This window comes from Toxorhynchites rutilus, chromosome 1 (assembly GCF_029784135.1).
Source record: "Toxorhynchites rutilus septentrionalis strain SRP chromosome 1, ASM2978413v1, whole genome shotgun sequence".
Lineage (NCBI taxonomy): Eukaryota > Metazoa > Arthropoda > Insecta > Diptera > Culicidae > Toxorhynchites > Toxorhynchites rutilus.
Window position 1 is genome coordinate 187,373,527 of NC_073744.1, and position 288,358 is coordinate 187,661,884.

At 40.6% G+C, this 288,358-nt stretch overlaps 1 protein-coding gene across 5 annotated transcripts; it reads right to left on the minus strand.

Moving 5' to 3' along the window:
- Positions 1-9,131: 9,131 nt before the first annotated feature.
- Positions 9,132-135,513, minus strand: LOC129763414 (titin homolog). Of its 5 annotated transcripts, none has more exons than XM_055762452.1 (7): positions 135,366-135,513; positions 133,755-134,071; positions 49,723-49,836; positions 23,829-24,208; positions 23,617-23,764; positions 13,433-23,558; positions 9,132-9,961 (listed from the first exon to the last, which is right to left on the minus strand). In XM_055762452.1, exons 3-7 carry the CDS (start codon positions 49,814-49,816, stop codon positions 9,862-9,864), a joined length of 10,848 nt encoding a protein of 3,615 aa, XP_055618427.1. In that variant the 5' UTR covers positions 49,817-49,836; positions 133,755-134,071; positions 135,366-135,513; the 3' UTR covers positions 9,132-9,861. The 5 variants fall into 5 exon arrangements, with proteins under 5 accessions (XP_055618427.1, XP_055618425.1, XP_055618430.1 ...); XM_055762450.1 differs by lacking the exon at positions 135,366-135,513 and adding an exon at positions 134,871-135,047; XM_055762455.1 differs by lacking the exon at positions 135,366-135,513 and adding an exon at positions 134,369-134,604.
- Positions 135,514-288,358: the final 152,845 nt, after the last annotated feature.

The window sequence follows — 288,358 nt, forward strand, 5'->3', positions numbered from 1 at the left end:
GGCTATTATTCAAATCAACTTTCGTGTCGTAACATGACACATGACTCAAATGTATTGAGCACATTGCAGAATGTGCTCAAAAAGTGCAGAAATTTCAGTTATGGAAAGGGAAACAGAAAAACTGGTCGAATCGTTTACCATTACTACTAGGAATTGCACAATAGCGTGGGAAACCACCCCTAAGCGCTACTACGATGAATATCTACCAAAGAAGCGGCCTCTGAGCGTTGGAATTTCCAAGGATCGAGTCGGCAAGACAAGTGTATTGACTGGTGGATTTGACTTTGAATTTGAAGACAATGCAGCTTCTTAAACACTCCTGTACTCGCGCGAAAAATCGTAGCCTGTGTACTCACAGACTGTGCGCGAAAAGATATGATTGAATGAAAAAACACAAAAAAAAAAAGTTTTCTTCAACACGTTGAGTGCCACGGTTTTATAGCGATTGGATGGACATTTTGAAACGTATTAGGGCCATCGTTTCTCATCGTAGTGGAAGGGAATACTTATGAGCTTATATGCTTATATTATTTACTTTTATTATCATATGTTATACTGTTAGTCACCAGTGACTGAAGGGGCAGTCAACGTGTTAACCTCATTCAGTTTCAATAGTCATTTAATTCAGCCACCAAGGTTAGAGGAACCTACAATACCGATATTGGTGGATTTCTCGGGAAACGAGCCTGGGTCTTAGATGCTGTATTGCCCAACATCAACAGCAACTCGCTTCGGTTCGAGACGACAGTTAAACGTGAGCGTGTAGCGCATCCTAGAATCCCACCTACCTAACGAAAGATATATATGTTGACTTCAACGGTACAAAATCTGATATTGTCCAGGTTGAAAGTGGCGTACCTCAAGGGTCGTTCTTAGGCCCTCTATTATTTTCCATGTTCATAAATGACCTACCTAACCATATGAACTACTGCATGGTTCACCTGTATGCCGATGACTGGCAGTTATACCTATCAGGTAAGCTGAATGCCTTAACGAATATTGTAAACATGATCAACATTGATATTGGAAATATTATTTCTTGGAGCAATAACAATGGACTAATCCTCAATGCTTGTGAGACTCAAACTATAATTTTTAAATCAAGACACATGGATGTACATGGAGCTCCGTCTGTCAAAATGGATACTAAGAACATAAGTTACTCGGTAGTTGTGAAAAACCTAGGCATCTTAATGGACAGTAGCCTAAACTGGAAAGCTCAGACTAATGCAGTGTGTCAAAAAGTGTACTATGCGATGCAGACCTTGGTGGCACTCAAACAATTTACCCCACAGCATATCAAATTGAAACTTGTTCGAGCATTAATCATTCCACTATTTGAGTATGGAGATGTACTTTATGCCAAATCAATGAGCGAAAATGTTCGCAAATTGCAATTGGCTTTTAATTCACTTACCAGATTTGTGTATGGACTCAATAGACTTGACCATATCTCAGAATTTTCAAAATCAATCCTGAACTTTAGCTACAGCGAATATTTGGATTTCCGAACGTACACTATGACTTTTAAAATACTAAGAAATGCCCCAAAATATTTCGAAAATCTTTTCGTTGCGTCAACACTTCCACGAACCCATAATTTGCTACTCCCAAGATGTGAAACAAATATTTTGAGAGTTTCTTTCGAACATCGAGAATTAAAGCTATGGAACATCCTACCACGCACGATCAAATCAACAACCTCATTCCATAATTTCAGAAGAGCGTGTAAAATGCATTTATGTGATTAGATTCATTATAGATAGCGGTAGTAATACATACTTTGAGAACCATTATTAGGTTACTTGGTTACATAATTTTAATAAAAAATAAATAAATCCTGAAAACTCTGGACTCTTCTCCGCGTACAATCATTCATTTTCGCGACCTTCAGTCCCATTATAAGACTAGCCAGAAGATTTAGACCTAGCCCATTTTTGATCAGTTCATCTATGTAGGTCCTTTCCGATCTCGAGATTATCGTCATACCCACTAGAGCAAAAGCAGCATAAAGGGTGTGTCACATCAAATTGCATCACGGAAAAAACGCTGTAGAAATTCGCCCAGTAGACCGATCCTTTTGAAAATTTTAGACAGTTAAATAAAAACTATTAAACAACTTTTGGCATTTTCTTTTTATTCATACTTCGAGCCCAAGCCCGTATGCTCGCACCTTCCTCTTTACCTCGTCCATAAGGTTCTGTACAACGTCAGGTTGTAGTTTTTTTTGAACAGAAATCCATTTTCTCTTGAAGTCCGCCTCCGATTTGACAACTTTTGGGTTCTTCCGGAGGGCCTGCTTCATAATCGCCCAATATTTCTCTATTGGGCGAAGCTCCGGCGCGTTGGGCGGGTTCATTTCCTTTGGCACGAAGGTGACCCCGTTGGCTTCGTACCACTCCAACACGTCCTTTGAATAGTGGCACGAAGCGAGATCCGGCCAGAAGATGGTCGGGCCCTCGTGCTGCTTCAATAGTGGTAGTAAGCGCTTCTGTAGGCACTCCTTAATGTAAACCTGCCCGTTTACCGTGCCGGTCATCACGAAGGGGGCGCTCCGCTTTCCGCAAGAGCAGATCGCTTGCCACACCATGTACTTTTTGGCAAACTTGGATAGTTTCTGCTTGCGAATCTCCTCCGGAACGCTGAATTTGTCCTCTGCGGAGAAGAACAACAGGCCCGGCAGCTGACGAAAGTCCGCTTTGACGTAGGTTTCGTCGTCCATTACCAGGCAATGCGGCTTCGTCAGCATTTCGGTGTACAGCTTCCGGGCTCGCGTCTTTCCCACCATGTTTTGCCTTTCGTCGCGGTTAGGAGCCTTCTGAACCTTGTATGTACGCAGGCCCTCCCGCTGCTTGGTCCGCTGGACGAATGAACTTGACAAATTCAGCTTATTGGCGACATCCCGGACCGAACTTCTCGGATCACGTCTAAACTGCTTAACTACGCGCTTGTGATCTTTTTCACTGACGGAGCATCCATTTTGCCGTTCTTCACCTTCCGGTCGATGGTTAGGTTCTCGAAGTATCGTTTTAGTACTCTGCTGACCGTGGATTGGACGATTCCCAGCATCTTACCGATGTCCCGATGTGACAACTCCGGATTCTCGAAATGAGTGCGCAGGATTAATTCACGACGCTCTTTTTCGTTCGACGACATTTTTCCAAATTTACGAAAAATTGACAATGAAGCATGGCCAACATGATCTATACACTCTTATCTGATTATAAGCGAAAGCAGAAGATATAATTCCTAAAAATTAAATTTCTACAGCGTTTTTTCCGTGATGCAATTTGATGTGACACACCTTTTATGTTTCAATATGACTGGCAACGCTTGAATCGGGAATACATCACAGGACTACACCAATCAACTAAAAATGTTCAACTAAGCACGATCGTAGGTCTACGGGAGGACAAGATACCAACACTTCGATGGCCATTAGCGAGAATAGTCGAAGCTCCTTCTGGCGCTGACGGGTCATTAGGGTAGTTTCAATGAGAAGGGGTAAATAAACGTTGAACCGAATCTCTGTCCATTTAGAATTCTGCAGAAGGTACAGAAGTAAATTTTAAATGAATAATTTTGAAAGTAGTTTTGAAACAAGTCTCAATGTTTATTTTTCCATGATTCCAATTACGGAAAAAATGAAATTGTAAAAAGACAAGCCATACCATGAAAAGTTCTACTGTCCAAAAATCTTCAGAATATGCTATGCAACAAATTGAACTTTCGAGAAGAACATGTATCGAACAATTTTCAATGTTACAAGCATTAATGTAGAATTGGAAGAGTTTCCAGCTTTCTACAACACCGTGCCTTATAATTGAAATTGTTTCGTATTGAAATCACTGTTACTGATAACATTGTGCACTTGTGCAGAGTTGGTGGATTTCTGAAGTCCGAAAAGTATCGATTGTTTGAATTTACACCGTGCCTTATAATTGAAATTGTTTCGTATTGAAATCATTTCTGAAGTGCGAAAAGTATAGATTGTTTGAATTTCTTTGAAAAGTATCGATTGTTTGAAATGCTTTAAAACAGTGTCCGGTCAATAGACCGTTCAATGTACTCAAATCTGCCTTATTCAAGCTGAGTAGGCTGCGTGGTAAAGGTTTGATTCTGTTAGGATCCGGAATCACTGTTCATTTTATAGCAGCGGTCGTAGTAGGCGTATCTGATAGCAAATTGTTTGGAAAACCTGTATTGACGTTAAAAATCTCACGGTGATCCGTTTTGTTTTGAGAAAGTTGTGCAGGATGGATGCCGAGAGAAGGAATTTGATTTTGGATACCCGCATTAAAAATGCAGCGTGAACATGTACTAGTGTAATAATCGCGAAATCGCTGAGGGTGGCTAAATCAACCGTGATTGAAGATATTGGAAACAAGACTCTCGGAGTACGACATCGTCGAAACTACAACTCTAGCCAAGCTACCATTTGGAGAATCCGTATGCGAGAAGGTTAACGAATTTTTTTTTAGTGCCTGCAAGTAATCAAACAGGACGCTAAAGTGAAATCTGGTGATTGAACAGGACGCGCTCGGAAGGTTCTGATCAAGTACGAAGGATGCATGCTGATGGACGACGAAACGTAAGTGAGGATGAATTTTGTACAGCTCCCAGTCCTGATATTCTATAAGGCCACTGCCGGATGATATGTCTCCAGCAAATTCAAGTTCGTTTTCGCTAATAGCTAATAAATTTGCCAGGAAATTCTTGTAGCTGTGGGCAGAAAATCAAGGTTCTCGTCACAAACAAGACAATGAACTCAAAAATGTATCGAAAAGAATGCCTGCAGAAACATCTCCTTCCATTTATCAAGGCTCACAAAGATTCGGTGAAGTTTTGGCTAGATTTGGAAGTTGAGATGTGCATCAGTGGTACCGTGACAATGAGATTGATTACATTGCAAAATACTTCCATCCTCCCAATTGTCCCCAATTCCGCCCAATTGAAATATATTGGGCAATTGTCAAGCGAAAATTGAAGAAGGGTGTCAAAGTGACTCCGGATAATGCAGACATGAAGAGATCGTCGAATACAATAGCCGCTGAGGTTGACCAACAGAGAGTCCAAACTTTGATAGAGGATGTCCGAAGAAAACTACGGAAATTCATCAAAACTGTAACAGAGTAATTTTTTCAATATTTTTTTTCTGGAGAGAACAATCAGCATTTCTATATAGGAACTATTTTTTTTATCTTTAACCAATCCCGAGATACAACTGGGTTTGTGATTCCGAATTCTAAACGAATTAAGCATTATGTGTGCAGAGTTTTAAAGATGAAAAAGATGTGGAATTCTTCCAGTACAGATGAATATGTGGCAATACCGTCCAGACATAATTGCATTTTTGACATAGGTGTACGAAATCACTTTACTCATTGCTTATCATTTCAGATATTATTTTGGAATAAAACGAAATTTAACATTCAACATAGTAAATCACTTACTGATACAACGAACTTACTTATTCTACCTAACCTACTTACGGTTAGGATTATATGATTGAATAAAAAAATTGAGGCTCAAAATTACACATTTTGAGGCGAAACATAGGGCTGATCAAGAACGATGGAAACGAATTGAGTTGTATGCAAGGTTATATAGGGGAAATCAGGGTTAGACTGACACTGTGGGTAAAACCGACACCCCCTGAATTTTTCAGTTAGAAGCAATTTTTCGAAAATTGTCCGATGTCCCCTGTTGTCATTTCTTATGTTTCGAGTCACCCCACAGCTGCGGAAGTCAAAACAACAGATGCTGTCAAAACTAAACAGAACCGGTCAGCACACAAGAGTTAGTCCGTGTAAAATTTAGCTAGTGGAATTTATGTGTTTTAGTCGTAAAATTTTTGATCAATCCAATCAGATACAAATTGCAACTCTCCCCTCTCCGATCCCCTCACATAGTACACAGATAGCCTCTTAAAGGGTGTGTCACATCAAATTGCATCACGGAAAAAACGCTGTAGAAATTCGCCCAGTAGACCGATCCTTTTGAAAATTTTAGACAGTAAAATAAAAACTACTAAACAACTTTTGGCATTTTCTTTTTATTCATACTTCGAGCACAAGCCCGTATTTCGGTGTCCAGCTAACGGGCTCGCGTCTTCCCCACCATGTTTTGCCTTCGTTGCGGTTAGGAGCCTTCTGAACCTTGTATGTACGCAGGCCCTCCCGCTGCTTGGTCCGCTGGACGAATGAACTTGACAAATTCAGCTTATTGGCGACATCCCGGACCGAACTTCTCGGATCACGTCTAAACTGCTTAACTACGCGATTGTGATCTTTTTCACTGACGGAGCTTCCATTTTTGCCGTTCTTCACCTTCCGGTCGATGGTTAGGTTCTCGAAGTATCGTTTTAGTACTCTGCTGACCGTGGATTGGACGATTCCCAGCATCTTACCGATGTCCCGATGTGACAACTCCGGATTCTCGAAATGAGTACGCAGGATTAATTCACGGCGCTCTTTTTCGTTCGACGACATTTTTCCAAATTTACGAAAAATTGACAGTGAAGCATGGCCAACGTGATCTATACACTCTTATCTGATTATAAGCGAAAGCTGAAGATATAATTCCTAAACATTAAATTTCTACAGCGTTTTTTCCGTGATGCAATTTGATGTGACACACCCTTTCATACTTTGAAATTAAAAATTAATGTGGATATAAACGTGTTCCATAATCATTAATAATAGAACCGGCCCACCCAAAGAAAAATCAAAGGAAAATCGATTTCGGATACACTGGCTAACAGAAACCATATTTTTTTATTCAATTTTTACGTAAAAATTTTATTTCAGTATAAAAGGACACTTAAAAATATCCTGATTTTTACTCTTGCGATTCTTGTTTTCCTGCTTTCTTGCTATCCACGTCTGTTTGCTGTAATTAATCTTCGCTAATCCTACCCTACCCCTTTCCGTTCGTTTCTTGCCTGATTGAAACGATTAGCGCCAATGCAAGCAATCACGAAACAGAAAAGAGTGTTGTGGGTGGTGCTTCCTATTGACTGTTGTAGTTTTTGATGCGTGTTTCGTTTCTAGAAAACTGTCTGTTGTTTTATACACATAAGCTTAGTTTTTTTTTTGAACCCGAGCAAGATTTCTGGTCGCAGCCGTGCCGTTGTTTCTCATCGTGTGTGTGTGTGTTTTTTTTTTTCAAACAAAACTTCTCTTAAAACAAATTAGGGGATGTTAGGGTCCCCGATAGACACGGGAAAAGGTCATCGACGCGGGGATAAAAGTTGGAAGCACTGTTCGCCTTCCATGTTTTATCCCATACACTTTGTTTATTTTTTTCTATCGTGATTTATGTGTGTGCGTGTGATGTGTTTGTGACTATTGGTAATAATTTAACGTGAATTGACATGTTTGATTCGTTTTCACAGTGTCTATCATTTGGGCTAAAACAAATGGATGAGTTAAAATGAGTGTTACCTAAGTACATCTCAGTGGAGGGGTTAAACAAACATTAAAAACAACCAGGTTTGGGTTAGTTAATAAATTAGAATCTCATTTCTAGGGCCCTGTTTGCGTTTATCATCGTCGGGCTTGAGCAAGAGAAATTACAGCACGGGCGAGCTAATGTCGCTCTGGTTCATATAGATTCACGTTCTCTGTGTTCGTGCGGTTTCTCGGGTTCGATTAGTTTTGTTTTCTTTATACATACAGAACGTTTGCAGTATTTGTTTAATACTTCTGTGACATGCTCGCTGTCGTTTACTATTTTCCTGCATTTTTTTTCTTTCTTTCACTGCTGGGTTGATCTACAATAATGCGTGGATCGCTTTGATTAAATTAATAGCTAAGTAATACATTTAAATCGATAGCGATAGAGCTTTTTTTTTTGCTTCATGTCTTTTGTTTTGGAAGAGGTCGGTCCGAAATTTGCATACTTCCCCTTACTTCCTGCTAATAACGGTTTTCCCCCAAAAATCATTTCCGGAAAAATACGGTTTTCTGGTTAATAAACTGATTAAAATTATGGCAAATATACAAAATACAAAAGAAATGACAGAAACACATAAACTAAGATAAAAATACTCTCTTTTTGCTTACATTTTCGTTTGAGCGTTTTTCAATTGCTTAAATGTTTTACTTTTCTCCTAACGGGTTATCAATAATTTGCAATTATTTCGAGCATTTTTTTCGTTTGACTCTGTCCGAAAGTGATTAAAACCCTACTTGTCAATTTATTAATTTTTTTCCACTATAAATTAGTAATATTTACATCTTTCACGCTCTCTGCCCGCCCCCCGTGTCTGTGTTCGTTCGTTTGTTTGTCGGGCTTTGTTTGGATATGTATAGAGTTTAGAAAACTATTGACTGTTGAGCATTGAGCAGTAATTTTTCAAGGTGTTCATTTTGAGGTGTTCCTAAGAGAGAGAGACGACCAGAGAGTCGGAAAAAGGTAAATCCAAGCCTGCTTTCTTATAAACTTCAGTATGTGTGTGTGTGAGTTCTGCCCGATTGGTTGTTGCAGTGGACTGTTAGAGGTATAAAAATGCATATCACATGTTTCTTCGGGTTTTCCATTCTGTCCATACGTCGTTTTTTTCGTTTCACCTGCTTTGTAATAGTGGTATCTCTCCTTTTCTGTAGGGGGGTCTGCTCGTTGGCAGATGAGTAGGCATTGGTAACACTGTCAATAGTTAATGAATCGATTGGATGTGAATCGAATGTGTCACGATTGTCAACTTCCAAGCAACTCATTGTTTACCAACTATCTGTCACCCACTGTAAACTGGTTAATGCTAAAGAGGTGTTCGCGAACTCGATGTTTTTTTTTTCCGGGGGGAGAGTGTAATAGAGCCGTTTATAAACCTTAAACCTACGCGTTCCTACACGACTCGTCTTAATAGTTTGTTTTTTTTTATTTCTGATAACTGCTCCGAAAAAAGTGCTGCCAGCGATAAGTATGAGGTGCGGGAGGCTAGTCGATGCCCCCCGCGACTGCCACACTCCCGCTCACGAATACTACGCGGTATTAAATCAAAAAATCATTAAATTCAACACGTAAAAAAATGAAATGCATATTCATATCCGTATATGAGAACTAACATTCACTTTGAGGTTAGATTTACACTTGCAAGAGCGCTCTGAGGGTATATTCCTTTCGATGTATGTGTGCGTGTGCGTGTGTTCGGGATTATTTCCGTCGCGATTTTAAAACAAACAACTACATAAAGACAAGATTTCGGCGATTTGAGTCAGTGTATTCCTTCCTTTTTTTTCAATCGTTCCTTCTATTAAAAATGTAAAACAGAGAGACTAGAAGTAATTGTATGAGACACGACGACCACTTTCTGGTTTTTTTTCCGCCAATATTTTGATGTTTTTCGTACAATGGTCGATTTTAGTTACTTCGAATATCATTTTTTCTATACACACAAAAACGTAAGTGCCGACTCGTATCATCGAAGGAGGCCATATTTACGAAAGAAAAAATATTAAAATGGCCGCCGTCAATGACGCGAGCCCTACTAGAAATCGTTGTCTCAATTACATTGATCGGGTTGCATTAGTTTCTATGTGTGTGTCTGAGTGGGTAATGTGTCAAGTCTTTTGAGTAAAATAATGAAATGCTTTGTCGCGTGCGATGTCTTCCTTTACGATTTCTCTTTACCCGATACTAGTCTTTGTAACCCGTCCCGGGAGGTGCCGCTATGGGAGCCGCATCTCCGCACCTCTCTCGGTTCGCCTATCATACAACTTCACTTTCTTCCTGACAAACAAACTAAAAAAACATCCAGCATCAGATTACCTTTTTTAATCTCTGTATTCGCACTGCTCTCGCTCTCAATCTCTCTTGCTTACATCCCATTGGTGCCGCTCGCTCGTCGGCTTAGTCGCTTCATCTCCTCCGGGACGCCGCCACGGCGATCATCTGCTGCAGCATTGGCTCGGGACTGCACGCCTTAGGTTCACACTTCATCTGACCATCGCCGCCACATCTGTGCGAGGGGAAATCGACAAAAGAAAAGGGAAGGGTCAGTTTCAAATGACGATGACTTTATTCGCTAAATTGTTCACTTGTTTTACTATCTTCACTGTTTGTATTATAATAAAAAAAATGTTGAAGAAATTTCTTATTTAATGGTATGTAGCATAACATATATCGCAATAACAATGTTGCGTAATAAGCGTTTGAAATCTCTTCAATTTTCGTTACATTTTTTGTAGAGTTAGTTATATAGAAATCAAAAACATATTTCGGTTGTTCGGTTTTGCTCATTTTTTAGGTATTTCCGTGTTCAATCTGTATTGTATCAACGGTTGAAAAAAAGGTTCAAATCATAGCAGTTAGGTATAATTTCGAATAAAAAATTCGAAATTTCGAATAAACGTTCCCTGAACTTTCCGTAAACAAAGATTTCTGCAGAAAGATTATCTTTCTTGAGTGAAATTCTGTTTCGGCCAAAAAAGGTAAATAAACAAGCAAAATATACTCGAAAAATTTATTTGATTGACTCCGCATGACCTAGGTTATAACAAAGCATATTATTAATTTTTTTTCGAGCGCAATTTTCTCAGAAAATAATCTATTGATGTTTTGATTGTTTTGGATGTTGCAGCGTATAACAAATATTACCTATTGCAAAGCGTTGTTGACGTAGGACAACGCTATTATTTTATTCAATTCTTTGTTTATAACTTCGTATGATATTTGAGAAAGCTACGAATTTTTAGAAATACTGTTTAGTACAATGATTTGGTCGCCAAGAAAAGGTTTTCTCTGTAGAATCACTTAACAATAATTGACTTTTGATTCATTCTTACCCTCGCAAGAACAATACACATGCTGATCATGTGTCGCAATTTGTTTCTTCATGTCAATGAAAATTTGAAAATTGAAAATTTATCTCGGACACTGTTCTGGTGGTTTTTTTCATTTGGCATACAATTGGCCACAAGCGATTATATACTTGTTGCACCAGCACACATCTTCATAACTACATCAATCTTCATTTGGCACCACATGGAAGCAACAGCAATGATAATACTTGCAAGTATCAAATACTAAGCTACATGCTATTTGATATTGCCTCAGTGAAATTGCAACTTTAGACATCTTTCGTACAACGCAAACCCAGCAGTACCAAACAAGCGTTCAGCATAGCATACACACTGAGTCATGAGTGATTTGAAGCGACTAAATATACTAACACTGCTCATCAATTTTAGGCTATTCTCAAAAGAAATTTTACTGCCCTTGAAAAGAGTTGCATTACTTTCTCATGCTCGAGATTAGCATAGCTGTCATCCTTAGCGGAGAAAGGTTTGCTATTGGCATGCAAAACCAATTTATTTATTGTCTTCGTGAGCTATACCATTATCGTATAACTTGATGATTTCCTAACGTCAGCTTTGTCATGGTGTCAGTTTGGTGTAATGATTGCAATGAGAATGAACTATTTGGACGCGTTCACAGCCCGAGGGGGAAATGAAGATGACGCTAGACAAGCAATGTTCGATGCTTTGAGTATAGAGCGAGACTGAAAACTCGTCCCATCTTATATCCACTATTTATACCCTAACGCAAATTTTCCGTTATCCGTTATTAATCCTTCTGTTCTTGTTTTCTAAGAGATTTTGACACAAAAGTCTTTCGTAAGCCATGGCGTCAGTTTGATGCAAGGGTTGTAATGCCAGATTTATCTGTGAGTGAGTAATTCCAACAAACAAAGGAACAACAAGCGATGTTCGTTGCTTCGAGTATAGAACGAGACTGAAAGTTCGCCTCAGCAGATATCCAATATTTATACTCCAGCAAATATTCCTCTTCGTTGTTTATATCAGATCGTATTAATAAAAAAAGTATTTACTTTTTCTGCCCGTTTCCAAGTAAAGTAAACTCTCCTAGTATTTACTTGAATCCATATGGATAGAAGTTTACTATGACATCGATACGAATGAAAGTGTTTTCAGACCCACACTCGATAATTATGAAGTAAATATGTACTTAGTAAATGTTATTTTATTCATACGAAACCAGCTAAACTTCCATTTTCGAAAAGTAAATACTTAGTTGTTATTTTTATTCATTCCAAACGTAGTAAAAACTCAATCTTACTGCTCGACTACTCGATTGAAGTGAAGTAAAGCTGAATTTTGTTTTCATTCATATGGCCTATTATCGCGGCTACATAAGTTGTTCGTTTTTGACGTTTTTGGCAGAACAAATGCATGGAAAAATGGAAATGCTTCTAGTGTTCATCAATTTAGTCCATTTACACACCAGGAAATGATGTATAACATATCAAACAAATCTTAGAGAATTTCCGATTCGTTTGGTATATAAATCGTCAAAAATTCGCGTTCGCAGCAGGAATATTTATTAACGTTATTAACGTTAAGTTATTGACGCACCTTTAATGAAAAACGTATCCTACGTCAGAAACATTTATAAAAATCATTTTCACAATTTTCAAAAATCCAACTTAAAAAAAATAAAACTTTTTTGTCCATTATTTTTCCATCTTGGCGCACTGTGCAATAAGCTTCATTAGTTGTCCGCTGCAACATATAAAAAAACTGGTGGGTAATGTCGGGTACATAGCCTTTGTTCAACATATTTCATTATTCGGATGTCACTTTAAAATGCATCGTATTGTAATAACTCTTCCGTGAAAAGTTTGGTGGCCCTGAAAAGCGCCAATGGATTCATTCTTGTTCTCGCGATGGCGAAATTTGTGTCCTCATTTTTCCAATGTACTTTTCTATACAAACTGAATGCAGCCACAGGAATGAAAACTTGTCTCATCTTATGAATGCAGCCACAGGATCGACTACATGAAAGTGATGGGTTACGGTTGTCCATTGGATGACAATAAATTGAAAACTCTTTGGTCGTTACCACTTCTGCCGCTGCTACCGCTACATGCTAGAACGATGGCCTTAGCATATGAGCTCTGCTTCGCGGTTTGATGTTTTCGGAAAGCAACAGCAAACTTATTTGATTCCAATGGCGGTAGGTTCACAAAGGGAGTCACTTACACTACAAATCTTGGCTTGTATTCGAATTATATTCCGCTGTTGCTTTGGTTGCTCCTTTTGGTCGGATCCTTTACAGAAGCACAAATTGGACCAATGGATAATTTGGACAATGTTTGACATTTCACAATTATTCAATTGTTTACCTCAAAAAATAAAGCGTTATGCAATGGGATAGATGCGTGGAAATATTTCCTATCAATTGATGCAAGCATCTTTGCGATGTATGAGGAAATACTCGAGTTATGAGCATTCGAAAACTATCATTTTATCCTACTTGTTCAGTGCCTAGATTTTCATTTTACCCCATGTATCTTCTAGTTAGACGTAGTCCTACGTCAAAATAAAAAATCAAAAACCTTTTCGATCATACAGAAGCTCAAAATTTCAAACAGAATCACTCAAAAATCGCAAATATCAACAATACTCACGTGCATCGCATGCATGGTCCACTGGCGGACGCCACCATCTCGCCGACGTTGTACGCCTTGCCCTGGATCTGGCAGCCCCGCTTCGTCACCGCTCCCTTGTACGCATGCGACAGGAAGTGGGGCGGCAGCGTGGTCGTGGTGGTTGTCGTGCTGGTAGTGACGTTCAGTACCGTGGCCATGGACACCGGACACTCGTAGCGTGGACAGCAGAAGCCAGAGATTGGTTCCTCGTTGCAGCCACTGATCGGCGGTGGACAGGACTGCTGCAAACAGATGATATCGCTGCGGAAGCAGAAGCAGAAATCGCACGGATCGTCGCGGGGAATTTGTTGCGCCGAGACGTACAGTTTACCACCGTACCGGCAGGTGCCCGGTCCGAAGGATCCAGCTGTGTCTTCCTCGTCCGCGTAGTCATCCTCGTACGAAGAGGGTGGATAATGCGGGGGCATATGACCATATCCGGTGTCGTAGTGGTGACCAGGTGGTCCGTACGATGGTCCAGGGGTCTCGGAATGGTCAGGTTTTTTGGTACTGCTGGAGTAGTAACCATCGTCGTAGGTTGGTTTCTGTACATCGTGCTCTTCTTTGTCGTCGAACACTGGTTTGGACTGTTGCTGGAGGTCTTCCTCGTCATCCGAGTCGCCGAACACTGGTTTAGTGCTTTGAACGTCTTCCTTATCGCCTTCAACTGGTTTCTCCACTGGTTTCTGAGGCTCATCAGCTTCCTGTACTGGGACCATTGGCGCAGCAGCGGTTGTTTCCTTCGCGGGTTCTTCAGCAGCAGCAGCAGCGGCTGTGGTAGCTTCTGGTTCATCATGTTTCACTGGTGCAGCTTCCGTTGGCGCCGCAGTCACTTCGGCTTGGGCTGGGGTGTGAGCTTCAACCTCATCAGCGATTGGAGTTTCATCTTGGCTTACCACAACTGGTTCGATTGCTGGCTTCTCATCGCCAGCAGCAGCAGCCGGAGCTTGGGTGGCTACCATTTCATCCTCATCGGCAGCAGCAGCAGCTGGAGCTGAAGTGGGAGTAGCGACTTCACTTGATTCTGGTTTCTCCTCCTCACTCGCCTGAGCTGGTTCCTGTGGCGCAGGTGGGACCACTTCGTGTTCCTCAGATTCTTCCTCATCGTCGCCGCTTGGGTGGACTGGAGTTTGTTGAACCTCTTCCTCTTCCTGGGAACTGGTATCGGCAGCGACTGCTGGTTTGCTGGTAGCTTCGTCTTCTTTGTCAGCATCTGCCGTAACGGGACCAGCCGTGGACGGTTTTGTCTCGGTTACTTCATCGGATGCAACGTCTTCAACGGTTGGCTTCTGTTCGTCGTCGGCTGGTTTCAGTTGGTCATCTGCCTCCGGAGCTGGTTTTGTTTCGTCTTCAGCTTCAGCTTCAGGTTTGTGTTCGTCATCAGCCGATGGAGTTGGTTTTTGTTCGTCTTCTTCAGCCGGTTTATGTTCATCGTCGGCAGCCGGAGTTGGCTTCACTTCCTCTGCTGGTTTCTGTTCTTCATCAGCAGTTGGAGCGAGACCGACCTCCTCTTCCTCGGCTGGCTTAGATTCTTCATCAGCAGCTGGCGTGGGTTTGGATTCATCTGCCTCGGCGGCTGGCTTTTGTTCTTCGTCAGCGGTTGGTTTAAGGCCTTCCTCTTCAGCTGGTTTTTGCTCTTCGTCGGCGGCAGGAGTGGGCTTAACTTCCTCCTCCTCGGCAGGTTTCTGTTCTTCGTCCGCGGTTGGTTTCAGGCCTTCTTCTTCAATTGGCTTCTGTTCTTCGTCAACAGTTGGTGTTGGAGTCACTTCCTCTTCCTCGACTGGTTTCATGGCATCTTCTTCAGTGGGTTTGTGAGCTTCCTCAGCAGCTGGAGTCGGTTTCACTTCTTCCTCATCAGCTGGTTTCTGTTCTTCATCCGCAGTTTCAATGGGTTTCACTTCATCTTCTTGAGTGGGCTTTTGTTCCTCGTCAGCAGCTGGGGTTGGCTTAACCTCATCTTCCTCAATGGGTTTCTGTTCTTCGTCGGTGGTAGGAGTCGGCTTCATATCCTCCTCATCTTCCTCAGCTGGCTTCTCTTCCTGGTCAGCGGAGGGAGTAGGTTTCATTTCATCTTCTTCGGCAGGTTTTGGTTCTTCGTCAGCAATTGGAGTTGGTTTCTCTTCCTCTTCCTCGGACTGCTGCTGTTCATCATCAGATGCTGGAATTGGCTCCGAGCTCTCGTCTTCAGCGGGTTTTTGTTCCTCGTCAGCAGACGGGGCTGGTTTCTCTTCCTCCTCTTCCGCAGGTTTTTGTTCTTCATCGGCAGTTTCAGTTGGTTTAACTTCCTCTTCCGCAACTGGTTTCTGCTCTTCTTCAGCAGACGGTGTTGGCTTAGCCTCCTCTTCTTCAGTGGGTTTGAGTTCTTCATCAGCAGATGGAACTGGCTTGCCTTCATCTTCTTCAGCTGGTTTATGTTCTTCATCAGATGTTGGAGTTGGTTTCTCTTCCTCTTCCTCAGTCTGTTCCGGCGCCTCATCAGCCGATGGGGTTGGCTTGGCTTCATCTACTTCAGCTGGTTTGTGTTCTTCATCCGAAGTTGGAGTTGGCTCTGCGTCCTCGTCTTCAACGGGTTTATGTTCTTCATCAGCAGTTGGAGTCGGTGTCTGCTCCCCTTCCTCAGCGGGCTTCTGTTCATCGTCCGATGCTGGAGTTGGCTTCAACTCTTCGTCTTCAGCTGGCTTCTGTTCTTCATCAGCCGACGGGGTTGGCTTAACTTCATCCTCTTCAACGGGTTTCAGTTCTTCATCAGCAGTTGAAGTTGGCTGCGGTTCTTCTACTTCAGTCGGCTTCTGTGCATCGTCAGATGTTGGCGTCTCGTCTTCAGCTGGCTTCTGTTCCTCGTCAGCAGATGGGGTAGGCTTGACTTCAATTTCTTCTTCAGCAGGTTTTTGTTCTTCATCGGCTGTTGGAGTTGGCTTAACTTCCTCTTCCTCAGCTGGCTTCTGTTCTTCGTCAGCAGATGGAGTTGGCTTCGCCTCATCTTCCTCAGCCGGTTTCTTTTCTTCGTCAGCTGTTGGAGTCGGCTCCAACTCTTCTTCCTCAGCCGATTTATGTTCTTCGTCGGCAGTTGGAGTCGGTTTCTGATCCTCCTCGGCTGGTTTCTGTTCTTCGTCGGCAGTTGGAATAATGTTCTCTTCCTCCTCAGTTGGTTTCGTTTCTTCGTCAGCTGCTGGAGTGGGCTTCAATTCTTCTTCCTCGGCCGGCCTTTGTTCTTCGTCAGCTGCTGGTGTTGGTTTGGACTCATCTTCTTCAGTAGGTTTGTGTTCTTCATCGGCAGTTTGAGATGGTTTCACTTCCTCATCCTCAGCAAGCTTTTGTTCTTCGTCGGCCGCTGGAGTTGGCTTGAGTTCGTCTTCTTCAGCTGGTTCCGGTTCTTCGTCAGCAGTTGTGATCGGCTTCTCTTCCTCCATAGCGGGTTTTTGGGGTTCTTCGTCAGCAGATGGAGTGGGTTTCAATTCCTCTTCCTCGGCGAACTTTTGTTCGTCGTCAGCCGATGGAGTTGGCTTAAGTTCATCTTCTACAACTGGTTTTTGTTCCTCGTCAGCAGATGGCGTTGGTTTCTCCCCCTCCTCTTCCGCGGGCTTTTGTTCTTCATCGGCAGTTGGAGTTGGCTTCTCTTCCTCCTCAGTTGGTTTCTGTTCTTCATCGGCAGTAGGAATGATGTTCTCTTCCTCCTCAGCTGGCTTCGTTTCTTCATCAGCAACTGGAGTTGGTTTCAATTCTTCTTCCTCGGCCGGCTTCTGTTCTTCGTCAGCAGATGGTGTTGGCTTAAGTTCGTCTTCTTCAGCTGGTTTCTGTTCTTCATCAGCAGTTGGGGCTGGCTTATCTCCATCACCTTCAATGGGTTTCTGTTCTTCGTCCGATGATGGAGTTGGCTTGTGTCCATCATCTTCAGCCGGTTGTTGTCCTTCATCGGCAGTTGGAGATGGTTTCACTTCCTCGTCCTCAGCAGGCTTTTGTTCTTCGTCAGCAGAGGGCGTTGGCTTAACTTCATCTTCTTCAGCGGGCTTCTGTTCTTCATCAGAAGTTGGAGTGGGCTTCACTTCCTCATCTCCAGCTGGTTTCTGCTCCTCGTCAGTGGATGGGACTGGTTTGCCTTCATCTTCTTCAGCTGGTTTCTTTTCTTCATCAGAGGTAGGAGTTGGCTTCACCTCCTCTTCTTCAGCTGGCTTTTGTTCCTCGTCAGCAGATGGCGCTGGTTTCTCTTCCTCATCTTCCGTAGGCTTCTGTTCTTCATCGGCAGTTAGAGTTGGCTCCTCTTCCTCAGCTGGCCTTTGCTCTTCATCAGCAGATGCGGTTGGCTTCACCTCCTCTTCCTCAGTTGGTTTTTGTTCATCATCAGCTCCCAAAGCTGGTTTCGTTTTATCATCCTCAACTGGTTTAGGTTCTTCGTCAGCGGATGAAACTGGTTTTTGTTCCTCTTCCTCTACCGGTCTCGGTTTGTCATCTTCGTCAACGCTTGGCTTCGATTCCTCTTCATCGGCAGTTGGGGTTCCCAGTGGCTTCTCCTCCTCAGCTGGCCTCTCTTCTTCGTCCTCTTCTGACGGTTTCTGTACTTCTTCATCAGCACTAGGCGCTGGCTTGCCTTGCTCCTCCGCAGCAGGTTTGTGTTCATCATCCATCACTTTCACTGGAGTTTCAGTAGGCTGCTTCTGCTCCTCTTCGTCCGACTCAACGGGTTTGATTTGGTCATCAGCCTCGGGCATGGGCTTCTCCTCTTCCTCGGCGGATCCAACCGGCAGTGGTTTTTGTTCTTCGTCGTCCTTGATGGCACCTTCGGTGACATGTTGCTCGGCTTCAACCTCTTCAGCTGTAGGTGCCTCGGCAGAAACATCATCTGTCGCTGGTTCTTCGGCTTCTCCCTCGTCTTCGTCTTCGATCGGTTCGTGAGCTGGTTTCTCCTCCTCATCTTCAGCACTTTCGGTTTCCACCGACTGGTCTTTGTCCGCGTCAGATGCTGGTTCGGTCGGTTGTGGCTTCTGATCGTCTTCCGAAACCGCCGCAGTTGGAGCATCGGTCGGTGCGGGTTTAGCCTCTTCATCAGCTTCGGTTGGTTTCTCCGTTTCATCGGCAGCGCTCACTGGTTCATATGGAGCGACTGTTGCTTCTTCATCGTCACTTTCCACTGATTCAACGAGAGGCTTCTGGGTTTCGGTAGGTTCATCGTCAACCTTGGCAGGAGCGACGGTTGGTTCCACTTTAGAAGCAGTTTCCTTCTCAGTTTCATCTGATTCTGGGGCGTGTTCGACATCACCGACTTGTTCTGGCTTCTGCTCTTCTTCCGTATCCGCCGCTGGAACATCTGGTTTTTGTTCCACTTCATCCTCATGTTTCACTTCCTCATCGGAATGGATTGGTTCTTCAGGAGCGACTGGTTTCACTTCTTCATCTTCATGGGCGATTTCCTCTGAATCGACAGAAGGCTTTTGTTCTTCAAATTGTTCATCTTCGGCCTTCGTTGGGGCTTCTGTTGGCTTGGCTTCCGTTTCATCTGCTTCATGTTTCTCTGCTTCCTCGAATTCAGTTGGCTTCTGTTCATCCGAAGAAATGGCTGGAGTAGATTCTGGCTCATCGGCTTCTTTGACTGGAGCCTCAGTTGGTGTAGCTTCAGACTCGTCGGCCTCCGGTTTCTTGTCTTCCACATCCGCTGCAGTTGTCTCATCGGCTTCTGCTACCGGGGCATCGGTAGCACTTGGTTCGGCTTCTTCAACGGACACTGGGTGTTCATCGTCATCGGCCACCGGCACAGGCTTCTGTTCTTCCGTTTCTGGTACCTCATCGGACTCTTTCACTGGTGCATCGGTAGAGATGGGTTTGGCTCCACTGTCATCGGTGACGGTAACCGGTGCGACTGCTTCCTCCTCTTCATCCTTGGCTGGGGCACTGGTAGCATCAAGTTCTGGAACAGCTTCATCTTCCTCCTTGGTTGGAACAGCGGTAGCTGGTTTATCTTCCTCTTCGTCATGGGCCGGTTCCTGTTCATCATCAGCAGCAGCTGGCGATTGTTCGCTTGGTTCTTCGGAATCCTTAGTGGGTGCAGCGGTAACTCCAACCTTTTCTTCTTCCTCTGCCTCTGTCTCTTCGACAGACGCCGCTTCTGTCACCTTTTCTGGTTCTTCGGAATCGCTGCTCGGTTTAGGTTCCTCCTCTTCACTGGTTGGTTTCTGAGTATCATCGGCTTCGCTTTCAGGCTTAGAATCATCAACGTCCATCGAAGGAACGGCGGTAGAGAGTGGAACTTCAGCCTCAGGAACATCATCTTCCGGTTTTGTCTCATCTTCAACAGGGGATACTGGTTTGTCCTTGTCGTCAGAAGATACAACAGGTTTTTGATCGTCAGCAGGAGCACTTGGTGTTACGATTTCGTCGCCTGCGGCTTCAGGTTTCTTGTCCTCCTCCGCTTCAACGGAAGGTTTCTCATCGCTTCCAACTGGCTTCTGAACCTCATCTTCGCTGGCAGCTGGTTCCTCAGCACCAACCATGACAGGCTTCTCTTCCTCAGCGTGAGCTGGCGTCTCCTCGGCGAGCTTCTCGTCTTCATCGTGTTCTTCTGACGAAGGCGCTTGTACTTCAGGAACTTCGGCTTCAATCTCATCGCTACCACCTTCTTCCTCTTGCTCCTCGTCCGCACCGGCATCGTGACTCACTGGGACATGTTCCTGTTCCTCCTCCAAGCTGACGTTATCGTCATCAACGGCTGGTTTCTCATGTTCGCCCGCATCTTCAACATCCGAGACGGGGGAAGCCGGAGCTTCCTCAGCCTTAACCGTCGTGGCAGGAGTTTCCTCGTGTTCCTTAATCTGGTCGTCAGATTCCAGTGGCGTTTGCGGATGGAGCTCCTCCTCTGGCATCGCTGGCTCAGCATCCTGACTCACGGGGCTGCTGGTTGTTGGTTTACTGTCTTCTTCGGGTTCCGCAACTTCCTTCTGTCCTTCATCCTTTGTGGGCTCCTCGGGTTTTTCGATTTCTGCCTGTTCGGGTTCCACAGCTTCCACGCTAGCCTTGACGGTGGTGCCTTCATGTTCAGGTTCGGTTTCAACTGGCTTTTGTTCTTCCGGCTTAGTCTCTGGTACATCTTCTTCGTCTTCGTGTTCTGGTAGGTGATCGTGAACAGCCGGCTTGTAGATGGGGGTATCCTCTTCGTCGTCCTCTGGGAAGTGAATTCTGTCATCGTGCTCTACAGGTGCTATTGGTTTCTGTTCCTCTTCCTCCTCTTCTCCTGCTTCTGCTTGAGCTGGTTTCTGTTGTTCGTCACTTGCGGGAGCAACGGTCGGTAGCGGAGCTTCAGCCTCTGGTGTCTTGTCATCGTCGTGCTCAACAGGAGCCTGAACTTCAGGTTCGCTTACGTCCTGGCTCGGTGCAACTTCATCGTCAACTGCGACCATCGGCTCGATGGTGGTAGCTGCAGAGTCTTCTACCTTTTCTTCTTCTCCAGCAGCTGGTTTGATTTCGTCACCAACAACAGCAGGTTTAGCAGTGGTAGCTTCCTCTGGAGCCTCTTCATCGTGACTTTCAGCAGGAACATGCGCGTCGGACACTGCACTCGGTTCATCGGCCTTCGCGGTTGTTGCTAGAATCTTTTCCTCTTCTTCATCGGCTGCAACACCCACAGTTGTTGCTTCAGCTGCTGGTTCTTCGGATTTTTGTGTGGTTTCATCAGCTTCATCGACAACGGCGTCTTCAGCAGGCTTCTCTTCAGATGGCTCAGCATCCTTTACGGTGCTAGATTCCTGCGCAGGTTCCTCGGGTTTCTCGTCAACGGTGGCATCGGCAGACGGCGTAGCAATTTCGTGAACCTCTTCTTCCGGTTTGGTTTCCTCATCGGCGGCCTGTGGAATGGTAGGTTCCTGGTGAACAGACGCATCCGTTGATTCATCTTCTGTCTTCTCAACTGGCGCTGCTGTTGCCTGATCGTCGACGACTTCAGGTTTATGATCTTCACCCGATTCACTCTCAACTGGTTTGTCCTTCTCCGGTTGTTCTTCGGCTGCGGTTGTTTCGTCGGCAGGACGTTTCGTCGTGATGGCGGCATGATCTTCAATCAGGTTGGATTCCTCATCTTCGTCGCTGGAAGCAGCTAAATCATCGCTTTCGACTGGTCCGTGGGCAGAGTCATCGTGCTCTCCGGATTCCTCCCCTGTTTCGTCAGCAGCAGATGGGCCGCTGGTTTCAGCTTCAGCAGGTTGTTCGGGTTCTTCGTGATGTGGGCTTGGTTTCTCGTCACTTTCCGGCTCAGACACGGCATTACACTTGTAGGTTGGGCAGCACTCACCCGGAACGGCTGGCACTGGCGCACAGTCGATCGCCGGGGCGGAAGCACATCGAACCATCTCACACTGGACAACACTGTTGGCGCACTTGCAGGACTCCTGGCACTTGTTGTTGGCTGGGATGATAGCGTTGTTCTTGTACGTCATTCCATCGACCAGACAGTCTCCCTCGCCGGGGATGGCCTCGGGGAACATTTGGTCGGGGCTTTCCTCTTCCTGTTGGTCTGGCTTGGCGATTGGTTCCTCGTGTTTCTGTTCCTCTTCCAGCGACGGGATGACCGTGTTCATTTCAACGGGTTCGTCGAGGTCCACGGTGGGGGTTTCTGGCTTATCGGCAGCAGCGCCAACAACAGCATCAGCATCAGCTGCAGTAGTGGAGGTTGCTGAATCATCCAAAACGTGGGAGTCAGCCTCCGGTGGGTGATGGGTAATGACTTCGTCGGGTATCTCCGGGATTCTGGAAGTGGATGAAGATTCGTCGCTCTCTGGCACTGGTGGCAGTTCCGTGACAATGACCGCTGGCGGCAGCTCGACAAAGTCCTGTTCCTGGGAGCTATCCTCGGCCTTCTTGGTTGGTTCCTTAGTGAGGGTGGTAGTTTCGATGCTCCTGACCGTGGTAGCTGGCGCCGCAGGCTGTTCTGCTTCCTCAGGCTTGTCTGCTTCGATCGGTAGTTCATCGGCTGCAGCCGCTACGGTGGTGGCGACTTCATCGGCTTCAACGCGAGCGGTAGTAGTGTCAGCATCATGGGCAGGCGGAAGATACGTTCGACTTTCGGTAGTTTGACCGACATCGTCATCGCTGGCTGTGAAAGCGAAGGGAGTCGTGGCTTCCGGAACCTCAGCGTCTGCCTTCGATGCCAGTGTGGTGGTATGTGGAGCGAGTTCATCATCTTCAGCTGACACTGTTGGGGCGATCAGATCTTTCTCTGGTTCGGACGCGCGTTCTGTGGTTGCTGGGGCTTCTTCGGGAGTGTCTTGGCTGACGGTTGGCTTCTCAACGTCACTTTCCTTCTCATGTTCCGGCAAGGCAGCGTCAGCCTCTGGTGCAGCGGCGGTTGTTGGCTTGGGTTCCTCGGCACTGACCTCAGGTTCATGATGCTTCTCGTCCTCCTCGGTAGATGGGATGAGCGGTTTTTGTTCTTCTTCCTTTTCTGTGTCGTCTTGAACTGGCGCTTGGGTAGCAGCTACAGAGTCTTCATCAGCTGTGATTGGATGACCGGTTGTGGCAGCTGGTTTTTCGTCGCCAGCAGCAGCATGTGGAGTTTCAAGTTCTTCCTCTTCCTCGCTGTGGTCATCTTCGTGTTGGATTGGATGCTGCTCGGCACTTTCCTCATCGCTATCGGATTTATCGTCAACCATGGCGTCCTCCTGTGGAACGTGTTGCTGCTGAACGTCATCTTCCTCCGCGGATTGAGCTCCGGGTGTGGCTTCGTCGCTTGGGCTAGCAGGTGTCTTAGCAGTGGTGGCAACCTCATCGACTACCTGGTCATCCGATTCTGGCCGAAGAGTGGCGGCATCCATTCCTCCGTCACACATGTACGTATCCGGACAGCACTGTCCTTGCGCTGGCGGAACTGCCGTGCAATTTTTGCCTTCGTTCTCCAGCGGGGTACCACACTCCTGGACGGCGCAAACAATATCCCCGCGCATACAGTAGCAGTGCTCGCATGGTTTATCGGTCGTGATCATCGCACCATCCGCATACGCCTCCCCGTTGTGGATACAATCCGTGGAGATGGCTGGGGACATTGTGGTCGTCAGGATGAATCCGGGCGTCGGACGTACCGTGGTCGTCATCTCGTCCTCCAGCTGCAGCGTTGAATCTCTTTCGTGATCTGGGGAAAAATGGGGCGGTAAAATTGGGTGGAACTTTGGGTGTTTTCGGGGGCTTACCGCAATCGTATCGCACTGGACAACACACGCCCTTGTTGTAAATCGGTTGGCACCCGTCGATGTGTAGCGTACACTCCTGCATGACACAGGTGGTCATGTTACGAATACAGTAGCACAGCTCGCATGGCTTGTGGGGGTTCGATGGCACCTGTGTGGGAATAAAACATCATTAGCACCTGTATTTTCACGCTAATGAAGACTAGAAATCGTACTTGGGCTCCCTCCGGGTAGAATTTGTTGTTGATCGAGCATCCATACTGGTCGAGGCCACCAATCGCCGTCGAGGAGCTGCCAGCAGCATCGGGTCCGGCCGTGGTGTGGTGGTTCAGCAGTTGTACTTCGACCTCGGGACACGTGATCACCGGGCAGCACTGGTCCTCGCGCTTCTCGATCGTACAGTCCTGGCCGATCGCCTTGGTGAAGGGACACACGCGCAGATAGCACATCAGCATACGGTCGTGGCAGGTACAGTTCAGGCAAGGTTCGTTCGTCATGATGCGATCACCTTCGCTGTAGTGGTTGTAGTTGTAGTAGCAGCCCGTCGATTCGCCATAGCTCTCCAGGTCAGTCTGATCGCTCTCGTACATTGGTGCTGTGGTAAGGAAGAATATTCGAGATTAGTGGGATTCGCATGAACTAGGATCAAGGATTCAGTGTTATGAAAGCTTTTGGGTTTGTGGTTCTTCGAGATGGGTATTCGTTCTTATTGAAATAAGCATCTATTCCCATCTATCCATAGCCTTTGGGGAGCTAAGTTGAACTCATATATGCAGAAAATTATATATAAGATCTGTGCCTAGACGGACGAAAACTTGACGTAGGACTTTGAGGACAATTGGTTTTGAATTGAGTGTTTGTAACTGTTCAGAAATTCGAAAGTTTAACTCATTCAGTACTCCAAGTGGTGGTTCAAGATAAAACGGCATATGACCTAAACTGAACTTCAAAGGGGTTGAATGAGTTGTAGAAAGAATACGGAACCATTACTTATTAATACTCACTAATACTTTCAATGCTAAGATGGAAAAAATTAGATAGAAATATAAACATTACATAAACATAAACAAAAATTCGACATTATCTGGTTTTCTTGTATCGATGTTCATAAATGTACATGAAAATCCCATTAACATATCCTGTACGATAGAGACGTACTTTGAGCACGAGATGATTAGACAACAACCTTTCTAATAAAATCTCCAACGTCGTTCAACCCATTAAACCAAGTTCTCGTCGAAACTTTAGCTAACATTAGAGTTCCATAGTCTGTAAATGGTTCAGGATGATGAAAATTGGAAGCATTCCTATTTTCCCATACTTTTGTTCTGTCCATTTGTGTGCTTACCTAACCGTGCTGTCAATATGCAGCCGCGAGAATAGAAACAACGAAAGGAGATAACAAAAAGAGAATATTTGCGACCTAAACTCCACCCTTGCACAGTATGCACGTTGTGGCTAGCGTATAAATATTGCATCTCCTGAGAGGAAAATTTTCAGTCTCTTTCTATACCCAAAACAACGAATGAGTCTACTGATTATAGACGTGTGTATATTAAGTCGCTTCAAGCCACTGTTTGGCTTTGTGTGAGTTGCTTGTTATCGTTGCGCGAAACTTTCATTTGTTCATATCATGTACGTTTGAATAGCGCACCTTCGCTACTTTTAAGCGGCCCAAACGCGCTCAAATTATTGTGCACATGTATGCACAATATTATTGATCAAATATATATACAAAATCGGTAACAACACGTTGGAACGGGTCGACTCTATTTGCGATCTGGGCATCACATTGGACTCTAAACTACGATTCCAAGAACATGTCTCAGCTAAATCATTTGCGGTGCTTGGATTCTTTCGGAGACAGACTTTTCAGTTCACGTTCAGAGCGAGTACAAAAGCAATTCATTCGGTATGCCTTACGACAACTTCCATGTAGCGGTTGTATGCTCATCGGGTTGGGAACCTTATCAGCTCGTCGACTTAAACTTCAACAAACATTTGCATTCGATTTCATATAGGGAAATATTGATTGTTCGGAGCTGCTGCAACGGATAAATTTTGATGTACCAACGCGAACTTTTCGAAGTTTTCCCGTCATCATTCTGCCATCTCACAGAACCAGTTACGGACAAAAAAGGCCTATATATCGCGATGTTTCATTTTTATCGATGCATCTGTGTGTTATCGTGTGCGTTCTCTGTGGGACGCTTGTTTGGTGCTGTTTGAATGGCGATGCCCGGAGGATGTCTACAGGTGCGATATCACCAAACAAAATGACCCCGTGACTAGCTTTGCGCAGTGGCGACATCGTAACCAATGTGGTTTATCCAAGGGACGCTTATTTCTGGTTGAAAACTAAACAACCCCCAAGACAAGAGTGTCCGTTGATTACTGAGAACAAAATGAAACAAGTGACACTGATAAAAAAGCGAGGGAATGACATCGAGACAATAGCCCTTCTTATTTTGACGATATTTTCGACCAATAGTTAGAATTTTATGGAAATAAAATCTCTCAAAAATTCACATACGCTACCATACTGAAATGTTTTCACATATTTTATAATGTCTTCACAAAATCAATTGTCTTCGAAATGAAAACATGTCTTCAAACCTGGCATCTCTGCTCATTTCCTTCATCACTGCCCAATGTGAATCCCACATTTTGTTGTGCACAAAATTGCATGAGCATCCACTATCGAATTCCCACTCGCACACAAGTTGTTTGACTGAGCATGTCTCGGACACAAACATGCACACAAGCTATTTCCAACGGAAAGCAGTCGGTTAGTTCGCCACTCCAAGTGGTGAACATGTTTGCACCCATAACCCAATCCACAACACTGGCTTCGCAATGCTTAACTGAAGCAGCAGCCTTTTCTGCTTTGAACTGTAACTCCCTCTCATAAAGTATGTATGATAAAAACGAGGCATCATCCCAATCGTAAAATTATATGACGCATTAAAGCGGTAAGAATCCATCATGACGACGACGGCGTCGACTGGATTTGCAAGTAAATGTGCTGCATAAAATGCCCACATATATCATCTTTCCCCACCCTCCGAACACCCCGCTAACTTTTTTCCGTCTGCGAGTAAATCATATTCCATCATTTCAACTCCAAACGGTATGCCTCTTTCATGGTTCATCTTCTGCGAATGAACAAAACGCGAAGGACTGATTCGTTCTTAGCTGCTGAACGCTTGTGGATCATATGTGCACCCCCTCCCAAGTTCTAGCTTCCTTCCAACACAAGAGACTTGTCTTGTCTTGTGCTGTCTCTGCCTATTGGGATGCTGTATGTGGAGCACGACGACCCCCTTTCAGATACACCTTCCTGGCTCAGAAATTCGGCACTCGCAAAAATTATGAATCATTTCTGTCACATCTTGTTTACGTAGCAGAGAAGAAGAAGGGGAGAAGCGGCCGGCTGGTTCCTGGTTCTATTCTGCCGCATAGCGACGTGGCCAGCCGGGCGAAATGCACACAGATGCTGAGTTAATTATCGAGATAAATCATCCCCCTTTCCGCTAAGAGGTTTTCTAGGACAAAAAAGGGTGCTCCCTTTCGTGCGGGATAGTTCGGACTTCGGTTTCTGGCTTGGGCTTCCGGTTGCTTGTGAAACATTTTCCGACAATTGGGACGTGAAATGATTCGCAAGAAGCTGAAAGAAGTTTTTGCTGGCTGGCTGACCTTGGATTAGTAGCATTTTAATGGACAAAGTTACTTCTGTGAGTGGGGGTGGGTGGGTAAAAAACCGTTTTCCTCCCTGTGGTTTGTTTCGTTTTATAGCGGTTGTTTTATCAGGAGTTCTTCAGACGATAGCATCTCGCAAGGAAGACCTTTCACGTTCACGTATCCAATAAAATTTAACGACCAATTTTGAATTCGTAAACCAGAGAGCATTGGTTTGGGAATGGTTCCGCCTTGACCAACAGACAGAACCTGCTGGCCATTTGGTGCCGGAACGGTCGAGCAGTAGTCATTCAATATTTAGCATGAAGCGTTCTTTCTCTGAAATTAATGCTTCCTTTCTCTCGTATGAGGTTATTGATAACGCAAAACGGATTGCTCAAAACTAGAGCATCAGAATGAGCTTAAGAATTTCTACGTTCATTTCATTCGAGTTGCTTAGGAATTTGGAATTTTATAATTAAGAGCTGTTTGAAATTAGTTTGGACAACCATCAATCAATCTTCATAATTAGACTTTGATTCAGGTGTGGTATTCCATCAGAGTTCTTGATACGGCTCTTGTAGATTTAGGCACCGTTGTTTGAATGCGGCGGGCTGAATAACACTTCTCATCTCAATGTTTCACCATAAGGTCGATTATTTGTAACCTGAAATCCCGGATCTCTAGAACTCACAGAAGGAAAGTTAGTTATTCGTTAGACCTTCCCCATGGCTTTATGCAATTAATACGTGAATTATTGTTGCGTTTGGGTGTCATCTGAGTACAAAAGTACAAGTGTCGAAATCACCATTTTAAACCTCCTTAAGAACTTCGACTCTCAACAGCATGTTCACCGTAAGCTTCGACATGCACTCGATGCGATTCTGCAGCAGTTTGCTTCAAATGGATGTAGCCGTAAATCGTACTTTCCATGCAGACGACTTGTTCGTAGTTGTTCGAACCTACGAAATCTTGATTTGTTTTGAGAGTTGAAATTTATTGCTAGTTCTCAACACAAGAATTAGCCATCACTTGATCAAGTAATTTTCCTATTTCTTCTACCAAAACTCGTCATTATAATATAAATTTATTATCAGACACAATTTTCGCTCAAGATTGTTGATCCACTTGCAAATAAAATGTTTCTCCGTTAAAGGTAGGTTTAGAGTTCCCGTGAACGTGAACGCGGACAAACACTTTTTGGTTAATAATTCATCAGTCCATATATAAAACGCGAGGAAAACATCTTCAAACGATAGGAAGAAACATTTTCTAGTTGATAAACATGTTCAAACACAATTCATATTGATAAAAGTGGATTAATCCAATATTTCACAACGATTCTGAATTTCCACCGTGGAATCGAGATGTTGGTGAACTCACCATAGTTCACCGATTTCGGTGAACATGAACGTGAAAACAGTGGTGAATATAGATGTCAACATGTTTCCCCGTTCATGTTCACGTTCGAATGTCCCAAGGCATTCGGAAAATTATTTCGCCGTGAACTGTAAAAGGATATGTTTAGCAATTCTCAAGGTTTCAATGAAAATTTTGATATGGATGCAATTTCATTCAATCGGATCTCTGCACGTGTTGAAAAACTTCGTTGTCTCGGGTTGATTCGTGAACAAGTGTATATTTTATTTTTCCGAATTACTTTATTGAAGCTCGATGTTTATTTACCTCACGTCCAATGCCGAACTTTTAATATGAACGTGAACAAAAACATTCTATTCACCACGATTTTTTGAGATGTTTGTTCGCAATGTAGTTCACCGTGAAATGATCGTACTATTCCACCACCTGTTCCAGTTCACGTTCACGGGAACTCTAAACCAGGCTTTACATGGAATTCATTCGAATACAACACACAAAAACAACAAAATAAAGACGGCTCAAATCGGACCATTCCTTCCTCGGGTTTTCCGCTTACCAACACATTTGGCTTTCCATTTTTATTTATTTAGATAGAAGATGTAGGAAAGCGTTATTTCGCTTCAAAATCCATTTTCCCTTTCGAACAAAGATCAAGTTCAATAGCGCAAACATCAAGTGGATTAACAAAGCTTATCATGACGTAATTGAAGAACATGTAGGAACTCAATTTTCCGAATTTTCTGACCTTGCTTCAAAGTTTTCCGAAAATTCAAATCGGACCATTCATTCCTCGGGGTTTCCGCTTACCTACACATTTGGCCTTCCATTTTATTTATACAGAGATTTTGAGAACGGTAGGAGCTTGAATTGCAATATTTTCTCTCTACATATTCCCTTTTTTGTTGTTGCATTGCTTGCTTAAAGGGTGTTCGGATCAAAAAGTGGTCAACTTAAATTCGCCGGATTTTTCCTAATCATTCATATAAAAAAGCTGATCACCCCTCATTTTGTAGGTGTGTGTGTGTGTAGAATGATGCCTCTATTTGGATTTTGACATAAGATCTTTAGTTATCAAAATGGCGTCAAAGCAAGAGGAGCGACGAATCAAAATGTTGTACATGCGTCGTGAAAATCCAAACTACACGCACGCAGAAATAGCAAAATCGTTGAATGTGGTCAAATCAACCGTCATCAAAGTAATAAAAGTGTTCGGGGAACGTTTGTCGACAACTAGAAAGCCTGGATCTGGGGAAAATCTAAAGCCGGGAGCCGCAGTGACGAATAGAAGAGTGGCTAGCGCTTTCAAGCGCAACCCCAACCTCTCCGCTCGAGATGTCGCAAATAAGTTGGGAATATCGTCTACAACCGTGCATAAGCTAAAAAACGATCCGGACTATCGACTTATAAGAAGGTAGTGACTCCAAATCGCAACGATAAGCAAAACCTTACGGCAAAAACAAGATCTCGGAAACTGTATACGACATTGTTGACAAAGTTTGATTGCGTGGTAATGGACGACGAAAGCTACGTCAAGGCAGACTTCAGACAGCTTCCTGGACAAGAGTAGTATGCCCAGGAAATTTACGCGAAAGAGTGTCCTCAAAAGCCTTTGCTGCCTTGAAGAAACATGACCTGTATGTGCTGTTTTGGCCGGATTTGGCATCCTGCCATTATGGAAAAAAGGCCATGGAGTGGTATGCCGCTAACATGATACAGGGTGTGCCCAAGGATAAGAACCCTCCCAACACACCAGAACTTCGTCCAATCGAAAAATATTGGGCGATAGTTAAGCAGAACCTTAAGAAGACCCAAAAAACTGTTAGCAGCGAGAAGCAGTTCAAAGCAAACTGGCGTTCTGCGGCTAAGAAAGTGGATAAGGTGACTGTACAAAATCTGATGGCAGGCGTCAAACGAAAGGCTCGCCAATTTGGACTAGGTCGACCGGAATCTTAACTGAGTATTTTTTCCGTCTTTTATACATACTGAACTTCAAAAAGAAAAATACTTTGATTTTTTTAATAAACAAATAATCGATTTACACGCAATTTAGTTTGACCACTTTTTGATCCGAATACCCTTTACTGCAATTGCGCTTCGATTTGCGCGCCTGCTTCGCTTTAGTATATAAATACACCTCGCTGATACACTAGTAAATCGTAAATATGTAAGCAATGACAGGAATGACGGAACTACAAATGTATGGAAGATGGGAATGCCTTCAATTTTTGTTAATTTCAATCATTTTCGGGTTAGGAACTCGTAATGTATCTGGGTTTCCGATAAGAACGCTACAAAAGTTTTTTCAAACAAAACAAAAACGGTATCGGACATCAATGAGATTCTTTATTCATGTGGAAGTACATTTGATTCCATTATTTATGGAACTTCAATTGCAATTTCACGTTCGCTATTCGTACGAAGTTCATCAATCGTCGCTGGCTTGTTGGCATAGACCATAGACTTGACGTAGCCCCATAGCCCCAATTGTCCAATTGACTGGGCCATTTCGTGAGATAACATGCTCACCAAACTTGGTTTTCACTAAATCGATTGTTAAATTCGCTCTGTGGCTTTTTTTCGGGATGCAATGGTGACTCATGGAGTACGTGTGGATTGCTGCCTGGCCAATAACGTATATTTTGCTTATTGACGAAGCCATTCAGCCAGAAATGAGCCTCATCGCTGAAGATGATTTTCCGGTGAAAATCCAGATCATTTTCAAGTTGTTGCTCAACCCAATTCCCGAACACGCTTGCGGTGGTCATGCGGGCTTCAGTTCTTGCGTCAATTTGATCTTGTAAGGATGCAGGCCAAGATATTTTCGCAAAATTCGCCACAACGACGTCCGAATTGCGAATGTTTTTTTTACTTTATGTTTCCAAGTTTCGCATGTGACAAAAAATTGGACGGTGTGTATCTCAGCAACAGATTTTTGCTTGGATATTGGATTCAGGAGATACGGACGAAATTGTTTCTGGAATATATGTATCTGGAACCTGAATCGCTTTCAAACGTATCAGATCCACCCCACCTCTCTACTAACTCCGAATTCAAAAAGTTTCATTTATTAGAATATCTGACCAGAACTTCATTGGTCACATCCAAACATATTCCGGGCATTTCCCGGATACCTTCTATGATCAGTTCCTGAGTTGACCCTAAAATCCATAATAAAAATACACAGAAAATCTATCTCGTTAGAAAAAAAAAACTGAATAAAAATGCTTAGCAGGAATAGGAGCTTATGAGACGAGATGAAACAAGTAACACGAAGTAAGTAGCATTTTTAATGACCCAGAATCTGACTCCTTTTTCCTTAAAATGCGTCCCATTTTTACCCCAGAGCCTTGATTTATTTTGAGGACATGTTTCGACCAGTATATTGGATATACATTTCAACTATCAACTACTATTTTTTCAATGATACGAATGTTTCTATTGGAGGCCATAAGAAAACCAAGAGAGAATTAAACGCATTATGTTTATTGAGCGTTATTACAAATCCAGCTCAACTTTCAACACTTTTTGAGCAGTTCATTTTCTCTACCATCAAGACTGCATCTCTCTGGGTGTCAACCAACATCTTCGAGTTTCTAGCCTCGTTCGAGCTTTTCGAAGAAAATCCTCTCTCTCTTCAATGATGCATTGCCATGCGATAGGTTCAGAACTTTTTTCACAAACGAGGTCAAAATTGGAAGCTCCTTCTGCGACTGAGCGATAATTTCCAGCCGAAGGCGTTGGACACAATTGTCCATACTCATTCTTTATTTTATCTGCACAAACGCCGGGCAAATGTTGTTTATCGACGAATACTTCCAAGCATAACTACGTCCGTTTCTTCGCTACATCCGGAAAGTTGAAAATCACATCCGGGTTAATACACGTTAGGTAATGAGTGCGATATGTCAAAGGGTTTTTAGGACCATTTTTTTTTAAATCCACAGTAGAACTCACGATAGCTGGTACGAAATATTAGAACACCTTCATCGGAAATTGCTTGTTGATTACGGATTTCGTTGCAAATCCAATTTTAATACTTCCAGGTAGCAGTAGAATGGTTTCTGTGAGGTGATTTAGATTTCACTTTCAGTCGTTCGGATTTCATAATTTTCTCCATAACACTTCACAAGTCCCGTTAGGTCATCGAAAAGGAAAGGAACCATCGGTGCCTCTGTCTGACATTCACGCAAAAACTATTTAACTGTCGAAGCTGCCGTAACACAAAAAAATCAATTTTAGTTCCAGCAGCCTATATTCCAATCTCATACATCTTTGACCGGAGAACTGATGCAAAACTCCGTTTGAAGTTTGGATGGCTTTTCTTAAGCTTGTTCTTCTCTTGTGAAAACAAAGATTCACACTGCTTAGAAAGTTGTAATGCGCTAAAACACATGCAGTAACTTATTAAAGAGCCGAAAAAAATACTGCGACTTTTTCCCGCATTTTCCCCGATGTATTTTGATTCCCGACTTTTTTCCGCATTTCCCGCTTTCCCCGAATGGGTGGCCACCCTGGACGTGTGAGACACTGATTTGGACCTTCCTCAATTGATGCGCTAGCGGCAGCAATATTCTTGACACTACGGGCACTTCTTTGTCTCACTGGCACGGGAACATTTTGTACTGTGCCTGTGGATTCAAATTTTTCCACTAGACGCTCAATTGTAAATTGGAAGTAGCGCTCTCAAAGTTGAGACCATTGACTCCGAATTTCGGTAGTCAATTTAAATAATCTGAACTCGTTATAGGATCGTATATCTTTCTATTATGAAAAAACTTTTGCACTGAAACTTATCATTATAAAATAAAATCATTATCAGATACAACATTCGTCTAATCTTTTTTTCCACAATTTCTGAAAATACGTGTTGCTCTTTTGCATATAAAATATTCGATGCGGAGAAGTTATTTTCATTCATATTTTTTTATTTTCAAGGAGTGTTTATTCTACAGCTGCCGGCGGCTCTCTACAAACTGCCACGACGCTTATTCGAACGATGCCTACTATGTTCGGCTTTCGCAAATTTATGTGAAAAAGAAGAGATGATTTTGTAGAATTTCATTCTCATCCAGTTCATCTACTACTCTCGCATGTGAAAATGGAAAAATGGCGTATCCTAGCAATAACAAAACAAACAACCCCCGCTCCACAAACCGTAATCCCTTTCTTATTGAAGTGATGATGTTGCTTCACCTGTTATACATTTATACAAGCGCCTTGGTCCCATCAACGCGAATTGTCAAGTACTACTGTATATGTTAAGCCCTTGTTACACTAGAATGTATAGGGTTACAAATCGTAGTAAAATTCATACAAATTCGTGATTATTACTCATCCTCAATTGAAATAAACATACTCGTTCAGGGAACCATCAATCTATTCATAAGCTCTGTTTAACAACAGCGAACCTCTAATACTCCACTATGTCGTGAGGAACGGGAACCCCCAAACAATTGCCCATTGCCCGCCGCAAATAGCTATCACAAACACAAATTCGGTCGTCTAAAGGGGCCATTTGCATAGGCACGCTTGCGGAAATTAGCGTCTAATTATGTCACATTAACACCGCAAACATCCATTATGAAGGCATTATTATAAACCGCAGCGAGCCCGGAAAAAAACAGTACGACCTTTGGAAAATCAATTCTCCAACCACGACAGCGAGCAGAAGGAATAGGAAAAAAAAACCTGAACGACGAAGGTCAGAGCAGCATCCTGAAATGTCAACCTTTTTGCGCTATCTCTAGTCACAATTCCTGCACCGGGTTGCTCGGTCGGCCGGCGACAATGGCGAAGGTTAGCACCGCAAGTTGGCCACGAATGGCTGGCTGTCTTTGGTCGGCACGCTGTGTTGGAGACCCCCGGTGATGAGATGGACCGACCGGGCCCCGTTGGGGGAGGTGCCGCTTTCGGCAATATATCAAATTATGGGAACTTTTGTTCCCCACCGGTCGTTTTGTCTTCGTTAGCGTAAACCGCGCGCGCGGCGCACTATCCGGAGCAAGACGCCAGTGATACAATGGGGCCATCATTCATGCGCTTCCTCGCTCTAACCGACGGCGGATAGTGTCATAAAGATCCCCGGCCAAGCAGCCGGGCCAAAATGTCGTGGATCATCCGCAAAGCAGTCACTTCCTCAAGCTGTGAGAAAATGTATAAATTTCCGAACAAATTGTCCGGATTAGGCTCGGTCAACAGCGGCAGCTAAAGCAGTCGGAGGATGATGATTGACTCAGTCGAACGACGGAGAAAGCCGAAACCCAAATTATTTGGGTCAAGCTTGGAACCCAAGGCGAGCCGTTTGTTTGTTTAGCCATTACCGCAAACCACACCGCAAGTTCGGTCGTATCAGCACCGGCGTAGATGAGCTGATCCGAGACCAGAAGAATGTTCTGCTTCCCACTCAATCTCTCCCTCGGATGACAAGTTGTTGTCATTAGTGGAGAAAATAAACCCGTTTGGGAAGAGAAAACAAACATATCGGGACAACTGCTCGCTCTCCCGTCACTCACCTTTAGCCAGTCACCGCGGAATACCGAACCCCGGCATAGCAAGTGCACTCTCGATCGTTAACCTTTCGGGCGGGATCGACGAAAGCGTGCTTTTGTTTGGTTAAACCATTCCAGCAGCTGACGGGAGGCAGAATCGAATCCCTGTCGCCCCGAAGGCGATGACAATTTGGGGCCGCATAAACTATCCATTTGCCTCGGATCTCCGCAGATCATAATTGACCCCAAATACGATTCCCGATGACATCGAGGTGTGGGTTCCCGGTGAAAAATGATGGCTCAAAAAATAGAAATAGGAGATTGGCTAGATAATTCCGAAAGTGGGGAGCGATTAATCACAAGTCGGGAACCGAGAATTAACGGACTGTCGCTCGATCTCCCGGGCGAAAGGTGTGATTCTGATGCCAAACGCGTCAATTTATCAAAAGTAGTCTCTCACGATTCACTCACGATGACTCAGGGAAAGCGAATGATCCCAACATTTGAAGGCGATTTCTTGGTTGAGTAAAAATTCACACATGGTACAACTCTGATTTACGGCAAAATTAATGCGATTAGTGGGTTTTTATCTAATGTTCATTCGGTGGGGTGATTTATGTCTTAATCTTGATCCCCACGGGTAAGGCTAATAGCTTAATTGAAGCTGTAGAAACGCGACGCTGAGCAGGTGGGTGATTCATTATTTTATGATCGTATGGCTTCATAGGTTACGGGCTTGACGTCAGAGAAATTCAATGGTGTAGCTGAATTAAACTCCAGTTTGTCAAAAGGTGGTAATTTGCACCACATAAATCCAAAATGTCACTTCGGAGAAGTGATCCCCCATTGTTGGGTGCAATCACGTAAACCGTTTCCTCTCCGCTTCGCAACAATAACATCCCAAATAATAACATTCACAGTGTTTTTTTGTTTGTTTTGATCCATACTTGACTCTTCGGCGTTTCGTTTTTTTTTGCTTGTTGCGTGCAGTTCCGCATTCAAGTTCACCCTGGATCCACAAGCCGGCTTCATCATTACATTACAAAAAGCGGCCAAGTCTCTGGGTTCACACCGGGCCGTTTGAAGCCTGGGAGTTTTTTTTTCCGATTGTGGACACCTAACAAAGCAAGGTGTCTCCCTCCGACCTGCGTTGCGTTGAGTCTGCATGCTAGCAATTTTTTTTTTGCTGTTCTGAATTCAATTTTCTACCCGGTTTACGCCGCGGTTGTAGCTCATTGCCAAGTTCACTACCGTTATAACCAGAGCCAGAGAGGAGAAGATAGCTTATAACCTCACTTCTTCTCGAGAGGTGTGTGACGAGAGATCAAGATCGTGAGGCGAAGGGACGGCTAAGAACTTCGGAGGAATGAGGTGGGGTGGCGTCAATAAATTTAAGTCTTATGGCTCCACTTAAAGACACGGTCGTTGTGTCGTTTTTTTTTGCGAGCGAGAATTCTGACGGCGAAGCGCAGAAATTGGAATCAATGTCACGCTACCGAGGCCTGTGTATTTTGCTCGACGAAAGCTCGGCGACTGGATGCAATTAAGATCTGGTGGCAGTCCAATCTCGTCCCTATCTCTCTTCTGCTCCTTCTGGTTGGCTGAATTCTGATTGTCGTTTTCGATGTCTGCGCCCTTTTCTACTCGTTCCAAAGCCCCTGGAAGGGATGGGGTTCAGAGGCCACGGAAGTAGGCTGATGCCGTCCGGAGATAAGGCCGCCGGAGAGGGGGATTCTGTTTGGACAGGATAAAATCCCAATTTCCTAGGGATAATCATAGCCAGCTTTCGCACGAGGATTTCCTAGAGAAACGACTACCGGAGATGGAGGAGGAGGGAGACATGAATATTCATCAAGTATCGTTTTCAGTGTTTTCTGGTTCGGCTGTCTGGCAGACTGCTTGCCTCCCCGGGTAAATAAATGTGTCATAACTTTAATTACCATTTCGCGGTGGTGGGTTGGAGAGGCGCCAGGCGGAAACACCTAATTGCGCGCACCTCATTTTATTCTTCATCGACGGAGCGAACGTCTCAGCACCGCTCTGTCGGACGGATTTTAATGTAATCAGATAGAAATCTTCTCCCCCCCCTCTCGCCAATTTGGTGGTTGCATGGAAGCCATTCTGGGGACCGATGAAAGCCAAGCGCGTCTTCCGAGCTGAGATGAGCAGCACGAAGAACGATAGCTATCTATAATTCATAAACTCGCAGCGCGAATATGTGCTCACTTCGGTGTTGACTTTATGCCATCCAGCTTCCCAACATACTTGACAGAATCCCCAGACCACGGCTGTCAATGGTGACACGAGAAGATGATAGAGAGTCCCCCCTGGGGGGAATAAATTTCAGAGCTTCCATGTCGATACCGTTTACAACGGGGCTGGATGGGGGAACACTGAACATCACAGCTTTCGAAAGATGGTTATTATTTTTTTCTTTTTCCTCGGTGTTTGGTGTAGATTGTTGGGAAAGTTGAAATTGGGTGCCACTGGTGACGGAAATAACACTGCCTCTCTTATGCTGGCTTCCGGCGCGGGAAGTTCATAATGCATGGGATATTGTCACCGAGTTCGGGGTTTTGTAATTTTTGGCTTACTTCCCGCGTCTGATTCCATACATTGAAATAACCATGTTGCGACATTCGACGGTTGATTGCCACTACAATTGTACCACCAGACAATCCATTTCGAAGTAATAATAAGTGTCACATGATCAACTCTATTTGCGGAAGCAAATGCGACCCGGGCTGAATGTAACAGATGGAATAGACACCAAGCGAGCAATGCTAATTTGATTGATTTCTCATTATCTTGCACGTCGTCAAACGTCAACTCTCGTAGATAAAAAGTCAATCGCAAAATGTCAGGTGTATGGCACGATTATCGCTATCTCACTCTACCTACCGTCATCGCATATCTCACTATCTCTCTGCTGTAAAAGTTCATCATCGACATCACGATATGTCAGATGGTGGTAAATTGGTAATTCGCGATGGTGTCGACGTCTGGTGGCGACTTCAAATTAGGGCCATAACTTGTGTCCCAAACTCGTTAGTGTAATCTCTATCAGATTAGAAGACACGAAGCCGGCTTTTAAATTTTAAAATTTGAATGGAAATTTTCACATCATGTTATTTAATTACTTGAAACACGTATTTCTGATTTTCATTCAACCATATGGCTATACAATTCCAACATTGTTACTGATTTTTTTCATTATAATGTATAGTTGTCTTCATAAACAATTTTCGTATGAGATTTTTTCCCCACCTGCTAACAATGATGTTTTTAGTTTCAATAGAATATTAATTTGATATAGAAAAGCTAATTATCATTCATAATTTTAATTTTGAAAACGTTCATTCCGACTGAAAATCAGCTATTCGTTAACGCTCCCTTAAACTAGTAAACGAAGCACAATGCCGCCAACGCGGATCGCTGTTTTGAAGAAAACAAATACTTTTGATGTTTGAGATGTTGCCACCAAAAACATGGCTGTCACATACAGGTTGTCATACAGCTGCAAAATGTACATAGTGTACCGTTCCGAATCATATTTCGGACGCTTAAGGCATATGATGCAGAAAACAGGTCTAAACTTTATGCTCAGGTATTATTTGGTTGATATTCTTAATAAAATAGTTCATTATGCTTTTAAGCTTTCTACTTTGGTACCTATTTGATTGAAAACATAAAAAACAGGAAGTGGGTTATATCTATGGTATAACCGCAAGGGTGACGTAGGACTATCGTTGATTTAGAGATCATTTGTATGAAGTTGAATCTGAATTCATTCTGAATGAATGAATATTTGGGGGACTTCGAAAACGAGAGCGTTACGTTGGAGGCACAAGGTTTTATGCATCCAATATTGGATACGGAAATATCCTACTGATGGGGAAGAATAATCTTCAGAAGCTATCCTGTTGATTGCGATTGATTGAAAAACCACAAAACCAAATGTATTTGGTCACAGTGTTACATGGATAGAAAACATTAAATTAAACTCTTTCACATGAATATATTTTGAAAATTCCCAAAGGAACTGGCAGATTATTTTCAGTAACGATTAGATATTTCCACATTTTCCTCGATACTGGAAGCCCACCAGTGGTTAATGCCAACTCGATAACCACCTGTTAATAGCCGCGCGTGTATGTGTGTGTAGCGATGTCTTCCCAGGGAACCGTTTGTGGCATCACTCTCCTCCTGATAGATTCCCTTCTGGTCTAGGGTGCACAAACAGGCTCTTGGTGACACCGTTCATCCGCGCTTTCATGATAAATAAAGAGCTTCACCGCAACAGCGACAACATGCTCCAATCGCTGTTCAATTAGAACTGAGTGGATTTCCGAGCGCCGCTCGCTTATATACCGATTGGTCATTTCAATAGCCTGTTTTGAAAGCAATTTTAAGACTATTGAAACAAGTTTTTGGATCAGAAAGTAACAAGTATAGAACGCGTAGACATTTTATCTTTCGAATGAAGTGTTTATCATACCATTTCGTTCAGTTGTTTAGGAGCTATTAACGCTCAAAATCTCGGTCTCCGGCGTAACGCTTTCGTTTTCGAAACTTTGATTTTACACCCCGGTATAGAAATGAAAGACGTAGTCCTACGTCAAAATCATCGAATAAAATGCTTTTCAAATGAAGCGAATAACACTTCGGACACTAAATCAAATTTCGGACACTTTATTTGTAATTTGCACGAAAATAACATTACACTTGATTATATTTTATAGTCAACTGCGAAACACTTACCAAGCAATCACAGTAAACTGATAACGATGATGAGAACTGATGAAACACGGGAGAAATTTAAAAATTGCTGAACGGGTAAATTCTACGTGCTCACGCTAAGCAAACGTCAAACACAAACGACAGTGAGTAGTGTTGATAGATTTTTGTCGATTATGTTATAATTCAAATGTAGTTCTCATATGAAATGATAGTGAAATCAAGGGATTACTCCAAAGAAGCAATTGTGATATTAATTTTATAGATATATCATCAGTGCATTAAGCATTTCAATATATTAGAACAAAGTGTCCGAGATATGATTCAGAACGGTACATATGCTACTTGACGATATTCTCCTATTATTTGGCCCAAAATATTTTGAATATAGTTCTTCTTTCGAAGAAGCTGCATCTGCAGTCGGAAGAAACCACTTTACAGTATAGAAAATCATAAACATGAAAATTCATGCGCTTCGATGAATCAAATTTTAAAATTTAATTTAAAAAAAACTTTTACTAAGACACAGTGCTTCCCGATCCGACATCATCAGTCATTCATTTTCTGTCTGGCTTGTCATTCAATTTATTTACGCCAAAATCTTCAACCTCATGATTTTACAAGCTGCTTAATGTGACCTAATCCATCATTATAGACTAATTTACTAATGTTGAATCTAGAAGCTTCAGAGAAGTATCAACAGTAAGCGTCCAACGGATTGTTCAAACTAGAAATCATCAGTAGTTGCTGATGAAGTAGCTGTTGAAGTATGCTGCGTTTACGAGTGGGTAACTCTAGTCAACTATGCCCGTTAAAACGTAAAAATTGAAAAGTCTCTGCATAGTCAATTGTTGGTTTTCCGTGGTTTGTATTCCGATGTTGCTTATAGGGTGGTATGTTGGTGGGGTTATTCTTAGTCTAAGTTGAGGCACACCAGAAGGAGTAGTATACTCATTGGATCTCGACGGAAGCTTTGAGTGATGATAAGTACGAAGTAAGCCAGCTTAGGATCCAGGATGGTAAGCCAAGCCAACCAATGACAAGGTCGTACCCCAATAAAACAACAAAATCAAAAGCTCCAGGGACTTCGACGTGAATAGGATCTACGTTTTGCCGCTTTTTATCATTTCCTGTTAACCAACATATTTCGTGCCATAAGGCTCGAATTTGTCGCGCTTAACGGATACGTGTTGGAACTCAAATTATGAAAGCGACCAGTTGTAAGTTCAGGAGTTATCAACGCAAGCTTCCAAGCTTCTGGAAAGATATCGTAACGCAGAGATGGGTTGTGTTTCAGTGAAAGGAGATCATAACATGGTCATATCGATGCACGTGTGGGTAAAAGTTCACATTGTACGGGGTTAAAGTTCGCATTTATTGTTTCGAACTCTTGAGATAACTTGTGACGAAAATCAATGATTTATCATTAGTAGCGGGTGAAAGTATCATTAGTAGGGTGTGAAGGCATATTCTACGAGGAGGTGGGATGTTGATGAACTGCTCCTTTTTGAATCCCATGATTCTGGCTAGGCTGATTTAGTGTAGGTTTCGAAAAGACACATGATGCATCCTCATGAAGCAAGATGCCCAATCTCTTCCTGCCAGTTATGTAACCTGGTTGGATCCGAGCCCGATTTTGTTAGCTCCCGCAAAAACAAACACCAGGCACCATCAAAAATCGCTTTGTCCAATGGTCTGCAATAGTTGACCTGTTTCTCAGATCACTCTGCTCTGCTCACTCTCAAATACTGGTCCGAACCGCCCAAGGTGACAAATCATGTCCATAGAAGAAAGATTTAAATCATAGAATCATTCACTAATATGAACCTCTTCCTCAGAGCTTCTTCAGAAATACTGAGGTCTGCCACAATCCGACGCTTTGAATCCCCTCCAGAAGCAGCTTTCGGGTCATTTCGAGCATTGCTGTAGTGCCTTTCTTCAAGATGTATTTTCTCTTGTGAGTCTTGTATGAAAAGCATTGGCCTTAAAATACTTTATAGATACCTTTAACGGTATCGTTAGGTAACGGTGTGAACTAGCGATTTCTACAAAACAATTCTGAAGTTTTGCACAAAAACCAATACGGATTATGAACTACTATTGAGTGAAGGAATTCTAGACACTGTGGTTTTAGACTTCCTAGTTATTTCAAATATCTTAGTCGTTATTCCGGAAATTGAATAAATTAGATCAACGCCAAAAACTTCTTGCCTCAAAACTTTCCGCTCCTGTTATGAAATGTATTTTGTTTATACGTGCGGGCTGCTGGTGCAATAATGTGTTAAAGAAATACAATATTGCAAGATTTTAATGCTTGTGTGTTTCAAAAAGTCTATGTATGCTACTTACGAAAGAGTATCCCACATTTCTATTCCATTGGAAAAATCAGATTTTCCGATAATCCAACAAACAGAACATTAAACCGGGTTACCAGAATCCGATAACTCTCGAACAATCCTCCCAAATTCTCCGAAAAAAAACTTTCTTTCCCTCACTCGCTTAAGTTGTTTTAACTTGCTAGTGGCGGAAAGCTTCCGAAACTCTTCGGCTTTTCTTCAAAAAGTCTTCCGTCGAAAAGCGAAACAACTTTTGCCCGACGACCGAAACACGTCACTTTCGGTCACGGCCTGCTGCAATCGGACATCTTCTGCTGGAGTGCCACATTCCAAGTCGCGTGTCAAGTGTCAACACAACTTAACTGATAATCGAATTTTGCTATAAGAGCTGGATGAGCGAGTGATATAATTGCCTAATCAGTAGAGCGCTATAATGCGTGAGGATTATTCGAGGATTAATGAGTCGTGAGAATGCGAGAGTCGACGGATATCATGAAAACACGTTGATGGGCGGAAAACACTGTTACGATGGGTGGTGAGGGCCACCAATTGCTGGAATACGGTGTCAATCGAAGCTGAATGAATATTCACCATTAAGACGTTGCTTTGAATTCAGACCGACCATTTGATTCATCTCCCCCCCACGGCACAACTTCATTTTACCACTTTTCGTCGACTCTCCTCGTCGCTCATAAATTGGCACCTACCCACCGTCTAATTGTGCACACGGCCGGAAATCCTCATCGCTGCGCGAGTGATTCCGACGGCAAAAATGATCATTTACTGTGCACTCTAAGATACCGCGGCAGGGGCAGCCAATCCGCTAGGCGGTGCCGCCCACTTGCCGTTGCCATCCTGTCGCAGCCACACTTCGGAGAAGGTTAATTGTCCGGCCAAAGCGTTCGGATGATTTAGTGGTTCTTTCAGCAGCTCCAATCCATCTTACCGGGCAAACGGATCCGCTACAGATCGGCCTGATGTAAATTATCCCATCGAAACACTGGCCATTATGTGCGATGACGCGTTTCGTGCGCGCGCTCCAGCGCGTTTGAAACCGAGCTGTCCATTAGGCGGCTAATGTTTGCAGAATGGGACGATTTTTTGTGGGCTGCTCCCCTCTCACCGGCAATGAAGATTAAATGAACCGATTGATTTGATCCATCGCCGTTGGGATGTATTTTCCCTAATTGCAGGGTTTGGTGTTAAATTAAATTAATTTAAAATTTGCATCTTCAGGATGAGACAGAGAGAAGGTAACGGTTCAATTTCCGGCCGTTGGTATGATTGTTAAAAGCGTGGCCAATATTCCCATTGTCGACTCTGACAACGGTTCCAACGGTCACACATTCCAGTGACAATCATCATTCCAGCATTAATCTCTGCGCTCTTGACATAATTAAAAGTTGCGTCATTTTTCAGTTTTGTCCGTACGACATTTAAGCATGTAATGGCCATATAATTGGACTTTGGCCTCGGGCAACTCATTGCTGGATGAGTCAACATGATGTCATGTTATAACTGCGTTGTTGTTGTTGTTTTTCATACGAGCCTGGGAAGCCTATTGTAGAAAAAGTTCTGTCCCCAGACATCCGCTCAACAAGGGTAGACTGCCTGCTGGATCATGTTCGGCGAGATAATTGCCGCGGGTATGTCATTCTAATAATGGTTTTTTTTAATGGAACGGGCTCTTAGTGTGAATAGATAAGAAGTCTCGGCCTTGAATGGATGTAATATGAGGTTTGGAGGCGTGCTTTTCCGATGTTTATCTTGGACGCTCGAGAGTTTCATTAGAGCTAGTATGGCGAGCAAAACTTCTGATCAATGACTCAAACCGGTGGTTCGAAGGACCCGTCTGTCTTGTCTAAATTACAGCTTTTCCTCCATTGGATTTCAAAAACTGATACAAACCAGCCCAGGAGGCTGAATGTCTCAAAAATAAAGAATTTAAAAAAAATGGATTTCAAAAAATTGTAAGGGGTTGTATCTAGGACACGACCGTATATTTTCGACGCAGAACTACGCAATTAAATTATGCAATCCACTTGTTTACCACTTCAAATATTTTTTTAAGAATGCATCGAAATTTTTTGAATAGATTATGTTCTTCGTTACAAATAAATTTGATGAACGTCCTTTTACGTTTGATATGATGCCTAAGACTACCAAAATATGTGAACGGAAGAATTGTCAAACGATCAATCCCTCTGGAACTATTGCACATCTCATGTTCACGTAGTTCTCGGACCGCGAAAGTTCATTCATCTCTAGCATCTGAAATGACGATTTTCCCAGGCTTCTCAGTTTAAAAGTACGTTTTAGGGAAACATTTTCCGATCTGCATAACGACAAGCGAGTACAAAAGTATTCAACACTAAAAAATACCCCCGACTTGCATGTATTTGCAAAGCGGATTCTCCAGGCAACTTGATTTTGAAGTCTGTGTTAGGGAAACACAGCTCGGTGGGAACAAAAATGCCCCCGACTTGCATGTATATTAGCAGGACGAATTTCCGCAGGTACATCGATTTTGAAGTCTGTGTTGGGGAAACCGTAAATCGGGCCAATCAAAACTTGGCAGTTAGGGCGTTTAGATAACGCTTTACATTTTACAGTCATTCAATTGTTCATCTCATGGAAAATAGTATTTTATAAAAACGTGACCTGTTTTCTGATTTGGCACTCTTTTTGAAAGACGTAGTTCTACGTCAAAAACAAATACTGAAGTGGCTATGAAGTGCGATTCACATACACAATAACGATAACTTGAGGTCGGAGTAACGAATTGAAACCTTTAGCACCATGGATAAAAATTTGAAGAAAGAAAATTAAAAAACGTGCTCCAAAAGTGTTCCATATATGATTGATCGATATACTCACGTCATCAGTATGAGTCTGTTAGAACTGCTGCTGAAAATGTTTGAAACTTGGAGTACTGAACATTCAAGCTTATTCAAGAAATTGCACAAAGAAATACGTTCATATAAAGAGAATCTCCTGGTTGTTCAAAGGGAATGTACTCCACTCTTTGAACTGAAGAATGAGATCAAAATATTTCGGGATAATTTGGAAGCCAACGAAACAAAAAGGTTTAATTGCTAATTTTAGTGAGGAATGGTGATATAAGCGTCTCACTTACCCTATATATATTTCCGAGCATCTAAATTCGCTAAACTTGATCAAACATTGCAAGCGAAACAATCTGATTCAGTTCCGAGATGATCTTCGTGAATTTGTGACGAAGAATGGAAACAGGTGCCAAAAGTCCACCTTTTTGAAATGTTATGCACTCCCCGTTTGGTGGTCATCGAAGCAACATCGTTGCCGGCGAGCGTCGAGTGGAAATGAACTGTCTTTTTTGACGATGCACGGAAGATGGCTATAGGTACGATACCACCGAGCAACACTAAACAACATGAAGTACAACACTTGATGCTAGCAAAAATGGCCATTTTTGTTGTTTTTATGGGTTGCCAAAGATATATTGAGGTTGTTAAGAAATTTTGAAATAATGGTGGGTGCTGGTGGAACAAATATTTAATCGCATATGGCCGAGAGTGTGTGTGTCAAATGCAAAAAAAGACCGCTCGGATTGCAATGAATACTAAGTGTAATGTGTGCATTGTCATGAAGAAACTAATTGCGACATATGACCACTTCGTGTATTGTTCCTGCAAAGGCAAGAGAGAATCGTTGCTTCTGCTGTTACAAAGCCAAGGGTTAATGATTTACCATTTTCAGACTCACAGGAACTAATCTAACAAAGAGTGATTTATGAAATTTCTTTGTATTTATGAATAATATCCGAGATGATAAACAAGCAAATTAAATAGAACGAATGCGTAGTCCTACGTCCTAAGCGATCGTGTCTTGGATACAACCCCCTACAATTTATTTGTAGCGAACTGTCGAAGGAATATTTATTTACTTATCACACATTACTTTACACGCAAGGAACTCACCATAGAAACAAGGTACAGTTAATTGCTGCTGTCGCTTTCTGTTAGTTCAGCAAGTAGAAGCTTCCATAGTTGAACGAAAGGGCTATATTTATTATTATCGTCAAAGTGTTTCATTTCGCTAACAGCTATTAGGAAGTTTAATTTCATTCATTTCACCACAATGGACCGACATTCAAAGAAGTGGTAGTAAAAGAGTTAAAGGAGGACCTATTGTTCACGTTTACCACTACACCGCTCGCGCCGGCAACTGGTTACTCACGCTGGCCTACTGCGCAATCTAGTACAACAACGAAAATTTCATTCGATTCTAAGAGTGTTAAACTGTTTGTAAAAATTATAGGAAAAAATAAAACGAGTTTAACCAAACATTTGAACAACCTGTTTGCATTTTTTTTATTTTTGAAAGTTTGGGATTACTTTTCGATACACTCCTAAAACTTCTCGAATACGTGAGTGTTCCGATTCGCTCTGAAAATGACGTTTTGAGAGCGTCGCTTTAGTGTGAAGAATGAAACGAGGGAATGTGAAGTGAATGGGTATGCACGAACAAAGAGAAATATTTTCTCCGTTGAACGTGAGAAGAGATTAGAAACATATTGAGCCAATGTGAAGAAGGTGCAACTTGGAGTGACGAAGTGTCAATGAGAATAATTTTGTGTTCTCTGATCAGAAAAAAAATCGATTAATCTATTTGATCGATCAATCCCATTCTCGAACGGATAGGTGTATTTCAAGATGTTTCAGAGAATGTGAAATTTAGGTAAACCACCAAGCATCACTCTGGACTCTTGGTATGCGGAGTGGTTGCGTCAAATTGGATTGAAATGCCTCTTTTTTCATAAGAGCAAGTTCAAAAATGACCACTGAAGTCTACATGAACATTTTGAAGAATCAAGTACTTCCGTGGAATCAAGAAAACTTCCATGAACACGAGAATGTAGCAATTTATCCGTAAATCCCCTCTCTCGGAACTAAAGATCTGTATGAACCCATGAGGCCACTGTTATTAATTGATCTTTACAATTCGTTTTTGCGATGATTTAGTTTCCGTGACAAGAATCTGGAAAATAGGTGGTATGAAAACCTTCGTCGAACTGCATCTTCAAAGGAGTGCAATAAGAATCTTCTATAAGCGAACCATTACTCCACAAATGGTCGATGGTGAATATTTTGACTTTGTCAATCTGAGACAGCTCTCACTAGTCAACAAGTAGTATTCAATTTTTCTCCAGAACTAATCTGTTTGGGCCCCACTGGAAAGGATGGAGCGGCAAAAATGACTTCAAGAAAAAAAACAACCTACTACGAGGAAAACGATCTATGGAGAAAGTCCGCAAGCAGGTTCAGCTTGATAGAATATTGATACAAGCATTTACCAACAAAATATTGAAGTTTCTATTCCGGATAGCAGATAGTCATATGCTAAACGGATGATGAAAAAATGACTACTTTAAAAAAAATTAACCGATCATAAACAAATAAGAAAAATAATATCAAAATTTGACAGCTGTTAAGGAGTGTGTCGGGGGTCTCCGTAGCCACATTGGCTGCGCGTTCGCTTAGTAAGCGATCGATCGTGAGTTCAAAACTCAGGGCCCTCATTGACCATCTTTGTGTGTTACAGAATAACTACGTCCACGCAACAATCATCAGCGAAGGAGATCGATCCACGGTCGAAATAAGATCGATTCATCCATACAAATGCTCTGCTCTGCAAGAAACATCGGGCTGCTGTTCTATAAATAACTCAACAATGATCAACAACTGTCTCCGCTGTCCGGGTCTAACTGGATAATGGAAGAACAGATAGAAAACTCTTACGCCTAAATGGCGACTGTGTGAATGTCTACCGTATGCAATGGTATAGAAGGGAATACTCTAACGCCGAAAATGGCAACTGTGTAATGTGCTAATTATAGATATGATAAACATGTGACATGTACACGATTAAAAAATTCGGCTCTGTTACAGCTGAAATGCTAATGAGCCTAAAATAAACAAAAGGGATAAAAAAAAGGAGTGTGTCGAAAAGTATTCTCAAACATTTAACATGTTATCACACACAAAAGGGTGAACTTTTTTTATGTCGTGTAATCAGAGCACGCTTTGTTTACAAGACAAAAATCGAAATACAAGTCAGGTAGTCGCGGTCATAAAGTTGTTTTCGAAATGTCGTGGTTTGATTTGGAAACTAAAAATTAAATTCTGCACCGAAAAGGGTGTTACACACCACAAAATAGCAAAAAAAACGAAGTTTTTCCAGACAGTGTTAAACGAATCGTCGCAAAGTTCGGTAATGAGTGTGCTTTCGAAGATCTCAGCAGAAGTGGACGAAAACCCGGACCAAGTAGTTCCGAATTGGACTGAAAAGTTGTAGATTATATTCAGAAGAATAGGTATGCATCTATTCGTAATTTGTCCAAGAAGTTCAGAACCACAATTAGGATGATTCAGCGGATAAAACAGAGACATGGTCTAAAGACCTATAAGAAGCAAAAAGTGGCCAAACAAACACCGGAGCAGCAAGATCGTGCTAAAACACAAGCGCGAAAACTATATGAGCGTATTTTGAACAATCCCAACCAGTGCATTTTCATGGATGACGAAACACGCGTCAAAGAAGATTCCAGAATGCTGCCGGGACCTCAATTTTATACCAAATCGATTGGAGAGAGTGTACCATTACCGCACACGACTGTTGCGATGGAAAAATTCCGCCAAAAAGTGCTCGTTTGGCAAGCCATTTGCACGTGTGGCATGCGATCGTCAACTTTTTTCACAAAATGGGCTATAAATGCTCAACTTTATGTGGCAGAACGCTTGAAGAAGAGATTGCTTCCACTTTTTGGAAAGCACGAGGTTCCTCCTCTATTCTGGCCGGATCTGGCATCGGCACATTATGCCAAATCCACTCTGCAATGGTTTTCGGAAAACTACATCATGTTCGTCGGAAAAACCTCAACCCACATAACTGTTCCCAGCTGCGGCCAACTGAACGTTACTGGGCAATTGTCAAGGTCAAGTTCAAGAAGGAAGGTACAGTGTCTAAAAATATGTCAGAGTTCAAGAAGAATTGATCTGTAACGTCCGGAAACGGTACAAAAACTACTTACTTTTCGATACACTCTTTAGATTACTTTTAATATTTTCAAACCATAAAGGGACAAACCTGTACAAATTTTACTGCTATCTGTGCCTATAAATCAAACCAGATACTGTCCTGGTTGTCATGGACCGAGTCACTTTTCTTTGCGATAACTGGGATGAATCTCCCTGCTGAATACATTTCAACGGGTCTTTTCTAGCTAAATTCAATGCCCCGGGCAGTAATCAGTCAAGCGCTAACGGAAGACACATTTCAAAGTACTTCAACTGTGCATTCTCGAGAACCTTAGGCTAATGGATATTGATGGGTGGAACGATACCTTCGTCAAACGAAATTGTGTCTCCGTCTGTTTACGGGAAAATGGAAGAGCTGCCAAAGCAGCGCTTCGTATGAGGCAGTAAAAAGGGAAATTCTTGACTACTTACCAGCACTAACGTGTGATGTCACGGCTAGCGTGACTATTATAAAAAACATGGCTATCAATTCGAGCCCTGGAAGGCTCGAACTCCTGTTGATCATGGCGGCTGCTTCCTTACACCCTGCAGAAGAGAAACGAAACAAAAACAAAACACTATCATTAGTATGTGAATCCGTCTAATTGCGGCACGCGAAGCGAATAATAAGCCCCGTAATGAGGCGTCTTTCGCGGGCCGTTGTTTTTTTCTCTCTCATGATCGGTGATCGACTAATCACCTAATGACGACCAGAGAAAAAGTGACCTCAAAATGCCGGTTGCCAAATTCAAAACACGGAATCAGTTCGCAGAAAGTGAAACCTCATCTCAGCAGAGCAGTGCGGAGTGGCGGCTACTTTCACTGACACGCAAAGCAGTGGGAGAGATTCAAATTGCCCCCCGAGCAATCATCGCCGGCAGCCTTTCTCCTCGCGCTGAACTATCAGAAATCCATCCGCAATAAACCTATCACCGGTAGTCATCGATGATTGGCTTACTTTCCGGGCTTTTCCCACCCTCTCCCCAAGGTCTCCTGCCAAGAGCCCCACTGTTGGCGGAGATTCGTGTCAATGCTACTGCTAGCTTTTCATAAGTGGCATATAATTATTATTACTGTAAAAACTGGTTCCTTCCGTGTGTTTTTTTTTTCTAGTAGTGACGGTTCCGGGAGGGTGGGTTGGTCAACACCAAGGGGAGAGAAACAGACAAGACACCAATCGCAACAGTCACATTGTTGCTGCTGCTGCTGCTCTATATAGTTGTGTATTTATTGCTCCCGTATTTAGCCGGTTTCGCATTCCACAAAAGGATAGCCGCGCGCGCTCGTCTTCCCACCGTGATATGGCTCCTCTGGTCAAGTTCGAGTTCACCATATGCAATAGCCCCCCCTTTTATGGTGGTCGACTTGTTTCGCTAGCTCGCTCTCACTCGCTCACTGGCTGCCTCCAGTTCAGAGACCAGTCCAGTCCGCCGTTCGGTCAAGATCATGGTCAGTGGCGAAGACGACGGTGAAGACGACCGTGCGGGGTTCAAGCACCGGCTCTCTGGCTCTGCTTGCTTGCTGGGTCCGTTGTATAGCTGCGTAGCTGATGCTTTTTTTTCTTGTTTTCTGTGTCCGGTCCGCTGCCGCCGTTTGCTGCAGTCTCCGGAGCGTGCGAGAGATGCGGAAAACATAAATGTGGGACACACAAGAACAAGCTTTCGAACGGAGCGTGAAGCGATGAGTATTGCGTAACGTTTTATGGCTGTTGTGTATTTTTTTTTGCTTCGGGCGATTGGACGAGTAACGCGTGATTTGGGATTAAAGGATTGGTGTGAAATGGGATGGCTTTCATTGCAAGCAATTGGGTGGAAGATGCTCCCGCGCGACATTTTACTGTCCCCAGGAAAATGTGTTAAAGGGGCTTAACAAAATAGTTATTTCGATGAAATACACCACATGGGTGTATTGCGTTTACGTTTCACAGTAGGCCTCGTGGTGTTCTGTTGTCAATCTTGTTGCTCACATCCGTGTTGACGGCATTGAGCTTCGTTTACTAGTATAGGGGAGCGTTAAAGAATGATTGATTTTCAGGCGGAATGAACACGTTTTGGAAGTCAAAATTAAAAATGAGAATTATTTTTTTTCGTATCAAATTAGTGTTCTATTTAAATGAAAAACTGTTTTTTTGCAGGTGGTGAGAAAATCTAATGCAAAAATTGTTTTTTGGAGATAACTTTATATTTAAATGAAAATATTCATGTTGGAAATGTATAGACAAATGGTTAAATAAAAGCCAAAAATACGTATTTCAAATAATTAAATAACATGATGTTTTCATTCAAATTTTAACATTTAAAAACTGGTTTCGTGTCTTCTAATCTGATAGAGATTACACTAACGAGTTTGGGACCCAAACTATGGTCCCTAATTAAAAGTCGCCACCAGGCGTCGACACTGTACCACTGTCATCGCGAATGAATGGCGTTATTCTAGAGGTATCTCTTATTTAGAGTTTTTTGACGTAGGACCACGTCTTTCGGCCTGATTCTGCGTAGCGTGTGAGGTGAGATGACAATTGTTACGTATGTCACGCGATTCTACTAGGCGTATGCTGTGAGGAATCTCACTTGAATGAATTCTCACCGTATTTCCGCTCTCAAATCTACGTGATGATTGTCACATGAACTGCGATTTCTAGGTGTCTTGGTGTCTAGGTGTCGATTTCTATGTCTTGAGGTGTCGACAGCGTACAAAAACAAATGAAAAATTGAAGAGAAATAGTAAGTGTCGTTTTGGTCGTAAAGAATCGATAGTTATGGTATTGAATGTATCATTTATCATCAGTGCTTGTGACGAATTGCAAGCAGTTTGAATTTCTTGTGGATGCGGTGGAGAATCTGATATCCTTCGATCGATTCTATGTGATGGAAATATTTCCATCGCATGGAATCAATTTATTTATTCTACAATGTATCTATTACATGGATCTTGCGTGTCGTGTATCTAGCACCGAGTCATCACCGAACTACATATCCATTCCAGGAGCCGTGATAAACGCTGGAACCGGAGCCAGAGCAACAATTGGACACAGAGCACAGAGAGCAGCAGCAACTACGACAAAAACAAACGAAAGGGTACAATAATCTGTTTTACTCTGCTTGTTGAGCAAACTAAACCCCAATCAAATGGCTGCAAATTCGACAGAATGTCCCGATACACAACGAAAAAGCACTGACTGTAACAAAACAAATATCTCACCTCTGAACGAAATAAATAAAATTCTGGGATGCCAGATGTTTTTTCTTTGCGATAAAAATAACAAATATCTGTAAATATGTGCTAATGTCTGCAAAACTGGCCAGTTTTGTTTATAATTTGGAACCAAGAATGTTTTGTCACTATTTTAAACAGCCTGCAGCTGGAATAAAACATTGTGACAAAAGTTAAATGTTTGTAAATTCGTAGACATATGTGCGAATGTGGCATCTTTGATCTGATTTGGCCACCAGCAGAATGAACACCTTGTCATTTACTGTTCATCCTTTCACATACATAAAATGAACCTCTCACGGCATCCGATACGACTGTAGGAATAGAGTGAGGAGAGTTGCGTGATGGTTATGTGACAATTGTCGTCTCACCTCACACGCCGCCTAGAATCAGGCAGTTTGATTTCTATATAGGGGGTTACTCTACGAAAAATGTAACGAAAATTTAAGGGAATTCAAATGCATATTACGCAAAAACGTTCGTCTGATATTGCCCCGTGCGACTTGTTTTTGTTCCCCAAGTTGAAGTTGCCACTTCGCGGAAAGAAATTTCTGTCGATCGAGCAGATCAAAGAGAATACATGCATGGATGCGTGGAGGACTGAGTCAAGGGGAAACCCTTAAGTCCTTCAAAATCAGAAAATGTTTTATCTAATCCAACGATATCAATAGGGGAAGAGGTGATAAAACGAACATCCTAAGGATTCTGCTCTTCTACTGCGTCCACATACCGCTAAAATCCCCGTTTTTCGAAGAATATTAAAGCCTAACTAAGTGTTGTTCAAGATATCGTACGGTTTTTACTATGAAAATAAAAACAGTACATTGAAATAAAAAAGTCGTCAAATCCAACATATTTTTAATGTGCAATTAAAACGATCCAATGGTGGTGGTAAAATGAACAATTTTATAACTCATGCTAAATGGGATAGATTTATGTGTTATTTCTTATCTTTTTTTTTAAATCTTTATTGAGATTGTTAAAAGTTAAAATTTAAAAGAGTTAAAGTTATTTTTTTTCTTTGTAATTTTCTAATATGTACAAAAACGTAGTAAGAAACAAGAGAGGCTGGGCTTTGGCTGGGGTGGCATTTTTTCCAGGGTCAAAGTCACAAAAGGAACCCCTTGTAAGGCAAAATGCGATACGGTAGATCAGCTTCAGAAAACATAACATTGTAAGTCGTTATCCATTGGCGGCTCGTTTTGCCCTCAAACAACAAAGAAATTTCGAATGCAAACTATTCACTGAAATAAAAAAAAATCTGTTTACCTCTTCTAGAATATTTGAATAGCCGTTCAAGCTAATGATTTGTGGAAGATATCAGGTCGGATAAAATATATTTGAAGGGAAATCCCGTAAATACGATGCAGGTAATATTACATCCAAATGGTTGCCGAGAGAGCAATTCCTGTTTTTGTTTATCATTATCAACATTTGACAGATTCATGCATAACAGGGTGACTCGAATAACTTCATATGTTCCAAGAATAGGGTGATCAAAAAGTATCAGTTGGTGTTTAGTTCAATTATTGAAATTCAAACACTGGTTCATTTTACCACCCTTTTTCATAAAATACCTGCATTTCCCCTACCAAAACATGAATTTCTATGAAACTACCTATGTTTGTTGGGTTCCAGCTGTCATTCAATGTTGTTCTTGATACCGTTATTGATACTGCTAAACCAACGCAACCTTAACCTAAATTCAACCTGCGGCCTGGCAGGCTTTTCTGGTTGGCCATCTGGTGTTACATAATATTTGACGATTTAGTACGTTTAACCATGACGAAAAATAATAACCTAATTTTCTGATGTAGGACCACGTCTTTCAGTAATGTTGCCAAACCAGAAAACAGGGCCAGTTTCTAAGAGATAGCAAATGCAGCGTGGATAGAGTGAATATTGCATTTGAGGCTCCGCCCGTTTCCTATTTATCTAATGTATAAAACAATGTTTTTCCCATGTACGTATAACTCATCATCACAGGAGAACGACTGATCAGATCTGCGTCGTCTTTATATTTTATGACTTCGTCTTCACCCAAATTAGAATGATAGAATACTTTAGGGATATTTGAGATAAATAGGAAAGTCCGAAAAAAATCACTATGCATATCTTATCTCATGCAATTTTAAATAAAAAGGGAAAATTCGAAAAAAGAGGTACGCATATGTATGTTTTGCAGTGAAAATCATCATTAAGATCAAATTTACAGATCTGAATGAAAAAAAATAAGACCAAGAGTTTAGTTCATTTTTCCAAATTGGTCTTTTTCAAAGCTGTCCGAGACGAACCAGCAAAGGAGGCTGAAGGTCTCAAAAATAAAGTAATGTAAAACATCTTGGTTCAAATGGTTGTGTTAGGGAACACATGTCGGCGAAAACAAAAGTTACCACAACTTACATGTGTTTGCAATGCCAATTTCCCTGATATCCTAGTTTTGATGGATATGTTTGGGGAAACCGTAGATCGGGCCAATCAAAGCGGGACAGTTCGAGCGTTTAGACAGCACTCGACATTTTACAGTTATTCAATTGCTTAGGAAAATACCATTTTATTATGCGTAAGAATATTCCTATCAATTGATGCAAACATCTTTCCGGTCTATTAAGAAATGTTCGAGTTATAAGCATTCGAAATCTTTCATTTTTTTTATGTTGCTTTCTTGAGACTCGTTTTGGCTATTGTGTTGGCATCTTTGGTTTGCTAATAATCCAGCAAAAAATGGTTAACCGCAATACAGGAACATAAGGGATTTTATCAATTGGAACCATGGAAGTTTGTTTTCAATTTTGTGAAGCTGGGTGGTGCATCAGACGAGAGGTATAAATTATTAGACTCAGTGGCAATCAGCCAAAACGATATACTGAAACTGAGACCTTATATGAAAATTAAAATCTGTTTCTGAGGTTACAACAAAATCACGTCATCAAAAATTCTACTAAAGAGATAACTATGAAATTTTGTTTCTTCCTAAGTTAATATCGAAAATGATAATTGAATTGAAGGCGAGTTGAATGCGATAAGTTAGAATTCCTACGTTAACAATGCGGCCGTGTCTTGTGAACCACCCTTCTTTATTTAGATTTTTTGGGGCCCGCGACACCATAATTAGCGTGTGTTTGTGGTTCATCTGAAAAAAAAGGTTGAGTACCGTTGTTCTAGAGGCACCTCTTATTTTGTTTTGTTTTCCAGAAAATTTGCTCCAGTAAAAATTGGATCAAATGAATCCGTACCAAAATTTATGTAAATTACTCATTTTTATAATGAGCATCATAACACAAATTTGACTCCTAAAATCAGCATATTTCGATAATGGCATCCCATTGACCTCAAAAAAAAACCACAATCGACCGAGACCCAGTATCGGTTAAAATTTCGCTGAATTTCCTGTTCGAAAACTGAAGCTTTCATCGCATCAACAACAATAAAAAAGAAAACTCCCAAAGGTGGATCCCGCGAAGCGCACCATTTAATCGTGTCGGACCCTGCGATTATTCAATTATGCTAATTACAACCCTCCCGACAGACCTTCCCAGCGATGACGGTGTCTTCCGAAAGTGGACTCTGGGCAACTTCGTGTGCCTATCATTTGCTCAATTTATAACTGGATCAAACGCTCAATTTTCCTTATTAGCATCCTTCTCTTCCGCCGCGGCGACCCACCCGGCGGATCCGACGGTTGCGAGCAGCAAAAAAATCCGGACCCACCGATGAGCAATTTCCAGCATACGCAGGTCGGTAATTAGAGAGTCAGCACAAAATCGAAGATTGTGCGTATATTTGCACAAAATTATAGGATCCCTGGACATCGGTTCATTTTTCGCTCCATCCGAGAAGAATGTACACACACACACACACACACACACACTTCCTCGCGCATTTCCTGCCGGCACGAACCTTCCCCGGGGCGTTGCTGCTGGCAGATCACACCCCGTCTCCCGAAACGGCTCGAAAACCGGAACCCACCGGAGCAACTAGTTTTGCGATACGAGCGCGTTGAAGCACCGAGCGAAACCGGGGATCGCGCGCAACGGTAACTAAATACCCTAATTTAACGGCACTCTCGTGGTGGTTGAGGCCTTCCCGAGAATGGGCTTCGCGCGCTGGGCCAGTGATGCCAGCACAGTGGGGCAATGAGCAGCCATTTTCTCGCCACTCGCCCAGTCGTGGAATGTCAAATCAGGTGCATACTGAGGAGAGTGAGACTATTACGCGATTGCGAAGGTTTTATTGATATTTTAGTTCAGCCCCTTGCCTCGCGGCGTTAATTGGCTGCATTCTTCGAAAGGTCGAAAGCCGATCGGAGGGAGGAGAAATGTAGCAGCTGCACTCATATTGCGTAGACCCTCGACGAACTGAATCTGAATTAGCGCCAGTGTGGGAGGTCAGCGTTGAAAGTGTGCTCCAATGGACCGTGGATGTGAATTCTGCGTATTTGGACGGTTTAATGAGAGTTGCACAATGATGCGGGCGCCTATGGCAAGGTTGTGCGCTTAGAAGGGGCTCTAATTATTTGGTGGCTTTGGAAATATTTGTTTTGTAAGCTACACGGTTTAGAGTTTTAACACTAGGGCTGAAATCAGATGAATTCTATAAATACTTTGTAGGCGGTACACTCAACACAAGAAATTTTTGTTTCCACATGTGGACACTTTCGTTCGAATGATGTGAAAAAAAGTTTAGATACAATTGAAGCTCTGGTCACATATACAAATATGTATATACCGAGAATTTGTAATTTCAAATCTTCTCGATGAACATTTTACGTTTTTTATGTTGGTACTACTGTGAGTAGCCTTTGTCATTTTTGAACGCGATCTGGATAACTCTATTGGTCAAAGATATTGTGTATTTTTTTTGTTGCAATAACAATTTATTGTGTCGAAATAATGAAAACGTTGCAAAATACATGCTCGGAAATCGGCATTCAAGTTTGAGATAGCTAGTCCGTGGATTAAGTATCTGTCATGAGACCGTTAGCCGTATTTCGGTTGATGTTTTGGGCATGAGAAAAGTCGCAGCACAACTAGTGCCGATCAATCGATTTAGATCACAAAAATAAACATTAATAGTCATTTAAAATCAACGTTCCCAACGTTAAAATCAACGTTCCCGAGAACAGAAAACTGTCGTTAGAATTTATGCTTGAAATTTAGCCGACAAATTTGCTAGAACACTGCTAATGTGGCAGGATTAGACCAAGGTTTTCATTACACTTCATTGCCCCCCTATTTTGCCTAATTGGGAAATACTAGGCAGTTCAGAGAAGAGTGGATGGGTGACTTTGGAAGCAGTAAATATTAAAAATGACAATTTGGAGGGCATATGTTTAAGTGTTCTTACATATTTTTATGGCATAAAAGTACTTGGAGAAATTTTATTCAATTTATGTTATCACATTCAAGCAATTGGTTTTACGTGTACGATTAAACCTGTTCAGGCCTGGAAAATGTTACAATACATGTTTACATATTTTTCCCATAACGAATTTGTTCACGATCTATATAAAATTCACGTTTATATTGCTGGAAAAACTCTTATTCGCTAACGATTCCAACATTGTTCATCATTTTTATTTTTCAACGACGACAAACATCCATCCATCAACTATCTATCAACCTACACGCTTGCTGCTGCCATCTTGTTTGTTTACTTGCTGATACGAATTGAGTGTGCGATCAATGAGGTACATATAGAGGTGGAGCAGTAGGCGAAGTGTATCTGTATTGGCAAGCAAAATATCGTGTCGTAATTATTTGCATTCTGTATGGAATGTATATGGAAGAAACAAAACAATGTTGAAAGTACTCACGGTTGCATGATAATTTGAGCCAAAATTCTCATGAAATCATTCAACTGGTTGTTTTCTAACAGGTGACAATTATATCGTGGCTTATTTCGATTATTCATGTGGTAAAAAGGTCCAGAGAGCAGTCGAATGCTTAGTTCTCGAAAGCAGTAACATTTTCGGTGAAATTCTGATTAATTGGCGATTATTATCTCACAACATACACACCGACACTGAGAGCCTTCGAAACATCAACTTCATAACGAAAAAATAATGAAACTTCGTTTGATTCTATGAACGTGGGGGAGTGAAAATGGCACATGGAAATATCACTTTTATCCGTCTTTTTCGAAGTGATTTCACAAGTATTCACTTCACGCTATCACATTAGCCTCATATCCAGCTGGAGCTCTACACAAATGTACGTTTGTCATTGATAAATTAATTCCTGAAAATAGCATTTTCACATGGATGCGGTGGGCAATCAAAGATAAACACAACGACTGACGTCACTATTTGCGAAATAGTTATGGCAGCGCATGCTATGTCGCTCGAAATTCGACCATCTTCATTATCTTTTTTCCAGGACATTGGTGTGCGATAATATTTTCGGAACAGTTTTCAAACGAAAATACCACAATAATGCCAAGAAAATACCTAGTCGTAGGTAAAAAACTAGCATCGCTTGTACACAGGAAATACTGTCCTGTGTCACAATATAAATCTGGCTGGCAGGAGAATGGGGATCTCCGTCAACTCTATCGAATATAAATTGCATCGTTAGGATTCAACGAACTACAAGATTCTCCACTCGGTTGTCAAAAAAGTCGTTCCTTCATGTCATCGCGAGTCACTTTGGCATACTTCTTCAATTTCCGCCTGACAGTTGCCCAGTATTTTTCGTTTGGGCGGAATGGGGGGCAATTGGGAGAATATAGGATTTGTCCCATTGTCACGGAACTACTGAAGCACATCTCGACTGTTGTGGCAGCTTGCCAAATTTGACCAAAACTTCACCGGACCAAAATGTGAGCCCAAATGAACGGAATGAGACGTTTCTGCAGGCACCTTTCCCTATAAATTTTCGGGTCAATTGTTTTGTTTGTAACGAGAACCTTGGAGTTCTGTCCACAGCTGCAATTCCCTTGTCAAATCAAGAGCTTCCTGGCAAATTTATCAGAGAAAACGAACTTAAATTTGGTGGGGACATCCCTCCGGGCGGGGAACCTATGGATTTTCAGGCCTGGGAGTTGCACAAAATCCATCTCATTTTTCCCCCGAACAACAAAATAATTTCGAATGCGAATTAATCATTAATCAATATCTGTTCACTTCTCATAGCACAAAACTACATCCGAACGGCTAAGTTCTGTTTTTGTTTGTATGACAGCATTTGACAGTTTCGTGCATAACAAGGTGTCTCGAATAGCTCCAAATGTTCTAAGTATAGAGTGAACAAGATCAATTGGTTTTTTGTCAAATTATTGCAATTTATGCACCTGTTCATTTTGGCGTTGGCGTTCATATGTAAATACCGCATATGCAAAATATTTTCGTAGCACAAAAAAATAACAAAACAGTGCAACAACAAGTGAATTTCGGCTCCGGTGACGCTAATACTTGAGTACCAATTTTTCAAATGTCCATCAAATAATCAGAAACAGCAAGCAGTTTGATAGATAATTGATCTGGAATCGACTCCTCTATTGGCAGGTCACAAAAAAATGTAAACAAAAATAATTGAGAATGAACTTTTTCGTATCGGATATGTATACGTATTCGAATATATACCTCTTTGCTAGTGATGTTTGGAAGGAAAACTGTGTCTGATAATGATTTTATATTATAATGATAAGTAATATGAGTAATGTCAAATAACATGTATCAAATAACATAAAAAAACGAACATACTAATCTGATTGGCGATCTAACGCAAAACGTAAATGATCGCTGAGACATCCTGGATTTTGTTTTTGAATTAAGAAAATGATGATATAATAATGTAAGAAAAAACTCAAAGATAAAAAAAAACAAAGGTAGTTCTCACTTGCAGAAACCATGCATTTTTCAACTTGTTTTTGATTGTGCTTTCGAATTTGCTTTTTCGATTCAGCCATTGTCAATATTTATACAGTTTTCGCAACTGGAAAACGCAAGAGAATAACATGTTATATAAGAAATTAATTAAAGTAAAATTTCTTCCAAACTCATCGCAATCAAATTGTTTTTTATGATTATAACATTGTAATTTATGGAAATTACTACGAGTTTTCTATAAACTCACATTGCACAATTTAAAACCATAATCACTTTCCCCGCAGCGCTGCCTAGTTGTAGATTCTTACGTTAGATCGCCAATTGCCTTACGATGATGCGAATTAGGGATACAAGATATCTATTTCAGATATCCTCACACGGCATATGGAAGTGTGTTCTCATTTCTTAAACCATGGATGGCATATATTATTGTTTTCAAGGAAAAAATATTTCAAATAGAAGGTGTGCCAAAATGTGCAAAGCGTGCAGAACGAACCGAAATAATCACGATTTCGTTTAGAAAATATATGATGATAATTATGACAAAATATGATGCTTTTATTAGTTTTTCCAATAATTTTCAAAAGTCTGTTGATACCTTCGCATCTGGCATCCCTGATGCCAAGTTAAGCCTAGTTTAAACGGTGCGAGTATACGTACGAGTTACCCTAGTCAGTTACTGCAGTGCAGCTACTCACATCGTGTGAACACATCATGCCAGTTAGTGTCATGCGTTATCCGGCGTACGACCTACTTCGAAGTTTTTTGGTTTCACTCGCACTCGCATGCCCCAAGAACGTCAAAAACAGCATTCAGCATTCGCATCAGGGATGCCAGATGTAAAGTTATGTCTCCATTTTGAAGATATTTAAAAAATATCCGAAGATATTAACAGACTTTTGAAATTTTTTGGAAAAACTTATTAAAGTATCATATTTTATCATAATATTCATAATAATCATCATATATTTTCTAAACGAGATCATGGTTATTTCGTTTTGCACGCTAGCGTGGTACACCTTCTTTTTGAGATATTTTTCTTAACACAATAATATAATATATCCAATCCATGGGCTGAGAAATGAGAAGACTTTGCCATATGCCGTGTGAGGATATCTGAAATAGATACCTAATTCGCATCATCGAAGGTAGAATGTCTTTGTCAAGTGGAGATAAGTGTTTTTGAAGCAAATTTTTCTGTCGGAAAGTTCATTCTCAATTAATTTTTTTTTATTTTTAAAGCATGATTATTCCACCTGAGAATCCATTAACATTTTTGGTTCACAATTCGGTACACCAAGCTGCTGTCAATGAGTATTGCGAAAATATGATAGTCCGTGTGCATTCCGTTTGTTTACATGTTTTTTTTGTGATCTGCCAATGAGAAGTGGATAGAAGATCAAATTCCTGTCAAACTGCTTGCTGTTTTTCATTATTTGATGGACATTTGAAAAAATACCTGGCATTCCTGGCAAACCCGTGGAGTAGTTTCCAGTTTCATGCCAGTAACTTACACAGTGTGAACGGACTAGGCGAATCAACCGATTGTCAAGCGTCAGTAGCTGTTCACTGTCAGCTACTAGCAAATGGGCCTTAAGGTGAAGGTGGAAGCTAGCCATTGTATACTACCTATACTACAACCACGTGTAAAAATGGGGTAATAGTGTTTGTGAGAGAAGGGCAAAGCACAATTAAATACACCCAAACTCCACGTTGGCAGAGAACATGCCATCTTTGGCAGAAAAGATGCCATTTCCTGGTCATGAGAGTCAAATGCGCAAAAAATGAGCTATTTTGAAGCTTAAAAATGGTTTGTATGTATGCGAGCAGAGATCTCTTTCTGTTTTCTATTCTCTTTTCATTTGGGATTGTGCAAAAAAAAAGTCCATACGACATCAATGGGGATCGAACCAAGTCCGGCTGGAATGCGAAGTTACTTTACACGACCACGCTATCCATAAAGCTGCCAGCGCTATTATAAAGGAGCGTGATAATATTACACCTCATCATAAAATGAAGTTGGAAGGTGTTTTCTAAGGCGATAGAGAAAAACATGAACGAGAATATATCTTTCTCTGTCTGGGCCGTGTATTTGGTAAACTATACGAAAAGCTTTCATTTAAATGTGTGTCCTGTTTCGCTCCCTCATATTGGCTCTAGCATATATATTATACAAATGATATACAAGTATTGGGGAGTAGAACATTTTATGTCATCTTTCAGCTCATTTAATGTAATAAATCGGGATGCCGGAAAATGTGCTAAAAATTAACTTTGGGTGTAGATCAATTCACTTATTAGACTGTGTGGCGCTTCATTGACACGAGTCATTGAATACAAAATAACAGTTCAATACTAAAGTAAAATGTATGAATGATATGTTCTGATGAACAATTGGAAATATACATATATATATATATATATATATATATATATATATATATATATATATATATATATATATATATATATATATATATATATATATATATATATATATATATATATATGTATATGTATATATATATATATATATATATATATATATATATATATATATATATATATATATATATATATATATAGAAGGTGCATTTGCATATGAAGTAAAATTCTGATTATACGCGAGTGTAACATGAGCAAACTTATAACACATGCGAATTGGGGCTCTTTTGATATTAACAAGTTCTTCCGCATAGTAACTCGATGTTGATAATTCCTTAATATTTTCCTTCGTTGATCGTATTGTTTTCACATATTTACATTGGAGAGCCTGCCACCTTCTCTTTGTTGGTCGAGGCATTTTGATTGAATGTAACACTTATCCGTTAACCGTTTTTGAAGCATAGGCAGCCGTGGCAGTGTCCCGAGCTCTGCAATACAATTTTCTTAACCAATGTTAAAGTTGCTAAAACTTACATTAAAGACCCATTAAACGTAAAAATAATAATTGTATTGATATCAATACAATTTTATTCTATTGATTTCCATGACATGAAACGCTATGACTCAGGAATAACATTTTATTGAGTGGTTTTCATAGAAGTGTCGAAAAAATAACGATGCTTTCACCAATACAAACAAAACCATTGCCGAAGATTGAAAAATTAAAATTTAACTTTCAGAGCACTAGCTCGAGTTTTCCGACGTTACGGTGCGACAACAGATGAAAATTTAATATCTTGTGAGTAATAGATTAGAGTTTGGTTGATATTACTTGATGGGAAGTGTGCGAAAACGATCATTTTCTTCACAATGTTTCGCAAAATTATTGATTTTCGGGCGAGGGGTGAGGGAGGGAGATGAACGAAATGAGCGCCATAGTGGCAGCCATTTGTGGCTAGCTTCCACCTTCACCTTAAGCCACCTAACGAAAGCTGCTGCCATGTCAGCTGAGGATGATGCGAAACGAAACTACTGCAAATAATACAAACGAGCAGCCGCGGCATCGTTCACAATTCCTCCGCCAAGTGGCTAATGAAAATTAATGCCAAACAACAATTACACGGATTCACCTCGAGAGCTTCGATTAGGTGCAAGGCAGATTGCAATCGGCAAACCTGTTGACCCCGAATGGACTGCAATGCATCCAAAAATCGCTTCTTTGTGTTGCTCAACGCAGGGGGCCGCGAATATAGACAAATTCACTCAACTCAATCCGGCGATTTTAGCACTCGAGAAAGGCTCGAACGAAACAAACGATTTGTGCATTGCTTCAGCTGAGTAACTAGCCGTGTGCAATAGGTTGCCGACGATAGACGCAATGCCATTCACCCGGGATGATTAAACAATCTTCTCTCGTGCAATTTTTTTCTGTGTGTATCCATTGCTGGGGGCTTCGATAATCAGAAGCTTTTGTCGTCTTGTTTTGATTTCAACAGATCCAAATGTTTGAAATGCTCATGAGCACACACAACAACGAAAAAAAACGGGACGCACCGCCCCAAGTGCAACGATCGCTGCTCAAAAACTCTGAATGGAAACGGTCATTACTCCTGCCGACCCTACAATCAACAAACAGCAGTTTAACCGTCAATCAAGTCGGTATTATCCGGCAATCGAAAGAAATCAACATGATCAATCTCGTACTGATCAGCTGAGAGATGATGACTACCATTATTCAAAACGCGCTAATGGCGTTGGCTGCTCTTAGTTCAAACAGAGCTACTCCCTCCGCCCATAATCGTTTACAACCGAGAACACCCGTACCTATTGCTCCGCTTGAATCACTGCTCCCGGTAATGGACTGGCTTGCTTTCCCCCACCTCCAGTGAGGGAGCATTCCTCCCGGGATCATTAACGAGCGAGAGAAAGGCCATAATCCGACCAATTACCAATAAAAGAAAAATTCACTTCCGAATTACCTTCGCGTCCGCCCCATAATCATTAACATTAGCATTTGGGGCACGACACCCGGAGACTCCACATGACACGCTCTCTGGTCTGTCTCTGGTCTCTGGGTCACCAATGACGACGACGATAGGACCCGTAGGTGGATAGCATTCCGACACACACAAGCTGCTTCCCTCCCTTTCGGGCAGAGAAAGAAAAAAATTAACACTTTCGAGGAATCTTCAAAAGTGAAACCTTGGGACACATACACACTCATCGATTGTTTCACATTTTGGGCATTAAAGTCACGTAGCTGAGTGCCAACCGCCTCTGGCCTCCTGCCGTCCGCCATAAAACGGGGGCGCCAGCCGTGTGTTGGGTTTCGAAAAGAAAATAGCAAGTTTAGTGCTTGTAAAAGTGACTGCCAACGACAGGTGTTTTGATCGGGATGTTGAGGGTCTTCAGATAGCCGGAGAGCCGGAACCGACTGGAGGCGGAATGGGGGCGGAATGATAAATGATTCTCCCGCGAGAGAACGTCATCCGTGTTTCGATGGGAACACGTGGGGTTCGTCCGTCTTGCTTCAAGGACTAGTGGCACTTTGGACGAGGGATGGTTATTACTTTTTAAAAGTCGAAACTGCCACTGCTAATGGCCTCTCGCTCCCCTTCCCGGAATTTTGTCGGACAATGGCGCGAGAATCAATTATTACTGCGGGATGTGTTTGTTGTTGCGTGGGAAGATGGGCCTGTGCAGAATTTCGCCGGACGACGTGCGAAGATGGTTTTGCTGACCCGGCCGGAGTCGTGTTTCAATCGGAAGAATTGTGATGATTTTGGGGGCGGTTCTCAGGTTACGTTCCGTTGGATGAATTAACGCTGATTCATAGGATTATTCAATGCTTTTTGGGTGCTTTAATTAACATCCGGACAGTGTTTTGCTTCAGTAAAATGTTATTTCGTTGCAGAAGAATAACAACCGAAAATTCGCAAAACTTCAACAAGCTGACCAATCTTCTCCCCAAAAAAACCAACAAAAAACACGACATAACAGAGGAGCTTATCAGCATAAGCACATATCCACATACGAATGCAAACCAAGCACCGAGAATGCGCCAGACCGATGCATCCGTCCTGCCTGTCTGTCCGTCCATATTAAACACACTTTTTTGGGGGGGGCTCTTATTTTCGGACACAGTATTCCACTCTCGGATTGATTTCTCTTTTGCCGCTGACCCCATTCAAAGCGGATTTGGGTTGGTCCCCACACTGAGCATTGGTTCTGTTTTTTTTTTCGTTCCTTTCTCTGCTGGTTTTTACGTGCTCCTCTGTCCTCTGGCCTCCCCGGAAGGAGCTGGGGATGCGGAGAGATGCAGCAGCAAATCATGATCAAATTGTCATGAGGACAGCCAAATCCCTCTTTTGAAAATTCCCCACAAATAAAATTGCGGCAGCACATACCCACAGAGAAGAACCGGCTTTGATTGAAGAAGTCATCGGGGCGGTTTTGAGTGACGGTTTTTCCTCGACCATTCTATCGCTCCATCATCATCTGCTGCTGCTACTACTATCTCTCGACCGGGAGGAAAACGAGGATAATGCTAATTTCCACTGGGGGGTTTTCGGAAGTTTTTGGCAGATATTCAAATAATAGTCTCCGTCGCATCAAAGCCATTACCGGTTGGTGCGGATGATTGAGCACAGGGAAGACCTGTATCGATGTGGGCTGTAGAAGTATTTGTGGGGATGTGTGTTGAAGAACTCGGTGAGTGGTCGAAAGTGGATGGAATGGGGTCGGGTTTTGTTGTGGATTTCAGACAGATTGCCTGGGAGCAAGAATTTTGAAAAGGGACAGCATTTCGATAAAGTGAACTTTCAATCCTTAAGAAGTGGGGAAAAGAAGAGACCGACGTCTCAGGAATGTAGATAGCCTCAGGCTTCCTGGGCAAAATTCGAAATCGAATCAAAGTTTTATCTGATTTTCGACTGATTTTGGTATATTCATAATGTGATCTTTTACACACCATCATTTAAAGCATGGCCCATTTAGAACCCGTGCGCGTTGTACATTTTATAGCGGCACGCTCTGTGACAGCTACGAGAATATTTTTACAGCGGTTTGTTTATACAGTAATATTCTTCCGAGGGTGATTGCTACAGTTGGAAAATTGAATATCGCCAAACTTCTTTTCGACCTCAGTTGAATTAGTAAGTGTTGAGAAGCATCAAAGTGAACCCCATACTGTCAGATAATGAATTCGCAATGAGATACGGTGCCTTTCGTAGTAGTTCGTAGTCTTATTGAGCAACAACCCAACAGAACGATAAAACAGAGTGAACAAAACTCGCACGTGTAGGTTGTATCACCAGGTTCTGATAAGGTGTTAACGATGCCTGCTCACTGACGATAAAATTTTACCTAGCCATGGCACCAGGAGATCTTCCCGGCAAATTCAGGTTCGCGTCATGGATGAAATTGTTTGGAAATTCATCATTTGGCATGTATTTGCACCCGTGGAATGAAAATCAAAGGTTTTGTCACTTACAAGACGATGGACTTGAAAGCAGACTAATCGAAAGCAGCAATAATAAAACACCAAACAGACTAAAAAGGGCTAGAAAGCTGTGCAATAAATGGCTGACCAAAAAATCGAGTATTTTCTAGGAATCGAGAGAGACTAATTCCAGTTGTTACAATAAAGATTCAGCACTTTCTTCTGTGTATATTTTTTTATTGCACGGGTAAAGTTGATGAAATTTTGGGTGAAACTAGTTTAGAGTGTAATGTTTACATGTGCAAAATTTCGTCACAATCTGTCAAGTGGTTATCGTGATGGCTTCCGAGCAAGAAGTGCCTCGACCAAAAATTATGGGCGCGGTGGTGGAAAATCCTGGGCAATCCCACAGTTGGCACGCGGGAACTCCATTCGACCGTGTCCAGTGTGGTAAAATCGTTTTAGGAGACCCAGCGGCTAGCTGGCAGTGGAAGAAAAGCGAAGACGACCGACTCCGTGAAGGCAAGGAAGGTGAGGGATTACTTCAAGCGCAATCCGAACCTTTCGAATCGGGACGTGGCTAAGAACATCAATTCTTCCGTCTGGAAGAACAGAATACGATGGCCAAATCCCGCGCCGAAATGCATCGTGATGGACGACGAGACGTACATTAAAGCGGACGCCGAGCAGATCCCCGGCCGGGAGTTTTTTGTTTTCACGCCTGAATGTTTCGGAAGTTACTGTCGATAAATTTGTCAAGAAGTACTTGATGTGACAGGCGATCTGTGGGTGCGGAAAATTCAGCAAGCCATACATAATGAACGGCGCCATCAACGGCCAAACATATAAAGAAGAATGCATCCAGAAACGACTGCTGCTACACCTTTCTCCAATCCCACGAAGGTGACACTTTGTTTTTTCAGGATCTGGCAACTTGCCGTTACGCGAAACCAGTGATGTAGTGGTACGAAGCCAACGATGTTGTTTTTGAGCCAAAGGAGGCAAATCCGCCAAACTCGCCAGAGTTTCACCCAATAGAAAAATTCTGGGTGATTATGAAGGTCAAGCTCCGGAAATCAGCAAAAACTTCAAAAATGTCCAGGATTTGAAGAAAAATTACCTTGGCTACAAAAGATGAAGGCTTCTATAGCGACGGAATCCGTAAATTGCCAGAGAGATGGGAATATTTATTTCATTGTTCAAATAAATATGTTTTGATATATAGAACTGAATCGCTCTCACAAATACATGTTTACAAATGAATGAACCTGGTGTGCTCTATAGTCATATTTTTTTCCCGGAGCAAGTTTTAAAACTTGCGTTTTTTCATTCACTATAATGATTCATTATAAAATTATTTCCGTTAGTGAAATTCCATTTAGTCTTTAATTCCGAACACATAACCTTTGTTGTCCATTAAATGGTATCTCATTACTCAAAATGTTGCTGTTTCGCTGAATAGAGCTGAATTGATTTACAAGAACATGTTCATGGTAAAAAACTAAAAATATTTTTAATTATATTTGTCTCAAATCTTGAACAGCACAAATTTGCAGAAGTATGAATATAGATCAGATAAAATTCATAATCAATGGCTCTGGTCTTTATTTTTAATTGACTCTCGGACTTTGTTTGGCAGTGTAACGAAATTTCGTGCTCCTCAATTTTCAAAACGTCGCTGTAGTCTCCCAGGCAATCCAGTCATCGAAACACTTTCTAAAGCTGCATTCAAGAATTGCCCTCGGTTCACGCAGCAAATTTGTTTTTATGTCTTCAATGCTGTCAAAACGAATTCCTCGCAACGGTATATTGAGTTTCACAAATAGGAAACAGTCGCACGGGCCATATCTGGCGAGTACGGTGCTGGTTCAATCACATTCGGGCCATTTTTGGTCAACAATTCACACTGATCAATCGATGAGCAAAATCCAAACGTGATCCTTCCTCAAATGTGGCGACGAATTTTCACTCTCAAACGCCTCATAACACCAACGTAATATTTTTCTATTGTCCGTTTGTCCCTCCGGAAGCAAATCCTGATGGATAACATCATATCAAAAATCACCTAACAAAAAACTGGTAACTGGTTCTTAATGACGCTGTAAACGAACTGGATGACAGATCGCGCTCAAAACTTACATTAAGACCACTGATAGTAGTACTAACAAAAAAAAAAAAAATTAAAAATTTTCAGCTGAAAGATTTAAAACTACAAATTCTCGATATATTTGACAGAATGTATTCCGAGATTTTGAGAGTACTGCGCCAAACATTAATGTTTAGCACATGTTTTGGCATCCCGATTTAGTACATTAAATGAGCTTAACAATAACAGAAAATGTGCTACTCTCCGATACTGGTATGTCATTTGTGTAATATATATGCTATAGCCATAGAAGAGAAATATGAGCTAGCGAAACAGATGACACATTGCAAATAAGCACGCGTTAAAGCTTTTCGCATACTTTGCCACATACACGGCCCAGACCGAAAAGGATATAGATTCACGTTTACCTCCTTCTTTTTACTCTTAGAAAACACTTTCCAACTTAATTTTGTAATGAGGTGTAATATTATCACGCATTTATGCAACAACCCCAGTGACTATGTCAATAGCTTGGCACGTAAAACAGCCTGGTTCGATCCCCTTTCACATCGCTTGCACCTTTTTTCTTGGTACAATCCCATGCTGACGTTCAGTCTGAGAGGAAGAGATGTCTGCTCCCATATATACAAACATTTCAAAGCTTTTGAAAAAGGTGCTTTTATTTGTTCATTTCACCCTTCTGCACACAAAAAAGCATTTTTTCTGCCGAAGGTGGAAGGTTTTCAGCCAACGCTATTTTGGATGTATATTTGTGCCATCCCCACCGTTATTCCGTCCTTCTAATGAAAAAATAAAAATAATGGTAACCATTTCTATCTTCATTTGGTAACGTTGAAAACCTAACAATGTATGCACGTGTGAGAAGCGCTCTGCACCACCATGAGACGGCATGAAAACCGACACTATGCATCATCTATTCGAGTTCTTGTTGCGATCCTCCAGTGAAATATTAATCGCTCACTAGCAGAAGTTGACTGGTTAATAGAAATTGGAAATTCTGGTTTTACGCCCGGCCTGTGTGAGCAATTGAATCACCACCAGAGCTTAAGTTGCAATATTTTCTCTCTCCATGGTGTCCGTAGAACGAACATTGCATTTGTATTCCGAGTGTGCGATTGAGATGCTTTTGATTGGTAGTGGTACATTTCGATTGTGCTTGGCTGCTGTGCTAGTTTCAACTATTCAATAATTGGTATGCAAATCATCAAATTTCGTTGCAACATGGCATGAAAGTCCAAAAACCGAATTTTTGTTTTTTTGAATTTTTGGAAGCTTATGCCCTGAGAAATGTTGTGCTAATGGGATTTTCCGATATTCTAATTTTCAAAAACCCCTATTAACGCTTTAGGTGTGGTCCTAAAGTTTCAATTATTCATTGGAATTCGTTGCGCGGCCTCCCGTTGTTTCAGAAGCGATATCATCAGAAAGGTACCGATTTTCATACAGTATCTACGTGATAATCATCATTCCTGCATTTGTTGCTGGAGTAAACAACAATAACTGTTACGTCTTGACGTCTTGACATTTTCGAAGAAAAACGGATCGATGATTCCACCGGCCCATAAAGCGCACCGAGGAGCAGTCGCTTCTTCAGGTGGCAACGGTGTTTCGACAATATCATGAGGATTCTCTTCACTCCAAGTGCGGCAGTTGTGCCTATTGACGCATTCATTCAAGCAAAAATGAGCTTCATCGATGAACAAAATGTTTCTGCGAAGCTCGCATTGAGTTTTCGAGCTGAGTCATGGTTTTAGTGCAAAATTTGCACACTTGCGTTGTGGCAAATCGAGCTAAACACAAAAAAGGATCCAGCTGTCAAAATGACGACCTCATATCAGAAAACATGTTGTCAACTTGAAGTTCTATATCCCTAATGTGTGGTTTGTCATCGGAAGAGGCAGAAACCTTTTACACTTTCTGGAGTCTGTTCAGTCTGCACCACACACATATGAAAACACTCATTATATCATCATATTCAGCATTTTGATATTGATGAGTTTTTCGTTTCAGTGAGCTCGAATGAAGTTTTTTTTACATAGCGGTTAGCGGAATGTGCAGGATATAGGCGTAGCTAGAGTTTCGTGTGATGAAATGATCTGTTTTCAAACGCATTTCTAAAACTTTTGTGTGCAAGAAACATTCTAAACTTTGGGCCCAACTCCAACGAACCATCGTTTTTGCGGGAGAGAAACCCTAACCCTAACTTCGCCAACATGAGCCCCAACTTTTCCCATCCCAAAGGCCAACGCGAAACGTGTCCTACTTTCCGGCTTCAGGGGGCACAATGTATCCACCAGCACTCGCCACAGTTTCCGCGCCAATCCGGCGCGCTGGGCCGGGGTGGGGAACAGGACTGGCCAGTCGCAGATAACCAAAGCCTCCCATAAAATAAAGATGCACACTTTGGGTGCACACAAGAAGCACACATACACATATACACTCTGAGCCCAGCGGTGCCGTTGTAACCAAGGACAGTGCAAGAGAGGGTGGGCGCAAGGAAGCGAAACTAAACTAAACACACGCTCGTCGTTTGGGATCGGTTCTCGTGTACATACATATAAATACATATTGTGGGAACGAAATTAGTTCCATTTTTCATGTTTCACGATTTCTGCGGTTCTCCCCAAATCCCCGATGTTTCATTTCCCCATTTCCCTCTAAAGCACAGTTGTTTATTAACTTTTTTTTTTGCTGCTGCTTCCCCCTTCACACACACTCTGTCCCACGTTCGACTTTCCCGGCGAAAATAAGACAAGCAAACACGGGCCAGAAGATTGCGCTATTCTGAGGGGCCCCTAAACGAGATAAGAGTGAAGCGCGGAGAAAGGCCGGCCTCGTGCGCTCGCGCTCGGTCTGCAGATTTGATTAAGAACCCGCAGAACCGGTAAGGGTCGTCCGAGTGGCGACTGCGCGCCCGTCTAATCTCGGCGAGCTCATCGATCTCTCGTCGATCATGGCCAATCGGGTGGATCAGATCCGTGATCTTTAGCGAACCCTGTTCCTCCGAGACTCAACCAACCAACCCACCACCCAGAGATCCACCTGGGACCTGGGATCTGGCTGGTTGTTCTGCAAATGGGAACGTATCTGCGGTACTCTGCGGTCGCCGCGCGTTCGTTCTCCGAATGCCACGGAAATGAGCTGAAAAGCGCTGAAACGAAACTATTTTAATGAATCTTTAACAAAGAGCAAATTCGATTCGTTTGCTTGCTTGGGTTCCTTTCCCTTCGAGTGTTTGCCTCCTCTCTGAGCCTAAGTGTGTGTTTGTGGTTTTTTGGCTAATCAGCACCATCAGTGCCGCTTCCCTCCCTCCCTGTTTTCCTCCAGCGTGAAGTGCGCTGTAATGGACCAATTTGAGAGGATGGATGTCGATTTGTTTCGTCTCGGTGAGAGGCAGATGTTGTTTGTTCTGATTCTTCCGATGAGTTCATTATTTGCAAATGTACAGTTTCGATTCGCTGCATCAATTAGATAATATTATAGCGAGCTTATGTAATGGAAACGAGCGCAAGAAGAAGAAAAAAACAATTGCAAACCCATTTGCGGTTACCCATCTCCGTGCGTCGTCTTAGGTCAAGAAATACGAAATTCGTTCGAAATCATTTCCCCCTTGTCACACGAGAGTTTTGACAGCCGATGACAGCGAAACAGCCATGACAGTGAGTAGGCACGTTTCGAGACAAGTGTCCCCTCGAAAGCAAAAACAAAAACCCTAGCAACCCTTGGGTTCACTTCAAATCACAACCCACACAATACCATCAGACAAACAACAATGCAATTCGCAATTTCTCCCGCTTTGGGCTCAGTGCAATCCTTCACGATTTTCGCCTCAAGGGCAAGTGGGCAAGTGGGCAAGAACAATACCACAGACATTCAGACACGTTTCTCCCTTGCAGTTTCGTCTTCTTTTTTTTTTGCTGCTTCACGGAGGAATTGGCATTGGTGGCTGCATGACGATGTCACACAATTTTCGGGCTAATTCGAGTGATGCGACGAGTGATTGGTATTCGAATCGTTCATCGGTTTATTGCGATTTTTTTCGCGTTTCGTTTCGTTTGGCCGCTCCCTGCTCCCTGTCATGTCTTCAATGGGTGGCGGCAAGGGTTACTTGATGAGCTTGCAAGGGGCTCTCGGATTGCGTGTGGTGGCCTTGCAGCCGATCAATTTATTATTGTGGTTAAACGGTGATATTTAAGTGGGTGATAAACTGATTGGCGATTACAAACAATGCGCTTGTTTATGAGTGTTATTTATCGCGCGGTCTACCGATGGTAGATTGATCACCATTTATTGGTTCGTTCTAAATTCTCTCATCATTTCTGCCAACGAATGTAGGCCGAAGTTTGTTCGAAGATATAATCCACAAGACAAATGAAGACTGCTCTCGGCAAACATCTCGGGAACGACAGAAGGATACACTCTCTGAGCCGCTCAAGGCACAAGGCTGTCCTCTGGCGAAAGTTAATTTCCCCGGAATGAGATAAGATAAATCGAGGGATTAGTCGGCTTTCCGTGAACAAAGACATTAGCCGTTTGCCCCCTCCCCCAAAAGTCTAATTATCAATTACTTTTCCGGGAACAGATCTTTAATATGGCTGAGCCGGGTCAGGCCGAGAGAGCGCCTCCTGGTTTTGTGGGGGGTGCGACTGCAAAACAAACCCAAAAGAATGATGCTTCTTGTTCCGCTTGGCGGCGAGTTCATTGTTTCACGAGATTGCGAGGATAGCTTTCCGCTTCTGTCGGGGCGAATGAAATGGAACTTTAATTGGGAGCTTAGTTCGGTGCTGTTCGCCGATAGGAAGAGATTTTAGGCGGCTGCAGCAAATTTGGAAGAAATTTACGAAAACATACAGCCACAGATCGTGTGTTTCCTCGCGATTAGTTTGCGTTAATCGTAGTTGGATCTTTGAATCAAATTCCGATTCTGGTCGAAAGTCAGAAATTAATCATCTTGCACTGCTGCAGGCGTATCGATAAAATTATGACTCCAACTGCAATCAAGGCTTGCAAATTTGTACATCAACATCTGACTGAGACTGAGACGATTTCCGTATTAGATTTCTAGTTTTGAAAAAGTTCGGTGCGCTTCTGTTTCGCACGCTCGTATCAATTTTACATTGTTGTACCATATATATTATACGAATGCTTACCAGTACTTGAGAGTCATGACATTTTCTGTTATGTTTAGGCTCATTTAATTTAAAAAACCGGAATGACAACACATTAGCTAAAAATCAATTTTGGGTGCACCAAGTTTATTGACAGAATGTAATGATGGATGTCAGACAGAGCTTTAACTGGTGCAGGTGTTGGAAGCAGTTGAAAGTTCAAAAGAATGGTTGGGAAGATTAATAGAGATCAAGTCATGAGCATTGTTGAAAACTGTCATGACCATATTGTGAAGATAATTGCATAACATTTACAGTTTTTTCTTGTTCTATGAGCTTAAGCGGGACAAATTCAAAATTTTCAAATTTAATATGCTGAGATGGATGACATTACAATATTAAAAGAGAGAAAGAGAGCATCCTTTTTTTTTACAAACTGAGTTCCATAGTGCGTTCTTAAGTTATCACTCGCAGTACGCTCTTTTCTTCAATTCGTAAACAGAATGAGAGTCACGAAAAGAGACCATCATGAATGGAATTGATTGACTTCGATCACATTTCGCATGACTTGCACTACTCATGAGATACATGTTTGAAGCCGTTGGGAGTTGTCTACTTATCCTCGAGAAGTGCTTCGTAGTATTTAGAATATCGACCAACTTTGGAAAGAAGGAGTGTATGCGTTCCGAGGGTAGGATAATGTGCAAAAGTAGACAAATATTCATTTCTTCGTAATGTCATAGTTACGAATAATGGTGACGGTGGTCAAAATAACTGACTCTCCTTTTTGCAAACAACTCGTGCTGAAAGATCGGTTGAGAGAAACATGAAATAAGACAATCATTCTATAAGCAGTCAGGTCAGATTTATTTTTTCTTATGAATAAGACAGATTCTCCATCTCTAGGGTGCGTGCGATATTTTTGGACTAAATTTCCAACAGCAATACTTCGCTTTGGTGAGGCAAATAATTTTGGCAACACTGTACAGCCAATGTCTGTAGACAACTGCGAAAAATAACAGAACAGTTAAAAATTTAAAAAATGGCAAAACAAGAGAGTATTTGTTTTTCGGCAAGTCTTCACGCAGGAATAAGCGTCAATGAAATAACCCAGCAACACCCAAACTAGCGTTGGCAGAAAACGGTATCTTCTTTGGCAGAAATGATGATTTTTCTTGTGTTATTGAGTCAAATGCACAAATAAAAGCACCTTTTTGAAGAATGTTAAAATGTTTGTATGTATGGAGCCGACCTCTCATTCTCTCTGAATGTCAGCTTGTTATTGCACCCGGAAAAAATCCCAAACGATGTCAGGCAGGGATCGAACTAAGACTGGTTGTGTTGTACACTTTTTCATACAACCACGCTAGCTACATAACCACTGGGGCTGTTCTACCGAAGCATGACCATATTAAACCACATTATAAAATGAAATCGAATCTCTTAAGTATACACGGAAGAGACATTTTTTGCAACCCTTCTTTATCTCATTTGCAAAGTGTCTCTTATTTTGCTCTCTTATATTGCTCTTATATTGCTGTGGCATATATATTATACACAAACTCGCTTCTCGCTGAAGTAAATGCTGTGCCAGTACGGGTGGATATCTCATTGATTGAAGCTTTCAAGCTCATTTAATGTAATGAATGATGATCAAAGGTGCTAAATATTTATTTTGGATGTAGTTAATGTATCGAAATCAGCAGCTGATCACATAAAAAACCGTCAGGGAAGAGATTGAAAAAGCATATTCTTCCTGAACGGGAACAGCATTAACTTCGATCTGACGCATTTGGCGTGGATTCAGTCGGCGATTCTGTAGAGCTAAAAAGCTATTGCCTCGCCTTATAAGGATGAAGGACTAGCTTATCTTTTTCTCTGATGGAAAAAAATCAACAAGGATCAAACCGGTAGAATGATATTCGCGCAGGCATTCTGCTAGCCGTGATGAGGTTCAGATCGTAATGTCAACCAAATTTCCGACTCACGCTATGATTCTTGGCATAGTGTCCAAGATGCTGCTGACATAACCCCTGCCACACTTTTTCGAACAATTATTATGACAGCTGAATGCTTTGAGTGTTGCTGTTCCGTGGATGAAGAAGCTGCTGGCCGTAATTTCATTCTTTAACAAGACAGAGATGCAGCTCACAACGCTAAGTAACACAAAAATGTTCCAGAGTTTTTGAAGAGGGAAGCTTGGCCTGTTTTCTAATTGCTGTGAGCATCGTTGAATGTGAGATTCTAACACACCAATCGGATCGCCTAAATCCAAAACCCCAGAGGTGACGACTTCATTAGGTCGCGAAATGGGGAGACAAACTTGCAGCAGTTTCCGGAATTCTGTACAGGTTTAATTTGTTGCTTTGACGAAAAACAATTGTATTTAATTTTGTTTGTATCGATTTCAAAAATTGCTCAACAGGGTTTTCTAGTGTTTAAAAAAATCTTCTGTAGTTTTGCAAATATTGCAGTAAATTCTAATGTTAGCAGGAAAATTTAAATATGTTTGTGCATAATTTCCTTGTGATCCCATTCACACTTTTCTCCTGATCAAAAATTTTTGGATGTTAATTTCCGACAGTTCGTGAACATAACTGAACTCGAATTTTAGTTCATCATAATCCGATTCACGAGTTGCTCACGAAATTATTTTCACAAGCATAAGGGAAGTTTCCGAGTAGAACTGTCGGTTTTTCTACCTATACGATTATTGATCAAATGGTCTGAATACAGGACACCCTAAAGAAACCGATATACAATATTGTTCAGCAACCAGCATTGGAATTCATTTCATCGTTTCTTGTCAGTCAAATCCGTTCGGTTTGGTCAAATGAACAAACTCGTAAACGTAACGGATGTCACTTAATCGCGAGTATACTCGTAAGCAGTGTTGCCACACGTACAGATTTATTTGGAAAAGTACAGATGTTTTTTGTTATTTTTGGTACAGATTCTGTACGGTACAGAGTACAGATTTTTTCCTTTTGTGAAATTTCTTACATTTGAACAAAGCTATATTAAGGTACATGATAACTTTTACGCCGCAGTATCGCTTGGTGCGGCAGCTCGAAACTTTTAACAAATGATAGTATGCAATCTAGATTCAGAAAAACTATGTATAAGCATCATCAAACACCCGAATGACGAGTCAAATGTGAATGTGGTATTCGTAGTAAATAAATGAGTATTTTTCATGCTAATAAAATGGATTTTTCTCTACAACGAATATTTTCGATGGTACAGATTTTTAGAACAAAAAGTGCAGATGAGGAAGATTTTTAACCCCTCTGGTACAGATTAAAATGTGGCAACACTGCTCGTAAGTAAAAGTAAATTTTGAAACAGGTTCGCAGGTAATCTTTTGCGATATTCATTAGTACTTATGAAGAATTAATCTGGAGCTATGTTTCTGATGAATAAATTTTGCATATTGAATGAGGAAAAAGCTCACGAATTCCACCACTGGTTATGGACGATTTTTTTGTGGCGCAACAATTACGCGAGATTAAGAAGTATTAGTTAATTTGTTTCATCCTGGTAATCGAATGTAATGATCCAAAATAGTATCAAGTACGTGATGAAATTGATATGAAGCTTGTTGCCATCAGTGCTCCAAATCACTCCAATTCAATTAACGATTTCCGACCTTATTGATAATGCAGTAAAGCTATACTATGAGCCGTGTTTTTGATGGCAACAATAAAAATAAATTATTATGAAGAAGGTGAATTTTCAGGTAGCTCGGACGAAAAAAAACAAAATATTCCACAAAATTGGATGAACACATCCGGATAATCGAAATAATAGGCTCAAACATCCGTTCGTATTCTCTTGGGGAAGAGAGAAAAAAGGCAGAGACAAATCATACCCAATATGAATAACACAATTCCCCTGACGGGGATAAAATTTCGGACGACATTTGATCGAATTTGGAGTCGGAGGCCCAGGAGACCGAAACCGAAAAGCTTCAAACCAAATCAAAATCCCATCTATATGATGTTCGAGTCAACCTATGCCGCACACACCATACACATCGTATCAAGAACGCTTCAATCAGCCCGATTGACGTTGCCCTCGCATCGCATCGCATCAGGTCAGCCGTGTTCAGGCTGAAAGCAGGCTGGACACATCATATTCATGACGATATGTGACAGACGGCAGCGCGTGGCTACGTGATCGGGTTTCGCGCCAAGTAGGCCCGATCTGGTGGTGGTGGTGAATCAGGTTTAACACACCGGACCGGAGATTCTCCCGGTGAATTAATTGTCGTGCGTCGATTTGACAGGTGTCCGCATTTTTTTCCTCGCCCCCTCTCTTTCTCTAACTTCCCCACAAAGTAGGGAAGGTTTGGATCGAAACGTGTCTACCATGTAGCCATGAAGCGCGCTCGCTCGGTTGTTCAATGAAACTCCCGAGATGAGACACAATTTATCAATTAACTTGCTAGAACAAGATCGACCGGTGTATGGGGCCAAAGATATGTGTGCGCTCAGTCACTCAAAAGTTGAGCGAAAGCAGTAAAAGTGATTGTATGGGGGGTAGGAGTGTGGAAGGCTCTGCCAATTGAGAAAGTATCTCCAGAATTGGACGAGATGAGCGGAGCTGAATGATTGCGGGGGTGGATTTTACTGCCGGACGATTTGCCTATTACTATTATGATATCGCGCAGCAGCAGCCGCGTGCGCTCCTCTCCGTGTGGTGCCGGCTGCTACCGGCTTGAACTTGAATGAGATGGATGATTGCAAAGAGGAAGTCGAGAGTCCGGTGATGCGGTCTCGCAGTGGCCTAGATTTGGCCGTTAGCTGCTTTCGTGCTTTGATTTTTTATGACTTGTTGTTTTGTGTGGTTTGTTTGTTGAGATGAGACATGGAATTCACTTTCGCCGCTTCCAAACCGGCGTGGGCTTTTTTGTTTTCGACAGAAACAGGTTCTATACGCACCGATTTGAGGTCACTAAACTTGTCGATGATGTATGGCGATCGGGATGCATGGATGTATAGTTACCTGAAACAAGAGGAAAATTGAAACAGAGGTTAGTTTAGTTGTCATAAACGTTGAGCACTTAGATCAGCAACATTAAATCGTATAACTTGCGTATATATAGCCATATTTTGGTCGGTATATGATGCGCCTAACTGGCATATACATGCAAAAGTGGAGGCGATATACATAGATAACAACAGGCGGCCCACCGCCCAGCAAACATTGGATCGTATAACTTTGCACATGATAAGTCACGTATAAATTCGTATCAAATCACAATCGCATAAAATATCAATCAAAATATGGATCATATACATCTTGAATCGTATCAAATGCAAAAACACGATGTAATCGATGGATTAATTGGTAGCATTGTCGAATAAAATCGCATATCAGTGTTAAAAGCATCGTATATCGTTATATATGGCTTTATATGTATATAAAATATTACATATACGTATATCACCTCCACTTTTGCGTGTATATGCCAGTTATATGCATCATAATTGGAGACTAGCTGACCTGGCAAACGTTGTTTTGCCATATAAATTATATCTAGTAAAAATTTTGTTTGTTAAATAAAAAATAACTGATATGTCGCAAATTTGTTTGAATGTTTTAACGATTTAACGATTAACATCAATCAAATGTGATTGATAAAATATAACGAATGAAAGTGTGTTTGATGTTCATGATGAAATGACGGTTTGCATTGTCATTCGATAAACAAACGTGAAACGTTCGTGACTAGACTATTGTCTATTTTCTCAATTCAATGTTTGTAAAAAATGTGAATTGTGAAATGTAAAAAAATGTAAAATGTAAAAAAAAATAAAATTATTACCCGACCAGATCGCAATTTGGCATTCTGTAATGTGTTTGACTCAATCCCAATGGAGTTGTGCAAATATTATTCAAAGTGTTCAAATACTTAGAAAACATAGTCCTGACCCTAACATAAATCGTTTTCTATAAATTTCCTTGTATTTCGATCAAAACCATAGTATAGAATCATTATCAGACACAGATTTTCCCCACTTGCAGAGAATGTGTTATCCTGAAACATAGAATACATATTTAATTAAAACGTGGCAAGTTTGCCATAATTTGCACAACTAGATTGGACTTGAGTCCAACTGATTACAAAATGTAAAATTACGATCCGTTCGGGTAGTTCTTACGGGATCGGATTTCAGATTACGGGTAAGTCAGTGAACGAATCTGGAATTTCCGAAACAACTACAGTGTCGATTTCCTCAGCACGTATTTTTCCACTAACTAAACTGAAACTGTGCGTATGAGGTAATCCTCGCATTTGGCATTCAACCGAATACACCAAGCAACTTATTGATCCGAATGCGTGTAATGTTATAAAACCTCATAATAGACTTCATTTTTTGTTTGAACGCACGTGCTGTAATGTCATGTGTATTGCGTTTTGGTCTGCCGATAGCAAAGGCTGTGGCGGCATTGCTCATGATAGCGTCTCGCAAGTGTTTTTCCTCACGCCGCTCCTGTTTGTTGTGTTGTAGGAATCGCAGCCATTCGCTCTCTACCTTCGCGTACATGTCACGACATCGTAGAATGACGTTGTCTTGGCCGCGTCGAATCATCATACGATACACATAAAAATCCATCGAGCGCACTCTCTTGTTTGTTTCGTCTCCTCTAACCGCGTGTTTATAAATATTAGTTCAAAATGAGAAAAGATGTTCATAATGAATGAAGTGCCTGTGGCGGGATTTCGTTGGTTAGTGATTATGTAATATTTAGAAAGTCTAGGGGATTTTTCGTCATAGAAAATCATCTTTCGTTTTGTAATCCGAGCAATGTAATTTAAATTGCGCTCCTCGAGGTCTCGTAACAGTCGGATTCCCGGTGAACACAATTTTTGCAAGGTAGTTGTCCGACATTCTTGCAACATGTCCTTCCCAGCGTATCGTTCGACTCCCATTGATAATGTGTCTCAGGATCTCGCGGCTGGCATCATTGTCACATGCCAAGGTAGACAAATTGGTCCACTACCTCGAACTCATCGCCGTTGATCACCACACTACTACCTAATCGGATCCGGAAGCCAGCATGTATTTGGTTTTAGACGCATCAGTTCTTCAGCCCAACTCCCTCTGTTTCGTGCTTAAGTTTGTTGTAATGTTCGGTTACCGTTTCAAATATTTTGTTGATAAATGATTTGAATTAACGAATATTGAAAGACTACACATTTTCCTATCGTGTTCTCGTGACCGAGTATGTATCAGCGAGGTACCATATTTAAATAACGCTGCCAATAAGATGAGCGTAAATCGGTGCCTCGAAATGCAAATGCAGCATTCGTTCTACGGACAAGATGGGTAGAGAAAATATCGCAATCTAAGCTCCGCCGCAGCTTATACATTGAGTATAAACGAGCCAGTCGCGATTTCAAACAACATCATTCACAATTCATCAGTCATCTAGCTAGCGACCAGACGACAGCGAGGCTTCCGATGTGACCTTCCTCAAGGGCGAATGTTTAGTATGTATTTTCCAAATTGGTCTATTTCGAAGCTAGAGGTGAATGAACTAATGACAGTTTCTATAATACATAACATCATCATCATCATCATCATCATCTTTCAAATCGTCGCGCTACAGCTACCCAGAAGTCTTTCTCAATTTGCTTTGCTGTTCGATTCTAGGGAAGAATGACATATATGCAATTAGATTCGTCGCGTCGGTTTGCGTGCCGTTTGGTGAAGAGTGTCTCTCTATTTCTGCATCAAATCACATTTGAATGTGTACTAGCGGGTTGTGAGTTTAAAAATTATAAAACGAGAGTGTTACGTTTGGGGGTGCAAAGTTTTGAGCTATAACACCACTTTGTCGGTTGCACAAAGTATGAATGTCATTCGGGAGATAAAATGTGTATGAGTAATGCTGGTTACTTTTTGACTTAAAACCTAAATATTGTACTTGCCCTGGTCAACCTCAGCTTACATTTTGCTACTTTTTTTCGTCCCAGAATGCATCTTGAGAGTATGCACGAAGCAAGCATAGTGTAGAGCAGAAGCAAAGCAGAAGAGAAATCTTGAATAGGACGAACGTCGTCGGTTTTCATACCGTGGAGATTATACGAATTGTTGATTTTATGCGTTATCAAACAGATAACGGCGGTGGAAGGAGATGCCAACCTTCCTGATTATTCAGAATTTCCAGACCTTTTGACACGTTTCCTGACATCCTGATGAACACTCAATTTAGCCTGATTTTTCAGAAAAAATCTTGATTTTCCCCGATTTTTGTACTTTATATTTCTTTGGAATAAAAATTATTCGTTTTTCTGTGATTGAACATTACGCTATATTTTAATCATCAGTCGTTTAAATATTGATCATCTGATAATGAAAAGTTGGATTTTAATAATCAGATCAGATCAGATCGTGTATTATGTATGTATTATTAGTGTATGTATTGTTCTCGCGAGAACAAGGAAGAACCATGAATCAACCATCTTGAGTAAACTGTCGACTAAGGAGTTATTTTAGAAATTTCGATGCATTCTAAAATTCTACTTTATATAATATTTATTTCCGGCCGAAGGGAGCTTCTGTGAAAAGTTTATGTTATCGGTTAGAGCAGGGGTTTTCAGAATTTTTTTTATGGCAGAGCACTTTTTACAGCAAAAACATATGACGGAGCACCGGCATTTATCATCAAAAAAACAAATTCTATCTGTATTGACATTAATCAACTGAGAACAACTCTATTTTGGTTACGCGTACCAGTTACACGACATCTAACCCGGAGAAAACAAAATAAATCACTATATTCTCAGTGAAATTGAATTGAAGATTTTTTTTTCAATGTGGGTTTTCAAGTGGGAGCATTTGCTATAACTTCGCGGAGCACAAATTTCCCGTGAAGTACCATTTGAAAACCCCTGGGCTAGAGTTACAATAAATAAATAACACTGTTTATCTTTTTCTTACTAAAGCACAACGAATGAGAAATTTAAAAATGCGCTCATACTATCGTAAAAATCCATATGCATTTGCTTTGAACGTTCTTGATTTAAAAATTGAAAACATGTTAAACTATTATCGATACGTTTTGACGTAGGATTACGTTTTCCGGAACATATAACGAGTACAAATTAAGAAACTAGATATCGTTCGCGTTACGAAAATTGGCAAATTTTGATCGATTTTTGCTTAAGGATTTCATTGTGATATTTCTGCACCAACCGATTCGAACCTTTTATTGCTGTTCACAAGGTTTAGTTTTCATCTTTCACCACAGTTCAATGGTTCTACGTAGATACCATCAATATTGTCATAACAACTATGCCAATCAAAACTAAAACTAAGGTTATGCTTCAAAATTGAACTTTTAAATTTGATACAGATTTTTATACAGACTATGACTAAGACAAAAATATTTTTTGAGATCAAAAACACAGTTTTTTTTATGGCAATCCTGCTTTTGAGACGTTTAGTTCTGCGTTGGAAATGTAATTTTGTTAAGAGATACTGAAAAACTACTTAGATATTCGAGAAGCTCAGTATTTTAGTTTCTGTGCTCTGGACAGCGAGCAATCGACAGTCAATATGTCAAATGCTTAGAATTTGACAATCTAGACTAGATCAGACTAGATTAAATACTTGGAAATCTAATTTCCTTACTGTCACGAAAAACAGCCACCGATCTGGCCCAAAGTTCCCCCACCGAACGCGAACCCGCAACCGGCAGTGGGATGGGAAAATAGTCTTTTAATGAAGTTTTCGCAGCTCCCTTTCGGGGCTGCAGCTCACCTGCCCCGATACCGAGTCACGTATGTGTGCATGATTGGCTTCCATCTTCCGGACGAACAAGACCAAAAAAAAAGTACATCCAGTTTGCCGTAATCTGCGAAATAAGTTATGCAAATACCAATGAATTAATTACCCACCGCTGACACCTCCCGAGCGCTGCGTCGTCTGTGAGAGAGAGGGAGAATTGAATATTCAAGAAGCCTCCGGATGGAGGCTGTGAGTACGTGCTCCAAGCGGGCAGATTCTTTGTTAGCAGCAAACCTAATTTCCGCAATCTTTTCAGCGGAGCGTCTGGAGGCCCCGCAAAGAAGAGGAAATGAACGCGGAGAAAAGAGTGAGACGCGCGCGCGGTAGATCTCTAACTTTCACAAATTCTTCTCCGGAATGCGGTGACCTATTGGGAGATGACCAACCTCTATTCTCAGCCTTTCTTGTACACTATGCTTGTAAAACAAACATGACTTCTCGTCGTCGTCGTCGTCGCAGCGCATCGATCATCGCCGTCGTCTTCAGCGGTTTCTCAAACTGTGACTCATGTCAACCGCTGCGCTGCAGCTCGAGGGCTAAAAGCCTTCCCTTCGAGCCCTCGAGTGGCACATAGTTGCTGATGTAATGTTTACTTTCTCTTCTCCGGGACTCTTTTCATTCCCCACGTCACGTTCACACGGATCTGCGGCCGGTTTTGGGTGATTTCACAAAGAATTCCGCTCCTCGGTTGGACCTGTTGCAACATTACACACAGGCTTGTTTGGGCTCCGACACACTCCCGGTCCCGGGTTGGAGAGTTTGTGTGTTTATATTATCTCGCTGCTGCAGGCCTGCAGGCATGTATGCATCCGTGTGCACCATTAGCCGATTGCTGGCGGTGGGATTGTGCGAAGAACAAGAAAACTCCTTCCCTTACCGTTATTTCTATATTTGTGAATAATCTCTCCAAACCCCTCGTCTTCCCGCTCACCGATTGTGTGCGAGAGACGCGCTTCGAGGTTTTCGGGATCTTTCCACGGAGATAAATCCCGGTGGCTATGTGTGTGCGGGCGCGCACACACCGCCTTGACCATAATCGGCCGTGAAAATGTATGGAACGCCTCGGATCCACTGGCGTGTATGTCGGGGTAATTGCAGTGTGTGTCGAGCTGTTTGTAGCCTGCCTGCCTGCCTGGTGACATACATTTCGGACTTGGAAAGCTGCAGCTGCAGAAAACTGCAGGCCGCAGGAGTACCGGGAGTTCGGAAGAGATTCTTTGCATTGGCTCTCCGCTGGCGGGTCGTAGGAATGTTTGTGCAATTAGATCCGGCACCGTTCCGATAATGACACCAAACGACCCAGAATGTCATACCTCACGACCGTCGGTGGCGACAGTGGGCGCGGAGTTCGTTGCAGCATTCCAAAGCGACAAAAACATGGTTTCCTCTTCGGAAGTCATATATTCACGCGTGCATGCGCGAGCATTTGTCGCATTTCTGCACCGTTGTTAAACGCGTGTCTAGCAATTAGTCGGGACGGGATTAGAATAATGCTGTAATTGCCAAGAATCGAATTAACTTGTTGCAATACCTATCGGGCGCCAGCTCATATTTATTGGTGCTTTTAGACTTATGCGGGAATGAAACTTTGTATCTCCGTTTGAATGGAGCTGCTCGAAGGCGGCAATCACCAAGCGATGAATTTTGCTGTCATCTCTGCACTTCATAACTGCATAAAGTGCGTCAAAATGTTGCGAGAGAAACCCGCTGGGCAGGTCACACTGCCATAATTATTACCAGTAGGCTGTGATAGCGAAGACACATGGCATCCGGAATAAAACCAATAATTGAGAAGCAAGTATACCATAATGCTTTTGAATCCGGACGGCTTTATAATGCAAACGCTATTTCATTATATTCAATATCATACCAAAAACCATAAAATCTTTTGCATGTTGAATTAATTTGACTGTATCAATGTTTCTATTGTATCAATTTAGTGTAGTCTCAACCATAGTACTTAGGTGTTAACAAAACAAAAAATGTAAAGAAATCAAAACAAATATATATGTTTCATAAACCCATGTCCGGAATTAAAAAACGCATTCGGAAGATGATTTTAGGTCCAGACACTGGAAGATCGGATTGAAGAACGCTACTCATTCGCATAAAAATATGCAGCAGTCCTCTTTTCAACGAAGATGGAAGAATCACCGTGGTGTGGAAAATTTGGGAAAAATCGTTGAAAATCTCAGAAAGTTGAATACCCTCAAAATCCATCATCTTAGCAAAATGAATACATTACTAAACTTTATGAAAATACAACTGGAACTTTTCAAGAGCGTTGCTAATGACTTGGTCGAGCGGCTAATTGTGTACGAAGACGATAATCGCACATGGTTATTATCGACTATAAATAAATCATAAAACAAATTTCATAACTTTTGTTCGTCATTATTTTGAGAATATAATAGACTAACAATAAAATGATATGCTCTACAAAAAACCAATTTCTCTCAAAGAAATGCTGCTGACAAAATGTGTCCGGAATTTAAAGCGAAAGAGTCCGGCTTTCAAATAACGGCACAATGAAGGAAGTTACAAATTTTGCATGAACGCCCTCTAATTCTATTGGAATGGTATTGTTTCATGCTATGCAATAGCAATATTTATTTAGTAGTTAGTTAGTTAGTAGCAAAATCCTACAACTAAGGATTAATTTTTGTAGGAAATTAATGAATACAGCATTCTTGTTCTAGAGTAGAAAGAACTACAAAAAAATCGTTTGCACATCATCAACTTTTTCTTTTGTTAATAACTCCACTGCAAAAACGTTCCAATTTGAGGTTCGCTGTAGAATCCGATAGATGAGGTTCTGACCTATCTTCCACATAGTCAAATAAAGCTGGGAATCAGTTTGCAGCTGGGTTATGACCAAAAAAAAAAAAAGAGTCGATGTAGAGAAATCGATGATATCACTTACACCCCTTTCATTTTGAGCCCCTCATATGATACAGCCAGTGGTGTCGGATGAAGCTTTGGCACCCTGGGCGGAAGACTCCATTTGCACCAACCAAAATGAAATTCAATTTTGACGTTTTCAATTATCATGATGAAAATGACACTGGGTGGAAAAACAAGCTTCAAAACATTTTGAAGAACAAAAGATTATCTGCTGCTATTCAGTGGATCTGTAATTTTGATTTTCGTTTGGTACATATAGATTTTCAATGCAACGTAGTTCGAAAATCTAAACATTTAAGCTTAATCAGAATGATTTTTTCCAACACTGATTGAGCTAGTGGTAGCTCACCGATCAATTGGTTCTCGGGTATGAAAGGAAAGATAGTCGACAATTTGAAACTTGCGTAACTTTTTTCATACTTGACCGAAGTTACCCAAGGTTCGTCCAGTTTCACTTTAGAGTGTTTATTTACATCAGCTCAGTTTTGCCGTTGTCAGTGAGATTCCGAACACTTACGAATATACAGTCTATCGCAAAATTGAGTGTACAAATGCTACTTGACGATACTTTCCATTTATTTGTTATAAAATATTTTGAATACATGGATTCTTTTGATGCATATTTATTACTTACACACTTGACTAGCTGTACGTGCAATAAAATTTCGAGAAAAAATTTCTGTTAATTGTTTATTCCTAAAAATTGAAAATAATCTCTATTCTAGGCATCGCAAAAAAAATTGAAAACCTTAAATTTCTCCCAACAAATGATACTTGTAAGTAAGTTTATTTGCGAATTAGTGTACTTTTTTCATCAGTGATTGGTGTCAACACTTAAACATTGCTTGGGCAGTATTGGTTTTTGTTTTTTATTGATGTTTGATTTTTTTTTTATGAGAATGGCAAGTTAGAGGAAAGAAATAGATATTGTTACACGTACAATGATAATAAGTATGAATGTCGTGGAGAGACATTGCAAGAAATAGCAGCTGCTGTCGGAAGAACTGACTCTACAGTAAAGAAAATCATAAACAAGTGGAAATACGAAGGAACAATGGAAAATCTCCCGGTAACGAACGCAAACGGATCCTATCGTCTGATGATGAACGGGTAATTGTTCGAACATTGCGAAAGAATCCTTAAACAAATATTCCTAAATTGACTACAAAGTGGCCGGCATCATTGGGAGACCTGTCTGCGTAGACACTGTCCGGAGAGCAGCATACAGGAACAATCAGAGATGTCTTGTTGGCCGTGAAAAGTCTTTCATCTCAAAGGTGAATATGAAAGAAACGACTACAGTTCGCTAAGGCATATGTAAACAGACCTAAGGAGTTCTGGAACAAGGTCTTTTATACGGATGAGTCGAAAACCAATATCTTTGAATCGAATGAAAGACAGATGGCTTGGAGGAAACCTGGATCGGTGCTTCAGATTCAGCATGTTGCGACAGAAACCCGCTGGGCAGGTCACACTGCCATAATTATTACCAGTAGGCTGTGATAGCGAAGACACATGGCATCCAGTATTTGGCTATAACAATAACAGTGAAACAGTAAAACACGGCGGCGATGGTGCATGCTACATTGGCGGCTTCTGAAAGTGGAACCATGGTGTTTCTCGATTCGGTGATGGACAAGATGACTTAATGGATCTTCCTGAAACGTAACCTGCAGTCTCCCGTTCATAAATTCGGTCTCCCTCGTGATTACCACTTTCAACAGAATAACGACCCGAAGCACCCGAAACTGACATCGTGGTGCTGGAATGCCTGCTCTATTATGTCCCAATCAACTCAAAACACCTCCGAAATCACCGAACTTGAAGACTATTGGGTATATATGGTGGGTAATCAAGAACCATCCATCCATCAAAGTCCAGGGAACGAAGCGGAACTCAAAACGATGATTACGGAGATCTCGGAGGTACTTCCGTCTACAGTGACCAAAAATCTCACCTTGGTACTTGCAGGAAGTGCTGCACGCCAAAGGGAGGCCATACCAAATACTAGGGTATTGATTTTTGTTATCTATGAACATACACGAAGCTGCTAACGAAATACCGGTGCCGCGTCATTGATGATGAAACCTTTGTCAAAGCTGATTTTAAGCAGTTGCCAGGACAGGAATATTTCAAGGGCAAATATAGGTTTCCTGTGGATGACCGTTTCAAAGCGGTAAAAGCTGTCGAAATTCGCTTTGAAGCATCTGATTTGCGGCTGTCCAGTTGGGTCTCAAACGAATAAAAATCCATAGCTTGCATATGGAAAAATAGTGTTTCGTTCGATGAATTTGCTAAACGTACTCCGAAGCCCTCTGTGACTCTCGAGCAAGGAAGTTTTTGAAGGAACTTTCTTTTTCTGCAAATGAATACTCAATTTTTTTTTTGTAATTGTTAATGTCTACTCAGAGAAGGACGAGTTCTAGACAAAGAATGTCCAAAATAATAAATTTTTTTCTGTTCAATTCAATTCATTTTTGAAGTGTCAAGTGGCCCTCCAGCTGGTACACCCAAACTAACGCTGACAGAAAATTTATCATCTTCAGCAGAAAAAAATGCTTTTTCGTGTGCTGAAGGGTGAAATGAACAAATAGAAGCACATGTTTCAAACGTTTCAAAATGTTTGTATGTATGGGAGCAGACCTCTCTTTCTCTCAGACTGAACGTCAACTTAGGATTGTACCAAAAAAGTCCAAACAATGCCAAGCGGGTATCGAACCAAGGCCGGCTGAAAAACAAGGCGTTTTTACACGACTAAACAATCCACAGAACCACAGGTGCTGTTGCATAAAAGCGTTGATACACTGCGTTTCACAACTATAGAACCATCATTTTTTTCTGAGTTTCCAGAGATATGTAAGAAGTCGGTTGAATTGAAGTATATAGTGTAGGATATAATAACTATCTTCATTTAAAAGATTAGCCATTGGAACTTTATGGTTGTGTTCAGGTGCGAAACATTTAAAAAACTAAAATTCCAGTGTTTCATTACTATAGAAGGGATGGAAAGATGGAAAGATGGAAAAAACTCTCGCTCCTTTACAAAATTAACGTCAATTTTACGTGAATTACAATAAGTTTCTAATTCGTAGGTCATCTTTAGTTCTCAATCAGTTCAAATAACCCATTCTGGGGGGTTTTGACCAAGTTGCGCCATGTTTTAGTGTGTATCTCGTTCTACGCAGAGGATACTGCTCGTTTAAGCACTTCAAATCACTCATACTGCTTGTAAGCTGTATCTACTATTCGTCCGATCACTCCTCATAAGTTTTTGATAGGGTTTTCATCTGGTAAACAAGCTGACCAGTCCAGAATCTGAAACCCCTATTCATGAAACCATACCCTGACCTTCTGGATTTTATGAATTTATGCCAAGTTACCCAATTATCACAGTGTTTTGGATGCAAAAACAGAAGTAAATGATTCTGAAGTACTTCGTTGCACTTCTGATTGTTCATTCGTGTTGATGGTGAGCTATCTGAACCAGGAATTTCTGAAAATATTTCCCTCAAACCAACAAACTGCCGCCTATAAAGTTACGAGTTGAACAATTAAATGACACGTTCCGTAAATCCTTCCAGTACGAAGAAATTCCATTCAAGTTGAATTTATTTTTATCAGAGAAGTTCTCCTGAAATAGTGAAACCCTTGGGATTAGCTTCCACATTAGTTTTTGGACTCGCAGCTTTGAAAAAAGGGTTTGGGGAGAATTTTCTCAAAAAGGCCTGGGTTAGATAGCTTACTATCAACAAGAATGAGTAGTCAGAAGTGCAACGAAGTACTCTAGAATCATTTACTGCTGTTTTTGCATCAAAAACAATAATTGGGTAATTTGGCATCAATTAATAATATCTGGAGGGTCATGGCATGGCTTAATGAATAGGGGCTTCAGATTCTGGACTAGTCAGCTTGTTCACCAAATCAAAACCCTGGCAGGAACTTAGGAGAAGTGATCGTACGAATAGTAGATGCAGCTTCCAAGCAGTATGAGTGACCTGAAGAACCTAAACTAGCAGTATTCTCTGCGAAGAACAAGATACACACTAAAACATGGTGCAGCTTGGTCGAAACCTCCCCGAATGGATTATTCGAACTGATTGAGAACAGAAGATGACCTACGAATTAGAAACTTATTGTGATTCATGCGAAATTGACGTTAATTTTGTATGGGAGTGAGAGTTTTTCCATCTGGTTCTATAGTTATGAAACACTGGAATTTTAGGTTTTTGAATGTTTCGCGCCTGAACACAACAATAATGTTGAAATGACCAGTCTTATAAATGAAGACAATTATTGTATTCAACACTATATACTTCAATTCAAGCGACTTCTTACATATCTCTGGAAACTCCGAAAAAATGAGTGGTTCTATAGTTGTGAAACATAGTGTATTACACCTTATTATAAAATGTGGAAAGTATTTTCTAAGAGAAAAATGGAGAGCATAAACGTGAACCTATATTCTTTGCGGTCTGGGCCGTGTATCTGGCAAAGTATGCGAAAAGCTTTAATGCGTGCTTATTTGCAATGCGTCTTTTGTTTCGCTCTCTCATATTGTTCTTATATTGCTATGGCCAGGGTTGCCACATTTAAATCTGTAAAATTTTCTGAGAAAATCTGTATATCTGTATATTAAGCAAAAAAATCTGTATGGAAAAAATAAGGGAAAAAATGAAAATTTAGCTTTATTCTGAATTTATTTTTCTTATTTATGAGTTTTTCTCATTACGTCTTTTGGCATCCAACAGCTGGGACCAAGTTATATCTGAGTCACTCAATTTTTGAGCAAGAAGATTTGTCTTGAGTAGCCTGAATTCGTTGTCCAAGCCTTACAATTCAAAGGATTATTATTACCTGCTTTAACGAATTGAGAAAATTGGTGCATCAAATCATTAAGGTTTGGAGGCTTGACGGAATTTTGAGGGTTTATCAAGGCCGTGGTTTTGATAACCGGATTGCTAAAACCAAATCGCTTTGAAATCTGTTTCACGAGTTCAATATAGAAGTCACGACAAATCGATTTGAATATCAGATTTCTAACTGCATCCAATCCTTTTTCTGCTTCTTCTGCATCAATACAAACGTAAACATCCTCAGGCTTCTACTGAAAGTCTTCAAAATCTTTCACATCAATGTCAGCGTCAGCGAATGGTTGCACGTAGCTCTCCAAACATAAGTTACCCAACATGATCAGCAATATCATTTTGGTCTCATTACAAAGTTCGCAAAATTGAGAACTTTCTGATTGAAAAGTGTAATTGTCGTTATTGATGAGCGGTAGAACAATGTTTAGAAACAGCATAATCAGTATACGATTGGCGTATTGATTATGGTCATATTCAACTTGGAACGAATAGAGTAGCTCTTAAAATCGCTCAAGATTTCGTTTAAAAACTGCCTCTAACGAAAGCCATTCGTTGCGTGCCGTTCAACATTGTTATAAATCATGGTGTCTATGTATGCACTGTAATAAATTCAATATTTAAAAATGAATTTCAAAAAAATGGGTGGGTTATATCTATGATATTACCGCAAGGTTGATGTGGGACTACCTTAGCTTAGTAATCATTTGTTTGTATTGATTAAATTTTTGATTGAATAAAACAATTTCCGAATTCAATTGAATTCAATATATTTGCGTTGTGAGAATTTTTTTTAACAAATTCAATGTCTCTAGTGTCTGCACGATCTTACCAGGTACCTGAGTTCAGAAGACCGTGTTAGAGAAACGCATTCTAGTCTGTACAAAGGTAAGCGAGTACAAAAGTACCCGCAGTTTGCATGTATTTTCAATGCCGATTTCCCCAGACACCTTGGTTTAGAAGTCTTTATAGGTAATCAGATTTCAGTCGGAACAAAAATACTCCCGACCTGCATGAATTTGCAATCCCAATTTTCCTAGACACCTTGGTTTTGAAGCCTGTGTTGAGGAAACATATTTTAGTCGGAACAAAAATGCCCTCGACTTGCATGTATTTGCAATGCCAATTTCCCCACGCTCCTTGGATTTGAAGTCTGTGTTAGGGAAACACATTTCGGTCGGAACAAAAATGCCCCCGAATGCATGAATTCGCAATGCAAATTTTCCCAAGCTCCTTGGATTTGAAGTCTGTGTTAAGGAAACACATTTGAGTTGGAACAAAAATACCTCCGACTTGCATGTATTTGCAATGCCAGATTCCCCACGCTCCTTGGATTTGAAGTCTATGTTAGGGAAACACATTTCGGTGGGAACAAAAGCTCCCCCTACTTTAATGTATTTGCAATTCCGATTTCCCCAAGGCTGCTTGGTTTAGAAGTCTGTGTTGGGGAAACCGTAAAGCAGGCCAATCAAAACAAGGCAGTAAGGGCGTTTAGATAACGCTTAACATTTTACAGTTATTCAATTATTTACCTAATGGAAAATAACACTTTACTAATTGCGATAGATGCGTAGAAATATTCCCTATTAATTGATGCAAACATCTTTCCGATTCAGTAGAAAATGTTCGAGTTATAAGCATTCGAAAACTTGCATTTTTTCCTGCATGTTCAGTGTTTATGTTTTCATTTTACCCCCCATATATTCCGGTTAGACGTAGTCCCACGTCAAAAATCTGTAAATTCTGTATTTTTGCTGAAAATCTTCTGTATCTAAAATTTGGCGAAAAATCGGTAAAATACAGAATATTCTGTATATATGGCAACCCTGGCTATGACATATATATTATACAAATGCTGTACCAGTATAACGATGGCACGATGTCAGAGTAGCACATTTTTGACGTAGGACTACGTCTTACATTAAGGGTGCCAAATCAGAAAACAGGTCACGTTTTTATGAAATAAATTTAATGTTAATAACGTTTTTTGCTGCGAACGGATTTTAACGATTTGCATACCAATCGAATCGGAACTTTTCTAAGATTTGTTTGATATGTTATATATTACAATCCCATAGTCTGTATATGGTTTAAATTGTTAAAAATTGGAAGCATTCCCATTTCCCTATACATTTGTTCTGTCCATTTGAGTGCTGTCCCGAACAGAGCTGTCAATAACGAGCAACTTAGATACAGTCGGAGACGAATGAGTCGTTGGATGTAATCCGTAAATAAAGGAAAAGAAGAAGAAGAAGAATAGAAACAACGAAGGGGGATAGTGAAAAGAGAATATTTGCGAAGCAAGTCAGCTGTCGCTAGCGTATAAGTATTGCATCAATGGTCGCTCATTCTGCTCGTTTCGTGTTTCTTGTTTTACCCTCGAGCTGTGAACGCTAGCTGTTCATGTGAATAGCACACCTTCGATACTTTAAGTTGCCATTCGTATTTGTTCTCGTGCGCAACGACATGTTCTGATGCAATACGGTTCTGTTGACGGTTTTGACCGAGAATCGAGAATCGATTTTTCATAAACGGTCATTTTGCGTTTCATGTTTCATTTTTGATGCTGCAACTGTGTGCATCTGTTAGACGCGTGTTTGATGCTTGTTGAATGGCGATGAACGGAAGACGCCTCTCGTTAAATACCCAGTGCAATGCGTGCTATGGCAAGAAAGAATCGTTGCTTTTAGAAAAAATGATTCTACAAAACCACGCAAGCCAGTAAACCTTTTCAGGGTCCCCGAAACTTTTTCCTAAAGAGTTATTTATGAATCTTCGTCGTATTCGCAAATAATATCCAAAATAATAAACCAAAAAATTAAAAAAAAAGATTACGTAGTCCTACGTCCTAAGCGGTCGTGTCTCGGATACAACCCCTCGAATTTTTTGTTCTTTTTGAAGCTCATTTAATGTAATAAATCAGAATGCCAAAACATGTGTTAAAATGAATTAAAACATTTTAGGTGTACAATTACCCATTTTTCGATCGCTTTATGAACAACACCTTTATTTCTCATTGAGTCAGTTCATATTCAGCATAGATGTTATACATCCATTTAATTATACGTGAGGATATGTCAAATCTACCCACTACCACAGTGTCCAATGTAGCTCTACACGATGAAACCCGATAGGTTAATGACATAAATGGCATGAATTTAATGAGTTATACGAACTAATAGTAGTTTTTTTTTCACTGTGATATAAAAGTTTGATAAAATACCTCACAAATTTCGCGTTTTATCCTCGCTTGAACCCCAATACCACCCAGCGATAGCTCATTTTTCTTCTATCGCAACCATCTTCCAGATCAAACACCGCTGATCGGAGAGCGATGGGCCCGGCAATGGGAAGCCCAACCATAGGATATGATGGATACCATAAACGTCGACGGAGCAGAAACCGAAAAAGCGTTGCATACCAATCCCGAAGATGATGGCTCATAAACATTCCGAGATAACAGATCATCCAAATTATTCCACTCCACTCTCGGCGGGGAAGAGGCTGCACACGCAGCATCTTTTCGGCCAATTTCTCAACTCTGACCGGGGTAATTAATCGTGCCCTCGCGAATCATCAACAGTCTGCCACCCCGCCACCCCTCGCAACCGTTATCCTGCGTCCGGCTATGTGTATATTGTAGAATGATGAGCTCTTCCCTATTTTCCTTTCCCTCTTCACGAGAAGTTTGTTGCCACGAGCGAGGAACTGGCATGACTTGCACAGAGCCTCCTCGAGGGTAGCGTCCGGGATGAGTCTGCCAGAATTTGGACATCTTCTTTTTGTTTGTTTTGTTCGTTCTGAGCCCCTCTCCCTTCCCTATATCTTCGGCGAAGAATCTCCCGCCGCGATAGTCATCAACGTTTGCTGTTTTCTTTTCGAATGCAGAATACGCGCAAAAAAACGGTTACCCCCTCGCTATGCGGAAGTTGTTTCAGCGCATCATTAAAAGGATAAGATCAGCAATGTTTTTTTTTTGTTCGGTTCGGCGTTCTAAATCGGGAGGATGACTCCAAAATTGTTCCACGCTTGATATGACGAGGATGATCGCAATCGCATGAATCGCATTTGACGAATGTCATCCCAAAGGCGAAAGTTCATCAAATTCTGCTTGGTGTCCGCCCTGGGGTGGAGAGGAAAAGTACCAAATCGAACGGACCGTGGATCCAGAGAGGCGCGGATGCTCCGCGCTGCCCTAACAGATAGCGATCATTGCCAAACCAATCCCACGATCGTTTACTTCCATATATCTTGGACCGAAAGCACCGTTTCTCACGGGCCTTGACTTCGAACCATCCGCCGCGCAACCGAATCGATGAGAGAAGGTAGTAAAAGTTGAAAAGATATGAAAAAACAGCCAGTTGAAAATTCATTCTTCCTTCCCCCTCCTCGATGCTCCGCATCGCTCTCCTCATCCTTCTCCTGCTTTCCGTTGGGTCAATGACATCGCTTCGATCTGTGTGCTCTCAGCGCCCAGAAGAAGTGTCTTTGCGCGAAGCTGCGCCGAGGAGAAGTCGATACCGTTACTCCAAAGTCACCCAATACACGAATGGCAGCAGCAGCAGCAGCAGCAGCAGCATCGACATAAGAGCATTTCTTCCGTTCGCGCTGTGTTCGGTGGCCTTCCCTGTTTAAACTTTCCCCGCATAATCGCGAAGCTAATGATGATGAGGATGATGTGACAGAAAGCTCCCCCTCGGGGAACTTTCCGGGGAACTGCTCTCACTTTCACCTAAAAATCCACATCTTCGACAGCTCGGGGTCGGGGCCATCAAGAGGCAGGGATGATTAGCGAAAAATGATTGACTGTCTGCGACCCGCTGGACGGCGGCAAATCATTGTGTTATCGGGCATGCATCCACGAATGCACCACCGGGAAATCTTCGTGTGAGCACACACACACACTCTCTTTCTGTGCGCGAACCATCCGTAAGGAGGTCACAGTAATAACCGATAGATGATCATTGCGCTTCTATGCAGACTCGGAATTTTCCTTTTTTTTCCAAACCAACAATCCACCACTGGTTTTCAACTGCTATTACTGGCCTCCCGTCTTCAGTTCCTCCCCAATTCCACGCCATACCGTATGTGTGCCCATATGGAAGCGAGTGAGAGACAGAGAGGGAATGAGTGTGCACTTGGTGAGAGAGAGGGGGGGGGAGAGTGCAGTTGCTGCTTTTTCTCGCTAACCTAATTTTCCCGTTATGGAATTCTTTGCCTCAATCGCGCACACACTCACACCTATTTGCTCTTCGCAAAGAGGCTTTCTAACGATATCCACACCGAGCCACATAGTCGACTCCGCGGCCTGTTGGATGATATGTGGGTCCCTCGGTCTCGGTTTCACGGAACACGTGAAACTTTGTTGGAACCAAGTTTACGCAATGGAACACACCGTTTTCGGGGATTATTTTTTTCGCCCAAGAGCTAATTGTGAACGCGGTTTCCGGCTTCCGCCCCAAAACTGTTGAAAGCTCGCGATCTCACGGAAGACAACCGCCCGGAGGCTGTGGGCGCCGAAAGCGCATCGATCGATGGGTGAAAAACGGCCATTGTTGGGCCGGGAGACATCAATGCGAGCGCGGCAACGAACCTCACAATTTCCCCCCAACATCCGAACTTTGTTGTCGAGGGGTGAGATTCATTTCATACACACTTATTTTCGAGCTGTGAATTATACAGCTTGCTGAAGTTCACGGTAAAAAGCCAGAACGTCATGAAAATGAAAAATTCAAAAAGAACCTCAATTGTTCGGAAGATGTTCCGCAAACGAACAGCTTCAAGACACACCGAGAGAGAAAGAGAGAGAGAGGGGAAAAACAAAAACATTGTTTAGTAGGTGCTAATAATAGCGACCTTCTGTATTTTGGCTATTCAATTCTAGCCGTTCGGAAGCTCTGAGGGGAGTTTAAAAGTTAAGTTCAAGGGACTGTGAATGATGCTGCTAGCTAATGAGCGCAGAAGGAACCTTCAACGAGTTGTGGTCGCCGACAACGCAATTTCGTCGGGGGAATTTGCGGGGCAAGGGCGGCGAGATTTCGGTCCACTTTAGTCATTATGGTTGCATTTTGGTCGTTCTTCTAGTCGGTCGACTCGGGCTTCGATCGAATTTGGATTTATGCCGATTATTACGGCTAAATTTAATTGCTCTGACAGATTTATGACGATGGGAAAACCGAATGGTGCGGAATAATTTTTTTTTGAGCCAAACATGGTTCAAGTCGCTTCGCACATTCACCTTGCCAACAAAAAAACAAACACTAGATTGACTTCAGAAGACGAGGAAACGATTTTTGATCTTATATTGTAACCAAACACAAGATGAATAGTAAATAATCAGCGGAGGTGTATTAGCAACAGCTAAGGCGTCGTGCACAAATTACGTTACGCGAGTAGGGGGGTCAAGGTTTCGTTACTTAACGTGACATATGGGGGAGGGGGGAGGGGTTAGCCGTGATCGTTACGTAACAAAATTCCATTTTTATTCCTGAATAAATTCACGCACCCCTAGCTTCGATTCTGAGGAAAAGATGTGTGTTTCCTGAGCCAAGGTGATAAATCACGTGTTGTAATGGGCAGTAAGCTGGCACCGCTTAATGCAGCTCGAAAATTGCGAATCATGATTTTGTCATGGCTGGAAAACATAAGCTTATTCCGTCTGTTATCGCAGGATGCAAAACAAAGCTAGGGCACCTCGATCATGCTGAAGTTGTTCTATGCAGTGTTCCAATAACGGGTGTGTCACATCAAATTGCATCACGGAAAAAACGCTGTAGAAATTTAATTTTTAGGAACTATATCTTCAGCTTTCGCTTATAATCAGATAAGAGTGTATAGATCACGTTGGCCATGCTTCACTGTCAATTTTTCGTAAATTTGGAAAAATGTCGTCGAACGAAAAAGAGCGTCGTGAATTAATCCTGCGCACTCATTACGAGAATCCGGAGTTGTCACATCGGGACATCGGTAAGATGCTGGGAATCGTTCAATCCACGGTCAGCAGAGTACTAAAACGATACTTCGAGAACCTAACCATCGACCGGAAGGTGAAGAACGGCAAAAATGGATGCTCCGTCCGTGAAAAAGATCACAAGCGCGTAGCTAAGCAGTTTAGACGTGATCCGAGAAGTTCGGTCCGGGATGTCGCCAATAAGCTGAATTTGTCAAGTTCATTCGTCCAGCGGACCAAGCAGCGGGAGGGCCTACGTACATACAAGGTTCAGAAGGCTCCTAACCGCGACGAAAGGCAAAACGTGGTGGGGAAGACGTGAGCCCGGAAGCTGTACACCGAAATGCTGACGAAGCCGCATTGCCTGGTAATGGACGACGAAACCTACGTCAAAGCGGACTTTCGTCAGCTGCCGGGCCTGTTGTTCTTCTCCGCAGAGGACAAATTCAGCGTTCCGGAGGAGATTCGCAAGCAGAAACTATCCAAGTTTGCCAAAAAGTACATGGTGTGGCAAGCGATCTGCTCTTGCGGAAAGCGGAGCGCCCCCTTCGTGATGACCGGCACGGTAAACGGGCAGGTTTACCTTAAGGAGTGCCTACAGAAGCGCTTACTACCACTATTGAAGCAGCACGAGGGCCCGACCATCTTCTGGCCGGATCTCGCTTCGTGCCACTATTCAAAGGGCGTGTTGGAGTGGTACGAAGCCAACGGGGTCACCTTCGTGATATTGGGCGATTATGAAGCAGGCCCTCCGGAAGAACCCAAAAGTTGTCAAATCGGAGGCGGACTTCAAGAGAAAATGGATTTCTGTTCAAAAAAAAAAACTACAACCTGACGTTGTACAGAACCTTATGGACGGGGTAAAGAGGAAGGTGCGAGCATACGGGCTTGGGCTCGAAGTATGAATAAAAAGAAAATGCCAAAAGTTGTTTAATAGTTTTTATTTTACTGTCTAAAATTTTCAAAAGGATCGGTCTACTGGGCGAATTTCTACAGCGTTTTTTCCGTGATGCAATTTGATGTGACACACCCTTTATGTGTTGCAATTTGTTCAGGAAGGCACTGTTCTTCGAACGCATTTCCTCATGGGATCGATTTTCAAAGTATGTGCGAGCTGCCTGAATTCGAGATTATTCGGTACCGACGAATAATCAAGTCAGTAACCATAATTAATGTGGATGGAGGACCAGACGAGAACCCTCGTTTTAAAAAGAACATAGATATTTCCAACTTTTATTTTAATCCATTGAATTTTGATGCAATATTAGTTGCTACAAATTCTCCAGCACGCAGTGCATTCAACTGAGTTGGATTGTCTCTTTTCCGGCAGGTTAAATACTTCTTCGTGATCATGAGGGATCTCACTTGGATGAAAAACTCGAAACAAGGGACCCGGAATTGTAAGTAAAACATTTTTAGTATGCAGGGGAATCGCTAGCTGATTTATGGAATAACCTAGCGATCGATGGACATCCCGTCAAAGCAGAATATAGGGGAAGTGTGGTAAAGACGGATACCATAAGTAAACGTTGATTTTTTTCTTGAATTTCACAGTAAATATAGAGCTATCTCACCACAAATTGATAGTCTAGGTCTCTTTTTATAATAATTTGTCTTTGATGCAGAAATTTCGCAAAATGAATGTGTCCGGCATTTAAAAAAAATAAGATCGAGTCGGGAAAGACGGACACCTGGGGTAGAAAAGATGACCACTATCTGAAAATTCAAGTTTATGTACTCGATAAGTTTTGGTGGTCTTCAAATGGGCCTTAAAAATGATCAAACAAAAAGGCTTGGGCTAGCAATTTGTATCATTTTTCCATGTCTAAAATAGCTTCCGACATTCGAAATGACAAATTCGAATTACATTTTGAAAACCGCTCTGCTGATTCATCCATGATATCTGGTTGCACTTGCAAACTTAGTTAGTGGGCATCTGTTAAACAAAGAAGGAGGAGATAATCAATTTGTTTCAAAAACGAAATGTTCGTCTTTAGTCGGTGGAGTGTCCGTCTTACCCGATTAGTATTTTGTTTTCATCAATATTTCTGGAGTAAAAATGATAAAACTTCACCGCTCATTCGATAAATTGGAAGAGAAGTGATGGTGAAACACTCATGTAGCGAAAAATACCCCAAAAAAATACTCGATAACAATGAGAATCTTATCTTCTGCAGACGAAAATTTACATCGAGCTGCTCTCTGTGGATTATTTTTTGTGTTTTATTAATAAATCCCCGTCTTTCCCGACTTCCCCCTATTAAGTCCGCAAACTCCCAAATCGACGAAGCGGAATTAGTACAATATCAAGCCGAGTTGTTTGCTACTCACGTGAAGACATCCCCAGACCTTTTGCAGTAAGTGAAATGTAACGGCAGGAACTGCCGCATTGAACGAAGGAGTAGTTATTTTTGTGTAAATCAACATCAATTTATACCAGTCCATGGTCTTCTCAGCTAAACCATTTCAGTTTGTTCGAAATTCTATGAACTTGTCGAAAGTTCTTCCGAAGTCACCACTTGCATATAAAGAACTTTCGTCTAAACATCTAAACTCATTACTTAAAAAAAGCAAAAATTATTTCAAACGACTTTGACTTTGGGTACAGATTAGCATTACATAACATGAGGGGGAGGGGGGTTCGTCTTGCGTTACTTTTTGTTACATAGGGAGTGTGGAGGTGGTCCAAAAACCTCATTTTTAGCGTTACGTAATTTGTGCACGACGCGTAAGACTTATGGAAAATTTTGAAATCTTCATTGAGACCTAAAAAAAGCATAGCCGCGATGCATAGCACTTAATGGCAATTAAAGCAAGCAATTTGAAGCAAGCAATAACATCTAAGTTTAACGATAATTTTTGTCAATAGTGCTCCATTGGTCAATCAATCCATGGAATTGGTCGATGAACCTAATGAAATTAAACAGTGTTGGGGTTTAGAGTAGATATAAGTTTGAAGATTTTCACCCAATTATATTCTCGAATCATAAGCATTCAAAGTCTTTCATTTTGTCATTTTAATTTTTATTTTTCATTAAAAATTCTAACGGCCTCCAAAAACACAATAACACAATAACATGAATCAATCCACAATTTTTGCTATGCAGCACCTTTCGCATAATGGCAGCAGAAAATCCAAACCGAATCGGTTGTGTTGTCACCAATAAGTCCGAACACGCTCTCGGCTGAAACAAGCTCTCTCCCGGTAAAAAAAAAATATATATAAAAATCAATTCGCTTTTTATTACTTGAGATGTTATAGCATTGAATTTTTTGAAATAACTGCTTGGTAGAGACCAGAGATCGAAATTCTATGTATTTATAAGTATTCAGCCGATCGATCTACACCCAAAGTTACTTTTTAGCACAAGTTATGGCATTCCGATTTATTACATTAAATGAGCTGGAAAATAACAGAAAATATTCTACTCCCTAATACATGCATATCACATAATATTGCATAATATATATGCTAGAGCCAATATGAGCAAGCGGAACAGAAGACACATTTAAATGAAAGCATATGAAAGCTTTTCGTGTAGTTTATCAAATACAAGACCCAGACAGAGAAAGATATATTCTCGTTCCCGTTCTTCTTTATCCTCCTAGAAAACACCTTCCAACTTCATTTTATGATGAGGTGTAATATTATCACGCTTCAATATAACAGCACTGGCAGCTATATGGATAGCGTGGTCGTGTGAAATAGCTTTGCATTCCAGCCGGCCTTGGTTCGATCCCCATTGACGTGGTATGGACTTTTTTTTGGCACCATCCCCAATGAAATGAGAAAAGAAAACAGAAAGAGATGTCTGTGCGCACATACAAACATACAAACCATTTTTAAGTTTTCAAAACAGCTCATTATTTGCGCATTTGACTCTCCAGCACACGAAATGGCATCATTTCCGCCAAAGATGAAATGTTTTCTGCCAACGCTCGTTTGGGTGTAGTTTTCGCTGAGTCGTACAGTGTTGTCACTGAAAATTCTTTTTCAGAGAGAAAGAGATGGACAGCGTCTGAATTGAACAAAATATTAACTCATCTCATGTTAACTGCACGACGAAACCCAATATTATCGCATGTTTTCATGCAATATTTTCTGCTGTACTGAAGAAGTGAAAAACCATTATCGCCATCAAGAAGTCACTGAAAACGAAACCATTTTTCGGCAATCATAACTCGCCGAAAAATAAAAATCGGCATTGCGTTCATCGCGAGAATCGAAGTGAGCGTATAACGTTCTCTCGCCTCCTATATTCTCAGCTATTCTTCCCTGTGGGTGAAAACGGATGTTTTTTCACTCAAATCGGCGAGCATTTCGATCTCTGGTAGAAACTTTTGGTGGCCCAGAAAAGGACCGTTTTTTGAAAGTAGATGAAGATTTCATGAATCATTCTTGCGGTCGGCATTTAGTCACAGGCGATTATGTTTTGTCCCACCAGTCACACTATTCCACATAACTCAACCTCTTCAATTTATCTTTGGTAATGCATAAAAACAACCACTATGTGTGAGTGTGGTGTAGAAATACAGAAGCATCTTTCACCAGGCAGCATGGGAATCGATGCGATGCATCCGCTGAACGAAATTGCACTGTTTTGTAAACTCCAGTTGTAATTCATGTGGAATGAATGTATGAAGCGAAACACATCTACAAAGCGTATTGATTGCGGCGGAGATCACCCGCCAATGTCCGTCAGCTTATAACACATCCAATACGAGCATTTCTCAGTGAGTAAATACGGAGATCTATTACAGTCTTAGCACCTCTTTGACCCACCGCGGTCAAGACTTACACCATAAACCGCATAGAAAACACTTCTTCTTTAGAGAAGCGTAGAAACAATAATTATGTGTGAGTGTGCTGCAAAAACACAAGAGCACTCATCACCAGACAGTATGAAAAATCACACAAATGGACAGACCACTAATTGGGGAAGGAAAATGCTCCCAATTTTATTATCGAATCGTAATGTACAACACAAATCTTCATCAAATCTTACAGGATCTCCGATTTGATTGTTATGCAAATTTTCAAAATCCATTGGTAGAAAAAATAGTTATTAACGCTAACATTATTTCATTTGCATCAGGAATCAAGTTTTCGTTCCACTTTATATGGGCGTTAAAATGAGATTGTGTTCACAGGTAACAAGATTCGTGTCAGGGGGAGTAGAAGTGTGGATTGAAGTCAGGTTGAATGAAGAGGCATATTTGTATTTATTAGTCACGTCAATTAGAGTAACCATTCCCAGAATAGTTCAATAGTCATCCTCGCTCTCAACGCTCGTCAATTCATTTTCTAGTCAATTCGAATCATGTTGACGGCGTTTGCCGAAGTAGTCCTAGTCGAAGCGAAGCTACTGAGACGAGAGTCGATTTCCATTTTACATCTTCGAAGATTTCGAGCCCACGGAATCACAACAACATCGAGGAAACATCAAATAAAACCAACGGCTTGAAACGTGATCAATTTTTAAGAAACTTCTCTTTAGTTAATAACGCAACTTCAAAAACGTTCCAATTTGAGTTTGCTATAGAATCCGATAGATGAGGTTCTAACCTAGCATCCAAATTGTCAAATACAGTGTTAGAATGTGTCTGCAGCTAAGCTATGACTAAAAGAGAGAGTCGATGTAGAGAAATCGATGATGTCACTTACATCCCTTTCATTTTGAGCCCCTCAATTAACCTTGGCGGCGTGTGTATCACACAGGCGATGGAACATACCTGTCATTTCTTTTACTTTGCCATGGATTACTATGGTCGTGTGTTCGTTGCATCTGGTCGAAATACACGTTTTGAATAAATCGAGAATGTCACAAACCTATTGCGGCATCTATAAACCAGGAGATTCGTGACCAGTGTCGGATGAGGTCCATGGGTTGCTCTATGAGATCGTATATTTGGGATCAATAGTGGAACTTTTCACTTCGGAAGAGGCTGAAATACGTCGCTGAACGAAGTAGACGCTGTACATTTATTGTCAGTAACCCTTCCGGCACCAGAAACAGAGGAGCACAGCGTACACGGTGGCGCAAAAAGATCGAAGGCGACTTGCGAGAGATGAAACACCTGTGATCTGCTAAGCAAACCAGACTCAGGTCCTTATTTCAATCTGTTTGTAAATCAAATACTGTTTATATTCGAATGACATACGATTGTGTCAGACAAGTTTTGGGTTTTTGCAAACTATGGCTATAGACGAGTTTCAATCAGAATCCGGAATCACTGTACATTTTACAGCAGCGATCGTAGTAGGCGTACCTGAAAACTTTTGACAGCAATTTGTTTGAAAAACCTTTCGACGGTAAAAATTTCACGTGGATCCGTTTTGTTGTGAAAAAGTTGTGCAGGATGGAAGTCGAGAGAAAAAAATTAATTCTGCACACCCTATGCTGAAATGTTGTCGATGGATCAGAGGACGTGTCGTAGTGGAACTTACGATCGGAAGCTGAGCTTCAAGTTATCGAGAACAATCAAGGCAAACCCGGGACGCTCGGACTACGACATCGCCAAAAAACACAACTCTAACTAAAGTACCAGCCAGAGAATCCGTATGAAAGGAGACTATCGTAATTTCCGTGCATTCGAGCAACCAAAGCAAAATATGGTGGCCAAAAGACGCACTCGAAAGTTGTACAAGGTTTTGACGAAGTATGGAGCATGCATGCTGATGGATAACGAAACGTACGTTGAGATGGATTATGGGCAGCAGCCAGACCCAAAATTCTATAATGCCACTGGCAGGGGAGATGTTTCCAGCAAATTTTAGTTCGATTTGGCTCCAGGAGAAACAACCAACAGCCAACCGAGATTAAATAATCGTATAGCGGCATTGCAATAGTACAAATCGTCTAGTCAAAAAATGTCGCATGGAATCAGAATATTAGGATAAGTGCTTGTAGACCAATCATTATTATTACTATTCCTAGCTTCCATCGGTGTTAGCTGTATTCTGTTGGAGAAAATGGGGCGTTCTAACCAACTAGGTGTCATCTACGGAATGCTTTGCCTTTCATATTCAAATGCTAGTTACGGTTAATTTGGAGAATTCTGCGCCAGTGAACGGTTTCAGCGCTTGAGAACTGGAAATTTCAGTACCGAAAACGGGCAGCAAAGGTTCAAGTCAAACGCAACAGGAACTAGCAGAATCATTAGGTGCAGCTCAACGAGCCATTTCAAATCGTTGTCGAGCTTTGGCAAAATCGCACGGTAACTGATTGAAGCCGAGAGAAGTTGATCGGTGTTTGTTTGGGTGCGAACAGCTGTTCCTACTTCATGAAAGGGAAGGGGTTCATGCATCGAATTGTTTCTGGAAATTCATTACTACAAATCAAAGCGAAGAAAAATCTTGCGTTTGTGTCAAACAGCATGACCAAGACACGATAAGGTGATTTTACTGCACGACAAGGTACGGCCACATGTTACTCAAGCCGTTGAAACATACCTAAAAACACTTGAACGGGACGTCTTACCCCACATATTCTCTAGATATCGCCCCTTCCGATTGGCTGCATTACTATTTATACAATGAGACAGAAACTGCATTACTATTCCTACAATGAGACAGGGTAGATTCAAGAAGATAGAAGAAATCTTCTTGCAATAAAATCTTCAGAGTTGTTCGAAAATTCCGAATACCTAATTGATAACAAATGTTGATATCACCATATGTAGCCTAGCGTTGTTTACCACGATAACTCATTTCATCGTGGGAAATATTTCCTACTCTGCACGGCCAGATGTTTCGAAAATCAGATGCGTTCACGCACACTAACACAAACAAAAATTCGAAAACGACACAATAATGTTATTACCAGTTATATCGACTTTGCAGTTGCTTCGGTTGCTCCAGCTTTCAGTTGGAAGAGGTTGGCCGGTTTTACATACCTGGAAGAAGAGAATAAAAAGAAAAGGAAAAATATTAATCTCGTGTTTACTACAGATAATCGTTCAGCAAGTGGGAATATGATTTTTTTTCAGGCAATGTTGCATTTTTCCGCTTAATGATACCTTTGGAGTGAAAAGTCAATCTTTTAAGAATCTGAACGTAAGAAATCGATTAGTTTTCAGAAAAATAAAAAATTCTAAGGTGCCAACAAAAAGTATATTTTTATTGCAATTTCAACAAAAAATATATACCAAAAATTTGTTTCAGATTTTTTATAAAAAAAATTGCACAATTTGGTAAATAGTATGCCAACACTAATTTTCCAGGTTATTAACCGAAATGACAAGGTTACCAATTGTTGACATGTAAAACTGCCCATTGTTCTGAATTTATCATTGATAATACTCATGAATTTTGAAATGGTCTTATGAAAAGTGGACAGCTGATGTTATCCAAATTAACTCCATTTAATAAATAAACGACTTTTTTGAACGAAATTGACGTTGAATATACTTTATTCTAAGCGTTTAACAACGTGTGAAAATATTTTGTTGAAATTCTAACTGTTTTTGTTAGAACTAAATACATTTAAGGAAAGGTAAGGATTTAAGGCTTATAGAAGTTGGGCAGAGTGTATAGTTAAAAAAATTTGTTTGGCTCATTCAAACAAATGTGATATTTCAACGGCAAGTTGAATGTTATTTGGCTATTTTAAGGAATTAGTTTGAAATGATTGTTTCAAATAATAATGCAGCAAAAGTTTTAAAAGAGATGGGAGTTGGGTGTCAAAGAACAAATTGTGGTGCAGTTAGAAAGCCTTAGGTAAGCTCAAAGATTTTGTTGGAAAGTCCCACTGAAAATATTTTGAGTCACAAGATATTCAGTGAATCACATAAAATGTGTTGATCTGTTGAAGAAAAAACGCGTCAAACAAAGCAAATACAATGAAACCATAAACATCTGTTCCCGATATAATTTTTTTTTAATTCAAAAAGAAATATTTCCAAAAAATCAGCTTTCCAAGCAGTTTCAGCAACAAAACGGCGAAACGATTAATTATAATTCGGACCAAAAAATCATATCCGTTTGACGGAGCCCAATAATGTATACAAATTAAACCAGCCAGCATTCTGTCGGCCAGGAAACAAACGGTTGCTGCGACTGTCAAACAAAAACAATCGAAAACGCATCCCCAAATGAGGTACTAGAATAATCAACGATAGTTTTTTTCGCGGAAGTGGCCCACTACTAGCGATTCAACTCAAATTGAGCGGCACTAAGCTCCCAAATTACGTTATAAATTGCATTTAGCGCCAATCAGAGTGCCGATCCGGAACAAAATATTAATGTTCAACTAACTTACAACTTCACACCACCACGGCACGGCAACCAAAACAAAGCGACCGAAATAACAATTCCCCAACTGAATACAATAATGACCCAAGCTGAGGGTGCAAAATGCAAGGGGAGGCACGCGTGCTTTCCGAATTCAGTGCATGATTCAAGCAGCGACTATGAAACTCGGTTGGTCTTTTTTTCCTGTGGTTTTTTTTTCATCCAATGAAACCCACGCCTAGTGGGGGCTCATTGCCGTCGTCACCGCAATTGTGGAACAGCAGCCGCACGCAGCATCAATAACCCATTTGAAGCAGCAACACCGCCGCCATTGCACCCAAAGTTGCACTGCACCTCTCTCCGGGGAGAGAAAATGGAGCATGAAATGGTATCTCTGATCAGCAGCGAGTTCCCCCGTTATCACGCGTGTTCACGGAATTTCCGGGTGGTAGGCTATCTGGGAATGACCACACCGTTGGCTGCAGTTGTTGATCGTGGTGGTAACTGAACTCATTCCACAAGTTCTCCGGGATCGAAATCACCTCCGAGTGCTCAAGGATGACTAATTGTATTGTTACCGAGCCCGTCAGCAGTCCTCGGGAAGTGACAGACTCCAGGTTATCGACTTCCTCTGAAGTCTGACTGACAGACAAGGTCTAGCCGTTTTATCCCCCGCCCCAGGGGGTGAACCAAACTCGAGGGGGGAAAGCAGATTTGCAATAAATTCTCATTCAATTTCACCTTGCTAGATCATAAAGTAGATATTTACGGTGTTGTGCACAGTCTACTCAATCTTAATCCCAATCGTCGTCGTCGTCGTAGCCGTTATGTGGTTCGTGTGGTTTTCGGATGAGGACCTCACCCTGTGTCTTGGTCGTCAGCGTCGTCGTCGTCGTCGCGAACACGGTAGCACACACTTTAATTCATTCAAAAACCAGGCACACGGCGGGCATGAAGACGAAGAAGAAAAAAAGCACAAACTACGCTCATAAATTCACGTCCGCTTGGCTTTCAGCTTAGCTCAACCCGCCGCCTAGAGCGCACACTAGAGCTAGCTCGCGTTCGTCTGGCTTAGATTCTTAGATTTCGAGCCCCCCGCCCTAATTCAGCGCCAGCCGCGACGCAAGAAGCGAAGCGCGCGCGCTCGGCCGGTTTAAGTTTGATATTCATTCATAAATTCAGAGGTGATTTGCGAGTCTCAAGCGGGTGGGTTTGGATTTCGTTTTTGATTTCAGTGGTGCTGTGGCGGCGGGGGTGGGTGGAGGCTAGAGATTCAAACGCTCTGTGTGGTGTTGTTCGGCGTGTTGCCCGACGCGACGCGATACACAGAATAGTACCGTGCGGTGGCGGTTTTTTGGAGCACACACTTCTTCCTCTCGCTCCTCCTGGACGGGGACTAGACTGGAGGTCGCCGGTCGCCGGTGGATATGACGGCGGGGCGCGGTGTGTGTGGGGGATTTGTTTTGAAAACTCAAGGTTGTTAGACGAGAATGTTGCGATATTTGACTCGTTCGGGGATCGAAGCGAAGGTCTCTGAATCTTTGGAGTTTCCGATGATGATTTGTACTCATGGTGGTAGTTCTCAAGACAACCATTGGGTAGCACCAATTTACAGTTCGAGGAAATCACGTTTCCAGTCAAGGAAAATAGTCGCTGGATAAACCCTGATGTGCATGATGTCAACTAGCAGAAAAAAACGCATCGTTCCGTTCCAAACATTATCACGAAATTTGTTTCAGTCATTTCTGTCCACCTTTTGGTTTGCTTTCAGTGCCATGTTCTGCTGTGCATATTTGATCGCCTTACTTGCCAGTGACCTCTTGTAAGTAAAGGTATAGAATAGGTATGTCATTGTTGAAGTGCCATCATGTGAATCACTGTTCATTATATAGCAGCGGTCGTAGTAGGCGTATCTGATCTCGTGTCTTTTGACAGTTTAATTTTGGACAGCAACTAGACCTGAAATTCTATAAAGTCACTCACTACCAGAGGTGATGTCCCCAGCAAATTTAAGTTCGTTTTCGCTGATAAATTTGCAAGAAAACTCTTGATTCGACAAGGAATTTGCAGCTGTGGACAGAAAACCAAGGTTCTCGACAATAGACTCAAAAATGTATCAGGAAGAGTACCTGTAGGGAAGTGTCTTCTTCCGTTTAATAAGGCTCACAAAGGTCCAGCGAAGTTTTGGCCAGATTTGGCAAGCCACTACAGTCGAAAGAAGCTTCAGTGGTACCGTGACAATGGGGTCGATTACATTGTATTCGACTACAATTTCACCCAGTCGAAAAATATTGGACAATTGTCAAGGGGAAATTGAAGAAGGGTGCCAAAGTGTCTCGGAATGCTTATACAATATGAAAGTAATGGAAATTCATTTTCTGTAAATACAGCTCAGAGGGATTGTTATAATTTTGTTGTTATCAATTTGACATGACCATCCCCGTAATGACGTAAGTTTGAGCGCGATCTGTCATTTAGTCTGTTTACAACGCTCGACGAATATGTCTCAATTATAGCATTGCTAATCATGTTTCGTGTGTCGAATCGTTGAAACTGGTTTACGGTGAATATTCATCAAAAACAGATGCGTGTGATGCAGTGCCATCACAAGCGGTCGAGATGTGGTGTAGCATTTGTCTCGATCTGATCGGATATCAACTGAAGTTAACACCGATAAAGTGGAGAAAATAGTGGCTGAATGTCATCCCCTATGTTTGAGAGACATGGCCACTAAAGTTTATGTGTTTCACGAATCGATTCGTACCGTTTCATACGGTTGTTTACGAATGAAATGCTTTTACGCTCCACTAGTTCCGGAAGAAATGATTTGCTGTCATTGTGAACGAATTTCTGACCAGCAACTCAAAACTGACAACTGACTGTTCTCTCTTTCCAAATCTCTTATAAACACTTCAGCAGAATGATCGAGTGTATGTATCATAGGGATCTCCCGGGCTAAAAATGTTTTCCGAGTGAATGTTTTTCCAAATCCTCAAATTTTCGCTTCTATTCATTAAACCCAATATTAAAATGGACAACGAGGATAATTTAACAAGATTTCTGTATTGATAAATATAATGTTCATGCTGAAATAATTTTTTTTCTGTGTTCGCGTACGGTAAGCATGATCTTGGAAAAGCGGTTCCAAAAATTTAATAAGAGCCTCCGAACCCTTCGAAAGCAGTTCGAGAGTAGTGGAGTGCAAGCATTTTTGGACGAAAATGACACCCAAACGCAACAACAACTCGTGGATCAATTGAATATGACTCGAGAAGCTGTCTTCATACGTTTTAAAGCCTTGGGAAAGTTCCAGAAGATCAGTAAATGGGTTCCGTATGAGCTGAACGAAAGACAACAGGAAAACCGAAAAATTACATGTAATGTGCTGCTCGTCAGGAACAAAAGAAAGTCATGTATTCATCGGATTGTGACTGACGATGGAAAGTTGATTTATTTGAACAATCCTAAGCGTCAAAGATATTGGGTAAGTTCAGGGGAACCACCAATATCGGTTGCATGGCCAAACCACTATGAACGTAAGATGCTCGGTGTTTGGTAAGGTCAGAAAGGCTACTCTGCCACCACTACGAACCAGGTGAAACCGGTAATACTGAACGCTACCGACAACAATTGATCAATTTGAATCGAATTTTAGGTGAAAAATGACCAAAAATGGAAACACAAAGTGATTTCGTTGCCGGTCATGGAATCAAATGAGTCATTTGATTGGGAAGTTCTCCCACCTTCCATTTGAATCGATGGAACACGCACTTACTCAGCAGCGCTTCAATTCTTACAGAAATGTGGGAAAATGGATTGATGAATGGTTTGCCTCTCAGGAGAAACGTTTTGTTTTTGGCGTGGCATCCACAAATTGACAAAGATATGAGGAAAAATGTATAGATATTGCTGGAAAATACTTTGAATGAATTCATTTACGATATGCAAAAAAAATTATCCTACCAATTTACATTTTTTTTTTGCTTTTCTGGTGAGAATATGGTTAATTTGATGAGTGTTCCTCCGTGATTTATCAATTTATGTTTATTTACGGCGTTTATTTCTGTTGAGGACCCACTATTCAAGCGTTTGCATGCCCATGCAGCAAATTCAAATTTCGCCCGATTTGGGGATAAAAACCCACCCACTCTGGCAACCTTGCATTTTCGCCACTGATGTGTAATGATTATGAAGTAAACATTATAGATTATATTGACAGACAATAAACGTTCTATTCTCTTGACATGTTTTAGACATGTTTTTTGGAAAGTGAAATAAAACGGTGAAAAAGGTTTTTGTAGAAGTTGAAAAGTTAGTTTGAAGAGTTAGAAAGAAAAGTGAGAGAAAATAGTAAGAAAAGTGAACACAACGTAGGATTGATTCAACAATATCTTTTCTTGAGATTTTATGTCATGAACTATGAAAAAGGGCAAAAAATGTTTATCCAACTCCAAACGGATACTGCGATTTAAGTGTGTTTTACAGAGTTTTAGGGTGTATTCTGCACCTTCCTCGAATTTAAAGATTGTGTGCTCAAAATTTCAGTTTCGTGTTCAAAATTGGGAGTTATTTGTTGCAACATGCCCTAAAAAGCAGAAATTTCGATCACCATCCGAATTTTGATTATTGAACATCACAAAACTGGCAAAAGTTACCGCGATATTGTCCAGCTTCACAAAGATACGGTCACTAGGATTGAGAAGATGTACAAAAAATCGTGGTTCTATCTCACCAACTAAGCGATCGGTGCGTCTTTCAAATACAACTGGCCAAATTGACAGAGCTATCGTGAAGAAGACGGAGCTGGACCGGGGACTATCTGCTCCGAAATTTGCAAAACAGATTGAAAGCGAGTTTTCCATTCAACTTACATCACAATCCGTACGAAATCGTCTTCATAAGAAATAGACTTACAAAGAAAAAAAATTTATTGAAAAAACTGCACAATCTTACACAGTCGATCATAAATAGAACGTTTCCAGTGAATAACTTATCAACTTGTTGCATTTTCAACGAAATTTAACATAATTTTTTGGCGGCGCTCTAAAATCGCGGGTTTTCTACATAAAAATTATTCCTCAGTAAGGGTTGAAGTCTCTCCAGTGTCTCGTGCGTAGAAGCGAGCATGTCGTAACCGATTTGATTGTAATTAATTCGCAATGCGTAATTTGTTTTCTCCATTCTAATCGTTCTTCAAAATTTGCACCGAAGAAAAGCTCTGCACTTTTGTTCGCTGTCACTCTGTACCCAAACGAATAGATCCCCAAAAAGTAGGTCCAATCTGTGATTCCACTTCTGATAAAGGTTTCTAATCATTCATCGATTCCAGAGTGGTGTGACTCAGAGGGAAGCAGCCTTTCGGCTCAACAAAATACTGCCCATGGTTAAGGGTCTCGTGAAACGCATTGATCAATCATATCAATCGCTGCAAGCGCAATGTTTTGATGCAAAATGTATAACCCAAAAAAATAGGCAAGATCTGCTGCCGAAGACCGAACCTTCTGTCAAAATACGCGCGCGGTGAAAGCCCATAAATAATGCACCGAGCGGGAAGGAAAATTGCTTGCCTCGTCAAGTCCCTGTTCACCATCATCATCCCCTCCTCCAATTGTCGGGATGTGAAGGAGTGTTTTGTGTGCAAAAATAGGTATCGATTTTTCCCTGTCAATCGCCCTAGTTCTCCAGTGACCAGCATTCTCCCCTCGGGACGGTACTCGATGGATTTCCTTGTTTTTTTCGAGGGCACGGCGAGGCACAAACACACACACTCAACACAGCATCTCTCTTTCTCGTTTGCTGCGCTACGAGGGTGGAAGAAGATAGATTATCATCATAACAACCAATATCTCAGCTCGGGCAGAATCTTCATACACTTCTACGTTATGCATATTGTTGCCGCTGGCAGCAGCAGCCTAGTCCGAGAGATCCGAGATTATTTAATAAATAAATTGCTTCGCTGGACAGTTCTGCCTCCGTTGTTTTCGGGAGGCGCTTGGCGGCGGGAAGCACCGGTAGCACACACTCGATAATAGGACCAAATTGTCCCTCTCGGGCACGTTCACCCCCGTGCTGTTTTGTGCTGCCCGATGTGGCGTCGAAAATCGGACAGATGGTCCAGGCACAGTTGTAGGTGGATTAACTGCGCACATCTGCTGGGTCCGTGTGATGCTGTATCATCATCTATCAGCATCATCAGCAGCAACAAGAGAATCACGATCATCATTCTCATCGATTGCAAATACGGCGCTGCTGCAGTGAAACGTGATAATGGAAATGAAATCGTAATGAGATATAATTAGGTTTGTCGCCAACCTTGTGCCGTTTCCAGACTGCCCCGGATCGAATCGCGGACCAACGGGAAAACCGAACCGACGGTCATTGACGTCTGGGCGATTACCGCTCCCTCCCAAACGAGAAGAACTGCAATTCGATTGCGCTGCAATCTCCAAGGCCCAAGCGCCAAGCGCCAAGAGGGAGTAGAGCGTGAGGAAGTCCGACTTCATGGTTCGTGGAGCACACATTCGAGTGTGGAAAAGAGGGGGGCGGGTAAGTAACGGCGATATTTTCTCCATGTGATTTCCGCTAGCTCAAAGCTTACCGCCGCCACCAACGGGAGGGGGCTCGCGTTAGCTCTTAGAGTTATTTTAATTAATCTTAAAACGGCTCCGGCGAGGGTCGGAAAAGTGGACCACTTCTTCGACTGCTTTAACTCTGTCACCGGTTCACCGCAAGAACACGTTAAACGGGGTTCGGGATTTAGGCACCACAGCGGGCAACGGGAGCGACAATCCAGTACAAAAATACAAAAAAAAAAAACAGTCAATTAGCTCTTGAGCAGATCTCCGGGCGCAGCACCACACCCGTGAGCATCCGCTGCCGCTCCGCGGCTAACGGTTTCGGTTACGCCACCTCTCCGCCTTTTTCGTCCACCTTTCCACCTTCGTGTTTGTGGCTCCGAACGCTCCGAAACGAATATGAATTCTTTTAATTAGCGGGTTTTAGATGATATGAAGTGATTAAGGCGCTAATACTAATCATTATGATAAATATTACCATATTTTGTTTTATTTATTTTATTTTGGTGTCCTCCGCTTCCCGCCCCGGGGGCTGTGTTGTGTGTGAGCTTTTTTCCGGTTACGCTACTAACCCGGTGAGCGAACAAATTTGTTATAATCGTTACGATTCCGAGCCCCCGAGAATCTCAGCTGTTGCCGCCCCCCAATGATCGTGTGGATGAATGGGTGCTCTAATTTGCGATTTTTATGTTTGGCATCATTTTGTTTCGCTGGTTTTGGTTTTGCTTGGCGCGAACATTCGTGGTGTAAATTAGGGGTGGTTGGCACAAGAGGGCGTGAGGCAATGGTGATGAGTCGTGCCGGAAGAGGTGATAATTTCTTTTTGTCTTAATTTGGGAAAATGTTTTCTGCTTGGGAGTGGGAATTTCTTGCTGCGGGGGTTTGCCTATTACTATGAATCATTAAAAGTTTTTTGTGGAGCTTGTTAAGAACAGATTTTTTTATGTTCCGGGAAGTGAAATCACGGCAAGTGTGTATTACAAGCGATCTGACAGAAAAATATGTGAACAAACCTTAATATTTTGGGAACAAACACGTTGATTATCATTTATTTTATCATACGTTTATTACTACGTTTATGGGCAGTTATATCTCAGCACAGAAGTACTGAATGTCATTCCAAGAACTGCTTTTGTACAATCATGTTCAACAACAATATCATATGAGGGGCTTAGAATGCAAGGGGTGTAAGTGACTTAATTGATTTCTCTTCATCAACTTTCTCTTTAGTTAATAACTCAATTGCAAAAACGTTCCAATTTAAGTTTGCTATAGAATCTGATAGGTGCGGTTCTGACCTATCCTCCACATTGTCAAATACAGCTGGGAATGTATTTGAGGCTAAGCTATGACCAAAAGAGAGAGTCGATGTAGATAAATCGATCAAAGCACTTACACCCCTTTCATTCTAAGCCCCTCATATATATACACGATATTAACAGTTTTGGTCCAAGATGAAATGCGCTTGCACAAAATTCATTAGTAACCTGCGTATTTTATTAATCTGAATGGTTGTTGCCACTCTAGATACAAACAAAATTTTATTAGCCACTGATTCCAATGGTTACTAGGAAGCCAATACGGATACCCAACACTAGACAACCTTACTACCAGAAAAACTCTCATCCTTTTGTAGCTTGAAACTGTTTGCTGTTTCAATGAGGTGAAATATTTCAGATGGATGCACCGTGGAAAAGTGAGAAAGATCAAATGAAATTAGACTGGGTAATAACGATCTGAATGAATTTTTTTCTAACAAAAAATGAAAGGGGATTATGGATAACACTTTGTTTACAATATATTTTGAAGAAAAGTAACTTCGCGTTTTTCTCGCATCGTTTCATGTAAGTTTTTGTAACTCGGAGGTAATCTTATACTATTTACTAGCTGACCCGGCGAACTTTGTTCCGCCCATAATTTGATTTTGTTTTTTTTTGGTTTGTGAATTTATTCTTCCGAACATTCTACACTTTTTGTTTACACTTCAAATAAACGTGTGAGCAAATCACATGTAGGTCAAATTTGTGTTTTGCGACTTCATGTTCATTATAATATATTCATTATTATACCGTGGACTGGCATAAACGAACGGAATGATTGTCGAACGATCAATATTTTTACTTCCTCTCCCTCCTAACTCATTCCATCTCTTAGGAAAATCATGAACGGAAATTTACGTTCCCAAAATTGGAAGAAATATCATACTTCAAAATAAAATGTGATTTGAATCAGAAAATTGACAATAGCAGAAAATCACACAACAAACACCAACTCATTTTTATTTATATACATGCGCAAAATTCGCTGAATAAATAACATTTTAAATTTACATGTTTTGCCAACTTCCCAATTCATTTTAATAACTTCTTAGGCATACAAACCTGACGCAGACCAAAACGCATCAAACCTGAGAATAATTTTTGAAATCTGTTGATCCGTTCTCGAGGTAAATCGTGTCATACGGACACCAAATAATTTTTGTTTAAATGAGATGTGCGTAGTTCACCGGACAATCGATTATTATTTTCACAATATCGTGAATCTTAATGTCGTCAAAGCTAATTCGAATTGAAGAAATGAACTCCGATTGGAAAAACTTTTAATTGCAAAATAAATGCGCAATCAATTCGTTCGAACCCGTTTTTCACTGAAAATTTTCTTTTCATCTTTAATATTCTCCAAAGTATTCTATCGTTCTAATTTGGGTGGAGACAAACACAACGATATATAGACGACTCACTTCTGATCAGCGGTTCTCATGTGATGATGATGAGTTATACGTACGTGGGAAAATCTTTGTTTTTCGTATAATCTTCTATTATGTTTGTGTTGGTTGTGGTATTGCAATTATAATAACTGTTATGAGCAATCACTTTGAACAGCTCCACTCAAGCAGTGTTTCGAAAAGTGGTTATAAACTTCATAAACATTATAACACATAAACCAGTTTTAGCGTTTATTCAACACTTGTTTTGTGTACCTGGCACAAATGTAAATTCGCATCAACTCATTAAATTTTTAAAACGAATTACAAGGTGTCGAGAATTTGATTGGATACTTTAAAGAAAATTCTACACACTTCGTGTACATAATGGTCGAAACCAGCTATACTTATCCTGCAATTTCGTTCGGTGGGGGCAGCGGGTCGATTTGCATGCCGTCTGGTGAAGAGTGCCTCTGTATTTTTGCATCACATCATATTTTAATCTGTACTGGGATGTTGATTTAAATTTTCCAAAACGCGAGCTTTTCGTTTTTGGAGCAAAGTTTTGAGCGTTAATCGGTTGAACAATGTGACCGCTGCCGTTTTAGAGATTTCGATGCATTCTAAAAATCTATTTCATATTCATTTGAAGCTGAAGGGAGTTTCTGTGAATTCGGTAGTATGTTTAGCTTTTATTGGTGTAACGATGTTATTATGAATTATAGAGACTTTAAGCTTTCTCAATTAATTCGCTTCCAGCATTGAAAAAAAAAAACAATTTGAAAAACTCAACTAAACAACTAGGTCTTGAGAAATACCATTTGGAAAGCCATGAGTTAATGGGTTAATGAATTATTTGTGATTAATTTTCCAATCGTTCATTCAGTTCAATGATTATTTCCGGGTTAAAAATAAAGTATTTTTGAGCGTTGAGAGTTGTGTTTTTCGGTGAAAAACTGAAGATGAACATTTGTTTCGATGCAATTGCTTTGGCCTCCGCCGCCACTACGCAATAGTTTCGGTTCGGATTTTCTGTTGCCGTTCCGTGTCTTCTGAGAAGTTTCGTTCTGCGATGGAGATGTAATTTTGATAAGAGATACTTAAAAACTACTTGGATGTTATAGAAGATCTGTATTTTAGATTCAGTGCAGCGAACAATGCACAGTACATGTTAATGCTTAGAATTAATTTGACAGAGACAAAGACAAAAAATTGCTTCTCAAAACGTTCGCACTCCTCATTCATTGGATTCATTCATTTATCGGCCCTTGTCATTTCTATCACATATTTATCAAGATCTACAAAGAAGTTTAATGAGTAGTTACGCAGTTCGGCTAATATTTTGGGTAAGAAGTTCATCTGCTCTTCTATATAAGTTATAAGATAACCTTAAGTAAGCGAAAGTTCATTGCCAGAATATTCATCGACAGAAGGTAGGATAAAATTCGAGACGATCAAAGAGCTTTCGAAAATAGGAATGGCAACATGGGTAATATTTTGAACAATGTTTTGCCTTACTTCTCTTCGTGATTTTCGAAAATATCTAAACAAATGAGCCGAAGCTTATTACCACAACCTTCATTGACAGGAGTGGGACGAAACTGACGCAATCGATTGATTGCATAGATCGAACACCTTCTATCAACGCTGAATATTCATGGAACAAAATGCTCAAAAATCATCAATCTGTGTGCGTCTATTCGCTGTGAGGATAGATGGTATTCTAGATTTTGGAGGAACATACGAAACATTCACAAATCTCATTTCGATAGCTCCCATTATTCTCAAATCCGTTTGGATTATCCAACCAACAAAATAATGAATTCACTACTGTTCAAATTCAGCTTCCTTTCTCATGTTGAAGCTTGTTTGAAGACGCGCATCGTTAGATCGATTTCAAATAGGTGCTTACAATGATTTGGAAACAACTGCCAAAATTATCCTGTCTCTGTATGGAATGCAGAATGAACAACTTTGCCCAGCATTCAGAAGTAGGGGTGATTAGAGCAGTTACATCCAGTTTTATTATGAACAAACGACTAGCTGACCCGGCAAATGTTGTTCTGCCATATAAAGGGTGTGTCACATCAAATTTCATCACGGAAAAAACGCTGTAGAAATTCGCCCAGTAGACCGATCCTTTTGAAAATTTTAGACAGTAAAATAAAAACTATTAAACAACTTTTGGCATTGTCTTTTTATTCATACTTCGAGCCCAAGCCCGTATGCTCGCACCTTCCTCTTTACCCCGTGCATAAGGTTCTGTACAACGTCAGGTTGTAGTTTTTTTTTTTGAACAGAAATCCATTTTCTCTTGAAGTCCGCCTCCGATTTGACAACTTTTGGGTTCTTCCGGAGGGCCTGCTTCATAATCGCCCAATATTTCTCTATTGGGCGAAGCTCCGGCGCGTTGGGCGGGTTCATTTCCTTTGGCACGAAGGTGACCCCGTTGGCTTCGTCCCACTCCAACACGTCCTTTGAATAGTGGCACGAAGCGAGATCCGGCCAGAAGATGGTCGGGCCCTCGTGCTGCTTCAATAGTGGTAGTAAGCGCTTCTGTAGGCACTCCTTAAGGTAAACCTGCCCGTTTACCGTGCCGGTCATCGCGAAGGGGGCGCTCCGCTTTCCGCACGAGCAGATCGCTTGCCACACCATGTTCTTTTTGGCAAACTTGGATAGTTTCTGCTTGCGAATCTCCTCCGGAACGCTGAATTTGTCCTCTGCGGAGAAGAACAACAGGCCCGGCAGCTGACGAAAGTCCGCTTTGACGTAGGTTTCGTCATCCATTACCAGGCAATGCGCCTTCGTCAGCATTTCGGTGTACAGCTTTCGGGCTCGCGTCTTCCCTACCATGTTTTGCCTTTCGTCGCGGTTAGGAGCCTTCTGAACCTTGTATGTACGCAGGCCCTCCCGCTGCTTGGTCCGCTGGACGAATGAACTTGACCAATTCAGCTTATTGGCGACATCCCGGACCGAACTTCTCGGATCACGTCTAAACTGCTTAACTACGCGCTTGTGATCTTTTTCACTGACGGAGCATCCATTTTTGCCGTTCTTCACCTTCCGGTCGATGGTTAGGTTCTCGAAGTATCGTTTTAGTACTCTGCTGACCGTGAATTGGACGATTCCCAGCATCGTACCGATGTCCCGATGTGACAACTCCGGATTCTCGAAATGAGTGCACAGGATTAATTCACGACGCTCTTTTTCGTTCGACGACATTTTTCCAAATTTACGAAAAATTGACAGTGAAGCATGGCCAACGTGATCTATACACTCTTATCTGATTATAAGCGAAAGCTGAAGATATAATTCCTAAAAAATAAATTTCTACAGCGTTTTTTCCGTGATTCCCTTTAGAGCAGTTACATCCAGTTTTATTATAAACAGACGACTAGCTGACCCGGCAAATGTTGTTCTGCCATATAAGTTGTTTGAGGTGAATATTTTGATTGTTAGATAAAGTACAACTAATGTATCGCAAGTGTATTTTAATGTTTTAACGGTCTATAAAAATAATTGAATGTGATTGAGAAAATAGAAATAGTGCAACGTTTTGAGCGCAAGTATGTTCGATCTTTTCAAAGTTAAATGTAAAATGAAAACAAGAATACAGGTCGGACTCGATTATATATAATCGCAATTTCACTTTCAACGTTAATTTTCGAATCCAATACATAATCGAATCACAAAAAAGCTATTTTTCTATTAATGTTTGCCATTCATACATTAATGAAAAAAATGTTTTCTTGAGATTCGATTATGTATAGGATTTGAAAATAATTGTTGAAAACAATGACTTGAAAAAAAAACGACTATATATAATCGGGTCCGACCTGCATTATTAATTTCGTTCCATTACTGCCTCGTTGGTGAAAAAATCGCGCTTGTCGTTTCCAAGATAGACGGTAAAATTCAACACGTTAGTCATAACATAAAACCAATATCAGATACAATTTTCGTTCAAGACTTTTTCCTACTTGCGAAGTTTGTGTTACATAGAACACATGTTGTAATGAAGCTCATTAGAGAATGATTTTTTTTTGTTTGAACATTGTGTTTTGGCCTGGCAATAGCAAAAGCTGTATCGGCGTTGCCCATGATAGCGCGAGACGCTATGAATGTATTCTTCTTCTGGCAAATTTTGTTGATTGTATTCCTAGGAATCGTATTCGTTCGCTCTCTATTTTCGCGTATATGTAGACAATAAATTGTTGGCACTGTTCACGACATCGTACAATGACGCTGTCCTGATATGACACATAAAAAAATCCATCGATTGCACTTCCTTCTCCTCTAACCACGTGTTTATAAATAATAATTCTAAATAAGTAATGATGTTCTTAATGAATGAAGTACCTGTGGGGGTGTAGTCCCTTCAGAGCGGCATTTGACTTGCACTGTCGTCACACATATCGTAGAGCTTGTTACTCTGAATGTATTCAGAGGCGTGTTTCTTGGCATAAAAATCTCAACCAATCTCAACTAATAAAAATAACGCAGATAATACTACGTTGAGACGGCGAACATTAGGAACTTCGGGACCGTTAGTTCCATTGAAGAAGAAAATAAAGAGCGTCATATAGCAGAGCGTGTCGATGATGAACTCCAGGGTATTGTTTCTTTTGCAAATCACAATTTCTCGCGTCTCTGTGCAGTCGCCAACCATGATTCCAGCATTGCTTTCAATAACATGCGCACTGTATTTACATACGCGATTTCCAGCCGGTGTTTTATTTCGTGACATTCGTGACAGTAGTGTGATTGTCACCTTGTGTTCCAAGAATATGTGATTTAAAGAAATTCAATAATGTATTGTGCTCATTCAAAAAGGGCTTCCAGCTCACCAGCGATGCGCGTGGCTTTAAGCGAATGGAGGTTACTTGCGTATGTGTGCATGGAAGTTGGGAGGTCATGGAAGGTTAATCAACAACGTAAATAAATTCGTTCTATTTAAAAAAAAGAACGACGGTTAAATTCTATGTATATATACAAAATTACTATAATAACGATTATAAATACGGGATGGAGATGAAAATATGAGATAGTATGAATTTGGGAAAAATATTATTTCTGTGCATAGGGTCACCCTAATCGGTATCAAACAAATGGTAACTGGTACCCTAGTGGTATCATATATAGTTTATGACCTATTCTCATGCCTACCAAGTTTTTTGTGTATAATTTCATAAAAATCGGTCGATCCTTTTCGGAGGAGTTCGACCACGAACATCGTGGCACGAGATTCTTATTATACACAGATAAGAAAATTATCAAATAAACTGGATTTGTGCGTTTATTCCATTGATTAATCCAATCGGCAGGTGAAATGCGAGGGTATCATGATGTCCAACGGTGGCACATAATTGGCGGCCAAAATGTACAAGGTTTAGGAAAGCGTAGCGTGAAAAATCTATCTGAAGTTTGCGTCGACCGGATTACGGAAATTTACGGTCAAGTATTCCACGTGAACCAAATCCCTCAGTATGGTAGATCCAAAATTGTATTTGCAAAAACATATTGCTGGTTTCGTAGATCTTATAGAAGTAATGTTGTGGGTACCGATATTTTTTTTTATATAAATAATGATGGTCCCACCTCATTTCCCTGCAAAGGTTTGAGCGAGACGAGTTATCTTATCGATAATAATTATATTACGGTATTTATTTTTTTTTCATCAACTAACCAGTGAGCAAATTAAATTGAACAAGAAAACGGACTGCTTATATCGCAGACATAGATTACTAAACGAAAGAACAATTGAAGCCATTATCTAAACGTATTTATTCCATGGCATGTCGAGAGAATTTCCAACCCGGGAAGACCCTAAACCGATCGGGAATTGAATCCAATACCTATGTCAGTATTAGCCAAGAATTTACAAGGGAATTCCCGCTTTATCAGATCCCCGGTCACGGTACTATCGTTTCCGAGTTCGAGCAGCTGAGCATACCCAAGCCTAATTCTAGCCGATACTTCAGGCCCATTACTTATCCCATGGCATGTCAAGAAAGTTTCCAACCCGAAAAAATCCTTGACCGATCAGGAATTGAACCCAATACCTATGTCAGCATTAGCTCTGAATTTACAAAGGAATTTCCGCTTTACTAGATACCCGACAACGACCTACTAATGCGATCATTTTCGAGACAAGACAGCTGAGCAAACCTAAGCCTAATTCCAGCCGATACTACAGGCCCTACATTCAACCTAGGGTGTAACGTGTCAACCCGAATCTGCAATGAGATCTGTGCGTCACCACAGATGAAGGAGCCTTTCATCAAGTTTAGATGACTGATATGAAAATATTGTAGATACCCTACAACCAATACAACTGGATACAAGAATAAATTATAAACTTCCGGCTTTGCAATAACAAATTATAACCAGGATAAGGAATAAAATCTGAGTACCTAGTACCCAATGTATCCAAACCAAGATATATCCATAGCTTTGGACTCGGACAGCGATTGTGTTTTTAATTCAAAGGTGACAATTCAGAAGATCGGTGTAAAGCAGTTCTCACAGCCGACGGAAATTCGTCCAAAAGTTCTATTGAACATCATATTGATTTTGATATGCCATTATGATTATGTCCATTATTCATTAAATGATTTATTGAAAGCTGACTGAGTTTCTGCAGCCCGGTATGGCTATTTGTCAGCCTTCTTTCATTATTACCTCTCTGCCTTTTCCACCCCTAGACACTACGCACTGACAAGCTCACGCTGTCAGTCAGTTGACAGAAGGACCGTTTGCGACTTCATCAGTGCACGAAGGTTGAGAAGACCACGAATAATATGAACTCATTCCCTCTGAATACGAGCTTGTGTTGAAGTCTCCAATGATCTGGTTGAAGTCAAAGGTGCGAAAAGGTTGAAATTTCCCGACTTGTCTGACTTGTTCACGGAAGCAATTGAACGAAACAAATTTCAACAATGGTGTCGACAGACAACCATGACAGAGCAAACGGCCGTAAATCTCAGGGGTCTCTCAGGGGTCCAGATAAAAAAAAAAAAAAAAAGAAGGCGACCAATTCCCGTTCGGTGTGGAATTAAGTTGGACTTGATAACGCTCCCTTTGGGGAGGGGTGTCACTATTTCCGACCAACTAATTGCCCGTTCAACACCCAAGAGGCGAGGTGAAAGAGAATGGTGCGCGAAAAGAAACTACTTTTTCACAGGGCCCAACGACCTGTGGCTGCACAGCACTGCTGACTGTCTGACTGACGCACATTATTACTCATGCCAGTCGGGTGTAACAGTGCGCCAGTACGCCAATCTCGATGGGTATATTTGCATCCATCACCCCGCACGTCATCTGATAACTAGCCTTTGCGTTTTCGAGCGAAGTACGACTCCTCGACTCACGGTCCAAAGTATTTCACATTCTCGGCCCGGATCAGATCGAAACCACGGGTTTTTTTGTTGTTACTGGCGCGCGCTGGCTGCGGGTGCGTGATGCGATCTCTGATGCCGACCTTAACCTGTTGCTGGTGCTGCTGCTGCTGCGGATGATGATGAATATGTTAATAATGTTTGGAATTGATTCGCTCGATGAGTAAACTGAGGCCCAGGTTAATTCCTCATGAAATCATTGGGAAAGTAAAAATCACACACACGCAATCGCGCACCCCAAATCTTGATCCCATCAGACTTTGTGGGTTTTTTATTTGTCGATGTGAGGCACCGTGTTTGCGCCAATGAACATGGCACAACCTGCGTGAATGTACCGTTCGCTTCCAGAACCCGTTCTCGTTATCCACAGTTCCATTCTAGTCGGGATGCGTTTGATCGTCTGTCGGAGTTCTGCACCTGTTTGCTTTTTATTTTTGGTGAATCGGGCCGCTCCTGCTTTGCACGAGCCGTCCATTACTGCGCGGCACATATGGTGCCAGGAAAGTGTCCGGAACGGAATCGATAATGGATGATGCTTTTCAATTATCGCGACGAACTCCCGCGCGGCTGTTCTTTACGGTACCAGAGCCCCCGGGGGAGGTGAAGAATGGATTAATGAAATTTGGGTTCAATCGTTCATTTCCCCCGAGAGGGGTGGTGTCGGAATTTTTGAAGGCGCACTTCAAATGGTTTCAGCACACAATGTGCGATGCAACCGGCGTTTGCCCGGTTGAGTCTAGCGCAAGCCAGCAGCGGCACTTAACCTGAATTTTGAATCCAACTGGCCACGAATCAGCTGTTTCGGCTCATTGTTTAGACTCTGGTTTTCTAATTTGTTTGAGTAATATTGGCGAAATGACAACCAGTAGCAGCCACCAAGTCCAGGGCTCATGTTGGATAACCTCTCGCTAATTGGCAGAAAATGATGAGAATTGATTTTTTTTCGCCCACTGCGCTCTTCCCTGCCGATAGTGGACAAGCTTCTCCCGAATTGAGCGAGGTGGGAATGGTTGGACCGATTTGACACTTAACACACACTTAAATCGGGGTTGTTCGCTTGTGCATTGGGAAAGAATGACCAAATCGGTGAAATTTGTATGCAAGAAATGGTTTCGTTTGTGTGCAAGAAATTGACGATAAATCCGCGGCTGCCATTTGTCATTCTTTTTCTGTAGTCCGAATCGAATGAGCAATACCTGCGTCAGGTATTGAATAATCTTCCCAGAAACCGTTATACTCCAACTTGGGCGAGATGAATCGATGTTACCATCGCAAAACTTCGGTCAAATGGTTCCATTGATCTGTGTTCTGATAAAAGTATAAATAAAACGTTGTTTTGACGTGCTCGAAGCGCAAAACAAATGTTGAATGCAGTTATCCGAATTTGTTAAAAACATATGGTTAGAGGCGAATGAACTGCCTTTTAAAGCTTCTTTAAAACAAAGAATGAAATGGAATTAAAAACATATCCGAAACATGAAAGCTATTCAGCTGATTCACTGTTCAAATTCTGTCGAACTAGAATCCATCTCCAGAACATGTGGATGTCCAGAATATTATTTGTTTTCGAAGAATTGCGTTCTTAAGAATTGCTCAGCAGAATTTTCTTTATGACTGTTGCATATTTACATTTGCATTCATCAATTACATTCCATTTCCAATGGCGATTCATTTTCTGCTTTGCCCATCAATACACGAACATCCACTGAATGTTTGGTTTAAACCAGAGCTGACCAATATTCATTGTTCAATTTCGTACTTCACTATTGAAATTATTTAAATTTATACGCTATTTCTGTACTCAATGCTGTTTGAGGATTGGTTCATTCTGGTGCTAATCAATAACATGTGAATGGATTTGTAGTTTACCAAGTTGATTCCCATTTTATCTCCGCAATATATATCTGCAGGCTGCTATTACTGGAAAGAATTGTGCCAATAAGCTACAGTTATTGGAAGATGCTACTTAAAGCCGTTGAACAAGTTGAATGAATCGTCTATTGGATGTAAGTGTTGGGAATAAACTCGCATGTTTGCCAACATATTAAATACTGTACACCCAAAGTAAATTTTTGGCACATCTTTTGACATCCTCATTTATAACGTTATGAGTGGAATACATTTTGCGCGACATTTTGGACACGAAAAAGCTATCCGCGCGATGGGTGCCGCGTTTGTTGACCGTCGACCGAAAACAGTGGCGCGTTGATGATTCAACAGTTAAATTTCAGCTGGTTCTGGTTCGATCCCCTGCTTGACATCGTTTGGACTTTTTTTTATTTGATACTATTTCAAGCTGACGTTCAGTTTGAGAGAAAGTGAGGTCTGCTCCCATACATACAAACATATTAAAACCCTTGAAAAATGTGCTTTTATTTGTTCATTTCACCCTTCAGCACACGAAAAAACATTTTCTCTGCCAAAGAGGAAATTTTTTTTCTGCCAACGCCAACGTTGGTGTGAAAAATGGTGGATTTTGTTCCTATGTACTACGATCTGCGGACATCACTGATTTTGTGCTATGAACTTAAAAAAATCCACCTCCGTATGTTGGTGAAAGCTTACGCCAAGTATGCACTAGGCTCGGGGTTTCTCAAAGTGATCGACCCCTTGGGGTTTATTGTGGTCTTCCAGGGGTCGACACAAACGAAAACTGATTTTGGCGGTCGACGAGGCCTTAAAATCGATCTCTTTTACGCCTATAAATGCATGTTATTATTTGGAACTGTCAAGGAAACTGTATAAATTGTGTTACATGACCCTACTTATCATAAAAATGGCTAAAATTTTAGTAGAAAGTATTATTGTTGTACTTTTCAAAAACTCAACAAGTCGATCAGCACGTACGAGTACGAACAAAATGAAAAGTCGGCAAGTAGAAAAGTGTGAACAAGCTCTGACAAAACTAAGAAACCTTTTCAAAATCAACGAACGTGGAGATTTAAGGCTTCAACTCACCAATATTGATTTTAATGTTTTTTTTTCAAAAATTTATTACCTTTACCTTATATTTATTAGATTTACTGAATTGTCTATTTATTCTGTTGAATTTTGATGGGAAAATGATATTATGTTTACTCAATTAACCAGCGCAAAATTTTTAAATTGGTAAGTATTTTGTATGAAAACTAGAGATAGAATATTTAAGGAAATTTGACTCTAAGGTATCATTTTATTCTGGAAAGTGCCCAAAATAGTTTGCTCCCTGCTCTAGGCAAATCACAATGTTATTGGTGGTTCAAAATTTTTAAGAAAGGAACTATGATGTGAGGAACGTAGAAAAATGGGAAAAATCGCCGAATTTCAAACCATACTGGACGAAGATGACGGCTAAACTCAACAGCAACTCGCAGAATAATTAAAAACTTGACCAATCAAGCGTGTTCTGCTACTAGAACGACCGGAATATCAACAAAGACTACCCAATTCTAGATTCTTGACGGCGAAACAAACTCTCTTCCCAGACGTTCATAAATTGCCTGAAAAAACTGAGAATATGTGCAGCTTCTAATGGTATTTACTTTGAATAAATTATGTTCATAGAACGTCAAGATTCAAACACAATAAACATGAGTTTTCAATGAGAAAATCGGTTTCATATTTATTCGCCAGGTAATTATTGTATTAAATTTTCATACGCTATGTGTATACTCCATTTATTATGATGGTCTGAATACTCTGGTCATCATTAGTAATATGTTGTAACATTAGTTCCAAATTCACTAATTTTTCTTGCAGTTTTACTGATAGAGGATTATTTTCAGCGAAAATAATATCGTTGTATCGTTGAACTGTAGCTTTCTGGAGGCTACAAATACTGAAAGGAGTTGCCCGAAGGAACGTTGCAGTAGCATCTTTTATTGAAAGATGCTGTTTAAGGCTGACTAAAATGTTGGAGAAGAAATCGTCTCTTAGAAGTAGCCGTTGGAAATGAACTGACAAGCTTGCAAACATATTAAATACTAATATGGACTAAGCGTTCACATGAAGAAGCTAAAATACTGCTTCAAAAGATGTACACAACAGCTATGTCATTTCTTTTCACTTTCATAAGTTTTATCAAGTTATCTGTTCTAGGGAATTCCGTTTCGAATGAATACAAATGTAAAATTAATCATATCGAACATCATTTTTCAACAATGTCCAATTCAAAATATATGTAGTTTCATGTAACCACGATTCATTTTGTTGTGTTAAACATTGTGGATGTTGTGCCTATGGCCTTCGATTTGTGAATACAATTCAATTTTTTGTCACAAACAAAAAACATCCGCTCCCGACTCACATAGAGTATGGGTGGAAGCTTACGGCGAGAATGCTCTCGGCAAATCTTGATGTTTTGTTTTTGTTTTTTACGTAGAACTACGTCTTTCAGGAAGGGTGCCAAATCAGAAAATAGGTCACGTTTTTGTGAAATAAAGTTAACGTTAATAATTATTTTCAGAGCGAACGAATTCTGATACTTTGCACACCAATGGAATCGGAAATTCTCTAAGATTCGTTTGATATACTATACAGTACAATCCACTAATGCCTAAACAGTTTAAATTAATGCAAACTGAAATTAATGGAAACTGTCCGTAGCATTCGACTCTACTCGACTCTTTCGAGTCTACTGAAGCAATAAAAAATTAAATTGCTAAAAAGATATTACAAAAATATCGATGCATTCTAAAACAATATCCGAAGTGATAAACAACTGAATTGAATATTATAATTCCGTAGTTCTACGTCGAAAACTGCGGTCGTGTCCTAGGTACAACCCATTACAATTTTTTTCGTCCAAAAAGTTTGAAAGTAGGTATTTTGTTGTGAGGAACGAGGATCGTGAAACACCACCGAAAGCCACTGAATTGCAAACATTGTTGGACTAAAAACGGTGACTGAACTCAACAAAAACGACCGGAATATCATCAAAGGCAACAAAATGTGATTTTTCTAGGCGACAACGCCCCGTCACACCGAGCGAGACCGACCAGGGGAACGGTTGAGCTACTCAATTGCGATAAGTGACTGCAGGTGACTTATTCACAAGACTTGACTCCTTACGATTGCCATTTCTTCTCATCGATGGGACACTCACAGGCTTAGCTGCACTTCATTCCTTGCGGAAATCTGTGAAAATGACTTAATAACTGGTTTGGCTCGAAAACAATAAATTTTGTTGTCGAGACACTGTCGGAAGATGGGGAAAATGTAAAGCCTCCAATGGCTGTTACTTCGAGAAAAATATTTTGAACCATTCAAGAACAATAAATGTGTATTACTAATGAAACAAAATCGGTATATGTATACATCTAGTAGATGGAATCGAAAGAAATGAAGCATATGATCGGAGTACCCAAATTATTTCGCTTTATCAGTTACTTATTCCTCTAATACCCAGATTCAGATGCACAAATGACAACTTCTATTTCTATTCGATGGTCTTTGGTTGGTCCATTTTAGATGTCGTGCATTGAACTATCGCATGAGTGAGTTCACAATGCAAAAAAATAACCAAACTCAAAGCAAGAATTAAAAAAAAAACTCTGGCAGAGCATCAGTGGTAATTGTCTAAAAACTCTTCGCTTATTTCATAGTAAATGATGAACACTGTTTTTTTTTCACACTTTGTTGTTTAATTTGTTGTTTTTTTTTTTGAAAACCTCTGATCAAACATAACTAAACGAAGCTTTTGAACGGAATGAAACACATTCATGAAAATCATTCACACATTTTCAATTATTTCAAAGCAACTAAAAATGGTTGTAAATAAATATTGAATTATTTGAAAGTATTCCCCGCAGAGATCAGGTCTCTTTGTAAACATTACGAAGTTGGGATAAGGTTTCAACTTATCATTAAAATTTCTTACGAAGAGAAATATGATAATGATTGAGTGTCAGTTGAAACTGTTGCTTTTTATATATTTTTGTGTTTGTGTTGATCCTTGAATTCATTCTTATTCTTTGCGCTGCTGAAATTGAAATTTCACGGCTATTTTTTCACACTTCGATGTTTAATTTGTTTTTTTTTTGGAAAACCCTCGGATTAATCAGAACTAAACAAAGCATCTGAATGGAATGAAATACATGCATGAAAATCATTCACACATTTTTAATTATTTCAACGCAGAACGCAGACCGGACAGAGGGGAACTGGAATTGGTTCACTGACTCTGTTTTCAGCCACTAAACCAAATAACTAAATATTGGATCATTTAGCTGTCTTTCTCATTGAGATCAACTCTCTTCGTAAACATTCTTCTTCTTCTTCTTCTTCTTCAATGGCACTAACGTTCCTAGAGGAACTTCGCCGTCTCAACGTAGTATTACTATTACTAACACGCCTTGAATGCATTCTGAGTGGCAAGCTCTAGAATACGCGTGATCACAGTGCAAGTCGGAGGAAATTTCTTTGACGAAAAATTCCCCTGACCAGAACGGGAATCGAACCCGAACACCCGGCATGTTAGTTGTGACGCTAACCACTCGGCCAAGGGAGCACTTCGTAAACATTACGAAGTTGAAATGAGATTTGTAACTTATCATTGAATGTCTCACGCAGAGTAATATGATGATGATGGAATGTCTTTTCCGAGTAGACTGATATGCTGGAAACTATTGGCTTTGAGATTTTTTTTTTTCAAATTTGTGTTGAACCTCGAAATCATTCATATTCTCAACACTGCTGAGTTTGAAATGGAAATCCACAACAATTTTAATCCCTCTAGAAATCTATTTAAAAAGCCTGAGATTTCATTCTAATTCTGGATCGAGATGTGGAGATTAAATTGCAAATGTGGGGAGATGGATTCTAATTCGTCAAAGTATAAACTGCGAATACCAGTTGAAATATTTCACAGTCAATCAATCAATCATTTATTGGCCGATTGTGGTATCAATACTATGATTCGAAAAGGGTACAACTCTTTCGTTTGAATTTCGTACGAAAAAAGTTAAAATTCTGTGATAATTTTAGAAAATCCCAAATGTATGAATTTCAAAAGAATTTAGCGAAAAAAAAAACGCCCAAAAATTTCTCATTTTTCTAAAGCACAAAGCACTTGCTGCGTAGTAAACTCCAGACAGGCACAAACTATAAATACGGTTGAGGAGAATTTCGAATTATCTGAAAACAAATATGGAAGGATTCGATCCATAAAAAATGTGCCCGAAGCAACCATTTCATTCGATGGAATTTTGATGCATTCCGATGCAAAGAGAAAAATATGAAAAAAAATAACAATATGCTAATTTTATTTTTAATACTTCGTTCAAAACACTTCACAACGGATTAAACCCTTATCGAATTAAATGATCATTCCATGCACAAGCTTCAAGATTAAATCGCACTGAAAGGCACTGCACGGTACTCAAATTATTTAAAATCTCCCGAAAAATATTAACAACACCAAATTATGCCTCCAAACTAGGACTGGGGGATCTTTAGAAAAAAAAATCGATCTTGATGGATCGATTTTCTAAACGGCGTAGGGACCGATTCACTGATTCACTGCCAAAGAATCGATCTTTGGAAAATCGAATGCCATTTTCCCGATTTATTTACTTGTTCTATGTAACTATTGCCCTTTCGTCAAACATGGAATAATCATTTCACATTGCTATTCAAACATCAATTAACTACATTTTAGAAATAATGTAGTTTCCAGGGCATCATGAACCATCATGGAATTATTTAATTAAATAAATTGATTGAAATTCAACAACTGATATTGATCCAGAACTACGCTGACAATAATCCCGTTGAATCTAACCGTATCATACGTCTGGAATTTAGTCGAAAAAAATTGTAGTAGTCCCAGTTCTAAAGAAGAACGCTTCAGCTGGACCTGATGTCACCATCCCATCTCGTCACAATTTTCCCTGTCCGCCTAGTGAATGTGATGGTGTAAATGTTACTTGTGACCACTTGTTTTGTAATGCCCAAATTTACAAAACTGTTTCTCCTAAATTTACAACCACTAATTTGACAACCTTAAAAAGTCCAATATTTATGAAATTCGTCGAGTGCTTTTTGGTGAGACTAAAGTCAAAGTTCACTGAACAACATGTTTTTCCCACGATCAAAAAGAATGGAAAGCTCGGAAAGAAAAGAACGATTTTCGCGATTTTTTTTTGAACAGAAATAATCGATCCGAAAAATTCGAAATCGGAGATGAAAAGATCGATCTTCCAAATATCGATCCAAAAATCGCCCAATCCTATTCACTATCACTAATTTGACATCCTCGAAAGCTATCCAAATGTTGACATTATGTTTATAAAATTTTTGTCAGGTGATGAGATTAAAATCGATGTACACTGAGAAAAAAAAACTCTAAGAACGAAAAAATCAAAGGAAAAAAATCGATCCTCACGATTTTTTCGGGTACAATGAATCGATTAAAAAAATCGAAATGTAAATGATCGATCTTCTGAAAATCGATCCAAGATCGCCCAATTCTACACCAAACAGATAATAAGATCTCTGCAAAAATACGTTCTTCGGTTATGTATTCAGGTTTGAAACCAAGAGTTCTATTCCTGTTTATTAGCAGAAAATGCGTGAAAAATGTCCCTATCGAGAGTGAGAATAGCTCAAAAAATGTTCATGATTCGATCACTTTGGCTCGATCCTCCCATCGAGGAAAAAATGACAAATACCATTCGTTTCCATCTTTCAGAAACGAGCAATTTATTTCATGAGTTCTGTTCAAGCGAAGAATTTTGATTTTGATTTGAAATATGTCCAAGTCCGAGTACCGTTATGAAAAAATAATTTGTAGAGAAGAGCACTGTTAACAAAGATTTTTTTGTTCAAAATTATTCACAGTTTCAAGTTTTGATATTCATGTGTTCTAAACTGCGAACTTAAACTTGGGTTTGGCTGAAGATATGCGAATCACACTCCTGAGGGTGCACTTTTTGACTTTGAACCACTGAACCACATACAACTAATCCATACTACTCACCTAATATTGGCGATTCTCGGGCAATGGTCCGATGGTTCGAAACCACCGATTCCGGATCACGAACTTTTTTCAGTGAAAAACTCCCAAAAAACCGTTCTGTTCTTGCTTGCCCGTATTTCACACTGGTTGAAATCTGCTAGAAAAACGTGTTGTACCTCGCGTTGTTCGTTTTCACTGTTGTAAAACTCTCCGATGATCACCAGTTTAAACTCTTCTCGGGTTGCAAATTCCGAATCGTACCGATTTTAGACGGAGACAAAATATAATTCTGAGTAAAAACAAGCACTGTTTTAATCCAATTCTGTTCGTTTTTTTTCCTGTAACAAAAAATAATTCAGTTGAAGTATCCGTTTTGTCGTTTTGTTGCGTGTGTCCAGTGCCACCACACCGAAAGCCGCTGAACGGGATTGCTCGCGCGATTTTGCCAAAGTGTGGTCTCTATAATAGGTTTCTCTTTTAGAACTGTCGCAAATACTAAGTACAAAACTAGCAAAGGCGGCTTATCGAGCGCGGTGGTGGGTTGGTTTATTCGCAAACAACAACTATGTCGGGCTATGATATGATTGGGGAGGTATTTGGGACCCGCGGACTAAACTGCACGCACTTGCACACACTTTGACCACTGAACTGAAACTGAAACTCGGATATGCTTGACCAGCAAACCGAACTGGCTCGGTTGGCGTTCACGACCAAACTAAGAGAGGGCGCACAGATCTTCTTCACCACCTTCCCCGAAACGGGAGAGATATGTACGAAAAAAATCTTTTTTTTTTCCTCCTCTATGTGTGCTGTAATTTCTTGGTATGTTCGCCGCGCACAGACACACACACACACACTCCGCACGCTCTTTCTCTCTCTGTTGTTCTCCTGCTCCTGTTGTCGTGTCCACCAGTCCTCACACGCTGTCTCACTCTTCCACTGAAGACTGACCAAAAAAAAAATCACCGAAAAAACGCAACACTTCTCCGTTTTCCCTACGATTTCTCGCCGACTTCCCAACTTGGGCATACACTTAACCGGGTCCAACAAAAAAAAACTTTTTTTTTTTGAACAAAAATACAAAATCTCACAAAAATCCCGGAAAATAACCAAATTACAAAAACTTTTTTAACGTACTCTAAGGCTCTGATGCAGCAGTATTATTGCAAGGGCTGATTTTCTGGGATGGGGTGGGGGAGGTTGAGTATATGTCCTCCGCGCGCCACACTGGAATCGAAGAAGATGTGCTCTCCCGTTCGATTGCTCGCGGTGGTGTTCGTCTTCTTCGGTTCGAGTGTTTTATTCTACTAATGCCGTTTTTCTGCTGCTGCCCGCTTAAAAGAAGAAAATCTAGCTGTGCTGGGGCTCTCCTCCTCGCGGTCGCGCGGCCGGTGGAGTGTTTTCTTCACCGCGCGCGCGAGATTACACCGTTTTCGGGCCAGCCAGCCTCTTGCCTCTTGCCTCTGTGCACACACATAAGTTTAGTGACTAAGCACACGCGCGCGCGAGAGGAAACGCAAGGGAGAGAGAGAGAGAGAGAGCGAGCGAGAAAGAGCGCGCAGATATCGCGCGTCCAGCTTCCTGTTCGCGAGTGACTGGTGGTGACTCCCGCCACCGGTGTTTCTCACGTACTTTTGCTTTGCTCTTCTCCTCCTGTGCGGCTTGGGATAACACACACTCTCTGTATCTGTATCCTGCGGGAGGAAAACTCTTCGCCAGCGCTTTGCGGCGTGGCAAAATTTCACCAATTCACACACTGTTTGTGCTCAAGCGACGAGCGACTCGAAATTTTCGGTCATCCCGTGTGCGCTTTTATAGACCTCTCATTTCGGGGGGCTTTGTGAGCTCCCCTTCGGGTTACGGCCGAGGCCGAACTCGCGCGCACATTTGGGGGGAAGCCGGCTGCTGGCTGGCGGGTAACATTTTTCTGGTGGGGTTTGTGGGGCTTTCTTCTGTTTTTGTCGTTTGGCAGCCGCCGTCATCGTCGCTCTGTGTGCAGCTATGGGCCGCAGCCGCCGAACGCAGGGATCTCAGTGCAAGAAGAAGCAACGTAAGGCCGGTGATGGATGCGTTCCAATTTTTAGCTGATAAATGGGATGATATTATGACTTTATGTTGATAGAATTTTGATGAAATTATGCGAGATAATGTCGTAAATGATTTCGATTTCGGGGCCCAGCCCCGTAATCAGGTGGGCTGTGCAGAACCAGCCTCCGTAGGTAAGTACTTTTAAGTTAAACAGTCTTTTAAGTCGGGTTTAATCTGAGAATTTTGAACATTATAAGCATTCCCATATACCCATACATTAGTTCTGTTCATGTGGGTACTAAAGGGTGTGTCACATCAAATTGCATCACGGAAAAAACGCTGTAGAAATTCGCCCAGTAGACCGATCCTTTTGAAAATTTTAGACAGTAAAATAGAAACTATCAAACAACTTTTAGCATTTTCTTTTTATTCATACTTGGAGCCCAAGCCCGTATGCTCGCACCTTCCTCTTTACCCCGTCCATAAGGTTCTGTACAACGTCAGGTTGTAGTTTTTTTTGAACAGAAATCCATTTTCTCTTGGAGCCCGCCTCCGATTTGACAACTTTTGGGTTCTTCCGGAGGGCCTGCTTCATAATCGCCCAATATTTCTCTATTGGGCGAAGCTCCGGCGCGTTGGGCGGGTTCATTTCCTTTGGCACGAAGGTGACCCCGTGGGCTTCGTACCATTCCAACACGTCCTTTGAATAGTGGCACGAAGCGAGATCCAGCCAGAAGATGGTCGGGCCCTCGTGCTGCTTCAATAGTGGTAGTAAGCGCTTCTGTAGGCACTCCTTAAGGTAAACCTGCCCGTTTATCGTGTCGGTCATCACGAAGGGGGCGCTACGCTTTCCGCAAGAGCAGATCGCTTGCCACACCATGTACTTTTTGGTAAACTTGGATAGTTTCTGCTTGCGAATCTCCTCCGGAACGCTGAATTTGTCCTCTGCGGAGAAGAACAACAGGCCCGGCAGCTGACGAAAGTCCGCTTTGACGTAGGTTTCGTCGTCCATTCCTAGGCAATGCGGCTTCGTCAGCATTTCGGTGTACAGCTTCCGGGCTCGCGTCTTCCCCACCATGTTTTGCCTTTCGTCGCGGTTAGGAGCCTTCTGAACCTTGTATGTACGCAGGCCCTCCCGCTGCTTGGTCCGCTGGACGAATGAACTTGACAAATTCAGCTATTGGCGGCATCCCGGACCGAACTTCTCGGATCACGTCTAAACTGCTTAACTACGCGCTTGTGATCTTTTTCACTGACGGAGCTTCCATTTTTGCCGTTCTTCACCTTCCGGTCGATGGTTAGGTTCTCGAAGTATCGTTTTAGTACTCTGCTGACCGTGGATTGGACGATTCCCAGCATCTCACCGATGTCCCGATGTGACAACTCTGGATTCTCGAAATGAGTGCGCAGGATTAATTCACGACGCTCTTTTTCGTTCAACGACATTTTTCCAAATTTACGAAAAATTGACAGTGAAGCATGGCCAACGTGATCTATACTCTCTTATCTGATTATGAGCGAAAGCTGAAGATATAATTCCTAAAAATTGATGCAATTTGATGTGACACAACCTTTAAGGTACTGTCCATATACTACGTGGACAACTTTTGGGGGATTGGGGGCTACGAAAATGTCAACGCTTGTCCATCGTAAGGGGGGCGGGGTATAGATAATGTCCACGTGGACACAAATAACTATTTTAAAATAAAAAAAATCACATCTGTGTTTAACCACACATGACATCTATTCTGCATTTCCAATAAATCTACCTGTAATTATAAAAAAAAGGTTCAGTTTTCTGATAGTACTGCCCGGTCGAAAATCCATATTTTTATGGCGTTGAACTTCTTTGCTAAAATGTGTATCCTAATGCGCCCATGAACTGAGAGCGATCGATTTATTTTCATTGGTCTTATGGATCATGCATTCTGGTAGGATGAAGACACCACAATGCACAATGGTCCAGGAGATGCATTTAAGTGGAAATTAGCATTTAGAGCTCGACAGTTACTCTCTAGACAAAAACTGTCTTAGACAAAGTTGTTACATATGATAGAGCGCTCATTTTCATGTTGCCAAAAATAGGGTGATCAACATTTTCGATGAAATAAAAAATCTAACTTTCTCATCTCTATCGATAGAGGTAAACATAGTTTGACAATGTTGTAGTCCCAGTTATTTAAAACATTTTTGTAGAACAAAGTTTTTTTTCTATCTCTTGAAATAACCGATATAGCGCCTTTTTTCTAATTTGCGTTGGGGTCACCGTTAAAAAAAACTCTTTTTTCTGCTCTAACTTTTATATTTCAAATTCTACATACAAACTGTTTTCGGAAGACTTTTAGAGCTTATCAAGACCAACATTTTGCGGTGCCGAACATGTCAATATCTTAATCCTACTCAAAGTTATTGATGGTTTTTCACCTAAAAACTCATGATTCCAATTTTTATTTACTCAAACACGAAAAATAACATAGTTTTGAAAATCACACATTATATAGAGTGAACTCTTTTCTTTTATATGCCGCCAATAAACTTTGTTTGCCCCGGAAAGAACGGCAAGCAATTTAAGAGAGCGTATTTTTTGGGAAGAAATATCAATCACTTTGAGTGAAATTGAGATATTGACAAGTTCTGCATCGCAAAATGTTTGTATAAGTAAGCTCTAAAAGTCTTTCGAAGACAGTTTGTATGTAGAATTTGAAATATAAAAAACAGTTTTTTAATGGTGACCCCAACGCAAATTAGGAAAAGGGCGCTATATCGGTTATTTCAAGAGATAGGAAAAAAATTATAGGAGGTTGTGTCCAAGATACGACCGCATTGTTGACGTAGAACTACGCTGTTATTTTATATAAGTCGCATATTTATACCTTCGGATATTATTCTATAATGCTGTGAAATTTTAGAAACAACTGCTTAGTAGAATAGTCTCTGAAATAGTCTTTTCATCTAAATTTCCTACACAGATAACTTTCATATTTTTTAACTGGGATTGATGCTGGGAGATTGGGAAGAAGTATCAATAACTTTTGAGTAATTATAATGGAACCATGTGCGAACTATATGCGACTTGTGCTTAGGGTCATTGCCTTGGTGAAACTCGAATCTTCGATTCAATCTCATTTTGTTCACACTTTGCAACATGTTTTTCTTTAGGATGTTCAAGTAAACATTCTGATCCAATACACCATCGATGAAAATCGAATTGAACCAAAAAAGTCACAGGAGGGTTGTGTCTAAGACACGACCGCATAGTTGACGTAGGATTCCGTTAGGCTATCTGTTGATTTTGGATATGTTTGAAAAATTACATCGTTAAACTCTTTGATAATGATTCGGTGGCCCTGAAAAAACCCGTTTTGTTGGGTTGTTGGGTATTGTTGGTTCACTTCAGTGTTTACCGAGTGATGATGACAGAAGGATGACAAACAGTCGTTGGATGATGCGTATCAGATAAAAGATACCGAAGTGGAACGACATATGATGAAAATGTTGATGTCTCTGTTAGGGAACACTTTCCGGTGAGAACAAAAGCTCCCCCTCTTTCCATGTATTTGCAATGTCGGTTTCCTCCAGGCAACGTGGTTTTAACGTCTCTGTTAAGGAACACATTTCGGTAGAAACAAAAGTTCCCCCTACTTTCATGTATTTTTCCAATGTTTTCCCCCAGACAGCTTGGTTTTGATGTCTCTGTTAGGGAACACTTTCCGGTGAGAACGAAAGCTCCCCCTACTTCCATGTATTTGCAATGTCGATTTCCCCCAGACAGCTTGGTTTTGATGTCTCTGTTAGGGAAACATTTCGGTAGGAGCACAAGTTCCCCCTACTTTTATGTATTTGCAATGTCGATTTCCCCCAGGCAGTTTGGTTTTGATGTCTCTGTTTTCAATTTGTATCCCCATATGTTCCCGAAAGACGTAATCCTACGTCAAAAGTTTGTAATGTGCCGAGGAAGAACATCTTGAATGTCCAGGCTCAGACGGAAGAACCGTTTAAAGGCGAAATAAATCAGCAACTCCAGTTTCCATTTTGCAAACATCATGAAACACATCAATGTCTTACTGGGAAGATGTTACTCTCGTAGATGAGTCGAAATGTAATATCTTTCACTCCGATGGTTGTCGTTTCGTATCGAGGAAGCCAAACGATGAATTGAGCGTAAAAATCTGAAAGCAACGTATAAACATGGAGGTGGTGGAGGGATGGTATGAGGATGCATGTAGGGGGTAATTTGGTTTTCATCGGTTGTGTATTGGGTCAGAATGTTTACTTGAACATCCCGAAGAAAAACATTTAGCAAAGTGTGAACAAAATGAGGTTGAATCCAGGATTCAAGTTTTACCGAGACAATGACCCAGAGCTCAAGACATATAAAGTTCGTAAATGGTTACAGTACAATTGCTCAAAGTTTTTGATATTCCTCCGCAATCTTCCGACATCAATCCCAGTAAAAACTGAGGAAGTTATCTGTGTAGGAAATTTAGAAACCATTAAATTTCTAAAAATAACGATTTTAAAAACCACTTTATCAAAAAATGGATAGATATTCCTTCCGAATACTGCAAAAACTCATAGATAACGGCTAAAGGCAGCTAAAGATAGTTTCAATGAACAAGGGATACCATACTAATGATGGAATCCTGAAATTGATCAACGCCTTATGAATCGAGTTGAAATTTCATTCAGAGTACGATTATGAGATTGAGTCAATTTTCATACATTCGCACATAGATTCGCAATTCTTGGAGAAATAAAAACCATTATTCTGAAAACAGATAGCAAACCTTTTATCTATCATATGACACTATGACTTCATCTAAATAGAATGTTCTGAAACTTTGTTTTCGACTTTCAAAAGAACAGAAAAGAGATTTGCACGGTGGAGTACGATTACAAGTTTGTATCACTGTAGCTAAACCATGCAATTAACGCATTTCGATGAGCTCAATTCTGATCATGAGTTGTCCGATTCACTAATGTTGTGTTGTCCACATGATAACTATGGCAACCGCTTGGCGCGCTGCAGTTTGTTTATTGTGTCCTCCGCGCATAGCAGAAAAAAAGTTTCTCTGTGTTGAGTGTGTTGAGGTGAACACTTTTAAAATGCCCAAGAAATGGCAATATTCTGAAGAAAGCCTAAATTATGAATGGACCAATATGATGACAGTAAACTCAAACAATGATAAATGCAACATCTACTTGAAAATTCGATTTTTTCATTCAAAAATGGTGATTTCTAAAACCGGACAAACCATGATAATTTTTTCGATAAACCATGATCATAATTTCTCTTTGAGGAAAATCGGAAAAACATAAAAATTTGAATTATTTCAAAGCTTTATGGTCGTATTAGCAACTGAAGACTTGGGGCTTTCCAACAAACCCAAACTCGTATCGATTATATGTAATTTCCATGAAGAAAAATCGATTTACATTTACTAGTTGCGTGAAAACACCCTGAACCGGACAAACCAAGACCATTTACCCTACTACATTTACATTTGCAAGTTATTCGTGTGTTTGATGATACTTATATATAGTTTTTTTGAATCTAGATTGCATACTACCATTTTTTAAAATTTTTGAGCTGCCACAACGATGTTCGACCAAATCCTTTGATCTCAAAGCAGCGTTCATCGTATCGTTGCTGAGCCGATTTCAAAGCTTATTTTTGATCTGACTATATTCAGAAAAAATCGCCCGACAGTTGCCGAGGAGTGAGGCATAGTGAGAACGTTACATACAAGACATCGAAGCGCCCAAAAGGCGAGCGAACCGTTAATTATCTTTAGGCATCCAATTTTTGTCCAACCCAGCACATTCGTTTTCTGAAATCGTGATTTCCTTACGGAGTAATTTTATTTTTAGGCTACAGAGGTTTGTACATTCCTATAGTAGAATCCAGGAAACGCTCCTAACACAACGTTAATGCTAGTCAAATTAGAAAAGCTTCTGGGAATTAACATTGCCGTAGACTTGAGCATCGAATCATCAAAATCGTATCTTTTTCTCATTTGTTTGATCAGCTCCACGAAGAAACTGCGACAAATATCTCTTGAAATGATCTGCCTTTCGCTGTCCATTGTTCTGATAATTTCTTCTGCTGCTATTCTAATCTAAAATTTTTGTCGCTTTTCAAATGATATTCATATTTAATAGCGTTGGACATTTGAACAACGTAAGATTCCTCACTCCGACCTTCTATATCAGGGATGGCCAAACGGTAGTCCGCGGTTTACCGGTCGCCCGCGTAGGTATTCTTAGGCGCCCGTCAGCCGATCTAGGATAGTGTCATCTCCAAACGTCATGGATTAAATATACCTCCACCTTTCGCCGTGATCATTCTATAACGTGTTTATGCTAACCTTAATTATTAGAGTGGATATTTCTTCATTAATGTTTCCATTTTAATATCTTAAGATTTGTTCGACCATAACTTATAATAAAGCAAAAAGATTCACTAGGAACAATCTCAACAATGTTTTCTCCAGGCATATCACTTATTAAATGACCAATTGAAAATGCTGGAAACATCCGACATAGAGTTTAAAAAATCGATAAAAACTAATTTTTTGGAGAAAATTTCGCCTTTGAAGACTGTGAGTGCGAGTTTTAATGAAATATTGTTTTTCATTTCAAAACTATGATGAGTAATGTGAATTAATTGTGCAGATTTCTTTCAAAAGTTATAGTCACAAGAAGAACAACAGCAATGAACGAGAAATTAGAGATTAAAAATATTAAAATATTGAATTAAAATAAAGAAAAAAGTAAATGTTGGGCCCTATTATGTAATTCTAATTTAATAGAATTTTGCTCGTTAGCTCTATTTTACCCGACTGTATCTATAGGAAATGAATGAAGTTGATAGTAAAATTACAGAGACACGCACAATCTGTGACACCTTGCGCGAGAATACGAGTTATGATTTTGCGCGCGAGTACAGGAGTGTGAAAACTTTGTTTTAAGCGTCTAGTACTACAGGGTGGGCCATTTAAAGTGGAAGCATCTGGCAACCCCATAACTTTTGACAAAGATGTCAGATTAACAAATGTCATACCGCGTTGGAAGCGTCATTTCAGTACAATTTTAATCATGGAACAATACATACCTAAACAACGCGCTGAAATTGTTCAGCTGTACATTCAAAATAACTTCTCAATTATGTTAACTAAACGTGCGTGGAAAAATAAAAATGATAACCGATTTTTTATTGCCATTTGTTCGTGAAAATGAATTGGACAATTACTGGTTCCAACAGGACGGCGCTACATGCCATACAGCGGCTGCCACGACCAAATTATTGCGCGAAATGTTCCCCGGAAGATTAATATCGAAAAACGGCGATTATGACTGGCCACCGAGATCACCTGATATGACGCCTCCTGACTTTTTTTTTTATGGGGATATTTAAAATCCAAGGTATACACTGGTAAACCAAGGACCCTGACTGCGCTGAAAGACAATATCCGACAAGAAATTGCTGACATATTGGCCAAAACATTCGGCAAAGTGATGGAAAATGCCGAGAAAAGGGCACATTTTGCGGTCAAGGCCAGAGGCGGTCATTTACGAGATATCATAATCAAAAAGTAGTTAGAACAAATCTCCTTGGACCAAAATAAATGAATTTCAAAAAAAAAAAATTTAAAATTCCACTTCTTTACTTTGCTATTGCAAAAACAAATCCTTCCACTTTAAATGGCCCACCCTGTACTTTCATTTTTTAATGACTTTTTGATACAGTCAACCTTGGTAGACCGCACGATAGATACAATACGCGACTTATGAGAAAGGCCTTTCAGCCATCTTGGATTTTGTATGTAAACAATCTGCAATATTTTGCAATATCTTGTTTTTGCTCTTTGTATGTGGTATTGTTTTGGTGGAAATAAGAGCATTGGAAAGTTGAAATGTAAGTTTTTTACGGTTAAAGTTAGGTTTGTAATATATGTTTCAGCTCAAGAGAATAAATCAAGTTTTCCTATATTTAATATTCTTTGTTTCTATGTTCTTGGTCAACAAAAACTTAATGCCTGTTTTGATGGGGCATAAAAAGATGATATAAAAGGATTTCTAGGAACTTCCTGCGACTTGTTTTATCGTCGATATTGTTCAGCTCATATATTATAGAAAAAAAAACCGAAGCTATAACTGTAAAAATAACCATAAGCCAGCGATTAATTTATAATTTACAGTTTACAATTCTTCCGCAAGTGCATTTATTTCACAAGTGTGTATATGCGTGACCATTATATTTAGTGAACAACTATACGAATGTCAAACATTTGTACTTTACTTTTGCACGTATGAATCTAACGACGAGTATATCGACGAATTATCCGTTCAATCCGGTGACAAAAGGACTAAAATCAAATAAGAATAGTTCGAAAATGATATTATGCATTATATTTCATAAATATTCAACGCCACTGACATTATTTATACATTTCATTGAACAATATTCTAAAATAGGAAAAAAGTCACTTGTCCAAAAAAGTTACTCCTGTACGCGCGTCGGTGTCTCAGACCGAAGGTGGTGAAAAAGTGATATACGTCCCCTTCGTACCAACTTATACGATACGCTAAACGATGATGAACAACGAATGACGAAGCTAGAGAGAATCGCAATGTCGTAGTGTTGATGTTTTCTGAGAAATGAACGAATTATTGATTTCTTGGTCCCTCAGACCTATGCGCGAGTATAGGAGTGTTAACCGTCATGGTGTTTCGTCGAAATTCTTCGGATATGCTAAATCATTTACGGTTGAACCATAAAAATGAATCCCTGGTGGTGGAGGAGACTGAGAAGAAGAATTCAGGGTCTGCAGGAGTAAAATGTGGACTTAAAGAAGGTGGTCTCAGCTCCCGTTCTAAAATAGTAGTATTCAAATTCAGAGTGCCGAGGAAAATATACCATACTAGTGGTCAATGATTCTATAAATGTACCTCTTTTGAACTAGTAGCTATAAGGACTAAGCAGAAATATTCAAACAAATCAGCTATTTCATTCAACATTCAAAGAACAGGTAATTTTGAACAGAAAAATTTTTATGTTGGTACAATAATAATATTGTGCATCATTCTCATTGTGTACTTTTTTTTCAATCGTCCTCAAAAAATCATGAAATGGTAAATTTATCAATATACTAAAATACCATTTCATTCAAAAACAATTATTCTGCACCATGTTTATTTCAAAATTATATTTAATGTAACTTTTAAAATTATGACATCATACTTTTTTATTTCAAATATGTCTGTTCTTTTTGATTACAAGAAATAAATATTCGCTCGGTTAATCGAATACTGAAAAACAATTATTCGAATGAATCGAATATTTAAAAATGACCCCACGATTAATCAACAATTGAATAAACGAAAAATTTAGACATCTCTATTTGAAGTCAAATCCCTTTCCACAGTCCTCTGTATATTTATACCGTTTCCCCTCGCGCACTTATTGACGACACGGTCACACCTTTATTCTACACATCTTGGTAGACCGCAGCCCACCATTTGAACAATAAGTCGCCCGCAATGCCCAAAAGTTTGGCCACCTCTGTTCTATATTGATCTACGGGGAGAGACGAATTGAACAAAATAAAGAAGGCTCAAATCGGACCATTCTTTTCTCGGGTTTAGCGCTTACCAACCCTTTGGGCTTCCATTTTCATTTATAAAGATTACAAATTGATTAAAAAAAAATAATAATGGTTGTTTACAATATTTTTTTTACTTATTCAAAGCTCGAAAAACGTCCAAAAATCATGCATCTTTACCAATGTCCTGGAAAAAAGGTAATGAAGATGATAGAGTTTCGAGCGACATAGCATGCGCTGCCATAACTATTTCTCAAATAGTGACGTCAATCGTTGTGTTTATCTTTGATTGCCCAGGAAGTAGTTTATCAATTAAAAACGAACATTTTTTTGAATTCCCGCTGAATATGAGGCTAATGTGATAATGTGCAGTAAATATTTGTGAAATCACGTCGAAAAAGACGGATAAAATTGATATTTTCATGTGCCATTTTCACTCCCCTATGTTCCTAGAAATAAACGAAGTTTCGTTAATTTTACCTTATGAAGTGTATGTTTCGAAGGCTCTCAGTGTCGGTGTATATGTTGTGAAAGAATAATCGCCAATTAATCAAAATTTCACCGATGATTTCAAGAACTAAGCACACGATTGCTCTCTAGGACTTTTTACCACATAAATAATCGTAATAAGCCACGATACAATTGTAATCTGTTAAAAAACAAATAGTTGAATGACTTCATGAGAATTTTGGCTCAAATTATCATGCAACCGTGAGAACTTTCAACATTGTTTTGTTTCTTCCATATACATTCCATATTGAATGCAAATAGGGTAAATGATCTTGGTTTGTCCAGTCGAAAATATGATCATGGTTTGCCCACTTTTTTGAATGCTCTAATTCAGCGCTCCTGTGTCAAATAAGGCCTTCGAATGTTTCGAAACATATAAATGAAATTGCTTTTTACATGATTTATAGTAGTTTGGTAGTATATTTTTCTTCTATTTGTGTCAATGCGCCCCTCATTCGAGCTAACTTTTAATCGATCACCAGATGATTATTTGGCACGTATTCAGACCTTTTCTGGATTACAACACTTATAAATATTGTAAACATCATGCTTGCCCACCATTTGTATCGGATTTACATAGCTAAACCATTAAATTAACGCATTTTGATGAACTCAATTCTGATCATGAGTTGTCCAATCCAATAATGTTGTTTTGTCCATATGATTTCTATGGCAACCGCTTGACGCGCTGCAGTTTGTTTATGTTTGTTTATGGTGTGCTTCGCGCATAGCAGAAGTATGGTTTTTCTGTGTTGATTGTGTTGAGTTGAACACTTCTAAAATGCCCAAGAAAAGGCAATATTCTGAAGAAAGCCTAAATTATGAATGAATCAATATGATGACAGTAAACTCAAGCAATGATAAATGCAACATTTAATTGTGAATTCGAATGTTTTCATTCAAAAATGGAGATTTCTAAAACCGGACAAACCATGATAATTTTTTTGGGCAAACCATGATCAGAGGTGGTCAAACCATGATCATAATTCTTCTTTAAGGAAAATCGTTAAAAAACATAAAAATTTGAATAATTTCAACACCTTATGGTAGTATTAGCAACTAGAGACTTGGGGCTTTTCAACAAACCCAAACTCGTATCGATTATGTGTGATTTTCATGAAGAAAAATCGATTTGCATTTACTAGTTGCGTAAAAACACCCCAAATTGGACAAACCAAGATCATTTACTCTAATTACGAAACGATATTTTGCTTGCCAATACAGATATACTTCGCCTACTGCTCCACCTCTATATGTATCTCATAGCATCTTTACTAAGAATACCACCTTAAGTGACTTTCTGATTTGATAAATATGACCTTGTAAACATATTTTATGCAACTGACTATCTAATAAATAGACGTTTTGTTCAAAAACATTGAGTAATGCATTTACAGCTGAGTTTTTAACGGATGGAGATGGAGAGCATTGGTTATAAAGAAGGTCCTATGAAAAGTAAAGTGTGAAGTTAACTCCGTTGTTACGATACCACTGAAGTAGCCTTCTTGGCTGTAGTGAGAGCTTGCTATATTTGGCAAAGAAATACAGGTCCTTCGTGTCCTTTAAAGTTTCTCAGGCTTTCCGATGCATTCTTGGTAATACAACTTCTACATCATTGTACCGTTTGTAACGGGAGCTTCGGTTGTTTAATCCACAATATGACCTGGTGAGTGAGTGTACGCTGAGGAAGTGGGTGAAAAGGTAGTGTGATACCACGTTTAGGTATTCCTTTGAATGTGTAGTTAATTACGTTTTCCGACCCTAACCCTGATTTACCAAGCTGACAAATTACAAGTTTTGAAACAAGGAAAAGAAGGAACAGCTATGTATGTAGATGTTTAGAGTTCGTCCGAGGACAGTTCGGCATCGGAAAGTTGTCGCTGCTATCGAAAGGAAGCATCTGGCGAAACCAGATTGTCCGTCTGGTTCTGTAGTTATGGAACACTGGAATTTCAGTTTTTTGACTATGCGGTATGGAAAAACATAAAAGAAGATTATGAGTTGAATTCATATGCACAGATACAGATAATAGATCGTTCACAAACGAATGCATGTCCCTGCCGGTGAACGACGTGACTGACGAGTATAAAAATTGTCCTAGTATGATGGTGCTTTCAACAGACTTTGAAGAACAACGACTATCAACGGGACAGGAGCTGCTATATTTTGGCATACGTGACGACAAACGCTCCACATCACCGTGGAGTGGGTTTCCTAACCAGCGTGTGACCTCACACTGCATTACGGAAATGGGACCCGAGTGATTGAGACCGGATTCAGGACACGAGTTACCTTATTTGGCAACCTTGTGCGAACCTAACAATAGTCCGAAGTTACGCGCTACTCAACGCTGTCGAACTACAGCGAAAAGAGAGTTACTGACAACTAAATGTCGTCATATGCAAGATTCTGAAGGAAGATTACAAGATTTTCATGGAAAACATCAACAGCTTCAAAAATCCACTTGCCTAAGAGCCTTCAACGAAGTTAGCGTATATTTCGTTCTATGACTAGCAGACCTGCTTTTGAGGATTATAGTTTTTATAAATAATAGATACAGACTACTCTATCTATCAGTCGAGTCACAAGTTTTTAACATATGCATTAACAAAATGAACTCATTTCGGTTGGTGGTAGCAAAAACTACAAAATGTAATTCAATGGATCAAATTTTCCTTAAATTATACGTTTATTGGGCATTCTATAAAAAGTCATCGACGCTCTCTTTCTTCTGAAAAACGGCGAGAGCGTCGAAAGGAAGTCTTGTTCTGATCGTCCGACAGTGCATCGCAACCGTGAAGTGCAGCAGAAGCTGAAGAGGGAGACCGACAGCAAGGTAGCGTCATTGCTCCGCGCCTTGAGCCGAGAGGTCGGAGCAAATGACCAAAATTTGAACAAGCAAATTGCTAAAATGAACATTTTTATGCGGAAGCATCAGTCTATGCCGGCCGTGTTTATGCAGCAGGCAATCACCCAGATAAGAGCGACTGAAGATAGACTTTGTACCGTAGTTCGCCAGCCCTGTCAAAGTCCGTCTGCTGTGACCGACAGAAAATTGCTGGGCGAACCGCAAACGGAGAATCTATCCTAAAATGTTTGTGGTCAAACAGAGAAGCAGCTGATCACCAAGGCCACGAAGGATCTGAAGAACATGCTGACTTTTATCTTTTCATCGATCGTGGCTAAGGTTGCGGTCAATCCGAAATTAATCCATTTTATTAAATGCAAAAATATGTAGACCACATGATCAGCAATATCTTGGAGAAATTCACTGAATTTTCGGGTTCCTCCCACCCAGTTGATGATGGAAGAACATTCGATCAACTCATCAACATAGAACAATTCTTCATATAATTAGGTGGCAGCAAGTCAAAAAATCACTATTACCGAGATCAATTCAATGCGAGTGAACGTAATCAACTTTATAAAAAAATACAGAAACCGCAAACAACGCTAGAAAAAAAATTGTTTGAATGGAATTTGAAAAGGAAACGAGTAGAAAGATGTCTACCTTCTTCTATAGGAACTTTGAACCAATGCGATCATTAGTTTGATACGTTTGTCTTGTTTTTCTTCGATTTAAATATCAAGATTGACGTATTTAACGATTATGAATCGTTTAGATCAGGGACTCTCAAACTATTTTAGGTCAGAGACCCCTTTTCCATAATTAAGTGATTCCATTTCATTGAGATTCCCTGGTTTAGATGATTGCACTTTATGAGGAATCTCCTGCCTTCAGAACTGATTGTTGCTGTTAGATGGTGTAGATCACCATGTAGACTAGCATGATATGATTTGATTTATGGTCAATTACTGCAAGAGACTACAACCCAAACAGCCGACGAAACACAAAAAAAAGCTTAACTATTGTACTAAAATATACAACAGTTTGAGGTTTATGGTATACAACATCTTCTGCTTTGCTATCAATCTGCTGTAGAACATGAACGCGCCTTGGGGTACTGTCCCATGAGATCTTCCACATACGAGACGTGGTTTTGGTTGGTTCGAATAATATGATGAAATGATAAACACCATAACAGTAGATTAACACCACATACTCGATTGTCAACAATAATTACTGGCACATCTTAGTCCATCGCACAAAGATAACAAAATTGGCAACAAATAGGGGATGTTCGTTGTCCGAAGCTGTAGAACCCGCGATGACAATTTGCCCTAAGCGCGCGTCTTCACATGATTCACGGAGCAAATAAATAATTCTCTCCCTAGCTAGGATCTGGACACTCTTTCGATTGCAGTGCAGCACGTGAGCACCCGACCGTACCGAGTTAACATTTCCTAAACCGAAGGGGGGAAGAGCTCTGCTGAGCGCCAGCCAATTCCGATTCGAAACATCCGCGCGGGTAACTCAGCTGGTTCAAGTACCTTCCGGAGCAGCAGTAGTAGTAGGAAAAAAAAACAGAAACAGACCAACAGATCGGCCACCCTTTTATGTTTTTTTTTGTCGCGGGCTCACCCCCGCGTGCGGACGTTTAGCTCAGCACAGATATGCAATAGATGCGTTCGGATTCACCATCATTGTCGCACTAATGCTTGCCGTGGTTGAACCCTCTCATCTCTCCGTTTGTGTGCCATCGTCGTAATCCGAGTCCGAGATGACAGAATATCCCCTCTGCTAGTTGTTCGGATGATGATGATGGGGATAGGGATGATGATGATGAGGATGCTGGGATGGATGTCGGCGCATATTCTGGCATCGAGTTGCTACCTGCTTGCGTGCCAACTGGATGGGAAGAATACTCTGCTCGCTCTCATCGAGGGGAGCATGATAGATTGATGCATTCATCTAATATCGTGCGGGATTATTTTTGTGTGCATATCGCCATTATTATATTATCGCTTGGCGAATGAATGCCCGTATGCTCGCACCTTCCTCTTTACCCCGTCCATAAGGTTCTGTACAACGTCAGGTTGTAGTTTTTTTTTTGAACAGAAATCCATTTTCTCTTGAAGTCCGCCTCCGATTTGACAACTTTTGGGTTCTTCCGGAGGGCCTGCTTCATAATCGCTCAATATTTCTCTATTGGGCGAAGCTCCGGCGCGTTGGGCGGGTTCATTTCTTTTGGCACGAAGGTGACCCCGTTGGCTTCGTACCACTCCAACACGTCCTTTGAATAGTGGCACGAAGCGAGATCCGGCCAGAAGATGGTCGGGCCCTCGTGCTGCTTCAATAGTGGTAGTAAGCGCTTCTGTAGGCACTCCTTAAGGTAAACCTGCCCGTTTACCGTGCCGGTCATCACGAAGGGGGCGCTCCGCTTTCCGCACGAGCAGATCGCTTGCCACACCGTGTTCTTTTTGGCAAACTTGGACAGTTTCTGCTTGCGAATCTCCTCCGGAACGCTGAATTTGTCCTCTGCGGAGAAGAACAACAGGCCCGGCAGCTGACGAAAGTCCGCTTTGACGTAGGTTTCGTCGTCCATTACACCAGGCAATGCGGCTTCGTCAGCATTTCGGTGTACAGCTTCCGGGCTCGCGTCTTCCCCACCACGTTTTGCCTTTCGTCGCGGTTAGGAGCCTTCTGAACCTTGTATGTACGCAGGCCCTCCCGCTGCTTGGTCCGCTGGACGAAGGAACTTGACAAATTCAGCTTATTGGCGACATCCCGGACCGAACTTCTCGGATCACGTCTAAACTGCTTAACTACGCGCTTGTGATCTTTTTCACTGACGGAGCATCCATTTTTGCCGTTCTTCACCTTCCGGTCGATGGTTAGGTTCTCGAAGTATCGTTTTAGTACTCTGCTGACCGTGGATTGGACGATTCTTAGCATCTTACCGATGTCCCGATGTGACAACTCCGGATTCTCGAAATGAGTGCACAGGATTACTTCACGACGCTCTTTTTCGTTCGACGACATTTTTCCAAATTTACGAAAAATTGACAGTGAAGCATGGCCAACGTGATCTATACACTCTTATCTGATTATAAGCGAAAGCTGAAGATATAATTCCTAAAAATTAAATTTCTACAGCGTTTTTTCTGTGATGCAACTTGATGTGACACACCCTTTAGTTTCGACCTGCATCTGGAATCCTAACCACCGGAAGTATAAAGTAGTTTGTCAATGTGAGCAAAGCTTCGTCTATACAACAAATTTGTTATTTCATATTTCGATCAAATAATTTTGAAGATTTTGAAGATTCGTCTGACTTTTAATGGTATTTTAAACAGGTATGGGCAAAATCGCATCGAAATTCATTCAACAACACTCATTCACAGATAAATCGTTAGATGGTGAGAGAATCAAACTGGAAACATTTGCTTGAGCCAGCGAGTGTCTCTGTAATATCATTCGTTTTTCACTCAATGAGCAATCATTGAGCCTCGATTGCGGCAGTAAAATACAGGTAGATAGTTGTTGCCTGTGCACTATTGCAATGACATTTTTGACGTAGGACTACGTCTAACCGGAAGATATAGGGGGTGAAATGAAAATCTAGGCACTGAACAAGTAGGAAAAAATGCAAGATTTGGAACGCTTATAACTCGAGCATTTCTCAATAGATCGCAAAGGTTTTTGCATCAATTGATAGGAAATATATCTACGCATCTATCATAATGAATAACATTTCAGTTTTCTTGAGATAAATAATTAAATAATTGTGAAATATCAAGCATTGTCCAAATGCACTATGTGCCCATTTTTGATTGGTCCATTTTGTGCTCCTCAAATCGTACCGACCAAAACGGTCAACCAGCGCAGCAGCGAAATACAACGAAGCACGATTGGAAAGGAAAAAGAAAAAATATGAACGAAACATTGGTCGCAGTCTCACACATGCGTAATTCTCGAACCAGCCAGTCAGCTTAAAAATCCCTGTTCCGCTGCCGTAACGATCATTCTCATCCAAACCGTACACCACATCGTTTCGCATCACATCACATCAATCAACCAACACAAGCAGCCATGGTTGGATATGGCAAAGGAGGAAAAGTGAAGGGAAAGGCAAAATCCCGCTCGAACCGTGTTAGTCTGGAGTTCCCCGCAAGGGTAGCTAGGCCGAGCGCGTTAGTACCAGTGCATCAGTACACCTAGCCGGCGTTATATAGTTTCGGCCACCGAAGTGGAAAAGCTGCTCGCGACGATAAGAAAACCCACATTCAGAACAGACCATATTCGGTTCGGTGAACATCAAGACAACAACAGGCAGTTGCAGCGAGTGGCGAGTGGCAAACGTGGCAAAATCGCAAAACGACAGCGGGTAGCATGAGAAAAAAGTTTGTTCTTTATACAATCTGCTTTGGAGGCAAATCCAGAACAAGGCGGCATCGAGGGCGTTCGAAATGGTTTTTTTCAAAACCACGAGTACAAAGTTTTCTAAATTGGAACCATTCCATAAAACAAGGCGCTTATCAGGGCCATTAAACCTTTCAGAAAAGAGTTAACGAAATACAGTTTAATGCTTTCTAAAACAATATCCAAAATAATAATAAAACACAAATTGATTTTTTCATAATTTGATTGCCAGGATATGATGAGTATGAGAATTCGGCAGTTGTGCCGAGCTTATTGATGGTTGGGGACTTCCCCGATTATTCAATTTTCACCAATTCTTAAATTGCTTCTAGATTGAAAGTACAGTAATTTATATTTAGCTCGACTTTTAGCTAATTGGATGGATCTGTAATGCGACATTTTTGTAAACATAGAGTTCGGGGTCCAAATTATGACCCCACATTGAAAGTCGACACTGTACCTCTGTCATCGGAAATGTTCAATTACAGGTTAAAATCGCCTCCAATGCGACACTGAGTGTTTCTCCGGCACGTCGCATTAAATGTAATTTACTGAACAACATGTCACAAGCTGGATGGGAAGAAATTTTCCTACTGTGAAAGCTGTGGCGAGTGGCAAACGCAATAGCTAAACAGGAAGGTTTAACCGAACAAGATGGGGATATCGAGTGATAACAAAAACACAACACCAAAGGTTCTTTTCAGAACCATCAACATGTTCATAAAGAGTAAACAGTAAACTAATCCATTTTTCAGGTAGATAGGTAGGTATTCACGTAGGAGAAGAAAATAAAACAATATATTTAAAATATATATTTAACAAAAGCTATCCCCTTTGTATAGTCCTACGTCACTCCGGTTATGTCCCCGACATTACCCACCCGTCTTTTTTTATGGCAGTGATGAATCGTATATTCGTATGACAACAGACTTATTATGCTATTAGGTATTGCCTAATAACCTTGCATGTACAGTAAATTACCTCTAATCCGACATTTAGTTAATTGGACAGACCTATAATGGGACACAAATAATTGGACATTTTCATTTCTAATTGGATATTTTGTAAACATCGAGTTTGGTACCCAAAGTTTGGCCCCAGATTGAAAGTCGCCACCAGATGTCGACATTGTACCGCTATCATCGTGAATGTCCAATTACAGGCCAATCACCTCTAATGAGACACTGAGTAGTGCCTCGGTATGTCGAGGATTAGAGGTAACTTACTGTATATGCTATTTGGGCGCATCATATACCAACCAAAATATCAAAATATTCTATATACGATAGTTATACGATTTAATGTTTGCTGGGTTGGCATACTTTGCAGCTTGGTTTGTCAAGTTTATAATCTCATGTTTACACTGTTTAGATAAGAGCAATTGAATGACGAAGTTGAACTAATTTATTTTTGTCACTCTGTTTATCAGAACGCAAAAGACCAGCAAACAAATAATCTTTCGTTCTTAAAAGTTAAAAATAAAAAAAGCAACTTCAACTTTCACTTTTCTTGAAACCGGAAATATTCGGACTTGAAAATAATTTTTAACATAATATTCCAAACATACATGTATTTACAAAAATCTATAATAATTATTATAATTATCAAGAACGTATTCCGCCATTGGTTTTTTTGGTTGTCTGTAGTAAATCGTATATACGCATGACAATAGTCGTACTAGATGCATGTAAAGGTCGTATATTCATCCATCCAATCATCGTGAATACTGTTGCAAGTGGAAAATAAATGTGTGTTCGTTGCTTATGATGCGAACATAAATAACAATATAATACAGTAATTTAAATTTATTACGACATGCCGAGGCACCACTCAGTGTCGCTTTGGAGGCGATTTTGGCCTGTAATTGAACATTGGCGATGTGAGTGGTACAGTGTCTACGTCTGGTGGCAACTTTAATGTGGCGCCATAAGGCAAGGCGCAAATTGAGACGCATATAGCGCGAGTAACTTGGCGCGATATAGCGCTTGTTTTTGTGGCTAATGAAAACAGATAGAACGGCGCAAATTGGCCAGATGACGCGAGATGGTGGAGCGCTCGTGAGACACGACTCGCGCGACGCTGTGGCTGAACCACAGTTTCTCGTGCTGCTCATGCCGGTTGTGGTAGTTGTGTTAGTGAACAATCATATAGCGCCGTGGGTTTGACACTGTATGGCTGTACTGGTCGGGTGATTGTGTTAGTAAATAAATATATCGCGCAACTCTGTGTTAATCAGTCATTGCATGCGAGTGGCACCAAACTGCGACTCAATATGCGCTCCACCACGCTACGTTTGTGGCACGTATGAGTCGTGTTGGTAGTCTCGCGTTCGCTTACGAGCGCTATACGCTTCTCAATTTGCGCCTAGCCTAATTTGGGCCTCGAACTCGATGTTTACAAAAATGTCCAATTAAACGTGTCACATTACAGGTCTGTCCAATAATCTAAACGTCGCATTAAATGTAACTTACTGTATATAAACAATATTTATTCCCAGCTGTTTTGAGGCATCTCGCACAAATTGACAATATCATTCAGTTGTCAGTGCAAGTCGGTGCAATTTTTAGAGTGTAAAAAAAGTTCACTGTTTACATAAAAGCAATCTCGAATCGGTCCCACTTTTTTGCTTGAAGTTACTATCCCCTGATGCAATTGTCATCAACTTGCAATCAATTGGTTATGTTGTCGTTCTGAATAACCTAGAAACTTGTGTCACATTGACAGAAAAAAGATAACATTGATAACCATGGATGAAACTCTCTCTTTCACTGCATTACTATTAGATCCACTGCAAGAAAGTGAGTCAGTAACAGTCACGTGGTTACAGCGTCTGGAATCCTTGATCCCCTGTTCAAAATTCAATACTCATCCCCACTCGTTTAGCGTTAATACTTCGCGGGAGATCTTCCCCCGGTACAAGCGTCTGTTTATCGTATCGCCCTAAGCCGCTCACAATCCCTCTTCGGCTCAACCGTAAAGACAACCGAAGTGATGCCTTTTCAAACCGAATACATACTTTTCATCATTCCACGGGACTCTTGTTGCCGTAGTTGTTGTTGGTGGAATTGTTCTTGTGCGCTCGGTTCATGATGCCTCCTCTATTTATGTATATGCCTCCGAACATTGGCTATTTTGTTCGTGATCTTACAGAGCGCGCGCGGGATGCTGACACCGTGGCAGAAGATGATGGGGATGGGGATCTCGAGCGTTAAAGTTCTTACTCGTATAAGGAGGAACAGTACGTGACTCGAACACCTTACATGCGTGACTACCGCGCCGCATTCCCCATCCCTGGGCCCCGATTCCTTCCCCCCTGCTGGCGATTCCCCGCCACAGGTGAAGAATCATGCAATATTGTAGCTGCGAGTCTACTGATTTACCTTTGGGATGGGACATAAACAACGTCAGCATCCTCTCGGCTTGCTCACAACCGTGGCCTGTTGGAGCTCGGGATGGGAAGAAGGCGACGGTAGAATGGGATAAGGATGCAATCGATGAAGACTCGCTTCGCTTGCCGATCAACGAGTGATTTGGGTAAAATATGTCATAACCTATTTCTCGTTCCATTCACCGCAGGGTTCATCCTTTCGGATTTTTGCTTCGAATTGATTGAAATGGAGATTTTCTGTTCCACGCCACAACCACTTTTTGAACGATGCTATGCTTGGGATTTGCTGACGGCTTTTTGAATCAATAATTGGACAACAGCGAAAAATGCACATCGCACACGTTGAATTGACGGTAAATAATTCATAATTTCGCCCGTTCCGATTCCCCAGCAGCCGATCTCATCCTCATTATCTTCACCATGGAGAGGTAATTGGGACAATCTGGCTTGCCGTGTCAAAGGTCGTCTGATCCGGGCGTTATTGGGTTCGTCAATGAACAGTATCAACCAAACGATTGGTCATCCCTAATCGGGTCAATCAAACATGAGGTGTGTGCTCGTGTATTTGCATGAGCATATGCTATCGAACTCAAACCCGTCCAGAGGTCGACAGTTGGCGTCCCGACAGCATCACCTTTCTACTTCCCCGGACCGACGACGCCCGAGAGGGGGATTCCGTTGGGCTAATTAGCGTATGACCGACCATTATTTGTGTTTGCAGTTGGAGAGCAAAAAGCCCTGTCGTGTCTGTCTGACGGTCTATAGCTAGCTGGTTTGCAACGCGCAATTGTCATATTTGCTGCTGCTGCTGCTGCTGCTACAAACTGGCATCCACCACGGAATGCTGCCGGCGAGATACCTCGACACCCTGTATAAGTGGCACGGCACCGACTTCGTCGGCCTAGGCCAGTTTTCGGAATGCGTACCTTCGGGCAGACTCATCCCGAACGTTCCGATACCAGGATACCGTCTGTAGACTTCGAGAAGCGAAGATGAGCAGCAGATGAAAATTATCTTCCTTTTTTGTTTGCGATCACGCACACCGCAGTGAAACATTCCGCAAATTGCGTTGGTCCAGCAATGGATCGCAAGGAATCGGGAGAGAGTGTGAATCCGGGTGGAGCCCACGATAATTGGCTTCCCTGTGGTACACTCTCCGCAACAACTTGGATGGTAACTTTTTCTAATTTTAGAGTCTGGAGTGGTGGAAATAGCTCGGCCTGGTTTGGCGCGGTGTAAGACCGCTGCTGTATGCGGGGGGAAAAGTACAACCGGGTGTAGTATGTAAAATACTATTTAAGCTTGGTCATGAAGATGCTGAAGGTGTGCTCATAATCGATTGTGTGGCGAATAGTTAACGATCTGGTGATACTTCGAGATGCTTGAATGGCATCGCCATGGCATCGGAATTCGAAGAATTTTCTAACGAATTATACCGAAGCGAAAGTGCCGAAATTATTTCAGAATGTAGAAGTTGAAGGACTAAATAGTAGGGTCCATGAAAACGAACAGCGGAAACATATCCAGGGTCCCAACATGAAAGATCGCTATTTAAAATTGCCTTGGTATTTATGTACAATACAGAGAAATATTTGGAAAAATGAACAGTGTTCACCAGATATCAATAATCAAGGTGTCATTCATTATGAACTCGATTCAACAGTTAACTTCAAACTCGATGAACTGTAAGGACGATGAACAATGAGATGTGAACCAGTTGTGGAGTATAAATAAAAATGTAAGGCAAAACCTGTTGGTAAGCGGAAACCTCGAAGAAGGGATGGTTAAATTTTAGTCTCCTGTATTTTGTTGTATTCGTCTCTTCCCGTAGATCAATATAGTGGAGAGAAAACCCGAATAATTTTCGGAAAACTCTGAAGATTGGAAAATTCGGAAAATTGAATTCCCACATGATCGAAAATTACATCATAATAAGCGTTGTTAGTCCGTTTGATATTTGCGCTATCGAAATTGATCTTTGTTCGTAAGTGGAAATGGATTTTCAGGCGAAATAACGCATTTCCATATCTTATATCTCTAAATAAAAATGGAAGGCCAAATGTGTTGGTAAGCGCAAAACCCGAGGATAGAATGGTTCAATTTGAGTCATCTATATTTCGTTATATCGTCTCTTCCCGTAGATCAATATAACGGAGAGAAAAATCGGAAAAATCGGAAAATGGAATTCCCATATGTTATACAATTAGCTAAGCGTTGTTAGTCCATTTGATGTTAGCGCTAACGAAATTGATTTTTGTTCGAAAGTGGAAAAGGATTTTCAGACGGAATAACGCATTCCTATATCTTCTATCTATATAAACAAAAATGGAAGGCCAAATGTGTTGGTGTGCCCAAATCCCGAGGAAGGAATGGTCCGATTTGAGCTGTCTTTTATTTTGTAATATTCTCTGTATCAAACATGTATTCCATGCAAGGGAGAAACATGTTATTTCCAAATGCTTGAAGAATCTTGAACGAGAATTGTGTCTGAAAATAATTTTATATTATAAGGACTGAGGAATTTTTGTAGAAGTACTATACAATTTATAGTAAAAGGAAATTGTAAAGGGTCAAAGGGTAATCAATCAATGAAGAGTTCAGTGATTGGACTCACTAACGTTCACTTAGTAAGAAAACGTGGATGTTTGAAAGTATTCAAATCAAAAAATCTATTTTGGGCGGGACGAAGTTCGTCGGGTCAGCAAGTATCCAATAAAAAGATCCGATGATATGTTTTTGGTTTTGCAAAGCAAAAATTCCAGCATATGAAAAAATATGTTATTATTTTTTTGCTGAAAACCAGAAACTTATACTACCATAAAGGGTGTGTCACATCAAATTGCATCACGGAAAAAACGCTGTAGAAATTTAATTTTTAGGAATTATATCTTCAGCTTTCGCTTATAATCAGATAAGAGTGTATAGATCACGTTGGCCATGCTTCACTGTCAATTTTTCGTAAATTTGGAAAAATGTCGTCGAACGAAAAAGAGCGTCGTGAATTAATCCTGCGCACTCATTTCGAGAATCCGGAGTTGTCACATCGGGACATCGGTAAGATGCTGGGAATCGTTCAATCCACGGTCAGCAGAGTACTAAAACGATACTTCGAGAACCTAACCATCGACCGGAAGGTGAAGAACGGCAAAAATGGATGCTCCGTCAGTGAAAAAGATCACAAGCGCGCAGTTAAGCAGTTCAGACGTGATCCGAGAAGTTCGGTCCGGGATGTCGCCAATAAGCTGAATTTGTCAAGTTAATTCGTCCAGCGGACCAAGCAGCGGGAGGGCCTGCGTACATACAAGGTTCAGAAGGCTCCTAACCGCGACGAAAGGCAAAACATGGTGGGGAAGACGCGAGCCCGGAAGCTGTACACCGAAATGCTGACGAAGCCGCATTGCCTGGTAATGGACGACGAAACCTACGTCAAAGCGGACTTTCGTCAGCTGCCGGGCCTGTTGTTCTTCTCCGCAGAGGACAAATTCAGCGTTCCGGAGGAGATTCGCAAGCAGAAACTATCCAAGTTTGCCAAAAAGTACATGGTGTGGCAAGCGATCTGCTCTTGCGGAAAGCGGAACGCCCCCTTCGTGATGACCGGCACGGTAAACGGACAGTTTTACCTTAAGGAGTGCCTACAGAAGCGCTTACTACCACTATTGAAGCAGCACGAGGGCCCGACCATCTTCTGGCCGGATCTCGCTTCGTGCCACTATTCAAAGGACGTGTTGGAGTGGTACGAAGCCAACGGGGTCACCTTCGTGCCAAAGGAAATGAACCCGCCCAACGCGCCGGAGCTTCGCCCAATAGAGAAATATTGGGCGATTATGAAGCAGGCCCTCCGGAAGAACCCAAAAGTTGTCACATCGGAGGCGGACTTCAACAGAAGATGGATTTCTGTTCAAAAAAAAACTACAACCTGACGTTGTACAGAACCTTATGGACGGGGTAAAGAGGAGGGCGCGAGCATACGGGCTTGGGCTCGAAGTATGAATAAAAAGAAAATGCCAAAAGTTGTTTAATAGTTTTTATTTTACTGTCTAAAATTTTCAAAAGGATCGGTCTACTGGGCGAATTTCTACAGCGTTTTTTCCGTGATGCAATTTGATGTGACACACCCTTTAGCACAACACTTCAAGTTCGTTTTCTCGAATCATAAAATATATAAGCGATTTCGCCAGGTAAACATGTAGAACATAGTTGCTTATTTTTAGATATTATGTCTTTTTACACAGCTATTGAGGTGAGAACAATTTTATGGCCGAGGTGTTCAATTTTTTTTCTCAAAATGTTACTCTACATTTATTATTGATCTTCAATTTAATATTATTTCTTAGACCTTAGAAATGTTAGATTAATCGCTTTATATTTTTCAAATCAAATTTTAATAAATCAATCCGTTTTATATAGCTTCCAGTGTGACAATGTTCGAAAGGCCTGAATTCCTTTGTAATATTCTACTGTTTAGTATTGGTAATTTTAATAGTAATTTTACTAACCAATTCCTTCAATGAATGGCTTAATGTTCCGGATCTGTATTTATGATTCTAGATGATTACAGGGTAACTTCGATATAATGTACATTTTACTTTCAAAATTGTACGTTATATCGAAGCATAATAAAGAACTCTCAAACGTAGCTTATATTACATTATTGTGTTGCTGTTTGAGTAAGGTTGATGAATGAAAACAATAAGAAGACGAAGTCAACTTTTCTCATGATGTTTCCCTTCGTTCTGTTGATTGAAGTATGATTCATTTAGAATCCGGAATCACAAAAGAGTTGTATTTCGGGATTGGTTAAAGTTACAACACAAGATTTGGTATCAAAATACAGATAATCTATTGTTATTTCAGAAAAAAAAATTGTTTTTTTGACTTCGATAATGTGTACATTATATCGAGGTAAAATGTACGTTATATCGAAGTTTCCCTGTATTGGCTTAACATTTTGTAATAACATTGTAGTTTGTAGATGATTTCTGTTCACACAGCAATAATTGGAAGCCAGAGTGCCTTTGTAATGTTTTATATAATTTAACTATTATTCTATTCGTATCCTTAATTTAATTTTCTTTTTATACAGCTAGTAATGTGACCACGAACAGAAGGCCGGAGTGGATTTAGAACGTATAACAACGATCATAGTTATAGTTATAGTTAAAGTTATAGTTATAGTTATAGTTATAGTTATAGTTATAGTTATAGTTATAGTTATAGTTATAGTTATAGTTATAGTTATAGTTATAGTTATAGTTATAGTTATAGTTATAGTTATAGTTATAGTTATAGTTATAGTTATAGTTATAGTTATAGTTATAGTTATAGTTATAGTTATAGTTATAGTTATAGTTATAGTTATAGTTATAGTTATAGTTATAGTTATAGTTATAGTTATAGTTATAGTTATAGTTATAGTTATAGTTATAGTTATAGTTATAGTTATAGTTATAGTTATAGTTATAGTTATAGTTATAGTTATAGTTATAGTTATAGTTATAGTTATAGTTATAGTTATAGTTATAGTTATAGTTATAGTTATAGTTATAGTTATAGTTATAGTTATAGTTATAGTTATAGTTATAGTTATAGTTATAGTTATAGTTATAGTTATAGTTATAGTTATAGTTATAGTTATAGTTATAGTTATAGTAGAACACACGATACACAGTTTGTTGATGTTTTAAAAAGAAATGGTCAATAGAATAAAAATTATCACGGTACAATAATACTCAAAATACGATAAAATAGTGGTACGCTCAAACACACATCTGACTTTAACAATGGTGATTTGAACAATCAGTTATAGTTATAGTTATAGTTATAGTTATAGACATAGTATTCCTTCCCTTTCCTCAGCAGTTGCAAGGACGTGGCCAGGACAATTCTTGACTGTTGGAGAAAGCTTGCCTTCATCTAAGAGATACTACTGTGACAGATCAGTAGTAATTATCAGTACGATTATCAGTAACGGGTGGAGGCAAGCTTTTAACTGAACGGTTCTGAATTCGTACCACCTACGATATTGTGCAACTTGCTCAATGCTAATGTTAAATAAAAATAAACTGTAAATCATGGAAAAGACAATTTTATGTATATGTATTGGGACATTTGAATACCTGATTTGACACAGGTGCGCTGAACTAGTGCATTCATAAACAAAACTTCGTCACGTCAAAAATTTTTTTTTCGTTATAACATTAAACCTCTATATGCTAAGTTTAATTCCATTCATTTGATTAGATCTCGAGTTGTTCGGCACCCTTCCCTTCTCTTCTTTAGAGAAGAGAAAGGAGTGTCAAACCACCATAAAAACATTTATTGCTGCCTAAAACCTCCATATGCCAAATTTGGTTCCATTTGCTTGATTATTTCTCGAGTTATGCATAAATTTATGTTTCATTTCTATGGCAGCCCCCCTCTAACCACCGTAAAAACATTTATTGCACCCTAAAACCTCCACATGCCAAATTTTATTTCGATTGCTTGATTAATTCTCGAGTAATGCAGAAATGGGTTTCATTTGTATGGCAGCCCCCCCTTTGAGAGGGGGGAGGGGTCTCGAACTATCATATGAATCTTCCCCGATCCCAAAAACCCCTACATACCAATTTTCATGTCGATCAGTTGTTTTCGTTTTCGAGTCCATAAGAATCATACAGACAGAAAGACAAAAGACAGAAAGACAGACAAACATCACTCCATTTATTTATATATATATATATATATATATATATATATATATATATATATATATATATATATATATATATATATATATATATATATATATATATATATATATATAAATATATATATATATATATATATATATATATATAAGTTAAAGAAGTTAGGCCTTTGGGAAGGTTTTTAAAAAATTATAAACGAACTACCTCACTTGAACATCGAATTATGACTGACTTTATTCCTTACTAATTAGCCTGAGCTGAGTTCCCTAACGCGGCGTACGGTTATGCTGATTCTCCAGTTTGGTTCCGGTGAGCTCGATCGTGGTGGACTTCGACCTGGCCAAAGCGCTGAGCCTTAGGATTGTGTATCGAACGATAGGTCGATGTTTCGATGGGTCGTTGGTATCGATGATGTTGACGGTGCAAATATTCAGGTCGATGCGCCGTCAATGATGATGCGCTGTTTGTTCATGTGTCGCCCGGAGAACTGATGCGTTAGCTCTATTGGAAGTGGGTCACCGCTGTTGTTCGGTGGTTAGTTGATCTGTTCGTGTAGTACATGGGGATGTGGGTGTTAACTACTCTCTCCCTAATGAAGATTCGTCTCGAATCTTAAGTTGTTTTCTTCGGAGGTACAATTCGATGAGGCTGCTAGAATTGAAACCGCTGTTGTTGATTGTTGCATAGATGAACTTCTGCGAGTATCGTTGAAGTTGTTTGTGCTGGGTTTTCTAGTGATTTGTCTTGTTGGGTTTGATCTGAGGAGAGGGAAGATGTCATGCTTTTTGTGTTAGCATAGGGTTTTACCTCTGTTGATACATTTCGTGGTGTGGTGTATACTCCAATATGTTTCTTCAGGCTCATGATTGCCAATCCTATGATCATGGCTGCGAGTGGAATCAGGAATCCAATCGTAGTATGTTGCAGTGTTATGTGGTCTCTTTGCAGTTTATGGATGTGGTCTCGGTTTTCAATTCTAAGCAGGTTTACTTGTTGCAGATCAGGTTGGTTGGAGATTACTGTTGGCTGAAAGTTCACTCCAATTGTTGAAATAGTTCTGATCTCGTGATGATTAATTGTCCTCTTGTCGTCGTATTTGCTTCCATTGATTGAAACAGAGCAGTTTGGATATTTGATCAGTAGAGTTCCCGTTATCTGTCTCGATTTGATGTTGCAATTTGAATCCAGAAGAACGGATTTATCAGCGTTTCTCACGATCAGCGTGTGGTCGTCGATAGGCTTAATGTCCATTCCGATGCGATGTTCCTCGTAGGGGCAAGATGCGTTGATTCCTCTTAATGCGTTGTCGATACAACCGTCGCCTGTTAAGTTCGTGAGCTCCTGTCTTTGGCAAATTCTATAATTTTCAACAATTGTACATTCGTTATTTATTCCTAGTGTCAGTGTTTTACTCAGAACAGCTGAGTTGTAGGGTGTCGATATAATTCTGTTTTTTCTTGGTAATGTTTCAAATCTAATATATTGGAACTTTTCTGACATAAATATTGGGATCTTGATCACAAATATTATTTTTGTACTTTCATGATGTGTTTCTATACTAAGAAATTCATAAATTTGGTCAATATTGTTAATGTGAATATTTTGTTCTTCTAACTTTTCTAGTACAAACTCTGTTTCATTATTGTTTAATATTGCCCTAGATAAAATCCCTATTTTCGATAGTTGTACAATTTCAAAAATGTCTCTTAGTTGGTTGTTTAGTAGATCTAGATTGAAAAATAGATCGTGAACTATTCCTTTTAAATGATTTTCATATTCTGTGTTTACGTTATTGGCAATTCTCGATATTCTTCTTAAAACCTCAATTTGGTTTTCATTTACGTGGCTAATTAAATTGTTAATTTTAGCTTCGAATTCCTGATTGATTCTGATTTGTCGGTTGTTGTTGTCAATAAGTGTGTTGGTTTTGGTTTTTGAATTTTCTATCGTTTGTCGGATTAATTGTAAATCGTCGTCGTCTAAATTGCCGGTCAATGATTTGATAAACGTTCCTAATGGGTTTAAGAGTCCTCGTTTCTGTCGGTGTATGGGTTTCAACTGTTTGTAATTGTCGGAAATTTGTTTCATCCTAATGTCCAATGTTTTAAGGTATGGTTTCGTGAAATTTTGTCGTTCGAACTGGTGTAACGTATACTGGAGGTTGGTGAAACTACTTTCGAACTTTTCCAAATCCACGATGTGGAGATGGAAATGTTGAGATGTGATAATCTTCGCTTCTCTCTCGCTAAATGCTATTATTCCATCATGTCGTGAGAGGTCTGTTATCGTCACTTCTGCTGTAACATCAAGGGCTAATCTGGAATAGAGAAATATGTGAGTACTACTTTGGGTTTCGAGACGTCATTTTCTTTGACGTCTTATTTTTGTTTTATGTATCGTTCTTCCATTCTGATCTTGGAAGGTTTTTGTGTTATCTCTTGCGATTTGATATCGTTTATACTTATCCTTTGTTTTACTTTTGACCCCTTGGCGCGCGACGTATACAGTTTCGTCCACTTCCAGTGATGGGTCAGCTTCCTTGTTTTTGTTGTGGTGCTGTAAATCTTGTTTTTGTTTTTTAATGAGAGCTAATGTTGCTTCATTGTATATTTCATTCCTTTTCCTAACAATTTCTTCAATGTTACTCGGTCTCACCTCTCCCTCTTTTATTCCAAAGAATACTTCTTTGGGTCGCATCTTGGTTGAAGAGTGAATAGTGTCGTTATAAAGTGCTACAGTAACTCTAAACAACTCTTTCTTACTTAATCCCTCATGTTTCGATCTACAACAGCGAAACATTTCTGCAATTGTTGAGTGAAATCGTTCAACGATTCCATTCACTTCGCTTTTATTAGATGGTGTGAAATATGTTTCAATTCCTAGTTCTTCTAACATGCCTCTTACTTCAACAGACTTTAGTGCTGGTTCATTGTCACTGACCAAAAGTCTGGGTATCCCATATGTTGAGAAGAATTTTGTCAGTCCTGAACGGACGTCAGGAATCGATCTCGATTTAATTGGAAAAAGCATTCCGAACTTCGATAATTTGTCTACCACGGATATGAACGTGTTTGGTTGACATATGAATATATCAACATGAACTATGTCTAGCGGCTTTTTAGGTATTGGAGTTTGGGCTAGGTTCAATTTATAAGGATGTCGCTCATATTTAGCAGTTTTACACGTATTGCACAATGTGACGTGTGTTCTAACTTTCCTTTTCATGTTCGGGAAGTAGAATTTCTGGCTGATAGCCATCAGATTTTCTTCGATGCCTCTGTGAGCTCTTGTATGTGTTGTATTTATGACTTCATTCTGTTCTTCTTCAGTTTTTAAGTCAATTAAGAACTTTTGTGAAATAACTACTTTAAACGTTTTGACGCGAGAAAAATAGTTTTTATACACAATTTGAAGGGTGTTGATGAGATTTTCTGGGCAGTAAATGCAATTTACTCTTTTAGGATCCATGAATTCTTTGAATATTCTTAGTAATATTGGTACACCAAAATTCACTTTTGTAAACGTGTGTCTTAGGACTTTGGGAAAAACTTGTTCTCCGGTGGTCTCACTCTCAGTTCCATCTATTTTCAAAATGATCTGATTGGAAAAAGTGTTTACCGGTTTTTCGGTACATGCGATAAATTCCGAGTCATCGGTGTCTGCCGAATGTTGCGTAGCAGCGTCTGATGAAGAATCATTTTGTTCTTCATTCAGATTTAAATTTTGGGGAATTCTAGAGAGGCCATCGGCAACGACATTTTGTTTTCCGGCACGATATCTTATATCGTAGGAATAGTCCATTAAAGCAATCATCCATCTGGCAATTTTACTTGATGGATCTTTCAAGTTCACGGCGCAAGTAAGCGGCTTGTGATCTGTGTATAAAATGAATTTATTTCCGAAAAGGTACGGTCGGAAATATTTGGTTGCCCAATAAATAGCTAGTAACTCCTTCTCAATAGTGGAGTACTTTTCTTCGGTTTGACTGAGTGTTCTCGATGCAAAAGCAACAGGTTTATCTCTTCCGATTGGACCTTGTGAGAGAACAGCTCCTATTGCGTATTTGGATGCATCTGTTGTCAATATGAAGGTTTTTTCGAAATCTGGGTGTATTAGAATAGCGCTGCTAGAAAGTATCTGTTTGCACTTGTTGAATGCTTTTAGAAATTCTGGAGTATGTTCTACTTTCTCATTTTTCCGAAGACATTGTGTTAGCGGTTTCGTTATCCGGCTGAAATCCTTTATGAATTTTCTATAGTATCCCAGTGTTCCTAAGAAGGATTTAATGTCCTTCTCGGTTTTGGGAATTGGCCAATTTTGGATAACTTCAATTTTTTCTGGGTTTGGTTTTACACCTTCTTCATTCACCACGTGACCGAGGAAGGAGACCTCTTTCTTCAAAAATTCACTTTTGTCGAGCTGTATTTTTAAGTTGGCTTTTTTAAGAGCAGCGAAAATTTTATTTAAGTTGTTGCAGTGTTCTTGTAAACTGCTGCTGAATACAATGATATCGTCCATATACACTAGGCAGATAAATCCGGCTAGGCCTACCAGCACAGCATTCATTGTTCTCTGAAATGTTGCCGGGGCGTTTTTCAGCCCGAATGGCATTCTTAGATATTCGTAGTGGCCGTTCTCAGTTGAAAATGCAGTTTTTTGAATATCGTCTTTTTCCATCAGAATTTGGTGGAATCCCGAAGCTAAATCTAGGGTTGTAAAATATTTACTTCTCCCTAATTTATCTAGGATATCCGTGATATTCGGTATGGGGAATTTATCATCCACAGTTTTAGCATTGAGCTTTCTGTAATCAACGACGATTCTCCATTTTTGAATACCTGCAGCATCCGCTTTCTTCGGAACGACCCAAATGGGTGAATTCCATGGTGACGTAGAAGGACGAATTATGTTTTCATCAAGCATTTTCTGAATTTGTTTGCCGACTTCCTCTTTATGGCAATGAGGATACCTATAGCTTTTCTGATACACAGGTATCTCATCATGGGTCAAAATTTTATGTTTCACAACATTAGTAGCTGTAAGGGGTTCGTTGTCGAGGTGAAAAATATCTTGATTTTCCTCAATGACATTGATCAAACTATTTTTCTCTTCTCTGTTTAAATGATCCAGACGAAGTTGGTCCATAAGTTTTCTGAATCTGTCAGGACGAGCTTCCAAAAAATTGAATTCGTTTTGCTCAACCAAGCATTCAAAGTTATTAAGAGTGATCTCAAGTGGATAATCTAATGAAAGTGTTTGATTCTCAGTTGAACTGTTCTTGAGACTGACAATGGCTTTATGACCTACTGCTTGGTATAAACCAGCACATATGAAAAGGTTTGTATTGATTTCGAGATCATCTTCTAGTAAAAAATCACCTGATTGCTCGGAAACTGGTATCTCTATATTATGAATGGTTTCTCTTGAAATTTCCTTTGAGAAAGGTTCTGGATGTTTTCTGAGCATCTGAAGTTTTGTTCCTAATATGGTTATGGAATTGTCATCTGTTTCAATCTTCGCTTTAAGTTCCTGAAGCGTTTCATACCCAATAAGGCCGTGGAAAAAATTATGAAAATCAAAAATATGAAATTTGAACGATTTATCAGTTAAGTCGGGAAATGGATTGAAGTCGACATATCGTTCAATTTTGTGAGTGCCTGAGATGTTGGAGACAACAGTTGGTGTAGGCAGCGCAAAGGATTTTTTCACAAATCGGGGGCATAAATAATTTTTGTTAGCTCCCGTATCTATCAATAATTTCAATCCAAACCCTTGACGTGTGGGAATTTCCATGTAAGGGATGAAATTTTTTGAGTTTACCTGGGGAAATGGGATGTGCTTTCCAGTTGAAAATTTAGGTTATCGACTGCTTCGCTAGAAGTTTCTTGTTCGTAGGTCTCATTGGAAGTTTCTTGCTCATTTTCTAAATGTATTTCTGAATGGTCTTCTTCGTATGAATAATTATCCATTGGCGTTGGGTAGTAATCGTGGTGATAACTTGCCAAGGGATAACATTGATACTCGTATTGATACTCTTGAGCGTTTTGTTGAGTTTGTTCAATATTTCTTAATTCCGTTATCCGTGCTGGTCTCGGTGGGACAGCAGGAAAGAATTGGCTTCTTGCATTATAATTATGCGGTGGTCTATTAACGTAATTTACATATTTAGAGCGAATGGATTTATCAGCATTCATTGGACTCGGTAATGCTTTCCGAAGTTGTCCATTGTTGGTATTATTGCCCTGAGGTGGAGCTGGAAAACGAGGCGTAAAGTTTGGTCTGGTTGGAATACTTTCATGCTGATATGATTGATATGGTTGACGGGGAATAAATGGTCGATGATTAAACATCGGTTGACGAGTTTGTAATTGAGGATAAAAATGTATTGGTTTGGGTAAACGTGGTGTTAAAGTCGGTTTACTTAAGCCCGTACGACTTTGATAGTTACGTTCTTCTACCGCAGCATCAAATGCTTGTTTTATATTTCTGGGTTGACGTGCACGCACGTTCCCTCCAATCGGCTCTTTCAGCCCTGCTAGGAAAACCTGTAGAGCATTTTCCTTATGCGTCGAGTTTCTATCATTTTTAATATTCTCTTCTCTTGGAGAAATATTAGTATTATTAATTAGTAAGGATAGAAGATTTTGTACTTGTCCAAAAAATTGTTCAACTGATCCGTTTTGCTGAAGTTGAAACAGCTCGCGGGTAAGTGTGACTGAGTCACGTTTATCATTATAATAAGCGATGAGATTTGCTTTAATCTCATCCCAGTTGAGAGAAGTTCCATAAGTTTCTAGGACTTGGTCCGCTTCATTAATTATTTTGCTTCTTATAGCTTGAAGCCAAATTTGCTCGAAAGGTGTATTTTTAATAGGTTCCATGAATGGCATAAAATGTTCGACGGACCTAATGAAACTATGCAACTTAACGGGATTGCCGTCGAATGGTTGCAGTTCTCTCACCGCTTGGGGTGTTTGGAGAGATTTCGTAATCTTTTCAGCCTGTTCGAATATTCTGTTTGTTTCTTCAATTCGATTCATGTTCTGTCTAGGGGGTAGTAAAGGATTCGGTTGAGGTGGAGGAGGAGGTATTGGGTTAGGAGAATTGTTCATTTCCGTGTTCATTTCTCGATTTCTTAAATTATAGGGATGGAAACGGTCCATCAAATCCTATATCTCGGGGGTGAAGAAATTTGATTAGTTTTTCTTTAGAATTTTCTTAAATCTAAACGCGATATTTTATATGGCGATTGTTTCTTACAATCTAAACGCGGCTGGCTACACACGGCGCAGATCTTAAATCTAAACGCGATATTTTATGTGGCGATTGTTTCTTACAATCTAAACGCGGCTGGCTACACACGGCGCAGATATTCTCTCTGCTGTGTAGACACTGTGCTTTCGACCGGGGGAAATCTTATTGTACCGATCGCATCTACCACAGATATTCACTCTGCTATGCGATCAGTCTCCTACGCGGTGTGAGATTAGCACTTCACCGTTGGATGGTCTGATAAGAACTTTCCGCACTAGTGGAACTACAGATATGCTCTCTGTTTGTTACACACTAGTTACTCGCTACGCGAGGTGGTCTACTTGCACATACGTTTAATTTCTTTTGATAATGATATTATTAATATTTATGCAGATATCAATTCTGCCACATTGGGTGTTTTAACTTTAGTTATATAGAAGGTATAAGATAATAATTGTGGAGAATTACTTACATGGAGAATAAAACTAATATTCGCAGAGTGGTTCTTCCCGATAGCACCTTCATTGATTGATCTGATAAATTTCTTCTTTGAAACAAACATTAGTAATGTTCAAGTCTTTTTCGAAGCACACGTATTGTCTTTTGTATTTGGGCCTCTTTTTCTCGTTATTCAGTTAAACTTCACTTTGCACTAGATTATTTCTATTTTCTGTTAATCCGATATTGTTCTGCACTTAATCAATTCGATCACTATTTCATATCTATTTCGAAACACTTGAGCGGTAATCGCATCCTACCGACTGCGCCAGTTAAAGAAGTTAGGCCTTTGGGAAGGTTTTTAAAAAATTATAAACGAACTACCTCACTTGAACATCGAATTATGACTGACTTTATTCCTTACTAATTAGCCTGAGCTGAGTTCCCTAACGCGGCGTACGGTTATGCTGATTCTCCAGTTTGGTTCCGGTGAGCTCGATCGTGGTGGACTTCGACCTGGCCAAAGCGCTGAGCCTTAGGATTGTGTATCGAACGATAGGTCGATGTTTCGATGGGTCGTTGGTATCGATGATGTTGACGGTGCAAATATTCAGGTCGATGCGCCGTCAATGATGATGCGCTGTTTGTTCATGTGTCGCCCGGAGAACTGATGCGTTAGCTCTATTGGAAGTGGGTCACCGCTGTTGTTCGGTGGTTAGTTGATCTGTTCGTGTAGTACATGGGGATGTGGGTGTTAACTTATATATATATATATATAAATATATATATATATATATATATATATATATATATATATATATATATATATATATATATATATATATATATATATATATATATATATATATATATATATATATATATATATATATATATATATATATATATATATATATATATATATATATATATATATATATATATATATATATATATATATATATATATATATATATATATATATATATATAGATAGATACCATTTCCAATAGACAAGATACAAAATTTTGCGTCCACTCTGCCCTTACTCAAAACACAATTAACATCGTTTGGCGGCGAACGTCGAGCGGGAATGAATTGTCTTTTTCAAGATTCATCTCGTACCCCTAATAAGTTTCAGAAAGAGACATTACAACAAGAAAGTATTTGATCACAGAATCTGATAAACTCTTTCGCTTTATAAGGCCGTGGCAACTATATTTCCACCCTTTTTCAAAGCAGCAGATTCGGTTTTTTTTTCCATCGTTGGTTCCTTATTCCCGATAGCAACGGAAGATTTCTGCCACACCACATTTGGTTCGAGCTGTAAACTGCCACACTGCTCGAAATGCACTGAATTCTCCTCGCCACTAGACTGTCGGTTCCATATGTCCTTGTTGACTAATGAATCAAAAGGGGGCGGGACTTTCAATACAAGTTTGGAAGACCAACCAGAGGCGCATGAATTCCCTGTGTTTGAACCCTCCAGCAACTGAGCAACAAGCTCTCGAAATTGGATTATTGCGAAAGACGTAGTCCTACGTCAAAAGACAGGGAAACTATCGCCAAAGAACCCTCCTGTTCGTCCGAGGAATGTTCCAATTCGAAAGCTATTGCTGTAAACAAGAGGAAAATTTAATCGTGCGTTTCATGGGGAAAATGGCCATGGAGATCCTGGAGTGAGTGATTGCACGATATGGAGACTCGTTAGGGAGAACTGCGGACACACCGCATTCGAGAGTTACGTATCGAGCGCTATAAGGAAATTTAAAATTTTGTTAAGTACAAAAATCTGGTGATATAGTATACAGATGAGAGAATGTTCACGGAAACCTGATCAATTGATCGGCGCTGTGGTATTTAAATCAAAACACTCCTAGTGTTTTGATAACAAATCAATATATACATAATATCGTTTCTTCGCACAATGAAATTCATAAACCAGGTTGGGCATAATCAACGAGAACTTCGGAAAACTTCAAAGTGCTACCTTCTTCCGAGGGTTCCTCAAAACGCAACAAACAGCTAGCCAACCGCCTGTAACCGCGCTTGTGGCACTCACTCGATCGACAACTGCAACTGCTGAGCATGGTGCACGGATTCGGGAGTTCATACACTCAATCACTCATCGACAACATTCATTCGCTCACTCACTTGAGTGCTCTCTTCTGGCCAAGTGCTCCCAGCTACCAAGGTGACGACCGAGCGCTCTCGCAGGTTCCCGGCCTGTGAATAATTCCGTCCACTGGCTGATGAAGTTCAAAGACAAAGCTGAAGTGGTGAGGTCTCAACAAAAAATTTCCACATACATCGCGGCGCGACTCTCTCGTACCCCTTTTCCACCGTGAGCGAGAGAAATGTTGCACTCCACAAGGTGGGGTGTGTGAGTGGATTTGCGCGCTCGAACAAAACGAAAGACTTATGCAAAAGAAAGGAAGCCGAAAAGGGTTCGCTGCGCTGTCGCCGAAGTGCCGCCCGGCTGGCCAGCGAGCAAGGGAAAGAAGGCAAGCAGCAACAGATTCCGAAAGGTCAATGTCGATTGCGGAGGAATGAGTGAGTGCAAAGGCCCCCAAGAAGCGAAGCATTTCGCCGCGTCCGCGCCTATGCAGCAGCATAAGAAGCTGCAGCACCACCGCCACCACACCTTAGGAGGTATGAGGAGTGAGTGCCTCCCTGTTCCGCTTTGGCTGAATAATGTTGGGCTGGGGGTGGGGGCTGACTGGTGGAGAGAAGAAGAGTATACTTAGCGCGTGAGGTTTTGGTCAGGGCCGCGTCGTGCAGTGGGACAGGAAAGCGGCTCAGGAAACTCACCGCAAAAAAGAGACAGCTGAGAAAGAGGGAGATAAAGAAAGAGATGGAGGTGAAAAAAAAAGATTTTACCATGTAGAGCTAACGTACATCGGTCAGCTTCTTCGGACCATGAGATTATGACGAGGGAAAAGGTATAACGGAATATAGTGATATGTTGAATCTTTCGCGTTTTGCTCTGCGTGCCGATCGAGCGGATGATTCTGCTGCCGGTTGAGACCACTGTCAAGGTTGCATCGGTGCGGGCGGAATGGATGCGAATTTTGATTGCATTGCGAATTAAACAGTTGTTTTTTTAAAGGTTTAATAACTTCAATTTGTTGAACTCGTTTGTATCACATTATCTCATTTTTTCCCAAAAGTGAATTAACTCTTTGTGGTCGTTTGTCTGCTCTCAGCCATCACAGCATGAAACCATTCTTATATTTTACTCAACCAAGTATCAGTTTATGCTTTTCCGAAACGAAGCTTGATATCTAGTGAGCCTGTCCACGAATCAATGCGGTGATCCTATGAGTAATAGATAACGGTACTCATTATCAAACCAATGTCCTGTAAAAAAGATAATGAAGATGGTGATTTTTCGAGCGACATAGCATGCGCTGCCATAACTATTTCTCAAATAGTGACGTCAGTCGTTGTGTTTATATTCGATTGCCTACCACATCCATGTAAGAATGCTATTCAGTATGTGTCTTATCAAGGAAAAACATACATTTGATTGAAGTTCCCGCTGATTATGAATATAATGTGACAGCGAGCAGTCGATATTTGTGAAATTACGTTAAAACAGACGAATAAAAGTGATATTTCAGTACAACACTCCCCACGACCATAGAAACGAACGAAGTTTCGTTAGTTTTACTGTACCATATAGATATTATTATGGCTCTCAGTGTCGGTTTGTGTGATGTGGGAAAATATTGTTCAATCAGGCAGCATTTCACTGAAAATGTTAATGCTTCCGAGGACTAAGAATACAACTGCTCTCTGGACCTTTTTACAATATAAATAAAACAAATAAGTAACGATACAATTGTCATCTGTTAAAAAACAAACCGTTGCAAGATTTCATGAGAAATTGGGCTCAAAGCATCGTGAAACCGTGAGTACGCAAATAATTACGACACGACATTTTGCATGCGAATACAAGTGTACTTCGCCTACTGCTTCACTTCGATATGTACCTCATTTTGATACCAATACAAAGTAGTCACCCACACCAAAGTACGTAGAATAGAAGGTAGTCTCCTCCCTGCTTTGTTCAAGTAGTGGTAGGCAAAGAAAAAAAGCAAAAAATTGTAATAAACCATCGATTGAATTCATATAAATTCGAACATTTTTGAATTTTTTTAAATTGTAACAAAAGAACTGTCTCAAAATATGTTTCCAGGGGATGAAACAACAGTTAATCATTTTAAAATTAAAAACAGTGAAATTATCGCATCTGTATTATAAAAATAACGCAAAAAACGATGAACAAATGTGTGGAGAGCTTATATCGAAGCAGTGTCGTTCCCGCAATTTGATAATATGATGAAAGATGAACACTGCTGATTTTTTTGTCTTTCATTGAAGCATCCATCATGAATCATCGCGACGCTTTCATTGGTCTCAGTTTGGAGTGTTCAGCCGTAGTGGGGCCACTTAAGGGACCAAATTGGCGTTTCTGGAAAACGAGAAAAACATTTTCTCCATCCCGGATCATCTTCCGAAGTGATTGCAAATAAATATTTTGCACTTTCGCAAGAAGTGAATGTATAAATTTGGAATTTCGTGTGAAACCATTGAAACGGAACGTTTTGGAAGATCCAAAAAGCAAAATTCACAATTTATATAAAAAACACACTTACCTCCAGTACGAAGACGTCTTCTTTGCTGATTATAGGTTAAAACAGTATCCCCAAAAGAATCCGGCGAAAAATGTAGCGAACAAACAAATATGTTTCGCGTATCGAACGAGCTTTTGTATTCGAAAAAGTTTAATGGTGGAAAGTTATCCGATTTTCTTCAAAATTTTTCAGCTCCGGCATCGCGGGACGTTGCACTTCGACATATTGCTGGAGTAAACAAACACTGTTCAGTATGGAATCGATAAAAAATCACATCAAACCTTACCTGCAGTGAAAATGCGGTACACTATCGTGATTATCGTCGGCTCGACCAACGATTTGGTCACTTTTTACGATTTTTTGAACTTTTCAAAACAAGAAATATTGCAAAAACTTCCGAACATCGAACAAATTGAGGATTGTTTATTACTATCTTCTTTGTGTGCGCGCTCCGTGTGTATACACAGGTAATATCACTTACCTTCTATTCTACGTACTTTGCACCCACACAAGACAACGCACAGTGCGTTGCGTAGGAATGTGGGACAAAACTCATAACAGCAGAATTTAGCCATTGTAACACTTTGGTGTGATGGAAAGAATTGTTCATAAGTATCAGAACTACTGTTTGCATAAATGTCTCATGTTATTTTAATAATCGCACAGGTGTCTCAAGCGAAAAAACTTTGTTTATCTAAAGTGATCATTTCGGATATGCAGAAATCATTATTTGAGTAACTACTGGTTTAAATTATGTTGAAGTAGTTGTTTTCAAAGAGCAGAATAATTATTTGCATAAATGTCTTATGTCATCTGAACAATCCATGTATAAAAATCTTTGTTTGCTAAAAGTGGAAAGTTTTTTCGGATACACATCGCTGGCGTCAAACATTTATTGTAACAATGGCAAAAGTGTCTCATATTCAACGGATAGTAAAAATAAAATAATGTACTGATTATACTCCATATGACTTACTCTTGGACACTGTTTCGAAAGAATTCACACGAAAATGAATTATAAAATATAATTTTTATATAAAAATATTACATTGAAACACATTGTTAAGTTAATACATATATATAGTTCATAAAAAAAATTAAAAAATGTTTTTTTTAAATTATCTTGCATGTATCACTGCTTTTTCAAGGAAAAATAATCCCAACCAGTACGACACTCATGCCCAAATTTAATACAACCGCAAAGGGTTAATATTATTCCTAGCAAATCTTGTCAATTGGATATACTCATTAGAATTGCCACCAAATGTAAGGATCGTGATTGAGATCGATTCGAAATGTTTTCACATAACAGCAAACATTCGTTTGCAATAGAATATTTTACCTGAACGCGATACTGACCATTATTTTTGTTTGTCATTTCGTTGAAACAGTCTGAAAAGATGTCATAAATTTCTCGTGTAAAGTTTTCTGTTTTCTGCTTAGTTTTTAGAGCTTCTAAATAGTCTGATATGAACCTTTGGGCCCAAAAAGGTTGCATTATGCCTTCATGCGTGGTTAGTTCGGTGTTCTATGCAGTATCGTTTTAGTCCAAATGCTTTTTTATGCAGCAAAATGTGACATTACCTCGTTTTTATTCATAACTAGCTGACCCGGCAAACTTCGTCGCGCCCAAAATTCACATTCACGTTTTTTTACTATGCGCACGTTCATAGGTACAATCGCAGAACTGTTCATTGATTGATTTTCTAATCTACCCTTTAAAATTACCTTTTAATATAAAATTCCTAGTACTTATACCAAAACTCGTCATTATAATATCAGATTATTTTCAGACACAATTCTCGTTCAAGATTTTTCAATCATTTGCAAACATGTTTCTCTATTACATGGAGTAAATGCTTGATACAGAAAATATGATAGGATAAAGACAGCTCTAAATCGGACAATTCCTTTCTCGAGTTTTGCTCTTATCAACACATCCGGCGATCCATTTTCATTTATATAGATAGAAGACGATATAGAAGTGCGTTTTATCACACTAAAAAAAATCAATTGTCGTGTTTGATTGGAAAATGTGTATTATTTTTACGGGACCCTCTCTTCATTTCAGAGGAGGGAGGGGTGTCATACTATCATAGAAACAGTTCCCATATTCAAAAACCTCCATATGCCTAATTCAGTTTTATTTGCTTGATTAGTTCTCGAGTAATGCAGAAATGTGTGTTTCATTTGTATGGCAGTCCCCCCTAAGAGAAGGGTGAGGAATATCTAACCACCATAGAAACATTTATTGCATCCTTAAACCTCCACATGCCAAATTTATTTTCATTTGCTTGATTAATTCTCGAGTAATGCCGAAATTTGTGTTTCATTTTTATGGCAGCCCCCCCTTAGAGAGGGGGGTGGAGTGTCTAACCACCATAGAAACATTTATTGCACCCTAAAACCTCCATATGCCTAATTTGGTTTCGTTTGCTTGATTAATTCTCGAGTAATACAGAAATTTGTGTTTCATTTGTATGGCAACCCCCCCTTAGAGAGGGAGGAGGGGTCTCGAACTATCATAAGAGCCCCAAAAACCTCTACATACCAATTTTTATGTCGATCGGTTCAGTAGTTTCTGGAGTTAAACTCATCTCTAAATCTCATCTTTAATTTGCTCCAAACTTAGATCAGCTAAAAAAAACCGCTGAACGTATCGATATGAAGCGTTTACAGGTGTTTCGGGGATACACTAGGCTAAAAATTGTCCTGCTAACATTAGAACTTACTGCAATATTTACAAAATTACAAAAAAAAAATTTCTGAAATCCTGTTTTTGGCTTTTTTTTTTAAATTGATGCAAAAACAAAAGATTTAATTTGTTCTTTATTTTATTATTAAATCGTTTATTTTTACAGGCTCAGTTACATAAGTTTAAAGGAGCCAAACTCCTGACTGTATTGTTACAAGTATATATAAACATTTTTCCTTAATTCTAATGTTAATGGTGTAGAAAACCGATTACTCGCGGTCTACTCGAGTTTAGAAGGGTGACATATTTTCTTCAGGAAAAGGAAAGGATAAAAGGATATGTTGACAATGTTCACTCTCACATTCACACTCACATTCATTACACTCAATTCTTAAGCCTATCTTATATCTAATATGTATTTACATTTCTCCTTATTCTATTGTTAATAAGAAGATTGATTTCTCGCGAAGGGAAAGGAAAAGGAGAATATAAGGATATAAGGACAATCAGACACGAAGATCGATAACTTTTAGGAAGACATATATTTGGGACATGTAATCAAGGTCTAAACCAGCCAACACATCTCTCACCGGCACATTGGGCTGCCTTCCTCTAGCCCGAAGAGAGTTTTCTAAATTCGATCTGGCAACAAGATACTCCTCGCACGACCAAACAACGTGTTCGATGTCGTGGTAACCTTGGCCACAGGCACAGATATTGCTGTCGGCAAGATCAAAACGAAAGAGTAGCGCGTTTAACGAACAGTGATTGGACATGAGTCGGGAGAAGGTGCGAATAAATTCCCGACTTAAGTCCAGACTTTTGAACCATGGTTTGAGGCTAACCTTAGGGATAATCGAGTGAAGCCACCGGCCCAATTCATCTTCGTTCCATTTGCGTTGCCAGTTAACGATGGTATTTTTACGAACTAAAGAATAAAATTCATTGAAAGCGATTTGACGCTGATAAATATCGCCTTCAATTGCACCTACCTTTGCTAATGAGTCAGCCCTCTCATTACCCGGAATTGAGCAATGTGAAGGGACCCAGACAAAGGTAATGACATAACAGCGTCTGGATAAAGCACTCAAAATTTTTCGTATTCTCTCAAGGAAGTACGGCGAGTGCTTTTCCGGCCTCACTGAACGGATAGCTTCGACAGAGCTCAGACTATCCGTTACAATGTAATAGTGTTCAACAGGTCGTGAGGCGACGCTGTTCAGCGCCCAGTGTATTGCTGCCAATTCAGCAATATATACTGAGCAAGGATACTGAAGACTGTGTGAGGTGCTAAAAAATACGTTGAACACTCCAAATCCTATGGACTCATTCATAGAGAAACCATCAGTAAAATACATATTATCACAATTGATACGCCCATACTTTGCATTGAAGATCGTAGGAACGATCCCCGATAGAAGGTAATCTGGAATATCATGGATTTTCTCCTTCATGAACAGATCAAAATGTACAGAGGAATTGATGTAGTCAGGGAAATACAGGTTGGGAATATACGAAGAAGGATTAACCTGCATGGAGATGAATTCATGATATGAGCTCATAAATCCAGAATGAAAATTTAGCTCGCTCAGTTGCTCAAAATTTCCGATCACCAATGGGTTCATAACCTTACACCGGATGAGGAACCGAAGAGATAATAAATTGAAGCGATCTTTTAGTGGGAGTACGCCTGCCAAAACCTCGAGGCTCATGGTATGCGTTGAGGGCATACATCCCAACGCAATACGGAGACAAAGATACTGAATTCGCTCGAGTTTAATGAGGTGTGTTTTGGCAGCTGATTGAAAACAGAAACTGCCATACTCCATCACTGAGAGAATAGTTGTTCGATACAACATTATAAGATCTTCGGGATGGGCTCCCCACCAGGTGCCGGTAATTGTACGGAGAAAGTTTATTCTTTGTTGACATTTTTTACTCAGATACCTAATATGGGCCCCCCAAGTACATTTTTTTTCAATGAGGGCCCTGAGTTTTGAACTCACGATCGATCGCTTACTAAGCGAGGGCGCAACCAATGTGGCTACGGAGACCCCCCTTAATTTGTTCTCGTCAAAGCAACAAATTAAACTTGTACATAATTTCATTTGAGTTATCAAAACTATCTTTCGGTTTGCGGCGCGATCATTGTTTATTGAGTTATTCATCATCAAAGGTGAAGGGGTAATTTTTAATTCGAACGGAAATAATTCAGTATGAAAAGGTCCTAAATGAACGATATCGGAACCAAATGAAAGCTGGTTGATAATTTTAATTGAATTTGTAATTAAGTTGGTTAGCGAAAAATGTGTTAGTCCATACAATCGTTGAAATAAAAAGAAAGAAATCGATTATTTATTTCTTCCCGATGTTTCTGTCCACTACATCTACTCACATCATGATAAAATTATATTCGCAAAATGTTCCGAAAGCTGGATGTTTAAGCCTTAAAATGAGGTAGAGGAACCGCAGTGGACAGTGGGGGTAACACGGACAGTGGGGGTAATATGGACAGGTGGTTGATTTGTATAGTTACATTTTGAATTTCAGATTTTTGTTGATGAGAATAGCTTCTACATGTCATTCTACAATATTTAAGCTACCCTATGGCAATGAATACTGATCAAAAGTGGAAAAGGGAAACAAAAACCGAAAATCATACATGATTCGGCGTGTGGATGTAATTTTAGCGGCTTCGAGATTAAGCATTTTGAGTGGTTTAATATCAAAATTCAATTCACTGATAGTTACATTTCGGTTTGTGAGTTAACAGAGAAGGGATATTAGGTAGGTTCGAGAAAGTAAATTCATTTTTGAGTGGAAAATTTAAATTATTGAAATATATTGTACCGGTGGGGTAAAACGGACAGTGGCCAGTGGGAGTGAGATGGACTGTGAATAGTCTGTTTTATCTGTTCCTAATGAATGCCCTGCGTCAATAAATGGAAATCAAATCGCCAAATGTGGACTGTTCAGAAGCTGACTGGAACCAAAAGTTGAGGGTCTGTTCCTTTATACTGCTAAAAGCACGATATCACTTCTAGGTGGATTAATTAGATTTTTTCATCATTCAACGGACATTCGTGATGAGTTCACACCTTGGTTGAATATTTTTTTCCTCTCGCGATCGATAAACCTCTACGCTCCATATATTACAAAACTGTCCATAATACCCCCACTATATGTCCATTTTACTCGCCTCGAAAAAAATGTTGTATTTTTCGGTCTGTTTTAATTTCAGTAAAAAACATTGTAGAATACTTTTTTGTAAAATATTTTACCAATTAGGTAGAAAGACAGTATATTGAATTGCAAGAAACTGCTTCAACGTTTTGGGAAACATGAGTTTCCAAAGGCATAATTGAAGTTCTTCTTAACATGTCCGTTTTACCCCCACCTCCCCTATATATCATTATCTAAATTAATGACTTCCAAATGTAGTGAAAAACAAAAGATCTGCATGGTGGGGTGCGATTTCAAGTTTGAGTGGTATATTATGCGTCTGACAGACATATAACTACATGTAAAAGTGGAGGCGATATACATACATGCCAAAACTTGCGATTTAGTTTGGATGAATATACGACTAATGCAGGCATCTAGTACGACTACCATAGAAAAAGAAACGAATGGTGGAAAAATTCCTGAGGTAATAGTTATTTTTCTAACTTCACGAATCGTTATTTGTATATATGAGCACATTTATGTTTGTAGAACTAGGAATTATTCAATTGACTTTTAGTGGCAGGGGTAAATAAATATTCAAAATGAGTGATGGTAATGGTTAAAATAATTGCAGCAGCTATCTCGCACGGCTATCTGGAATATAATTCTAGAGCAATCAAAACTCGTACATGTAATACGAAAAAGATGTAATCGGATGCGTAATTCCTGGTTTTTGATTGTGTTTCAGTGGAAATGTCAAGAAATGCTATGTGTTTTAGGTAATCAAATAATACGAAGTAAATATTTTCATTCAAATTTGAGCAATTTAAAGCTACTTTCGGACCTGCTGATCTGGTAGAGATTAATTTGCCTCCCTAAATCAGCATATCTCCTCCACGCTAGGAAATATCTGTTGTCGTTTCCTATTTTAACACATTCATTGAAAGATTAACCGTAAAATTAATTAAGGATCGAATCAGGAAAGTAAGTCAGTAAGAATTGAATTGGGTTACCGAAAAGCTGTTTCCTTGACGTCAGTTCAGCTCTGTCAATATTGCAGATGCGGAAGTTTGGATACACACTAGGCTTACCGGAGAATTCTATTCGTTTTTCACGACTTGACCGGTTCATATTCTGTAATTAGTATTGGTAAGGCAATGTTGGAGAAAAGACTCACTAGAATGTGATAAAAAAAAGTAGAATGAACGAGCCATCATGTCCACGTCGTCAGAAACTCGCAAAGCTATTCTGTCGCTTTCGCCCTGATCCACGGTCTTAGCACTCAGACTACCTCGGCTCTGCGTCTGAATTCCCGATTCTGGAAACTACACTTTTAAAATAGAATCCGAATCGGTCCGTGTTTGGTTCAATATTGGTTCCAGAGCCTGAACCCATATCATTTGCGAATTTTAAATCTTATGTGCTAAATCTGCACACTGTAACAATAAAACTGTTATATGAATTTGTATTCGGCATTAGAATACTGGACGCTAGACCTGAGTTTCAAATCCAAATTATGAACTTGAAAAATAATAAACTGTTCCCCTTTTTTTCAGATGCATCTGTAATCGACAGCCACAATCATAATTCTGTCGCCAGATGTAGCTGATATTGATGTGACACAACCAGAATGAAGATTAACGAATGTTCGTTTTATGACGATGTTACAGACGTCGAAACAAGCGTAACCGACACCGTCTTCTGCCGCCTTCCCGACCCTGCGCCTAATCACAAATCACAGCCCGCCGGGGCCGTGTTATCGTAATCTCCGAAATTCGCCATAAATCAGCGAACCAATAAAAACGCACAAATCAAAAGCAATTTGCCGAGGAGATATGTTCTCCCAGCCGACCAGCGGGCAGCGGCCACTCAGTGGCCAGCAGTGGCCTAACATTTTAATTAGTTATCAAAAACCAATAACCGCGGATCCCGTTACGTACTGTGTGCTGTGCGGGTCTTTTGTGTGCGCAAGGGATACCTGTGCGGACAGGTAGGCACCGCGGGCAGTATTCTACCACGGCCGAGAACCACGGAGGTACCGAGCACCGAAATCAAGGCAATTTGTTAACCATTTATTCTTCTTTCCTTCGCGAAGGGGTTTCGTCCGGGCTGGGACGGGAAACGGAGGAAACGGGGAGAAAGAATTTGCTGGCCTAGTTTTCGGGGTCCGATAGGCGTGATGTCGATTACACGCACATGGCGTTACAGATTAGCGATTTTCACGCTGCCATTGTCCGGCCGTTGATTGGTTGAACCCGTTTTCCCGTCGATGCGCCGGTTGAATGTTATTATGTAATAATTGGGTAGCATGTTCAAACATGGGCTTTTTGGGCTAAGCGCTACGGATTTTCTCATTCTCATCAACATCATCTTCCTGTGTGGTAAATTTGTGTTATCTTTATTGTGATATGATCGGTTCATGTTTGGAAGTTGATTACGGCTGAAGGCAGACAAAAAGACCGACCAATTTGAGGGGCTTCTCAGCTCCATCAAACGGTTGGATCGATTTGTCAGTGCATTCCTAATTATTTCCAAATCAAAACCTGTCATTCTCCCTATCCGAGGGGCATGTTGGGGCTTCTTACGAAGCCACACACGTACGCAGTTGAATATTTCGCGAAACAAATCGATTCCATTGCTCCTCTTGCTTCCTTGGTCCTCCTTTCACGTCGTTCCCACCAGCAGCAGTCACCGCGAAAACGGAATCACAAGAAGAGTTCCTCGGGTTCCCATCCGCCCCCCCCCCCCCCATCGCATGGTTTCGATTGCGGGCGAAGACGAGGACGAATTTCCCTTCTTTTGAACTCTCGTCTCGATTTGAGGCATTTTTAATGAAGAGAAAGGGAGTTTTTTTTGCTTTTCTTCTGTGTGCCCGGAAAGATTTTCGCTGGAATTGGCAACGACAGCAATGCCAACAGCACCGAGGAGCTAAATTTAGAACCTCTGCTTCGCGCGGCCAAAGGTGTGCTTGACCTCTGTGTTGGGACTGAATGTCGGCATCCTGAGCGTTTGGGGTTTTTTTTGTTGCTGTCCGTTCATAATAGGGAGCATCGTTGAGTTTTGCTGATGGGACCCAAGAGAATATAAGACTGTTTCGGTCTGAATGTCACCCGAAATCCCCCCTTTTAGATTTTTCTCAATATTAACCTGAAATCAGTCATTCCATGCCAAACCGATATAGTGGTTCTCAGATTTTCGTGAAAAGTGGTAGTTTTGTACTTTATCGCAAAACATTAGACCCGTATTTTTTTCAATTTATCAGTAGGGTGACCATTTCCATTTACGGGTTGTCCAAACAATCAACTTTTTCCTTTTTTTTTTTTTCCAAAAATTAGTTTTTCAAAAAATTCATAACTTTTGAACTACTAAACCGATTCAAATGAGCGACATATCAAATTGAAGCCAATCACCTTTTGTCTTTTTTGAAAAAATACTACACCTGCAGAAAATTAGAAATCTGTTCTCGTTATTATTGATTGTATTCGTTTTTTATTGTTTTCCTAGTCTCGGGACCAAAGGCGCTATGTTTTTTCATATGTTTTTCTGAAAAGCTGAGTATTTTTCACATAATATATGTCGAAATCGATGGTTCGAAAAATCTAATTTTTCCTCTTGTTTTTGGATTTTTTGGTAAAACCGAGTTAAAAAATGAACTCTGCGTATCTGAAAACATACATTTTGATACCAAACATGATAAAAACTGAAAATTTTGAACATTGCCCCCTTTATTTATTTTAACAAATATTGAACATTCCAACTTCTGGGCAAGGATCTTCTGTCTTTGAAAAGTTTTTCTTGCGATAGCAGCTTGAGTTATTTTTATCAGAATTTGGATTTCTCAGAAAACACTTAGTATCAAGATGAAAACACAGATCCAATCCAAATGATTTAGTTGTCAAAAAAAAATTCAAAGGAAATAAACTATATTTAGAATAAGTCATAACATAATTTAAAATTAAAAAAAAAAATCAAGACAAAATTTTGTGAACAAATGATACAACCGGTCATTTTAATCGGTCGGTAGTTCTAGTGTTAATAAACGTGGTATGTGAAAGTATTCCTTCTTAAAATTGATTTTCTCAAATGTCTGTCTTAATAACAACGAAAAATTCGTTCGGCGGTCAACGAACACTGAATAAATTCGTGACGCAGTTACATCGTACTTCAAAAGGTGGGACGCTACCTACTTCGCGCTCGGAATTGAAATACTCGTACCACGCTATGAAAAAAAAAATAGAAAATAAAAAACGAATAGGAAATTCGCTAAGATTTGTTTTTTATGCTGTATATTACAAACCCCTGATGTGTAAACGGTTTAAATTGAGTACAACTAGAAGCATTTTCATTCTCTCATATATTTGTTCTGCTAATTTGTGAGCTTCCCTACATATGCCATCAATAATGAGCAACTTATCGGCGATAAACGAAGGGGAATAAACCAATCAACGGGGATAAACGAAGGGGAATATTTGCCTAGAGCATAAATATAGAAATCTCGCTGAGGCAAACTTTAGAGGCGAATGAACTGCAAAGCTTAAGGGGGGACCCCTGTCTGGAAGGTCGAAAAATGATGAATCTTCGTGATTTTTTTTCGGATGTTAGGAATAAAGTGAAGTGTTCGGGTATTTTGGTTATTGTTGAAGGTATATTTGAAGATGTTTTTTCCATTTTTTGAGTGCACGAATAATGATTATTACGCTGTTTAGAACTGGATGCGTAGATGTTGTCTGAAAAAGATACCTTACTGGTGGTATCGGTTCTGAAGAAACGGGGGGTCGTAGAACGAATTCCAATGAATATTTTGAATCCTTAGGACAATACCTAAAGTGTTACATAGAGGTTTTTTAAAATTCGAAAAATTTCCAAAATGGCGGCCATTTTTGTTAAAAATACGTCATTTTTCATAAAAAATCGCTGTTTAAAAATTCATAAAAAATCGAAAAAATTAAATATCAAAAAACGGCTATGTAACACTTTAGATAATTCATTTCTACATTTTTAGATGCCAATTTCAGCCAAATCGGTCGAGTAGATCCTGAGATATCGATACCACCAGTTGAAAAAACATGGTTTCGAGAAAAACGCGTTTAAAGTTTTTTTCAAGTTTTCGGTCAGCAATGCGTTGCAATAAATGAAGTAGATTATATTGAAATGAGTTTCTTTTTTTCTTTAAGTAGCTGAATACCTGTCCGTTACAAATTTATGAAAAAAAAACAAAATGGCGGATGCAAAATGGCGAATGAAAAATGGCGGATCAGAAACGGAAAACATATGTTTGAGGAATATTAATGTATTTGTAACACAAAATAATACACTTTTAGAAATGATCAACTTTTAGTTAGCTATTCCGGCTCCATACACTTCGCCTTCGGCCTCCAGGAAGCTGTCCGCAGCACTTTTTCTGGCCGCAGCAATCATTTGTCGAGCAATCTTACTGCTCTCGTATTTCTTCACTTCTGCCTTGGAAATTCTTTTTTTGTTCAGTTGCAAATATAACGCATGGCAGCTCGGTCCAATCAGCATTCCCATTAATTTCATCATTTTCAAAACAGAAATATAGCCATCGTTAAACAAACTAACTGCTGTATAACTAGCGAAGTCAACAGTGTGTTTGCCACTATGCTTGGATTTTGGAGCGATTGACCAAATAACTGAATTGAGGCTTTCATTATTGTTCTGCGTAAACCCCCCTTCGCATCGTTGCAATAAATTGTCTGCCGAAAGGTCCTCATAGACTGGTCGAATTGCGTCCTGCACATCTTTCGGCAAAGGTTCGTGGTGATCATAATCCTTCAATGTGTTCAATTCGTTTGCTTTCAGATATGAGCACCAGGCACTATCACATAAGTCATGTTGTGGATGCCTGTTGTTCGAAACTTTGTGAAGAAATGTCGCCCAAATCGCCTTCTTCATCTCCTCTTTACTGTCAGAATTGCGTCGAATTGCTAGACCGTAGTAAACTGTCAATTCATTGATTAGTTTATCGGTCAGCTTTCCTCTTCCTCCCAGGCCTTTGTTGTTCTTTTTAACACTTCGCAGTCGAGTTCCCATTCGCTTCTGTACATGTCCTATGCATTCCTTCTTTACAATGTTGACGCCTTTATACGGATTGCTGTCGACAATTCCCTTGTAAGTCTTGCTGTCACCATCACCAACGTAATTAGTATATCGAACGGAGTACTTTTCCTCGGAGCGCAGAAACATCTCCCGAATCGCGTCAACTTCCATTCTTCCAGCTGATCCCTCGTGGTTGTTGCTGCAGTGGTTCGCGTGATCTTCTAACCACGAATCGTATTCCGGGCTTCCCATCAATTTCTTCCAGGTCTCGCATTCTTTACAGTACGATGATTTTACATTTATATCAACCACTTTTCCACTGTTATACCCAATCAAGGACGACACTCCAAATAGTGAAGAATACCCACGTTTCTTCCAAGTGCCGTCTCCAGAAACCGTGATGTCTCTGCTTCCTCCACTCATTTTTGTTTCATCAGCGACTGCATTTTCCATAGAACTTTCACCGATAACTTCTGCTGCTTTGAAAATGTAGGAACTGATATTGTCGTACGTGCTCTCCGCGACTTGCTTTGGGAGATCCATTAGTCCACAAAACTTTTCCAGCGCAGCATAGCCAAGTCCCAGTAACTTAAATACGAAGGTGATTCGGCGGTTGATTTCATATGCTTTTCCACGGATTAAAGGACTCGAAAAAACATATGTTGGTTTACAAGACGGACAGTTGATCACCAGTTTAAATCCAAGTCCGCGGCAACTTTCCTCGGAAAATGTTACATTTCCATCACATTTTTTACATTTCGTAACTTTCGAAACGACAGAAAAAAACTGTCAAAAAATTGATTATGCGATACCCGAAAGAATCATTCACAGCAATGTCAGACAACTTTGGTGCTTTTAGCTTCTTCGCCGATCGACTTGTATTCTCGATTCTTCCTCCATATCTGTTTATTGGATAATTTTTTCGCTTTAAGGATACACGGTGTGGTCTCGCAATTCTTGAGCCTTTCGTATCGCGATACACACTTTTCGGACTCATGTTTAGGCAAAATTTGTAAAACTGTCTATTTTTATACCTGTCAAACACAAGCGAGTGAACAACTGAACAACAACAAACAGCATAACCAACACCAATTTAGAAAGCTCCCTACACAAATACAAATACAATTCCAACAAAATAAATATATGTATGTACAGAAAAAACTAAAATTACCATCTTTCACTAATCGGCAAAACAGCTGATACTTCACCCTTCTACATCCTCCATTATTTATAACTGTGTATGTGTGTTTCTGTATGTGTATGTGTATGTGTATAAGTCTGTGTATGTGTGTATGTGTATGTTTTTTTTTTTTTTTTTTTTTTTTTTTTTTTTTGTAGAAGGTGGAAATCTTGCATAGACACCCAGTCGCCATGTTGACCGGATAGTGTGAGATTCCTACTCACCAAAAACCACCTCCTTCTTCATGCCGTTTCTCTCCCGGAACCACCGTTTGGTATTACTTCGGGAGGAGGCTGTGCTTATGCACTCATTGCTCTGTGTTTCCTACGCTCATTCTTTGGTCTGCTCTCCATTTTCGTTGGAGTTCCGTCATTATTGTGACTATGACACAATTCACTGCGTTCCACGAGTTCTCGCTTTTACACATTTCGTGTACGATGTTATCGGCATTCAAATTGAGTCCGCATGCAGCGATCAACTCTCTTCTCTGCTGGACAAATCGAGGACATTCGAAGACCACGTGTTCCGCTGTTTCTTCTACTTGACCACACTCAGGACAGGATGGTGAGTTCGCGTGTCCGAACCTGTTCAAGTACCGCCTAAAACATCCATGACCAGACAGAAATTGGGTCAAGTGGAAATTTACTTCTCCATGCTTGCGCCCAATCCACTTCGTGATATTCGGAATTAGTCGGTGGGTCCATCGACCGTTAGGTGTGTTGTTCCACACCTGTTGCCACTTCCGTATTGACTCTAGTCGTGATCTTTTTCGCAGTTCTCTGTTATTTTGCACGTCCGTTGTTTTTTCCTCGTAGCGTACGCTATCTTCAACCAGGATAATGTCGATGGGAATCATTCCCGCTATCACGCATACCGCTTCTGCAGATATCGTTCGATATGCACTCGATACTCTCATCGCCATTACTCTGAGCGTTCTGTTTAGCAGCGTCCGATTTTGTCTTACTTCGAGCGCTGCCACCCAGACCGGACCACCGTAACGGAGTATCGATGTGGATACGCTGGCCAGAAGGCGCCTCTTGCTACTACATGACCCTGCGTTGTTCGGCATAATTCTAGCCATCCCTGTTGCGACCTTTGCTGCTTTCTCACATGCATATCTCACGTGGCTCTTGAAATTGAGTCGATCGTCAAGGATAACACCCAGGTACTTCAGTTCCCGTTTGGAACAGATACTGTGTTCCCCAACGGTGATTTTCGCTTGCTCCACAACTTTGCAGTTGCTGACCAACACCATCTCGGTTTTCTGGTGTGCTATCTGCAGTTTAGAGTCGTTCATCCATTCTTCAACGGTTTTGATTGCCTCTGTACCCAACATTTCGACTTCTTCTCGGGATTCTCCGATCACCGTCAATAAAACATCATCAGCAAAACCAGTGATTTGTACGCCCCTGGGAAGCTTCAACAACAACACACCATCGTACATCGCGTTCCACAGTGTTGGGCCCAGAATGGAGCCTTGTGGAACCCCCGCTGTAATTTTATACGATTTCTGCCCTGTCACTGTATCATAAACTAAGACTCGGTTCTGGAAGTAGCTTTTCAGAATTTTACATACGTAGTCCGGGACTAGTAACCTATGTAGCGCTATCGCGATAGCTTCCCAACTGGCACTGTTGAATGCGTTTTTCACATCGATCGTGATTACGGCACAATAACGATTTCCGCGTCTTTTTTGCTTCAATGCTTTGCCGGCTGTCTCGGTTACTGACATGATAGCATCCATTGTCGATCTTTTTTTCCGGAACCCAAACTGCATTTTAGAGAGTCCGTATTCACCTTCACGTTCTGTGCACTTCATCAATCTGTTGAGAATGATCTTTTCCAGCAGCTTCCCGAGTGTGTCCAGAAGGCAGATGGGACGGTACGACGATGGATCCCCTGGAGGTTTCCCTGGTTTTGGTAGCAGTACCAGTCTTTGTCTTTTCCAGGTATCCGGAAAGTATCCATCATCGAGGCATTTCTGCAGCGTTGCCCTAAATATATCCGGGTACGCTTGAACCGCAGCTTTGACAGCCACGTTGGGGATTCCGTCTGGGCCTGGCACTTTTTTAATTTTTAATTTTTTAACTGCCGCTATCAGCTCCTCTGTAGTAACTCTCTCGACAGAATCTTCGTTATGGTCGTATGGTGTAGGTGGCCAGCTCATAGGATCATGCTGCGGGAAAAGCCCTTCAATAATACTGTTCAGCTTGTCCGGGCAGGTCTCTTGGGGCGTCGAGGGACCTTTAAGTTTTGACATCACCACTCTATAGGCATTGCCCCAAGGATTCGCATCAACGTCGCGGCACAGTTCTTTGAAGCAGTTCTTTCTGCTGATTCTTATTTCGCTCTTGAGCGCGGCTCTCGCCGCTCTGAACGCTTCCCTGCACTCTGTTCTTTCGGTGTCAATCCTAGCCCTTTGCATTCTCCGTCTGGCTCGGAGACAGCTTATCCGCAGTGTGTTAATTGTCTCGTTCCACCAATATACTGGACGGCGTTCGTTTTTTGGCGTTGATTTCCGCGTCATGGTGACGTCACATGCTCTCGTTACAACCTCTGTCAGTTCGACTGCATTTAAAGTAGAAGTTGTTCGATCCACCTGGAGTGCTTCGATGAAGAGGTTCTTGTCAAACTCCTTCAGCTTCCACTTCTTACACTTTGTTCTCGTCCCTCTCCTTGTTAATGGCGACTGAGTACTGACGGTGTAGCGAATCGCTTGGTGATCACTGTTGGTATAATCCTCGCAGACTCTCCAGTTTATGTTCGATGCTAACGACGGGCTGCAGAAGGTTACATCAATAATTGACTCTCTCCCATCCCTGCGAAAAGTGCTAGTAGAGCCCTCATTAACTAGTCTTATATTCAGCTTTGACAGTCCTTCGAGCAGACTAAACCCCCTCGCATTGGTAAATCTGCTCCCCCACTCTACTGCCCAGGCGTTGAAGTCCCCGCCGATGACTATGGGATGCCGTCCGATGAGCTCTTCCGTTATATTGTGGAGCATCTGGTCGAACTGCTCAATCGTCCATCTCGGGGGTGCATAGCAGCTGCATACAAAGATGTCGTTAATTTTGACAATCACGAACCCTTCATATTCACTGGATACAACTTCCTGGATGGGATATTTTCCCAACGTCGTAATTGCGGCTATTTTAGCTTTATCGGTTACCCAATTTCCGTTGTCTGGGGGTACCTGATACGGCTCTGCTATGATCGCCACATCGCATTTGATTTCATATGCGGCTTGCCATAGCAATTGTTGAGCCGTGTCGCAGTGGTTGAGATTTATTTGTGTTACCTCCATTTACTTGTTGCTGCCAGCGCTCTTTTAAAGAATGGGCATCTCGAGCCTCCGGTGACGTGATCGTTATCTACCTCCGTCGTACAGAGCATGCATCTTGGAGGCTTAGTACACATTTTCGCTAAGTGCCCCTTATTACCGCATCTTAAGCAAGAGTCCGATCTATCAGGTCCATTGCAGTTTCTAGATTGGTGGCCAAAGTCCATGCATTTAAAGCATCTCATCATTTGCTGAATAGCCCTTAGAGGGCACACCGTCCATCCAACTTTTATCTTGCCAGTCTCTAGCAGTTTTCTTGCTGCGATTCTTGGCAGTTTTATCACTGCTGTTTGTGTACCTCCAAATGCTTTCCTCAGTCGAATTGTTAAGGAGACATCGCTAAGTTCGAACTGTTCGTTCAGGGCTTCTCTCAGCTCGTCGTCTGTTGTGATCTCATCCAGATTTCTACATTCGATCGCTATCTCTTGGGGAAGAGCCCTAACTTTCGCCGTTTCTCCCAGAGATTTTTCGACTAGCTCTCTATATGTCGAACTTTTAATCGTTGGGTTCTTCTTCAATTCAAACAACATTTCTCCATTCTGTGTTCGTCTTATCCTGGCCACGTTTTCCCCAAGATTCTGTAAGGACGGATCTTCTTTCACCTTCCGCAGGATCTCGGCATAGGTCGCCATCCCCGCTGCGCTCACAATAAGAGCTTCTGGTTTCTGCCTCTCCATCTTAGGCTTAGTTTTTCCTTTCTTTTTGTTTTCTTTTTTCTTCCTTTCGACTGTATGCCACCCGTTCGGATCTTCATTGTTTTGCTTATTTTCACCCCTAGCACCTTCACTGCCATCTTTGTGTTTTTTCGTCTCCTTCTTTTCTTCTGGAGTTTGTCTTCTCCTCTTTGCGGTTAGTGGGGTAGAGTCTACCGTCGGTATCAAGATCACTTCCTTTGCCTTACTCTGCACAGCTTCTTTCAGAGCATTCTCCGCTTTTTCTGCTCTTGCCCGCCAGGTCTGCTGTTCACGTTCAGCTATCGCAAGCGCGGATCTTATTTTTACGGTAAGAGTTCTTATCACCGCATGAACATTACTACGAGGTTTGATGTATTCGTAGAGTTCTTCACTTGCCTTCATGGCTTCGCTCAGCTTAGTTCTCACATGCAGGCTTGGCTGCTCGTCCGCGGTTTTGCTGTTGTTGGATTTTGGTACCTGATATTGGTTCAAAATCGGTGATCTCATCACCTGTCCCCTTCTTGCGAAGATGTTTACGTCTTCTTGTTCGCTCTCGATTTCGATTGTATTTTGTGTGTACTCCATATGTAAGTGGGTCCCACCTTCAGGCCGCTATCTCCACTCGGAATGTGCAGTCGCTTAAGTGATCCCATGGTTGTCTATGCAAGCAGGGAGGCCATGCAAAGGGTTGGCACGATCCTTCATGGGGTACCGTGCTCAGAGCCGGATCAGCGCAAGACAGGAATGCAACATCTGAGCCCACACGATCAACGAGTTTTGAACGTACCTGAAGGCCTGCCAGGTTTTTAACGGGACGGAGGCAGTCACGCCATTAACCCGCTAGCCGTTTCAAGAAGGTGTCACCCTGCTCTACTAAAGTAACGGAATAGCGCGGCTGTCAGCTCTATAGCGTCTCTTCCAAATCATTCCAAATCAGTCATGCGTCGTTATTACCAGTATGCCGTAATTAGAATCTCACTGGCGTCGATCCTAATATGCCCGTTGGCATTCCTTCCTTCACTGTGTGTCGCGGTATTTCCCCCGCGCTAGCTCCCTAGGGCTTTACCGCGTGTATTACCGTGTGTATGTGTATGTGTGTATTTGTATGTGTGTGTATGTTTGTGTATGTGTGCGTATGTATGTATGTGTTCGAGAGAGTATGAGAGCAACCAAAAAGCTAGCAAAACGGCTACTGCTACTTTTCTTGAGGTCACCTCATACTTTTGGCTGTAATTTTCCAACGAAATCAAATATCGAAAAATCCTTTTAGGACAACATTTCTGAGGGCATAAGCTTCCCAAAAATGCAAAAAAAGAAAATTCGATTTTTTCGATTTTCCAGACCGGGGTCCCCCCTTAAAGCCTCTTAAAAACAAAGAACAGAATAGGCAAACTTTCAGTATCGATCTAGATACGAAGCAAAACATATCGTTTGTTCTTCCTTGTTTTGCGTCATCATTTCACATGTATTCGTGTATGCCGCCTAGCAAAAACGAATCATCAATCAATTATCGTCAAATGACTCTACAATAAAAAAAAATATATAGGAGGTTGTGTCCAAGATACGACAGCATTGTTGACGTAGAACTACGCTGTTATTTTATATAAGTTGCTTATTTATACCTTCGGATATTATTTATAATGCTGTAAAATTTTAGAAACAACTGCTTAGTAGAATAATCTCTGAAATAGTTTTTTCATTGTAGAATCAGTTGACGATAATTTATTGATGATTCATTCTTGCCCTCGCAAAACAATACACTAGCTGATCGTATGTCGCAATTTATTTCATGTCAATGCATTGAAAATTTACCTCCAACGTTATTCCGGTGGGTCTTTTCGCAATTGACATAGACTCGGCTACAGTCGATTATATACATGTTGCACCAGCACCATTATTCCACATCTCATAACTACATCAATATATCTTTGGCACCGCATGGAAACAACAACAATGACAACACTTGCAAGCATCAAATATCCTGATACATGTTATTTAGTATTGCCTCAAAGGAATCGCATCTCTAGGCATCGTTCGTACAACGTAAACCAAGCGCCAAACAAGCGTTCGCCATAGCATGCATACAGAGCCATATATTGGTGGCTTGAAACTATTAGGAATATAAACACTTCTCATCATTTTGCGCTATTCTCAAAAGAAACTTATCTGTTAATATTACTGGCCTCGAAAAAAGTTGCATTACTTTCTCATCCTCGAGAGAAGCGCAGTTGTCACCCTTAGTGGAGGAAGTTTTGCTACTGGCAAGCGAAACATAATCACATATAAAATTCCAGAACGACATTTACTTTCTTGGTGACTAAACAAGCGAAATAAACTCTGTTTGATGATAACAACCTCGAAAACAGAAGCAATGCTTCATTATGATCAATATTAGCGCAAATGCAATCCTAGTTGAAGGCAGTTTTGCGATTGGTACACGAACCCAAATAATTTATAACATTCCTGTAAGACATTCGAGATGCTTGATATTCCCCAAATAATTTTTTGACGCATAACCTTAACGCCTGCTTCGCCATAACGTCAATTTAATGCATTGATGCATTCTCAAAGGCACCAACGAAGCCCTTATGATGACGGAAAACAAACAATGTTAACTGCTTGGAAAAAGACTGAATTATGAATTATGCCACACAGCTTGTACTCTGCTGTAACACCTATCGATGCGAATTCGCTGATAAGTGTGTCAAGAGCGACCGCCTTAACTACCAGCGGGGGGAGCTTGATTTTGGTTGCTGCCTGGGTAACGACGTTTACATTTTCGACCGACGCGCCTACTTCGCAGTTGTTCGATGCGGTGCCACATTTAAGAAGGCTTCAGTGCGAGCGCTTTTCACTGCACCAACATCGCGTGCATCATTAGATGACGCTTGCCTCGAAATTTAATTGCCCCTGGCAATGCGTTCGTTTTTTGCAGGGCTAGAGCTTGCCTTCCTCTTCTTCCTGCACATCACACATTACGCGAAGCGTCCAATTTATGACGCGGAAAGAAAAATACACGATACGAATAACGCGAAAAAAACGAACTTATGCCTAAATGGCTACTGTGTGAATGTACCATATGTAATGGTATAGAAGGGATACTGGCGAATGACAACTGTGTAATGAGCTAATTATAGATTTGATAACCATGTGACATGTACACGATTAAAATTCGGCTCTGTTACATCTAAAATGCTAATGAGCCTTAAATAAAATAAATGGGATAAAAAAAAACAAGTGACTTCAATAAAATAACAGGGTGGTTCTACGTCAACAATGTGGTCGTGTCTTGGACACAACCTCCTATATTTTTTTTTGATCGGGCAAGACAACGTCAGTCTTGAATTATAGAGGTTGAAGATTGCAGAATGAACAGAAAAAGTTCAATCAGTTTATTCACCTCCAGCTTTGACAAAGAACAATTGGGAAAACTTAAACTAAACATTCGGTTTTGAGAAAGACCATTTTAAAGGCCCTCGCCGCCACCACCGACTGGTGGTGACTGTTGAATCGCGATGATGTTTCGGAAAAAGAGAGTTGAATTATAGAGGGTTGATTCTTTTACAGTTTATTTGCCTTTAGCCTTGGAAAAGGCCTATTTAAAAAAAAATAATCTGAACCCTTGGCGCTAAAAAAAACTCATATTCCATGACTACCGAATCGTAAATGATATTTTGACGTATGCATATATTGTGCTACTAAAATCAAATCTGTGATAGAGAATGGATAGCGTGGTCATCAGCCCGTTCCATATCACAGATTTTACTATCGATCACATTGTAGTACCTAAAATTCAGGCTTTTTGAACAAGATGAGTAAGGTACAAAGGTGCGGTTTTCGAAAAATAACCATTCTTATTTTACAATTATTCAAGAGATTATTTGAGCATTTGTGAAATGCCAATTTCAATTTTCAATTCAAATTCATTCTGTGATATGAGCATAAGCATATCTTCAATTGATTTATGCAAACACCGCCTCAATCTGTCACGGTTGAGTTAAAAGCGTTTCGTAAAACCAGGAATAAAGGGTGTGTCACATCAAATTGCATCACGGAAAAAACGCTGTAGAAATTTGATTTTTAGGAATTATATCTTCAGCTTTCGCTTATAATCAGATAAGAGTGTATAGATCACGTTGGCCATGATTCACTGTCAATTTTTTGTAAATTTGGAAAAATGTCGTCGAACGAAAAAGAGCGTCGTGAATTAATCCTGTGCACTCATTTCGAGAATCCGGAATTGTCACATCGGGACATCGGTAAGATGCTTGGAATCGTCCAATCCACGGTCAGCAGAGTACTAAAACGATACTTCGAGAACCTAACCATCGACCGGAAGGTGAAGAACGGCAAAAATGGATGCTCCGTCAGTGAAAAAGATCACAAGCGCGCAGTTAAGCAGTTTGACGTGATCCGAGAAGTTCGGTCCGGGATGTCGCCAATAAGCTGAATTTGTCAAGTTCATTCGTCCAGCGGACCAAGCAGCGGGAGGGCCTGCGTACATACAAGGTTCAGAAGGCTCCTAACCGCGACGAAAGGCAAAACATGGTGGGGAAGACGCGAGCCCGGAAGCTGTACACCGAAATGCTGACGAAGCCGCATTGCCTGGTAATGGACGACGAAACCTACGTCAAAGCGGACTTTCGTCAGCTGCCGAGCCAGTTGTTCTTCTCCGCAAAGGACAAATTCAGCGTTCCGGAGGAGATTCGCAAGCAGAAACTATCCAAGTTTGCCAAAAAGTACATGGTGTGGCAAGCGATCTGCTCTTGCGGAAAGCGGAGCGCCCCCTTCGTGATGACCGGCACGGTAAACGGCAGGTTTACCTTAAGGAGTGCCTACAGAAGCGCTTACTACCACTATTGAAGCAGCACGAGGGCCCGACCATCTTCTGGCCGGATCTCGCTTCGTGCCACTATTCAAAGGACGTATTGGAGTGGTACGAAGCCCACGGGGTCACCTTCGTGCCAAAGGAAATGAACCCGCCCAACTCCGGAGCTTCGCCCAATAGAGAAATATTGGGCGATTATGAAGCAGGCCCTCCGGAAGAACCCAAAAGTTGTCAAATCGGAGGCGGACTTCAAGAGAAAATGGATTTCTGTTAAAAAAAAACTACAACCTGACGTTGTACAGAACCTTATGGACGGGGTAAAGAGGAAGGTGCGAGCATACGGGCTTGGGCTCGAAGTATGAATAAAAAGAAAATGCCAAAAGTTGTTTAATAGTTTTTAGTTTACTGTCTAAAATTTTCAAAAGGATCGGTCTACTGGGCGAATTTCTACAGCATTTTTTCCGTGATGCAATTTGATGTGACACACCCTTTAAATACATAGTTCATTTTGTTACTTTTTATGCTATGCAGCGCAAATGTAATGTGAGTGAACTAAGTGTTAGCACTGAGCAGCGCAAATCATTCCCAAAGCAGCGGAGTACTAGAATTTTCAAAGTAATTCTCAGTCTCAACATTCACATGTAGGGGAGGTGGGAGTAAAACATGTAAACATGTTAAGAAAAACTTCAATCATATCTTTGGAAACTTAGTTTTCCCAAAATTTTGATGCAGTATCTTGCAATTCAATATACTGTTTTTCTACCTAATTGGCCGAATATTTTACAAAAATGTGTTTTTCAATGTTTTTACTGAAATTAAAACAGACCGAAAAGTAACACTTTTATCGATGAGGGTAATATGGACATATAGTGGGGGTAATATGGACAGTTTTTCAATATATGAAGCGTACACCCAAAATTGATTTTTAGCTCATGTTTTGTCAATGAGATATAACATAACAGAAAATGTCATGACTCACAAATACTGGTAAGCAGTTGTATAATATACATGGTACGGCAATATAAGATTAATACGAGCGAGCGAAACAAAACACAAAACAGCTTTCCGCACCGTACTGTCCCACATACACGGCCCAGACCGAGATGGATATTGTTCTCCTTCATGCGCTCCTTTTTTACTCTTAGGAAACGCTTCGCAACTTCATTTTATAATCAGGTGCAATATTATCACGTATTTGCTGAACAACTGCCGGCCTTGGTTCGATCCCCATTGACGTCGTATGGACTTTTTTTTTGCACAATCCCAAATGAAATGAGAAAAGAAAACAGAAAGAGATGTCTGCACGCATACATACAAACCATTTTTATGCTTTTAAAACAGCTCATTATTTGCGCATTCGACTCTCCAGCGCACTAAATGGCATCATTTCTGCCAAAGATGAAATGTTTTCTGCCAACGCTAATTTGTGTGTAGAGGTTTATCGATCGCGAGAGGAATAATTGTATTCAACCAAGGTCTGAACTCATCCCGAACGTCCGTTAAATGATGGAAAAATCGAATTAATCCACCTAGAAGTGATATCGTGCTATTCAGCAGTATAAACGGACTGACCCTCAACTATTTTGCTTTTGGTTCCAGTCAGCTTCTAAACAGTCCACATTTGGTGATTTGATTTCCATTCATAGACGCAGGGCATTCCTTAAGCATAGATTAAACAGACTTTTCACAGTCCATCTCACTCTAACTGGCAACTGTCCGTTTCACCCCACTAGTACAATTATTTCAATAATTCAAATTTTCCACTCAAAAATGAATTTACTTTTCCGTACATACCTAATATCGCTTCTCTGTTAACACACAAACCGAAATATAACCATCAGCGAATAAAAATTTTGATAATAAACCACTCAAAATGCTTAATATCGAAGCAACTAAAATTACATCCACACGCGGAATCATGCATGATTTTCGGATTTTGTTTCCCTTTTCCACTTTCGATCAGTATTCATTGTCATAGGGAAGCTTAAGCTTTGTCATAGGGAAGCTTAAGCTGGTAATATTTAAATATTATAGAATAACATGTAGAAGGTGTTCTCATTAGCAGAAATCTTAAATTCAAAATGTAACTATACAAATCAACCACCTGTCCATATGACCCCCACTGTCCGTATTATCCGCGGTTCCCCTACTGTTGATTGCTTGCTATATAGAGCAACATTGAAATTGTTCAATATCCAAGTATTTTTGAAACTAGTGCATTAGTAAATTCAAAAATCAATATATAATAAATTCCAGATTAACTGTCAGTTTTAACACATAGCGCTGACTGATCGCTGTCTAGAGTGAAACTGAAAATCGAATAAAAAGATTGTTGAATTATAGAGGCCTTAAACTTTTGCAGTAGAAAATGAAGTTTGCAGTTGAAAAACGCCAATATAAATATCTTAATCTGAACTCTCTGCCTAGAGAAAGGTAATTTTGGGCGTTCTCACTGTCGTTGTCGATTGGATGCTAGCTTCATGACTACCGAGTCTACCGAGTTGCTGCTAAGAGTTGAAACAACGAATTGACAGTTCAAACATCTCGCTAGATGCAACGAGACATCAAATCAGCAGAGAGAAATGGTAAATATATTCCAAAGCACAGTCCTTTGACGGGTTGTGTCCCATTTGCCCGAAAAACGTTTACCTGACGCACATTTACCCGAATGAAATTCACAAGAATGTGACAAATACCCGAATGCAACATTCACCCGGATGGGACATTTACCCGAATGCAACATGAATGAAGAATGAATGAAGAAAAATTCCGACAAGTCAGATAATAAGTTTTGTCGACTTTTCTGTTGAAAAATCGATGTGTCATTTATAGAAATAAGAGTAGGCGATTTATCAGCTTGCCAACGCTCGGTCGGATCTAACTAAAGGATCCTCTCTTATGTTTCAAATTAACCGGGCAATCGGAGGAACACAGGATTGTTGCGAGAGGCCGCCGCTTCCGTCGACTCGAGTTTAACAAACGTAAAGTGTGTGTCACATCAAATTGCATCACGGAAAAAACGCTGTAGAAATTTAATTTTTAGGAATTATATCTTCAGCTTTCGCTTATAATCAGATAAGAGTGTATAGATCACGTTGGCCATGCTTCACTGTCAATTTTTCGTAAATTTGGAAAAATGTCGTCGAACGAAAAAGAGCGTCGTGAATGAATCCTGTGCACTCATTTCGAGAATCCGGAGTTGTCACATCGGGACATCGGTAAGATGCTGGGAATCGTCCAATCCACGGTCAGCAGAGTACTAAAACGATACTTCGAGAACCTAACCATCGACTGCTGAATTTGTCGAGTTCATTCGTCCAGCGGACCAAGCAGCGGGAGGGCCTGCGTACATACAAGGTTCAGAAGGCTCCTAACCGCGACGAAAGGCAAAACATGGTGGGGAAGACGCGAGCCCGGAAGCTGTACACCGAAATGCTGAGGAAGCCGCATTGCCTGGTAATGGACGACGAAACCTACGTCAAAACGGACTTTCGTCAGCTGCCGAGCCAGTTGTTCTTCTCCGCTGAGGACAAATTCAGCGTTCCGGAGGAGATTCGCAAGCAGAAACTATCCAAGTTTGCCAAAAAGTACATGGTGTGGCAAGCGATCTGCTCTTGCGGAAAGCGGAGCGCCCCCTTCGTGATGACCGGCACGGTAAACGGGCAGGTTTACCTTAAGGAGTGCCTACAGAAGCGCTTACTACCACTATTGAAGCAGCACGAGGGCCCGACCATCTTCTGGCCGGATCTCGCTTCGTGCCACTATTCAAAGGACGTGTTGGAGTGGTACGAAGCCAACGGGGTCACCTTCGTGCCAAAGGAAATGAACCCGCCCAACGCAACGCCGCTCTCTCTCGTTTTTGCTCTACCCACGCAAAAACGAGTTTTTGGATACCAGTTAATGTATGAATGTGATCATTTTAATAACACTTATCCGAATTATATATAAAAATACCTTCTAACTAAATATAGCTTTAAAATGTACATTTGGGTACATGTTACTTTCGGGTAAATGTTCATTCAGGTAGATGTTCTATTCGAGTACCTGTTGCATTCGGATATTTGTTAGATCCGGGTGATAGGATTCTGGCGAATGTCATTCGGGTAGCTGTCGTTCTTGTAACTTTCTTTCGGGCCAATGAGACACATTGCCCATAATGCTTTTAACGAACAACGCAAGGAATCAGCACAGTAGCAATCATTCCAATGCGTGCTCACACTTAAAATGTTCATCGGCTTGAAAGGCAACTGAAGCAAAATTACACACGAAAAACCGGTATCATCGTTAACCTGCCCAGTAAGAAGAAGTTTTACGAAGTACTGAGACTGCACTTTTATGACCGACTGAACTACCGATATACTGAACTACTGTAAAAATATTATAGACCCAGAAATTGGGGCCTCGATATGCGTCTTAGGTAACCATAAATGAACTAAGAGAGTTCCCAAGAAGTGTTCAATCCTCGTCGTTTTGAAACTTAAAATATGTCCTAGGGAATATTGGTCGGGAACCAAAAGTCCTTAACATTGCATTTTCCAGAACCTAGTTTCCCTCCAGCGTTAAGAAGCCCGAGATCAGATAAATGCTTCTGGTTAGGCTACGCCTCATCAAGAAGTGTCAAAACTCTGCCAAAAAAGAATCAATACTTTGAGTACTTCGTTAGAAGTTATGACCGTCTCCAAGTCAATGAACGTACAAACGGACCCCGAGTCGATCTCTTACCAATCAACGCAACACAACACCATTCAGATGGAATGTGCACGAATCGATTGGTTTAGAGAAAATATTAACACTCGACTAGTATCGCGCTGATTGGCGGTAACGATTCCTGGCGTTCATTAATCTGGGCCCATTAATTAGGCGCGAAGCAAGAGACACACCTAACCCACCGGAAGCAATTTATTTTTAGTTTAAACACTTTTAAATGAAGGCCACAGGGGCGTTGCATTGATTGACCTAGTCTGACCGAAGCTAACTAGCACTGCATCCATCGGCAGCGTTTGTTACAGGTGTTCTCAATTTTTCCGAACCGTTCAGAATCTCGACAACCGTCGGTCCGTCAAAAGCAAGTACCAATAACAAAAAATCAACGATTCTTTCAGCAGATCTGGAATTCTGAACGAGAGAGAGAGACGCACCACCGATGATGAGATCTCAATAATAATGTTTCGATGAAGCATGTCATTTTGGTTCGATTTCATTTGGCTCTTGACGGAGGAGGGTGGGATGGGAAGCTTCACTTTAGCTTCTGCTTCTGATGGGGGCCGGTGGGGGCGCGATCCCGGGAAGCGCTTTCAAGTTCTTAATTTGTACGTTTTGCATTTCACTCCGGAGATCCGGTGATGAGGGGGCGGTAACGGGGAACGCGCCCACGGGGGTGGACGGGAGTTCGGCGGCTTCCTGCCAAAGGTTGTTCTTTTACAGTTAACGAAAACACCACACGCTGACTAAGTTTTCTGAATTCTTTCCCTCCTCTCGGTTGTTATTATTGTTGTTGTTGTTGTTGGGGGCTTAGGGAGGGATCAGTTGATAACGTACAGAGAAAAAAAAATGTGTACTCTGTGTTCTGTGTGTTCTCCCCAACTGTGGGATGTTTCTGATAGCGGTGAGGTGTTTTTTTTGTGTTCTTTCATAGCTGGAAGGGGGCATAAATATTATGATTAAATGTCATGTCATGGAACTGATGTTGAAGTGGGAGGGGGCCCGGCTGAAGAATAATAAAAAAAGTCGGGATTGTTTAATAAAAACATTCGCAGGCTCTGTCGGCGGTTGATGGAAGTTGAAAATCGATTCAATTTGGGCCAATTAGAGGACGGTTGCGCGATCGGTAATTGAGAGAGCCCGAAACGGCAAAAAACCGGCGTGGCGCCGTCTGGGTGCAAGTCGTCCCCAAGGCTGCGAATATCTGAAACAACATATTATCAACAAATTTGATGATACTTTCGGCTAATCGGAATATAGTTGGCTTAATTCGCGAATAAAGAAACTGGTTTATGAGACACTGGAGTGGATGTGAAACATTGATAAAGGCCTGAAAATAAGAGATAATAATTTCCCAGCAATACAGGGAAACTTCGATATAACGTACATTTCAATTTCAAAATTATACGTTTTATCGAAGCATAGTGAAGAACTCAGAAATATAGATTTGATGACTTCATTTTGTTGTTGTTTGAGTACGGTAGATTTTGATAGAAACAATAAAAAAAATGAAGCTAAAATCGTTTATCAAATCCAAGAAAAGTGAAACATTTTTCTATAAGAATTTTCGATATCAAGCAAACCAAATCATGGAAATGATGAATGGAAACATAACTTCCCCAGATGGTTATAAAATCACTTCTCAAGTTTTTCTACATGCAATGTTGTCCAGGCAAACTGCGTACTTAACCATAACATCGGCACCATTCAAAGCAGATTCATCGGATACGGTGAGATTTCCAGCTTCAACTAATGCCGAAATTGGAAGTATTTTCTCAGCACCTTAATTCGAAGTGCAAGAGTGAATATAAGCTGATGGGTTGAGCACTTTCTCAGCGATTTCGTTGTCTTTGAGGATCTAAAACTCTGCGTTTTCTTCATCATCTATATTCAATCGGTTTCATTTGCAATGCTCTTCAGTCTCAACATTTCCGAATGCAAAACCTGAAAATCGACGCTTCTCTCCGACTAGGACTACTTTGGCATTCACCGTCAGCCTGACTTGAATTCACAAGAAAAGAATTGGCGCTCGTTAAGAGCGAGGATGACTGATGAACTATTCTAGCAAATGGTTATTCTAATACAAATCTGCCTCTTCATTCAACCTGACTTCAATCCACCACTAGTACTTCATCCTGACATATATCTCGTTGCCCGCGTACACAATCTTATTTTTACGTCCATATAAAGTGATATGTTAACTTGATTTATGATGCAAAAAAGTAGTTACACCATTAATGGACGGTTCCATTGTTTAACCAACGTGAACTCAAACATTGTGATACATGCACAACGTGAACAGAATACCAGGTATGTTACTTTCTGCTTTTTTCATGTAATTGTAGGCAAAAAAAAATCAAAAGAATTATTTGAACATAACAGCTGTGAAGTATTTTAAAAATTAGTTTCTTTGTTTTGGAGAGTATGTGTATCACACAAGCGATGTAATATACCTGGTGTTTTATTTACGTTGATATATGCATACATGATACATGAGAGAGAGAGGAACGAATTCAGTTTGAAAAAAAAAAACTCCAGAAAATACTACATTCAATTTTGATAGTTTTACTCAAAAGAGAATTATTGATTCTCCGGTCAATGAGACCGTATGCGCGAGAATAGAAGGGTTAAAGGATGGCAATCGATCGAAAAGCCAGCCCTTGAACAAATCTCGCATCATCCGAGCATTTTTCGATGCTTTGTCGGTCAATGCAGGTCGTCCCAGCCCTGCATCATTCAGTCCAATCACGCAGCACGAGTTCTCGGCCTCTTTCGTATTCGAGCTGCGGTGAAGGTAAGTCGTGTTCTCAGCGACCGATATCTAAGGCAACTCCAAAATGCCTGGTGTTTGAGTGGCTAAAATCGCACATTGGCAATCCCGCCAGCAGCTGACATTTTTCGACATAGGACTGTGTCTTTGATTTCTATATAGGAGGGACACTCTACGAAAAATGTAACGATTCATTAAGAGTTTTCAAACGCATATTACTCAAAATCGTTATTGCGACATATGTTGTGTTATATACCATTAGACAGGAAATTTATCCAGCAATTTTTTTCTTCTCATTCTTTTACACCGAACGGGATAGAATTATGAGAATGGAAAACGTGGTTTTTTCCTCGCACGGTGATAGTTAGCTAAAAGTATAAATATATTTTTCTTTCAAATCGTAAACATAGTTTATTAGTGCAGTTTTTTGATAATATTGTTATTTTTCTCGTTTTTTATTACCATTTCGCTGTCTAATAAAAACGTAAATACGGCAGTAAAAACTAGTGAAAAAAATGATAATTTGGTAGCAGCTCGAGACAACCGCGCTTTGAGTGTTGGCAGCGGATCGAGACGACCGCGTTTTGGTTCATGTAGCGGATCGCGATGACCGCGTTTTGGTAGGACCGATAGCGGATCTGGACGACCGCGTTTGACAGATGTGGTAAATGAACACGGTAGCGGATCGAGACGACCGCGCGGAAAAGTCAATAGATTTTGAATCTGACTTACACTATTGGAAAATGAAGAACGAACAAAGAGCGAACTTGGTGGCCTGGTATGACGAAAGATACGGAATAATGGGTGAAGTTATGTCCTGTTTGCACAATCAACGGTAGACCTGAGAAGCCCACTCCTTTGGAACGGTCTGGTAGGGAGCTGCATGAAGCTGGTAAACAAAGCCATGATTACAGTATCTGCAAGTGAAACAAGGTGCGAAGAGGAATTAAACGCGGGAATTTACGCGTATAATGCTGCAGCACATTCCAATACAGGTATTCCGCCGGAGTAGGTAATGATGGGTAGGAAAATCAGATGGAGACTTCTCTTGATTCACCATGGGAAAGCAACTTTCGATTATAGATGCGAGGGATCGGAAATCAGAAACTGATGTGAAGGCTCGAGAAGACGCAAGGTGGGGAGTTCGTCGATGCCGTATTGCATCAGCAGATACAGTTGTGGTTGAGCGTCAGTCTCTAACGGTAGAACAAAACGGCATGCTAGTTTTGAGCGATGAAAGCGGTCAGGTCTTGAAAAGACATGTGTCGCAGACAATGGAAGCGTACCAGTGGAGACACTCCGAGGAAGCTACCTCTTCAGAACATTCGGAAGTTGGTGGAACCGACCAGGACACTACTGTACAGATATCCCAGGTAAAAACTCCATTGCCTAGCGTTGCTGAACGCCCATTACGAGCGAAGAGAATTCCTGAATATTTGAATAACTTTATAAGAGTTATTGAAGATGAATAAATTTTAAATTGAACAAGTGTTCTGTCATGTATTTGACAACACAATAAACTATTTACACCTGAGTTTACCTTTGTTTTGGGAGAGGGGTGATGTGTTGGTAGTGAATGTTATCTTCTCTTTACATCTAACGAATTTTGCCTGAAATGCGTTGCCTATCCTTCTATACACACCGTGTCTATGCGACGCAGCCCTGCCATCCATATTTCGCCCGTTTTGAGGTTTGTCCGAGCCCTGCATCATTCAATCCAATTCAATCCATATGGATACGACATTAGTTTGTATGACGCCAACTATTCTCTATCAGATTAATCGGCCCTAAGGCAGTTTTAAATTGCTAAAATTTGTATGAAAATTTTTTCTTGGCGTTATTTACCTACTAGAAGTACGTTGTTCTGACCCTAATTTAAACTATTCTCTGTGAACTTTCAGATAAAGGGTGTGTCACATCAAATTGCATCACGGAAAAAACGCTGTAGAAATTCGCCCAGTAGACCGATCCTTTTAAAAATTTTAGACAGTAAAATAAAAACTATTAAACAACTTTTGGCATTTTCTTTTTATTCATACTTCGAGCCCTAGCCCGTATGCTCGCACCTTCCTCTTTACCCCGTCCATAAGGTTCTGTACAACGTCAGGTTGTAGTTTTTTTTGAACAGAAATCCATTTTCTCTTGAAGTCCGCCTCCGATTTGACAACTTTTGGGTTCTTCCGGAGGGCCTGCTTCATAATCGCCCAATATTTCTCTATTGGGCGAAGCTCCGGCGCGTTGGGCGGGTTCATTTCCTTTGGCACGAAGGTGACCCCGTTGGCTTCGTACCACTCCAACACGTCCTTTGAATAGTGGCACGAAGCGAGATCCGGCCAGAAGATGGTCGGGCCCTTGTGCTGCTTCAATAGTGGTAGTAAGCGCTTCTGTAGGCACTCCTTAAGTTAAACCTGCCCGTTTACCGTGCCGGTCATCACGAAGGGGGCGCTCCGCTTTCCGCAAGAGCAGATCGCTTGCCACACCATGTACTTTTTGGCAAACTTGGATAGTTTCTGCTTGCGAATCTCCTCCGGAACGTTGAATTTGTCCTCTGCGGAGAAGAACAACAGGCCCGGCAGCTGACGAAAGTCCGCTTTGACGTAGGTTTCGTCGACCATTACCAGACAATGCGGCTTCATCAGCATTTCGGTGTACAGCTTCCGGGCTCGCGTCTTCCCCACCATGTTTTGCCTTTCATCGCGGTTAGGAGCCTTCTGAACCTTGTATGTACGCAGGCCCTCCCGCTGCTTGGTCCGCTGGACGAATGAACTCGACAAATTCAGCAGTCGATGGTTAAGTTCTCGAAGTATCGTTTTAGTACTCTGCTGACCGTGGATTGGACGATTCCCAGCATCTTACCGATGTCCCGATGTGACAACTCCGGATTCTCGAAATGAGTGCACAGGATTCATTCACGACGCTCTTTTTCGTTCGACGACATTTTTCCAAATTTACGAAAAATTGACAGTGAAGCATGGCCAACGTGATCTATACACTCTTATCTGATTATAAGCGAAAGCTGAAGATATAATTCCTAAAAATTAAATTTCTACAGCGTTTTTTCCGTGATGCAATTTGATGTGACACACCCTTTATTCTCACCAAAATTTACCATTATAATATAAAATTACCCCTCTTGCTACAATTTAAACCAATACGAGCATAGAAAAGTACGTGGAATTACTGGAAGACCATTTGGTACCATTTGCCGAAGATTTTATACTAGAAGACTTCATTTTTCAGCAGGACAATGCAGCCATCCATATCAGTCAGAGAAGTATGCAGTGGTTTTCGAAGACATCAAGGTCTTAAGGTGGCCAGTACGTAGTCCAAACCCAACTCCAATTGAGAACCTTTGGGGAATTTTGGGGTGTGTACAGCGATGGAAGGCAGTACGGAACAGTTCGGGAACTAGAAGCTGCTGTGAGAGAATCCTGGAGGTCCATCGCTGCTGCAACGCTTAAAAAATTTTCGAAACTATTCGCAGGAACGGAAACCAAACTAAATATTGACTATTATTTTTTCTTAAAATGTTAACCAAGAACTTATAATTGTAAGTTATACTGTCATACTATGATTTGGAGGGGCCAACATTTGCAATTGCTGTGGATCAATTATTGTTTATTGACTTACTAAAACACTTAGATTAGGCACTTTGTGTTAACGAATTTACCACACACCTCTGAGAAGTCTTCATGAACCTTCGAAGCCATTTTCATTGAATATATTTAATATCAATCTTAATCCCAATTCGATATGTCACAAAAAATGCAGTGCTATCAACATAAATAATATTGACGTTGAATTTTGGATTAATCATTTGCACCTTTATCGTTCAGCATAAGTATTTATATAGCATATTTAAATATGTAAAACGCGAGATTATTATATAAAATGCCCTTGCCGGAAATAAATAATTATTCATGAAACTCCTAGTACCGATTTTGGAGAATTTTGTTACACCTTGAAGATGTGTACGTTATATCGAAGTTCCCCTGTAATGTCGGATCAATTTGTACTGATGTTGCAAAATTTATGGGAGCGATAGCATCTTTCGGAGATAATGTTGGCGTTCTCAGCAAGTCGATGAGTTCTTTTAATGTTGGGTTTTACGCTGATTGTCGATTGAATAACTGTGATTCACTGTTAGGATGTTTTGGAGAAAATAAAACCCCAAATTTCGTTGGTGTTAATCCAAGGCTGTTCCCACCAACCGCGCAAGGACGCATTTGTATTTCCCGTTAGTTTATGGTACCTCTATCTCGAGGGAGAGATAAAAGCTTTACTGCTGCATTCTCACGCCTCCTCCTCCGGCTTACGACTTTTGAATTTGCTTCCTATTTGTCTAATTCGCGCGTGGGCAAGCTGTATGCAATTATTGCCAAATCAATTTTGTTAGCTAATTTCTGCGAAATCTCACAAGTCGGCTTGGGTCTCTGCTTCCTCCCCCTCTCAAACTCAATTCGCAATATTTCAATCAGCCCATTTGATTTCACCGACTGCCGACCACCGTCGAAATACAATTATTCCCAACGTTTTCCCACCACAGAGGGAGAATCAATTCCGCGATGGTTTGTGCCACACAATATGATGCAATTGATGTTCCGTTTGTTCGATGCGCACATACATATTTGGCCAACCTTTGGCTTCGCACGATGAATCCATATTTAATAACGTCATTAAAGCGAAACGTAATCCGACACCTCTCCCGACAAACAGCGACCATCACCGGTAAACGGTATGAATAATTGGGATCGGCGCTCCTCATAAATATTCACCCGCGCATACGCGGCCAAAGGCAAAAAGTAAACACCCAAACGGCCCATTGCCAAAAAAACCAATCTCGAAAAAAAAGCGCCAAAGCCCAGCAGCAACAGCAGCGCAAAACATGCGGAAAATGCGTTCCGAGAGGGTCTCCTTTTTTGGCAACTTTTTTATGCAGATCTACAAAAATAGAAACATGGTGTGTCGCACTGCTGCTGTTGCTGCTGCTCCAAATGCTGCATCTCTCATTGAAACTGAAGTGTCCCACCCACACAAACCCATGCCCAGCACAAATCAGCGCCTAGTTCTAAATTTCACCGCGAAGCAATTGCCGTTCCGTCGTCACCGCCGCCGCCGACGACAAATTGTGTCATTCTTGAGATGCCAAAATGCCGTTTTTCAAGGTTTCCACGCAACGCAGCTTCACCAGCATCCATCACCTTCGTCCTCTCGCTTCCATCGCTTTCTTCCTGCCTTCCAGGCACGGGTATGTAGCTCCACTTCAGTCTAAACTGCTCATAATAATCAACCGACATGTGCCTCTTTATGGAATTACAAATATTGGCAAGAACATATCATTTATTAAAGAGGTTTGGTTTTCCTTACGTTTCATGGCGGCGCGCACTCGGTAAATACGCAAGTGGTTGGTGGTGGTGGCGGCCAATGGAAGGAGTGAAGTCCTCGAAACCTAGCAGTGCCTAGCAGCCGTGTGATATCCTGCTCAATAATGCAGAGAGTGAAAACAGTACACGCGGAGGAAGGAGTGGGTACCGAAGCAAGCAAGTGCCGTAGGGAAAGGAAAATAGGGATCGTGCAGGCTTTCCCGCTGCTTACGCTTTTCCCGGGTTTCGGTGGAGTGTCACACGGCGGGAGGAGTTCAGGGTTGCATTCCAGTGGAGTGGTTGATGTGGCGTCAATGGCGTCAAAAGTTGAATTGTTGTTATTTGAAATATTATTCTGTTCGGGAGCTATAAATAGGATTTTTTAATTATAAGCATAGCCTCTATAAAACCATTGATTATCAAGTATGGTTCACTATTGAATGTCCCAATCCAATTATCAACAGTTATTCAAAATTACGAAAACACATTTTCGTAGTAAAAATTCTTATAAATGCACCTCATATTTTATTCTCAAAAATAGAATAAAACAAGGATCTGATAAATCCAACATGTGGTTGGTTTTCAGTTTTCAGAATCGTCTCATAGATTCGGTTTAGCATTGAATCAATCAGATTATCCTGCATTTTTTTTGAGGAATTTTATACAACCCAGTGATGGTAACAGAAGCATGGTGAATAAGCTATACTGAAAACTTTCCTTTGTGGGGCTGTGCGACACTCCTTCGCGCTGTATGTATTAAATAATCTATATAAATTAAAATAGAAAACCAAAGGTCTTGCAAAGCGTAAAACCCGAAGAAAGAATGGTCCTATTTGAGACGTTTTTATTCTGTTGTATTCTCTGCTCATAGATAAAGAAAAAAATGAGGGGTTGTATCCGAGACACCACAGTTTAGGACGTAGGACTACGCGATCTTTTGTTTGAATTGTGTTGGTTTGTTATTTCGGAAATTCGGAAATTCGGAAAACGTCGAAAGTTCATATATAACTCATAAATAAAGTTCCGGGGACCCTGAAAAGGTTTAATGGCTTGCGTGGTTTTATAGAATCATTTCGAGAAGCAGCGATTCTTTCTTGCCTTTGCGAGAACAATACACTAATTGGTCATATGTCGCAATTTGGTTCTTTATATCAGGCACGCATTGCACTAAAGGGTGTGTCACATCAAATTGCATCACGGAAAAAACGCTGTAGAAATTTAATTTTTAGGAATTATATCTTCAGCTTTCGCTTATAATCAGATAAGAGTGTATAGAACACGTTGGCCATGCTTCACTGTCAATTTTTCGTAAATTTGGAAAAATGTCGTCGAACGAAAAAGAGCGTCGTGAATTAATCCTGTGCACTCATTTCCAGAATCCGGAGTTGTCACATCGGGACATCGGTAAGATGCTGGGAATCGTCCAATCCACGGTCAGCAGAGTACTAAAACGATACTTCGAGAACCTAACCATCGACCGGAAGGTGAAGAACGGCAAAAATGGATGCTCCGTCCGTGAAAAAGATCACAAGCGCGTAGCTAAGCAGTTTAGACGTGATCCGAGAAGTTCGGTTCGGGATGTCGCCAATAAGCTGAATTTGTCAAGTTCATTCGTCCAGCGGACCAAGCAGCGGGAGGGCCTGCGTACATACAAGGTTCAGAAGGCTCCTAACCGCGACGAAAGGCAAAACATGGTGGGGAAGACGCGAGCCCGGAAGCTGTACACCGAAATGCTGACGAAGCCGCATTGCCTGGTAATGGACGACGAAACCTACGTCAAAGCGGACTTTCGTCAGCTGCCGGGCCTGTTGTTCTTCTCCGCAGAGGACAAATTCAGCGTTCCGGAGGAGATTCGCAAGCAGAAACTATCCAAGTTTGCCAAAAAGTACATGGTGTGGCAAGCGATCTGCTTTTGCGGAAAGCGGAGCGCTCCCTTCGTGATGACCGGCACGGTAAACGGGCAGGTTTACCTTAAGGAGTGCCTACAGAAGCGCTTACTACCACTATTGAAGCAGCACGAGGGCCCGACCATCTTCTGGCCGGATCTCGCTTCGTGCCACTATTCAAAGGACGTGTTGGAGTGGTACGAAGCCAACGGGGTCACCTTCGTGCCAAAGGAAATGAACCCGCCCAACGCGCCGGAGCTTCGCCCAATAGAGAAATATTGTGCGATTATGAAGCAGGCCCTCCGGAAGAACCCAAAAGTTGTCAAACCGGAGGCGGACTTCAAGAGAAAATGGATTTCTGTTAAAAAAAAAACTACAATCTGACGTTGTACAGAACCTTATGGACGGGGTAAAGAGGAAGGTGCGAGCAAACGGGCTTGGGCTCGAAGTATGAATAAAAAGAAAATGCCAAAAGTTGTTTAATAGTTTTTATTTTACTGTCTAAAATTTTCAAAAGAATCGGTCTACTGGGCGAATTTCTACAGCGTTTTTTCCGTGATGCAATTTGATGTGACACACCCTTTAAGTATTTAACGAGAAGCATCTTCCGTGCATCGCCATTTAACAAGCATCAAACACACGTCTAACAGATGCACACAGTTGCAGCGATAAACTTCAAGTGAAATATTCGCAAGCGTTCACAGCTCGAGGGGAAACATAAAACACAAAACGAGCAGAATTAGCGACCCTTGTTGTTTTGGGGCACAGAAAAATTCCGAGAACTTTCCTCAGAGGAGATGCAATACTTATACGCTAGCGACAGCTTACTTATTATGCAAGGGTGGAGTTTACTTCGCAGATATTTTCTTTTTGCTATCCCCCTTCGTTGTTTCTTTTATAGCAGCTGCATAAGTTGCTCGTTATTGACGGCTCTGTTCGGGAAAGCAAACAAATGGACAGAACAAATGTATGGGGAAATGGGAATGTTTCCAATTTTCATCAATTTAATCCATATACAGACTATGGAATTGTAATGTATAGCATATAAAACAAATCTTAGAAAATTTCTGATTCGATTGGTATGCAAATCGTTAAAATCCGTGCGCAGCAAAAATAGTTATTAAAGTTAACATTATTTCATAAAAACGTGACCTGTTTTCTGATTTGGCACCCATAATGTAAGACGTAGTCCTACGTCAAAAAATTATTCTCATATGTTCCACAATGACATTGTTGTTAGTCCAGTCGGATTTCGCGTTTGCGGAATGAGGTTTCGTGTTCCGTTAGTGTGAAGCGAAAACGATTCTCAGGTGGGAAATAAAAATTATGAATGAAAATTTATTTTTCTATATCAAGCACGTATTCCATATAACCTAGGAACATGTTCTTTGCAAATGGAAATTTAAAGTAAATAAAAATTATAAAGATCAATCAATGGAGCGTTCTGCGATTTTTCGAAAGAATTCTTATCAGAATAATAGTTTTGGGCGGGATGAAGTTCGCCGTGTAAGCTAGTGAAAAAAATATATGGAGGTGAATGAATAGTTTATCTAGTGGCATTTTCGCTTCAAACCAATTGAACACGAAAATAAATCCGTCAACACGAATTCGATTTCTTTTCTCTTCGTATAAATTCGTATTTTTCATATTTCGTATTCTTATAGACTATAGACTAGAATTGGACGATCTTGAAAGTTAGATGATCGATTCTTTTACTCGAACAAATCATGAAAATCTATTTTTTGATCTTAGAAATTTGTCAAATTTCAATTAGTCTGTGATATGTACACTCTTCAAATCACAATACTCCCCACGACGCTTCTGACAGACCACATTTTTTGTGTTGAGCAGTAAAGTGTCAATTTCCCATTGAACTTTCAATCTAACCCAACAACAGGCGACATTCGGTTGATGCATATTCCGGCAGCTATTAATCAATGAAGAGTTTCGTATTTCGGTCTGGTTGTTGTCAAGCCGTAAGTGGCACGACAACTATTCATAATGACTCCAGAAGCCTCAATAGATATACTGGAACTAAACGAAATGAATAAAGACTATTATCGTTTTAACCACCATCCAAGTGAGTAGTGTACAAATGAAAAATCCGAAAATTCTAATCGTGACATGGCGACCGTTACATTGTGACGAAGAGCATGTAAGTGATAACAACGCCTACTACACAGAGACGAACAAGCCCAGAAGACTGAAAGTCACTGAAAAAAAGATATATAAAAATAAATAGTTATGGAGTGCCCGAAACGATTGATGCAACAATCTCGTGAGCCTTTAAGGCATTGACTGAGCAATAATTGTGAGTGCAAGGACCAGGGCTCTGCATAGTCATAGTCAATTGAGGATAGTCAGCTGACTACCTGACTATCTATCTAGTCAGTTAGTAATGACTTTTGGCTTCTTCGCGTAGTTTTTCCGCCAAAACGACTGAACGTTCAGTCGCTATCTCCTTCTACCGACTCGACTATATCATTTCATTCTCCTCAGTCAAATTGTCCTCATTACATTTTGAAGCGACTTTCCCCAAAACGAATTCATTCCTCTCTTTCTCTCTCCCATGTACATGTGCATGCATCGATGTTTGAGTTCAACGTGGTTTGACGTACGCTACAGGATTCGTACGCGACTAGATTCATTTGTATCGTACACGAAAATTACTCACACGTCTAAAATAGCGTGCAGTGTGTGTGCGCTATTTTGCACGCTATTTACTAATACTAACGCGAGGACCTTTATAGCATACTTGATAAATGTCTAAGTTCGTTGGTTTGAGTTCACGATGGGTAGACAATAAACCGTCCATTGATGGGGTAACTTCTTTTTTGCATCACAAATCATGTTTTCGTTCCTCTTTATATGGACGTAAAAATAATATTGCGTACGAGGGTATAAAATTAGTGTCAAGGAGAAATGGAAGTGCGGATTGAAGTCAGTTGAATGAAGAGGCAGATTTGTAGTCATTAGTCGAGTCAGTTAAAATAACCACTGACTGGACTAGTTCACCGGTCATCCTCGCTAGTCAACGCTAGTTAATCCATTGTCTAGTCAAGTCACTTTTTGTTGGCGGCGACTGACGAAGCAGTTCTAGTCGAAGCGAAGCTACTGAGAGTATAGTCGGTCCTCATTTTTCACTTTCGAAGATTTCGGGCCCTGGCAAGGACCGCCGCTCTTTATTTTCGTTGCACATTCCAAGGTAGTTCTCACATGCAGCAATCATGCATTTTTAAACTTGTTTTTGATTGCTGCTTCGAATTTGCTTTCTTGATTCAGCAATTGTCAATATTTATACAGTTTTCACTACTGAAAGGGGAAATATAATATATTGTGCAGAATAAAATCTCTACAAAACTCCTCGCAATCTATTAATTTTTTAATGATTATAACATTGTAATTTATGGATAGAACTATAAACCTTCTATAAACTCACAATGCAAAATTTAAAACCATCATCACTTTTACCGCAGCGCCGCCTAGTTGTAGATTTTCACGATCACCAGATGGCGCAGCGAGTAAAATGATGGTGTTTAGTTTTTTTTTGGATTGAAATTCGCTTGACTTTTTTTAAAAATCAGAATTTATCTTCTAATTTCCCGGTTTCAAGTATTCTTTCTATGCTGAAAAGGATATGCATTGTCAAACTTGAAAATTTCGAAGATTATCTATGCCTTTGGTTCAATCGCGTGTTGAAACCATTGTAAATATACAAAATGTAACGCTTACCATTTGCTAAATAGATATTGAAAGAAATAATACAACCGAATCTCGATTTTAAGCGCGTAGAAACACAAACATCATCATTTTTGTGGTTCTGAGCTGAAATGTAGGTGTCGCAGGAACTGATGCAGCTTTGCATAGATTCGTCAACCAACGATTCGATAACTAACGTTGAACCGACTGTTTATTCTACTGGTTCGACATTTGTTTACCATTTTTATCGCGTTATATGTACGAATAATTTGTCTGGCAAAAAATGTTACTAATAATTGGTATTATTTACCAAAAAATTCGTCATACACACCATTTTTTTCTAAGAGTGTACTGGGGCGGAGTAATTGGCGATCTAACGTACAAATCTACACCTAGGCGGCGCTGCGGTGAAAGTGATGATGGTTTTAAATTTTGCCATGTGAGCTTATGGAAGGTTTGTAGTTCTTTCCATAAATTACAATGTTATAATCATAAAAGATTATTTGATTGCGATGAGTTTTTAAGAAATTTAATTCTGCGCAATTTTATATATAACATGTAATTTATTTACCTCTTTCAGTAGTGAAAACTATAAAAATGTTGACAATGGTTGAATTAAAGAAGGAAATTCGAGAGCACAATCAAACACAAGTAGAAAAATGCACGATTCCTGCATGTGAGAACTACCTTGGAAAGCCCGGAAGTAAAATATACGTGTTTTGTTTTTGAGTTTTAGGTTACATTAGCATCATTTTCTTAGTTCAAAAACAAAATCCAGATGTCTCACCGATCGTTTACGTTTTGCGTTAGATCGCCAATAGGCAAAGCACACTTGGATTGGCAAACAAATCGTAAATAATTGAGCTCATGCGACATCCACATTAGAGCTCAGAACCACAAAAGTGAGGGTGCTTGTTTATTTTACCCACTGAAAAGCAATATTCGGTGGTGATTATTCATTTTATTTCAATTTAGATTCATTTCAGCCATTGAATGTCGTCAGTATATGGTAAGAAAGTTGGTGGTCTGTATATTTACGATGGTTTCAACACGCGATTTGATCAAAGTCATAGATAATCTTCAAAAATTTTATGTTTGATTATGCATACCGGTTATTGATACTATGGATAATTGCGATGAAATCGACATCATATCAAATTGGCTGATATCATTGATTATGTAGAGAAGAATTTGCAGTATTTCTAGCGCAAAACACCCTATTCATCGTTTACTTAGTTGAAAAAAATTAAAGTTACAATACTTATAACGAACCATTCCTCGTAATATACATAGCACATTGTAAAATGATGATTTTCTAACCTTTTCAGCGTGGAAAGAATACTTGAATTCGGGAAGTTTGAAGGAAAATTCGGATTTTTCTAACAAATTTAAACGAATTTCATGTTAAAAAAACAAAAAATTCGTCAATTGAATATGAAGTTTATATGGTACAAATACAAAGTGAGAATAGTCACATTTTCTTGATATTTTGAGCAAAATAATTCAACCTTATGAGTATGTTTTTAAATTTTGTTTAAATTGTTGTATATTGTCCTTTTCCTTCTCGAGAGATCGGATACCGCCTTACTAACAATAGAATAAGGTGAAATGTAAGTACATAATATATATATAAGAAAAGGTTTAAGAATTGAGTGTGAAGAGTGTGAGTGCGAATTGAACATTGTTACAATATCCTTAAAAAAAGGAGGAGATCTTTTCCTGAAGAAAATATGTCACCCTTCTAAACTCACGTTGACCGCGAGTAATCGGTTTTCTACATTATTAACATTAGAATTAAGGAAAAATGTTTATATATAATAGTAACAATACGGTTAGGAGATGGATCCTTTAAACTTATGTAACTGAGCCTGTAAAAATAAACGATTCAATAAAAAAAATGTTTCATTAAATTTTTAATGGAATACAATTTTGTGTAGTCACTTATTTTCATTATTCATAGGACAAAGAGCAGCCTGTTCTATGTGACTAGAGAGTATGGGAGATGCGATATGAATAACAAATACTAGTTAAGTTTATCGGTTCAAAAATTTCTAGGAATATAAATAGTGATTCGTCTGTTCTGTAGCTTCGATATGATACTTGACGAACCAAAGTTTAAGGAATCGCGGATATAGAACTCTCTATGAATAGCAATGAGAGAAGGGAAAATGAATAATGCTTCTTAAAATGAGAACATTGCAGAGAGAGGAAATCGGAAGTAAAAACCGATCTCATTCTCTAATGTACATACGACAGAATATGGAGAACTTAGAATACGGCAAAAAGCAAGATGTTAGTAGCCTTCTAATAATGAGCTCATTGAAGTTAGAGTTCAGTCTCTGAATTATTGTTGGATTGAGTAGTCGTGTTTGAAACTGGAAAATTGGAAACCTGAATACGACAGAGGGCAGTGACTTTTGACGTAGGATTACGTCTCTCGGGAACATGTTGGGGTAAAAATTTAAAATCGAAAATCGAGCACATCGTGAAAATTGACCAATTTCGAACGCTTATTGCTCAGTCATTTCAATTTTTGCGTCAATCGATTTCAGCACTCCATAACAGTTGTTTTATATTGAAGAAAATAATATCCTTTGGTTTAAGCTGTCTGTTTTGTTGTTTTCACTTTCACCCATGGAAAGTTTATACGGCGAGAAAAATTGGAAAATTGAAGAAATATTAGGAAAAGTGATTGCTCTACATAAAGTATTAGGCGTTATTAATCCAAATCAAATTCGCATTAGGTTGAATAAAAACTCAGAAAGTAAAAATTATAAAAGATAATTACTTTTTCTATTTCAAATATCTTTTCACTATATTAAAGTTACATGTTTTTACTGATGAAAAAATTGATAATTGTGTTCGGTATTGGTAATTATCTTATACAGGGTTTTCCATTTCGGGCTTCCGAAAGTATACAGCCCTGCGCTGACAACCGTTTGACATAGCTGTCAACCAAAGCGTCATATCGTTAGTTGAATGTCTGCCATTTTACAATATGGATAGTTTTAGCATCGCACAACGTGTTAATTTTGTTAAATCATGCTATAAAAATGATGAAAAACCGGCAAATGTTTTTCGAGCATTACGGACGGATTTTGGTCGTCATGGACGGCCTACAGAGCACACAATCGCTAAATGCGTGCGTAAATTCGAACAAACTGAATCCGTAGCAGATATTGTGAAACCTGTGCATCACCGTAATGTGCGTTCGGCCGAAAATATTGCTGCTGTTGCTGCCAGTGTGGAGGATGACTCGAATGTTTCGATTCCACGACGTGCTCAGCAATTGGGCTTGTCAAACACATCATTGTGGCGAATTTTGCATTTGGACTTGCACCTACATCCATATAAAGTCCAACTGGTACAAAAATTAGAGCGTGGTGACCATGAAATGCGTCGGGCATACGTCGATTGGGTGAACGAACAACAGCAGCAAAATGCTGAATTTTCGCATCAAATTTTTTTCAGCGATGAGGCACATTTCGAGCTCTGTGGCTATGTGAACACCCAAAATTTCCGTATATGGGGCTCAGAAAATCCACACGAGATTGTTGAGAGGCCATGCATCCGCCAAAAGTCACTGTTTGGTGCGCATTATGGTCTGGTGGAGTCATCGGGCCGTATTTCTTTGAAAATGAGGACGGCGAGACGGTAACTGTGAATGGTGAGCGCTATGGCCGCATGTTGACCAATTTTTTTTGCCACAAAATGAAGATATGGATACGGATGACATTGTGGCACGTGGCGCAGGATGGCGCCACGTGCCACAAAACACGACCGAACATGGTCATATTGCGAACGAATTTTGAGGGACGCATAATTTCGCGTTTTGGTGATGCCAATTGGCCGTCCAGATCATGCGATTTTAACCCGCTAGACTCTTTTTTGTGGGGTTATGCGAAAAACCGTGTCTATGCCAACTCTCCGCAAACTCTTGAACATTTGAAAGACAACATTCGTGAAGTTATTACCAAGATACCGCCCCATATGTGCCGGAAAAGTCATCGAAAATTACCTGTTCCGGATCAAGGAGGGGAGGAAGCCCTAGGTGGACATTTGAATGATGTTGTATTTCACACATAATGGCATAAACCAAACTTTAATTTGAAATAAAAGTTTCATCGAAATTCGAGTTATAAGTGTGTTTTATTTCAATTTACTTTCGGAATTTAAAGTTGGAAATCCCTGTATTACCCTGCCACGCTTTGCTGTGGCACATTGTGGTTGCATGGTTGAGTTGAATTTTCATTTTTTATTATTTTTCGAGTTTTTGACGCGTACATAAACGAACAGAGCATTTTTGTATATATAGAGATAGATGAGCGAAATCGATAAATTTTAAATCATTCCGAAACACAATTTCAGTTCATGATTTTGTCAAACATTTGAAAAAAAATGTTCCCATCACATAGAATTCATATGTAATACGAAATGGTTGATTTTCATAAGAAGCTTTATTTCAGAAACGTACTATGGCCATATAGAAGATCATTTTTCTCCATTTTTTTTCAATTTTTTATGCCGTAACAACATTCTTCGGAGTGAAATGTATATTGTGTCCAACTTTGAGCTCAATCGGTTTCGTATTTTTCGAGTTTTTGACGCGTACACAAACAAACATAACATTTATATATATATATATATATATATATATATATATATATATATATATATATATATATATATATATATATATATATATATATATATATATATATATATATATATATATATATATATATATATATATATATATATATATATATATATATATATATATATATATAGAGATTGGTGAGTTTTTTCTTCTTTATTTCATCCATACATAACACAGGAGGCATCTCGTCTAGGATCACAGGGCGGTTTTCATCATCGTTCCACTTCGGTATCTTTTATCTGATACGCACCATCCAACAACTGTTTATCATCCTTCTGTCATCATCACTCGATAAACACTGGTAGAGTGAACAAACAATACCCAACAACCGAACAAAACGACCCTTTTCAGGAGGCCACCAAATCATTATCAAAGAGTTTAACGATGTCATTCTTCAAACATATCCAAAATCAACAGATAGCCTAACGGAATCCTACGTCAATTATGCGGTCGTGTCTCGGACGCAACCCTCCTGTGACTTTTTCTGTGAAATAAAGTTCGTTGGCGGACTAATATCCCCGTTATACCGTTCTGAATCATATTTCGGACGCTTAAGGCATATGATGCAGAAAACAGATCTCAACTTTATGCACAGGTATTGTTTGGTTGATATTTTTAATAAATTAGTTCAATACGCTTTTAAGCTTTCTATTTTGGTACCTATTTGATTGAAAACATTAAAAAAATCATCGCATAAAAATGCTTTTCAAATCAAGCGAATAAGAATCGGACACCATTTATAAAAAAAAAAAAAAAAAATTTCGGACACTTTATTATTATTTATTTTGAACGAAAATTACATTACACTTGATTATATTTTATAGTCAACTGCGAAACACTTACCAAGCAATCACAGTAACCTGATAACGATGATGAGAACTGACGCAACAAGAGAGAAATTTGAATATTGATGAAGGGATAAATTCTACGTACTCACGCTAAGCAAACGTCAAACACAAACGATAATGAGTGGATTTTGTATTTTTTCCTACTATGTAATAATTTAAATATAATTCTCAAATGAAGTGATAGTGAAACCAAGGGATTACTCTGAAGAAGCAATTGTGATATTAATTTTATAGGTATATGATCAGTGTATTAAGCATTTCAAGATATTAGAACAAAGTGTCCGAAATATGATTCAGAACGGTACACGCCGACTTGAAAATGTCAACTTGGTATCGCAGAAATAAAAAAAAATACATTAAAAGAAAGTGATTGAGCAAAATTAACACACAAAAGTCACTTTCATTCGTGATTTACTATTAAATGATGATGGTCCCACCTCATTCCCCTACAAAGGTTTGAGCGGGACGAGTTATCTTATTGATAATTATTATATTACGGTATTTATATTTTTCATCAACTAACCAGTATGCAAATTGAAATTGAAAGGAAAACGGACTGGTTATCTCGCAGACATAGATTACTAATCGAAAGAACACTATAAGCCATTATCTGATCGTATTTATTCCATGGCATGTCGAGAGAATTTCCAACCCGGGAAGACCCTAAACCGATCGGGAATTGAACCCAATACCTATGTCAGTATTAGCCACAAATTTACAAAGGAATTCCCGCTTTATCAGATCCCCGGCCACGATTCTATCGTTTCCGAGTTCAAGCAGCTGAGCAAACCCAAGCCTAATTCTAGCCGATACTTCAGTCCCACTACTTATCCCAAGGCATGTCAAGAAAGTTTTCAACCCGAAAAACAATCCTTGACCGATCAGGAATTGAACCCAATACCTATGTCAGTATTAGCCTTGAATTTACAAAGGAATTTCTGCTTCACTGGATACCCGAAAACGGTCTGTTAATCGTTTTCGAGACCAGACAGCTGAGCAAACCTAAGCCTAATTCCAGCCGATACTTCAGGTCCTACATTCAACATGGAGTATAAACGTATCCACCTGAAATCTGCAATGAGATCCGCCACAACACAGAAAAATCTCGTTATAATTATCTGTTGAAAAAATGAATCTACGAGTATTCCAGTTGAGCTATCCCTAGCTTCAATCCGGTTTCCACATTAAACCCGTTGGAACGTTTTTATCTGATTCGAGAAAAATTTGTTCATGTTCAATCTCATGCTTCTCTATGTGTGTAAACGCTCGCGGGTTCAAACTATTGTTTAAAGTTAAATTTGTATGTACGACTAAAGAAAAAAAAATACGACTTAAGTTCCGCAAACAATTAACATACCATCATCATCATAGTCATAAGTTAAGAAACACAAATATCCGTTATAACTTCGTCATCTTACATGCTAACATTGATTAACATTGATTCGTGCCTTATAGATAGTGATTTTTCTTTCAAAGGTCAAGAATCGATTAATTCTACAGAGCACTCCATATTTTTGAGCTGCTTTCTTTATAGTATAGTTTATATGTTCGTCGAAGTGCAGCGTTTCGTCAAGAATAACGCCAAGATATTTGAACGATGATGCTCTTTCCACCGTTTGCCCATCAATAGTTATATTAAGACCTTCATTGTCAAGATTTCGTGTAGATACTACCATGTACTTCGTTTTGTTTATGTTTAACTTGAGTTTCATCCATTTCAACCATTCGTCTAAGCAGTTCATGGTTCATCTTTATGTAAAGGGTGTGTCACATCAGATTGCATCACGGAAAAAACGCTGTAGAAATTCGCCCAGTAGACCGATCCTTTTGAAAATTTTAGACAGTAAAATAAAAACTATTAAACAACTTTTGGCATTTTCTTTTTATTCATACTTCGAGTCCAAGTCCGTATGCTCGCACCTTCCTCTTTACCCCGTCCATAAAGTTCTGTACAACGTCAGGTTGTAGTTTTTTTTGAACAGAAATCCATTTTCTCTTGAAGTCCGCCTCCGATTTGACAACTTTTGGGTTCTTCCGGAGGGCCTGCTTCATAATCGCCCAATATTTCTCTATTGGGCGAAGCTCCGGCGCGTTGGGCGGGTTAATTTCCTTTGGCACGAAGGTGACCCCGTTGGCTTCGTACCACTCCAACACGTCCTTTGAATAGTGGCACGAAGCGAGATCCGGCCAGAAGATGGTCGGGCCCTCGTGCTGCTTCAATAGTGGTAGTAAGCGCTTCTGTAGGCACTCCTTAACGTAAACCTGCCCGTTTACCGTGCCGGTCATCACGAAGGGGGCGCTCCGCTTTCCACAAGAGCAGATCGCTTGCCACACCATGTACTTTTTGGCAAACTTGGATAGTTTCTGCTTGCGAATCTCCTCCGGAACGCTGAATTTGTCCTCAGCGGAGAAGAACAACAGGCCCGGCAGTTGACGAAAGTCCGCTTTGACGTAGGTTTCGTCGTCCATTACCAGGCAATGCGGCTTCGTCAGCATTTCGGTGTACAGCTTCCGGGCTCGCGTCTTCCCCACCATGTTTTGCCTTTCGTCGCGGTTAGGAGCCTTCTGAACCTTGTATGTACGCAGGCCCTCCCGCTGCTTGGTCCGCTGGACGAATGAACTTGACAAATTCAGCTTATTGGCGACATCCCGGACCGAACTTCTCGGATCACGTCTAAACTGCTTAACTGCGCGCTTGTGATCTTTTTCACTGACGGAGCATCCATTTTTGCCGTTCTTCACCTTCCGGTCGATTGTTAGGTTCTCGAAGTATTGTTTTAGTACTCTGCTGACCGTGGATTGGACGATTCCCAGCATCTTACCGATGTCCCGATGTGACAACTCCGGATTCTCGAAATGAGTGCACAGGATTAATTCACGACGTTCTTTTTCGTTCGACGACATTTCTCCAAATTTACGAAAAATTTACAGTGAAGCATGGCCAACGTGATCTATACACTCTTATCTGATTATAAGCGAAAGCTGAAGATATAATTCCTAAAAATTAAATTTCTACAGCGTTTTGACATGTGACACACCCTTTAGCAATCTTGCAATGTATCAGCTACAACGAAAATAACAGTGTCAGCAAATAAGTTTACGTCACTGCCATTTAACACCTGTTTGATATCATTGATATAAAGCAAGAAAAGCAGCGGCCCCAGAACACTTCCTTGAGGCACACCCAGATTCACTGGTACCGCCGATGATTTACTGTCCCCATAAATAGTGATTTGTGTTCGCCGTTCCAGGTAACTTCCAAACCAGTTCAATACAGGTCCAGTTACATTATAATTGGAAAGCAAGTTTAGTAACTTATGTCGATCTATAGTTTCAAAAGCCCGTTTCAAATCAATAAAAACACCCAATACTACTTTCTTCGCCTCTATAGCCTGTTTCCACTTCAAGAGCAACAAATTGAGAGCCGTTTCACAAGAGTGATTTTTTCTTAACCCTGACTGTTAATCTACCAGTATCCCATTTTCCGTTATATGTTCCAATAATTGATCTTTGACAACAATCTCTAGAATCTTTTCGTACAGTGGTAACATATTAACTGGCCTACGGTCTTCTGGTTTGGATGATTTTGGATTTTTTGGAATCGGTATGACAACAGATTTCTTTCAACTATGTCGCCACGAAGCATTGACTCATTTACTATATATAGTAGATTCTCTTTGATTAAATCAAATGCATCTACTAATACTGTTATAATTCAACAACGATATTATCAGTGTTGGAATATGGCAGTTTTTACTTCCGATCAGCTGCCAGGATTCATATTCTCAAGCTGGAGAGAATACAATATCGTTGCTTGCGTATAGCCAAGGGGTGTTTGCATTCGACACATACGATGAGTCTCGATGTTTTGGCAGGAGTACCCCCGCTTACTCTTCGATTCACAGAATTATCCTACAGATTTCTCATCCGTTGTAAGATCATGAATCCATTGGTGATTGATAACTTCGAAAATCTACTCCAACTGACTCCTCAGTCAAGTTTTATGTCTTTATACCATGAGTACCTTACCCACGACGTGCACCCTTCACCAGGCATCTCCAACCAAGTTTGCTTCCCATACTTCTGCAATTCCTCTGTCATTTTTTATCTGTCCATGCGACAAAAAATCCATGGAATCCCAGATCACCTACGCTCCGATTCTATTCCTCCGATATTTTCGGCAGAATATGGGAAAGTTAGATCTGATAAAATGTCCTTTACTGACGGTTCATACATAAACGGGTCCACTGGCTTCGGCATCTTCAATGAAAATTCCAGTGCCTCTTTCAAACTCAAAGATCCTTGTTCCGTGTATGTCGCTGAACTGGGTGCGATATACTACGCACTGGGGATCATTGAAACATTGCCTATCGTCCACTATTTTATTTTTTCAGACAGTCTCAGCTCAATAGAGGCAATCCGCTCAATGAAGGTTGATAAACGCTCATCTTATTTCCTAACAAGAATAAGACAACTATTGAGTGTTTTGGTCGAAAAATAATTCAAGATTACCTTACCATGGGTTCCCTCTCATTGCTCGATTCCGGGGAATGAGAAAGCGGACTCGCTAGCTAAGGTGGGCGCTTCAGAAGGCACACTTTTTGAAAGGCAAATTGCTTATAATGAATTTTTCCACATTCCTCGTCAGCACACGCTCGTAAGTTGGTAGCGCATGTGGAGTGGTGATGAGTTCGGTCGTTGGTTACACACGATTATCCCTAAGGTCTCGACGAGTGCATGGTTCAAGGGATTGAATGTAGGTCGTGATTTCATTCGCGTGATATCTCGGCTTATGTCCAATCACTACAACCTAAACGCGCATCTCTATCGCATTGGGCTCGCAGCAAACAATCTTTGTGATTGTGGCGATGGCTACCACGACATCGAGCATGTTGTCTGGTCGTGTATCCGGTTCCATGCTGCTCGCTCTCAGCTCTCTAGAGCAGTGAGAGCACAAGGCAGACAATCGGATATCCCCGTCCGGGATATCTTAGGTAGCCGGGATCCTGATCTTCTGCTTCATCTATACCTGTTCCTCAGGAACGCCGATGTCAACGTTTAATGATGTTTCCTTCGTTGTGTCCCCGTTTTATATCCCTCCTATCCGATCGATAAACTTTTACTTAGTCGCGGCAATACATACACACACTCTTTACAGATGCACGGGCCGAAGGTTGTGCAGTCCACACAATCAATAGTCGTCGAAGTTGTTCTTGTTATCCTGGTGTGATCATTTATTCGTTGTTTGAATCCAGCAGCTTGGGTGATTGCCTTTAATCCATGAGACTTTCTATGTTCGACCCAGTCAATATTAAAGTCACCAGTAATGATGATTCTTTTTTGTTCATGATTTTGCATGTGTTGTAACCACACGTCTTCCAGAAATTCTAGAAAGTCTTTATCGCTACTACTAGGCGAATGATATATTCCAGCGTAGATTCCAGATATTTCAGAACTTCTGACTTCTACAGCTAGAAACCAATTGTCCCTGTATGTATTATTGTATATTTCTTTAAAATTCAAAATGTTCGAAATGAACATAGATACACCTACTGTATGCACAGACCTCGACAAACAATTTACCATTGTGTACCCAGTTACATTAAATTCATTTAGATCGGTTAAATCCGTCAAATGTGTTTCAACCATTATTAGTATTTTCGGTTTTTTTTTTTATTGATATCAACGTTGAATTCCCAACGTGATTCCATGGATATTCACTGCCCGCTGCAGCATCATAAAGTCTGCTTCATTTAATATTGGAACAAATTCTATTGCTCTCCTAGTGGACGGATTTGGAAACTTTTTTCACCCACGTGTCGGGAAATTCATTACCTTTCACCATGTATTTATGTCATAACACCAAACGATAGCATTTTGTAAACAACCGCCATGGAAGCCGAACGGAGAGATAAAATTGTGCACAGTTTTCTTGAAAATCCATTGTTGTCGGCATCTAAGCTAGCTAAACAGCTTAAAATGCCCAGAAATACCGTATGGCGTGTTATCAAGCAGTACAAGGAAACATTGACGACGGCTCGGAAGCCGCATTCGAAGCGTCGGAGTGGAACTGTCGACCGGAAACTGCGTGGGAAAGTCATCAAGGCCGTCAAGAGGAATCCCAATCTTTCAGACCGCGATTTGGCCAATAAGTTCCAGGCCGCTCACAGTACGGTGCGACGAATTCGTCTCCGGGAAGGAATAAGGTCATTCCGAGCCAGCAAACAGCCAAATCGGACGCTGAAGCAGAACAATGTGGCCAGAATCCGTGCTCGAAAGCTGTACGACCAGGTGCTGACCAAGTTCGACGGATGTATTCTGATGGACGATGAGACCTACGTGAAGGCGGACTTTGGGCAAATCCCAGGTCAAAAATTTTATTTGGCGACGGCTCGGGGGGATGTACCTGCAAAATTTAAGTTCGTGTTTGCGGATAAATTCGCCCGCAAGTACATGATTTGGCAGGGGATATGCAGTTGTGGACAGAAAACCAAAGTCTTTCTCACTGACAAGACAATGACATCAGAAGTCTACAAAAAAGAGTGCCTACAGAAACGGATTCTGCCGTTTATTCGTGCCCACGACCGTCCAGTAATGTTTTGGCCGGACCTCGCAAGCTGCCATTACAGCAAAACGGTTATGGAATGGTACGCAACGAACGGGGTCAGCGTAATACCGAAGGACCTCAACCCCCCAAACTGCCCCCAGTTCCGGCCGATAGAGAAATACTGGGCAATCACGAAGCGGAGGCTTAAGGCAAAGGGAAAACTTGTTAGGAACATGACTCAAATGAAGAACTGGTGGAATCAAATCGCCAAAACGGTGGACGAAAAGGGTGTGCGCCGCCTAATGTGCCGTATTACGGAAAAGTACGAGAATTTCTTCGAAACAGCAATGAATAATTTTTTTAATTTTTTTTTATGAAACAGTAAAGAAAATGCTACATTTGTATGAAAAACAAATTATGAATTCGTTAATAAATGACTGAACTACACGCAATTGTTTGTGTTCCAATATTAAATGAAGCAGAATTTACTGATATATATTTTCTCCCTACAACCCTGGATGCTGCGAGTCCTCATGGCGAGCACACGAGACAGCACGCCCTTTCGATAGGGTCAGGTGCAAGCAGGACAGCGCCAGTGGAAGATCCAAACAGGCAGCAACCGGCATTTTCTGACATTTTCCGCATACACCATCCGAAATAAAAACAGAAAAGAAAAACATGTTCAACGCAGTCCCTGTCACCAGCCGTGGCGCTCGTAGGTGCGGAGTGGACGGTGGCGGTGGTGCAGCGAGGAAAAGCCAGCAAATAAAATATCAAGTTAGCTATACAGCACCGCTGGGAATGAAAACGCAAGGGAGAGATCAAAATCACCCACAACTCATGGCGTTGGTGCCAGTGGGTGGGGGTTGGAGAATTGTTGCCGACATTCGACAACACCATGAAAGGCAAACGCTAGGCAAGCGGCGAGCAATCGTACGTACAATTGGGTAAGCAAGCAGCGAGGGATGATGCTGAGCCACCCCCGCCCCCGCCGCCGCTGCCGCCCTTCAGCACCCAAGCGCTCTATCTCTTTCTCTCCTGCACTCCTGCAGCCCTTTGCCAAGCCCCTTCCGTCCTCCGGACAAACACCGAGAAGTATGTGCGAAAACATCAAATATTTTCTCGACTCTATTGTTGTCGAGTTATTTTTAGAGTAAATAATCTGACATTGACACTCACCCACGTTTTATGCAGTGTGCTCTCTCGTGTGCTTACGATTTGTTTTGTTGCCACTTCTTGTTCTTCTATGCTGCTGCGTCTTCCAGTTCTAATGGACCACGATTACGACTTGACTGTGCCGGCAGACGAATGGGGGAGATTTCCTCCCCACCGAATTACACCGCTTACGGTGATGATAGTCGTTGTTGGGCCGTGTAGTAAGTGATTTGTTAGTGCGGATGAGCAAATGTTTGCAGTAAATACAACCCAACTAATGATTGAATCAAGCCCCTCACCTACCCCGCACTCCGGTCTGTCTGTCTGTGTCAATTTGATTCCCGAAATTGTGTGAGAGCGAGAGCGGACAGCAAACTCAGACGATTCTTCCGCCCGGAATTAGCATAAATAATCCAATCGAACTGATGACAAAAAGGACACGGCCAATTTGCCGGTATCAGGCACACGGAAGCGAGTCGCGTCCCACTTGTAAATACGCACAGATTTTCACCAAAATACACACTCACGTTTTGGTATGGCTGTTAACTATCTTCACATGGGAAACACGGCTAAACCGGCACCGGACACACTGCACAGCTTCCGTATCCGCGATCTAATTCAGTCGAGAAGTTCTAGCTCTCTAGTTCTTGCCGCGCTTCGTCGGTCGGTCGGTCGGTCGGTCGGTCGGTCGTTCCGGCCGGCATCTGCTCCTGTCTCATTTTTCTCAGTTTGGCAGGAAAAAAACAAATCCTTGCGCTCCGATAGAGAGCAGGAGAGTTTCACTCTCAGCCGAGAGAATCGCTGAAAATTGGGGAAAATTTTATAGCATCCCCCTTCGATGTTAATCTCTACTCAGAGGGATGCTGCGTTTTGGAACCGGGGAAAGTTGCAACTTCCCCTCCGAGTGCCAATCAGACGGGGTTTAGAACGATTTATAACAAATGATTTTTACATTCTATAAAAATCGTTAACACCGTTGAAAACAAAACCAATCATGATTTATGAGAATGAAACCAATACTGAATGGCACTGTCTGGGCAAAGACCCGCATTCCACTGTCACCTGGAGCTCGGGCTCTGTCAATTTCTCTCCGTCTAATCAGTATGAGTGAAAGCATCCTTCGGTTTCCCGCGGCTTGCCTCCTCAATTACGACGACAGATTTATGAGTCTGATCGTGGCGTGGCGCGAAAATATGTTCCTAAGAAGCAGACGGACTTCGATCCCGCCAAAGTTGGTGGTGCGTGTTCCCACATAGAGGCTCCTTCCCATAGCCCAACGATGGCCACAGCATTTATTGGCTGTGCCAATTCAATCAATCAAAACACATTCGCCGCTCGCGACTACCCGACACTGGCGATCTCCGCCCGGGTTACAATTCCAGTAGGAGGAGACCGCGGAGTGTTCCAGTCCCCGCGATACAGGACCAGCAGAAAATTGCACACCACGCTTAAGGCCCAAGGTAAGGCCTGTCAGGGTGGAGGGAACATTGGCGAGCGAGCGAGGTCTCCCGAAGGAAACGCACCTTGAATGCGAGAATGCAAATTTGAAGCGAAACTATAGCATTCACGCATAGATACCTATTAATTGCGACGGTACCTTTTCGCACCGCCCCCCATTTCTAGCTTCAAAGATTAGACTGAGCACTAGTTCACACGGTGGGTGCGCTACGCTTGAATGGGTGGTTAAAACCTGAGAGAGAGGAGCCCAACGTAAATAGACAGTGACCAGGTATGCCAGAAGGGTACTCGCGTAAGTGTTAGTAAATAGTGTGCAAAATTATTAAGATTTGTATGGATTTTTTTGATGATTCGTAAATTAATGGAAAACGGATGGATATTTTCTTCTAAAAAATCTCACATTTGGTGTAAACATATATGTTTTACATAATTTTATGTATTTTATAGATATAAACTATATGGTTCATGGTAATATGGTAGAATGTACACAGCATTCACAACAAGATTTTTTTCATTTTTTAGATGCTGGATCTGCTGGTTTATTAGCGGGTTTCTGCAGACGTTTGATGGACATTTTCTTAGCCTTCTCCTCTTTAATTTGTCTGTTGAGAGTGTTGATTCGTATATACGTGCGCAGCCGTATGAAATATTCGATCAGTTCAGCCGGAATAACGGGGCATTCATGTCTCAATGCACCGCTTATTTTTGCAACTATTCCTTTTTCTTTAGAAATATTGTCCTTATGATACCTTCTGAAAAATTTCTCGAATAATCTTGCTTGTTCCATCCATTCCGTTGACGGTTGCATCAATCCGCCCAACGATAAGTGAGACACATAACTGTTTGGATAAGCATAATCGTGATCCAGCAAAGGGTGAGTGGATAAGTGAAAATGAAGGCTGATTTAGACGATGCCAGTCAGCGCTCTAGTTGAAGTATCCAGTGAACAGAGAACAGACACTCTGTTCAAGTTACTTGTACCAGTATCGAACAAGTAATTGGCCTCTAACTTGAACAGAGTGTCTGTTCTCTATTCACTGGATACTTCAACTAGAGCGCTGACTGGCATCGTCTAAATCAGCCTTTTTTTTTTTATTAAATCGTTTATTTTTACAGGCTCAGTTACATAAGTTTAAAGGAGCCAAACTCCTATCTGTATAGTTACAAGTATACATAAACATTTTTTATTAATTCTAATGTTAATGAAGTAGAGAACCGATTACTCGCGGCTTGCTCGAGTTTAGAAGGGTGACATTTTGTTCCAGGAAAAGGATGGGATATAAGGATATGTTGACAATGTTCACACTCACATTCGCACTCACATTCATCATACTCAATTCTTAAGCCTATCTTATATCTAACATGTATTTACATTTCACCTTATTCTATTGTTAGTAAGAAGTGATTTGATTTCTCGCGAAGGAAAAGGAAAAGGAGAATATAAGGATATAAGTACAATCACACACGAAGATCGATAGCTTTTAGGAAGACATATATTTGGGACATGTAATCAAGGTCTAACCGAGCCAACACATCTCTCACCGGCACATTGGGCTGCCTTCCTCTAGCCCGAAGAGAGTTTTCTAAATTCGATCTGGCAACAAGATACTCCTCGCACGACCAAACAACGTGTTCGATGTCGTGGTAACCTTGGCCACAAGCACAGATATTGCCATCGGCAAGGTTAAAACGAAAGAGTAGCGCGTCTAACGAACAGTGATTGGACATGAGTCGAGAGAAGGTGCGAGTAAAGTCCCGACTCAAGTCCAGACTTTTGAACCATGGTTTGAGGCTAACCTTAGGGATAATCGAGTGAAGCCACCGACCCAATTCATCTTCGTTCCACTTACGTTGCCAGTTAGCGATGGTATTTTTACGGACTAAAGAATAAAATTCATTGAAAGCGATTTGACGCTGATAAATATCGCCTTCAATTGCACCTACCTTTGCTAATGAGTCAGCCCTCTCATTACCCGGAATTGAGCAATGTGAAGGGACCCAGACAAAGGTAATGACATAACAGCGTCTGGTTAAAGCACTCAAATTTTCTCGTATTCTCTCAAGGAAGTACGGCGAGTGCTTTTCCGGCCTCACTGAACGGATAGCTTCGACAGAGATCAGACTATCCGTTACAATGTAATAGTGTTCAACAGGTCGTGAGGCGACGCTGTCCAGCGCCCAGTGTATTGCTGCCAATTCAGCAATATACACTGAGCAAGGATTCTGAAGACTGTGTGAGGTGCTAAAAATTTCGTTGAACACTCCAAATCCTGTGGACTCATTCATAGAGGACCCATCAGTAAAGTACATATTATCACAATTGACACGCCCATACTTTGCATTGAAGATCGTAGGAACGATCCCCGATCCCCGAACGATGATAATCTGGAATTCCATGGATTTTCTCCTTCATGATCAGATCAAAATGTACAGAGGAATTGATGTAGTCAGGGAAATACAGGTTGGGAATATACGAAGAAGGATTAACCTGCATGGAGATGAATTCATGATATGAGCTCATAAATCCAGAATGAAAATTTAGCTCGCTCAGTTGCTCAAAATTTCCGATCACCAATGGGTTCATAACCTTACACCGGATGAGGAACCGAAGAGATAATAAATTGAAGCGATCTTTTAGTGGGAGTACGCCTGCCAAAACCTCGAGGCTCATGGTATGCGTTGAGGGCATACATCCCAACGCAATACGGAGACAAAGATACTGAATTCGCTCGAGTTTAATGAGGTGTGTTTTGGCAGCTGATTGAAAACAGAAACTGCCATACTCCATCACTGAGAGAATAGTTGTTCGATACAACATTATAAGATCTTCGGGATGGGCTCCCCACCAGGTGCCGGTAATTGTACGGAGAAAGTTTATTCTTTGTTGGCATTTTTTACTCAGATACCTAATATGGGCCCCCCAAGAACATTTGGAGTCGAACCAGACCCCAAGATACTTGAATGACATAGCATGAGTGATCGGTTTACCCAAAAGTTGAAGCTTTGGTTTTGCTGGTCTATGCTTCCTAGAAAAAACCACCATCTCTGTTTTCTCCGTGGAGAATTCGATCCCTAGACCAATGGCCCAGGTTGAAAAATTGTTCAAAGTATCTTGTAAGGGTCCTTGCAGGTCGGATTCGTTTGATCCTACGACAGACACCACTCCGTCATCTGCAAGTTGTCTTAGGCTGCAATTTTGTGTAAGACAATTGTCGATGTCGCTTACATAGAAGTTGTACAAAAGGGGGCTTAAACATGAGCCCTGGGGGAGGCCCATGTAGGAGACCCGATTTACTGTCGAATCCCCGTGAGAAAAGTTCAACTGTTTCTCACAAAGCAAGTTATATAACATATTATTCAACAGAGGCGGCAGACCCCGAGAGTGTAATTTGTCTGACAAAACCTCTATTGAAACAGAATCAAAGGCCCCCTTTATGTCCAAGAATACTGAAGCCATTTGTTTTTTTTCGGCGTAAGCCATTTGAATTTCTGAAGAAAGCAACGCAAGACAATCATTTGTCCCCTTGCCCCTGCGTAACCCATATTGTGTATCTGAGAGTAGGCCATTCGTTTCAACCCATCGATCAAGGCGAAACAAGATCATTTTCTCCAACAATTTCCGTATACAAGACAGCATTGCTATTGGGCGGTACGAATTGAAGTCGGACGCGGGTTTTCCGGGTTTTTGAATAGCTATAATTCGCACTTGTCTCCAATCATCTGGAACAATATTATGCTCCAAAAACCGATTGAATAAATTCAACAAGCGATGTTTCGCCACATCAGGGAGGTTTTTCAACAAGTTGAACTTAATTCGATCCGATCCCGGAGCAGAATTGTTACATGAAAGGAGAGCAAGAGAGAATTCTACCATCGAAAACTCGGAATCAAGATCGCACCTATCTTGTGGTATATCTCGAACAATTTTTTGCACTGGAGCGGAATCAGGACAAACCTTCCGTGCAAAATTAAAAATCCACCGATGTGAATATTCTTCGCTTTCATTCGTTGAAGAGCGATTTCTCATGTTTCGAGCCACTTTCCATAAGTTTTTCATTGACGTTTCTCGTGACAAACCTCCCACGAAATTTCGCCAATAAGCGCGTTTTTTCCCTTTGATCAAGTTTTTAAATTGATTTTCAAGGTCCAAATACGTTTGAAAATTCTTAATGGTTCCACGTTTCCGAAAAGCTTTAAATGCGTTCGATTTATCCTGATAAAGCTTGGAACACTGGCTATCCCACCATGGATTGGGAGGCCTCCGGCGAATGGTGGAACCTGAGATGGGTTTCGTTTGAGCGCGAACTGCGCTATCATGAATCAAACGAGAAAGGAAGTTATACTCCTCCAATGGAGGTAAACCATCTCTGGCATTGATGGCTAGAGCAACCGCGTCCGAATATTTATTCCAGTCAATGTGTCTTGTGAGGTCATATGCCATGTTTATAGATTCAGAAGAATTTGACCCATTGGTGATGGAAATTTTGATTGGCAAGTGATCACTACCGTTGGGGTCCTGGATTACATTCCACTTGCAATCTAACGATAGTGAATTCGAGCAAAGCGTGAGGTCAAGAGCACTTGGGTTAGCAGGAGGTTTAGGAACACGTGTTGTTTCCCCAGTATTCAAAACGGTCATATTGAAGCTGTTACAAAGGTCATATATCATCGATGAACGATTGTCGTCGTACTGTTCCCCCCAGGCAGTTCCGTGAGAGTTAAAGTCTCCCAAGATCAATCATGGCTCAGGAAGGAGTGAGCACATGTCAACAAGTTGCTTGCGGCTAACCGCAGCTCTCGGAGGCCAATACAAGCTGACAATACAGAGGTCTTTGCCTCTGATGTTTGCTTGACAAGCAACAGCTTCGATCCCCCCAATAGGTGGAAGGTCAATTCTAAAAAATGAGTGGCACTTATTGATCCCCAATAGCACCCCTCTGTATCTGTCAACACGGTCCAAGCGTATAATATTAAAATCGTGGAAAGAGATATCATCTCGCGAAGAAAGCCAAGTTTCTAAATCAGCCTTAACGCTCTCGAATTTTGTATGTGAGGTTATGAACATCGTTTTCTTGTTCATCAGGTGCTTCAGAAACAGCTGTGTTTCCAGCGGAGCCTGTCGGTTTATGTTCTTTCAATACATCCAACACTAGATATTCTTCTCCGGAGTATTTGTCTTTCGTAGATTGACCTGATGATATAGACTGTAAACTTTTACCAAGTATAATCAATCTCAATCGATATAAAAACTGCAATGGAGACGGATGATCATTTCCTCCACCTCTCGTTCTTATCATCGAAAAAAGGTTCTCGAAAGCATCTTGATTTAACTTTGCGGTGATAATGTAGTTGATTCTAAACCTTTCCTTCATATCGTCAAATAATTTTTGTAGCGAAAATGTGGACATCAAAATAGCCTTTTGAAAGAGCTGTAATGTAGATAAATTATTAAAGCTACGAAAACAACGTCAAACTTAATATTTACCTGCATACACGATTTATCGATCGGGAGAACGGTACTCATAAGCTCCACAATTGAATCCAAAGCTTCATCATGCTCACTACGACACAATCCGTATGGTCTTTTCAATACCTGACTCTCATTTGGACTATGTGAATTCATAACATCCCACCAATTATTCACGATAAGAATGAAATTCGCTAGTCGTTTTGCTTCTGTTGTACCAATCCTGCGCTGCAGCGCCACGGCACACTTTCGAGATAGAAGCTTGGCAGCCCAGGCAACATTCTGGCGTTGACTTTTCTGACACGTCAAGTATTCTTCCCTAATAAAAAAAAGTGTCGGATATTTCAACAGCATTTCTGGCCACTAGGTTCCATAGAAGATGGTGTTTAACGATGTTTCCATCAGACAGCAAAAATCCCGTATCGATAAGGCGATTACGTATCAATTTTAGAACATGGGGGGCGTCCGCAAACAGATATAACTTTCGCTTGGTTTGTGGTTGAATAAGGAATGTTTTTTTGTTCTTCAAATCGACGTCTGACCAAATACCAACGTTGTCTCCACCACAGTCTGATACGGCAGCTACTACCTCGAACCCAGCTTCGTAAGCCTTGGTGACAGCCTCCATGAACAATAACTTTGTCATCGAAACGTTAAAGGACGCATAAAACGGTTGCTTCCAATTTCCGAAAAGGCCCCTGAGCATCATGACCTGCAGGAACAAAAATAATTGATATGCTTCCAAGTTCAGCACTGACAAAAATGTTCTGTTTATTTGAAATTGAATAATGGAATAAATTACCTGCACTTTAGTATGACAACCCAACACATCATCGTGCTTCTTGTCGTACTTGTACACTTCACTGACCGACATCTCATCGTAAAGCAGCACACATACTTTTTCAAATTCGGACATGTTTTGGGATCTGGCTTTGAGCATCATTAATACTTCTTCCAAAAATCCTTTTCGCATATCTATTCTAGATGCGTACTGTCGGAGGCAACTTGATCCAGGAAGTGGCATACCAAGATTTTTAGTGAGATAATCGTATCCAGACAAACCGAAGGATCACAAAGAAAATCCTTTTGATAACTCCTCAGTATTCCAATTAACTCGCTGTTTTACGCCTAGCAGCAAATCACATCGTCGATTTTTAGATGTATTATGTAAAATAAAAACCACAGCTTTCAAGAAAAAATATCTTTACCGTTAGGGTAAAATTTGAGAGACTCCTATAAGTACAGTGGGGTAAAAATCGCGATTTTCGAAGATTTTGCTTGAATTTTCACCGGGAACTGTTTATACCGATATTGCAGCGAAACTAAGAAAAATAGAAGTTGGGCGTAGTAGTTCAAGAACTTTAGTTTGATTGATAGGAATAATCAAGTTTAAACTGAATTTTTAAGATAAAATTGATAATTACATATTAAAAATTAGTAACCTTTAAATTATTCACTTCCAAAATGTTATTCAAATACATCAATTTAGATGTTCCACTACTATATCCTGTACAAATTTTTTTCATCTTCCAAATGAAAGCAACAGAATTAGCTTACGTAGCGTAAATTTTAGTGTACAGCCAGTTTGTGGCAACGGAGTCCGATACAAAAAAAGTTCTGTAACTCTGTCAGTTTTTGAAATTCGAACATATGCGTAGAAGGATTTTTTCCATCTATCACCTCCCGAGAGATACTGGAAAAAAATATTTTGTTCATGTCAGAAAGGTGTTTTCTGACTTTAAGGGAATGAATCAAAAATTAAATTCTTCTTTCATTCTCAATAAACGAAAAATATATGCATAAAAAACGAATGAAAAAAAAAATTTGAAAAGACTGTATATAATCGAGTCCGCGCTGTAATGATTACGAACATAAAATTAAAATTTATTGCAAGCGCAATATTTTTATAAAAAAGGACCAGTTCAAATTGTATTGAGTAGTTCAATGAATTATTATTGAATTATTTAACCGATTATGAATTTTTGAAAGAAAGTTGTTTTGGGAAAAAAGGAGAAAAAATCTTTTTTTTTGGAAATGGGCTGAAAAAATAAAAAATACGGGTCTAATATTTTTCGATAAGGAACAAAATCACCACTTTTCACGAAAATCTGAAAACCACTATATAGGTTTGGCATGGAATGACTGTAAATCGCCATTTTGTAGTGGCGGCTATTTTTGATTTGCATTTTTCCTAAATAACTGTAAATATGTAGTTCGTCATCTTAGAATTCCGGGATCATGGTATACTGTTTATAACGATAACCGAAATAAAGGTATATTTCAAATTTCAAATCAATCATTCAACAGGAAGGGGGTCAACTTTCTATTAATGTGGAACAAATGGACTTAACGGCAAATCGAAGTGACTTCCCCCCAAACTGATTACTTTTCTCTCTCTCATGTATCATGTATGCATGTATCAACGTGAATAGAATACCACGTATATTACATCACCTGTGTGATATACACAATACAAAGAAGCTACACCCAAAATTAATTTTTAGCATATGTTTTGACATCCTGATTTATAACATTAAATGAGCTTAAAAATAAGGAAAAATGAGCTACCCTCCCATACTAGTACAGAATTGGCATCATATATATGCCATAGCAATATATGAGCAATATGAGAGAGCAATATATGAGCAATATGACACATTGAACATAAGCACGCATTCACCCTTTCCACATACTTTGCCACATACACGGCCCATGTCCGAAAAGGATACAGATTTACGTTCATGCTTTTCTCCCCACTTCTAGGAAACACTATCAATGCATACTTTTAAGGTCCAAGATGATATTTTTTTCGGCCACGCCAGTTTGGGTGTAATTTTAAGTGCTCTGTACAACTGTTATTTTGAATTTTTTTTTTGACGTAGAACTACGTCTTTCAGGAAGGGTGCTAATTGAGAAAATAGGTCACGATTTTATGAAATAATGTTAACGTTGACAACTATTTTCACTGAAAATGAATTCTGATGATTTGCATACCAATAGAATCGGAAATTCTCTAAGATTTGTTTGATATGTTGTACATTAGAATTCCTTATTACCTAAACGGTTTAAATTCATAAAAACTGGAAGCAGTCCCATTTCCCCATACATTTGTTCTGCCAATATGTGTGCTTACCTACCCGTACCGTCAATAACGAGCAACCAATTCATTCGTTTCTTCCTCTGTTTAACTTACTTGTTATAAGTAAGTCATCCGCGATTTGTAATCACAGTCACGTGTGAGCAAGTAAACACAGCATAGTGAGCGGACATCATTTATTTCTGACGTTGATTTCACACACCAAAATCGCCAAATCGCCAAAAAAAAAAGCGGACTCTTGAGTGGAGATTGATGACCCAATAAAACAATTAATTTGACAGGTAATGAGAAGTGAATAGTAAGTATATTATATATAATTTTTTTGTTATTATTTCTTTTCAGGTGTTAGTAACTGATGCGACCGATCAGGAATCGGTGGTGTCCTTGGACCGTGGAAAGGAAGAGAGAGATGCTTTTGTTGGTACTCACGCACAATGCCCGTGAATGGAAGGCAAGCTCATCGGTTTCAGTGACTGTGAGCGGGAGCTACGCTCAACCAGTCATCACCGTCCCATATCCTTCTAAGCGTCCAGTTGAGTCACCCGTTGACGTGTGGAGCAATGATGATACAAGCCCTCTTGTTACCCAATATCACTTTCCAGTTCTGTGCGTTCTCGCTCAACTATTTTTTTTTATACTAGACACTAGAGCTTTACAGATATTCTATCAAAGTTAGCTTGAATTCTTTGTTATATTAGGCTGTCAAAAAAGTCCAGCGGTATTTTTTTTGAATTTTCATTTGTTCATAAAATTAGTTACAATCATCTGTTTTAAGTCAAATATGTGCCGTTTTGTTCGATGACTTGTTCCCAACGAGATGCCAACTTCATAATACCCCTGTTATAGAAGCTCGCTTCCTTATTGGCAAAAAACTCGGATAGCCAATTTTCACAGGCCTTTTTTGTGGCTAACTTCTGACTACCTAGCTCGTTCGCCATGGACAAAAACAGGTGGTAGTCACTTGGTGCAAGGTCCGGACTATACGGCGGATGCAAGAGAACCTCCCATCCGAGCTCCCGGAGCTTCTGGCGCGCCACCAAAGAAGTGTGTGGCCTGGCGTTGTCCTGATGGAAGACAATGCGGCCTCTGTTTGAAGGTTGCACTCTTCTTCATGAGTGCTACCTTCAAGCGGTCCAGTTGTTGGCAGTACTGGTCCGATTTGAGCGTTCGGCCATAGGGAAGCAGCTCATAATAGATTATTCCTTGACAATCCCACCAAACACACAGCAGAACCTTCCTGGCCGTTAATGAGGGCTTGGCCACCGTCTGAGCCGCTTCAGCGGGCTTCGACCACGACCGTTTGCGCTTCACGTTGTCGTAAGTGACCCACTTTTCATCGCCAGTCACCATCCGCTCCAGAAACGGGTCGATTTTGTTGCGATTCAGCAGCGATTCACATGCGTCGATACACTCAAAGATGTTTTTTTTGCGTCAACGTGTGTGGCACCCATACATCGAGCTTCTTTGTGAATCCAAGCTTCTTCAAATGGTTAATAACGGTTTGATGACTTATCCCCAGCTCTTGGCCGATGCTACGGCTGCTACTATGCCGGTCTTTCTCGGCTAATTCAGCGATTTTGTCGCAATTTTCGACGACAGGCCTTCCGGAGCGTGGCGCATCTTCGACGACCTCTACACCAGAACGAAAACGTTGAAACCATCGTTGTGCGGTGGAAATGGAAACTGTATCGAGTCCATAAACTGCACAAATTTTATTGGCAGCTTGAGATGCATTTTTGCCTTTGTCATAGTAGTACTATAAAATATGTCGGATTTTCTCTTTATTTTGCTCCATATTTGCGACACTATAACTCACGACCGACTTAACCAAACAAAACACTGTCAAGGACTATATTTTACCTTTCCAACAAGCTATAGTATGACTCGATACAATGAATACAACTAGAACTACGCGCTTACAACGACACCTCGCGGAAATACCTCAGGACTTTTTTGACAGCCTAATATTTCATATTCAATACTATTTTTGCCCGGTTTTCAAAAGAAGCATATTTATGGTCATTGCTCCCTTGGCCGAGTGGTTAGCGTCATAACTAACATGCCGGGTGTTCGGGTTCGATTCCCGTTCTGGTTGGGGGAATTTTTCGTCAAAGAAATTTCCTCCGACTTGCACTGTGATCACGCGTATTCTAGAGCTTGCCACTCAGAATGCATTCAAGGCGTGATATTTGGCATAGAAATCTCAACTAAGTACTAATAAAAATGACGCAAGTAATACTACGTTGAGACGGCGAAGTTCCTCTAGGAACGTTAGTGCCATTGAAGAAGAAGAAGATATTTATGGTATATAAATCCGAATCTACTTTCCAGCCCAATAGCCCTACGACAATACTCAAGAAGCAATAAACGAAATTTCTTTCCACTAAATTGATGAATCCAAAACCACTGTGCCCACGATTGATGGCACCAAGGGCCGGGGGTCCAATATCCAACGGAGAAGAAGCATAAAGGGTGTGTCACATCAAATTGCATCACGGAAAAAACGTTGTAGAAATTTAATTTTTAGGAATTATATCTTCAGCTTTCGCTTATAATCAGATAAGAGTGTATAGATCACGTTGGCCATGCTTCACTGTCAATTTTTCGTAAATTTGGAAAAATGTCGTCGAACGAAAAAGAGCGTCGTGAATTAATCCTGCGCACTCATTTCGAGAATCCGGAGTTGTCACATCGGGACATCGGTAAGATGCTGGGAATCGTCCAATCCACGGTCAGCAGAGTACTAAAACGATACTTCGAGAACCTAACCATCGACCGGAAGGTGAAGAACGGCAAAATGGATGCTTCGTCAGTGAAAAAGATCACACGCGCGTAGTTAAGCAGTTTAGACGTGATCCGAGAAGTTCGGTCCGCGATGTCGCCAATAAGCTGAATTCGTCAAGTTCATTCTTCCAGCGGACCAAGCAGCGGGAGGGCCTGCGTACATACAAGGTTCAGAAGGCTCCTAACCGCGACGAAAGGCAAAACATGGTGGGGAAGACGCGAGCCCGGAAGCTGTACACCGAAATGCTGACGAAGCCGCATTGCCTGGTAATGGACGAAGAAACCTACGTCAAAGCGGACTTTCGTCAGCTGCCGGGCCTGTTGTTCTTCTCCGCAGAGGACAAATTCAGCGTTCCGGAGGAGATTCGCAAGCAGAAACTATCCAAGTTTGCCAAAAAGTACATGGTGTGGCAAGCGATCTGCTCTTGCGGAAAGCGGAGCGCCCCCTTCGTGATGACCGGCACGGTAAACGGGCAGGTTTAACTTAAGAAGTGCCTACAAAAGCACTTACTACCACTATTGAAGCAGCACGAGGGCTCGACCATCTTCTGGCCGGATCTCGCTTCGTGCCATTATTCAAAGGACGTGTTGGAGTGGTACGAAGCCAACGGGGTCACCTTCGTGCCAAAGGAAATGAACCCGCCCAACGCGCCGGAGCTTCGCCCAATAAAGAAATATTGGGCGATTATGAAGCAGGCCCTCCGGAAGAACCCAAAAGTTGTCAAATCGGAGGCGGACTTCAAGAGAAAATGGATTTCTGTTCAAAAAAAACTACAACCTGACGTTGTACAGAACCTTATGGACGGGGTAAAGAGGAAGGTGCGAGCATACGGGCTTGGGCTCGAAGTATGAATAAAAAGAAAATGCCAAAAGTTGTTTAATAGTTTTTATTTTACTGTCTAAAATTTTCAAAAGGATCGGTCCACTGGGCGAATTTCTACAGCGTTTTTTCCGTGATGCAATTTGATGTGACACACCCTTTATTACACGCCCGACGTCGGAGCGCCATTCAAGGCTAGTCTTCGGGTGTTTCGATATATCAGCGCAATTGCTTTTCTATTCCAGCAAATCTCGCGGTGGCAATCTTCAGCGCGCTAACTGCACTTCAGTCAGGTTCGTGAAACTAACCTCCATCTTCCACCTCCACTACCACAACCACCCACTCAATCAGCTCGCACCTTTACCAGACCCACTCCCCCATATATATCCCCGTCCGATCCATCGCTTCACGGTGCCATCGTACTCTATTGTTATGCATGTGCGGACTCTATTATGGCTTTTCTAATGCGCTCTACTTTTCGTGGTTGCAACCTCTCCCTTCCTCCCGTCTCCCATCTGTCTGTAGTCAAAACCCCTTCCCGGCAAATCCGTATCACTTCTCCGATATGCGTGTGCATTTCACAGGTCGATCATCGTGTTAAAAAGAGCTCGCGCACACAAAACGACAGCTCACGTCGTCTCTCGAAACCTGTGGAAAGCCATAAAAACGTTTGGCCAACACATTATTCCCCGGTTTTGTTTCCCAGCTACAAGTTTGGCCAGCAGAAGCAGTGTGAAAGAAGCAAATCTGCACAGCCACATTTCCTAGGCCACATTCCTGCGCTGTCCCCTGGTAGGCCATTGCGCCTCCACGCATTGACCACATTATTCCGCACTTTCCTCCCGCTCCGCCTGGGAGGGAAACGGGGGCTTCACGCGACAACAGCACCAGAATGTTTGGCTATTTTCCACTCTTCCATCTAGGTACTTTGCATAGCCAGTGTGGCACTCGAGGCGCGTTTAATTCCGAGCTAACCGAATTGACCAAATGATTGAATGAATTGTTTCCAAGTGGGGGAGAGGGGCGCGGTTGGTTTTTTTTCGGTGCTAAAATTGCTCATTCAGGCGCGAAAAGAAATTGAACAGATTGCCCGACTTTTATTTCCCCCCCCCCCCACGTTTTCCCTAACCTCCTTCCCAACTTGTTAACGAAGGAAAAATAATAAGCATTTAACTGTTACTGAATTGATGAATTACTCACGATTCCTTTTTCGTTCGATGGTAGTGCGCTTCTCGAGTGTCGAGCAGTTTGATACGGTTCTGCGGTTAGAAATAGTCTGTTTTGGGTTAGAATCATCGACCAGAGAAAAAAAAACCCACGTCTCTTTGCTCGGAACGAAGTGAGAAGATGCAAATGACCTAATTGGGGTGTAAATTTGAATCAATTAACAGTACCGTTGCGAGGGTTGTGCGGGGCGGAGGGGAAAAGAGCTAGAAACAACAGAGTGTAGAATGAATGCGGAAGGGAACATCTCGGGGAACCTGATTCGAATTATACATGTCGGGTGATAACGTGAATGCAAATTTGGCAGGAAATTGCATATCTTCTGTCTCCCTCCTAGTTCAAATCCCTGGAGGTCGATGACCTACGCGCGAGCCACGCGAGAAATGTGCTTCTTACACGATTAGGGAATTTAAGTACTAGACCACCTTACGACGAATCCAAACACCATGAACCGCTTCCGAGCAGAGGAAAAAAAACACAGTTGTTTTGCATCCAAGTAATCGTGGCAAAGTGCAGCGAACGGTCGCTACGGAAACGGCAAGTAAATTCGCAAGCAACGGTTTTTGGTGCAGTTATTCGTTTGCAAATTTTGGCATCAATCGAAGAGGATAATTGACCCCGTTTGGAAACAAAAAAAAATGTATCGGGGCATGGAAACTAGAATGAATTGGAAGAAGATATTTGGGGAGAGGCTAACCTCTGAGTTAAGAGTGTTTGATGCACCCGGAACGAATGTAATAATGCAAATGGGTCAAGGCCGAAGTTGATTACACTTAAGGAGCCGTGAGGTGAGTAGGATAAATGATTTGGTTTGTCCAATTTAGGGTGTTTTTACGCAACTAGTAAATGCAAATCAATTTTTTATTGTGCATTTCAAAAGTGTTCACCTCAACACATTCAACATAGCGAAACTTTATTTCTGATATGTGCGTAGGACACAATAAACAAACTGCAGCGCGCCGAGCGGTTGCCATAGAAATCATGTGGACTAAACAACATTATTGAATTGGACAACTCATGATCAGAATTGAGTTCATCAAAATGCGTTATTTTAATGGTTCAAAAGTTTCAAACGTGTGCGCTACAGCACAGGTTTTACGTTAAAACTAATGTGTTTTTCGTTTTCTACAGGCCTCAATGCATAGAAGGACATTTCGATCTCATAGTTTGGCATCACTGCTTGTATTATTCTATAATTTTTATCGATATTTTACTCGTTTACCTTGAGCTGCGTGTGCAGTTTTTACCCTTATATGACAGATGGGGATGAAATTTTATGCTAGATGGGTTCCTGGCACCATTCAATATAAGAATCAACCATTGAACCCTCCAGGATTTTACGAACTTTTTGGCCAAAACACCTTGGCCGTTAAAGTGTTAAGGAGTCAAATAACATAAAAAAATTCATTCATATTAGCAATTTGAAACTGCCTTCGAGTACATAATCTGATAGAGAAATATTCCTCACAAATGTTTGTCGTCACTTGATATTGACATTCTACCTTCGATTATGTGAATTAGGGATGATAGATATCTACACTGAAGTCGCATTTTACGTAATTTTATTTCACGCGGCTTTTTTACGCGGTTTGCTTTTACGCGGATTTCGAAATTCACGCGGTTTTTTTACGCAGATTTCGAAATTTACGTGGTTTTCTTATGCCGGATTTACAATCATCCACAATAAGCGCAATTTTTTTTCTTCAATAGCGATTTTTATTCGCCAACCAATCAGAGCAAAGCGCGAAATCACCCATGACAGTGCGAAAAAAGATAGAACTCTCCAAGCTTTGGCTGCGAAAATCGCGTTCCTTTGATACGAGACACTACATACATCAGACAGGTGGAGCAAAATATGCTTGATGGGTTAAACGATATATCGAAATAAATGTTCAGCTCTATACATATGAAACGCTTCATAAAGTGAGAGCTGAATCGATCACCTATTGCAAGCGTAATGCTGCATAATTACAATTATTTTTACACATTTTTGTTAATATTTGATTGAATTTGTTAGTCTTTAGATTATAAATTATCTGGAGTTTTATACTTGCATTCACATTTCTAGCGATATGGTTCTGTTCCACCAATCTAGTACGAACTTGTTCATAACAAATAATCCGCGTTGACGGCATTGAACTTCGTATTACGAAATGGGGGAGTAGGCGTGATAATATGGGTTTACAGAAGAAATGAACACGCTTTTAAAATCAAAATTATGAATGAAAATTATTTTTTCCAAATCAATTTAGTACTCTATGTAAATGAAAATCACTTTTGCTTGCAAGTAGTGAAAAAATATCATACAAAAACTGTGTCTAAAGATAATGTTATATTATAATCGTAAGTTTTTGTGAGAATATCTGAAAATTCATAGAAAATAATTTAAACTGGGGTCACAACAACGTAGGCAAATAACTCAAAGAAAAAAAAATACATACAAATTTAAACAAATTAAAACTGTCTTAGAACCTACTAATCTGATAGAGAATAGTTGGCCTCATACAAACTAATGTCGTATCTAGATATCGACACCATTCCGTCGTCAACGCGAATGACAGTATGATTAGAGGGATGCAGGTTTGACAGACAGATCACCGCGCGATATCGCTAACCATTGTAAAGAGCTGCACTGAAAAATATCGCGAGTGAGTATATCGCATGCGATTAAAAACCTGCATTGTAAAGGAAGCATTACGCGGCACGTATCAACCACGTAAAACTTCAATATGCTTTGTTACTTTTTACGAAATAAGTTTGTATTGTATCACTGATTAGAAGCTGAGAAATAAAAAGAGATACAGATATCATGATTGTAGCATGCAAAAAAAAAAATCAGTTAATCCATTGTTAGAATATGGCTTGCATTTTAAACTAATAATTCACTGTGTTTTAGATTTTTGCACGGATTTTGAAAATTAACCAATTGATTTTTACGTGGATTTGAAAATTTGCGCCGATTTTGGGATTTAGGCGGTTTTCTTTAACGCGGTTTTTGTTTACGCGGCACGTATCCCCCGCGTGAAAAACGACTCCAGTGTACTTTTAATATCTTCAAAACGCATTTGGCATTGCCTTCTCTTTTCTACACCCATGGCATATGTCCTTATTTTCGAGAAAACTATCTCAAAAAGAAGGTGCAAAACAAAATAACAACCATTTTGTTTAGAAACTATGAGGGTTTTAATAATTTTTAAATAATTTCCAGTAGTCTGTTAATATCCTCGCATATTTTTAAATATATTAAAAATTAAAACATTTCTTTACTTTTGACATCACTGATGCGAACGCTGAATGCGTTTTCTGACGTTTTGGGTGATGCGAGGGCGAGTGAAATAAAAAAAAACTTTGAAGTCCCATTTATACATTGCTAGTAGTTGACTTCACAGTGAACCCGCTCAGGACCACGTGTTTTAAGTAGTTGTATAACATGTGTCAACATACATTGAAACATACGAGCATACTAATGAAATAGAGAAATTTGTCGTTTGGTGGGTTTAGACTAGTGATATATTCATGTGAAGAAGTCTCACTCACTCTTATTGACGAATTTACGCAAAGCTGAATCAGCTCATGCGACACCTACATTAGAGCTCTGAACCTCAAAAGTGATGATGATTGTTTATTCTACGCAGCTAGATTCGGTCGTGATTATTCATTTTATTTCTATTTAGATTCATTCCAACCATTAAATGTCGTCAGTATATGATAAGAAAGTTAGGGCTTTGTATATTTACGATGGTTTCGAAACGCGATTGGACCAAAGTCATTGATAATCTTCGAAAATTGTATGTTTGATAATGTAACAGGTTATGAATACTGTGGATAACATCATCATTGATATCATATTGAGTTGGATGATATCATTGATAAAGTAAGAGCCGTTACGAGAGAATATGCAGTATTTTTAGCGCAACACATGTTACTTATCGTTTACCTAGTTGAAAAAATAAAGTTATAACACTTATACCATGTCATTTTTCAAAATCTGCATACCACATTGTAAAATGGTGATTTTAGAACCTTTTTAGCGTAAAAAAAATACGTGAAACCGGGAAATTTTAAGATAAATTCTGATTTTTCTAAAAAAAATGAACGAATTTCATACCAAAACAAAACAAAACATCATCATTTTATTCGCTGCGCCATCTGGTTGCAATTCTAACGTAAATTCGTCAATTGGCCATGGCAATAAACTGACCACCGATGGCAGCAGTTTCGTAATGTATTCAGCATATGTAAACGTTGGTGAAACATTTTGGATTTAAAAATGAGCGTTGTTTACATCTGTTGACAGCAAACACATTCAATTGCCTATGAGTACGAGCGCAATAAGTAGAGAATGAGTCGCCTCTCTCTTTTTCGATGAATTTATACACTTGAAGTAGAACTGCGACCAATCATATATATTCTCACCCGTTTACATCTATTTTCGCGTGAAATCATCCATCTATAGTTATAGATCACCCTAATGTAAACGCGCCATCACAAATACTTATCTCCACTGGATCTAGACATTCTGCCTTCAATGATGCGAATTCGGGATGCAAGGTATCTAATTCAGATATACTCACACGGCATATGGAAGTTTCTTCTCATTCCTTAACCCATGGAATGCATATATTCTCGTTATCAATAAAAATATCTAAAAAATGGAATGCGCCAGCGTGCAAAACGAAATAACCACGATTTCGTTTAGAAAATATATGATGATAATTATGATAAAATATTATACTTTTATTAGTTTTTCCAATAATTTCCAAAAGTAGTTCGCAGAGATGTTTGCATAGAGCGGTAGGAAATATTTCTACTCGCGTAGCTCAGTTGCAGTAGTTGTTGAATGGAAAAAGGGTATGTTCAGATACGGTTTTATCGTACACGTACCGGCACGAGCCGACAAATACATGTTATATTTATATTGTCAGACATAGTGAGAACTGAGTACACAGTACACAGTACACGGACCGGCAGCACAGAGGCAGCGGAAATATTTGTTTTAGGAGCGATAAGGTAAATTGGCTTTGACGACATTGAGCTTCTAATATGTATGTCTACAGTGTCGAAGTCTGGTAGGAATATCCATTCTCTATTCATTTATCAGGCCCGAAATTGTTCAAATTTTCAATGAAATTTTTTACTACTGAAGTAGTAATAATAAATTAATGACTAAATAACTAAAAAGTTATTTTCAAAATTTCGATGCATTCTCATAACAATATCCTAAGTGAAAATAATCGGATTTAATAATAAAATTCCGTAGTTCTACGTAGAAAATGCGGTCGTGTCCTAGACACGAACATTACAATTTTTGAGAAACAAAGGAAAATGGTGCGATCGTTCATTATCCGCGAGTGCTCGCGAGGAAGAAAATAAAATAGCTCGCGAGAGGTTTTCCAAGAAGATGACCAGCAAGGCCTTTCCAAATTATCTACTACGACCTGAACAACGAGTTGGCCCTGTCCAGCTTCCAGTTAAGTTTAGGCTAAAGAAGTGGGTGGTAAGGCAACGTAGCCAACTGTAAGATTTTCTCCTTATTTGTCAGTATAGCGTATGAGCCATTTCAAAAGGGAGTTTTGTGCGAGCCACCGAGCACGGAAACATACATACTGTTACTTGAATTACTAAATCATACATCAAAGCGTTGGCACAAAACTCTTATTATATGCGTTACGTTATGGAATATATTGTGGTGCGGTTTTATAGAAGTTGGACAGATTGTATATAACGATATGTTCGCACCTAGTAATGAGACTACTTGTGCATCGTCAATCATAGTAACCCATGAGTTTTCAAACAAAATTACAGCTCTGTCAGTTTATCTGCGGAGAGTATTCGCGACTACGAAGCTGAATTTGACAGCTTGTGTGCGTGAAGCGAATGTCAACAAAGAATTGCCAAAAGAATGTGATTTTTAACGCACCGTTTTTAACGTTTTTTGCAGAAATTTTCGTAATGGTGAGTATGTATCGAAAGAACTATCCTCTAGGATGCTAATTTAGTTAAATCACATAAATTTACTGCAGGGGAAAACGTTTTTTTACCGCATCCAAAGGACACTGTCTTTACTTGTGAAAAAGTAAACAAACTTTCAGGATACTAAATTTTAATAAAAATTAATAATTGTGTGCAAAATTTATCTTCCAAACGGTTGGAAAATAAGTTTTCCTTATGCAGTGAAAAAAACTTTGCCGTAGCTTAAACTGAATTTAACTTATAAGTGTTTTTCTGTGACCTTGTTTCATGCATTATCAGGAGCCATCAGTCGGAGAAAATTAAACCTGCTACGTGGCTGTGGAGTTTGCGGATGTGTTCGATTACGCTGCGGGTGGAAGCCGTTTAGTCATCGAAGGCGAAAGAGTATTCAAAGCTGGACATCTTTTAATAGTTGGTGTTGAAGAAGTTCACGATGAAGGCTTCAGTATTTTCTCGTCCTGCCTCCAGTCATCATCTCCAAGCTCGGAACCCCATACAATAAAAATTCGTACGAAAATCTCCTTCTCCAAATGGTTGTTTTCGTGTTCCTGTAAAACTGGCAAAGGAAGGTGCAAACATGTCATGGCTGTTTTGTGTCATTTGCTTGAGTATGTTTTATTTTGTTTCTTTATTATTGCACATTTTGCACCAAGTTGGACTGTTTCACACTTTTTCAAAAGTGCGAAAATGTGAATGTGAATACTTGGAGAGTAGAAGTTCGACATGGTGAAATGGAGACTACAAATACGGGAGGTTTTTGTAGGTTCTATCTTTAGCCGTAGTCGTTGGATCCAGTCTAGATACCGCGATTTGTCCGTTTTCGGAGGGAAGGCATGAAACGAAATTCCGGGGCGATATTTCTGCTTACATCTGGGGACGACACAAACAATACGGCTTTTGAATTTTGCAGATTGTTCGGAGTCAGCTTCAAGCAAATTTCGTCCGGGCAATTTGCGCAGCTTTTGACGTCCATATTTCACACGTTCTAAGGAAAATATTTTGAAAAATATTAGAGCACTGATTGAATAGAAGCCAGATTTTTGTATTTTAGGTGTTTTATGAACACTAAACGGATATTTTGACGTAGGACTACGTCTTTCATTTCTATACCGGGGTGTAAAACCAAAGTTTCGAGAACGAAAGCGTTACGCTGGAGACCGAGATTTTGAGCGTTAATAGCTCTTAAACAACTGAACGAAATGGTATGATAAACACTTCATTTGAAAGATAAAATGTCTACGCGTCATATACTTGTTACTTTTTCATCCAAAAACTTGTTTCAATAGTCTTAAAATTGCTTTCAAAACAGGCTATTGAAATCACCAATCGGTATATAAGCGAGCGCCGCTCGGAAACCCATTCAGTTATGATTGAACAGCGATTGGAGCATGTTGTCGCTGTTGTTGTGAAGCTAATTTCGTTTATCATGAAAACGCTGATGAACGGTGTCACCAAGAGCCTGTTTGTGCACCTAAGGCCAAAAGGGAATCCATCAGGAGGAGAGTGATGCCACGGTTCCGCTTGAAACATCGGAGCAGCCGCCACACACACACACATACACGCGCGGAATTCTCGTTGCTATCATCGTTGCTGAAAAATAATCTGCCAGTTCCCCTGGGAATTGAAAAATACATTCATGCGAAAGAGTTTATTTTAATGTTTTCTATCCATATAACACTGCAACCAAATACATTTGGTTTTGTTATTTTTCAATCAATCGCAATTAACAGGAAAGCTTCTGAATATTTTTTTTCCCCATCAGTGGATATTTTCGTATCCAATATTGGATGCATAACATGAAAAACGAAAAATGTTTCACATCGCGAAAATCAAGTCATTTTCGAGCGATTATTTGCTTTCTACTCATATAATGCTGCGACCAAATACATTTCGTTTTGAATTTTTTAAATCAAGTGCGATCAACGTAAGACCACGTCTTTCGGCAATTTATTAGAGGTGCAATGAATCTTTAGGAATTCCCGCTCTACGCGCACTGGCAAACAATGTTTACTCAATAATTTCTCAAACGAGAAATGGGTGTTGTGAGAAAGGATTAGCGAACGCGAAAACGACAAACGGGAGAAAGATACGTTTGGAGGTTGAAGGAAATTGGCAGAAAACTTCTTCATTCTATCATTCAAATAATGTGATTCATACCACATCGTTTTGCCAGAAAGAGATTATTAATGTTCAAAGGAGGAATCGAGTCCTCCGAGGAAATTACCCAGCGCAAATTAGAGTCGACTATCGATTGCGGCATTCGTACACAAATAATTTTATAATGCAGTTTCACCAAAGTGATTTCTTCGGATATATTCACTACATCATGTCATGTATTTCATATTCTTCATTAAGAAATCCATATCCATGGCACCTATCGGTAACGAATTATTATCGAAACCACGATTTTCGCTAAATGCTCCTTTCAGTTCGGCCTGTAAAAAACTTTTCTGTACTCTAATCCATCAAATTTGGAGCCCTGAAAAGGGCCGTTGATTATATGCTAAGCTAATATAGCACGCTCTCCTCGGATACGATGGGCCAGCTGGATGTCCTTGGGCTTGATGTGACGCGTTTTGCATGGATAGCACACAAATTGGTATCTTCGAATAAGCCTCCTGCAGCGTCATAACCGCGGAACTTTGGAAGCGCAAGTCGGTTTTGAAGTCCTGAGCAATTCCACGATCCAAATGCTGCAAAGGTAGCTGCGGATCAGCAATTCGGTCGACTTCTGATAGCGATGAATTTCACGCAAAGTTCCCGGTTGATGGCGATGTGGCTTCTCCACCTATCCTGCTACTAGTGCGCTCATCCGAGCTGACTTCGTGTGCCTTACCACCGAATGACTAACGAGCTGTCTGCGAAAGACTAACGAGCTCGAGTCCTCACGGTGCGAGAGTAGAGTAAGAAATGAACGAAAGCAAAGGAAGCGTCATTTTATAAACCATAAAAGTATAGAATCTAAATCCCACCCTTATTATATTCGTGAGTATACAGTAAGCTTATATAATAAAGAGGGTGGGGTTTACATTCGATTCTTTTATGTTTTATAAAATGACACTTCCCTTGCTTTCGTTCATTTCTTACTCTACTCTCGCATCGTGAGGACTCGTTTCATCGGGACTAAGCAGACAGCTCGTTAGTCCTTCGGTGGTAAGGCACCACGAAAGCAGCTCGGATAAGCGCACCAGCCGCAGGAAGCGTGAAGAAGCCACATCGCTATCGACCGGGAACTTCGCATGAAATTCGTCGCTATCAGAAGTCGACCGAATTGCTGATCCGCAAGCTACCTTTGCAGACTTTGGTTCGTGGAATTGCTCAGGACTTCAAAACCGACTTGCGCTTCCAAAGTTCCGCGGTTATGACGCTGCAGGAGGCTTATTCGAAGATACCAATTTGTGTGCTATCCATGCAAAACGCGTCACATCATGCCCAAGGACATCCAGCTGGCCCATCGTATCCGAGGAGAGCGTGCTATATTAGCTTAGCATATAATCAACAGCCCTTTTCAGGGCTCCAAATTTGATGGATTAAAGTTTTTTACAGGCCGAACTGAAAGGAGCATTTAGCGAAAATCGTGGTGTCGATGATAATTCGATACCGATAGGTGCCATGGATATGGATTTCATAATGAAGAATATGAAATACATGACATGATGTAGTGAATATATCCCCATATCGAAGAAATCACTTTGATGAAACTGTTTACCGTTTGTCGTTTTTAAGTGTTAGGAAAGGGCATTATTTTTGCTGAGTAAATTCCAAGAAAAAATCCATTCCTTCTTTAAGCGGGATTCATTCTGCTTCGGATCAACGGAACAGTGATAATCATTTCATACAAAAGATAAAATGTCCAAGAGTTATATGATTGCTATTTATTGAGTCGGAAAATTGTTTCAATAGCTTAATGATAGCTTCGAAAACAGGTTATAAAATGACGCTTCCTTTGCTTTCGTTCATTTCTTACTCTACTCTCGCACCGTGACGACTCGTTTGTTTGGGACCAAGCAGATAGCAGGTTAGTCTTTCAGTGGTAAGGCACACGAAAGCAGCTCGGATAAGCGCACCAGCCGCAGGATAGGTGAAGAAGCCACATCGCTATCGACCGGGAACTTTGCATGAAATTCATCGCTATCGGAAGTCGACCGAATTGCTGATCCGCAAGCTACCTTTGCAGCTTTTGGATCGTGGAATTGCTCAGGACTTCAAAACCGACTTGCGCTTCCAAAGTTCCGCGGCTATGACACTGCAGGAGTCTTATTCGAAGATACAAATTTGTGTGCTATCCACGTAAAACGCGTCACATCATGCCCAAGGACATTCAGCTGGCCCGTCGAATCCAAGGAGAGGGTGCTATATTAGCTTAGCATATAATCAACGGCCCTTTTCAGGGCTCCAAATTTGATGGATTAGAGTTCAGAAAAGTTTTTTGCAGGCCAAACTGAAACGAGAATTTTCGTTTGGATGCCATACAGCATCGAGAAAATTCCGGAAAGATCTAATCGTTGCTGAAAAATAATCTGCCAGTTCCCTGGGAATTGAAGAATACATCCATGCGAAAGAGTTTATTTTAATGTTTTCTAATTATATGGCGAACACAGCGACTAAATACATTTGATTTCGTAATTTTTCAATCAAGTGTAATTAGCTGGAAAGCTTCTGAAGATTATTCTTTCCCATCAGTAGGATATTTTCGTATCCAATATTGGATGCATAACATGAAAAACGGAAAATGTTTCGTATCGCGAAAATTATATAATTTTCAATCGATTATTGCTCAGTCGCCGAAATTTTCATACTCAGAGAGTTCATTCTCCTCTAGTTTGCCTTCCAAATTGCCATCGTAAACCACACCTTCTCTCGATTCAATCACGCACGAAAAGCATACTGAAATGATATTCTGGTGGTGAAACCGATTCATTTTTCGTGAGGCGTCGTGCACAAATTACGTAACGCGATAAGGGGGGGGGGGGGTAGATGTTGCGTTACTTTCTGTTTATTAGATATAGGAAATTGCGTTACGAAAGGGGGGGGGGAGAGGTGGTTCAAAATTCGGATTTTTAGCGTTACGTAATTTGTGCACGACGCCTGAGGACATCGACAAGACAACATCGTTACTGAACGAGCTGAACGGCGAGGGATCGAGGGATTCATTACCTGGCCTGACCTGACCTGAAATGCAATCAGTTTGTTTTAACTGTGAGGGAGCGCAGAAAAGCCGATGCTGATACTCTCGTGACCAAGAGAGTATCGAAATACGGTTCCTCGGGAAGACATAGAAGCAGCCGCCACACACACACATACACGCGCGCAACTCTTTTCGTTTGCTGGTTATCGAGAGGAAACCTGGAAAGAAATGATCGTTGCTGAAAAATAATCTGCCAGTTCCCCTTGGAATTGAAAATTACATTCAAGCGAGTTTATTTTAATGTTTTCTATCCATATAATACTGCGACCACATACATTTGGTTTTGTGATTTGTCAATCAAGTGCAGTTAACAGGAAAGCTTCTGAAGATTATTCTTCAGAACAAGGTTTTTTGTATCCAATATTGGATGCATAAAACCTTGAGTCTTCAAAGTAACACTCTCGTTTTTGAAGTCACCCAAATATTTATTTATTCATTCATTCAGGATGGATTTAGATTCAACTTCAAACAAATGATCTCTAAATCAACGATAGTCCTACGTCACCCTTGCGGTTATACCATAGATATAACCCACTTCCTGTTTTTATATCAAATTTCATTAATTCGGTTTACCTCTCTCGCAGGTAGATTGACAGAAGGTGTACTTCAACGGCTTTTTTTCACTACTAAATGACAATAAATTTTGGTTCGGAGCATCGAAACAGCTAAGAAAAACTATTTTTCAACAATTTCCACTAATTGTAAGATAAACACGGTACAAGTTTTCGAGAAATCAGTATATTAATTACAGAGAAAATATGCAACGGTTTGTTTACATATTTTTCACTCACACGCGAAACTTTCATAGGTGGCGACACCGTACCTTCGATGACGCGAATGGGGAAAATAGTAGAACAACTTCGCTCCATGGTTTGTGCTTCATTCCGTAGCGAAGAAAGTGGACATGGTCAAGTACTTTGAGTCCGCCGGATACGTCCGTTCCGGTATTTGTGATATCATTACGCTCCTGGAGAAAAATGAGAGCATTGAACAAAAACCAGCTGAAGCTAAAGCAGGCGGAGGTAAAGGTGGTCACATTGTTCAGGATTTTGGGTCGGGAGGTCAGATCAACTGACCAGACAGTGAAAAAATACCTAGCGGAAATGGACATCATCATGCGGAAACGTAAGTCAAAACCGGCCGTATTGGAACAGCAAACTGTGACCCAGAAACAAAGACTAAAAAGTTATTGAAGATAGATGTTGTTCCGAAGTTCGCCAACCCTCCGAACGTCCCCCGGCTGCATCCCATCGAGAATATCTGGTCAAACCTGAAGCGGAGGCTCTACTCCAACAATTTCGTGGCGATAACGAAGGAAGAACTAATAAGTAAAGCTAAGAAAGAACATGCATATAAAAATGGTTTAGATTGCAATGGCGAAAGATCCGGCCAACTGTCAGAAGGTCGTCCGACAGGGCGTCGAAATATTTTTTGTAACATGGTTAATAAAGTAATGTTTTATGGAAAATAAGTCCCATCAAATTATATTTTGTAGTTTTTTTTATCACCATCCGAAAATTGTCTATTTCTTTTGAATGCAACTTTCAATGCACTCTACGAAGAATAGTATACGAATATTTTTTTTTATCCCTTTTGTTTGTAACAGAGCCGAATTTTAATCGTGTCATGTCACATGTTTATCATATCTATAATTAGCACATTACATAGTTGCAATTTTTCGGCGTTAGAAGTATTCCCTTCTATACCATTGCATATGGTACACATTTACACAGTAGCCATTCAGGCGTAAGAGTTTTCTATCTGTTCTTCCATTACCCAATTAGACCGGACAGCGAAGACATTTGATTGAGCATTGTTGAGTTATTTATAGTTTTACAGCAGCCCGATGTGTCTTGCAGAGCAGAGCAGTTGTATGGATGAATCGATCTTGTTTCGATCGTGGATCGATCTCCATCGCTGATGATTGTTGCGTGGACGTAGTTGTTCTGTAAGAACACAAAGATGGTCAATGAGGGTCCTGAGTTTTGAAACTCACGATCGATCGCTTACTAACCGAACACGCAACCAATGTGGCTACGGAGACCCCCTCAATATATGCGAATAATGAATGATATTTTTTGTGCAAGATTTGGAATCCTGCTATAACACCTTTTCTCTGCAGCGAACTGATTTCACATTACTCCATCACTCATTATTGATATATTGATTATCGAATGCAAGGAATAGGACCTGTTGAACAGTTCTGCTTACGGAACTTCTTTCAGTTATCCTATTTTCTCAAAATTTACCTAGCTCATGAAGTATGACAAAAGTTTAACATGTACTGTTCAAGTCAACATGTTTCCACAGGCATGAATCGCATTCCTTCGAGCCCTAGTAATCATAAAGATCTACCATCGTGAGTAATCCTATTGAATCTCGGGCGCTTCCTGTGAAGTTTCTGCCCAATTCTCACCCGAAGCTACAGAACAAAATAAGCAAAAAATTTATCCCGTCCTTCAGAACCGACCGTAAATTATACCAGTTCGGCGCAGAAATATGGAACATGCGGTCATTCTTCCCAGGAAACATTGACTCATCCGTGAAATTACACAATCAGAAGAGATCCTTTGTGCTAGCCTGCAGGAGGAGGATGGGGAGGAGGATGCTCATCGAACGCTCATAGGGCTTCGCTGCACCTCGGAGGCTGATGAGTAATTCTCTTGGCACGGGAGGCGACCTTGGCTGGGTTTTCCACATCCACTTCAATCGAATAAAAAGCCCCTTCTGCTGGCCAAATTATCGTACAACGCGCTCTGCTCGATTTATCTCGGAGCGGCGGGGGTATTAAGACGCATATCACAAACGGACACACCGATTGCGACATTGACTCTGCTGCTGCTCCCCTCCCCCTTTGGAATAGAGATAATCCCAAAATGCAAATAGGTAGCGCCGGTACTCGAGGAGGGAATTTTAATTCTGATTTAATGCTGACGCTCTGTTCCGTCCGGAAACCGGGGGGAGTGATTCAATCCGCTAATTAATTAGGGAAGTTCCGTTGCCTCGTTGCGATTGAATCCGTGTTCTGTGAGATGTTCCGAAGCGCGTACATAAATGACAACCCTTTTCTTCGCGCTCTCAGCCCTCAGCCCAATGACCATTGACTGTGGGGTATCATCTGTCGTTCGGATTAATTTACGGTTTCAATTTCTCACTGTTATTAGTCGTTATGCACACTTTGTTGCTGTTGATGAGGTCGTGGGCTTTAATGAATTGTGTACCTCTGTCTCGTTGTTTCTGTTTTTCCACCCCGACGCGGCGCAGCAACTGCTCAGGTGTCTCATGATCTGTTGCAGGGGAGCAAGGGGCGGAGGCTCGTCACGTTTCTTCGAGTTCAAGCAGGGAGAAGTCATTGCGGCGGCTAATCGCGTCATTTGCCACTTTATCATAACAGGCAAACTGTTGTTGGTGTTAAAGGGATTGGGTAATATCAATGAACTGCTATTTATAGGAGACTAGTTTTGTTTTATTCTCTTCATCCTTTGATTGCAATTGATCAATGATCTCATGTTTGTGGTTATCTTCAGCACGGGAGGATGGACTGGTTTGGATTCCGTGGCACCACTGGAAGGATCTCGCAAGGATGTAATCAATCAACGGTGTTATCGAAACGGAAACGAATAACAGCCATTCTCATGTAACAACTCCATCTGTCTCTCAGATTAGCGAGCCGGCGCTCAAATTTAATTCAGTGTACTTTGCAGAATCACAAGCGAAGGACAAACGTCAACTATTTAAGCGTCAATTTATCGTCCGCTACACTTCATAAATCTCCTAGATGTGGAAGCATCTCAAAAAAACAGGGTTAGCTGCTTCCCTTGAACTTAGCCACAACCATCTAGAGTCTAGAGCATAAATGGTGACCATGATGACAATAATCAAATGTCGCTCTGGCGGCGAATTTTTGCCTGTGTGTGACGTAGCGATGCGGTGCAAACCACTCCAACCTCATCAGAATAAATAAATTAGCTCTAAAAAAGAATTGTTAATTTACATAAACACCCCCCCCCCCTTGATCCGTCCACTTTCCCAACACCGCATACAGTATCCATTTCACTCTCTTTCACCGCCGCCGCGACAACTTGAACACTAGACGATATCAAGAGATATTCAAAAGCGTCCGCCCCCACGCCTTTCACCGTTCGCGAGGGAGAAGTTTACCGAGTTCTGGGAAGGCTGCCCCCGTCTTGTGGTGCGCCTCTTTTAATGGATGGATACACATGGAAGCAAACATATTTAATGAAAATGAATATGTACGCGCGCATTTATAATAATGATTGGATAGTGCACACGCGCTCAGCTCTGCTATTCGCATTATTTACACACATTCATAGGATTCGCGCGCAAGGCGATCGCGGCAGCAACTTGTCAACACTGTGTTTTTTTTGTTTATTCATTGTTTGCGTTTGAGATTCTAGCTGGGGCAAGGTCGGGTCGGGGATTCCGATGAAAGCGCCGAAATTCGGTGGAAATTATCAAGCATTCGTTCTTGGAGATGCGGGGCAATCCACTTGCGCTGCGTTGTTGAGCTTCCGTTTCATTAGCCGTCCATGTGCGACCATAAGTCATTGACAGAGAGATATCCGCAATCGTAGCCTAGAGGAGCAAGTGCTTGGTCAATATATGTGCGGAGGAGTGCGCGCCTCCCATGAGTGTAATGACACAATTTGTCAACGGCGTAAGACGTTATTTGATGTACATTAGGGTGCCAATGAGTATGGTCATCTCTAATTTCAAAAAGTTACCTCATAAAAAATGTTCACCACATCGAAAAAACACCCTATGTCGAATTTAAGCTTAATCGGACTTAAGGGAGAGTGGCGCAAAGCGGTCAAAGTTTGAGTTTTTTGAAAATCGAAAAATCACCCAAAGGAGGAGTAGTGGAAATCGGGGTTTTCGAAAAAAAATTGATGCCAAATGTCTTAAAATTGCATGAAACGTCGAGAGCTAGTGTCATATCGAAAAAAAAATTGTCAAAAATCGGCATTCTGGGACTTTTTTTTTTTGGAGTACGAAACGAAAGGTATGGTTTTTGGTGACAATAATAACCACGATATCATACCCTATGCAAAATATTAGCTCATTCGGACTTCATTTACTGGTGTCATAAACGTTAAAATTTGAGTTTTTTAAAATCTCCGAAAATCGAGGTTTTTTTTTAAAAAAAATTGATGCCAAATGTCTTAAAATTGCATTACTCGTCGAGATTTACAGTTATTTCGAAATATTTTTCGCCTGAAAAGTCGATTTTTTATATAACTGTAAATCTCGACATGTCATACAATTTTAAGACATTTGGCATCTTTTTTTTAAACCCTGATAAACCGGTGATTTTTCGGTTTTCGAAAAACTCAAATTTTAACGTTTGTGAGCTCGAATGAGCTAATATTTTGCAAAGGATATAAAGGGTGTGTCACATCAAATTGCATCACGGAAAAAACGCTGTAGAAATTCGCCCAGTAGACCGATCCTTTTGAAAATTTTAGACAGTAAAATAAAAACTATTAAACAACTTTTGGCATTTTCTTTTTATTCATACTTCGAGCCCAAGCCCGTATGCTCGCACCTTCCTCTTTACCCCGTCCATAAGGTTCTGTACAACGTCAGGTTGTAGTTTTTTTTGAACAGAAATCCATTTTCTCTTGAAGTCCGCCTCCGATTTGACAACTTTTGGGTTCTTCCTGCTTCCTGAGGGCCTGCTTCATAATCGCCCAATATTTCTCTATTGGGCGAAGCTCCGGCGCGTTGGGCGGGTGCATTTCCTTTGGCACGAAGGTGACCCTGTTGGCTTCGTACCACTCCAACACGTCCTTTGAATAGTGGCACGAAGCGAGATCCGGCCAGAAGATGGTCGGGCCCTCGTGCTGCTTCAATAGTGGTAGTAAGCGCTTCTGTAGGCACTCCTTATGGTAAAGAGCAGATCGCTTGCCACACCATGTACTTTTTGGCAAACTTGGATAGTTTCTGCTTGCGAATCTCCTCCGGAACGCTGAATTTGTCCTCTGCGGAGAAGAACAACAGGCCCGACAGCTGACGAAAGTCCGCTTTGACGTAGGTTTCGTCGTCCATTACCAGGCAATGCGGCTTCGTCAGCATTTCGGTGTACAGCTTCCGGGCTCGCGTCTTTCCCACCATGTTTTGCCTTTCGTCGCGGTTAGGAGTCTTCTGAACCTTGTATGTACGCAGGCCCTCCCGCTGCTTGGTCCGCTGGACGATTGAACTTGACAAATTCAGCTTATTGGCGACATTCCGGACCGAACTTCTCGGATCACGTCTAAACTGCTTAACTACGCACTTGTGATCTTTTTCACTGACGGAGCATCCATTTTGCCGTTCTTCACCTTCCGGTCGATGGTTAGGTTCTCGAAGTATCGTTTTAGTACTCTGCTGACCGTGGATTGGACGATTCCCAGCATCTTACCGATGTCCCGATGTGACAACTCCGGATTCTCGAAATGAGTGCGCAGGATTAATTCACGACGCTCTTTTTCGTTCGACGACATTTTTCCAAATTTACGAAAAATTGACAGTGAAGCATGGCCAACGTGATCTATACACTCTTATCTGATTATAAGCGAAAGCTGAAGATATAATTCCTAAAAATTAAATTTCTACAGCGTTTTTTCCGTGATGCAATTTGATGTGACACATCCTTTAGATGGAAGATGGAAAATGTATAATGCATTTTCTTAAAGATTTCACCATCGACACGACCGCAACCTCAGGTGGATGTCTAATATATCAACGACTAAAAACTGATAAAGACAGACAATCATTCATAAAAATTAACAACGCAGACATTGACATGGAAAATCGTTCGGCAGTGCCATATTCGCCTCAGCTGAGCAAAACATTCAATGCTCATATTAATGTTGAGTTCTGTGGTTCGATGAAGAGCAACAAATACATTTGCAACAACGAAATTTATATTGATATTCTTCATTTAATTTATCTACTTTACCACAAAAATATATTCCTTTTTTCACTTCAGATTCGTTAATGAAATTCATCGGGAATGGAATACAAAAAATGGTTTGTGTTTTTTTTTTTCAATCGTCATCGACTGGGCGCTCCATTCCTCGGTATGTCAAACACAAGAGTTTTTTTTTATATTTTATTTTTAAGTTTATTTTATACATAAATGATCTGCGACGAGTTTTACGATACTGTGACATTTTTTTGTTCGCGGACGATACTGTCCTGTTCATCGCAGCTAAGGATATAAAAGAAACCGCGGAACACATAGACGAAGATTTGCATTCTCTGGCTCATTGACTTAAATTTAAACAATTAAAGTTAAATGTTGGCAAAACAAAATACATGCTCATTTCTGCAGCAAACTCCAGTATTGACATAAATTTTGATATAGATGGTGAGACATTAGAACGCGTGAAAGAAATCAAATACTTAGGAGTTATTATTGATGACACGTTAACTTTCAAGTCTCACATCAATAATGTCATCAAAAAGATTGCCAAGAAGTACGGCGTTTTGTGTCGTTTGAAGAAAGAGTTGTCAATAAACAGTTAAAATTAAATTGTATAAATCATTGATTTCACCGCACATAGATTTTTGCTCGTCGATCCTCTTCCTTGCAAATAATACACAATTAACGAGATTGCAGCGTTTACAAAATAAAGTAATGCGTTTGATTTTAAGATGTAGTAGATACACTTCCTCTAGTTTGATGTTGGACGCGCTACAGTGGCTATCTGTGAAGCAGAGAATTTATTACATGACAATGGTGTTCATCTTCAAAATTTTGAACGATATGCTGCCTCGATATTTGTGTGATCGAATTGAAAGAGGAAGTGATGTTCATAGATACAATACAAGAAACGCGAATGATGCAAGAACACCCAACTTTATGTTTAGTAGGTCGCCGAACTCGTTGTTATATAAAGGTATAAATTTCTTCAATTCGATGCCCAGAGAAATTAAACGTGCGGCAACAATGGCAGAGTTCAAGAAAATGTGTATTTCACACGTAAAATCTGTTTTGTAAACAGGTTTTATAATTTTTTTTTCCTAAATCATTCATTTATGTTTTCAATTGATAAAAATTAATAAAATTTATTTACAGGTTAAACTACCATGTTCGTACTGATGATGATGATTTTTTTTGTTTTGTTTATGTATATTGTAAAAAAAAGTAATAAGCGTTGTCTACGAGAGTTTGAGCCTCGCGCGCGTTTGGTCGGCCTGGACTATGTTAATGGAACACTGGCAGAACACTGATACATAATGAAATTTTTATGTGGGTCTGAAGTGGAAACTGGAATGGGGATAGCTCATTCAGAATTGTCGTAAACTATCTTATCATAAGATGGTTATATCGAGTATTTGTGAATGTGGCAGATCTCTATCATGTTCTAAGTAGACACTTTTAGATATTGGGTTCGATTCCCAATCTGTCAAGGATCTTCCCGGGTTGGAAATTTTCTTGACATGCCTTTAAAAAACTTTGGGTCTGAAGTTGGGATTATCATTATGATAATGTCGATAAGGATAGGACCATTGTTTTTCTTTTAAAGTTTTTGCTCTATTTATGATGTTCGATTAATAGAAATTCATGCCTGCAACAGAGTCAGTTCGCTGTTTTGTTTTATAATACTGATATCTTAATTTGGTTAAATATAAATATTATCTATTAGATAAATCGGCCAGTTCAAACCTTTGTAGGGGTATGAGGTGGATCATCATCATCATCAAGAGTAAAGAACGTTTCACGTATATGTAGATCGTAAAAACGTTTAAACACACTTACAATACATTAGTTATTTTTTATTTAACAACCAACATATTCACTAGAAATAATTTTTATGGCAAAACAAAGTTTGCCGGTGTGATATTCCATTACTACTGGAATCTATTTCACGTAAAACTCCTATTCTTCCAGACACGTCTATCTTCATTGACAGGTTAAACAGCACTCTCTTTGTTTACCTTTCACTAGCAGAGCTACACTCTAAATTCAGGATACCACATCCTCCCCTGGCAGTAACAACAATGTAGCGGAAAATAATCTAGTTAACGAATTCGTTTTTAAGTCTTTCAATACTTCTTTTCATACTTCTTCTTCTTTTTTTCTATGTTCACGGAGACTTTAAATCATATGATTCATTCGCATCCGGTTTCAATTGAACAGCGTTCTCGTTATGTACTAGACAATATCCATGTGAATGGACTTCCGCAGTATCACATTGCATACGATTGATTGATTCGCCGTAATAAGGAACCCTCATCCTCTAAAGACGCTAAAACATCAAAAGAGATTAACGTTCTTTGGTTCGAAAAGAAAAATAACTCATTTGATAACAAAAAAATACTGCCCGTCTCAAGTTCATTTAATTCTTAAAGCTCACCAAAACTATTTGCTTCATCAGCGTCAGCGTCTATCAAATCAATGTGTAATACCATGATGTTTGAAAAATTTACATTCATTTTCATAGATGCTGTCATATATCGGTTCTCAATGTTTTCATTAATTCTATAATCTACATCGAACTAATCGATATCTCGGCATATCGATCACAAATGTTTCAAACAATGCATATTTTCCGAAAAGGTAGATAATTTTCTACATAAAACACATTCTAAAACTTAACGACTATTCTCAACCGCATGTAGACTTCTACATGCGAGAATCTTTTCCTTTCGAAGGAAGGAAGGAAGGTATTGAATTAGAGAGACTTTAAACTCTGAGAGTTCATTCGTCTCTTTTCCTTTCGAAATAATTCATTCAGCTCATAACTGCCTCAGCTGCAGGATACCGCTTTCCAATTTATTGATTGTTTACCAGTGCCACGCTTTTTACAATCGTCTTTGGCCACCCCGTTTTATATTGTGAGAACACCGTCATTCGCACACCATGCTATTGGTCTTGGGCTTTACCCGACTCAATATAGTAAGTAAGAACTACAATGCACGCATACAAGCTGGCCTTGGGCTTAACCCGACTCAACTGCTTCAAATGCAATGATTTTGGCTTTGAGCTGAGCTCAGCGCAAACAAACCAAATATTGGCCTTGGGCTTTACCCGACTCAATATGGTAAATATGAACATATACACTTGCAAGCTGGCCTTGGGCTTAACCCGACTCAACTGCTCTAAATGCAACGATTTTGGCCTTGAGCTGAACTCGGCGCAAATCTAACCAAACAATGGCCTTGGGCTGAACCCGACTCAATATGGTAAACAAATGAATGAAATTTGATATGATTACATGCATATTTACTAGTTGGCCTTGGGCTTAACCCGACGCCACTGATCTAAATGCACTTGGCGCAAATTTATCCAAATATTGGCCTTGGGCTAAACCCGACTCAATGTAGTATCTGAATAAAATAATATATATAACTATATACGGTCTTAGGCTCGAACCGACTCTTTTCTTCTGGAGATGATTTCAACACAACATAACGTTCAACAATCTGAATGTTATGTTTTCTACATTACTGGCAGCACTTCAGAGAAAATTGAATCTCCCTCTATCACCGTTACCTTCATTGTTTCAAAACACTGCTCATCGGACGCCAAAAATCTTTTTTTTTTTGTAAGCATAACACTTTCTTCCTGTTCACTTTCATCATGGCAGGATCGCCAATGTGATATTCCATTACTACTGGAATCTATTTCACGTAAAACTCCTATTCTTCCAGACACGTCTATCTTCATTGACAGGTTAAACAGCACTCCCTTTGTTTACCTTTCACTAGCAGAGCTACACTCTAAATTCAGGATACCACAGCCGGGTCAGCTAGTAAAGGGTGTATCACATCAAATTGCATCACGGAAAAAACGCTGTAGAAATTCGCCCAGTAGACCGATCCTTTTGAAAATTTTAGACAGTAAAATAAAAACTATTAAACAACTTTTGGCATTTTCTTTTTATTCATACTTCGAGCCCAAGCCCGTATGCTCGCACCTTCCTCTTTACCCCGTCCATAAGGTTCTGTACAACGTCAGGTTGTAGTTTTTTTTGAACAGAAATCCATTTTCTCTTGAAGTCCGCCTCCGATTTGACAACTTTTGGGTTCTTCCGGAGGGCCTGCTTCATAATCGCCCAATATTTCTCTATTGGGCGAAGCTCATTTCCTTTGGCACGAAGGTGACCCCGTTGGCTTCGTACCACTCCAACACGTCCTTTGAATAGTGGCACGAAGCGAGATCCGGCCAGAAGATGGTCGGGCCCTCGTGCTGCTTCAATAGTGGTAGTAAGCGCTTCTGTAGGCACTCCTTAAGGTAAACCTGCCCGTTTACCGTGCCGGTCATCACGAAGGGGGCGCTCCGCTTTCCGTGAGAGCAGATCGCTTGCCACACCATGTACTTTTTGGCAAACTTGGATAATTTCTGCTTGCGAATCTCCTCCGGAACGCTGAATTTGTCCTCTGCGGAGAAGAACAACAGGCCCGGCAGCTGACGAAAGTCCGCTTTGACGTAGGTTTCGTCGTCCATTACCAGGCAATGCGGCTTCGTCAGCATTTCGGTGTACAGCTTCCGGGCTCGCGTCTTCCCCACCATGTTTTGCCTTTCGTCGCGGTTAGGAGCCTTCTGAACCTTGTATGTACGCAGGCCCTCCCGCTGCTTGGTCCGCTGGACGAATGAACTTGACAAATTCAGCTTATTGGCGACATCCCGGACCGAACTTCTCGGATCACGTCAAAACTGCTTAACTACGCGCTTGTGATCTTTTTCACTGACGGAGCATACATTTTTGCCGTTCTTCACCTTCCGGTCGATGGTTAGGTTCTCGAAGTATCGTTTTAGTACTCTGCTGACACTGGATTGGACGATTCCCAGCATCTTACCGATGTCCCGATGTGACAATTCCGGATTCTCGAAATGAGTGCACAGGATTAATTCACGACGCTCTTTTTCGTTCGACGACATTTTTCCAAATTTACGAAAAATTGACAGTGAAGCATGGCCAACGTGATCTATACACTCTTATCTGATTATAAGCGAAAGCTGAAGATATAATTCCTAAAAATTAAATTTCTACAGCGTTTTTTCCGTGATGCAATTTGATGTGACACACCCTTTATTATATATAAATGAAATTTTTTTTTGACGAAAGTTTTTTTTTTAGTGACGAAAGTATCTCATATTAAAATTGTGTCTGAAGATGATTTTAGATTATAAAGATAAATTTCATGAAAATAGTGGCAATTTCTGGGAAAATTGGTTAAATTAGAGTTAGTATTTACTAGTTTTTATTCATAATAATCATCTGATTCAAACCACACTTTCCTCCCATTTAGAGTAGAAATTTAAAAGCTCCAGCTGCTTGATTGAAACATTATTCTATTTTTCAAGTACAGTTAAAACTCAAGATTGTTGTTATTCATGGTGTTTTGAACTGAGTATAATCAGATGCAGAGGTTTAACTGTTCTGGAAACGTCAAAGCCAGCTGTCAACATTCAACGTGTAAGAATTAGGGAGCAGCGAAAAATCAGAATACGACACGAGGAATAAATAATCTATGACGTTTAACAACTCTGCTAGGAACCTGGATGCATCAACGCTGGGAAAACAAATTTGCTGGCAATTGTGCCGTCTTCACTGTTAATGCGGCAGAATAACAATTTCCTCGAGCAGATAGAATGGTTCTCATCATTGCATCGGGAGAACTTTTCTTTGCAAATAGCTACCCCCTGACCGCCCTACGGCTCTACTTCTTTTCTCACCCTCTTCTGATTGGAGCGATAATTGTGTTCGCATATATGTAATGTACGCGATCGCGTTTGTAGTTACCTTCACTTGCTGGCTTGCTGTTGATGCCCGCTTGATGATGAGTGGGCTAAAGTAACTATTCTTAGTCCCTCTAAGATCCCCCCCTTCCCCCGTGGGATGCAATTTGCTCGCCCCTGCCAAACGCTGCTGGCATTGTCAGCTGGTCCATCACATTCTGCTCGGTTAGTGGCTACAACAGCGTTTAGCTGGGAACCGTTCCCAGAATAGGACGGGAAAGACCATCCATCCGATCCCTGTCTCGGGTTGCCTTCTTTCCGGGAAACGGCTTAGAAATCCGCACGGCTGGCTGTTTATGAATGACTAAAACTCAATGAATCTGCATCGTGTGAGGTGAGGTTGTGGACGGGAAGCCCAGGGCCAGCGGCGATGTATGCAGTGGGTGGGTGTGTACACATATGTGAGGGAAGGGCGAACGCAATTGTGGGAATAGATGAATGGACGAGAGAGAAAGAGAGACAGAGAGAAAGACCCAAGCAGCGGGATTTCTTCGGCGATTTTACTGTTAGCTGTGCGCATAGTTTGAGTCATTTAGCAGAGGCAGGTGCAGATGCTGGAATGTAGAATGTACTTTCCAGTGATAGCGGAAATGGTTTCACTCGGATGGCTTTAATGCAACTATTTTCTTCAAAACATACCGGGAGGTGATTTCGCTTGTTGAATCCCGTGCGAATCATCGCGTTAAAGTTCAGATGCACTGCATGCATCCTATGTCCTGTTGTTGCTGTTGCTGAAATGACTCAGGCTGCACATCATGGGAAGCATTCAGGAGAGTTTTTATTGTAACGCGTGACGTGAGTGTGTGCTTGCTGCTGCCCAATAAAATCGGAGGTTTTTCGATGTTTTATGAGATGCGCAGACGGTGATGAGTCAACCGTTGGGACTGGACTTGAATCCTGAACGAAACAACAACACGGAGTTACTCAGATTGCAATATTAGCCGAACGAATACAAATTGCTAATTAGGTTGGATGTGTTCACATCGTTGTTTATGGCTTCCCAACACATGGAGAGGGTTGAACGAATGGTTTTTGGTGGTTCAAGGTTACTCAAGGTAAATGATTTGCAATTGAACTTGGCATCGATTCAACAGTTGGAAACCTCTGTCATCAAACAGTGGCGCCTCTGGGGAGGATAGAAAAAAAGGGATATTGCAGGCATGCATTTATGGGAAACGAAGTGATCCCTCCGGACTGCAAACACGGCACAATCAGCTATTTATACTAACGAGTTATACATACAGATTGCTCCCATCACATTATTATTTTCCCGCACCGCTCTTTCGTTTTCCCAACACCCTTAAGGGTACCCAGATTGTGAGGAAAATATCTGCCAATTGCTAATGGACTCAACTTGAAGATAAATCTTACTTTCAGTGCATAAGGGATCTATGCAACTGAACGATGTTGTGCTCCATCATCATCATCACCATCGTCACCATCAGCGGCACTTGTGCATCATGAAGTTGGTGATATCAGCTTGAACCGTGGTTCGAGTTAAACATACCAAAGCAAAACGAAACACATAGTAGTACCGACACGCAGTCTCGACAGTAGCAGTCTTAGTTTAAGTATAGATGGGCAACCTGTTGAGAGAGCATCATCAATCAAATATCTAGGCGTTATTTTAGATCAGGGATTCTCAGACTATTTTGGACAAGAGACTCCTCTTCCAGAATAAAGTGATACCCCTTCAGTCAAATTTCTTTGAAAATTAGATCCATTCGAAATATTTACCAATTAAATATTAAGTAACCTTGACATGATTACATGATTATCAACTGTCTCGACAAACCTACGTCTGAGTGGTTGATGAAATTGGTCCCTTCCCTAGTTCCGTGGAAAGACGCGGAGCTTCTGGCTGTCGATGAGAGCAACATTCCAAAGCCAGACATTCTTGTTACAATCTTTCCGAAGAGTGTAAAATACGATAACAACATAATTAAAGCGCTTATAGAGAGCCAAAATAACAACATCAACACTGACGCGTGGAGAATCCTAAAACGCTCAGTGATCAATAATTTGCACATCGAGTGGGCACTCACGGTCGACGGAGCATCAATGAAGACGCTAGTTAACCGAGGCATGACCATCAATTATAAATTTGGGCAAATTTCGTTCAGAAAATCAAATAGAAGTTCAGGCAAACCCAAAACAAAAGACCCAGAGGTCTCTGATGAAGGGAAGAATCCAAACTCTGGACAAACGGGCTCCACTTGTTCAGACCTAGAGGGCAAAACCAAAGGCGTCAAATGCGTCAGCGGTATACAGAACTCAGGGTCAAACAAGATCAGTGCCTGTTTGTTCCAGAGGGAGAGTTCAAGCACTTCATCAAGAAGACCTGAAATCACTGCTGGCTGTTCAAAAAGCTTCAATGATACCACTACGAATGTTCAGAAGCAGACCAGCACAAAGGCAATTGGAAGCCACTCCAATCAGAGGGATAATCTCATGCCCCTGAAGAATGGTAACCAACAAAACCCACAAAATACAGAATAATGTAAAACTCATTCAGGTGAACCTTCACCACGCCAAGGGAGCAAGTAGTGTCCTATGCAGAAGGTTCATTCACGAGAATTTGGACGTGGCTCTTATTCAAGAGCCTTGGTTCAACAATCATAGAATCCGAGGAATTTCTACACCAAAAAGTAAGCTCATTTACGATAGCACACAAACTGCACCAAGGGCAGCAATTCTTCTACGGGATAACATTGAACATGTACCCTTTACAGAATTCATCAATAGAGACATCGTGGCAATACAATTGGAGGTACCAACGACCCGAGGGAAAACCGCCATCATCATCGCATCAGCTTATTTTCCAGGAGACAACGTTGAAATTCCCCCATTAGAAGTTGCTGCGTTGGTTCAACACTGTAAATTGAAGAACAAACAATTCATAATAGGATGTGACGCTAATGCCCATCATACGGTCTGGGGTAGTAGCGACGTCAATACTAGAGGTGAGTGTTTGCTTGAATATTTAATGTCGCATAATATTAACATTTGTAACCAGGGAAACGATCCAACATTCGTTAACTCAGTTAGACAAGAAGTTCTTGATCTAACACTCTGTAGCTCTAAATTATCAGATACGTTAAAGAATTGGCATGTGTCAAGTGAAGAATCGCTATCTGATCACAAACATATAATGTTTAATTATAATTCAGGAGATCTTCTGATAGAACAATTCAGAGACCCTAGAAAAACAAACTGGGATATTTATCATTCCAAACTTCTCGACAATAATTCGATGTCATTGAAAATTATTTCTTCCACTGAACAGCTTGAGCTAGTTTCGTCGGAATATGGAACCAATATTTCATCAACATTTGAAGAAAGCTGTCCACTAACGCGGAAAACATCAAGTAAGGATGCATCTTGGTGGAACAAAAAACTCGAAAAGCTTAGGAAATTATCTAGAAAACTTTTCAACAAGGCAAAAATTACTTCTAATTGGACAGAGTACAAAAACTGTCTAACGGAATATAATAAAGAAATTCGCAAATCCAAAAGAAGGACTTGGAAGCTCACTTGTGAGCAAGTTGAAAACATACCTGCTGTAGCAAGACTCCATAAAGCCCTCTCAAAGGATCATACCAATGATCTTGGTAGTCTAAGAAAAGAAAATGGACAGTTCACAACCGATTCTCAGGAGACACTTAGTATCATGATGGAAACACACTTCCCAGGATCAATCCAAATGACTTCGGGAAACGCACAGGTCCTCAATACAGCTCAATCTTGTCCAATCAGAGACGAGAATAGAGCTAATGAAATGGCTAGGGCGGTCTTTACGAAGTCAAGGGTTGAGTGGGCAGTGGATTCCTTGAAGCCCTTTAAATCTCCAGGACCAGACGGGATTTATCCGGTGCTGTTACAAAAATGCAAGGATATCACTGTCCCTCTTCTAACGGAGATGTTTAGAGCTAGTATGGTACTAAGCTACATTCCTAGTAAATGGCGAGAAGTCCGGGTTATATTTATTCCCAAAGCTGGCAATCGTGACAGGACAACTCCCAAAGCGTATAGACCAATTAGTCTAACATCTGTCATCTTAAAAATGATGGAAAAGATTATTGATCTCCATATCAAATCATCATATTTGAACAGGAGACCATTAAACAAATCTCAATTTGCCTATCAAGCGAATAAATCAACTGAAACAGCGCTTCACACGTTAATTTCAAAACTAGAGAAGTCTTTAGACGCAAGAGAAATCTCACTTACAGCTTTTCTTGATATTGAGGGAGCATTTGATAATGCTTCACACAATTCTATAAGTAGAGCTATGAAAAAATGTGGTTTTGACATGTGCATCTCCAAATGGATACATGCTATGTTAGCCAACCGAATGATAACAGCCAAATTAGGAGGATCAACTCTAACGACGAAACCAACAAGAGGCTGCCCTCAAGGAGGAGTTCTGTCTCCTTTGCTGTGGTCTCTTGTTGTTGATGAACTTCTCAACAATCTGACCAACCAGGGGTACGAAGTCATTGGATTTGCCGATGACATAACTATTTTAGTTAGGGGTATATGTGAGCATACTATTTCCAACAGAATGCAGACAGCCCTAAACTACACACTCAAATGGTGCAAACTGGAAGGACTCAGCGTCAATCCTTCTAAAACAGTTATAATTCCATTCACCAGGAAAAGAAAGTACAAGATTGCAAATCTTAGATTAGGAGGTGTACAATTGGAGCTTTCCAAACGAACAAAATATTTAGGTGTCATACTTGATCAAAAGCTAAACTGGAACGACCACCTAGAGTATGCTATTTCTAAAGCCCGAACTGCTCTTTGGGCATGTAGTAGTATATTCGGAAAAAAATGGGGTCTAAAACCGAGAATGATTCACTGGGTATACTCGGCAATTGTGAGACCCAGGTTAAGTTATGCTTCGTTAGTGTGGTGGCCTAAAACAACACAAATATCAGCTCAGAAAAAGCTTGATAAACTACAACGTCTGGCATGCCTATCAATAACTGGAGCAATGCCCAGTATTCCTTCCAAAGCCCTAGATGCTCTTTTATACCTTCTACCCCTGCACCAATATGTGCAACTTGAAGCGGAAAAAGGTGCTCTTAGGCTTAAACGTACGAAACAATTCCAACAAGGAGATCTTAAGGGGCACTTGCAAATCCTGAAAGATTTTCAACTGAATCCTATATTAATCATGAACGAAGACTGGATGGAAACAGAGACTAACTTCAGCGTTCCTTTCAAAGTGATTGAATTCAATCGCAGCGTATGGGAAGAAGGTGGTCCAATAACTCGTCCGGGATCACTCGTGTTTTACACAGATGGGTCAAAAATTGGAAAATCTACAGGAGCTGGGATTACTGGACCAGGGATAGATGTCTCAATTCCAATGGGACAGTGGCCTACAGTTTTTCAAGCAGAAATACATGCTATTCTAACATGTACAAACATTTGTTTGGCTAGGAAACACAGGTATGCCAGTATCTGTATTTTCTCAGATAGCCAAGCAGCTCTAAATGCATTGAAAGCATATACTTGTCAGTCAAAGCTAGTTTGGGAATGTATTCTTTCTTTAAAAAAACTAGCTGTAACTAATGACGTTAATCTATACTGGGTGCCTGGTCACTGCGGTATAGAAGGTAATGAAAAAGCTGATCTTCTAGCAAGATTAGGATCTTCAACTAAATTCGTCGGACCTGAGCCATTTTGCGGATTATCTACATCCTGTCTGAAATCCGAGCTCAAATCCTGGAAAATATCGATGATTGAAGCCAACTGGAGAGCTCTATCAACATCACGACAATCAAGATCATTCATTACACCTTGTAATAGAATAACACGCAGCCTACTCAGCTTGAATAAAGCCGATCTGAGTATGTTGACTGGGCTATTGACCGGACATTGTCCGAGCAGGTATCATCTCAAAAAAATTGGGAAAATAACGGATGATAAATGTCGTTTCTGCAATTTTGATGCTGAAACTTCGGAACATTTACTGTGTCAATGCAGTGTATTGATTCAGCAAAGACTGCGGATTCTTGGAAAGGGCATTCTTATGCCTAACGAGATATGGTCTGCTGAACCAAAAAAGGTAAGAAACTTCTTAAAAGAAGTCATACCTTCTTGGGGGGAGATGCAAAGTCCTAGTGCGACTATCACTTATTCCTTGAGTGATGGAACGAACTGACAGCGCATATATAGTAAACTGGAGTGCACCACAATAGATCAAACTAATGGTCGCAGTGGTTCAATGCTCCTACAGAAGAAGAACCTTGACATCATTTTCTCATAAAAAATAGACATAAAATTCAGTAAATGTCAAGTGTCATGAACTTTCCACTAAAAAATTAGTTAAACTTATAACAAGTTGGTTCACGCAACTCAACTTATATGGTATCTTGATAGTATCGATCAGGAGCTTGTGTTAAATAATAGGAGTCGCGTTGACCCCCAAAGTCAGCGTTCCTTCATGTCGACCACCGGATATCAACTTTGAGAACCTTTGTTCTAGACGAAATGCTGCTTTTAACGAGAAAATATATTATACTATGAAAAAATAGCTCAAAAATAAGCAGTACTTTGTAGAATAAATCGTTTCTTGAGCTTTGAAAACGAAATAACGATCGACCAAGCGTTGATCGCTCCACATTTGGAATATTGTGCATCTGTTTCATTTCTCACAAAAAAGAAACAGATGCAAAGACTGTAAATTATGCAGAATTGTGCAGTGTCACTACTTTTGAACATTCACAGACTTAGCAAGCGAATGTTCGTGAGTTCAATTCCATAAATATTCGTTTATAGATCTTCTAGTTGGCCTTTTTCAATGCTAGAGGCGAATGAGTTTTATAGTCTACAGCCTATATAATGGAAAAAAAAAATCAATCAAGCAATGACGAATGCAGAATGTCAACATCTACGGCGGTGTGAAGCAATGATCTATATAAGATTAGCAATTCCAGCAGCAGTTTCAAACTGTTAAAAAAGTACAGAGATTATTACTTGCTGTTATTTGACTCGCAGTCCAGACCCTTACTTAATCATTTTTTTTATTATTAACGTTTGCATTAAAAAAAAAGGACAAAAATTGCCAATTTTTCAAGGGTTTACCTTCACACGCACTGACGAAACTACCCATGCAGCATCAATCATAGTAACCCATGAGTCAGCAGAAAAAAATTGACAGAAATGTGCGCATTTAAAGAACGGTACCCTGCTGCGTCGAAAATGGATATCGTGCGGCACTTTGTGGACGCCTGATACGCCCGTTCCGGCATCTACAATATCTTGGCACTATTGGACAACAATCAGAGCATCGAAAGAAAGCCCAGTTCCGGACGGCCGACGACCCTGAGCGACAAGAAGCTCCAAAGGATGCCGAAGAGGAAGATCGAGGGCAAACTGGCTCCATCACTGCGTGCGCTTGGCCGGGAGGTCGGTGCAACCGGCCAAATAGGGGAAAAGTACCGAACATACATGTCAGGAAGCGGAACTCCCGTTCACTGGTCTAGGAGCTGCAACCAGCGGCTGAATATGATGGTCAAGTGGATTTTCCCGGGATTTAGCTCCGGACTGGCCGTGAACGGGGAAATTCCGCCATGGCGAATGTCCCGGTTAACTGCCGGAAGGTCACTCACAAGAGCGTAGGATTTTTTTTGCAAGGAAGCTAATACACTCGACCAGTGTCTTAGAATATCAACAAATATTCACGAGAAACGAATATGATTTTGTTCCAGTGTAAATGACTTTTTTTCAGCTTGAAACACACTGCCCTCATTATATTGATAACAATAACAAACGAGTTCATTTTGTTCATATCGCTGTTGCTTGAGCAAATTTGCTATAATGAATAAATGCGATGTTGAGTGGGGTTCATAACTTCGCTGTTATTTATACTTTGGATATCATGAGCAACAAATTGATATTCATCACATCCGAAACGATATTCGTTCTGGCAGTGAATTTAAGTTCAAAATAAATTTTATTTGGCGAGACGGTAGCAACGGCATATGCAGAATGGATACAACGAGTGATTTTAGCTACCGTCAAGTCATTTGCGACATCGGGAATTTCATAAGGTATTTCCGATTACGGCATCCGGCAACTGCAAAACCCAACCGCTCACAGCAGCCTCAGGTTAGAAGTTAACAACAGCTGATATTCATTCGGCTGAAATGCAATTCAGTTCTGACGTTTCCGATAATCAAGATGAAAATGACACTGGGTGGAAAAAATAAACATCAAAACAAATTGAAAAACAAAAGTTCATTTGCTCATATTCAATGGTTGCCTGGATCTGTCATTTTAATTTTCGTTTGGAATATATAGGTTTTCGATGCAACCTAGCCCGAAAATCTATGGATTTGATCTTAGCGAAGATGATTTTTTCCAACACTGCACTCGACAAAAAAAATAAGACGAACAGAGTGCGAAGTCGGATATTTTAAGTGATTTTTGACATGCTGTAACTTCGTGAAAAATCAACGCATATCGATGGGATGCACATCGTTTCGAAGCTACAACTCAAGTATTAGAATATTTTACGGACATATTTTCATCTTGGTGTGTGTAGGTGTAGTTGGCAACAATAACAAAATATAATAAAAAATAAAAAATCGATTTTTCTTGTTTTTTTCAAGAATATTTTGGACTAACCCAATTTTTTGCTAACCAACTCAACAGCAAATCCAAATAATCTCATCAACCAGCTTCCATTTGATTCCAAGAACGTTTCTGTAGCACCTTCCCACACAGAGATATTTCAGTTTGAATGAAAAATTACTCCTTCGTCTTTGATGATGAATAATTCAATAAAAAACCTTCGCACTGCAAATTGAAAGGCATTTTTGAAAACTGCAACAAAGTTGAGAAAAGTTGATTTTAATGAATGTATGTGGATTCTTGGGTGATATTGGGCCCTATTTCAGAAAACGAGACGATCAGACGAGCGCCCGTCTCGTTTGTTTTCATATTCCAGAAGCCGAGCTCGACTAAAAACAGACGAGTAGCTCGTCTGGCTCGACGACCATTTGGCCGCGCTCGTCGATGAATCAGTCGAATCGTCTAGTTTGTTCGATGTGTTTATTCACCTTGTTGATTGAAAGCATCGGTATTCTTCCGCCTTTATCTTCAAAAATTGTTTCACGGCTAAACTAGTACTGCATAAGCAATGTATGTTTTCAACTGCAACCATCAAATGCAATTCAGTAATTGCAAGATTTTGCATATTTTCAAATGGACCTCTCTCAAACAACACAACCAAATGTAAACATTGCACTCATATCCAGGGATGCTAGATGACTGTTTTGAATATATGAATATATGAACAGATGGGTCTTCACATATTGAACGAAAATGAGTAATTCAAAACAACTACTTTATTGGAAATATATATATATATATATAGATTTAAAACTTTTCTTGATAAATCGATGATTAGGCGAACAAACATTGCCCCCAATAAATCCATAATAACAAAACGTCTGAGTGATAAAACCATATGCTCGAGGAAAAATATCAATGAAGATATATGAAACTCATTCCTTTTCGTTATGTTTTTTTTTAATATTTGGCACTGAGAAAAGAGTATCGATTGATCAATTTTAAAACTGTTTGTTGTTTTGACGTAGAACTACGTCTTTCATTAAGGGTGCCAAATCAGAAAACAGGTCACGTTTTTATGAAATAAAGTTAACGTTAATAACTATTTTTGCCGCAAACGGATTTTGGCGATTTACAGACCAAACGAATCGGAAATTCCCTAAGATTTGTTTGATATGGTATACATTATAATCCCATGGTCTGTATATGGTTTAAATTAATGAAAATTGAAAGCATTCCCACTTCGTCATACATTTGTTCTGTTCTTTTATGTGCTTTCCCGAACAGAGCTGTCAATAACGAGCAACTTATCGACGAGGAAAGAAAGGGAAATCGTAAGATGTAAAGTCTCCGTGAACAAAGGAAAAGAAGAAGAACGAAGGGGGATATTTGCCCAAAGTATACACAGTGGTTCTCGCTGAGGCAAATTTTCATTCTTCGTGAGGAAATCGACTAAACAACATCATTGCTGGTCGAGCTGGACGGCGAGGAAGGAAGGCAAACTTTCAGTATCGTTCTGTATTCAAAGCAATGAATATCGCTTGTTCTTCCTTGTTTTACGTCATCACATGTCTTCGTTTCGAATTGAGCTGTGGACGCGACCAAATTACTCACTCGTTGATGTCTCTGGCATTGCAATCTGGCATTGCAACCATTGCATCAAACTGACGCTGACATTGCATCAAACTGCATTAAGGTTCTGAGCTACACAATTGTGTGGGTAATCATCTAGCTAGGCTATCGTCTGCTCACCAAGAAAATAAATGTTCTGGAATTTTGTCAGTGATTTGGTTTCGCATGACGGTAGAAAAACTATCTCCACAAAGGATAACGGCTGACTGACCTAGAATGGCAATATTAACAGAAAGAGCTTCTGTTGAGAAGAGCGTGAAGAGATAAGGAGATAAGTTTGTGTATATTTAGTTGCTTCAAGCCATCATATATGGATATTCGTAAGCGTTCGTGCGTGCTTCATAACCCGTACATAAAAATAGTGCATCTTCGCTACGCTGAAACCCCATTTGTATCTGCTCCCGTGTGCCTTGGCCCTGTAACGATGCAACAATCGCCTAATTTTTGTATGCTATGATTGATGATTAGTGTTGCAAATTATGCAGTCGTAATGATAAATATAAACAAGGAGGGGAGATAGAGAGAGGGAAATATTTACGCTAGGGTATTGGTAATGAATCTCTGCTGAGGTAAATATTCAGCCTTTTTCCAAGCATCTAAAATTTCTTTGTTTTCTTTCATGCATAACTGACGCTATGGTGAAGCAGGTGTTAAGGTTGTGTACCAAAAAATTATTTAGGGAATACTAGTAATATTAAGTTACTAATTTATTTGGGCTCGCGTGCCAGTCGCAAAACTGCTTCCAACTAGGATTGCATTTGCGCTAATCTTGATCATAGTGAAGCAGTGCTTCTTTTTTCGAGGTTAACAGATAGAGTTTATTTCATTTATTTAGTCACCAAGAAAGTAAATGTCGTTCTGAAATGTTGTATGTGATTTGGTTTCGCTTGCCAGTAGCAAAACTGTCCACTAAGGATGACAGCTGTGCTTATCTCTTATTGACAATTATCGCCAAATGATTCTACAATAAAAAAAAACATTTCAGGGTGACCAAACTGGTAGAATGGTTATTTCAAAGTTTTTGTAGCATTATAAAATAATATCCGCAGTTATAAACAAGCGACTTGAATTAAACCACAACGTAGTTCTACGTCAACAATGCGGTCGTGTCTTGAACACAACGTCCTATAATTTTTCTCAAAACAAAAACATGTCTTCTCATCTGACATCACTGATCATACCGAGAAAAACTGACTGAAGTCTCGCCAGTCTACAAAAAAAAACATTTCAATGAAACTCGTGTACTGGAATGGGATATTTTGCTCGTCTCGACAGTGACTGAAGCCGAGACGAGACGAGACGAATTGCTCGTCTCGTTTTCTGGAATAGGGCCCATTATTTGCGTGAAATTCCTACTATTGGCCTCAGTGTCATTCGCTTGCTTTTTTTATTAGTGTCACTTGTTTTCTCTTGTCTTTAGTAAACAATGGAGACTTTTGTCTCGGTGTCATTCATTGGCTTTTTTTGACGTCCACTTTACAAATCGGAGGTTTCTCGGTTACATACCGGTTCAACAATTAGTTTTATGGATATGGGTTGAGTTACAACCAAAGCTTCAAAGCTGAAATGGACGAATTCAGTTATTGTTAAAAATTGTTTGGCAAATGAGAGTCATTCATTCTATTTTTAGGCATTCTTCGTACAGCCCACCCCAATAGAGCACTTTTAACAGTTCCATTTTGTGGAAGAATTGGAACGATATTCGCTCAATCAACGGATTATCAAGTCAATTTTCATTTCAAAACTCATAAAATTTAGATCGCAGCTACGCAATATATTTGTTCGCGCGCAACCGTCTGATTTTTTCGGATACTTTACAGAAATACAGAATTTGAATTTGAACACAGTCACGATATACAAGCTTAACGAAAATACATATTTTATCGATCCGGTATTGCCGACAGTTTATTTCAGTCTCTTCTTCTGTTCTATTCTCTATTGCTGCACACAATTAGCTCCTTACGTTAGAGCGTTCGGAGTAACTACGGAACTCTTCTCTCGGAAGATACGATCGCTGTGTGAGCTAATGCTGCTCTCACTGTTGTGGATTACGTTTACTAGGGATGCTCAGAATTTATTCTCGGCGCAAACAATATTCTTTGTTCATATTTGTTCAAATAAACTGCAAAACTTCAAGGTAAGTTTCTTGGAATGTTCTATATAACACATGTTCTATTACACAGAATAATCCATCAAATATTGTTCGAAATTAAGTTATTGATTTTTGTTTCCTTTAATATGATTGTGAAGACATTTGATGACATCTTTTAGTGCCACTCTGGAAAAAAATAATCTGGCATCCATGCTCGAATCCGTCAAAGCGAATCCCCATTCGCGATGACAGTGGTACAGTGTCGACTTTCAGTTGGGGGCCAAACTCGATAGTGTAAACTCTATATTTAACAATTTATCTAGAAATTTCCGATATTTTTACTGGAACTTTTCATTATAATATAATATTGTCTTCAAAAACAATTTTCGTAAAATATTTTTTCACCACCTGCAAAAAAATGTATATCATTTAAATAGAATATTAAGTTGACACGAGAAGTTAATTTTCATCAATAATTTTAATTTTTAAAGATGTGTTCATTCCACCTGGAAATCAATTATTATTTTTGATGCTCCCCTAAACTAGTAAACAAAGCTCAATACCTTAATCGCGATTCGACGAAATGAAATCCAATTGGACAAACCTTCGATTACAGAACATATGGGTCAAGATGGTTTGACATTCACTACAGGTGTGCTAGATTTTTTATAGTAGTAGTAGTAAAATGATTTTTATTAACATTGTTTTACGCTGAGATACTAATTACATTTTAAGTGTTAAGCTTGAATGGCCTGTCGGCTTTGATGTATTCAATTTTCACATGACTAATACACTATGTTGTTCTGTTTGAAAGTTTTCCAACAAATATGTATTACACCTCAGTAGGATATGTTGGAATGAATCTATAAATTTGATAACCTACCTAACTAAAACTAATTTAAAACTGATTTGCCAGACCGTTTGTGATGCGATGGTCCGATCTACGGCAAGAATCTCTGAACCTAGACAGAATTGTTGTTTTCCTGTCCTCCAACATTTGAAGACCAGCCAGGAGATTGATTTCAGTATTTCTCGTCCTTGGAGGACTGTTCAGTATCATTCTGAGGAATTTATTTTGATTAACTTGCAATTTTGTACGAGGTTTTTTGCGCACGATTCCCAGACTGACAAAGCGTATTCCATTAGAGGAAGAATTATTTGTTTGTGAATAGCAAGTTTATTTTTTCGGGACAATGCTGATCTCCTGTTGACGAGTGGATACAATACTTTCTTTAGTATAAAACATTTGTTTAACGTTTTGTCTACATGGGAACGGGACAGTAGTTTACTATCTACGGTAAGACCAAGGTAAACTACTTCCCTCGACCATTCAATGGGAGTGTTACTGGGGTAGAGATGAACATTTCTAGGCGGAACAAGTTTTGGGGGAATTTGAGTGTGGGCTTGTGTCTTAGCCGCATTGATACGAATTTTCCAGCTATTAACACATTAAGGACCGCACGTTTCGGGGAAAACTTGAACGCTTCATTCGTTCGGATTCCACAAATGAGATCGTTTCCCCCGATGTTGATGAGACGAAGGCGAGCCAGTAGGCATTGTTAGGTTCTTGGCAAACCAAGGATTTAACCTTCATGTGTAGAAAACACGGGATATTTCGTAATCTATCCGTAGCAGACGGAACCCGAAACACGAGAAATCTCGTGAGCGGTTCGCAATGTGTTCAAATAGTCGGACAGAACATTCAGGCTCAACTGAAGTCTGCTCGTCAGAGCACGGATCACTCGACCCTTATAGATGATGGCAGTGTGATCGTCGACGAACTTGAAATATGATACAAATGATGCAAAAACTAGGGGTGCGTTTTAACCGCTAGTTAGACGTAGGACTACCGTTGGCATAGTAATCATTTGTTTGAAGTTGCATTTAAATAAGTTTTTAACCCTTTCGTTACGAGCGTCGGCTATAGACGACATCCACGCGACGAGCTGTGTGTACGAGATGAAATTCATACTGTATTCGATCACACGAGCACGACGTGCATACTTTTCGGCGCAGTGCTCCGTACAGGCCTAGCACTTTGGCGGAGCACACTGCCGTAATGAAAGGGTTAATGTTTTAAAATGTTTTAAAATAATGCTGAAAGTTCTTCTTGTAAATGGATGAGTATATGTACGGAATTATCAATTACTTCATTTACATTAACGGCCTCGAAAAAAGCCAGTGTTTGACGTCTCGCCACCGCTTGCGGGATGCCTGCCGATCCTAAATTGATCGTCTGTGAATCAGTGAGAACTCACGACCTTGTAAAAGCTACTTTGGACGACCTCGCCGTCGTCTGTTTGCTAACTGGAGGACTGACGAAATGTGATGATCGTCAGTGATGATGGATTTTTCCTATTATAAAGGCTTTAAACTGCAACTCGTAGACATCCGTCTACGAAATTTATTTTTCGAATGAAGTGATTGTAAGTGCCACTTCGTTCAACCGGAAAAGAGTTATTAACGCTGAAAACCTTCCACCTCCAACGTAACGTTCTGATTTCCGATTCTTTGAGGTACTTGAATGAAAGACGTAGTCCTACGTCAAAAATCTAGCATACCTGTAGTAAATGACTAACCACTTTGCAAATGGATAATCGAATTTTCCACCCGGGTGACGTCCACATCATATCGTGTCCCCCACTGATATTCTCAGCCTGTGTTACCCTGAGATGTATTCCCACTGACAATTCCGATTGAAGATTCTTTTTAACGACATGACATTTCTACATTTCACGTCTTCACATCATTTCTTTATTCATTTCATCTGCATCATTTTACATCATGCATAGCAGAGCCCTGATTTTCTCGAGTTTCAATATTTTCCTCCAATATTTTCGAATTTATTCTATCATTATAATTTGAGTTGAGAAGAATAAAGACAGCTCGAATCTGACCAGTATGGATCGGCTGGAATTAGGTTTAGGTTCGATCAGCTGTCTCGACTCGGAAAGGATCGCATTAGCAGACCATTGTCGGATATCTAGTAAAGCGAGAATTGCTTCGTAATCTCAAGGTGGGTTCAATTCTTGATCGGTTAAGGGGTTTCCCGGGTTGGAGATTCTTTTGACATGCCTAGGGCTACTGGACCTACACACAAAATTGATTTTTAGCCCATGTTTTGTCATCCCGATTTATTACATTAAATGAGACATAACATAACAGAAAATGTCATGACTCTCAAATACTGGTAAGCATTTGTACAATATACATGGTACAGCAATATAAGATTAATACGAGCGAGCGATACAAAAGACAAATAAGCTTTCCGCATAGTTTGCCAAATGCACGGCCCAGACCGAGATAGATATTGCACTCCTTCATGCGCTCCTTTTTTACTCTTAGAAAACACTTTCCAACTTCATTTTATAATCAGGTGCAATATTATCACGCATTTGCTGAACAGCATCAACAGCCATGTGGATAGCGTGGTCGTGTAAAACAGTCTTGCGTTCTAGCCGGCCTTGGTCCGATCCCCGTTGTCGCCGTTTGGACTTTTTTTTTTGGTGCAATCCCAAAAAGATGAAAAAAGAAAAAAGAAAGAGATGTCTGCTTCCATACAGACAAACATTTTAAAGCGTTGGGGGACATATGACATTATTTGCCTATTGGACGCTTCAAGGCACGAAATGGCATGTTTTCTGTCGAAAATGAAACGCTTTCTGACAACGCTAGTTTGGGTGTAGGGTATCGACAAGAATTAGGGTTTGCTCATCGATTAGGATCCGAAAGCGATTGCATGATTAACGGGTGTTAAATAAAAAATGGAAATTTGTTCAATCACATATCAAAAAAATAATTTTTTTTTCATCGATTTCAATATTTTTTATTAATAACATAATGTATTTTCTTCTAAAAAATGTCAGTGAATGTTTGAATAAGGGCCGTGGTCTGCTGTTCGACGTAACTTTGTCGCGATGCTCTCACAAGAACGTTGTACGGCACTTACGTCCATTTTTCGGATACAATTCCGGATTCTTGTAGTCAGTTGCTTCGTGTCCTTGGCCCTCCAATTGTTTTTATACACTAGGGCACTGAGTGAGCCAAAGAAATCCTCTATTGGGCGGCACTGGGGCAAGTTTGTTGGGTTTAAGATCTTTCGGCACGAACGGTATCTTTTTCTCCTCAAGATACGCCAGCGTCTTCTTGGCGTAATGGGAAGACGCCTTGTCCGGCCAGAAGACGTACTTCCCATCCGCGTGATGCTCGTTCAGGAACGGCAGCAGGATTTTATCGAGGCACTCTTCTCGATAGATTTGTTGGTTGATTGCCAGACCGCTCGGCTTAAACCAAGGCTTTGAAATGCCCCGGTCGGAAATGGCGATGTACAACATTACCTTTTTTTCAAACTTGTGTTTGAACTTGTATTTCACTTCAGGCGGTGTGGATGACTTGTCGCTGGAGTAGTAATTATCATTTCCTGGAATATGCGTTTTGGACAGCGGAAAATAGCTTTCGTCGTCCAGAACGAAAGACGTCCCGCGGTATTTTTTGGTCATCCACCGACACTGTGATTTAACCGTCTCAATCTGCTCCTCCGTGTACTCCGGCGACCTCGTCTTCTTCCTGCAGACGATTCCTTCCATCTTGAGGGTCCGATGGATCAATACGTGGGAGCAGCCATATTTCCGACCGGCGTCACGCAGGTTGATTGCGTCCTTGTTGTCAAACAGCTTCTTTAACGATGTTTTCCTCTGCTTCGTCATTATCGTCACCGGACGACCACATCCGACCTTCCGCTCTACGTTCAGGGAACCCAGGATACAATATACCGATACAATACTGCCACCGTGAACTTTTTTCCTTGCTGGAAATGCGTTTCGTAGAACCGTACAATGCGTTCGCGGAGCACGTGCTGTTTCGACGCCATCTTTGCTTTGAATAAATTCAAACTAGCAAAACCAAACACGCCTACTATTTCTAGGGAGCCCAAAGAGCAATTTTCTTGGAGAAAGAAAATTTTACGCTCTTTATTTGAGTTACTGAAAGGTATTGAAAAAAATCTCATTTTTTATTTAACACCCGTTATTATATAAGTATGCAGTAGAGTTCGTTTCTTTTTGCTCTAAACCAGCTCAATGGTTTGATTTGATATTACAAAAAAAAAATCCATATGGTCATCCACAAAATAACTCGTTGTAGGACTTTGTGTAGGAATGAGGTGGGTCCGGATTCATACCATGGATTAATTTACCTTATTCAATAACGAAAAACACATTCGGAATGGCCATTCGGACGCAGACGACGAGACCTTTGTCCACAGATCTTGGAAGCCCTTGGAAGCGCGGATCATCGGTACGATCGAGATGCGATGCGCCTCCGGCGAAGGTACCTTGAACTGCCTCTCGTGGCCAGTCGTGGCCACTGTTCTGACAACCAGCCAGGCATCATTGTGGTTACCCAGATCATCTTCGGTTGATTTACAGCTGTACTAATTTTCGCGCGCTCACCTTGAACTCTTTGCGTGTGCGCAATTGTTCGTTTGCCACACGCTAATCGGGGCGCTGCTGGGGTGCTTTATTTACCTAACTAATGAGACGGTATCATTCGGGTTGCATTCCACCAGTAAACGGCTTGGCAATGACTTTCTCGGCCCGCCGAGAGGACGTGCAAATTGTTGTGTTTATGGGCGACTTACATTCCGCCGTCGTTTTATTGACCCGAAAAGTGCAGAACACGCGTTCGCTCGCTCGCGGGGCGTATCTCATCAATAATGCAGCAATGGCGGAAGCGAAGTCGAAGGTTTATTGCCTCGGTCGGTCGTGGGAAATTTGACCATCTTAAGCCCATTTCCATTCTGCCAAATTATTGTGCTGCAGCAACTATTCTGGGCGAAATGTTTTGGCCACGAACAGAAACAAAAACATTGCATCACACATCGCGGCGATCTCCAATAATTAGTCAGAGCATCTTCGATGGGTCGTGATCCGCTAGGGATCCCTCGCGAATCTTCTCGCTAGATAACACAACCGTTTTGAATGGACATGTGTGCGCAACCAATAAGCGCCTATTTTTAGCGTCCTACGTAAACTCGGAGCCCAACGGCGGAGAAGATAACCCCCAGTCAGCCTCCGGGTGGACGCGATCAGTGGCGGGACGCGCAGCCAAACGGACCTTCTCATCGGATGACTCAATGGGAGCTTAGAATGTGTTAATTCTTGTACCCTTCCCCCCAATAACCACCCATACCTCCCCGGGTCATCCGGGGGGCTTTGTCCCGAACATCACGACGACGACGGCGGCGGCGATGGCGATGACGCTGAGATGAGTCCAATCAGGCCGAGAACTGTTGCGGCTGCGGCGATCGTTGCTTCGGCAGTACTTCACAAAAACCATATTAAATCATGATAGCATCATCCGTTTTGCAGATATCTCTCGCGCCGCACTAGAAGAGCCTATCGCGCCAATGTTTCAGTTCAGTCTTTCCGGGTTTCGTACTTCTATTATTTTTATTATTTCACGATTTTTGCTGTTGTTCCGCCGCGTACCGGTTCTCCGGGGCTTTTGTGTGGGCTATAAGGTGCAGGGTGAGTGTCAGAGAGAGAGAGGGTGGAAAGAAGCGACTCATCTTCAATCATTCAAGCATCATCTTCCAGCCGTCATCGAGCCATTGTTTGGTTGGCTTTCGGGAAGCCAGTTAGCGCGGCGGGTCTGCAGAGTCACCGTGTATTTTGCCGTAAACAAAGCCGGAGGAGAAGGAGTAAGGATCCGTTGTTTGGACAATCGGACTCGCGCTCGGGACGGAAGGGGCGGAGAGCCTTTGTTAGCTGTGCACTGAGACGAACGGGGGTCGGTGGTCATGGCACTATCGATATACGGTTTATCTGTGGCTTCTATTGATGATTGAAATGTTGTACGAGACAATCGTTCGAGGGAATTCTGGAAAATACGGTTTCGATAGAGCCGTTGATTTGCAGCCTTTGATAGTGGGATAAGGTAAATGGGATGACGGTAGCAGAAATGGGGAGTCTAATTTTGTTCACTGGTTGAGGCCATTCTGGTGGTGAGTTTGCAAGGGAAAACCCTCATCATCTGAAATGAGGAATTTCGCTAATACTTCTTTGGGTTACTATAAAAGATATTTTGGAATATAAATAATTAGGAATTATTATTTCATATCAGTTTTTTATTACATTTTTTCTTGTGCGAAATATTCGTTGGACCTCCATCGTCTCGGATACACCCAGGTTTTTTTTACGCGGGGGATACGTACCTCGTAAAAAAAACCGCGTTAATGGGAAAATCCTCGTAAAAAAAACCGCGTTAATTGGAAAATCCGCGTTAATTCAAAAATCCGCGTAAAAAAAACCGCGTTAATTGAAAAAACCGCGTTATTTGAAAAATCCGCGTAAAAAAACCGCCGTAATTCGAAAATCCGCGTAAAAAAAACATGTCCCCTAATGATAAATATCAAATGAGACTATCTTTACGTAGAACGGAAGTAAAAAGTTGAGTGTTGCTCGCTTCCGAAAACCCGTAGTTTTTTCCTGCAATTTCGTTGGTTACTGGTAGCTATAGTTCGGTTTTCTTCACGAATGAGGTCATCTGCTGTTGCTAAAAGATTCCCTAGTAATTTGTACACTCTTCTGCCGATGCAGGTGCAGTACCACTGTTGGACCGTCCAGAGCTAAGTAGACAGGGAAAGACATTCACGAATAGCTGCCCGTAAAAACCTCGTCCCGTTGTACCGCCCGGCGAGCTCCCCGTTACCCAACACCTAAAATCCACGTAAGAATCGTGATAAGGTGCGACACTAAGCGCTAAAATCCGTTACAAGCACTAATTACCGTAATTTGTTCTGAGGGAACATAAGAGAAAAATGTGAGCTGAGGGGGAGATGTGATATTGCACTAGTCTTTTTTTAGGCGGGTACCGCGTTAAAAAAAACCGCTTTAATTCGAAAATCCGCGTAAAAAAACCGCGTTAATTGGAAAATCCGCGTAAAAAAACCTGGGTGTAACTTCAAAAATATGGTTTAACATCAATGTCCTGGAAAAAAGGTAATGGTAGAGTTTCGAGTGACATAGCATGCGCTGCCAAAACTTTTTCTCAAATAGTGACGTCAGTCGTTGTGTTTATCTTTGATTGCCCACCGCATCCGTGTGAAAATGCTTTTTTCAATAAGTGTGTTATCAATGAAAAACATACATTTTATTGATTTTT

Coding starts and splice junctions, on each gene's coding strand:
- LOC129763414 (XM_055762452.1), bottom strand. CDS start 49,816: ATGATCAACAGGAGTTCGAGCCTTCCAGGGCTCGAATTGATAGCCATG. Junction 24,209..49,722: donor GACATCACACGTTAGTGCTG/GTAAGTAGTCAA, acceptor TCCTTACCACAG/CACCAATGTACGAGAGCGAT. Junction 23,559..23,616: donor TCCAGTGCGATACGATTGCG/GTAAGCCCCCGA, acceptor ATTTTTCCCCAG/ATCACGAAAGAGATTCAACG.